The following is a 288,358-nucleotide window of genomic DNA, read 5'->3' as shown; positions in this document are numbered from 1 at the left end:
ATGTTACTTACTGAATTTCATAAATGTGTAATTTCTAATTGGTATGTTGTGTGCTGTTCAGAGTTCACTGGTAAATCCAAGAGTAATTTTCTGTCTTATTGAGTCCCATCAGCCTGAAAAATCCTCCACAAAAAGCTTCCATGTTTTTTTCTTGGCTACCCCTAAAAGAAAATTTGGACACTCCACTGCTGGCCTCACTGACCTAGGAATTCTTAGCAGGAAATTAGGTAGGATTAAAGAAGGCTGGTTTTCTTATGAGAGAAGGGGAAGGTGTAGGAAAGCTCTGTTTGTTTGTACGTAATCTTAGCAGAAAATTAAAAGGCATTAAGGGGTTTTGTGTACTCCTCTTTTTCTTCCTACCTCCCCGTGTGTGTGTGTGTGTGTGTGTGTGTGTGTGTGTATGTGTGTGTGTGTACACATATATGTATGCCTATAGGTTGAGATAAAAGTATCATAGGCCAGCAGAGAAGGCACTTTTTGTGTTTTCCTTTTCTGTTCGTAGCAAATATTTATGAATGCACTTTATATCCTGTGTGCTGGAATCACACACTGAAAACACAGACCCAAACAAGATAACTATGTTCTTTCTTGGGAAATAACGTGGTCCTCTATTTAGGGATGCATGCTGTGCAATCACCAGGAATCTAAGACAATTACGATGACTTATTCTACACAGTATGTGGAATTTCCAGTCAAGGATAATTTTTCTTATGTTAACAAGGACTTGGTATTTTTCAAAGTACATGTGAGATGACCCTGAGTGGTAAAACTGAGAGACTGAGACACACGCAGCATTCAAGGACAATCTCTGAAGAAGAGAGCCAGACATGAAGTATTGGGGAAAAAATGTTGGGTTTGCTTAGGGCACTTCCTAGAGAAGCTGGCGTTCATTTGAGTCCTGAAAGATGGCAGACTTGTATTAAAAGAATGAGGATGTCTAGAGACAATTTTGGGGAGAATTCTGGCACAGGCAGTTGCATACTGTCAGGAAAGGAGCATGGGATGTTAGGACACCAAGGGAAACTTGGTATAATGATGTAAGTGTTGGAGCATATAAAAGTGAGGGTGAGTTGAACTTGTGTTGCTAGGTTTGAGCCATTTAATGAAAGACACAGGACTGTGAACTTTCCATGCTGGGTGAATGGGTGAGATGTCAAAACATCCATACCTAACTAAGTGCCTCACATTGCAGAAGTAAGCAGAGAGAGAGATGACTCATTTAAAGATTTAGTGCTGGAATGCACAGAGAATATGAATACAACCTGACATCAGTAACCTTAGTAGCTTTTCCCTGCTCACCTTGATAGCTTGAAGCCCAATGCTATGCTGCTTCAATTTCAAATTGACACTAATTCCCTTTGCGGCATCATTGGGAACTCTTGCATGGCTGAAGTGTGTGGCTGAAGCTTTTAAATGAAAAAGCTCTAAATCGCTTTTCATTCATGTTTTCAGTTTAGAGGTTGATGCTTCTTTTGTACAGTGTTGTTTTATTCCCCATGTCCAACTTAGGAACCCCGTGCCTGTGTTTTTTTCAGCCCTTGGTCCTTCTCTGTTGAGGTCATATGTCACACTATAAGACACTGCTTGGATACTTGTCTATAGTCTCCCTTCTCCCTTCCTCTCGTCATCTAATTATATAAACTGGCTGTGAGCCTAGAAGGATAAAGACCTGGTGATTAAATAAGGAGGTCATTTCAGTTGACCTATGTTCTAAGATTCATGGAGTTCGGTTTTTTTTTTTTTTTTTTTTTTTTTTAAAATGGACTAAGTTTTTTAAAAAGTTAACTCTGGAATTGGAGATGTAAGTCAAGGGTAGAGAGCTTGCCTATCAAGTGTAAGGACTTTGGTTGGCTCTCCTCTCCTCTTCTCTCTCTCTCTCTCTCTCTCTCTCTCTCTCTCTCTCTCTCTCTCTCTCACACACACACACACACACACACACACACACACACACACTCAGTCAGTCAGGTAAGTATTTATTAGAGTGAATGCATGAAATGGCTTGTTAAGACAGACTGTTAAAATGTACATAAGATATATATGTTAGACAGATGGCGTTGTGGCTTTCTTTTTTAAAAATGTCGTCAGCTTTCTGATCCTAAATGGTAACAGCTGTAGGCCCATGTGCTGTCCAATCCCTTTCTACCCTGGCCGTTTCTTACATTCCTGCCATTATGATAGGATTTATAAGGATCCTTTTCAAAGGAAGGGAATCAGGGAGAGATTTGAGGGAGATATAAAAATAGTCTCAGAGTTAAGGGAACAGAAACTTTCAAACTGAACTGCTGTTGAAATACAACGTGCAGAAGAGAATTAAGCCAATAAGAGCACTGAGGCAATTCACAAAGGCCTTTGCACCTCAGCCATCAGCAGAGGAACTCCTAGCTTGATTGCAGCTACTAGAGGTCTAAAGGCAGAAAGAGATTTAGCTGGAGCCCTTGGACACTTTGGGGGAATTCTGTGGAACTATTAAAATATCCACCCAAATTTTGGAAGTCACGTTAAGATAATGTAGAAGGGTCCAAACGACACAGTCCAGGGTAGCAACTGAAGTTGAGCCACGAAAAGAAGATTGGGGCTTCAGGTTGCAGGATTCTGAAGCATCTAGAGTAGAGGTGCTGTTTCATCAAAAATGTTTTAGGGAAGGTTTTGTTGTTGTCTGTCTGACTTTGTTTTTGTTTTTCCTTAGTAACATTGACTAGCCAGAGGCCTGAATTGTCTTACTTTCATGCCCTATTTATTTCTGCATTCTTGCCACTGCCCTTACCACCTTCCCTGTCTCCCTCTCTGTCTCTAACTAAATCTCTCTCTCTCTGTGTGTGTGTGTGTGTGTGTGTGTGTGTCACACAGACAGACTCATACACACATATGCATGCAGGAATGCATGCACATACAGATTCAAACATACACATACACAGACACAGGCAGACAGACAGACATAGAGACAGACAGACACACACACATAGAGAGACCGACAGACACACATACATAAGAGAATGACAGACAGATACAGAGAGACAGGCAGTCACACACGGACAGATACACACAAAAACACATATACAGCACACATGAATGCACATAAACATTCACATATACAGACACAGGAAGACAAACAGATACAGAGATAGGTAGAAACACATACACGTGGAGACAGACAGACACACACAGAGACAGACAGACACATATACACATACACATGTTAACTCTCATACCTCTTCTTTAACTGATGGTCCTGGGTCACTGAGAGTTCAAGGTTGGTCACCATCAAGCCTGATTATTATGGAACAGGAAACATTCCCAACTCACATTTTGCTGCAATCATTACTGAGGTCCCCAGGAAAAGCAATCTATAGTGACAGTAATCAGAAGAAGTCTGCAGGAGGTCGAGTGGCTACAAAAACCAAGTAAGAAGTCCTGCCTACGTGAATCAGAGCGTTTCTGCGATTGCTTGATGTGATTTCCACACCAGATGTAAGGATGTGGGATGGTTTCGTAGTGTACAACCCTAAAGTTGAGAGAATAAAGCACATTCTCAGCAGATGAGACATTGTGTTCAGTAATCTTCTCTCAGAGTTAAAAGGATCTCCAGGCAACTGGAGATCTTAGAAATATTAGGATTGGAAGGGTCTATCTACTATACTTATTTTCTTTCTGAATCAAATTTTATGGCAAAATACCTTTCTGTAAATATGTAATTATATAAAAAGCTCTTGGGTCGTAGCTAAGTGATAAGTGGCATATTTGTGTCTCACTCTTTCTTTCGAGTGTAGTTGTGTATTCTTCGAGTCATTTCTCCATCTTTCCCTCCCAATGCTACTAAAGAAGGAAACTAGAAAGTAGAATATACCCCTCAATTAACTAGTTAATGGTGTACTGTTTTAACTTTATGACAATCAAATAGTTTAGACATTGAACTGCCTTATTAACTCTAACCTTTGCTGTAAACACACAAATGAGAAGATTTTTGCCAAGCAGAAACTTACACCAAATGCCAGGTATTTTTAATGGTTCTGAGAATATTGGATCCTTCATCTAGTCTAAATATCTCCCTCTTATAGGATGGAGCTTAGAGATCTTGACTGGGGACCACAGAAGATCAAGATTCTTGGCATGGAGATGAGGTGGCTGGGAGAGGTTGAACAAGGAGGGATGCTGGAAGCAGGGTGAAGAATTCCCTTTTGAGAAACAGGAGGTCTCCACGGCAGAGGGAAAACAAAGCTAAAAATCATGAAGTGAAAAGAACATCTAACCTGGCGTTAGGAATGGAGGCAAAGGGAAAAGGAGGTTGAGGTGCCAGTTCTCAAAATTACGTGTCCTCTACAGCAGCTTGTTATCAGATATTAGTTAAACACATGCACTGGACTAAGCTCAGCTCAGTAATGAAGGCCCCGATGACAGCAGTGATCAGAAACATCTCCTGACACCTGCCCTTGAGTGGCATTTTATGTTCCAATAGCACAGCATGGGAGGTTAGAGTGAAATTAATATTTAGTCAACCAGCTGTGGAGTGAGTAGAACTAGGTTCAAATCTTAATTTTTGCCACTCACTATTTATACATCCTATATTGTGTGTGTGTGTGTGTGTGTGTGTGTATTCCTGCATGTGATGGGGGGAAGAGACAGAGAAAGAGACAGAGACAGAGAGACAGAGGGAGAAAGAGATGGGGGAGCTAGGAAGTAAGCATGTGTCGCTGCATGCATAATAGAGTAGAAGACAACTTGTAACTTTCTGGGTTTTGGTTCTCTTCTTCCACTTTGCTTTGAGCCAGGGTCGTTCTTTCTTTTTCTATATCTGTGCTACATGCTCTAGGCTAGCTGATACCCAAGCTTCCAGCCCCTTTTCCCATCTCTGCCTTCTAATTGTATATATATAAAAAAAAAAAGTCAACCCGAGGTCATATGGAGGATCAGGGACCCTGAAGACAAAAATCTCTTTACTGCTTCTATTTCAAACCAGATAAACTTTATTAGTCACTGCAGATGATTTGCAAGTAGCAGCCTAGTATCTTGTCCACTTTCCAGGAAGTAGGTTTTCATGCTCTGGAAGTCAAAGAGAGGCTTGTGGGTAGGAGCAAAGTTTCTGGGTCAGTCAGTTACAGATCAACAAGATTCAGTTCTTCTTGATCAGTTCATTAAGGAAATATGAACGACCATCTTTATTCTGCTACATGATTTTTCTAGCGATGATCATTTCATTCCCTTGATGAACCTATTAAGGGATTTTAAATGCACTGATTTGCCTATTGGGGTTATAGATGTTTGTTGACCCAGAGCTATTTATTTTAATAGTTTTAATTTTGGCTGCGTTTATGCAGCAGAAACGTGAAACAAGCACACAACATTCAGCACACTAGCATTAAGCCCATTGCTGGCCGCCAGCCTTATTCTTTCTCTCCAGCCTTTTCTTTTTGGCATTTTCTTTTATTGATGGCATGACAGCAGCAGTGACTCACACCTCTGATTTAAGAAAAATTTCACTGATCTGGGAGTAGCAGTTATGAGTACGTGAGTGGGCATTATGGTATGCCCTGTCTGAGTTGGTTATCAATTATGAATTGTGTCATTTTGTGTAAATTCATAACCTTCATTTGGATGGAATCTTTATGATCAGTGTCCTTCTTAAGTTTGAAAATTGAAGAAGTTAAATATTAGATCACAGCCTGTACCTTAATTCTCCTCTGAACTTATTATCCCTGTTTTGAAAATCTATGTGTTAAGTATTACTGTAGAGACTGAAAAGCAGTATTTCCCAACCCAGCCTCACAGCACCCCTACAGGGGCAGATGACAGGTCTTGGCTGGTGAGACAAAGAAGCCTGAGATATTGTTCAAGCACACATGTCCAGCAAGTAGTTCTCCAGGAGGCAACCTTAAAGAGCATCTGAGGCCATTTGTACAGGAACCTCTTGTCCGTGTTTCTGTCCTCTTGCTGATGACTCTAACCTGCACAGGGGTCTTGTCAGTCTCTCCCTGTGCCTTGGCTTTTTAATCTGCTCTAAACTAATGCTGTGACCATATCACTCTGTTGGAAGCTGAGGAGCCGAGAGCAAGCTGGAGGCCTCATTGCTGTGAGTGATGGGGCCAACCTTCCTACTTGCCATTAATAAACTGAGCTGTTCACATTTCTCTGTGGCATAGCTTGACATTTAGGCAGAGCGTTTGTAATTCCAATAAACAGCTCAGGAGGTGGGGTGTGTGTGTGTGTGTGTGTGTGTGTGTGTTGCACAATTAAAAGCTAAGCCATGAAGGCTAAGGTTTTCATCAAAAGCCAATGGCTTTAACTTAGTTAGTGTTTCAGAACCTGGAGAGAATACAAATCAGAATTAGGCCTCCAGGGGACAGCTTTTTACATAGAACTTGACGAATACCCATCTGACCATCTGACTATTGGTCTGTAGGCAGCATGACTCTTAGGTTAGGAAAGAAAAAAAAAAAGAATCCATGAATGTGGTCATTTGAAGAAATCAGACGTGTGATTATGTTTCCCTCGCTACAAAAGTACCCGAGAGATCTCCCAGGCCCTTCTTTGATTAATATTGCTTGCAGTGGTTGCACACTGCTCAACTTGGCATTGCATTTATCAAAATTTGCCAGAGCAGACAGGCATTGCCATGTGAGAAGAATGACTGTAAAGGGTCCATGTGCCTTGCGGGGAATATCTGAGCACCAGGAATGCAGGAGGTGGGCTTGCCAGGGTAGTGGGCTCACAGCCTGGACTCTCGTTCTCTTCTCTCCAAATAGCAAGTTCCAATTTCCAAGTCCCATAAGTAGTTCTTTGGCTTCACTCTTGTCTTTCACATTAGGTGGCCTGCACTACAGGTGGTCTTCAGGGGTCCCAGTCTTCTCTCATTTGCCACTGCTCAGGAGGTGCTTTCTCAACTATTGGTTTCTAGTGCAAACACAAATTCTCTGCTTTTGAGTCACTGGAAGAGTGAATTTTAAACACACTAAAACAGAATGAAACAAATAGGAACACAAGGCATTGATGGGTGCTATCTCCAGTGTTTCTGAGATAGAATCTAGAAAGAGAAGGCACATGAAATTTGGGTGTTCAATTGGCTATGTGAAGCACCTCTTTCTAATCCTCTTGTTGCCTTGCCCATTGGTACTGTAATGTCATCTAGGCAGATCCTGACACAAGGAGCCATTCCTTGGCAATTAGCAGGAGATAGAGGCCTTCTCTGTGCTCTTATTACAAACCTGAAACAAACCAATCTGGGCTTCACAAAGGTGCTATTACTAAACTGGATCCTAGCCAGTACTTCTAGTTATAATTGAACTTTGTTTTAAAGCTAAGAGAATGAGTACAGCTTCAGTATTTGTAGCAAAATCTGGCTGGTTCTACTGACTTTCCTCCTATGGAGGTCCTCCATTCACAGTGTCCAAAGAAGTTTCAGGTAGAAGTTGAGCCTCTTCTTTGATGCACCTATGCAGTCAGAATGACTTCTCTTGTTTTCTTCTTCTTGGGTGCAAGGGAGCTCAGAATGCTATTTTATTTTTAACCTCAGAAACATTTAACTATGATAAAATTACATTCATATTTTTTCCAATTTTGTTATGTTTCTTTTACAATTCCCCCATTTCATTGGGCTAGTGGCATGGTCAAGAACACTTACTACTCTTGGCAGAGGACTGTGATGTAAAAATACCTTTTATTTGCCAGAGGTGGTTGTCATCTCTGAAGCTTACTGCTTCTGTCTGCTAATGTGAGCCTACTCCTGGAAGCCTCCATACAATCTTATCTAGGCCTAGAATGTTTTCAGCCTCTGAGAATTGCTACTAAATAAGGTCACTCCTGCATCTTTCTGATGTCTGGCTGGCTGATTTACTCAGCTCTTCTGGCTCAAACTCCTCTCCAAGCTGACTGATTCAATATGGCTTCTTTTTCCAGTTGACTAAGTTGCTCTGCTTGGTCTCATTCTAACATTAGCAATATGTTCTAATTTTCTGGCTCCTTCTCATTCTCTGGCTCCTTCTGTCTTCACCTGTGTCTAGTGTGCTCTCTCTGCAACTGGTCTCTTTATATCTGTCCTGTTAAAACTGCCTCCATTCTCCCTGCATTGTTTTTAAGTAGCTTCCTAGTCTTCTCTCTTCTCATGAGAGTTGGGCATGTCCTATTCTGTCAAACCTTTCTCTGATTCATCACTTTGTCTGCCACTCAAATTAGACATCACTTTTAAACATGCAAACTAACTTTAATACAAATTCCAAGTTCACAATGTGATCAGATATTCTGTAATACCCTGATTATTTTTTACTATCTGCGTAACTTCTATTTCTAACTCCAATTCTATGAGACCACCATCCTCATCTGACCTCCATGGTGTATATATATATATATATATATATATATATATATATATATATGAGAGAGAGAGAGTGTGTGTATTCATAGTTATAAAATAAAAATATAAAAATAAATCTTAAAAAGGAATGGGTGAGGTGGTACATGCCTTTAATCATGGGACTCAGAAGGCAAAGGCATGCAGACTTTTGTGAGTTCAAGGCTATTCTGGCCTACAATAACAAGTTTCAGGCCAGCCAGGGCTACATAGATCCTATCTTAAATAAATAAATAAATAAATAAATAAATAAATAAAATCTCCACACTCTCTTTATAATTTAAATAGACTGCTGAGAAAGAGAGATTAAAATCTGAGGGTTTTGAGATTACAGTAAGACATTCATGGGAAGAATGGTTTTCAGCCATCCTATTGGAGGTAAATGGGGAGAAACTTGATGGCCCCAGCCTTGTTCCCTTTGTTTTGACAGTTTTAATACACACTCTGCCTTTGGCTTCTTCTCACGTCCTTCAAATAACTGGTTGAAGTCCCAGACGGTCTAGCCCAGCACCCCAGCCAGATCATAGATTTTCGTACACCATGACTATTATGCATCACCATGAACTACATTTCTAATATTTCCAGGTCTGTGCACATAAAACTTTAAAGTTATATAGGCCTATAGATTTTTCTTATTACTTTTTATATTCAAGTCCATTAATATGAAAAATTTCAAAGCCACCTTAGATTGGAAGTAATTCAGGCAGATGTGATTCAAATATGAAATCTGATTTCAGTTGGTTTAGAAATATAGAGGAAGCTTCATGAGACTGGGGCTATTTCCTAAGTCAGGCTAAACTCATGACTGCCCTGTCTGTCTTCTACAGAAACACATCACTGTGACCCAGAGTGCCCACTTAGTCCAAGCTCAGCACTGAGGTCAATAGCTCTTCTGACCTTTGCCCAGCTAACTTTGCAATGCAAATAAAAATGAATAAGTAGAATAAATCAAAGAAAGAAAAACTAGAACTAAGCTCTGTCAGTGAAATTTATATTTTCTAAAAAAATAAAAGTGTAATAAGCACAATTTATAGGCCTTATGTAGACCCAAATTGGTATATGTATTTAATTCTATTTATGGAAATTAATTCTAATAAATCATAATTACCAGGGATATCAAAAAAGAGATTAGGGGATAAAAACAGTGTAAGAATATTTCATTGTAGTGATATTTACAATCATAGTTTCAGTTCTCAGCAAACTAGGAGAGTTACCATATATGGCCTACACCAAGTGCTTGGTACCTAATAACAATTCTATTCCATAAACAGTGTTGTCAAGACAAATAACCTTTTAGTCTATTTTTATCAGAATTGTTTGTGAGAAGCAGGACATTTTGTTTTTAACACTTTTTTCGAAGAAGCAAAAGTAAAGATGGGTTTGTAGCTTAGAAGTCTCTAGTATTACTTAATTATATTAAAATCTTGAATTATTCTATTGTGCCCCGTGACTTAAATCTAGTTGTACTGAGGAGAATGATTGGTGTATCTACTTCAGGATGATGTCTTCACAACATACTCTGAATCACCATTAGGCATTGTTACTGGACTTGGAGTAAAAGGAGACTCTTGGTCACGTTCTAAAGTTGTGTTTTCTTCCTGTGTTATGAACTTTATGTGTAGGGAGGTTAGTGAGTGTCTTCAAAATTGTGCATTTCTGAGGCATCTTCAAAAGCAGTGTATCCATCCGGGTGGGCTCCCCTGGCAGACTCACTCAGCTCATAGAGCTGGTGCCCAGATTCTCTGTGAAGAATGCTTCTATGTGCATTGTTTCAATAAAAAACCCTGCAGAGTGGTACTGAGAGAGCATATCCCTGACCTGGAGCCAAGATTGCCTGTGTCTGCTGAAGCCATGAACCCTGAATCTTTCCATGCTTCCTGGTTAGTTGAAGCTAGCAACTTCTCCTTCTCTTAATCTTCTTAGGCTTTCCCTTTCCTCTTCTTCAATCTGTTTTCTTTTTATCCCAGTGGTGGGAATGGAACAAAGGCCTTCTAAATCCTAGGTCCATCACATTCCCGGCCCAGCTCTTTATTCTTGGGAAATGGCACATACATAGAGAAGAAGGTGAGCCACAAGCACAAAGAAGCTTCACAAAACTAGAAACAAATACATGTGTAATCACAACTTGCATCAACAAATAGAACAACTCATCTGCCTCTCATCTCCAAAGACTATTTTGGCTTCTGTGATGCTTAAACTCCATTAGAAAGTAAACTGGATTTAGGATCACCTGAGAAATATACCCCTGGTATTTCTATGAAGCTATTTCAGAAAGGTTTAACTGAGGAGGGAAGACCTACCCTGAATAATGATGAAACAGAATGTTGAGTGCCAGCTTCTTCCTCTTTGCTTCCTGACTGTAGATGCCATGTTGAGGTGAGAAAAGCGTCTTTGCTAAGTCTTGACTCTACCTCAAGCTAAAACTGGGTTGAGCCCAACCCTCAGGTATGCACAGTACTTTCTTGAGAACCATAACTCACTTCTATTGTTCTGCTTCTTTAACAGCAAGACTTTCTGTCCCACTTCTTGATCAAAAAGTGATACCATGGTAACACAGCTCTTTTAGTTTGGGTTTTACTGTTTTACTGCTGTGACTAGACACCATGGCTCAAGGGAACTCTTATAAAGGACAACATTTAATTGAGGCTGGCTTACAGTTCAGAGGCTCAGTCCATTATCATGGCAGGAAGCATGGCAGCATGAAAGCAGGCATGGCACTGAAGGAGCTGAGAGTTCTACATCTTGTCTGAAGGCAAACAGGAGAAGACTATCTTCTGGGCAGCTAGGGGGAGGGTCTAAATGCCTAGCCCCACAGTGATATATTTCCTCCAACAAGGACACACCTCCTAATAGTACCACTCCTTGGGCCAAGCACATTCAAACCACCACAGCTGCATGCTTAGCTTTGAATGGAGGATTGCTCCACTATGTTATCAGAAATTGCCTTCTTGTGAAGCTTAACAAACCATGACTTGGGATCCATTTTGGATCCGGAGAGGAGTCTCCTTGGCTATGCCCCAATTTTATAAAAAAGTTCATATCCTTTCATGCTTGTCAACAGCCTCAGCATAAAGTACCAACTTGTGGGTTTGTCCCCCTTTATAATTCTCCTGTTTTATGGACTTGGGGACCACCTCTTTAGGCTTGTAGTCACAAGATTTTATTCCCCTGGCTGGATCTGTTAGACTCAATAAAAACATAGACTCAATAAAAACATAAAATTCATAAAGAGCTCATCATGGTTGTCTTCTCTTTGTTGAGAACAGCTTGGGTTCAGCAATGTGACCTCATGTTCCTGCCACCACCCCTCCCCTGTAATGACAGTCTAGATAAAAAAAATTAAAATAAAATAAAAAACCAAAACCACTTCTTTCCTTAATTTGCTTTTTTAGACATTTTTTTTACAGCCAAGTCAATAACTCAGCTTAGTTCTGAATTGTATATACATGAAATTAAATAGTTTATTAACCATACTACTGATGGTGGCCATTTCCATATTTCTAGTTGGGGGGGGGGCTCCTTATGATTCAAATTGGTGTAGCTATTCTTCCACTCACCCATTTTGCTTGGAGTAAGTTTCCTGAGAAGCCATTAATCAAATAGCTCCCAATTTTCCTTCTGCCCTACTGCCCACTGTGAACCTGCACAAACGCTGGTATTCTAACTACAATCATCCTGGATTTCTCTGGCCGTAATTCATAAAAGCAGGAAAACATCTTGTTAAGCATGACCTCTGAAATAGTCTCCTGGGAACTGCTCCTCCCTCTTGGCTTCTGATGTGTGCAACTGCTCGCAACTAAAGGAAGTCAGGCTGGGAGGGATCCAGAAGCACAGGCTTGGAGCTTCTCCTCCAAAGCTTCCGTCCTCATTCAGGAAGACGCGGTTCTCTTTAGGGGCTCAATGAGGAATCTGAGTTCCTTATAACAATGAAATCCTAAGCTTTTGCAGGAAACAATGATTCTGATAGCAATCACGGTTACAGTTATTAACTAACATTTGCTGTCTTAAGCACTGTTAACCCCTGACATGCAGCTATCACACTGCTCCCAGGAGCTGCATGAAGGATATGCCTAACATCCACTTCACAGATAAAAAGCCTAAGGCTTTAGGAACTAGACAGCCTTCCCGAGGCCACTCTGCTTGTGGGGGGTGGGAGATGGGAGGGAGCCAGTATTTAATAATGGATTTGTATAGCCTCAGTGATCATCAGTCTGTTTTCCTTGCTGCATTGTTTCCTATTGAGAGATGCCTACTAAAATGACTCTTCTCATAATGAGATGTAATGATGCCAAGCACTGGGGTCTCTGGAACTGGCACGCAAGGCTGACTCTGAGAAGAGAGTGTAGTGAGTGATGTTTGCCTGGTTATGTTGATTTTTTTTTGTGGCTTCCAGCTTTCTTTTTGCACCTGCTCTGAGCTGTACAGTGGATGACAGCATGCTTGTTTGTGCCAGGGTTGAAGGAGGCAGAGTCCATATTAATGGGATCAGAACACCTTCTCTGCAAAGTCACAGCAACAGGCCTGGCCTGTGCTGACCCTGCAACACACAAAGTCAGACCGCTAACGGAGGGGAAACAATTTCTAACTCGCTTTCAAGTCCACTGTCATCCAATGTCAGGAGTGATCCTCATTACCATAGCAGGGACAGAACGACCAGCTTGCCCTGCCTTTTCCCTCCCACTGCTGCAGAAGGTAGGCCACAAGTCTTTCTTCTTGGGTACTGATGACAGCAATTTGTCTTTCTGGGGCTCCTACCCATGCCGAAGCAGTAGCAGCTAGGACCAAGAAGCCCTCCTGATGTTAGCAAGTCAGCAGATTGCTTCTGGGCTGTCCATGCTTCAGTACTTTCCCGTTAAGTATCATATTGATTTTAGGGCCTTCTTACACGTGGCCCAGGACCCTAACTGGACTGTGTTTGGAAAATGAGGAGAAACTGTGTAATGAGAGCAGCTGCCCAGCAGGTCTGCACACACAGCCTTCAGCTCTCCGATGCTGCTGATTTATTTTTATTTATTTAACAAATGTAATAAGACATCGATGCTTCTGGGATGACAGAAGTGTCAGTGGGAAGAGAGACCTAGCGATGAATCAGTGGGGATGAGGATTACATGGATGGCAGACAGAAAAAGAGGTGGGCCTAACACAGAACAGCAAGGGAATTAAATTTATGGCAAAAAGGAAGATGGTGTTACTTTAAAGATCAAGGAAGTATCAGCCTGATGTAGTCAAATTTCACTCCTGAGGCCACCTCCCCTTGCTTTTGGCTTTCATCCCTCACACTGGGACTGCTGATGTCATCTCTCCATACTTCCTCCATCCTTCTTAGTTAACTTCTCATGCAACTGTCAGCTGTCTTTGTCTTTTACTATAGTAAAGTACAAATAATATAATAATATAATATAATACTTAGCAGCTCAACCATCTTAAGGTACATAATTTAACAGTATTGACTACATTGACAATATTTTGCAACAATCACTACTAATTTTGTTTCTTGAATTTTATTCTCTTATTTATCACCATAAAAAGATAATTAATCAGTCACCCTCTACCCAAAGCCCTTGCTTGTAGCCTTAAGCAACCACTAATCTGTTTTCTGTATCTATGGATTTGCCTAGTTCAAATACTTCACATAAATTGAGTTGTATGTGATATGTGGCCCTGTATCTGGCATTTTGAATTAGTGTAAACATCATCAAAATGTGCCAATATTGAAGTATATAGATAATAAGAAGAAATTAGACATATCACATATTGGTCACTGGAATCTACAATAGCATAGTCATTAAAGTTTGGCTTTTCTTTAATAAGCTAAACATATAGTTAACACAAAATCCCACAATTTCACTCCTAGATATTTGCCTGACAGAATGAAGACACGGGCCAACAAAAGCTTGTACATGAACTTCATGCGAGCACCATCCACAATAGATAACATATAGAATCAACACAAACATTCCCCATGTCCACTGGGTAAGACAGGCCCCAGATTCATAAAATGGGACAATTTTAAACTTATATCTATTCCTGTTCTAACCTTCAGTGGATTCCCATTAAATCTCATATTAACTTGAATTCACCATTAGTAGGTATACGTTATCTGGCTATGTTGGCTAGCCACTCATCCTATGATAAGGAAGAGCATCATGGGTAAGAGTCAGTGGTGGAACTGCTCCATGGCAGCTGAGAAGTGGCTTGGGGTTTCAACATAACTTTAGAGTCATAACTTCACAACTCTGACAACTTCATTTCTTCCTCTAGGCCCCACCTTCTATGCATCACTTCTCAGTAGTGCCATCATCTAAGACCAAGCTTCTAAGATAGGAACCTTAGGTAGGGGTGCACTTCTAAACTATAGAACTGGGCATATGGTTTAGCATCATCTTTTAGCTTATTATTAAACTATTCCTCCATCCTTTCACTATTTTCATCTTTGTTCTACTTTTTTTGTTTCTTTTTGTAATAGAGATCAAAACATCTTGACTCGGGGACCCTTGGGACATAGTGTGCCTAGCTTTCTGATTTCTGAGACTAAGTTAAACCATTGCTTCTGTTAGTCTCAGTCTCCTTTCCCTGTTTGTTTCTCTCCAAAGTACTTCATAATATTACTTTATTTTGAAGCAAATTATCCATTACTGTTTTGAACTCACTATATAGATTTTGAACTCACTATGTAGGCCAGGTTGAATTCAAACTCATGGAGATGTTCTATATGTTTCCCATGTTCTTTTTCTGCTTTCCACTCTCTCTGTCTCTGTCTCTCCCCTCTTCACGTTTGTCTCTTTAAGCTTTATATGAGTGTAAGATGCTATAGGTCTTTTCATCGTAAGTACACATTATTTGGGACAGTGCTAGGCAAATAACTACATGCTCAACAAATACTAACAATGTGTAAGTGCATAGTTTATGTACATCTTAATGTGTGGATATTTGTCAGGTCCTAGTTTCTTGATTACATGCAGACATCTACAAAGTTAAAATTAGGGGATGTTAGGAGTTGTGAGTTATCTTGAAGACAGGACCAACCTTAATATACAAGAGCAAGGAGAGTTTAAGCCAAGGGAAAGATAATCTTTTTATCACTTGTGTTTGTTACAGATTCAAGTAGAAGATCAGAAATGGGCATATTTAAGTAAATGGACTCAGGCAGGGCGTAACATCTCAGGTGGACAAAATACAACACACAAGCTGAAGAAAGGACTGAGTTTTCTGAAATGAAATCTCAGAGGTTGGATCCAGATAGCTCCCATTGCATTCCCTGCTGGTGAGCATCAAGTCTTTGTTAAGCCTCTTGTACTTTTGAATCAATGTCTACTCTTCATTTCAACTATTCCTGTGGTTCCAGGAAAACAAACATTGTTTTCCTCAATGCTCCTTGTGCAATTACTACATGGAGGCAACTGCCCACATCCAGTGGCTAACAAATGTCTATTTGTTTATTCCCATGGAATCTTGTATGTGTGAACTTGTCTGTTTATTAGTACCAATTGCCTGCATACTGTGTCTCAGACCACTAAAAGTGAAATTCTTTATGCAATCTAAACCACTCTTGATCAGTGTGTTAACCTGTGGGTTTTTTTTTTCTACCAGTGCATTGGGGGACTTTTTCATTTAGAGCAGAATTTGGGGAGCATCATAGGCATTTTGTATGTATGTCGTAGGACATCTGCAGTGTCAAGTAGGAGGCCTGCTGCCCTGTTCTGGATGCACTTTGGCCTCTTCATGTTATTTCCTCACCATATGCTTTCTATTGTGTGTAGTGGTAGGATCTGTCTACAAACCCCCTTAGTGGAGGAAGCCCTAGTACCTCTTCTCTATCTTTATATCCATCTGTGAAGTCAGCACCTCAGACTGAACTTGACTCGGAAGATGTTTAAAGAACAGTGAATCCACCATCATTGAACAAGAGAAAATCAAACAGAGGGACTTGAGTGCAGCAGAAGAAACAGATGTCACACACCATGAGAGGGAATGATGACAATTAACAGAAGTAGTTCAGAAAACTCAGCCAAGAAAAAACCTAAGGTAGACAGAGAAAAGAAAGAGAAGAAACCAGCATCACAATCCCTAATCCCTTGACAATTTACAGAGAATATTCATGTCTGGAATCCAGTCAATCACAAGTCCTACTCCTAATCTCTGTCCTAATAAAATAGTTCATTACCATATGTGAGAGCCAAAGATCAGGAAGACCAGGGCCAGATGTGGAATTCTGTCTGCTTTTCTGATGAGCTGAGCGGTCTGGACAAGTTTTTACCATCATAGTCCAATAGCTGAGTGACAGCAGCACCACAATGTACACAGCTCAGTCTCTTGTTCCTACTTAGCCTGCAAGAACTGTTAGCTAGTATTGCTGTTAGGGCGATTGTATCCAGAATGTTATAAGGAATACTCAAGCCTTGAATTTAGGCTCTCTGTTACCTCCTGCATTTCACCCAGCTTTTATTTTACCTGCAAGAAGATCTTTCTGTGTTTCTTTTTACTTGCTGCCACAGGCTGATTTGCTGATAATCATCCATTTGTATTCATGCCCAAGGCTTCCTGTTTTAATTTGGTCTTTACCTTATTTTCAAGTTCAGGTAGTTATGTTCTCAGCAGCTATGGGTTTTCTTTCCCCCAAATGTCTTGTGAACAGTACATGGGGAAGGGAAATGAACCCCCTGTCCCAGTCTCTGTGAACAATAGAAATCTGAACACAAGCCTGCTTAGATTTTTTTTTTTAAATGAGCTGGTCTTGCCCTTTGTCACTCTGAGACTTTTGTCCCTATAAAGGTTTGCCTTCACCATTAAGTTTTACAACTGGGAGATCTCCCATTTGAAAGAGCCCAACATTTGAAGAGCCTACCAGATGGTGGCTTTGTATGTTTTGCCCAAGTTTGTGCATTGGGAAAATGTTCTCAGCCACGAATCAAAAGGAGACAGAAAAAAGCCAGACCGACTATCCACCAGATATGAGAAAAGATCCATCTAAAGGTCACAGAATGACTTTCTAGCCAAAGCAGGCTTCAAGGATGGGAGTTCAATATTCTTGGTGTTGTATGAAAACCTGATGTTTTCTATAGAGGACCAAGGGATTGATAAAAGAAGCATGCTCACCCAACAGCCTATTTCCTGGCTTCCATTTAACTTCCTGACTCTTAGTACTTTTATCTGCAAGGGAAAAGTTATAATTTCTTCTGGATAGGATTGTGGTAAGAATTAATAACTGCCAGGTTTAAATGAGATTATATGTGTAATGCATTTTTTTTTGCCTTACATAGTGTTGCCATAGACTTTCCTTTATTGTCAATGATGGCTACTAATATTAATAACAACACAAGTAGGTATTCATCATAATTATGAGCATCTCCAGAGGTTTCTAGAGTTGTAACTCATTACAAGTTGTGTTCAGCTTGGTCGGAATTCTAATCTAGCCACTCAGCAACTGAAAGACTGTGAGAAAGCTGCATGCCCATTCTTCCTGGTTCCTCTCTAGTGGAAACTAAGATTCTTGTTTTGTTTCTAGAATTTTAGGAGCATCTGAGGAAAATCACAATTATTAAATTACCCTCTGCTCTTCCAAGCATTCTTTAAATGCACATGATAATCAGGCATTGATAGCCCTAAGTTCAAAATGAGCCTTCTCTGATAGTGATGCTAGATGAAGCTGCATTATCATGGGTGGGAATAGAGCAAACTCTGCCCCTGTTATGTCTGTTAAGCCACCAGAATAGAACAGGTATTTTGTCATTGTCAGAAACAGTGGGGAGGAAGGAAAAAAACCAAAAAACAAAAAATTGTTAGTACTCCTTGGATAATAACATCCTCCAAAGGGTTGACAAAGGTGACTTGTTATTAACATTGGTCTTATTGCTTCTGGCGGGGCTGCCTGCCCCCTTTGAATCTCCTCAGGGGCATACTGTGGTCTCAAGTTCATTCTAGCTCATGGCCCTCCATTATTGCTAATGGGAAGAACTGACTGGGGTGAGTAAGCCACCATTTGATTATTCCATTTTTTAAAAAGTGTCTCCCACAGTCATATCAGGTGCTATACTCTCCCCCAGGGGCCCCTTCCATTCTTTTTTTCTTAATGGAGTACCTAGGCAGAAAAATTGCTTCCTTGAACACTCTTTTTTTCTTCCTCCATAATGTTGAAATAAATGGCTCAGGGTCTGGAGGCATAATTTACTGACTTCATTTAAATTGGACTGGAAGTGATGCTGTTTACACAGCTGGTTCTGCACAGTACCTACTCGCCCACTCCTTGCCACATCACATAAGGTGAATTTTAAGGTACCAAGTCCCAGGGCCCTTATTAGGAACAGTATGTCTTTTCTAACCTTCTTCATCTCAACATTATGAAGAGAACGAAAGCAAGAATGGTCAGTGAGATTGAGTCAGAAAAGAATATCAACGAACCTGGACTCAGAATGATGGAGTCCAAATGCTGAATGTGATTACGGGACTGAGGGTTAATCACCGACCCCTCTTAGTTCATTCCTTCTCTTTCATTGATCTGTTCAAGAGATATTTATCAAAGCAGGCATCCATTCAGGCACTGGGGATATGGCAGAGAATGGGAAGAGCAAGTCTCCGTTTTCTGGATGTTTCCAATATATTGAGGCAAAACCAAAAGCATACAAAAATCAATAAATGTACAATTAGGGTTGTAAAATGTGCCCCCAAAGAGATAAACCAGCTGGATGCAGGAAAAATGATGAATATGACTTTATGTGAAATATAGCCAACATGTGTTCTTAGACAGGGGACTCTCCACATTGGTTGGGGTTACACAGATTTTGGTGTAGGAGCATGTGACTTCTCAAAGTAGCAACATCCTGTTTTAATTCTCTCTGTCTCTCATCTCTGTCTCTTTCTGTGTCTCTCTCTGTGTGTGTGTTTGTGTGTATGTACATATAAGCTTATAGATACACTTAATTGCTTACAGATAACACTTAATTGTACTCAAAAGGATGTGGCCAATCTCAAACCTAGGTTTCTTATATTTACACTAAGGAAATCTGTCCTGCTTGATCCTCAGTGTGCCACAGGAAGAAGGAAAGCAGAGCTTCTAAGAACACAGTAAGAATAGATCCGCTTGGACTCTGCACACTTTCAATCAGTAGTTCTTAGATGCGCAGATGTATTTAAATCACCTGGAGGGATTCTTTCAACATGTCCTTGGTCTTCACTACCCAGAGTTTCTGTTTCAAGAGAAGGGGGCTGGAAGCTGAAAATGTGCAATTCTAGGAATTGATATTACTGTTGGTAGTATTTTGACAACTTTGAAAATCATAGCTATAAAATATAGGTACTTATGAAAAAATCTTTATTACATTGAAGGAAGCAGTAGGGCTGTCACTATTCTCTCTCTCTCTCTCTCTCTCTCTGTCTCTGTCTCTGTCTCTCTCTCTCTCTCTCTCTCTCTCTCTCTCTCTCTCTCTCTCTCTCTCTGTGTGTGTGTGTGTGTGTCTGTGTGTCCTTATACCTTGGAACCAGGAATTGTGAAATGTTATTCCAAATGAAATTGTCAAGGCAAACTCTTGCTCTGGTGACCGTGGTTCCCAAGCAACCACAGTTTTCTGGGCTTACAAACTCGCATATCACATGCCAGGATCAGCCACAGTCACCCTGTCCTGGACTCAAGAGGTCAGTGTGACAGTCGTTTGGGAGTATATTCATTTGAAATCTCTGACCCAGGAACAGATGGAATAAAAACCAAGGATTCTGCATGAATCCTGAGTTTTAAACCTGAGTAGATATTGTGGTTCTAACATAGACAGTGCGTCTATTGAGTGTTTATCCTTGTGAACTGATCAGTTACCTGTAGCATCAGAACAATAGAAGCTGTAGACTTCAATATACCACATGGAAATAAGAGTCCTGGTGCAGGTCTGAAATGTAGGGGATGACAAACAGCAAACACAAACAGATATACAGTTCACCTCTCTCTTACTTTTCCATTCTGTCTATTAGAGATGGAGTTGATGGAACTCTGAATTCTAGTCTCCAAACCAACCAAAAATACACAAAAGCTACATAGAATTGATGGGTTTTCCTGTAGCAGGATATTTTCCTGCTATATTTGCAATAAAGCTTGGTGATTGGACAGTATGAAAGGTAGGCGGAATGAGGAATGGGGAGGAGAAAAGAGGAGGATGGATGGTTCCAGAGCAGTCCTACTTATCAAAAGGTTAGGTATTGGTTAACAATTTTAATTGTTCGGGCATCTTGTTAATTGAGCATTTCCAAATATATAAATCTATTGGATACTCTTTAAGCATTAGGAGTCTTCATTCTATTGGGTACCGGGGGCATAGTGGGAATGGTTTGGTGGGCTCAGTTGAGCATTGTGGACAGTCTGGTGAATTGGCAGAGCCATCCCCAATACTGACGTCTCTTGGGTCTAGTTGTGGCACACTTGACCTCTGGCCATTTCTAGTGTGGAACATGGCGGCCGGAGCTAAGCAGAGCGGCCCCACCGATTAGATAACCAGCCCATGCAGCAGCTTTTCTAAATATTACCCGTTACATTTTCCTATCTTATTCTTCCATGAATCCCAGAGTAGTAACCAATGCTTCACTGAACACTGAACACTGAACACTTCTTTCTTCGGAAGAATGGGGCAACTTTAATTTTTCAACAATATGGTACTCTAGGAAAGGGTCATTTGATGATCATAGAATAGGGGCAGAATCATCACACGCACATGCCCACAAACGTGATCAAGTGTCTGTCCAGATAAGGAATTGAAAGCCACTAACTATGGAGTGGCAGGAAGTAAAGCTGCCAAAGAAAGATCAGGAATAAAAGCTGGCATCTATAAAGGGGCATGATTATCAAAAGATATGCTATCATGTTTCTCTGGTCTAAAGGTCTACTTAGGAGCTAAACAAACAAATCAACAAAAACATAAATGTGTTCAGAAGGCTAGTGAATGAAACAGGATGGACAAAAAAAAAAAACCCAAACACTCGAACAGGCCACAAAAACAAAATAACAAACAAACAAACAAACAAATAAAATAATCTGTGTATCAATAACACAATTAAGTTAGTAAATCCAGCATAAAAAATTTGAAAATTAAATATATAACACATCTTTTAAAAACAACCTTGGCTCAAGGGTTAGTTTTAATTCATATACTTGTAAGTAGTTCCCAGAAGGAGAATTCATTCATTCTTCTAAATTTTCAAAGCAGAATACATATAGATTTATTACTAAGAAAAGAAGGAAATGCTGTGAAGGTGTGGGCTGTTGTAGGGGAGGAACACTTCATGAAGTGAGGAAACTTATGCTCCTGTTTATGCTAACACTCATTCTTTAGCTGATTTGTACATAGAGCCATAACAGAATTACTTTGGTTAATATGTGTAGGGAGGGCTTTTATATCTGTTCTTGAGGAAGGCTGGTTTTAATCTCTTATTGCACTTAATTGCAGAGAACAAGGCTGCTTCTGTCTTGACCACCTGTATGGATATGAAATTAAATGCAAATTGTGTCATGTGGTGTCCTGTGTCTGAACAGTACTGAATTTTTAAAATTTTAATGCTTACCATTTTTGCATCCTTTCTGTTGCCCTCATAAAACACTCTGACCAAAATCTACTTCTAGGAGGAGAGGATTTATTTTGCTTACCCTTCCAAGACATAGTCCATCACTATGGAAATCAAGGCAGGAGCTCAGGGAGAAACCTCAGAGGAGCACAGTGTACTGGCTCACTTGATGGTTTATGTTTACCTAGCTCAATTATATGGCCTAGGAAAACCTGCCTAGAGATGGTGCCACCAACAATGGGCTGGGCCCTCTTCCATGAACTAACAATCCTTTATAGACACAATCATAGGCCAATCTGATCTGGACAATCCCACAATGGAGATTTTCCTCTCAGATGACTCCAGACTTTGTCAAGTTGACAACTAACGTTATTTAGACCACTACTAATGTAGCCCAATTGAAATAAAAAGACGCTGCCATTATTTTATTATTCTTTCTATTTCTACTTCTCAGAAATTGATTTGACAACAGAATTCTTCCCTCACGGGCTTTAGGAATGCAGGGTAGTAGATTGAGTAGTGACTGGGAGCCCCTTAAACAATTTCATCTATGAATCAGTGTCTTATCTGGCTCTTTCAATAGGTTAGCATTCCCAGAGCTGAACAAGAAGACCACAGCAGGGAGGTTCCAGAGAAGGGTGGGGCCTGAAGAACACAGTTTCTACAGTCTAGTGATGCTATTTGCCCTTTTATATTTTATTGTGTAGCATAACTTCCTAGGTGCTGGGAACCTTTCAGAACCCTGTTCCCAGCTGTGCTTTGAGGGATTAAGAAAGCACCTGATGTTTAGCCCTTGGGCTAAGCAGAACTGGCAAAATAGCCCCATGAAAAAACTGTTGGAAATGGGCAGTTACTGATCTGTGAATAGAAGAGCCACTTTCAGAAGTTGAGGTGAGACAAAGGACAGGGTCTGACACTGTGTCACGTGATCCATGACTGAACAGAAAACAAATGTGCTCATTACACTTGTAGGAGAAATATCAACCAGTATCCCTTGATAAAGAAAGAGAAATAATTACCTCATATAGTTGAAAAATACAGATAATGAGCAGGACCTATAACATAATTTGGAAGATTCAGTCCATTAGAGGAAAGGAAAATTGGTTCCTGCTTCCCAGTATTCTGCTGTCCAAACCCATGGTAGAAATATAACCTCAGGCTTTGAAGCCTCCTCTCAAGATAACTGTTATTCTGCTAAGCCAAATCATCTTCTGTACAATCTTGAGGTCCACATCCTGAGGTAGAAACAGCCATCACTTGCCTCTATTCTATGTTTCTATAGCATGCATATCACACCTACCCTGCATCTGAGATATCCATAGCCTTTCTAGGGATTACTCCTGATGGTAGATTGTAGCCTCCACTTGCTGCCTATCATGGAAGCTGCCCCCTCTCAGATTTTGGCCAAGAGAATCAACTCTTTTAAAAAACATCATAATAGAAACAGCAGGAGACCAAGTGGGGCCCAAGGCCCGGAGAGCATGAAGTAAGCCGCAAAGAACATAAGTAACTCATGGGAGGTTGAAATGGGCATAAACTCTAACTAAAAGCCCATGATACATGTTACATGATCTCAGTGAACTTTAGCTACAAAGCCTCACTTTGAAGATAAGCTGATTGATAACTTCAGAACAGTGACTGTGGAAAATGAAATTTCAAGTGCAGAGCCAAGTGTGATTGTATTAACTGTGGGCTCACAGAGACACTCCTGGTAATAGAAGGCAGAGGTAATATTCCCGGACACTTCCTACCACCAGAGTCTGTCATTCTTCCATGCTCAGAGGTGCTACTGTCCATGTTTCTTAAATCATAATATAATTCATGCTGAGGGTATGGATGCTGGCTCCCATCTTTCTGGGGCCCCACATCAAAAGGAAAGAAGACACAAACTTCGCACCTGTTTAGCCTGTAGAATTGTGACCGAAGAAGCTGGAGTCGAATAAAATGGCATGCCCAGGTTTTGCACAGGTTGTAGGGGATTGGCACAACATTTATACATATTTATGAAGTACAACATGATGTTTTGATTCATGCATACGTTGGGAGGTGATCAACTCAGGCTATTTAGCATATCTGTCATCATAGACTTTTATCATTTCTTTAAGGTGCGTACACTAATATGTATTCTATTTTGAATGCTGCTTTTAAATCAATTACTGTGGCCAGAGATCACCAGTCCTCCAGACCCATTTGGATAGTACCAAATGTATTCTAGTTTGAAGCTGATATAGTATTGTTGCTAAAAAACAAAATACAAATTACAGAAATTTGGAGCAATTCTGAGGAGGTGGGCTGGGTCAAATGTTCAAAAAAATAAAAAGTCCTATACTAACCTCAAATCTCAAAATAACTGGAGGCTGAGAAGTAACCAGTGTGTCTAGGAGAGACAGAGAGGATCTGCAATGCTTCAAGTGAAGAATTTAGAGATTACACAGAGAGGGCATCCCAGATTGAAAAGGTTGTTGAGAGGTAACATGTTATCACCACTCCACATTCTGCTAAAATCCTGAGGGTAATTCCGGTATGGAAATCAATCCTTCAGCGGCAGAGGCTTCATCCACCAAGGTCAGTGCTGTCTATGGGTCTATTCATAGATGCACACTGAAAGCAACATTTTACCTCTGGGACTATGAAGAGAAAAACAAGGCCCAGCCAAGCCAGCATGAATAATAGGCTGTAGAAATAAGACTGTTCTTCTGAGAATAAAGTTCTGAAGAACATGAAAACAAATTCTGTTCTTCGTGCGTAAATACACTGCCTCTGCAGAGAGGTTTAGCTTTTTCTGATTATTTTATTCAAGGTCTTAACATTCTAGGCCATTTTTTAAAACAGCTTATTAAGAGATAAAGAATTACTAAAGAAAAGTCAAGTTGATTTGTCTTTTGTATTTTAGGAAGAGATTTTATTGTTTGCATTTTTAAAGATGTATTTGCCACCCCCTCTTGTCTTACTCATCCCTGTTCCCTTTCTGCATGTGTGTGTCCTTATTAATTTATTTACTTTACCCATTTCTCCATTAATAGGTTTTTTTTCTTCCTACACAGATAAGATCGAGCCTGAGCATGTGGGTACTAGAAGCGTATGTTTATGAATTTGAATTTCACTCTGAATCTTGGTAGCTGTGTGACTCTGGGCAATAAACCTCACTGTCCACTAAACCCCATTTCCTCACTTTTAAATGGTCCACCTAAGAGACCTTGATTCAACAATATTTGATTTATAAAATTCTTCACATACTGCTTTTCACAAGACACCTGATTCATATCTATTTTCTGTGCATATGGGCTTATGCTTACTCTTTGAAAATTTCTTGATTATTATCTTTTAGAATAAACAATCTTTTGCTCTCTGAGCTTTGACTTATTGAAGTATCCCACTTATGGTTTAGGGAGGAATCTCTGAGGCCAGAGTAAGGCCATTCTCCTCAAGTGTGACTCTATGAAGCTGACAAGGCCATCCTTTCTATTGATGGTGGAATTAAAGTTCAAATGATTCTGGGCAATGATGTTATTCTGAGAGGGAGAAAAGCTTGGACATGCCTTCTGAATCTGGTTGTAGAGTTATTTTCCTTCTCTTCAAACTTTAACTGTTTGTGAGTTATGAAAATAGATCATTAATAATTGAATTCTTATGTGTTACAAAATATGTAATACATTTTATTTTCTTTGACTCTTGTTTTATTGTACAGCTCAGTGGATATCATATAACCTTATTGATCATGTATAAACAGCTTCCCTTCCTAGATAAGAAATTGTCACTTACAGGGATTGTTGCTCAAGTTTATGGGTCAGAAAAAAAGAACTTCTGAACTTAAGTTTTGGGATGTATTATTGCTGAGTCTCTATCCGCTTTCCCTACTTCAGTCAATACACTTCATGTTGTTGGTGTTATTACAGTATCACTCTGTTGTTGCTGGAAGTGGTGATTCATGCAAGTAAACTGTAACCAGGGATAATTCTTTAATTTTTTTAACTTGGTTATTAATAGAAGTTGAATTTTGCCATATGGACTAGTTCAGCTGACAAGGAACATATGACATCATGTCCATATGTACAGTATAGAAAATCTACAAGGAATATAAGGGGTGCATTTGGAGACTTTAGTTTATTAAGTTATTTTAGAAAATCTTGCAATAATGCCTCCTTTATGAACATATAAAAAGAGAAAAACATATTAGCATAACATTTATTCTTCTCCACAGTGGAGAAATAGTTGTAAGATCTATTCAGTGTCCTTCTAGTCTCTCATTCAATATTATTTTTTGAGAATTATGAAGATATTTCCCTACAGGCTATCCACACCACTCTTCACAGACCAACCCACCTATACCCCACTCATTTAGCAGCCATTGTGGTTGAAGCTTCTGTCTTCCAGTCCACGTTCAAGTACATCTTTCCAAGAGGAAAAATGAATTTTATTTATTTCTTTCTAAAGCCAGGAGATGTCTTTTCTTTGTGTTGTGTCTTTCTCTTACCACTCACTGGCCCTGCCGTGGAATATTCTATATTAGAGTCTGTGGTCTTATAAATGGTGCTCTTTTTGACAGGGTAATTTACCAATATTTAAATTTTTGAGCATATCTGTCCTAAAAATTGATCCCTGCACATATCCTGGTCCACCACCTTTACTATACTCTGTGTATTATGTTTCTAGGTCAAATTTATGCCTGAACCCCATCTTTCATCAATATAAGACTCCTAAATAAGATCTACCCAATAGATCAGCTGAGGAACTATTTATCAATAACTCAAGGAACAAATATTTCCAGTAACTTTTTGTTTTTTGTATTAGCTCAATGAAAGCCAGAGTAGATGTCTCTTGGTTGTCTCAAGCACACTTTCGTGGTTGTGGCAAAGAATTCTGAATAGTGTGTGTGTGTGTGTGTGTGTGTGTGTGTGTACTGTGCTTTAGATTTTTTAACGAAGAAATAAAGTCTTTGCTAATATTCCCATTCCATATTTGTATCACGTATTCTGGTTACTGGAAGTTACATGTATTCTCCTAGACTCTTTCCAATGTCCTTTCTTTCTACCAAGGCCAGTCTTATATCTTTGAAGATCTCATTCACATTTTTATACTTTCTGTTTTGCTTTGGGTAGTCCCTCAGAGTTTAACTACAGCCATCCGTGTAACCGTGGATTTGGAACTATCCATTAGAGACTGATAGACTCACCAATGGGTACACACTGGACACTGTACCTCTTCCTTTCTAAAGAATTAGTTATCTGTCAATGATTCAACAGTAAGTAGTGATTAAGCCCTGTGAGTACCTTTCACAACCATAGCTAATCTTTGGATAGACTAACTTGCATAAACCCAGTGCAAGTAGATAAACGTCTCTGATTTCCTAATTGCCATGGCCATGTTATGCTCAGAAAATGGAAATTTGCGCTCTTCACTTTATTATGTTCTAGCTCTTACATTTTTTTTTCCATTCCTTCACAAATGTTCCACAGTCTTAAAAGTAGTGGTATATACTAAATGCATATACCTAAAAGTAGTTGTGTCTTCAACAATAAAGTCTTATTTGGGCTGAGCCTTATTTGGCCATACCTCATTCTTAACATGATGTTTAATTATGCTTCTCTGAATTCACCTTCATTCCCTGCAAATAGATTTCTCTTTAAGGTTGAGGCAAGTCCTTGTCTGTAGATATAAACACAGGATATTCAGAAAGCTGCTTGGTGGCATGTCAATTTAGCTAAACAGCAGTAATAGCTTTTCCCCTCAGTTCCAAGACCATCTTTGTCATAGGTTTTGTCTGGCTTAGCAGTACTAGGCATAGATAACCTCTGATAAAGTGGGCGTTAAATCTAATCAAGGAGCAGTTGTTAACATTATAATAACCATGCCACCATTTCACCAATGCATAAATCTCAACTGGCTGCTTGATATTATATTACATAGACTTGTTGTTAAGATTGTTCATGCTTGTGGTAGTCTAAGTGAGAAATGCCCCCTGTTCCCCTAGAGGCTCAAGCATTTGGACCCTTGGTCTCCAGTTAGTAGTGTGATGAAGAAAGCATCTGTGGAGGTACAGCTTAGATCCAGAAACTATGTCACTAGGGTTAGGCTTTGAGAATTTAAAACCTCATACCTCTTCCAAATTACCATTCTCTCTCTCTCTCTCTCTCTCTCTCTCTCTCTCTCTCTCTCTCTCTCCGTCTCTCTTCTTTGTGCTTAAGGTTGAGAATGTGAGCTTTTAGTTTCCTGTTCAGTCTTATGTGCCTGCTGTGTACCTCCGCATCAAGATGGACTCATCTCTCTGAAACCATAAGCCAAAAATAAATGCTTCCTCTTGTAAAATGCTTTTGGTCATGGTGTTTTAAAACAAGAGAAAAGTCAGTAACACAATGGCATTATTTCCAGCCAATCTGCATAGTACTACACAGCCCCATGAAAGCTAACTGACAAGGAGGAAGCTTCCAGCTCAAGCCCAGTTTGATTCTTGTATACCTTGCATCTAAGGTTAGTTAGTAGTAGCTTCAAGAATAAAGTCTTACTAACTAGTTCTGATGGGCAATCAAGAGGAATGAGAAGAACTTATTTTATCTTCAGGGCCTCTCTCCAACTCTTGGCACTGGTAGGCTTTTTGTGTAACTCATTGCTTCTACTTCAGGCATTACATAGCTTTGACAACTGTCTGCCTTTAACCACTTTCATGTTTTTAATCTAAGTTACCAGATAGTTGGCGTCCATGTGGCCTTTAATATTCCCTGTGTTTTGATTAACCTCCCCTATCCTGGTCCTTTGTCTCACCTATACCGTAGCCCTCTTCTGTAGAAAAATTTAGAGCAATTCTTAGTCCTGGAAAACTTGATAGGTGTATGAATATAACAGGTCATTTTAGTTTATGACTCCCTTATGCAATTATGAAAGGAAGGGAGGGAAAGGAAGAGAGAGATGTGATTTTATGGATGATCCCTTCTAATCAGAACAATACTTGGTCAACAGAAGCTTAGAAAATAGCATCTTGTTTTTTCCTAAGTTCATAGGACTCACATTTTCTTTCCATTTCTCATATATTGTCTGTCATATTTCTCAGTCTCCAATGCTGAAATATAGTTTGTAATGTTCAACAAGTGAAAGCCAGTTTGATCTCAAGTATAAGACAAGACTCTGTGATCAGAAATGACATTGTGTATCCACTTTGAAAAACTGAGTTTGTGTCCCTTTGCTATGTAGAGCTATTTCAAAGTGAGCATTGGACACCAACTCTGCAGCTGATGGTCTTAAAATAGGGATTCTCAAATGCATGACCAAAGTCTGTAGGAGAATGGCAAAATTTGTTTCTCATTATAGTGCCAATTCAGGCTTGGCACCATCTTTTTTTTTGGAATATCAATTAAAAATTCATCTTCAAGGTCACAGAATGTGGTGACCTCTGTAAGAGGCATTATGAATGGTCGCTAAATGGTGAGATTAAAAAGTTCCCAGGATCTAGGGATATGACATCTTGGACAATACAGATCTTCACTGAAGAGAGTGATGGTGAGTGAGTGATATCCAGTGGTTCAGCAAGTCCCAGAAAAATGATGGCTGAGAAGAGGCCATTAGTTTTCGTGAGCAAAGGGTCATTTGTAATCTTTGAGACATGGATTTCAAGGTTGTGGTAGAAACTAATAAACAGTTGCAAGTGATTGCAGAACAGTTTTACATACCATCTGTACTCACCACTTTGCTGAACTCTTGGTAAGATACTTAGCACAAGAAATAATGGCATCTCTAGGGATACTTTGGATGCCAAAACCAGGGTGTGAATTGATCTGTGTATAACCCGGAAGAGAAAGCATCTATAGTGATGAAAAAGACAGCATGTTTAGCCATACAGCTATGGCTATGCAATTAAGAATATTGTTTTGGACCTCAAAGCTCTACATATAATTAATAAAGATCATATCCTAAGATATACATCCACTTTCCTTTTAAAGATTTCACCCTTTTCTCAAGTATTCAAGTAATTTCAAGACACACTAAATAGGAATTACTGGGGGAAAATGGGTTTTAAAGAAAAGGAGAGCAAGGTAGCCTAAACATTTGTGTTTTTGAGGAAATGACTGTCCTACTTTCTCTGTCTCAGCCTTCCCCTGCCATTTGTTGCTGTGCCAGTCTGCTTGTAGTATAGCCCATGCTGATGCATCAAGGTTCTGGTGAACACCGGCCATACCTCAGTACCAAGTCCACTGGTGTATAACTAGGTGACCTTGAACAAGACTCTTCCAATATAAAAGCCTCAGTGCTTCTAAATGTGTAAAAAAACCCACAGAAATCATCCTCATCCTCAACCTCACATAATACAATATGTATGTATATGTGTGTGTGTCTAGAAATAGATACAGATGTATATAGATGTAGATATATGGGTATAGATATAGTCTATTTTATTCATCAAAATCCATAGTGGATTTTGTCTGAATGTCAAATGCTGGTGACCAATCAGGAACCATTTTAACATTATGCTGACTTTGAGGTTTTCAAAATTGGAACAAGAGACAAGACAAAACATTTCTTATGTAGCTTCATCATCTGTGTCTCTGCAGAAGAGCCTTACTAATCTTTACATTGCAAGAAGTCTTTTTTTATCTCCTAAGGGGTACTGCCAAGCTGAGAGAGACATGAGTGACCATTCTCATTTCTTCTGTGAATTAAGAATACTAATGGCAGCTTCCTCACAGTTTTGATACAAGAACTGAGTGTTTAATAAATATGAAATGCTTAGCATGACACCTTATCCCACTATTGTTAAGTAAAAATTGTTTATTGTTGTTATTACTATTGCTATTATTATTTTGAATGACTAACACAAGACATGATAAGAACTCACAAATATATACAATAATGTGTCGAGCACATATATAGAGACCATTCGTTAACAGTGTTGTAGCTGCTAGAGGTGCATTTCTCAAGTGATGATCCATTCGGATTGAAACTTTAACATTGAAGTATATGTAATTGTGGTAGTAGAAAGCATATTCCAAAGTAGAATTATAGCAGTAGAAAAGGATATCACCAAGTTAGTAATAATTAGAGAAATATCATGAAAACACGAGAAAAGAAAGACAGAGAACATTTGAGGCTCCCATGTACTCACAAACCCCCATGGCCTAGCATGGTGTATAAAATAAATGCTGTAGGGAAGGAGAGTGATGTCTCTGTATGGCTAAATAGGTGGAGAGCTGTAAGAAAAGTCAGAAACAAGGAAGAGAGGATATGTGTGTACATGGGCCCAAGTTTTTTTTTTTTTTCATGGTACTTAATGGGGGATACATTGAAGGTGACTATGTGTTTCTTATACTGATTTCAAAACCTCATCCTAGGTTTTGTATCCAGAAGAGCAAAATTTAATCAATTAGCAAACTTGATCCTTCAATCTTTAAAAGACTGTGGTGTGAAGAGCACCTCTGAATTTGTGGTAACACTGTGACAGACCTCAAAAACCATGTAATGAACCTGGCTGTCAGAGTTTAGAGGTTGCTAGAACTAATAGCACACAGGGAACCTAAGCTTAAAGACAGTCTCACTTAAGTGTCTTTTCTACTTTCAACATTTCAGCTAAGGCCTAACCTGGTGATGTAAAAGAATAAGCTAGCATCCCTGCCCTTTGGTGTTGCTTATAGCCTGAAGCTGCCACTGCTGTTTAAGAAGACCATTAGTAAAGGAGTCCCTGGCTGGGCTGAGACATTTTGAAACTCAAGTCCTTAGAAACGCCTTCCTTGGTAGACAGTGCTAAGTGTTGCAGTTGGGTACATATTTTCTTCTTCTTGTTTTTTTCTCACTTTTGATTTTTTAAAAATAGTCTTTTGGATATTTGTTGGCAAGTTGTTTTCTTTTTTTTTTTTTTTTTAACCAATAAGCCCAAACATTAGAGCAACAAGCTTAATATAGCTTCACATTCCTGGAGCAAACCTCAGGGAAAGCAAGAAGCATCATGTTGAAATGGTGGTGAGCTCACATCTCCACTGGTAGTCGGAATGGAAGGGATACGTTGAGTAGGACCTTGGTGGTTTTTAGATGAGATGACCTTGCAAGACTAAGCTTGGCTTGTAAAAGTACTGAGGTATTTGTGACAAAATGTTACCCCAGTGAGCCCTGATATCCATGTGGTGAGCTACCCAGAAACACTGGGAGGTGTTATCTGTAGTCAGTAGAGTCTTGGTGGAGGCTGAACGAGAGCCGAAGAAGGCTTGAGTGGGTAAGAAACAGAATAGATGACTGCATATTGTTCCTGGCATCATGGATTCCTTTCTTAAACAACAAACTATGGTAAGAATTGTTCTGTTTTCCTTTTATCCTTAGGTGGAAGTTTGGTAGGAGTTGAATGCATGCTGAGTACATACACTGATGCTTTCTATTTTTTTTAAATATAGATTTGGAAAGCTAAATATGTTGTGTCTCTTAATAACTAACTGCAGTGGACAATGTTCATCCATCCATTCACTAGCTAGAAAAACATTCACTGAATGGTCACATCGTGTTCAGCTTTCTTCCATGTGCTAGAGATGCAATGATGAGCAAAAACAGATTCCCTCTTGCCTTTCAAGGGCTTTTGATCTGAACAGGAAGATAGGCAACAGATCAATGAGAAATCATAATTGTGATAAAGGCAAACAAGAATACAAATTGTGGTCTGCTTTTATTGGGAAATTGCTCCCTGCTTTACCTCATGAGGTATCTTTTAAGAATTTAATCCCATCTCTCAGTCAATTAGATGCCTTATTCACTGGAGCCATTTAAAAAGAAGCAATTTTGAATACTAAGTAATATGGTTTAGATATTCAAGATTCCATAAACTCTATGGCCTATAACTGGTCTGATAGCTGTATCACCTAATTATTTACTAGTTGCCAGTGGTTTCCAAGGGCTTCGAAAATCAGCAAACAGGAGACACACATGGTACTTAGCTCCTTGCCTCTATATGCTGATGGAGGAAGCATCTGGAGTTCAAGAAAGGAAGTAAATATCAACTAGTGAAGAAAATTTTTTCTCTGTTAGACTAAGTCTCAATTGGATGGAAATAAAAAAAAATGTGAATACAAAGCTACAACTAAAATATTAAAAATATCTAATCACTAGGCTCGTGGTTGATTATTAGTTTTTACTAAAAGGGTATATGTATATAGTATTTTCTCTGCAACACAATGTTTACTCAGCATGAAAGAAGAGGCACGTTGTAAATAGGAGGTTCTATCACTACGCTCATTAGCTGTCCCAGGTCTCTGTGCAATAGGCATTTAATAAATCATATTATAAATCATCTTCTAAGATGTTAATTAAGTGGTAAAACATTTGCTGAAAGTTAAAAGTTACCAAGGATTTAATTACAACCTTGTGGCCACCATTTCTAGTTAATTACACACCCTTCTTATATACTTGATAAACCACAAAATGCACCCAGTTAATGATCAGTTGGTATTAAATTAGCTGGAATTAGGTTTTATTAAAACCAAATTAGATTTTTTATTTGTGATACAATAAAATAGTGATCCCAGCCCTTGCCATGATGATTTGGGATATTTCTGTAGAGAGTGATTACCAGATGTCTAATTGGGCAATTAATAGATACAGTTTCCAAATTAATATAATTGGGGGGACCTAAAAAGAAAACAAAATGATTATTTAGCCAGCAGACCATCTTTTTGAATCCTGCCATTTCATTTAGGGGTGTCAACCAACACTTTATTCTTTGTGGACTCTCTGCTCTTCTGGCTAAAGTTATCAAAAAGAGTTCCTGGGATTAGGAAATAAACCACTCAGTTATGTTGCTCCAATGTGGAGGTATCAAAAGGCAAAGCCACACAGAAGGGCATCTCTTTCCTGGCGAGGCTGGGTCTGTGAGTAGGTATGATGAGCCTGCCTAGGGTTTACAGAACCTTGGAGGTAACTAGCTAGATAATGGGATGTTTACACAGCTGACAAGTGTCCAAATGCACAAGCCCATTTCTTTCCAAAAACAATTTGCCAGATGAGTTTGGCTTGCTGTTCCAAAGCTTTTTCATTTTACCACTTAATACGCCACAGAAGGGACGGAGACTTAACCTCTCTATTTCTGCCATCGACTTAAATCCCTTTATAATTGCTTTTCCCACATGTTCAGCTCACAGTCCTGGAGAGTGTCCTCTGCCATCTGTGCTTGCTGAAGGGGTGGTCCTGCCCCTACATGTAGATAGGCTCTGCTTAGACCCAATCAGGATGAAGTGTCAGCTGCTCTTCACACTGTGTACCGAAGCATGTCACTCTCATCATCCATATCCTATGAGTGTCTTAAAACTCAGGATGCTGTGCCCGCAGGCACACAAAATTTGGTGGGAATTACCAAAAACAAAGTGGATAGTAAGCCTTAAGGAACTTTTTATTGTGAGGATTAGCAGTATTTATTGTGATGTTTGCGCATGTGCATGCAATTTGACTGGATCATGTCTATCTGCCCTTATGCTCTTTATATTGTCTTTACAAGAGCTTCAAAATAAAGTATTATATAAAGCTTATGAAAAGGCTGTGGACACTAATTTCTACCAGTTCCTAAGGGCCTCATAATGCCCTCTCTACCAACTCTTTCCTTCACTAGGCTTTTCTGATATTCTTCTCAGAATGGACTTGTGCCATTGGATATTATTTTTATAATTGCTTTCTTTTGGTGTCTTCTTCTAACTTGACGCTGGGCCACTCTACTCTTGACTTATCTTCTGGACCTATGAATTCATTTAGCAAGTGGATGTGCAACACCAGGCTTCACCAATGCATAAATAAATGCTATCACAGTTTTACAGATATGCCTTTATCTACTTCAAAGTTATTAGAAGTCCTATAGAAAGCAAAGAAAACAGAGCCATTTTGACAATATCAAGGGCATTTTCAATTTGTTGGCCGAAGTTCTCCTTGAAGATATTTTTGTTTTAGGCTGAAACCTAAGAAGAAAGAAAATGAATTCTGGGCAGAAAGATCAGCATTGAAATGGTCCGGGAGGTGGGAAGGGTCTTGAATAACAAAGAAACAGAGCCAACAGGAAGCAGAGAAATGTGATCATTTCATGACTAATGGGAGGAAGGGCTGTGGCATGAGCAGAAAATGTGGAGGAAATAGAAAGTGGCAGCTAAAGCAGGTGATTGAGGACCACAATAAGGAGTTGAAACAGTTGGAAAACTTTGGAGTTAAGCAGCAGAATGAACTGGTCTGATTGGGCTCTAAGATCATCAATCTTGCTGATTGGTGGAGAATGCATTCCAATGGGATGAGACAAGGGAGAGCTGACAGGAGACTGTTGAATTTTTCCAGGCAAAAGAGATGGAGGACTAGAGAGAGGGGTTGGCAGTAAAATGAGCTAGATGGGGATATATTTTCAAAAGAAAAAATCATGGGTTGGCTATGGGACTGGGGCTAGAAAACCCTCTGAGGTTCTGGCTTCAGCTCTTGAGTTTATCCATTGATTCAACATGTGGTCTTTATTTCTTGATCATTCAATATATGCCGGAAGCTGTATACTATAAAGGTGAAGCAGACAGCAAAGGCTCCTATTCACATGGCGATAACATCTCTTGAGAAGAGTTGGTAGGCTACGTGCAGAGAATTTCTTTAGCCACTTAAAATTTACGTTGGTAAATGTACAACATTTATCAGCTATAATTCTTTATACAATCTGCTTTGGCAATGACCTGTTATCATCTGATAGGATTGTGGTCTCCTCCAACAAGACGTTGCTTCTCTGCTTCTGGGCCAGGAGGGACTCCAAGGATGAACTTGGTGTTCATATCACAAATGATTGTCAAGTCTAGAGCCACCTGGGATGGAACAATCATGATGCCCCTGAATTTTAGGGCACAGTGCAGAAGCCGTAATTTGAGCTCCTCAGTCTTTTGTCATCTTAAGAGATTTTTGTTCTAAATGAAGTTTTTTTTTTTTTTTTTTTTTTTTTTTTTTTTTTTTTTTTTTTTTTTTTTTTTTTTTTTTAAATTAGAACATTGCGGTTTGCCTTTATACAATCTGGAAAACAAAGCAAAATTTAAAAGCATTGATAATCATTCATGGCTCCATTCCAGGTTTATCAGCTAGTTTTATAATGAGTCATACAGAGACACATGAATAGTTACAGGGAAGAAGATGGTTATTAAAGGAGCTATAGAGAGAGCATACAGGCATGTTACAACTTACCTGTTGACTGGCTCCAAAACAGCAAAGAAAAAGGACTAAGTTGTGTGCCAGTGACATTTTCTGGGTCATTAACAGTACCAGACACTCTCAGATTAGAACATGGAAGAGGTTTCTGAGCTTGCTCCCTTGGTCCAATGAAGCTCAGGTAGACTAAAGGCTTCAGGCTTTCTTCTACTGCTCTCCTTCTGTTAATCCCTAGAACCTCTTCCTCTATTGTTTCTCATTTTATGGTCTCAGGAATTCTGATTCTTTGTAAATTATATGTATCTATTAATGAAACTCTTAACATGAATTTAAAATTTTTGGATTCAAGAGTAACCAAACTTTTAAAAATATTCTTCATATATGTGTCTTGAATTATTGTGCCATTCATCTCTCAAGTGTATGGATATCACAATATAATTTCAATGAAATTTTTTTTTGCATGGATTTCTCGTGTTACCCAGGACATGTTCTATTTTATTTGTATCTAAAAGCAGTGTTAATGGATCAAGTTGGAGCTGTTAAAAGGCTCCTAATGTGCACTGCTTAATTGTTGTACTAATTGGTACTCCCTAGAGCAATGCAGGAAAGACAGTCAAGCCAAACGCCTTCCAACGCTATGTTTTTCCTCTCACATCTTTTAATTTTTAATGTGTTTCCATTGGATGGGTGAAAATTGCCTTGTTTTCTGTAGATGTATTTTACTTCCCATTTTTCTTACAGAGGTTGAGAGTAAACCAGGCCCCATTACAAGTGTGTGTTACTCATTTTGATTGCTCTTTTGTAAATTGCCTTTTTCCTGTCTTTTTATTCAGGGAGGTTCTATTCCTCCCCCATGTATGACCAATGTGTTTATTCATTTGTGTGAATTCCTTAGATATGTAGGAGCATAGATATTGAGACTCCTTTACTGGTTTTGTCCCTCTTTATAGTTTTATGTGATGAAATCTGACCCAGATTGCTTTAAGAAGTGATCAACATAATCCAGAAACTTACTGTTATTCCAATAAGTTTATTTATTATTATAATAATATAATTATTATAACAATAATTGGAATAACAATAAATAATATTATTTATTGTTATTCCAATTAGTTTATTTTTTATAATAATAATAATAATAATAATAATAATAATAATAATAATAATAAAACACATCCCAAGATGTCCACTACAGTGGATGGTAGGGAAACACAAGCATCACTTTTGTCTTTGTGGACTCAGTCTCTATTCTTTGACTAGGTTCTGGTAGAGCATTCTACGGAGCCTCAGGATGTTCATAACTGGGTGGACATAAGTAGAAAAGAAGAGCAAGATTATGGCTTCAGAAGGCATGAAACCAGTGAAAATCAGTGTCTAGCACTGAGATGTGTGCACTTGGAGGATACGACTTTTTTTTTTTTTTTTAGACAGGGTTTCTCTGTATAGCCTTGGCTGTCCTGCAACTCACTCTGTAGACCAGGCTGACCTCGAACTCAGAAATCTGCCTTCCTCTGCCTCCCAAGTGCTGGGATTAAATGCGTGCACCACCACTGCCCGGCTAGGATACAACTGTTTTATACTGTCCTCCAAGCTTTGATCGAAATGTTTCTCTAGAAATGTATAAAGTCCAGAAATCTTTCCAAGCATGTACCCACAGCAGTGCTCTCCGTTTTTTATTTTGGTCAAGAATTAAACAAAGATCAGCAAGTATTGATTACTATTTTTGTTTTTATACATGAATTGATAACAGTGTCACCTTTGATTATTCTCCACTCTATTTGTGGAGTTGGGGTATCTTGCTACACCTGGACTTTACTACTTGAAGAGCATCTAGTTTTCCTGCTTGCCCTGGCTATCACCTGTTTCTGTCTTCTAAGCAGATAAGATTGTGAGCTGCTACCATGAATGCATGCCAAGATGTTTTGTGGAAACTGGGGACCCAAACTCTAGTTCTTATTCTTGTGAGGCAAACATTTAAGTCATTGATACATTTCCCCATTCCAACAGATCCACTTCTTACTGAAGGTCTCCCAAAACTCCCTAAATGGAGACTAATTTGCTGCTGTTATTGCAATCTGTAATTGCATTTTTATGCAATCCAGCAATCTGTCTGTGTGCATTGGGTTGATTTTCAGCACATGGCCTAAGTGTAGTCCTGTAGCAGTTGCATGATTAGCCTCTCTGTCTCTGTCTCTGTCTCTGTCTCTCTGTGTTTCTCTTTCTCGCTCTCTCTTTCTTTCTGCCCCCCTCCTGCTCTCCCCTTTTCTTCTTCCTTTCCTCCCTCTCTCCCTCCAGGTTAACCTTTTATTCTCTTGCTTTACGCTTCTACTACAATGTGCTCTCAAATGCCCAAAAGCAATGACAACCCCCTCTTAGTCGCTATTTTCAATTGTACATATATTTATAGTTACCTAGAAAAGTATTCTAGCATGTTTCATCTTATCCCCAGTCTTTCAGAATTTGAGCTCTGGGTATGTTATTCTAACCTTTCTTTGCCACATTCCCAGCTTTATCTTTCTACTCTGATATAGTCTCAATTGCCGGGATTTGTAGCTATAATTTCAATATTGCTATTCCTTATGCTGCCTCAATTACACCGTCTCCTAACTCTGCATGCTACCAGCTTATCCATAATCCAAGCCCATGAGGCAGCTGTTCTTCTAAGCCATTTTCACTTTCTTCATCTGGACATTTTTCTTTATTCACAGAATACTCCTAAATGTTTCAGTTGCTATCACAGGGGAAAGGGTTGGGCCCTCAACAATACCATCTAAGTACATTTCCTTTCAGACATTTAATACATGTTCTTGGTCTTCTAGAATGTCTCCTACATGGCCACTGTGAATGCAGGCTGGGTAAGATCACACCTGCTCACAAGTAGATGACCATCTAGAGAGCACAGGTGCTATTCTCGAAGAGAAGTTGACAATTTTATTCAGTCTTCTAGGAACCAGAGTTGCCTTTCAAAACCCTAGAATCTCTGAAAGGAAAGAACTATGTCCTGGATCTCACAACATTCATATACATTTCCATGAGAAATACTATGTAAATGATAAACTCTTAGAGGCTTTGGTAAGACAATTGACTCCTAGTATCTAAGTATAAGAAGACAAAACAAACATCATAGCATTTTATAAGTTCATATATATTAAAATGTCTCTATGCCCGGAATAAAGCATGATCCTGGCTAAATGACTACTCTTAACTCAGGATAAAGAGTAGATATGCTGATTGCCTTTAGAGCCTGTGACAGCCAAAGCGGTCTGAGAGGCATTTGAGAATACAACCTTAGTGTTCTGTTGTCTTAATCAAATAGTTCCTTATTGATTGCTTACAATTCAAACTTTTGGATGTGCTTGCATAACTGTCCCTGAGAAGGGGTGCTAGCTGCTGCAACTTGATTATATCACTGTACAAGTCCACCTAATAGAATTATTTTTAAAAAATTAGCAATCCAAAATTCTGATCAACAAAGGTAAACATGTTTATATTAAGGGTTTACTATTGAGAAATTATTAGATAATTTTTGAAAGCCAAGAAGGGGAAGAATGATATTTGTGACAAATGTAGGCAAGAATACTTTCTATTTTTTATACTTTCTAAATACAAGCATCCTTGCCTGAGTCCCCTGTTCACAATCCTGAGTACCCTCCCTTAATCAGGGGTAGTACCCTCAGGTAGTATCTCCCTGTTTATAGAAACATTTCTTATGTGATCGGATAACCCATACCCAGTAACTGAGAGCCCACATCCAAAACAAGGAGCAGAGAGCCAACTAAAATGGCTTGGATTTTGGAAACCTCAAAACCCATGCCCCTGTGACATAACGCTTCCTAAAAGGGCCCACCTTCTTCCCAAATAGTTCCACCAAATCGGAACCAAATACTTGATAATGAACCCATGGAAGGGATTTTTATTAGAAACACCACAGGGTATAATTTTTCCTATCGTTTATCACCTTTCAAACTATCTTTCAATTCATGAGCTTTTCAGTAACACTCCGTAACCAAAACATACAATTTTCAGGGTTGCTCTTGGTCTCTTTTTAGTGAGTAATAGAAACACATGCATAGATAGCACAGTTTTATAATAAACATTGGAAATAAAATATTTATAAACTACTAATAAAAAAATAAGCAGAACAATGCTACTAAAAAAGCATGGCCTTCAAAGGATAATGCCAAATGCTCCAGAGCTGACAGCATAAGGTGAGCAGATCCTCCGTGGCAGCACGATGGTCTTTGTGAGTCTTATTTATGTTAGAGAGATACTTTGGGATTAGTCAGTGAATCATGGTGCTTCTATCCAATAGAGCATCTCACCACAAATAAAGAAGAAGCTTATGAAGACTAGCCTCACATTTTATTTTATGAAATTGTACATTTCATAATACACAATAGCTGCAAAGTCAACAGACACCATTTGGCTTTAGATAGTATACTACCAGTGAATATTTAATACACTTTATTTTTATTAGTGTGTTCTACTGGTCCAAGACCATGAAACTCAATGGGTATTTTATTAATAAGTATTAATAAGCAGTTTCATATTAAAATTCCATATGATTTTTAGACATTTCATATTTATGCCACAATATAACCCAATATATTTTATCTCTGAAAATATCCCTTTTCTTTTCTTACACAAGTATGAATATATATTTTTATGTACTCTGTGAATATAATTAAGTGAATTGGTATTAAAAATCTAAAGATGGATTTCAGGTGAAAATGATAGATTAAAGACAAATGCATTTTCTGTCACTTTTATATTGTATTAATATGACTACATAAAGTTTTTTTCAAGGGATATAGGTAAAGAGTACAGAATGAAATAAGGAATATCTGTGATGAAATTTTGGAACGAGAATTGTGAATGTATGCGACTCTGTAGAAAATGAGAAGAATGAACACTAGCTGATAGTGGACAAAGGTGATGAGGAAACCCAATTTAAACCACAGAACTGATTCCAAATTAGACAACCCTAGGTACATCTGAAAGGGAAGGGAAAGATGGTGTTTTTCAGAATCTGGACCACTGCAGAATGTGTACCCTGGGAGCAAATTGATTTTCAGATTGCTCCCTCACTCATTCTGCTGAGCAACTTCTCTGTCTCATCCCAGCATGGAGCTGAAGGCGTTCTCCCTAGAAGATGAAGCATAGGTTTTTTTCTTAATAAAATAAGGAACATAGAAAGAGAATTACTTACATTTCTAGTTTAAGCCCCTCATCCTTGTGTCCAGAGGGAAAAGTATGCAGGGTTAGAAGTTGAGTTAAAGCAAGAAAACCAACTTAAAGATTATCAGGATATTTGTGAAAGCTAGATGCTAGAAGACAAATTATTTAGAGTCAGACTCTTTGGAAAGATTTATCTTTAGGAAGCAGAAATTAGAGGCTGTGGTAATTAATTGGTTTATCTGAAAGATCAAACAAATAATGGGGGAGAACTCAGAGTTCTGTTAGAGCTCTATCTGTTCTGTCATCATCTCTCTGTCTCTTGATTTCTTTCATTATCTGAATTGTGCTAACATTATTTGCAAGTCTTGGCAGCTTAGGTCTTGTAAGAATCCCAAGAGCTTTATTTCTGCTTCTCACTGAAGCATTGCTACCTCGACACCTCAGTTTGCTAAAGCTGGGGTAAAATGGGAATGTACCTGATTCATTCCATGTCGTAAGAATTCATTCTTGAGGATGATCTGTGGTCACCACCACAATCATTATGTAAACACAAAGTTTCAAATAAATTAAAATAACCTCTCCTACCAAAACAAACAAAACAAAAATTAAAATAACACATACGGAGACATACACAAAATTTTGTAAGAAAGTGCAATCCACACATATAAGCTATTGTTTCTCCACCATCTCTCTACTACAAACTCTATGAAAATAATAGGTTTCTAGAAAGAGATAGAGGAATGGAGGGGAGGGAAAGAAGAGGAGGAGGAGGAGGGAGAGGGTAGGAAGGAAGGAGGAAGGGAGAGAGAGAGAGAATTTGTGTGAAGTGCTTATAAGCCAATAAGGCAGGTAGTAGTAATTAGGATTTTCTTTCTGTGTATTGAATATGTGAATGTAGTGTGTTCTCTTTTCTCTGTAATTAGCTCGTGCCATGGAAATAAATGATTCTATTTGATTTTGGAATTCACAGTAACCCAGCCAGTCATCAGATCCATCCCCAATACATTTTCCCTTTCACATTGGTGATCTTATTTGATAAAGAGGTTGAAAATCTGGGCATTATAGAAGGAAAAATTAGAAAAAAATGTTCATTTTGCCATGCCTGGGCAGAATTTCCTTGAAATGGTTCTGAAATGGCATCTGGCAATAGAATCATGTATATTTTAATGTCATAAAAATTACAAACACGCTCGTGTGTTCTTATGTGTGCATATGCCCATGCGCTTCTATGTGTGTGCATGCGTGTGTTCACGTGCATGCCTCAATGTGTGTATATAAAATCTCAATGTGTTCTATTTATGTCCTCTACAATTTAAAAAAAATCAATAAATAAAGTGACCTTGACAGTGGCTGAATGTGGCATCTCATCTCAGTTCATCTATTACTGAGTTTACACATGTCATTACTTACCACTGTTAAGGACAGTGTGGTATCTGTGGTCACTGTCTAGAAGCAGCATGCAGCTGAGCCCCTTTGTCTATATTTCTTTTACTTATTTAAGGTAAGGTATTTTGTTTCCATTATGGCCATGGAACAACTGCAGAGTATGTGGCTGGATAATGCCACCACATCTTTTTTAGAAGGACAGCTGGCAGCTCAATGTCTTTCTTTTGTAAAAAGAAAAACAATGTGTCTCTTACTCCCAAGTTTCAGAAAGAAGCCACTGCACCATCAGAGAATCATGTCACATATTTTAGAGTGCTAAACTCTGCTGCAGGAGTTGAGAAACAAAAATGAAAGAAAGTCGATATACTATAGGAATTGGTACCCATGAACAGAAAATGATGGGCAGACATAAAACCTTGCATGTACAGAAGGTAAGGGAATCACAGTTTTCCTTGACATTCAGGACATGAGCTTTAGAACCGTTTCAGATACCCAGAGAAACAATCAGCCTCAGTGCAGTGATTTATCGATGGTGTGATCTGATGAGGTTCTTGGTGCATTGCAGGGGGCTGCAGTATGGAAGAGAATGAACTTAGTAGAACAGAGTGGGTTGGAAAGAAGAGTGGAAATGTTATTATAGGGTCCTCAGAAACAAGAGTCAGCTGTGACACTTTCTACATGGTCAGAGACACAAATACAACAAACCACACCTGTTTGAAATGTTTAAGAGGCAAAGGAACTCTGATCTCTGATTTTAAAAGTGAAACCACGAACAGAGCGAAACCATGAACAGAATAATTAGTGAAAGGAGATTAATGCCACCTCCATATAATAAGTCTGAAAAATAATTAACAAAGATGATGAAAGACCGTTGTATTAATATAGTAAGAAAAGACAAATACTGGGCAATAGTGGGGGTAACATGGAGTGCTAAAATGGAACAATTGAGAGCCGTCATTTTCAATAAAAAATGGGGACTTGAAGGCTACACTGGAAATGGTTAATGTTTACATTACCGGTAGCAGTCTTTTTTTTTTTATAGCTGCCTTTTAGAAAACAGTATATCAATATACAGATATGCATTATCTTTCTTGGTTTTGATAATCCTGAAGGCAGTAAGTGGAGATGTTAATTTGTATACCTGTTCAAGACATGGGTTTGGAAGGCTTCTTAGTATCCAACACAGAACAGCTTAAATAAATGCTGACATACTTACTGCAGAGATGAATGCACCTTTCAATTGCGATGGCAACTACACGGCAACGTGAAAGTGGCTTAGGATATCCAATTAGGTAGAAAATATTGAAAGACTATTTAATAGGAACTATAATATGATTACCACGGCATAAGAAAGGATAACTAAGATTTATGCAGTAGCCTTATTGCTGGACAATTTGTTAGGTATTTTCCATGGGTTATTGTATTGCATCTTCCTCATGGATCCTCAAGATTAAAGATTCCATGCTGAGTACTGCAGGAGAAAAGATACAAAACAAAGATATAAAAATTGTTGGGAAAAGAATACCCCCTTGAAGTTAGAGCAGCCCATGGGACCTGGCGAGTTGTAAGAAGGTAATCCAGCTTACATTCACTTCCACTTCCAGGACATCAAACACAGAAAATCAGAATTTTATCACCACCCCCCCCATGATAGTTTAGCACCAATGCCATGAAGTATCATCTTTTACAATCTATACGTAATTTTTCATGTTTTAAACATCATTAACATTTAACCACCTGGAAACTGACTTTGGATGATTAACCTTTAAGAAATGAATAGCCTATTTAGCCATGTGCTTCAAAGGTCTTGGCACATCTTAACAGCACAAACATATTTAAAGACACGTCATCTTTTAGAGAAACAAAGGAAGAGTAAATAAAAGAAGAAGAAGAGGCAGAGACTACAGACTAATAAAATGTTCTCAGACAATGTGACATGGTGATCTGAATGCAGCCAGTGAAGAATGTCCCAACACTCATGATTCTTTTCCTAAGGGGAAAGAATCAAAGGTGCTTTCTCTCCAAGGCATCCATGAAGAATCCACATAAAGTAAATGACATGTGTTTAACATCTGTGCAGAAGTTCAGGGTACCGGGAGGAATTCCCACATTTCAAGCTAGATTTCAGATTGGGTCCAGCCCCATGAGCTTGAGAAAACTTGACTTCCTCCATCCACCAAGGACTTAAATGTTGATTTAGTTCCAGGAACAACCTGGTTCAGTGCAGGAAGTCCTCACAGTTTTGATCATGGGAATTATGACAATATGGTATGCAAATTGAATTGTTATGGTGGAAGAAAACACTGAATTTGGAAGAAACACAAATGGATGATAATATTACAGATGTTTTAAACAAGAACTGTATGAGCTCTGTCTGAAGTAGAAATCTGCATGCATACCTGTACATGTATCTAAATGGACATAAATATACATATTGTGTATGTAATGCATAGATGTGTGGTCCGCCTTAAAAATCCAGCAGAAGGTTTAATATTAGACCCCCAAAGCTAGAAGCACTCATATTATTAACTGGATGCTAAGCTGTACTGTTTTGTGTACCTGCTTTTATTTGAGTCCTTCAATGACATATATATATATATATATATATATATATATATATATATATATATATATATTAGAATCACTTACTTTCTAGTAGAGGAAGTGAAGTCTCCATGCAGTTAAAGAATTTCCCAAAGTTTGCTTGCAAGAAGTCAGGAGGTTCAAACCCAGGACTGAGTCTTTGCTTCTTTCTGTTTCTTTTCTGTTATACCTCCCGGCTATAAAATATATTGATGGCTTCACACACCACAGCGATGGATTTGTGTCTCCAATCCATTCATTCTCAGCAAAAAAAGCCACAAGACACCAAGAAGCCAGGCTAAGTTTTATTTTTCATTAAGTGGAGTTATGAGAATAAACAAGAAATACTGCTAACATAAAGCACAATAGACCCTTCTGCTAAAGAATGAAGAAGAAATCCAAGGAGAAACGAAATTAAGCCACAAGTAATAACTAGATTTTTCTTTTGGCTAAAGAAACAACACAAGGATTTCTTACTATTGATGCTCTGTTCTTGGGTCTGAGGCAAAGCCTAGAGAACTCGTGGATATTTTATTGGAACAGTGATTACCCCATAGCAGAGCAGAAAGATCTTTTGTTGTTGCTGCGATTTATCAGATAAACTACTTGAGTTACTCAATAACAACCTTACAGTATGCTTTAATAGAATTGTGAGATGAAGATGTAATTTGAAGCTACTCCATTATGTTGCATGGTTCCCCTCCACATTACTCAAACTCTTTTATGAACAGTAACTAAGTTATTTAATAATTGACAGAAATTCAGTCGTCATCTTTCTTGACAAATTACCTAATCACACTTTCTAAAGAAGTCTCTGACCATTGATTAAATGGATGGCAGCATGTTGAACAGGAAAAGCCAAGCACTTCCCAGACATTTCACATCTTCTGAAGAACAGACATGAAATATAACTTCTGGATGAGATAAGAGACATCTGAAATCTAATTCTGAACTATGAGGTTTTTACTTAGCGTCTTTAGTCTTGGGTAATGTTATCTTTTTATATTCAAGGTCTTGTTTACAACATCGGTGATATTATCATCCATTTGTGGTTTTTTTCCTATGGTATGGACTCCTTCCGGTGGACCTCGTGGCCATCAATACAATGTATGATTTTTAAAAACTCACTGGCACCATTTTTCTTCTACAAAGAAGATAAAATCTTGGAAGTAAATATATTTCTGCTAGTGTCTATAGTGAATCTATAGTGACTGCTGACAAAACACATACATTTTCCTGGCCATTCTCCAGTGGGCTTCACTGTTTTGGAAAAAGGAATGATTTAACTTTTAGGTTTACATAAGTAACTTGGTTCAAATTCTCATAAGGGCGAGAACGTTTTTGTGATGCACTATAGCGGTCATGTAGTCTAGAACACTGTCTGGTGCAGCGGTAGCTCTCGAAGTCATAGCTGTTGTACAAGAAGCATCAACTGGCCACTCCATCAATAAATATGTGCCCATCAAAAGCACATGTGTGAAGCAGATGGAGAAAAAAAGACTGCTTTATAAATTTATCTTAAACTCACTGAGATCAGGTATTTGCTCCAAAAGGGTTATGTGTATATATATAATCTTATGGTATCTAAGGATAATTTTTAAAAATCATATAGAAGTTTATTAAATATGACCAGGGTGAATCCTTTCTATTTCATGTATATAATAGCAGAAGGAGTTAGTAGATGACACACCAAACTTTGAGGACCACCCAGGGCCACTCTGTGGGCCTTACAAATTCAAAGGTAGACATGGCTTTCTCCGTGGCACAAAGACATAACAGAAAAGGTGAGAGTCAGTTAATATGATCTCCTGAATAATCTCTTCAGAAGTGGAGGAGAATAAAAATCAAATGATCTGTTTGCAAGGGAACTGTAGATACTGGAATGGTGACAAAGGAGAGACACGTACCACAATCAACCCTCCTTATGGCACTCCAGAGAGGGAGCCTTGGCAATGTTGGAGGTCTTCCTCTGTTCTGTCAGCCATTGATAGATGGGTGGCACAGCTTAGATCTCCCCATCTCAGCAGTTCTGTGACGGCCTGCTCGCAGCACTCATCAGAGAAGGCCCTGGATATGACAGCACCTCTAAGACTTTTGAAACATGAAAATTGCCATTTCAAACCTTTTAAATTGTTTTCTGTCTCTCAGGCTTAAATTTGCATTTATCTTTGTAGCACTGTCTTCCTTTCCAGCGAAACACTTTGTGGGCCTTTAGATGGAATAACTCTAAGCAAGTCTCACCCAAGTTCCTGGAGATAACTGAAGCTTTGTTTCACTTGAATGTGGAAGATCCAGGCAGGAAGCAGATTCTGAGCTCAAAGGTGTTTGTGTCACTGACCATTCTGTAGGGTGTTTTGTGTGTTTGTGGAAGATGTCTTTTTAGTATATATGCTAATATATTTGACAGATAGAGGAGCTTAGATAGTTTATATTGCTACATACATAGGACACTGCAGTAAGGGAATGCACAACATACAGAGAAATCAACACGGTAGTGGATTAGACTTGGCATGACAATATGAATCATGCATTTTGAGAGGAAAATGTAATTTTATTTAACACCAAATAAAGGTGGTATAATTTTTACAGCTTATTTTTGTTTTCTTCTTCTTAACAAAAATTAATACTTGAGAGTACCACATATGTATGCAAAGTATTTTCATATATCTCCATCATTTTCCCTCCTGCGCCTTTGTCTCCTACATGCCCTACCCAACTTCATGCCTTCTTCATATTATTATTTATTCATTTCTTTATAATCCACTGAGACCAGACTTGATTGCTCTTATGAACATGTGTGAAGAGCTGTCTGACAGAGCAAGGGAAACTTACTGGTAGTCACACCTCTGAATCAGACTGGCCCTTCGTCTTCCAGGGGCTATCAATTGCCTCTAGCCCCTTAGCTAAAAATCAGGTGTCGTGACATTTCCCTCCATCCATGCTGGTTTGCTTCTCTGCAAGTTTTGTGCAGACAGCCACAGCTATTGTGTGTCATGGGTACCTCAGCCCTATCATGTACAAATGACAGTTTTTCATAGCTCCCCTCTGGACCTTAAGATCTTTCTACTCCCACTTCCAGCATATTTTTTTTTTTTGAGTCTTTGAGATCATGTGATATAGATGTCCCATTTAGTAATGAGAATTCTGTAGTCAGTTATTCTCGGCACTTTGACCACTGTGATCCTCCATATTAACCTACATCCATCTCATGCAAAAAAAAAAAAATATATATATATATATATATATCTTTTCAAATCAGTGATGAGGGTTGTACTAATCTATGGATTTAAGGATAAGAATCTAGAGAGTAGGTTAATCCTATATACATTCAATACTAGGTTCTCCCCTAGCTCATACAGCCTCCTTAACTTAAGGTCTTTGGACAGGTTTACAGAAGCTAGCCTGAGTTCTATCTTATAAAGTGGCCTTTAAATCCAATCAAATTCTGTTGATTGCTCCTATGATCTTTGAGCCACCACTGAAGCACTAAGTATATCTTGTCTGCTTGGTCATTACTACAACTTCCAGGATTCATATCTGAGTGGGACTGTTGTTAACTTTTCTCTTCAGTCTGCAGACCTTTAAGCATTATGGAAGGTACCAAGGAGGGAGACATTTTCCATGTCAGTACCAGCTTGACTAGAGACCGTATCCAGAAGTTAGGCACGGCCCCTGGTTGAGGGAAGGGGCCACCCACCCATCTCAAAAATATTAAGCCAGAATTGCTCCTGTCTAAAGGAAATACAGGGACAAAGAGTGGAGCAGAGACTGAAGGAAAGGGCATCCAGAGACTGCCCCACCTGGGGATCCATCCCATATGCAGACACCAAAACCAGATACTATTGCTGATGCCAAGAAGTGCTTGCTGACAGCTTGGTTTTTCTATATCTTGTGGACAAGATGTGAGGTGTTCAGTAATAGGGTCTTACCATCAACTTCTAGTGGATACCAAGAGTGATAGCAATATTCTATATTATTTTATGAATATGCAGCCAGGATCCTCTTGAGAAACAACCTCAGGGATGTATCATATTTCTCAGGAACTAGGGTTTGTTTTTGTAAATATAGCTTTTGGGAGGAAACTTTCCCCCTTGCCATGATGTAGGTCAGTCCAATTTAAAAGTGGGTATGTGTGAAGGAATGGGGAATAATGAAAAGGAATTTAAGTTTGAAGGCACATAGGAAGATAAATTAGAGGAGGGAATGGAGGGGAAGGATAATTAACACTAGGGTGCTTGATAAAACCACATGGGAACCTACAATTATATATATGTATATGCTTATGTATATGATGTGCATGTGTATATGTATATATGATGTATATGTACCTGTATATGTAAATATATGTATGCATGTATTATATGTTTTATAGTTGGCCTTTTGTGCATTCCAGGTTACTATGAACTTGCTATGTAGCTCAGAATGGTTGCAAACCCCCAATGTGGTACCATTAAATATATGCTCATTGCTATTTTAGTCCCCTCATAAAAGGCTGAATGTACAACCAACTAAAAAATAGAGTTTAAGCTCCATGATGGACTGTTATAAGGCCAAAGTGGAAACACATTTCACCACTCTGGTCCTTTTTGCTGTTATGGCCTGAATCTGAATCTGTCTGAAGAGTAGACACCCTAATGTCACTGTAGAGGGAGGCAAACTGTCCTAATGAAAAGCCACTACAAAATAGTGGCCCCTTGAGGTATCACATGTAAAACCCTCATTCCTCTGCCTATAAAATTATAAATTCCTCGGGAGGGGGAATTTATTTGAGCAGTTGTCATCTAGTGTAGAAATTTTGTTTTTGTGTTATTCCTAGTCTAGCGCCTGCCTATGATGTGCTTAACAAATGTCTTTTGGCTAAATAAAGTACGTCAAGGGATGCACAGAGAATGTTAGCATCCTTCTAAGAGTTCTGTTGTTCTATCCTCGTTCCCTAGCATTCTCCATGAGGCCCATGTCCTTCGTAATTCAAGCCTGCTTCCTTTTGTGTGGGGACAATTCTCAGTAGCCTATTTCATGGTTATGCCTCCATCATGGCATGGTCCAGCTTGCTCCATGGGGAAACAATCAAAAATCATATAAATTCTATTTCAGGATTCAGTTCTGCATCATGAGCTACCAAAGCCAGGAAACTAATATCATAAAAAGTAAGAGGTAGGGACCTCATACTATCTCATTAACTTTTTTCTTACCAAATAACCAGACTTTATCTGTAGCATTACCAGCCGACAATACTTAGAGTTATTTATTATCTCTTTGGGATAGGCATTATTGCTTCACTCTTGAGATAATAAGATCATAATATAATAATAACACCACTAACAGTGAAGGTGTATCTGGTTCTTGTAGGTTTGTGTATTGTTATTTGGCCTCCATATACATGATCACATTTAACTCTTAAAAGTTGGAATTAGGTAGTGATACAGTGGCCATTTTTGATTAAATAAAAAAAACCTGAGGATCTATGGGATTCAGCAACACGCCCTTCCTTCAGCAAGGAGGCTTAAGGGGAGCACCCACATTACATGTGTCTGTGGCTTACAAGCACCATGTCATTCTGATTGCATCTGTGCAGGGTTCCAGCTTTCAGTGGCAGGTGACTAATGGGGGACAGGCAGATAGATCAATACTCACAGCACACAGACTTGGGAGGTGGAGAAGGCAGCAGGAATGAAGACAGCTGAACCCTCTAAGGAAACAGACAGAAGGTTTTGTAGCAGGAGCAATGCTTCTGGGAGAGCACAAAGGAAATAGATGAATTCTGTGGGCCCTCTGTGTGTGTGTGTGTGTGTGTGTGTGTCTGTCTGTCTGTCTGTCTGTCTGTCTGCTTGCCACATAGGCGAAGGGAGAAAGGTTCACAGGAAACAGCCTTTCAAGGACAGAGGTGGTAGGGTCACAGCTGCTTCCAGTGTCGCTGACCCATTTTTTTGCACGGAAAACACAAGGAAGCTAAAGGAAAGCAGAAAGCAGGGCTTTGATGGGACTATGCTGAGAGACAGACTGGCTCACATGGTAATGCTGAAAGGAACATCTTGCTTTACTTAAGTGTGGGTTGCCTGTGCTTGTACAAACATCGAAATCACCTTTGAAGCTACAGAAAAAGCAACAGCATATCTAGCCTCATTAGGTTCAGGACTGAGCTCAGGAGAATACATTTTGGTATGTGTTCCAGATGCTTCTGATGAGATCCTGGGGCTCACACTGGGAGAAATGTGGCACTTATGATGCAGAACCATTGAAGCTGTTAAAGACGGGATGAAATAAAGAACGAGACCACACCTGTGGTTTACAGTATACTGTGTCCCTCTCATGAGGTTTACAGGAAAAACTCTATTCAGAAGGAGGCTGATGCAGTCAGGTGAGCCAGGGCTGGGCTGGAGTGATCAGAAGAGTCACAAAACCAGGGCCAGACCCATAGGCATCTACTATCTGACATTCACTCTTCTGTGGAGCTGAAACCATATGGAGTGGTAGTAATGGTTACCCCAAAGCAAGTGTCTTCTGGGAAGGGAACTCGGTCATAAAGGAGACTCCTAGGAAGAAACCAAATATGACATTCACAATCATTCAACCTGAAATAATTTTAGTTGCACTGTTATTCTCCCATGGCACTTTTGCCTTTGAGTAACATTTTTGGGGGGCTGTTTCATAATCACAGATGTCTTTGCTTAACTCAGCAGTCTCAAGACTCAAGATGTGGCAATGCATGACGATTTGAAGAGATAGAATGGATTGTCTTCATGTATTCTGTGTTTACAGAGGATGTGCCTCTTGCCTCGGCAGGTAGGAACAGGGAAATAGGGAGAAATGACCCAGGCTCAGCATGCACTTTAAGCTGGGAGGGATGGAATAGACCAGCAGACTAATGATGTAGCCAGGCCTGGTGCAAGTCTGTAAACATTCAGAGCTGGGAGAGATGGCTTCTGCTGGGATAATAATCCAAAAGGCAGTGGGCCTTGGCAGAGGGATGGCACTGTGCATACAGATATTAGATATGTCGGAAATTTTAGGGTAAGAAAACAGTTTTAAGAGAATGACTAGAGAGAGCTGATTGTGAACTAAAAACATAGGCTATTGGCCCTCAAATAACATAATAAAAGCTAAAGATCTATAAATGGTTGAAAGATTAGAAACAACCATTAAAACAAACTACATTTACTGGATATTTATTGTGTCAGGAATGTTCTGAGAACTTTGAATGTTGTAGTAACCCTAAGAGATGGCTTTTAAGTCTGTCAGACAGAAGAGCCTTGAATATTAGTCTTAATGAGCTAGATTTATTTCACAGGCCAGAGTTTTAAACAGCCCTGCATAGGCCCTTAGTTCCACACATAACCTTAGAGGGCAACTTGGTGATTGGCATTAGAAGAGAAATACAGGGGACCGAGGGACCTTAAATCTAACCTTAAGGTAAACTGTCAGCCAAAGACAGTTTTTCCTCCTCTGGCTGGTTTGTTACTTTTATAAGTAAGGCTTAATTTGGAGAGTATTTTATTTTCTTAGTTTCTTAACTCTGTGACACATTTGGAGCAGTAAAGTATGACAAAAGTTGAAAGTGTAAAACCAAAATTAACGCTGGAATTTGTGCAGGGCTCTCTACTTCATTTGGAACTGGAGAGGTAACTTGGCGGTTAAAAGCATTAATTGTACTTCTATAAGACCAGGGTTCGATTTCCAACTCCAACATGAAGGTTCACAAGTGTTTCAAGTCTCTGTAAGTCCAGTCCCATGGGTCCAACACCCCATTCTGGCCTCTTCAGGTACCAGGCAGAGAGGTATTGGGGTGCAACATCTGTACAGATAAAATAAATAGAAAGTTTCAAAAAAGTTAAAAGTTGCTTAAATCTTCTTGGCTCCAGATAGTGGATCCCAGTGTTGGGACAGTAGCAATGGTTATTTATGATGGTTCTACTGGGGAGGTATGAATGGCTCTCAGAGGGAGAACAATGGTAGACTCTGGGGATTTTGCACATTGGGTAGAAAGAACTTGAGGGTAGAAAGGAGGACAGTGTGGGTTTGATAGGGATACAGACATTCAGGCATACAGTCAAAGCCTCAGAGCCTTAGAAAGCGAGGAGAAGCTCAGGGGTAGGATTGACCATAATTAGGTTCTAAATTCTCTCTGTACTTGTCTTTCTGTGTGTGGAAGAATTAGCTTCCTGTGGGAAGGACACTGTAGTTACTCGACACCTCGCACAGCATCTCCAATGAAGTAAGACTTTGATAAATCTGTACTGATTTAATTTGACTATCCCATGACATCATCTCAAGTTCAAGTCAGAGACAAGGTGGAGACAGAAAGTGACTTTGCTTTGACTGTAAGTGCTCAGAAGGAATAAGGGGAGTTTGTAGACAGCTCTTCAGATGTATATGCAGAAGGCAGAGTGATGCCGCAGGCAAAGCAAGGATTTTTGCCATTAGAGAAAGACGCGTTCAAATTCTGCCCCATCTATTTCAGGATGCTTCAGAAAGTTTCATTTGTAAAACAAAAACAGTAATATTGGGCTAATACGTGATAACGTGTATATCGCTCCACCATCACAATGCTTTGGAATTCAGTGTGAAACATGCAAAACACCCAAGTCCCAGACTGCATTAAAAAAAAAAAAAAATCCTCCTCTTAAGATTTCTTTCTGTGTCCAAAGTCATAGACTTTAGTACCCTTAATGTGTGTCTTTGTATGGAAGGCCATTTAAGTCAATTAGTGAGAATACCTGTGCTATTCTCTAAAGCTTGTGCAGAAGTGAAAAATTCACTTGCCTGTGCTATGAAGGAGGACTCATTTCAGTATAGCCCAGGGAAAGTGTAAACTCATTCAATTAGAAATGAAAATCCTGCAACAAGGCCTTGGCATCCTATTTAGGTGCCATGTAGGAGGTGAAAAATAAACACAGGCAAGGTAATTTCATAAGATGCTTTGTCTTTTTAAAAATCATGTACATATCAAATTATTTATTAATGTGCTCTAGGTACGATTTCCCCCCCTTTTGTTGGGAGAGAAGACATGCACACACACACACATTTTAAATCTATTTCTTTTTCCTTTGAAAACAGTAACTGAAACACTTGGAATTGAAGTCAAGTAGCAAGGATTTACTAGCAATGTCATTTGTAATTTGCATAGACTACAAAAATAATCAATCTCGCATTGTTTTAAGTTCAATGAGTACACAGCGGTTGATGACTTTGCCTGGGATAATCCTTTTCAAATGCTACTCTCTATTCTAAAGGGCCTGCTGAATAATACTGACTTTCCCCGGTATGACAATAGGACTCTTCCCACAGAGGGTGTCTCTGCCACAGGGCTGAAAGGCAGTTGTGAAAGCAGGCAGCACCCAGGATGCCTCCAGGTGTTTCTCCTAAATGACTGAGGGGGCAGGCAGCTACTGTGAACCTTGTGGTTTGGCTTTCTTTGGGTATAGTCAAAGCTTGGCATCAGCCAAGCAGGGGAAGGGACAGGATCTGAATGTGTCCTTATTGTTTGTTGCTAAGCTGGTTTATATTGGCTTACAACATCCCGTTATGACATAGGCAGACATTTGGGAAGCTAGCTGCTGAGATTTGATGGCTCAAAACAGGCTGTGATGGGAATATTTATATCGCAGGAATAGAAAAACATTTCTCATAGTCACGTCAGAGCTAATTTGCAAGGATACCACCAGCAATGATGTTTACAATGGTCTATGTTTTCTAGCATTAAGACACAATAAAATGAATCATTACCATTTTTTTCCTATGGTGCTAGGCCAGACCTAGGGTCATAGCATGACTTAAAGCAGATTGTTTTAGTAAAAAATTTAAGTCTCTACTAAGCAGACATCAGATTTAAAACTCCACACTGGCCTTTGGGTGGAGAACTTGTTACCAAGGAACTCTCAGAGAGTTCAAGAAACTTGCCTTGGCGTGGCCCCATGAATCCTAAGTGGCTAAGAAAGGGAAAAGCTTGATGTTAACTAAGTGCAGTCTTTCTAAGCCCAGATACAATTTTCTTTCCTTCAAATAACGCCTACTGGCATCACCTGTAAGAATTTCTTTCCACCCACTCGGTGGTCTTATGTAAACATTGTTATTTGCTTCTATTGCATCTTGTAATTTCTCACCGGAGAGGTAATTTTCTAGGAGATGTTTTTGGGTGCCTAATGGCACCCAGGACCATTTTCTGAATGTTGCTGAACTCTGTTTCTTTTTCTCTTTCTACAAACCAGCTACATAGCAGTTTGCAACCAGCCTGGTCTATATAACACCCAGTCTCAAAACAACAGCAGTATCATCAAAGAAAGCAAAAGCAGCGTCTCAAGTAGGGGAAGGGGAAGGGGAAGGCGAAGCCGAAGCCGAAGCCGAAGCCTCAGACTCCCTGTGCCTAGCCAGCACATCGAGACACAGCCATAGCCATTCTGATGAGTTATTTCTACATTCTGACAGATTTTCTCAGAATATGATATACCTCTGAAGAGCAATAACATCCCAGATGGCATCTTCAATGAGGTATCTGAATGGCCGTTAATTCCAAATCAATGTTATTACTCAGAGTAAGTTGTGTGTTTGTAGAGTGCATCTGTGGGTGTTCCCAACATCCAGCTCCTGTGATTCAAAAAAAAGGGAGAGATTCAGAGATTCTTTAGGAAAGCAGCTGCAGGGGGGGAATAACAGGGAACAGGATGGGAAAGCTTAGACGGACAAACGTGAGCTGTCTTACACTGCATGGTACCCACTTCATGCTTAAAGCAGAAGCCAGGGAATCATTATCTATTCATTCACTGATTCCTTTTCTTGGCCTGACACATATTTTTAAGCATCAATGGAACCGTATCATGTGCTGAGGATAGAGAAGTAAAATTATAGGCAGCTCCTTGCCTTACTTAGGCAATTGTCAGGAGACAGTTATCAAAATAATTGTAACACACAGTTATTTAATTTCAATGGTCACCAGTCTTCCAGTGAGACATTACAAGATGCAATAAAAGCAAATACTAGAGTTTACATAAGATCAGGTGGTCTGAAAGGAGTTCTTACAGGTTACTAGGCATTATTTGAAGGAAGGACAGTGTCCTAGCTAAAGAAAAAAAAGTCACTAACTTCTTACTGGATTGAAGGCCCAACCACAAGATAGAACCCATACTTGACACTGTTAATGTGACTAAGAACCTGAACCTAGATAGGCCATGAGCCTAGGTAAAAACTTAACTATTATTATTCTGCTAAAAGATCATAGCAATAAAATAACTTTTAGTGACATGTTGTTGCTGTCCCCATAGATCAGTGCTTCACTTAACCCACACCACAGAAGCTTCTTTATGCTGTAGATGAATCAACAGAAAGACCCATAATTGGACAGTTGTGAAAGACTTTGAAGCATTCAGTTCTAAAAAGAATGTTTTCACTGAATCCTCACCCACAGGTCTCAGGGAGCTATGCAGAAGAAGCAGAAAGGTTGGAAGAGACAGAGGTAAAGGATGATTCCAAGGAAACAGTGTCTTCCAGATGCAAGAGGACTGATCAAGAAACTCACAGAGGTTCTGGTATCACAAACATAATCTGAATAAGTGCAAGTCTGATTGGGGCTTTGGAACTTCAGGGGAAGCAAACATTGGGTCCAGATCTTAACTGAGAAGCTATTTGTAATTGATACCCAGGGCAAAGGGAAAATCTGTTTCTTTCCAATAGCATTGCATCTCAGGTTACAAGACAGGTCATTAGATAAGCTCCCCGAGGACAAGGAACACCCTTTCAAATTAGGTTCCCAATGCTGTTACAGATTTAAGTGTGCAGTTGATGTTATTAGGCAGAGGGCATTGAACAGATTCTGAAGACTGTCCCTACCACAAACAAAAACCCTTTATTTATTTTAAAAGTATTTTTAATTTAAGATTCTTTTGAAAATCTCATACATGTTCCTTGTCCTTGGGAAGCTTATCTAATGTCCTATCTTATAACCTAAGATATAACAATAAAGATGTGGTGATAAAGAGAAATACGAGGTCCTAGGGAGACAGAGGAGAGAGTGCTAGTAACTCAGCATTGAACGCTTTATGGAAGAAACACTAACTGTTCTGAAGCTTAGTTTATGAGCAGAAGCTCACAATAGAGATGGAGGGAAAAGACTGGGTAACTACCTCAGCCATGATGTATACTTTGGAGGTTTATAAGTTCCTTTCCACATTGCTAGGATGAAATACTGGACAAATGCAAATGTCCAGAGGAAGGGTTCATAGTGTGAGGGTACAGTCTATCATGGCAAGGAGTTATGGTAGAAAGAGCAAAGGCAGTTGGTTGCACATTATCCACAATCTGCAAACGTGGATACATGAATGGGATGCCTAGCTCACTTCCAATTCAGTCCAGAATCATATCCCATGGATATGCCAGCCACAATTATGGTAGTCTTTGCCATTTCCTAACTTGATTTGTATAACCCATCCCAGACATGCTCAGGAACATTTCTCCTAGATGATTACAGATCTTGTCTAATTGACAATCGATATGAATTTTCACAAGAAGTAAGGGAATTCTGATATCCAGATATCCTGAAGTACTCAAATGGGTACTTTGTATTCACAGTCATCTTTCCCTGAAAGATGCTGATTTGAGAAGACTACATCTCCTAGTGATATTTACTTCAAAAAAGCAAGTCAAGATAGACATTTGTAGATCCCACAGAACTGAACTGGCCCCCCACCTCGTACTCTGTCTTCGTGACCTTGGAGAAAACACTTAGAACCTCTGTTTTTCCAACCCTGGTATTAGGCAATAAGGTTTATAAATACTCAATTATTTGGGATATTTCACTTCCTGCTTTCCATTGCAAGAAGACACTCAATGGACAGAGGTCAGCCTTCATGGCCTATGGTGACACTAAAATTATAGCAAAATGCCCCATGTTTCCCAATGGAAGTTATACACTAGTTTTTTAGTAATAAGCTGACATTTGTTGTTTAGTCGTATGTTCTTTCATGTTCACAACACATATGTACAAGCTGGTCTCTATATAATTTCTCTAGCTGCAATGACATATAATATGTACAAACCAGTCTCTATATAATTACCCTAGGTGCAATGGCATATAACATAATACAAGCTAGTTTCTACAAAATTACCCTAGCTTCAATGACATATAGGTGATACTATTGCCTTCCAAAATTTCAAAACATAGCTATACGTTTTCCAATCTGTCAATACAGTGTTTTGAATGCTAAAGTCAAATTGAATTAAAAAACTGAATGAGGTAAAGACTGGGGTGCTTAAATAGCAATAGGAAAGGTCTGGGAATCCAATGCCTTTACTGGGGAAGAAAAATAAAAGGGGAAAAGGAGTTGTGTGTGGTAGCATCTATAATCCCAGGTCAGGCAGGAAGATTATTATTTCAAAGACATCCTTTGACTACATAGCACGTTTGCAACCTGGTCTATATAACACCCAGTCTCAAAACAACAGCAATATCATCGAAGACTATTCATTAGGTTTAAATATAAGCTTGATGAATTCTAGTAAAGTTTATTTACACAGTTTTAATTTTGCTTGACTGGTAAAGTCATTATCTTTTGGAGGTTTTGTGAGATTCTCATTATGATTATTAAATATGTATAAAGCTATCATTTTAATTTGTTATATCACAAATACCAGAAAGCTCAATATTAAATGAATGATTCATTTGCTTCAGAATGAGTTTGGCCTGGCACTTTAAAAATTTTAAAGGCATACCCCATAAACCTCCATATTTCTACTTCTATCTTTTAACACCAACTTAACATTAAAAATTGGCCCATCCTGATTGCAAAAGGCCTTCTGAACTATCTTAAAAGTCAGAGATTCTGTACACAGGAAAGAAATTATATTTTTCCTTAAATGAGAAACAACTTCTGGTCTCATGTAGATTTTTCCGACAATCATAAGTCTGCCGTGGGAATGATGATTGTTGTTTGTATTTGCTGTTGCCTAGTGAATGAGATCTGCTTAGGCAGTACACAGTTGGTGCTAACCACCAGAGCAAGGCCTGAGGATCTTAACCGGTGGGATTCTGAGAGACTGATGGCATTGTTAGGAAGAAAAGGATGGGGCAATGCCCCTACTTGTAGAGAGAGCTTGCAGGTATCCATTACAGTGGTCCTGGGTTTGGACTATCTGAAGTCAGGCAAGCAAATCTTCTCAGTGTACCTTTCTTGGTTAGAGTGAAACAGGATTCACTTTAGGGCATTGTATCTAGAGAACTCTTAGAAGCATTAATTTTTAGTCCCCAAACTAAAACAGGTCAGCTGCAGGAGCACCTTGGCTCTGAAAAATGCCCTCCTTTCTTCTTACCCAAACAGACATTCCTTTTCCAAGGCCATCATTAGTCAGATGTTCCAAAACCACTTTCCTTGTCCACCAGCATCTCCCCTGGCTCACTCTCTCCTGTGGGTGAGCCCCCTCTTCCAATGACTTCAAAGCTCACCATCACAGAGAAGACTAGAGGATATTGCTTTTTTTTCCCTCCCTGGAACTGGTGAGAGGCATAGAAACCATTAAGTTGGATTCATTTACTTGGCATTTGATTGACACAATCTATGCCACATTTAGAAATAGGCAGAGGTTTGTTGATAGAGCCAAGGCTGTACTATAGAAATCAGGTTCAAATCCCAAGCATTCTCCCTAAGATAAATTCTGCCTTTATTGCACTTGGCTACATTCTACATTTTTTCAAAGCTGAAGACTAACCACAGAACTTCATTTTGCCTTCTTTTCTTGATAACATAATTTCATATATATGTATGATAGGTAGTGATCAGATATTCACACAAACAAGCTAGAGATTACAAAATGTCCTGCTGGATTCCTCTAAGGAAGTGAATTAGATATTTATTGACTGTGATGTCCATCTGCAATATATACATTGATATTTGGCCCCAGGAATTCTATTGTCACAGAATTATTTTCGAGACAGAATAAAATAAGCAGAGAAAATTTTATTGGATAAACTGGCATAGTATTTAAATTAATGTTATAAAGGGTGTAACAAAAAGAAAAACAATATCACTTCTGTGGTCTAGGTAGATTTTCAGTACATCTGCAGAGGTCCATGTGCTGATATCTTTAATATGGGTATGTTAAGAGCTGGTGGGACCTTTTAAGATGTGGGGCCTATTTGGATGAGAATTACAAATAGGAAAAGTGTAACTCTCTTGGTATCAGCATCTATGGATTCATTCAAGTAGATGAAATAACACTTAGATAATAATAGTAGATTTCAATTTTTCTAAATTTTCAATGACTTCAACATGTTTCACAAATAAAAGTAGTTCCAGAACAAAAACAAACAAACCAACAAACAAATGATGTGGAACCCAGTGGGAGGTCACTGGGGACATTTCCCTTCAGTGAGATTAGAATAGTTCTCAGAGGAGCCTGGTCAGGTTTTTTTGTTTTTGTTTTTTGTTTTTTGTTTTTTGTTTTTTCTGGACAGGGTTGCTAAAGCAGCATTAGACTGTCCCTCCATGATTTCTGACTTTCTGACATGGCATGTGATTCTTTCCTCTTCTACTCAGTCTCATCATTACACTGTATACTATGTGACACATACAAAGGTGATCTCAGCGAAGTTCAGCAGCTGTTGGTGCCATGCTCTTTAAATCTGTAATCTAAAATGATACTTTTGCACTGCAAGCTACTCAACCTCAAGTATTTCATTATAGTAGTGGAAAAGGACAGAGACAAATCTGATGGATTATCGAAGTGTCTTCCAAAGGCCCATATGTTAAAGGCCTTGGTCCTCATCATCTGGTGCTGTTAGGTGCTCTCAAAACTTCTAAAAGATCCGTCCTGTTCCGATGAAGTCTTCTGGTTATGAGAACATACCCTTGAACAGAGCTTGGCACCCCTTTTCCCTTTTGCTTCCCTTTCTAGCTGCCTTGGGGTATTTTTGTCACTATGATTAACTGCTTTCCACAGCCATCATCACACTTACAGGGCAAGAAGGTTAAACAACTGAGTTTAACTTCTGAAAATATGGGCCAAAGTTAATCTTCCATTTTCATAAGTTTGTTATCTCAAGTAGTTCCATGGTAACAGAAATTTGATAAATTCAGCAAGCTCCTTGTCTTATATTTATTTGATAAGATTTTTATCCTAGGTCAGTCTCACTATATACCATCGCTGACCTCAAACTCATGATCTGCCTACATCAGTCTCCCATGTGATTCACCTACATATATATACCTTCAAGCCTGGTAGTGTTTTTCCTTTAAGAGTTTTCTGCCAACATAACTTAGCCTAATGACAGAACGAATATATTGGAGTAAATCAGTCAATATTTTATTTGACTTAAGGCCCTTTCCATGAGATGGAACCTAAATATGACACTGCTTGGATGACCAATTCTATGCCCCTCTCATGGCAGACTTCTTTTCCTTCCTCTCCTGTATTTCTTCCTTGGGAATCCTCAAAATCTTGTCTCTGTCTTCCTTTATTTCCCAATCAGAGCCTACTGTGGGAAGGCTTCCTTTAGTCTAACTTCAGGACATTGTAAACAGGGTTTTTGGGTAAAATAATTAGCATAAGAACACAAGCCGATGCAAATAACCATAAAATGACTCCTAATAACATTAAACTATACCCATAGATTGATGCCTTAGTCAGCCATCATCAGAGAGGCAGCAGATGGGAACAAATGCAGAGACCCACAGCAAGACATTTCACAGATAAAGAGACCTAGGAACACACAGCTCTAAATGAGATTTCCCTACCAATTCCCACCCCTTAGAGCTTCCCCCTTTTTCTCCTTCCTAGTCATTTTAATATTGCCCATTGAATGCTGAATTAAGCAGAACTTTATTTCCAGCATACCCAGGTAACAATTAGCACCCTTTATGGAACTAGAACCCCAAAGCTGGCTTCTAATCTGGCTATGATTAAGCCTTATTTTATACTTTCGAAGGCACACTCTTTAATCATGATCCTCTTTGACTCCAACTTTTTGTTTGCTTGCTTGTTTGTTTGTTTCACTGTATATTTTGCAGTAGCCATGTTTATTTTCCTATTACAAATTGCAGAGAAAAACAGCTTAATGCCAGCAGTGGTGGTATCCACGATCCTCCAAGCCCGTGTGAAGCTAAGGCAAGAGAATCTCAACTCTGACCCTTGCTTTTTCTACACAGTGAGACTTTACACCAAAAGAACAACAATGCAACAAAAACAAAATCCCCAAAAGCCAAAATAAAGAAACAAAATCTTATGGGGAAAAGGGAGTTCTTTAGGCTCACCATTTTAGAAGTTCTTATTCATCATGGTAGACAGGACTTGATGGCTCCAGGAATTTATACAGCAGAAAGAAGGCACCTGGTGGCACTGGGTTTCTGGATTTCTTCTTTCCTTTTATTATTCTACATAAGATAGCAGCCTATGGGATGATGCATCTCACACTCAGAGTGTCCTTTCCCTCACAGTTAATTCTTTGTGAAAACACCCTCACAGATATAATTCAGAAGGCGTGACTTAGTAATTTCTTATATGATTCTCAACTCAGTGAAGTTAATGTTCAAGGTCCATCATCACAATTCCAATGACGTCATCTGATGTGAGATTACTTTGTTAACTGTCAGGAAAATGCTCATGTATTCCAGTAGAAGGTGGCTGGCCCTGGGATCAAGCTAAGATCTGAATATGAGCTCTTCCATTGGCCAGCTCCATAAGCATACAGAGAATTTTCTCTGAGCCTCATTGCAACAGTGATGTAGACTCACAAACATCACCTGGAAAATGGTAGGTACTTTTGTGGTTGGGGAACTTGGTTCTATTTGTCATTAATGTTATATTATAACTTTCTTGATCTACAACTGTTTGTAAAATGATGTGATATTTAATTCTTTATCCTTTTGCATTATGGTCTGTCCAAAAGACTCCAAAATGCCTCACATACATTTACTCTTCTCCAAGGCTTTGTGGGACTCTCAGTAATAACTCGCCTGAAGTCACACAGGTAGGAAAGTCTGAACCAGATCTAATCTTGTGTTTAATGATGTCAAATTCTGTGTTCTTCCTATTGTACCCAGCCTTTTTCCAGGTGCCAAAGGGGTTGTCAAAATTTCTTCTGAGGAAGAGAGATGAAATTGCCCTGGATAATTTGGGGGCAGATGAAAAGAAAGCTTTCAAGTTTATAACACACAACTTTGTCTCCTTCAGGGGCCCCGAGGAGCATCTAACGGTGATATTGAGTTTTGGTTTGGTTTATGTGTTTTCTGTGACACAGAGAGAATGTTTTTGTTACTTTTGCTGTTCTCTGCCAAGTATTCTGTTTGGTCACTCATTAACTGAGGATATATGGCTTGCGTCTCTTGTCTTTTCTCTCTTTTCAGTAAGAATGTGTAAGACTGAAAAGTATCTACATAATAGATCACTTTTTACTTTCCTCGAAGAACCCATTGTGGGGTAATTAGCAAACAGCCTGCAAAATGTTATCGGATATAGAAAAAAACCTGGTAGCAGACAACAATTACATCTTCTAGTTAAGAGATCAGCAACTGTCGGTGTGCATTCAGAAAGGAGATTTAAACACCACCCACAAATGTTGCTTGTTGAGTAGTTGTCTATCAGGGAAAACACCAGAGCTTCCATTCCAGAAGCACTGGAAGATGTTGCTATTGCATTTGTCCTACCTTCATTTATAAAATGTTACCTCTGCCACACATAGTTGGTTCAAACTGGAATGTGTTATAAAATATATTCTGTTCAAAGGATCCAGTCTCAGAGACAATCCAGGAACACAAGTGAACTGGAATAGAATTCTGAAACTTCTGTTGCCCATGTGGCTCTGAGAAAACTTAAAAAAAATCCCAGATACCCAGTAATATTCTCATATACATAACATGGTGTCTAATACATTACTTAGAGTATGATTGTGATGATTCAAAAGGATGAACTTTTAATATATAATACCTTTAGGATTTCTGTGACTACAACAAAACTCCTTCATCCTGAGATGTATTTGTCCATTTCCTATAGGCAAGTGTGCCTTTATAAAATTTATTTATGTATTTATATTCCAAATGCTGTTCCCCCCCAACCTCAACCCCTCTCCCTTTTACCTCTGAGAGGCAATGTTATCTTACCTGATTATCTACTTAACCAATTTTAACATTTCTCATGGCCCTAGACCTCATGGCAGTGAGGCATAAGCTGAAAGCTGAACTGTCATCTTGGGAGGGTACCTGAGACCTCTGTGGAGTTCTTATATTCTAGATACTTGTCTCTACTTAGCACTGGACAGATGGAAGCAATAATCTGTCTAATTTTCCAGTTACATGGAAGATTGCTTCACAAATCATAAAGCTGTTCAGATTAAGTTTGTAGTTAGTTGCCTTTCTGTGGATTACAAAGTATACATTTGTCTTCATCTAGTATTGGCTGTGTGGGTAGGGTTTGAGGTAGCCTTAAAAGGCAGGTTTAATAATAGTTGGTATGGATAAACATCAAGATAGAAAAAAAGCTATTCATGATTCATGACAATAGAACATGCAACCAGCATGGAATATAGGAAATGCCAATTGGAGCTACAGTTTTTGGAATACAAATCATTTTTTTGAACCTCTAGCCAAATCTCACCACATTTTTATACCCAGAACATCTATGTCTTCCTTGACTCTTTTCCCCCCGTTCAAACTATATATATACACCCATAGACTGATGACATTCACTGAGTTCTCCATACACTTTGGTAAATCCTTAGATAGATTGATATTTGAGGCCTCTACCAGCCTAGAACTACTTTGAGATCAATGCTTATTGTCTTGGTGCCCATCTCAGTATGTATCAAATAGCAGGTGCTCAATGCTATTTGGAAAAAGGAAAGAAATAAAGAAAAAAGATGAACCTCCTACTAAAGCATTTATATTTTCTCTTGAGAGAAAATTTTTCTGTTGTGAGATATGGAATTTGATGATGATCATATCTATCTGTCCCCATACCTGACACATGCTTCTGTTCACAACCTTTAAGGTGGGGGGAAGTCATAGAATTTTGTTTGTTTGTTTGTTTGTTATGTAAGAAAGAAATAGAGAAGAGATAGAGTGGGGTATCAGTAATCTTTACTTCTAGAGTTTTTGTCCTCTGGGGTGTCTCAAACATTTCAGTTAGAATTAGACTTGACTATGTATGGAGTATAAGCTTGTCCTACTGTCTCCTTTGGGGGGGGGTCTTCAAATACACAGCATCCCATGCTTTACCACATCTTTATGACACACAATCATCACTGGCACTGCAGCTGGAAAACTCAGGTTTCAACATGAGGGAAGGAAGAAATGCAAGACAACAAGATGGAGGTTTTCTTTCCAGATTACAGGAGGTATTCTCTAGTGAGGAATCAAATCCATGTGCACTTGTATGGTCTGAGTTCAAGACTACTGACAACACTTACCTAAAGGAGAGCTAGAGAAGGGGACTCTTCTTCTACCACTTTCCAACTCCTTCTTTTATTGAAAAATATTTTTTCATACAATATATTTTGATTAGCATTCGCTCCAACTCCTCCCAGATCCTCTCCAATTTTCCATTCACTCAAGTCTATACCCTTTCTTTCTCTCATTAGGAAAAAAAAAAGACAATAAAAAACTAAAAATGAACAAACCAGAATATGACAAAACAAGCAAAACAGAAAAAAAGTAGAGCCAAAGACAAAGCATAAGAAACGCATACAGACCCAGAGACGCACATTTGCATAAATAGAAATCCCATAAAACCACAAAATGGAAACTATAATATAGTAAGCAAAAGAAATATAAGGTGGACACAATGTCAGACATTATTAAACAAAGAACCTCCAAAAATACCGTTCAGTTCATTTAGTCCTTTTTGTGTTGGTCATCTATTCCCAGGTATGGGCCCTTGTATACCCAGTGAAACTCCATAGGAGAAAATGATTGTTTCTATTGCAAGCAATTTTCAACTGCTGATATCTCCAGGGTTAGAATGGGGGCTTATGTCCACTCCCCCTCTTGATGCTGGAAACCCATGTGGCTTAGACCTGTTCAGGCCCCTGTGTATGCAGCCTCAAATCTTTATGAGTATTGGTTTTGTTTTGTCTAGTTGACCTTGTTTGCTTGGTGTCTTCCATCCCTGCTGGTTCTTGCAATCATTATTTCACCTTTTCCACAGAGTTTGCTGAGCTGGAGTGGGGTATGAGGGGATTGAGACATCTCATTTCTGACTGAGTGCTTCAAGATATCTCATTCTCTGTATGTTGTCCAGTTATATGATTTTATTTTTTCCCACCCACCACAGGGCAAAGCTTCTCTGATGTTGGCTGAGCAAGACAACAGCAAGACTGATCTACGAGTAAACAGAATGTCATTAGGAGTCATTTTATTTCTATGTTCCTTTAGCAGAACAGTAGTATCTGGTTTTCTCCCAGGTCCACTGGGATAACCAGCATCCACAACTTTATGAAGAAATAAGAAAGAAAATAAAACACGAAAGTGAAAGGAGTTACATTTCCCTTTTCTGTGAAGACTCAACTCCCTGAATGCCATTTCTCCTGGAAACTATATTTCAGATGTCTATCTCAGTACAAGACAGGGAAAGGAGGGGGTGCTTGCTTCTTAGTGTCAATGCAATAGCTCAAAGATACCTACCAGTAAGAAAGAAACAAATAGGCACTAATTTCCTGTTCGCCCCAGGCACAGACACACATTTTATCTTATTCAGTTCTGGCAACATCCCTTGGAGGTAACTGTTATTACTTCCACTTTGTGTATAGAGACTGTAGTGCAGAGAAGCTAACAGACTTGACTAAGAAGCTAGCAAAGGATGAGGAGAAAATAGAAGCTTAATCCTAATGTAAACTACCTCCTTCTTCTAATGGTTAACTCCAGACACAAATGTAGGAGAGGGAAGAAGGAAGACATGGCAGCATATCTGATACAAAGGACAAAATGCCCTTGGATTTCGGTCTCAACGTTTGGTGTAGAATATTAAATGCTCATGGCTTCTTTAATGTACAGGCATTTGTCTGACTGACAACATTTTCTGCATACATGAATTTTGAGACTATTTTGAATATCAGTCAAGAGCTTTGTATTGGTGTTTGAGGAGGGAAGAGGAGCACTGATTGCAAAACTTCAAAGTCTGACTTGTGGAGTGGTCCTGCTGCCCAGTGGCTTGTAAGGATTTTTCTTATGCTAGTGCAATGTTAATGCTTTTCTAGTCTGAGAGTAGAGGCCTGCTGGGCTTCTTAAATGTAGGCCATTAAGGGAGTCTGTTAGTTATCTTGCTTCTTGCTGTGACAAAAAAAAAAAAAAAAAAAAAAAAAAAAAAAAAAAAAAAAATCAACTTCAGTAAGGAAAGGTTGATTTTAGCTCACAGTTTGAAGGTCTGATCCAACATGGTGGGGAAGGTGTGGCATCATAGATAGAAACATAAGGTGATTTATTACATTGCATCCTTGGTCAGGAAGCAGTGTGGAAGAGTGAATGTGTGTGATCAGCTTGCTTTCTCCTTTGTATTTTGTCCAAGATGAAGCCCGTAGAAAGATGGCAGCCATATTTAGTTGTGTTTTTCTATGTTAACATGATCTATATAATCCTCAATGATATGTCTAAATACTGGTTTCCAAGGTGATTCCAGATCTTACCAAGTTGACAGTCAGTATAAACCATCACATGGATATGAAAGAACCCAGATGTCCTTAACAGAGGGATGGATGTAGAAAATGTGGTACATTTACACAATGGAGTATTACTCAGCTATTAAAAATAATGAATTCGAGAAATTCTTAGGTAAATGGATGGACCTAGAAATTATCATCCTGAGTGAGTTAACCCAATTCCAAAAGGGCCTGCTCTTTTTCAAGGCTAGGAATTTGATGGTTGGGCATGTATTACTTTTTGTGCAATTGAAATTTGTATGGTTTATTTTATTTTTAGTGCACATATGTAAGTGTTTTGCCTGCATGTATGTCTGTATACCAGATGCGTGCCTGGTGCCTTCAGAGGTCAGGAGAGAGCATAGGCATTGGAATTAAGTTTGGTTATGAACTATGGTGTTGGTGCTGAGAACCAAACCTGGAGCCTCTGCAAGACAGACAGTAAGTGTTCTTAACCACTGAGAGATTGCTCCATCCCATCCTATTTTTAAAATAACCCAAAATCCAGACTCCCAATTTTCTCAGTCTAGTGAAAATAAATTGCTGATCTCTGGGATGTCTTGGACTAGTTTTTATATAAATTATCTTTAATAATCTTAATATTTTACCTGTGAAGCACAGTATTGCTTTTTTGGTAACTAGATAGTCTAAGAGTGCAAGGCTCTGCAGAAATGAAATGGCTAAAATCATGATCATCCCAGTCTTCTGGCTTCAAACATGATGTTGGTTTCTTGCATTCTGGTTCTGGCTCAACATTTTTGTCTTTTGGTCCATAATACACTAGCTCTGGCTGTCAGAATGTTAATGGCACCACCACCTCTTTCATGTAGAGGACCATATTCATTCATATCTAATCATTCAATTGACTTCTCTAAGACACAGGTCAAGCGTTTCAATGCTTTTCCTAACCACAATACTCAGAATCATAGTTATGATAAATGGAATTTTTCACTTCTTGAATTTGAAAACCAAATGTTCCATCTGCTGATCTTGTTCTTCAGTCACAAGTGCGGTGGAACAGCTGGGTCACTTATACTAATCCATAACAATTGTGGACTCAGTTGGAAAACTTAAATTAAGTGCCCAAGCCTGATTTCCTAGAGCTTCATCTCAGGCAACATAAATACACGGGCCTTTCCATGTTTCGTTTTCATTGGGGCTTTATTTCTCTCTCTCTCTCTTTTTTTTTTTCAAAACTGCTGCCACCCTTTCAGACCTTTCCTGTTCAGAAAGCAATATGACATACAGAAATGAGAGTAGCGACAAACCAGTCAGGTTGTCTATTTTGCCTAACAAATCATATCAAATAGTGGCTTAGGTCAATAGTCATTTATTTGGTTACCATTAAAACAGAACTCAGGAGGAACAGTTCATCTGCTCCAGCCCTGTAAATGATAGGTGGAAACTGAAGGATCCATGATCAGTCACTCACATGTTAGCATGTTATTTCTGTTAGCTGACCAGATGGGAAACACCTGATATCTGTTAGCATATACGTTACCATGGATGTCATTATCTTAGCACCATGTCTGGGTCCCAAAGGCAGGTACCAAAGGAACCTCTCAAGCTAGCCCAAGAAGTAACACTGTCATTTCCAATATGTCCCCTTGATTGACCTGGCACTAATCTTTAGAAATCCCCAATGGGTAGAGACAGACCCTCCCTCTAGTGCAAGGTGTATCAAATAATTAATGATCCTATTTGAAATCTGTCCTAAAAAGCTACTTGAGAAAGCATCCAACCCTAAAATGTAGTTTTGTGTGATCTGTGGCAATGACTAGGCAGTCCTAACCTCCCTTTCTCCTTTTAGTGACTGCAACAATGTGATCTTACACAAATGGTAGAGTCTAGAGTAGATTACCACCCCTTCTTCCAAATGCAATTGGCTCTCTACTTGCAGTCTTATTTTCATTCAATTAAAGCTACTTGAATATACTAATTCCTCTTTTTGCAAAGCTCTAGGACCATTCTTTAACGGTCCTTTTTAGACTGACCAAATGATTTTGGCTAAATAAAATTATTTAGACCACTATAAATCCTGTTATGACCTGAAGATTATGTGGTTTTCTTAACTGTTCTCTTCTAAACACATCATGCTTAAGAAGACAGTGATGATTGAGTTGCAAACCAATGGGACATATATGGATAAGCAAATCCAATAATAATTCATGCCAATGAGGTCAGGTTATAATTTCAATACAGGCTTACTATTTACTTTCGAGGAAGTCAAATTATGAGAGTTTATCTAGGAAAATTTTCCAGGGAAAAAGCTAAAAAATATTTAGACAATTTCCACCTACACAACCAAATTATAGTGACCTAGAAATCATATTTAGTTTTGGTAGCACACTTGGCACCATAATGACTGGGAGACCCTACCACAAAACATAGAGAAGAAAAATCCAACTCAGGTGTGGGCACAGATGGCCACACATGAAGATTTGATATGATTAAAAATAGGGAAATAGTGGTTAATGGTGAGTTGTATGTTGGCCGGGCATGAACATAAGAAGATGCAGTAAGTTATGAAAATGTTTTAGGCCTTGATATTAGTAGTGGTTACATAGTGCCTTTATAACAGACAAACATGTCATATCCTAGAAGCAGTAATGACCAAGGAACATGCTCTCAGTAAGAGCCTCTTTCATTTGCAGAGATCTAGATACCACCTCATTTGATGCTTGGAGTACTTAAAATAGGAAGAAATCTTCAAGGAAATATTTTATATATTTGAATAAAACTGTTAATTATTGCTTTCTGTTGTGAAGGCATGAACCAGGGAAAAGATAAAAGCATCTTTCAAATTTAATGTCCCAATTAATTAATTTTTACTTATAAAACTGGAGCTTTTGCCAAGGCTTCTGGAAGCATTATAAAAGATTGATGTCATAAAGATAAGAATTTAACTAGGTCAAGCCCAACCATCAGATAATTCTTAATTAGGAATGAATCTCTCTGTAATTTCTATAAAATTGGCTGAATAACAGATGACATGCTGAATTACTAATGTAATTTAAGGAGTATATGATTTTAAATGGCAAGCTCCCTTCTCCCTGCTTATTTCATCAATGGTGCTATCTGCCTTGATTCATTCTGCAGGTTGTTGTTTATTTTTCAAGTTCAGAAAAAATGTCATCTTTAATTATGGATGGTGGCTAGAACATGTATCCCCCTGCGTGCCTCCTCTCAGTACGGAATGTAAAATACTGGCTGGGAGAGGAAAACATGTGCTTGTGTCAGAAGAGGCATCATTTCCCAAAGGTCACATTTGAAAACTTGTTCAGTGAGTCAGCCTGGAACTTGTGGGCTGTGTGCCATGGTTTTCAAGAAGCAGAAAGGTCAGCCCCTCTAGGCTACTCTAGATCTTGCTAAGGAATGGGACTTTCATGGGGGTGGTGGGGAAGGAAAGGGAGAATGTTGGAGAGACTTAATGAGCATTGTATCACATCATGGATGGCTTGAAGAGATGCAATACTGAGCAGTCGTGAGCTCTGAGAACACACCAACCCTTATCTGACTTTAGTGAACTTCAGTAACAGGTGAAAGTGGGGTCTGGCAATTGGGAGACATCTCAGCAGATACAGTGTTCATTGTCGAGGCATGAAGACAGAAATATAGATCCCTATAGACCCTATAGGCATGAAGATGGAAATATAGACCCTGCTTAAAAGCCAGGTGTGGTGGTGTGTGTCGGTAATCCAGACCTTCGGGGAGGGAGGTAAACATAGCAAGATGCCTGGTGCTTGCTAGCAAGCCACGATAAGGAAAATTGTAGGTTCTGCAATTAGCAAGAGACCCTGTTTCAAAACCTAAGGTGGAGTGCAATGGAGGAAGACTCCTCATACAGGCATGTGCACCTGCATGCACAGGTGCACACACACACACAACTGGGTTATGATGATAAATATGGAAATTGTGGTTAATGGTGAATTCTATGGTGGCTGTGCACAGAAAGAAGGAAACTCAGTGAGTGATAAGGATGTTTAGTTCTTAATGTTAGTAGTGGCTAGACACATATATACAGAACTACAGAAATCTGCAAAATTTTGTTTCTAATTTTTGACCAATGAGAATTACACAGTAATATAATGACACATACCTCTAAAGAACTGATGTGACAATATAAAGTATCCATCAAGTGATCTTAACTGTTGTAAATAATAACATTCCAATATTAGTAAGAAATTTTTTTCATTTATTTTGATTGGATATTTTATTTACACTTTAGATGCCATCCCCTTCCCCCATTCCCCCCCCCTTAGAAAAATCCCTATCCCATGCCCCCTTTTCCTTTTTGCATTTATACACTTTTTTTTTAAATGTTAATCAAAGGCTTTATAAGTTTGGTAATGCTCAATCAGAGGTGTAACCCACTACCCAACCTAAATATATCAACTATCTTTGACTGGTGGAGATATGTGAACATCTGCCTCCCTGTCTCCCCCCTCTTTCTCTCTCTCATCCCCTAGCTTCTCCTCTCCTTCTTCTCCTCCTCTCCTATTAGTAAGAATTTCTACTAGCGCAAATTTGTTCCTTACTTCTGCATCAGAATCAGCTTCAATACTTGTTAAAATTACAGTATCCTGGACTTACTCTTGTCCAACTGACAAAAAAAGAAATCAGGGAGATGAAATTTGAAAATTTGCTTTTTAGGAAACTCTTCACATATCCAAAATAATATCTGCATTAACATTATCTCCTGGCTGGAGATATAGCTCAGTTATTATCATATGCCAGAAGTCCCAGAACCAATCCCCAGCACCACAAAAATCAGGAATTTTAGTGCTTGTCTCTAATTCTAGCACTTGGGTGGTAGCGGTAAGAAGATCTGAAGTTCAAAGGTATCTGTGGCTACATAGCAAATTAGAGGCTAGCTCAGGATACATATAACCCTGTCTTTAAAAGAAAGTGTGACACATTGGCCCAGTAACTTAGCATTTACTTCAAGTATAGATGGATTAATGAGAATTATTCAACTGAGTCCAGAAACATCAATGTAGACCCATCAGACAAAGGAGATATGACCCCTCTTATTCAGCATTTGTTGTGTCTTTATTTGAACTCTCTTATTTATTATTTTTTTTGGCTATGAAATGATGCATTGATATTATCCCATATTCAAGATTGCCAAGGTTAAGTAGGCTAAACTAACACCCACAGATGACACCTACTTTGGACTAGTCACCAAAATGAGGATGACGTCACAGCTTGGCCTTTGAGGCACTGTGTCTTCCTAAATAAACTTAAGATGCTCTAAAAACAAACAAACACACAAACAAGATAAAATCTGACTACATTAAGACAGTATACTGGAATGGGGTACTTATATGATGATATCAGATAGAAAAAGTATGTCCATTCTGTAACACTAAGTAAAATCTTACTCCCTCAATCTTTAGTCTTTGAAAGAAAGATAAGTTTCCTACCACTTGGGTACTGCAGTACTTTTCATGAATATTTTTTCAGGTAGTGCCTGCTTATATGGCTTTTAACTTCCCTTTCTGCAGAATAAATACTACCACCTAGCACTTCAGTGTATAGTTGATGAGCACAATTGCCTTGGGGCCCAGTGAGAGTATTTGAGCATCTACTTTCATATGCACCGACATAGATACCCTAGTGAGGAATTCCCAATCAGCCTGTATTGGTACAACTGCTGATGAGGGCTCGGGCCAGAGAAACAGAGACCATAGAGCAGTGGTTCTCAGCCTTTCTAAGGCCAAGACACATTAATAGGGTTCTTCATGTTATAGTAATCCTCTAGACATAAAGCAGTTTTGTTGCTCCCTCATAACTCTAGTTTTGCTGTTGTTTTTAATTGTAATATAAATATGTGATATCCAGGATATTTGATATGTGACCCCCCCAATGGGGTCAAGATCCATAGCTTGAGAACTGCTGCAGTAGATTTATTCTGAACTCTAGAGAAGGGGGCTACAGAGAGGAAGTGTAACTAGCACAAAAATAGCAAGAGAATAGACTCCCCACAAGCTCTTGCATAGGAATATAAGCTTCAGTAATGAAGGATAAGCAGTGGATTTCAAAGGAGATGGAAGAATAATGCACATTGATGATAAGGCAGAGATAGACAGGGAGGAAAGGATCCAGAGAGCCATAGTACAAGGTTAAAACTTCCTCAGTAGAAGCCTAAAAGGATGCAAATAATAAAGTGAGGTCACTCAGGCCATCTTTAAGAATTTATTGATGAACTACTGTCCCTGACTTCTCTGACATCTATTTGAATATATTGACTAGTTAAATACTCATATCTTCTCTTCTTATTTGTATTAATTTCTTAGTTTTCTTCTTACATTATAAAGTAGGGCTTCCCCTGCCCAGTAATATAGTGGCTTAGTTTTTTAAAACCAAAAATGTTTACTCTGTGACTAAATAGTACTTATAGATAGCATCCTGAGCCATTCAAGTATGGACTGAATTTTGATATATGCATATCACATCTAATTTGATTCCACACATTGCTATTTATATCGTTTTTTGTTGGGCATTCTTAAAGCTATCTATTATTCTGTTGGATATGTAGGTAGGTGAGGTTAGCTCCGTTTGCAATTCAAAAATGGGTTTAGTTATTCATGTGCTCATTTCACTATAAAATGGTGAATTTCTAAAAGGATCCAATGGGAAGAATGGAAAACCATCTTTGGTTTCGAGTTAGCTAGGGCACATTTAATTTTGCCAAAGCCCGGGTCAAATTTAGAATCTCTTACACTGCTGAATTGTAATGTTGCACCCAAGGAGTGTGACAGGCCACTGAGAGCTGGGTAGGAGACAGAGCATGTCCTGGAAAGAATTATCTTCTATCCTAGAGAAATGACCTATGCAGAATTTCCAACTGTAAAATCTGACCTTATGAATCATGCACCATAATGGCCACTGGGAACAAGAGATCTCACATCTGCCTTCCTGACCTCTGTCCATCCAGTTATCTTCTTTTTTTTTCCTTGAGTGAAATGTAGTATATAGTTTTGTTCATGCCCTTTTAAAATATTTTCTTGATTTTTTTTTAAATTCTCACAAACTTTTGGTTTCAATTGTAAGCAGAGCAGTGTTTAGACTTTCATTTGTGGACTCCTGCTTTCTCTGCTTCAACAAGAGCTCTCAGCATTTCTGGAAATCTCCTATATTAGGACTGCAGAGAAATCACCCAAGGCATCACGAGCCAGATGTTCAAGTCTCGTGATCATGTCACGAGATCTGAGCTAGGGAAAGGTCAGCTCTAGCTATTGTCCAATCAGAACAGGCTACTGAAGCGGCTGTAGTCTTGTGGTTTGTGGTAAGAAGATAAACAGTACATCTTGGTTTTTTTCAAGGTCTGCTCACCCATGTTTTATGCAAACAGAACGTGCCTTCCTGTCGTTTGTATTTTAAAATGGAAGAAATGAAGCTCAGACACTAGAGATGATTTGTTGAAAGCTCCAAGGGGTTCAGGTGAGTGAATATGTGTAGAGAGGAAGTAAGTGAATATGTGTAGAGAGGAAGTAAGAATGACAATTGGAAAATTAAGGAAAATGGCAAAGGCAGCTTTGAGCTCCTTTGAATGCAAAAACAAGCAGGCAGGATAGGTGGAACATAATTGAGAGAGTCTGAACACGTTGACTATGAAAAGTGAATGTTAGTGGTAACCATTTTCTTTAACAAATAAATCAAGTTGGGAAGCATAACCATGAACAATATCATACTATGTCTTGCTGAAGTGGAGCACCCAGGAGAAAGTAAGGCTGAGAAATATCTGTTAGTCAATTTAAAGCACTTTGTGATGCATCTTTAAGTCCCAAGGCAAATGAGAGCAGTACAGTGAGCTTCTTTGTAAACATTTTTTGAGTAGATAGTGGTGTGTCTTTCCCTTCTCCTTTTCTATATTTACTTCAGCCAATCAGTGCACCAAAACCTCAGCATCCACAATTTACCTCTGGTGACTTTTGGACATCTATCCTTAAATATGCACATACTGCGATTGTTGACCTCTGCTCCTGACAACTTTACAGCCAGACGGTAGCTGAGCTCTGAATCTCATTTGGCTGGCTATTATCCTATCTACCCATACCTTTCTTGAGAATCAATAAGAAACAAAGGTTAAATTTTGTGGTTGGGTTTGTGTCCCAGTCCCTCCACTGGAATCCTTGCCTTGTTACAGGAAAAGACTCCATATCCTCCTTTACTAAGAATGTTTGCTAGGGTGCTGGGGTAAAGGCAGCATAGAGCTTGTAGGAGCAGCCAAACAATGACTGGTCCAACCTGAGATCTGAGACCAATGACACTCCAGGAGCCTATTCCTGTCACTACCTGGGGGCTGGGAACCAGAGGCAGAATAGAATGGAGACCCAGGATAGATCTAAACACAACTGGAAAAAAAAAGTCAATGAAATGATTCTTAATGATATTCTGTGATATTCAGACCAGAACTTGACATAATCATCATCAGAGAGGCTTCATTCTGCAACAGACAGGGGCAGATGCAGATACCCACAGACAAACACTGTGCAGAGCTTAGGGAACCTTCAAGAAGAAAGGGAGGAAGGATTGTAGGAGGCAGAGGGGTCAAGGACATCACGAGAACAAAGCCCACCGAATCAACTAACAGGGCGTATAAGGGGTCACAGAGATTGAAGCAACAATCAGGGAGCCTACATAGGGCTGACCTAGGTCCTCTCTATATATTATGGTTGTTTATCTTGATGTTCCTGTGGTTCTCCTAACTGTGAAAGCAGGGGTTGTGTGTGACTCTTTTGTCTGTCTTGAGGATCTGTTTTCTCCTACTCAATTGCCTTATTCAGACTTAATAATGGATTCTGTATCTAGTCTTATTGTATCTTGCTATGCCATGTTTGCTTGATATTCCCTTTTCTGAAGGAGTTGATCTGGGGGAGAGGGGAGTTAATGGGAGGGGCAATGGGAGGAAAGAAAGGGAGGAAACAGTGGTTGGGAGTAATATATGAGAGAAAAATAAGAAAAATAATAGAGAAAATGAATGTGCCCTCTCCATTTATCCAGGCCCAGATATTTTATGAACCATATGGCATTCTTTCATCATATCGACTGTACCAGTTTTTATAGGTAGTTGTATTTATTCTGTAATTAATGAGTAAATAAATAAAATGTAAAGATTATGCATGGATACTTGGCCCCAAGGTCTGGAAATAACTAAAATTAAGCATCTCTAGAAGAAAAGTTTGGGCTTCAATTGAGGAGAATAATTTATCTTTGAGGGTTTTCCAAAATGCTTTAAACCAATGTTGCAGTATTTGTTTCAATAAAAACTTTGTGTAGGGTCTTGAAGTCTTCATCTGAAGTTTAAAAAGGAAGCCTATATAGTTATACATGGAAATTCAGCATTTATGCTATCACCTCTGGTCCTTAAACCTTATTGTTTTTTTTTTTTTTTTTCCCATTTGGTCCATATGTACCTTAGTTCCAGGGCAACCAGTCAAATAGCTAGGCACAGTGAGGATTTTGGAGGTGGGGCTAATGGCAGTATTTCGGGCTGGAAAAATTACTTTGGATAAACTAAGTATCATATTTTATTTCTGTGTGGCCTGGCTCCCATTTCTATGTTGAGATTTGTTTTATAGAATTTATTTTAAGCTTTATTATTAACATCTTTTTAAAAAATAATAATAAAAAAAATCACACATTGGAATTAACCAGACCCAAAGACCCTTTTTATTCAGGTAGAATAGTCATTGAAAACAGAAGGCGCCTTGCATTGTTTTTTATACTTTCACTATCAAATATTTTTATGCACCTTTGCATACCAAATGCACCTTTGCAAACCAAATAATAACAATAACAATAATAATAATAATGATGACAACAGAATTAGAACTAGAAAAACAATTAGTCTCATACTTTCATTCATAACTCATGCTTATTACATGCATTCACCTATTCCTCATCCCCTAATATTTAGCCAGTATTGAACTTGACCAACTGTGTGACATTAGACAATCATCCTCATGTCTTCATGTTTGATATGAAGTAGAATAAGGATCAAATAACTGAACTTGTGTGTACCTTATTAGCAGAAGAACACAACACATGTTGTGGAAAAAATGTAAACATCCCAACCTTTTCCTAATGAGCTCTGATGGCAATACTAATTGCACACAGCCCCAGATCCCTGGTATCCACAAACCCAGCATGTTGCTGCTTTGAGCAGGCATGGGCATGTGTGATGGGGACATCCTTCTCTAAGAATATCCTTCCAGAGATTGTTAAAATTCTCTCAGTAAGGCGCTCAGGAGAGCATGCAGAAACCTTGTCAGAACCAAGCACATAGTGAGCAATCAACACATTCCACTTTAAAACACAACTCTGTCCCTCGTTGCACAATTTAAGATAAATAATCTGAGCATATTGGATTTGGTTTCATGGAAATAAATAAGGAGGTATTAGGAATGGGGCCTTAGAGAGTGAATCGAGGAATTCCTATGGTTTGTGGGATTTTATTTTCAATCATTAAAATAACACAGCTTTCATGCATATATTTCCTCAGGAGGCTGAATCTCAGCAAATATGTGAATCTAGAAAAAAAAGATAAGGTAGAAGTCTCAAACAGACTTAGCATATGCTATTTTTAAATAAAAAATAGATTCTTTTATATTGGGATATTGGCACAGCAATGTGTTTTTTGTTTCTTTACAGAAATATGATTTTAAGTTCACGGGTACATGGTCTTCATCAAACATACGTGTCTGTGTTCTCATTTACATGTAAATTTTCTGAATATCCGGAAACAGGTGTGCCTGCTCCTCACCCTTTTTCTAGAGAAATGCTAAGAACAGTAAGCTTTTCTGATGAATATTTTTTCTTAAATTATTTTTCAAGACTCTCAGGACCATCTTTGTAATCAAATTATTTTATAATTTAAACATTTCTAATTTTTTTTCTGCAAAGAAGAAGAAACAAATAACACTGGAGAAAGCACTCTGATTGTCAAGACAGCACAATGTGTCACTGGCTGGGGAGACATTTACACAACTTACAGAGAGATATAAATATATTAGTTTGGGGATTGTTTCTTTCAAAGCAGATATTACAATGTCGCAAACATCATACCCTCAAGCCAAGGTATATATTAATGGCTTCATTATTAAAATCTGGTTACTGTCTCAGAACCATAAGTCTGTCAGTTATGGTAATTTTTATTAAATGTAACCATACATATTAATAAAAGTTTTCAGTTCAATAGAGCATCAACAATAACCACATATTTTACATTCTGGATAAGTTGGGAAGTAATATTTTTTAAGTTCAAGAAAATGTTGCCTAAGTTAAAGGTGTGTGTGTGTGTTTGTGTGTAGTCTGTGTGTATTAATGTATGTGTTCTTGTGTGTGAGTACATGTAGAGGTCAGAGGTCATTGTTGAGTATCATCCTCAGTTGATTCCCTACCTTGTCTTTTTAAAACAAGATGTTTTATTATGCCTTTATCACACTAATTCAGTGACACTGGATAGCCAGCAAGCCCCAGGGATCCTCTACTCTCCCCATGGTGGGAATTACAGGTTTGCATCACTATGCAGGGTTTTTACTTGGTTGCTGGGGATTGAACTCAGGCATTCATGCTTTATACACTGACAGATCTTCGTAGCCTGTCAGAATGTAAAGCTTTAACTAGAATTTGCCAACTCTAACCTAGTCAGTACATTTGTTCTACTCTCTACTCAAGTGCAACATAACATTTGACTAAAAGAAAATACAGAGAATAGTCTACAGAATGAAGGCCATGCTCTCTGAGCATGCCATGGGGTGCTCTTTGTTCTCTTGGTCCATATTACTTCAACAAAGGATTTTCCCACCTCCCTCCTCCTGTCATCTTCTAATTTAAGTTTATCTCCAAAGCCTGTCTCATTTATGATGCTACATTGTGTTTCCATTCTGCCTTACCTGTACATATCCATGTCCCATTGTATTAACAATAAGATTTTCAATATATCTCAGAGGATCACATAGGCTGGTGTAAAATAGACACTACTTAAGTATCTGCAGAATGAGAGTTATCCTTTCCTTCCTCAAAAAATTTTTGGCTAGCATGAAATAATTTCTTATGAATAGCCAAATCAAATTTTAGTTGGGATGTAAGTTTTTTTTTTATATGTGGTATATAATTACAAATTAATTATTATTAATTATTATATATACAAAATGTGATAGACTCTTGATACTATATTTGTCACTAGAGGTTTCATAAAATAAATTTATTTCAGTTTGGATATGGAAGACATAGATTTGATGTGTGTGTGTGTGTGTGTGTGTGTGTATGTATGGTGAGGGGGCTCAGAAAAATAAAAGATCCTGAAAACTCATCATGGAAATTTGACCACAAGATATCAAAAGAACAGGTTGAATCATCTTATGACAAAGAAATGCTTCTCATTTTAATCAAGCATATGATAATCCATGCAGTGATCAAGTATCTAGATTGTTTGGAAGGAGCTGGCCATTCTCCTTCAGGTTAGAGGGACTTGAGCATAATTCATGCATCACAGACTGGGCAAGCTTGAACTTAACTTACAGATGGAAAGAAAGACCTATTTTCCTTTCTAAATTGCAGAGGAATCTGTATTTCTACTTTTTTATCTTCCTTTTCTCCCCAGTTCTTCTCCTTTTAGTCTCATTTGCTAAGATTACACACAGGACCAAAGCAAAACTGCACACCAAACACACCCCGGCTTCATCATAAGTATTTCAAAGTACACTATTAAGGCAAAAAGAAAATCGAATCTTATTAACAGGATTAACTTCTGAACAACAAGTCCCAAAATCCATTAGAAAGAGAATTGACGGTGTCAGCAATAAGGCTCTGAGAAATCATTTCATTAAAAGTCCTTTATTTTTAAAAGCTGATTGCTTCTCCATGCTGTCAAATCTAAGGATTAAAACCTGGCAGAGTGGAAAGTCCACAGTGGGCCACACCTCCTTCTTGTTCATTTGCTGGAGACTATTTCTTTGAGTCACATAGGATGCTTTGTGTACCTCACCCAAGCGGGTTGATTTGTCTTCTGAAGGAAACAAATACAAAGTCTATGGATGGAAGAGGAGCAAATGAATACCATAAACATGTCAGGAGATATTTCCAGTCAAAATGAGATCTTGTGATCATAGAGTCCCTAACCAAGAATGTGAACTGTATGGTTCAGATATAAACCAATGCACATAGATCCAGTGTTTCTTCAAAGTGTTCAAGGCACTCTATGAAAGGGATATTTCCTCTGGATTTGTTTGTATCTCCTTCACCCTTCCCACTACATTAAACTCATATTTTTTTTTATTCATTTAACAAGCATGTGAACCATGGAAAGAGATGAAGAATGTGCTAGAGAGCAAGGCAAGGTCTCATGCCCCAGGGCTGGGAAGTGTTCTTCACTGGCAGATGACTCAGCCTAGAAATCTTTAACCAGAGCAGAGATCCCCAGTGGCATCAGTGTGTCTAGCTCATCCCCAGTGTAGAAAACACATGGAATTATTATAAAAACATCCTTTGAGAATGTCTGTTTCATTAGCTGTTTGCTGGATGGCAGGTGGTTGGTTGGTTGGTTGGTTTTTTTCAATCTTGCAGCACTTTCTGCATTCTACATATTAACCCTCTGTCTGAAGTAGAGCTGGCAAAGTTGCCTGCCCCCTTTTGCCCCCATTTCCCATATGCTGTGTGCTGTCTGTTCACTCTACTGATATTTTTCTTTGCTGTGAAGAGATTAAATTTTGTCTAGTGTTGTTTGTTAGAACACCAGGGGAAAAAAGTGGTATTGAGTGAGGAGGGTCAGACAACTGGGCACAGATGACTTGACAGTTGGGAATGAGGCTCTTGTGGGTATGATGGAAGAGAAAAGTGGATGCCAGGAGGAGATGAAGGATGGAGGACCATCATCATCAACAACGAATGTCTGAAAATGCCATGTGGATGTCAAATACTGTAATTAAAGTTACAAAAAGAAAACCATTTTACATCTTTACTCTTGTAAATTTTCTAGCTAGAGTAAGAATGTCTGATTGTTCCAGGTGATTTTTCAGGTCTTCTCTTTATAAAATGTCAGTTTGGTGGAAAATGTTTATTTCATTCATAGACACATACTTAGAGAGAAGTCAGGGAACCATTGCAAGTTAACTACAAAGTTTGCATTGTATTTGAATAGCGCTATTTTGGTCATCTGGGGGACACAGAGGTATGGCCCATGACACCACTGGCAAGGGCTGAGGCATCCCCATAGGAAGTATTAGAAAAAGCAGTGGTACTGTCTGTCTAGCTCCTGTCTGCCACCACGTTCCCACTCTATGTTCCTGCTCTAACCGCTGCACCAGTTGGCCAGGAGTACTGGCCTGAACCCACAAGATATTGTGGGAGCTGTTGTCTCCATCTGTCAGCTCCGTGGACTCTATGGCTCTAAGCATGGCCCTTGTGCCAACTCTGCTACCTTCACAGTGCTGGGCTCAACCCCAGACAATATCAGCCATGCTCAGGGTACCTGGTAGAATGAAGACACTTAATGCTTAAAGATTATCCAATGGATTTATATATCAGCAAATATTCAGTACACAAGACCCCACACAATTAGAATTGTAGACCCAATTACCTAACCTCGATATGAATAATTGCTAGAGACATGAGGGTAACATCTCCTGCCATCTTTCCTCTTCTCTCTTTTTTCCTTTCTTGTTCCTTCCTTCCCCCAACTCCTAGCTCCACCTACCTCTTCTACTGCCCAATCACAAAGCTCCACTGCTAATACAATAGGCAGGAAATGTCCTGCAACACCTCACTTTGCAGAGAGAATGGAGCAAGTCCAACACAGCCCTCAGCTTTGTCCTTCCTCATATACAGGGAGAGACTATGGTGAAGGGGCTCTAGTCTCTCTCTCTCCTTCTCTTTCTCTCTCTCTCTCTCTCTCTCTCTCTCTCTCTCTCTCTCTCTCTCTCTCTCTCTCTCTCTCTCTCGTTGGACTAAACCTAGAGTCTTATGATGCTAAGCAAATGCTTTTACTGAGCAACCTCTCTAAATTTAATTTAGCTCAATAGCACAGGCAGGCCTTTAGCTTATGACACTTTTGCCTTAGCCTCCTGAGAAGCTAAGATTCCACCTATTTCATCAAGCCTGGAAGAGTGAATCATTCTTAATTCAATTTCTAGACCTTATTTGAGTAACAAAACCATTCTAAACAGACTAAGAACAAGTCTAATTTGCAACATTTTAATATTATAATTCTCAGTACCCCATTCCTTATTTCTGAGGAAACAAATACTTTTAAAACTTACCTTCTATACCATTACTCCTAAGAGAATGCAAGCCTTTCATGAGTGATGGAGGCTTATAAGTTGGCATCATTGACTGTTTCAGTTCTCTCCCTGTCTATATTTTTACTGATATATATATGTATATGATATATATATATATATACATATATATCTATGTTGATATATATCAGTAAAAATATGTACCTTATATATGGTGTATATAAGGTCTCTCATTTAAAGTCTAATACCATACATCTCTTGTTAGTACCTATTGAATAAAATGCCAATTTAAAAAAGAAAAACTTGGGGGCTGGAGAGATGTATGGGGAGGAGAAGGGGGGAAGAGAAAGAGAGAGAGAGAGAGAGAGAGAGAGAGAGAGAGAGAGAGAGAGAGAGAGAGAGTTTTTATGCATTAATTTACAAGCTAAGTTTAGTCTTGGTGGGAAAGGTCTATCTAATTCAAAAGCCAAACTCCAAGTTGACCAGATTTCTGAACTGAGATTTGAGGCTCAATCCGAACCATCACTGCATCACACTTCTGTGCTCCTCTCTATGAGGCGTTTATTATCTTTATTTTTAGAAAAATAGGAAGCATCCCCCAGAGCTTCCAGAGACTAAACCACCATCCAAAGAATAAACTTGGAGGGACCCATGGCTCCAATAGTGTATATAGGAGAGGATTGCCTTATCTGGCATCAATGGGAAGGGAGGCCCTTGGTCTTGTGAAGGCTTGATGCACCAGCATAAGGGAATGCTAGGATGGTGAGGCAGGAGTGAGTGGGTGGGTAGAGGAGCACCCTCATAGAAACATGGGGAAAGGAGTGGATATGGAGGTTTCGGAGAAGAAACCAGGAAGGGGGATACCACTTGAAATGTGAATAAATAAAATAAACAATAAAAAATTTAAGAAAGAAAGAAAAAAGAAAGAAAGAAAGATAGAAAGAAAGAAAGAAAGAAAGAAAGAAAGCACAGGAAGAAGCAAGAGTACAAAGAGAAGGGACAAAACATTTTAAGTCCAAATAAAAGCCTCTGAATCTTAACTTTGTTTTTGACTTCTGACTTTTCTTTTGGAGTCAATGCCTGCTGATTGTACGAGATTATATGTAGCCCTTAACTGGGATGCCAAGCTGGTTAACTCGGCATATCTGGTACTAATTCAAGTCTGGTGTTTGCACTGGATACTGATCACAGTAGCCACTATTCTCTCAGCAGGCTCCGTGAACTCAGCTTTTGAAGGTTGAAGATCAGAGAGCTGGAGGTAGAATGGCTTTGGGCCACAAGTGGGAATTAACTTCATGTCAAATAGGGAAGCTGACCTTACAAAATGGTCCAGGTTCCAACCATTGCTCTCTTTCGAGCATTTCTCTTGAATTTGATCTTGCTTATTGGGTTCTGTGATGAAAGGCTTTTATTGATTAGTGCTGAGCACTTGAAGTTAAGTGGCTCTGTGGAAGATAGGGAATTAGATGATCATTATTTTTTATCTTTTCTGAAAATGTGCAGTTTCTAGTTAGACATCGACTAAATAAAACCCGGGGTGTCTTTAGACCAGCAAACGAATGGAGACGTGATACAGAGAATCTCAAATATAGCACTTCAGTGTGATTGGATCTAATTAAATGGTTCACAGGAGTCTAGAAGGAGGAAGTTAATTCTACAGGAAATGAAGTGACAGTCCCTTTGACCATTACAGTTTCCTTGCTCAGCATGCTATCAGACCCCACGAGAGATTTCAGCTAGTTCTTTGTGTGCCTCTCTTTCTGTTCCCAGATACTCTGTACAAGTTTAAGAATTTTCTCCCAAGAAACCTTGCCCCCACTTCATCTTGAATTCAATTTTAAGAAATGTCTACTGAGAAATGTTAAGAAGGAAATCTGGTATTCTCCAAGATGGAGTCCTGATTGTATCACACTTGGTTGAGAGTCTTTATCATTGACTCCTGTTACTATATGATGTTCCTATGCCTTGCCATTCAGTGCCTTTAGTGCTAACAGTGCCTATGGCCATCCATTTCTATATTTGCAAGGCCTGTGTGTCAGAGGCATCTTATATGCAGGATGGGTGAATGGGTAGATAGGTTGGTTAAAATAGTCTCTTTTGGTTTCCATAGACAAGTCATGTAAGATCCTGGTCCTTACATACACTCTAGGTGGGAGAAACAAATGCTCAAAATGAGTTCTACTACAATACATGGCCATCTGCATATACTTCAAGGGAATTTGGAGGAGCAGGGAGGCAACATCAAGCTCCCTCAAAGTTTCTTATCTATATCACAGAGCAAAAGAAATGCCAGTGCCTGGGAAGCTGGTGGCACATACCTGAAGAGTAAAGAGGAATTTTAACACTTTTCCTTTTAAAATGATATCCCTAGCAGAATTTCTCGTGCTTCATGTTGATTGAAACATAAAGTTTTTATATTGCAAATAAGGGAGAAAGAATGAGAAGTAAAACAAATTTGTCATTGTCTATGGTTCTTTTCATTTTCTGGTTATATAATCTACTCTAATCTGAGAAGCAATCTGGGTACTCCACCTCCATCTACCATAGAGGACACCTTTTGGATATTGAAAATGATGGGATCTGCTCCAGGTTGTCCTCCAACTATGTATATTGTGACCTGGTGTGCCAGATTCTTTTTGTTCATTCTGTTGATGGCTGATTATCTGGTCCCTGGATCTTGCATGATGCTCATGTTTAGACCTGTAAGACTAGCCTTCGACAAATTACTATGCTATAGCTAAAATTAATGGACACTAATATATCACATCCCTGAACTCTGAAAATATATTTGCCAATTATTGGAATAGAAGAAAATATATGTAATAAAGAATGCTTGCTTAAAATGACACTAAATGTAGGCACATACACACAAAGGAGGGATATAGTAGAAATTAAAAAACACAGTTTAAAATGCAGGAATAAAAATGAATTGCTGATTAAGATTTTGTGAAAATGTAAATAAAAGACAGCCTTTACTAATTTGAAACCAAAATAGAAGAAACAATCTTTTCTGGAATATATATATATATATATATATATATATATATATATATATATATCAAGAATTTAAAAGGTTCTAGTTGATAAATCTTACATTTGCCAGGAAGAATAAACATTTTAAACATATCAAAGCATGTTTCTAGAAAGAACCACAAAAAATGATTTAACAATGGCTGTATTGTTATTTTTAATGGTTTATTTTATCATTATTAAGTTTGTGTGTGCACACATGTGTTCGTGTGTGTGTGTGTGTGTGTGTGTGTGTGTGTGTGTGTGTGTAAGCAGGTGAATTCAAGTGACCAAGAAGGCCATCAATGATCGATCCCATGGAGCTGGTTACAGGCACTGTGAGCTAGAGCTCGCTCACTTGGATCCTGGGAGCCAAACTCTATAAGAGCTGTATGTACTGTGCTCATAGCTTCTGAGCCATCTCTCCAATCAAATATTATTACCTTTTTCTAATTTTGAAATTCAAACAAAACCAAAATTTATTCAAGAGAACAATTTCTAATTGATGTGTTTAAAGCAATAAAAATCATGCCAGAGAGTGTAGAAAATTAGAAAGCCCATTCCTTCCTTGTTTAGTCATTTGTAAGTTAATTTATGAAAGACACTGACTTACTACGTAGCCCAGGCTGTAAAGCAAAGATCTTCCTGCATTCAGTCTTCTCAAGTGCTGGCATTACCTGTGCTCCAGGAAGCAATTTTAATCAACATTAGAAATAAAAATTATAGGCGATATATGAAATTGATGTGTATATACAGATATCAAAAGACAATCCCAGAAAAACCAGCCCAAATGATATTTGAGATTTGAGAAAAGTAAAAAGCTGAATCACATAAAAAAGACATTCATGTCTATGTTATACAAATACCTACACATGTTAAGAAGATGAGATTGTATATTTTTAGAGTGATATGACCAAAGACCACGTTAATGAGCAAAAGATGAATTGCCTAATATATTGTTAAGAAATACAAAAATACAGTTTATACAGAGTAAATAGTAATGGGTGACAAATATACTTTTAAATGCTCAAATTTAGTAGTAGTGAATGAAATGCAAATTTGATGACAATAAATTATCATTTTATATCCATCAGACTCAAACATCCAATTTAGTGTCTGTTTGATATAGACAAAGTTTACTTTATGTAAAAGCAATGTAAAGAGCTACCCCGCAGTTGGAAAGCAATCTGCCAGCAGTAATTAAACTTTAAAATGATTTACTTTTTTGTATGGCAATCTGACTTCTGAGAATCTACAGCCAGGAAATCAAAGCATCCATATGTAATGTTCGCCATGGGAATGAGTGTGGGCTAAGGAGACCTGCTGATCATAGAAAAGGTATGTAAATTGCAGTCTATTCACAAAGTGGAATGTACCGAATAAATATAGTAAAGTTTAACAATATGTATGCAACAGCTGGCATTGTAAAATACATACAACTGACTGGGGTGAATTATATTGTCACCTTAGTCCACAGAGTACTTTTCTGAGTGTGGAGGGAAATTCAGTATGATACCAATCTCGACATTGATAATTGTAGTGATGGTGAGATATGACAGGTACCGATTAGGGCAAAATTATATGTGTGGTCTCTATGCGAATAGTGGAAGAAAGGAACACCACAGAATGTGCTAAGGTATGTAGGATTCCAAAGGTAAAATGCTCTTAACTTATAATAGTAATCACAAGGGAGCTAGTATTTCAATGGTCATAAGGATGTATACAAAATGTAGAACCACCCCGTTTGTCGGAGATGAAGATTTATCCTCTCAGTTTTAATAAACCTTGAATAAAGAAGTTTACAGAATGCTTTCTGCTGTCTCAGATTATTCTTGGAAAATAATTTTAGAATGGCACTTCCCAAGACTGAGAACTCTTTTTCTTAGAACCGTGGGGATCTCATGGGGTTTAGAAATGGTGATTTGCTTCACATCTGACCTCATCCGTGATAAATGAAATAGAAGGATTTCTGATTATTCATGAATTGCATGGGATGTAGAAGAGTCCATTGTGGCTTCATGGCTGAAACTGTAAATGGATGGCTATTTAAGGAAGAGCCATAAGTTCCAAGCATAACAACTGTCAGGAACCCTGCTCCATTGTCACAATGGGATCACCATGTGCATGGAATCATGGAACATTCTTTGAAGCCTAGATGAGATATTGAGAGTTGACTTTATAATTCTATATTCTGGGTCAGATGAAAATAAAGTTTTGTGAGGAGAGCACTACAGTAAACATTATAGCTGGCATTCTAGTGAAAACAGAAATAAATAAAAGTCGTCATGGCATTTGCAGTCCAACACTTAGCTTCAAAATCTAAATCCTTGCATAAACATCTATAGTTGTTGAGTCTTTGATCATTATCACTCTCATCTTCACATAAATGAACATAGACACCCTTGCCTTAGGAGCTGGTGGCACTAAAAGATCAATATTTAGTATTATTAATTTTCAGAAAATGCAGTATCCTAAAGAAAAGTAATGCATGGGCCCCATGTGACAAGAGTACATGAGAAAATTCAATAACACAAAGGTGTCTTCCAGGAGTAGGTTTGAAAAGGTTTTGATGCCAAAGGCCACTAAGTGGCAAACAAAACACCCTGTCAGCTTTACCCAGGATGCTGGTGAGGAAGTTATTAATTAATCGCCAGCCAACCATAAGGTGTTATAGAGCCAGCTAAGTTTAAATATGTTTCATTGTGCGACATCTAACATATGGCACATGGTTATGGGGTGGATGGCACTAGTTTTAAAGGTCATCGTTACCCAAGTGAGCATATCTGAGATCGAGAAATTAGTTAATGCTTTCATCAGCTGATTTAGTGTGAACACATCTAACAGAGCCGAGGCACTCCAGATGGCAGGCAGCAAAAATAGCTAAGAAGTATGATGTGTGTTAACTGTTCCTTAATGACACCAGTGGCTCACCAGGGGAGGAGAGGCAAGGGAGAGAGGGAAGGAATTCTTCTTCAAGTACTGATGTAGCTCATAGGCAACGCAAAGATCTCTTTATCTGGTTCCAAGGAAATTAACTCCCACTAGCAACAAATGGAAAAAGCCTGTCTTGCATCCATAGTGTTACTATTGCTATGGATCGTTATTCCCACTCATTGTTTCTGTTAATATTTAATGAGCCTTTCCATATGCCAGCATATGTTTTGTGTTTAAAGATCATAGTTTTAGTTATTTCACTCAACAACTCATTGAGGCAGTTATGGTGAAGAATGCAGGCTGGGTAGCCAGACTTTATAGATTCCAATTCTATTTCTATGACTTTCAACATGTGACTTGTCTGTGGTGGTTTGTCTGTAAAGCCATGGTGATAATACTACATGCCTTACAGTTATTTGGAAAGCTCTTAGCGAGAACACTTAGAGGAATGTCTAAGTAATACTGAGTGTGCAACAGATGCACACCCTACATTAACAGGTAAATTGCTTCTTTGTTCTATATAACGAAAAGAAAGTTTCCAGATATTTAAAATCATGCCAAAGACAAGGACAGAGAGACAGAGAGGAATAGTAATATTAAATATTAAGCCTTAATCGTGACGCAAATGTGAAGTCATATCCAAGGCTGACTTCTGAGCTGACAGCATTATACAGATCCCCAGTAGTAGAGCGTGTGCCAACAATGCAAGTCACTACCTCGAGTACAGAGCAAATAGTTCTTCTGTGTAAAGGAGAAATGTGAATGTCATTCTTCAGATAACTACAGTGTTATAGCAGGAACATACAGAAGCCCAAGCAGAATCAGGTCCAAGCCTTTTGGTCTCCTGTTAAAACCAAACAATCAAACACATTGGCTGGGAGTTTGGGGGTGGGATGATCAAGATCAAGATACACATACACAGACACAGACACACACACACACACACAGAGAGAGAGAGAGAGAGAGAGAGAGAGAGAGAGAGAGAGAGAGAGACAGAGAGACAGACAGACAGAGAGACAGAGAGACAAAGAGACAGAGACAAGGACAGAAAGACAGAGAGGAATAGTAATATTAAATAGTAAGCCTTAATTCAGGTTGAACCCTGATCCAAACATCTTAATCTCAAATCTTCCAAACCCTAAACTTTTACATGTTGATATGAAAAATAGAAAATTCCCCACCTGGCCTTTTGTTAGAGGCCATACTCAAAGTAAGGATACATTAAAAATATTGTATACAGTCATGTTCATGTTGTAGATATGAGTTGTGTATGAAACATAGATGCATTTTATGATTAAACTTACCTACCATCCCTATGACATCTCATTATGTGTATATAAAAGTAATAATCTTCAGAATCTAAAATACTTCTGCTCCTGCACATTTTAGATAAGGAACAATAAATTTATAATGACAAATATCCATTTAACAAATGGCTTTACTTTATGCAAATTGTGTCACTAATATTATGTATATGTATTTTCCATTCTGTGGGCAGTTAGTCTGTCTTGATGCCATCATTTCCTGCATGAGAAGACCCGGGCATGCCTAGGGCTACACAGTTAAAAAAGGGAAAGGCTGCATTCTGACCTGCACAGGACACACTCCCCTGACATGCTGGTTTATTACACTGGTGACTTATGGCAATAGTTGTCTCTCAATCCAAAATAGGAATTGCAGGCATTTGAAGGTCTTGCTAACCCAAAGATTATTAGATCTACACCCAAAGTTTTAGCTTCCAGGTTATTTGGTGGGAAGAGGAGGAGAGACCCAGACAGGGGCATTTATAACAACAGTCAGGTGATATTGCTGCTGCTGGAGTTGAGGTCACTCTTGAAGAACCAGTGATTACTTAGACTTTAAAGCTTTGAGTTAGAGATATAGAAAGCAGATTTGGGTACCAGAGCCCCCACTAGGCAGGTATGAGACAGTGAGCAAATCTTTTCTCTAAGCTCTATGTTGCACATCTGCTCAATGGAGGTACAGGTCATTATAGTCTTATTGGCTGTATAAATAGTCATTAAAAGATGCAGTTACTAAGACATATCTTCTAGAGCTGTGCTATGATCTCAGTATTAACCAAAGTTCAAATCTCCCATGCAATAGTGTTGAGAGGTGGAACCTTTGAAACACAGTAAACAGAGTTCAAGTGAAAGGATTAATGTTGATATCATGGGTTTCCCATCTCCCCCACCTCCCTTTTAAGATGCCAGCACCTTGACCTGATGCTTTCCAATCTTCAGAAATTTGGGTGACAAATATCTTTATATATTACCCAGTCTGCAGTGTTTTGTTATATCTACACAAAATAAACTAATACAAGATGTAGCAGATATTAAATATAATGCCACCTATAAAGAAAATAGTAAGTAGCCAGGAACCCAGTAACCACTCTTATAGTGGTAAATAAATAAAGTTGTCACTAAATAATTAAGTTTATGGTGCCTAAAAAAGCATGGGCAGGAAGAGTAAGGAGAGTGGAGGAGAGGGGAGGGGTTGTAGGGAAAGGGAAGAGGAGAGGGATGCAGGGAGAAAAAGAAAGAGAGGAGAGAGGGTGGGAAAGAGAGGGGAGAAAGTCAACAGAGGAGAGAGGGGAAAGAGAATCTGAGGCAAGTATTTAGGAACTGGAAAGATCTGAGGTGAAACATGAAGAGATAAATCAGATCCCAACAAATACACATTTCTGTGCACACAAACCTGTATATGAGGCAGCACATATGTAAAATAAAATAGGATCATGCTTATCCAGGCTCCAGGAAGAGCATCAAGAAAGTCTGGGAGAGTGAACACAACTTTGAGCTGGATAAATTATGAGCTGTGCATGGAGAGAGGGCAATCTTGGCTGGCTTGTAAAGTAGCTTATATTTTAGAAAGGATAGATCGTGTTGACTGCCAGGCACTGTGCTTGGCATCTTGCTCTTAATTCTCATAAGGTTTGGCTGCCTGCAGGCTGAGTGTTGATGTTTTCCTGCTACAGAGAAACAAGCAAGGCTCAAAAAGATGAAGCAAGTTGCCTTAATCCCCAAGCAATTGTAGTGCACTGGTGCTAGGGGTGAGGAGGCAGGTGGACAGGGAGTTGTTTCCTTGTACTAAAGCCTCGGGGAGTAGTCTCATTCTTCTACCCCACCACATCTTCGAGCAGAGTACCAGCAAGCTGAGCTCTGCAGCTTCAAATTCTCAGTGTCCTCATTTTACACACATTGCCCAAGGATGACAGAGATGGTAGCCTTATGTAGGAAAAAATTGAGCTCAGGGCACCTGACCAATGTGGGGAGCCTTCTTGAATATCTGGATAAGAAACTACTGGAGTTTAATTCACTCTATTTTTGGATGACCCCCACCTCAGATCCGCTCAGCTTAGTAGTAATCTTTTTCTACAACCACTAATGGGAGCCCTGCTCATCTGTTGACTCTTGGGATTTCTCTACCTGGACCGCTGAACAATTGCAAGTAAGGAGGCTTGTGGCTGCTTCAGATTCTCTGTGAGTTTACCTATCCTTTGGACCAGAAGCTCTTGATACAGTGTTCTTCTCTGCAAATAAAAATTTGTGTGGAGCAGGATGCAAATATTTTTTACTCTAGATAGAAATAAGTTGATTGGATTCCCCTAGGTCACAATACATATCCAGTGGGCACCATGAAGATGTTTATCATATGATTCAAAGGACTTTGACTATTTCTGTCAAATTGTTCTCTACTCCAGGCCAGACTTCTAATAACTTCATCCAAATTAATCTTCAAATTATAAAATAGGAGAATGAATTGAGAACCTAGGCTACCCCAGAGGTAGGGAGAGGTCACCTAAAGCGTCTATGGAACTAGAAGAAGGACTCATCACCAGGAGAAAGATGAGTTTCATAGGCAAGGTCCTCTTTTTTTCTCACTTTTCCTGGACTTGTAACACAGCTACAAGCAAGACAGACATATTTTCTTTCTTCCCAGTTTGATCTCAACTATAAATTAATTCTACCATTTTTTCTGGTTATACGTGTTGTATCATTTTCTTTTAATGTAGATGACTTTTTAGATCCATAGCTAGAACCTATGGCTGGGCTTTAAGTAAGAACTTTAGTTGCAGATAGACAGATTGGCTCAAAAGTATGCATAGGAAGACACACCTAATGCACACAGACCTAACACACACACACACACACACACACACACACTCACATATACATCCACAATGATACACACATACACTCACACACTCATATACACACTCTTTCACATACACATGTATACACATACACACGAACATATACACATGTACACACAAATACACATTCTTTTTTTAACTGATTAGGTTATTTACTTCATATTCCCATCATAGTGTTCCCTCCCTAATCTCCTCCCAGTCTGTCCCTTGCCCCTCTCATTTCCCCCCATCCAGCCCTCCTCCCATTCTCAGAAAAGAGGAAGCCTCCCATTAATATCACCCAGCCTTGGCAGATCAATTCACAGTAAGACTAGGTGCATATTTTCCAATTGAGGCTAAACAAGGCAGCCTAGTTAGGGGAAAGGGATCCAACAGCAGGCAATGTAGTCAGAGATAGCCCTTGTTTTTACTTTTAGGGACCCCATATGAAGACACAGCTGCACATGTTACATATATGCAGAGGGCCTAGGTCTATCCCATGTATGCTCTCTGGTAGGCAGTTCAGTCTCTGTTATCCCCTATGGACCCAGGTTAGTTGATTCTGTAGGTTTTCTTGTGTTGCCCTTGACCCTTCTATCTCATTCAATTTTCCTTATACTTCTTCCACAGAATTCCACAAACTCTACTTAATGTTTGGCTGTGGGTCTCTGCATCAGTTTCTGTCAGTTTCTGGGTGAAGCCTCTCTGGTGACAGGTATAGCAGACTGTCATTAATAGTGTCGGGGATGGGTTCTCTCCCATGGCATGTGTCTCAAGCTGGTCCAGTTATTGGTTAGCCTTTTTTCTCAAATTTGGTCCATCTTTTACTCCTACAAATTCTGTAGGCAGGAAAAATTGTGAGTCTAGAAGTTTAATGATGGGCTAGTGTTCTAATCTCTCCATTTGAAGTCTTGCCTGGTTACAGGAGATGGCCTGTTTAAGCTCCATACCTCTGATTGCTAAAGTCACTCTCATAGATTCCTGGGAGTTTCTATTGTCCTAGGTTTCTAGATCACCCCAGAGATGCTCCCCTAAAGTCTAGCTGTCTCTTCCAATACTCTTTCCCTCTGTCCTCCCCTTACTTCTCCCTTCCTGTTCCAATGTCCACCACTTCCTCTACCCAGTGCAATCCCCTTCATCCTGATTTTTAGTCTATTTCCCCTTCTCAGTCAGATTCAAGTGTCCCCACTTGGGGCCTCCTTGTTATTTAACTTCTTTGGGGCTGTGTTTTGTAGCATGGTTATCTTATGCTTTATGACTAATATCCACTTATAAGTGAGTACATACCATGACAGACACATATTCTACAAGGAGCCTTTAGGCTTTAGCATTATGTAGACTCCAACTGTACTCTTATAATAATCTTCTTATCTGCTTTCCAATCTAGAGAAGACCATTAGAAAGGGTCATTTACTGCTTGGCACACTGACAGAAATCTGATGAAGTGGGTAACCTGTCAGTTTAAAGAAGGAACCTGATACAAAGACCAAGGAATCTGTCTTTCAAACACAATGACTAAAGAAACTAATGCAAAATGTTGGAGGATGAGACAGTGTGGTACAAAAAGATACCACAACTGATCTTAGGACTGACGGAATAGAATAGGGAGGTGGTAAATTTTACATAAGGCTGGTAATCCCAAGAGCTTAGAATGCCTTTTTAGACTCAAAGGCTCAGATGTACTTTCTGTAAGTTTGTGGCTTGGCATTGAATTACCTAATCCTTACAGAATAAAAGGTCAAATTGTCTTCCATGAATAACAAGGTACTGTGGAGTAGGTGATTTTCATAAGAGGTCATTTAACATTTAACTTGGAAGAAGACTATAAATAAATCCACTTTTTGATGGCCATTGCTATTGGAGAACATTCTTTGCATGTGTGGTGATCTAACCAAGTCGGTTACCCCCGTGAGTAGCAGCCTGACTGGTGTGTTTGTAGTTACTCAAATCATCTCACTTTGTGAGCACTCCTCTAAGTGAACCCTTGCGAATCCACACCCATGTCCAGAATGTATGCCTCTATTCCTTGTTGTGGGTTAATGACCAAGAACTGTTCTTTTTCTGGTGTTTTCAGCAGAGATATTTTGGATTCGTGGGTGAGACAGATGGCCAGACCACACAGAGATTGAACGTAGGATAGATGGGTAAAGAGAAATCTGCATGCCACTGTTTAGGACATGGAATGGACCTCTTCCAGGATGTGGGATTGACTTTTTGGAATTCTGCATCCTGAATTTGGATAGGCTCCAGGTGAAAGAGATCTCTGGTATCATTGCAAAGAAATCTGGGTTTCCTGGGATTAACTGTCTGTCTCCATCCCCTGCACTTCCCATTTTGTTGCAGATATCAAGAATCCTGTAAACAGTCCTGGTTTCCTGCTATGTTATTGCCACTGGAAAGCTTACATGGAAATCCAGGCCAGCTGTGTGTATTTCAAAAGGCCATGTGGAATGGTTTCATGATGACTGTGTCTTTTGCCTGAGGATTATCCCTTTCTTTGGTCAGGTAATAGATTTGTCTTTGTTGCTTTGTGTCACTGTGACTAAAATACCTGAGGTAGACAACTTAGAGAGGAAGGATTGATTTTCCGCTCAGATTTCAGAACCTTTAATTCACCACAGTGGAGAGGGCTTGGCAAAGCAGAGTAGAGCAGTTCACAGCATAGAAGAGAAAAGGCAGAGGAGGGCTGGGCAGCCTTGTAAGTTTCCAGATCTTTCCCAATTAGTACCACCACCTATGTACTAGCATTTAAATCCTGTTTATGGTAGATATTACATGTCTGAATCACAGAAAGACTCATTTATTAAACTGCAGATATAGACATTAGAAGAATGGTATTGTATGTGCCTGACGAAATTAGTCTGGATGTCACATTAGACATCCCTCTAGTTGGGTAGTGATCTGTGCAGGTTTGTCTTTGTGACATAAGCTGGGCAAATGTGGAGGCTCTCATTTCCAAAGTGTAGAGTAATGCGACCGTGTGTGTGTGTGTGTGTGTGTGTGTGTGTGTGTGTGTGTGTGTGTGTAAGTCAACCTATCCTACGGTTTGCAATTGGTAGAAGGGTGGAGACCCAGGGCTTATAGAAACAATATGGGAAAGCTATAGAGGGTTTTAAGCAATAGTGTTCAGGCCCTCATGCTGGCTAACCTCAAAGTAGGTTCTGCTGTCCTTTGGTGCAGTATTATCTATATGCAGCAATGAATTTCCTGTTTGCTGCTCAGGCGATATGCTGCTCCATTTCTCTGTGTTCTTATATTTAGGGTACTAAGCAGAATTGCTGCTCTCCTTCCCAGTATCCTCTCTGGCTTTCACACTTGCTCAGCTGTATTTTGCACTCCCCTTAATTCCTTCTATTATTTGTTCTCTTCCTTTTGTGTTCCAGACAATTTTGTAAACTACCTCAAATTCTTTATCAAGAGTAGTGAAGAGTAAACATGTTCATAACATCAAATAACTCTAAACGCTGTTTTCTCCCTCTGCCACAGTTGATAATGGTAGCTTGTAACATCAAGAAAAGGTTAAATTGGTTTTTCTATTCCCAAAAAACCAAAGAGGCGTGGCATACATTAAATCATGGATTCTAGCTCAGATGTTACAGAAAATAGGAAAAATAACTCAGTTTTTTGAAAAAAAAAAAAAAAACCCTTATGTGGAAAAGCATACTCTCTAACTCAGTCAGATACATACAATATCATGTTTTAAAATACATACAGGCAAAATGATGACAATTCACAAAACAACCAGAAATGACTTAATCGCTGTTATTTCCATGTTGGAGTTTCTTTAGAAATGATTCTCTAGGCTGCAAAGAGTTTCTAAAGAATAATAGTACTTCATCTGAGGCCTGAGTTGTCTAGAAATCACTGTGTATGTTTAGTATGTATATCTCTGAGAACTTTACCTAGCCAAGTAAATACCTTCAGGCAATGGTGTCTAACTTGATAGTGTCAAGTAAGGAATGATAGGACAGGTTTCTGTGGTGATCAACAGCTTTAAACACAAAAACACTCCAGTTTTTTAAAAATTACATTCATTTATAAAAAATATTAGCAAGGTATGCTCACTCTGAAGATATATGTTGCATCCAGCCTATTAATAAGCTTATGATGATTTTTTTTTCTTGTCATAGTCCAAGGACTGCTGAACAGGTGACAGTGGGGCTGAAGGCTTATGATGACCATCTGTGTCTAGTGGAGTCTCTTAGTTTGCCAGGTGGTCATAGGCAGGGTAATGGAGATGCACCCCAGTGATGTAGAAAGACCCAAGACATAAGCCAGAGAAGCAGGATTTGCTCAGGTTTCTTGGAAAAGAATCTCTTCTCTCTCTCTCTCTCTCTCTCTCTCTCTCTCTCTCTCTCTCTCTCTCTCTCTTGTTCTCTCTCCCCTCTCTCTCTACACACACACAGAGAGAGACAGAGAGAGACAGAGAGAGAGAGACAGAGAGAGAGAGAGCTGTATTCAACAAATATAGTTGATAGATTATTTCTGTCAGTGAACTGATCCAATTCAAGACAGATTAGATTATATTAAAGGCAAGTTTATTAGAAAACTGCTCTCAGGCAAGTTCACTGGCCCCAAGGACTAAGGCCAGGGGATTTGCCATGAGGGAAGGGGAGGGGGAGGGAGAAAGAGCTAGCAGGCCGAGAGAAGAAAGGGAGGAAAAAGAACCAGACTAAATGTCTGGATTATATATGGAAGAGCCTCTGGGGAAAGGACAGCCCAGCCCATGGACTGGAGAATTCAGAGTTGGGGGCAAGGTGTGTGAGCTAGGGATAGAGGGATGCTGAGAAAACATGGAGGCCAAGTCTGCTTTGGGATGTAGAATATGCACCTCAGTCCCTTGTCAAGAGTCTGAGTCAAAACAGCCCAGCTTTCTGTTGATTATAAGTGAATAAGGGGCTCTGGAATCATCCATGACTACTTCCTGATGACATTTAGGCTCCGATTTTGGGCTGTAGGCAAAAAGCTAGAATGTTGGCCAACTTAGGGAAGAGCTGGTTGTTTCACTGCTGTTCAGGATGTAGGACCATCTGGGAGTTGGTGTGTTTAGGCCTAGTGTAAGTAGTCTGTGAGGCTGGGCCAGAGTACCTTTAGGTAACTGTGTTGGAACTTTTTTGGATGCAGGTTCTGAGAGAACAAACACTTGGATGTTAGAAGCAGAAGACGTTTATGGAGAAAAACATTTTTTGAAGGGGGGAGGAACATGTCCATTTGAAACTCTTAGGCCCGTGGTCTTCAGAGTTGGAGGAGGGGTGGAAGATACCAGGACCAGGGAAAGGGAAATAGATCTACCCTCAGGAATTAGGCAGGTAGAGAGAGAAACAGGCTTTTTGTTCATTGACAGTATTTATTTTCAGTCCATTTGACCTGTGAGAGGCAGATTCCAGTGGATTTCCTGATGATTGGTGTGACAAGGAACTGAGGTGCATATTTTACATATCAAAACAGACCTGGTCTCCAGGTTTTCCCAGCATCCCTCAGTCTCTACATGGCATACCCTACTCTCAACTTTAAACTCTCCAGCCCAGGGGCTGGGTTGCCCTTTCCCTAGAGCACCTTCTCCCTATATAATCCAGACCTGTTGGTGTCTCAATCTCTGTTTGTGTCCTCCTCCTCTTCCTCCTCTTCCTCCTCCTCCTCCTCCTCCTCCTCCTCTTCTTGTTCTTCTTCTCATTCTTTGCTCACATGCCCTTTCTCTCTTTTCTCCTCTCTACACCTCCCCATGGCAATTTCTCTGGCCACCTTCCTTGAGCCCAGTAAACTCTCCCGAGAAGTTTCCCAATAAACCTGCCTTTAATATAATTTAAGACGTCTGGAATTGGCTCGTTTCACCAGCGGAGAAATAACCTATCAATAGTGTTCAAGAGTTTACTAGCAAGTGTGCCTGTCTAAAAGGAGAAAGGAAACCAATGCCAGAACTAGATTCAATAGCCTTTTATTCTGTTGAACTGGCCTTATTTCAGGTGAAAGTTGAGGGTGCTTTGTATCTACTCATGTAGGTTTTATGAAGACTTGATTTCAATAAAGGGCATAGGTTATGTAATACTCAACATGCAAATCATCAAGGTATACCGAGGAACATGGCTTCCTCATTTGCACTATTCAGGTCTGTACGTTGCTGTGAGACCTTGACAGGTGGCTTAACCTTTACAGATTTCAAGTCATTTACATTTAAAATAGATATTAGCAGTGTCAATTAACTTGGTGTGAATTTATGAGATGTATGTAAGGGGCTTGGTTCAGTGCCAGGTGCATTTAAATATTCAATAAATGTTAGCTGTGATGATTTTATTATTACCATAATCATCACTAGTTTCATTAACAAGATATATCATGTTCATATATCCCTTAAAGATGCCATCCTTCTTCTAGTTACTTTGTTACAAAGACGGAAGAAATGTAGACAGGAAGTAAACAAGAAAGGAGAAACAGTAGAAAGGGTAACATAAAGTGAAAAAAAGAAAAAGAAGCAGGAGAAGGCAAGATTAAAGAAGGGAGGGAGGGAAAGAAAAGAAAGGGGGAATGACGAGATGGAGGGAAGAACAGAGAGAAGTAGTTATATAGGTGTTGAGTGTAGGGCAAAACAGAGCTTTTCTATTGTGGACTTGTACTTTGGACCATCCATGTTTAGACACACTGAGCCTCAGAAAGGTCTCATGGCCTCTGTTTCTAGAAGCTGCGCCAGAGCCTGAGTGTCTGGTGAATGAAGAAATAAGATGGAAACACATCTAAATGCAAAAGGTAATAGATACAGTTAAGATTAATCTCCAATGCGCTAAGAGGCTCTCTTAGCTGGAGTAATTGTGCGAGATTGTTGGATGTGTGGAAAGAAGTGAAGAAGAGATATTTACATAAATACTTTGATCAGGATCTGAAGGAATATGAGGCAGGTGAGTAGAGACCCAGGCACAACAAAGGAAACTCTTGTGGATAGAATAACTGTAATTACCAAAGAAGGAAAAAAGAAGTTCCTTTCCATGGGGAATTTCTCTGAAATACAGAGTTTGGAGTTTAGAAAGAGGCCTCAGTCTTGTTATTGAGTGAAATCATATATGAGTTTGACCATGGGTGACTTCTGCCTATAATCACTGAATTTCCACCGAATGATATCTATTTAATTTTTGCCTAATTGACAGGTTCCTGAGTAATCTAGATCCTGTCTCAATTTTTTTATTCATCCCCCATGTTATTGATTTTTTTTCTAGCATACTATTCTTAGGATTTTTCTTCTCAATGGAAAATGTTTCTGCCCATTTCTGTGTGAGCAGCTTTGCCTTAGCAGTCACATTTCATCTCCAAAGCCATTTTCAAAAAAAAAAAAAAAGTTGTTCACTGTTCACTGTAGAGTTTTTCTTTCCTGTGACATATTTACTTCCTATAGCACATGCAGTGTTGTGCACATTTATATCAGTGTTTTCTGTCAGTTTTCAGAAGCCCTCCTTGTTCTGCTACCTTGCGTTCTACTCTATCCCCCAGCATCAAACACAAGATCTGACAATAGAAAGATGATTCAAAAGCACTTGTTGATGAGGCAGATGGAGACTCAGCTGCACACAGTGCTGAAGACCTGGCATGACATGAAAACTCAATGCTCTAATTTGGTTAGCATTCCCTGACTCACTAGGGCCAAGCACAGGCAACCGGGTAAGTTATAACTTAATCTCTATTTGACTTCAGGTTGCAAGGTAGGGTTACACAGGTGGGGAACAAAAGCACAGGATAGGAATCCATTAGTGTTCTCCAGGGCAGAAAAGGATGTGGCAAGCAAGATATGGATATGGAGAAGGAATTTCGCCCCACTTCCACTTCTAGCCAAGATGAAGAGAAAAATCTCCTCCATGTCATTTCAGAAATCGTAAGTTTGTAGAATTTAAGGAGTGGAAAAAGACCCTGCCAGTCAGAAGAGAATTGGAGAGCTTTCTCTAAGGAAGCATAATGATCTGGAATAGAATGGAGGTGTATTTTAAAAATAGGAACTATTTGTGAATTTTTAAATATTATGTTATTATTATCAATTTCTTTTGGAGGATCAAGCCATTTGCTGTGATATTGTAGAAAGTTCAGAAGCTATAACCATCAAGTTTTACCAACATGGCTGCTTAAACATGGGCTCCACAAGACAACAACAATATCCATGCCAGCGTGGATCTGGAAAGCTCACTAGGCCTCAGGTCTACACAAAAAAACTACGAGCAACAAAGGAATGTTGAGATCCTAAGAAATAATGTTCCCCAGGAACAAAAAGGACTTTTAAGAATTAATACATTAATGCCACACTAAATTCATCTTGATAACTCATAATCTCACAGAAAAGCTTTTCCAGCCTGATTTTAATGTTTTAATGTCAGGTTTTTTTTTAACCAGCCCCTTTTAATTTTTTGATTCTTAAAAAGAACAGGACAAAAAAAAGAGGATGATTTTGTGGGAATTCCCTGTATGAGAAATATGGCTTCAGATTCCATCTGGATGCATAGGGGCGGGAAACATGTGGGCTGAATAATAAATGTCTTGGACAAGGAAAAAAATATCTGAGAAACTTTTATCTCTACTTTTGTTTTGGCTATTCAGTTTACACAAATCACTACCTAAGCATTAATATTTATATTCCTAAGCATTTTTTTTCCTACTATGCCCATCAAACTGTCACATAATCAGGGTAGACAGTATATCACATAACACAGGGGAGAGCAGCTTGCCAGCCTTCGTTCCTGTAAATATTTTCCTTTTGTGCTGGATTAAGATTATCCTCATGGTAGGGGTCCTTGTGGAAGTGAAGTTTGCCAACATATTTTATGATTTAGAAAAATATAAACACTTCAAGATTCCACAGTGTTGGTGTTTATATTGTGCATGAAGAGACCTTCCTGACCTAAGCACTGAAGTTTTCTGAAGTTTATTCAGTCAGAATTTATTCTTGAGCAAAAGAGAGAGCTATTTTCTGTAGAGCAATGTTGCTTGCTTGAAAACACAAATACCAAATTTATGCCTGGATTTTAGCTTATTTCAAGTTCCCTTTTTGTACCTTAAACTTCCCAGGGTACCATCACACAAAGCCCAACCACATACACATATTTGTAGGGCTATTTTATGACAATAAACAACGGTCCAATAATTTACATGTTTGTTCTCAACCTTACCTTATGGTGATTTTTATTTCCTAGTGTTGCTTTGTTTTAGGAAGGATAGTGCTATAGAAATTATTTAAGAGGGTGGGGTCAGGAAAACTAGATTTGCATCTTATTTCAGTTGCTTAATATTTGTCTGATTGAAATATCTCAACTGCAGATTTGTGTAAAAATGAACACCGAGTGTAGGAGTAACAATGTGCTTCAGAGTTCTAGCTCCACAAAACACTTCTTGAACTTAATTAAGCGCTGCTAGCTTCCTGAGATTTAGCGCAGACAAGGTTAACTTTTCTAAAGCTTTAGTTGTTCTGCCTTGTGAAATGAAAATGAATAATAGGACCTAGTCCACAGTTTGCTGTGAAGAACATATGTGTATCAGCTAGCTAGCTGCTTCTTCATAACAAACAGTCCCTTAAACTCAAGCCCCTAAAACAGTGAGTGAACATTGGTAACACTTATGGTGAATGAGTTATCTGTGGCAGCTTTTCTGTTTCAGCAAGGCTCACTTATGTATATGATGTATATGTGTATATGATGTATGTGATATGTGTATGTATATATGTATATGATATGTATATGATGTATATGTATGCGTATATGTACATGTACATGTATATGTATATATGGGAAGTAACCAAATGAGTTTACATCTTTGCTTCTATTCTTTCAGATAGCTGGCAATAAGCTGACTCAAGAGTAATCAATAGTATTCTTGGACAGAGCAACAGGGTTCTCTACTTCTTCATGATGTATTGTGACTTCTTCAGTGATCCACCTAATGTTATTCTCCTGATTGTTGGTCAAAGGATACACAGTGTGTGAGTGAGAAAAATGGTGAACCTATTGGAGTTTGGGGTAAAATGTATGTAAAAATATCTCTTCTACAGAGCACCAGAGATGGACATGGGTTTAGGGAAGCTAGTTACTAGGATAAATTGTATAAAAAAAAAATCTACCAAACTGTGCAAAAATGTTACCATAACAGTGATTATAAATAACTGCTCAAAGAAAGTTACACATCATGAGAGTTAATGTATTATCCAATAGTATCACTATGAGGATTACACTGAGAAATGACCATGAGTCAAGTAATAGTATGTACTTTGAAATATGCCTATGTTGAAGGACAGCAGAGATGTTTCCCCTGAGCTCATGATCAACAGCACAGCACATCTATTGTTCACTCAGATGACTTTACTATGGACTTTTACACACCTTGAATTAATTGGGTGGTTAATTTTATGTGCTGTCTCCCTGAGATGAGCTCTATCCACATAGCTTCAAATACAGAAGTATTTCCGGTTGAGGTTGACATTTGCTGGTTAACTGTCCATCTGTCCTCCCTTGTGTAGATGGCAACTATTATGTGTTTGAAGTTGAAATAGAATAACATTTAGATATGATCTTTCAGCTTGAGCTAGGACATTTATCGTCTATTGCCATTGGGTGCTGCTATTTCTGATTCTTTGGCCCTCAGACTCAGATTTGGACTTGAAACATTGGGTTCTCTGGTTTGCAGGCTTTCAGATATAGCCTGAGATACTCCCAGTTTTCCTGGGCTGCAACTTCCATATGGGAGGCTATGCAACTTTGATTCCATGATTGAGTGACCCATCTATTCATCAGCAATGTCTCAATATATCTATATAGCTTATGTATGTCATTTTTCTAGGGGAAAATGACTAACTCAGCTGCCCTTTCTCTAAAGGTTGAATAGTGTTTATAATATCTTGTTTCTGATGGTGTCTCAGCCACCATAGTCTGATCCTTTCAATGATCCTTTGTGGCTCTTTATCTCTCATTGTGCCATTCAATCACAGGCATTAAATACTTAATGTTGATGGATTTTCTTTCTGCCTATCTTCTCATACCTTGAAGGCAAGAACTATTTAAAAATCATACGTTATTTCTTCTATATATGACAATAAATAGCAAATACACATATTAAGGAACTGAGATGTGAAAGAGAAAATGACTCGAGAAACTAAACCCATATTTTCCTACTCAATTTAAGGAATAACATTCCAGTCTGTTAATACATTGAATTATTCTCACACCAAGAACTTGACGGTCTTCTTAAAGGGCTAGGAATACTTAAAGTTTTACGACCTGTGTTGTTTCTGTTGGGATTGCTGTGACATTTAACAGCTCATTATTGGAACTTTGCTGCTCACGTTTGTACCTTTGTTCATTACACAGCTAATATGAATATTACTTTTTGACACTTAAGAAAAAGTTTCATATTTCATTTTTATATACCAATACTTAGGAACTCTTTAGAATGTCAGCTTGCTCTCCATCTACTGTTGGTTCTCAGACATGACCTAGAGTCCACTGATAGATGTAGGACATGGAAAATTTGTCAACTCCCAATAAATATTTTCTTTTAGCATCCAAGACTAAGATCTATCTGTATTTACAGACTTTCCTTTACAAGTAGGGGATGTAATATGGTTTTATATACTTTTGAAAGTAGCTTTCAAACTTACTTTATGTTGGATTCCATCTCCTCCGTTCATGAGATTCTACTAGCCTTGCCTGCACTTTTCTGTGTTGTTATTGCCCTTCTTTAACTCTACATTTTTACAGAGTTGAAATTAAATTAATACGGATCCTGAGGGTAAGAGTTTGGACTAGTCATGGGTGACATGATTTTCTTGTCATTCTGTAGGCCAAATATTCATGCTTCATAAAACTATTCATTTCCATGCTGTCAGAAAAACTTATAGCACATTTTCAGTAGATTGGGGTGTGTCACATTGGTAGTTAATTCATGGGTTCATTTTTTTTTTAGTATTGATGCTAGACTTACTTCACTCTGCCAACGCCTCCAAAGAAAGTCAGAGGATAAATACAAAGCATCGATATTAACTATTATTACATTGATGTGTAAAATATAACTATTATTAGTGACAGCTTGGCCTGTTAGAATTATATGTTGTTTAAATATTTCAGGCCAGCTCTCAATACTGTGATTTACCAGACCTTTTATACTTTCGACATTTGAAGACAAAGACAAAATCTATTCTACAGGAGCAGAGAGCACAGTGGGCTGGGAACTACAGAGGCTTATAGGGATCAAGGTCTTAATTGTACTCTCCAAGTTCTGGATGAAGGCCTGTCTAAATGGGAAGCCCTGCAGAGGAACAGGCCCTTTATTTGGCCTCATGATCTTCCTGACCAACATCATGAGACAGCTGGGGAAAAAAGTAGTTGTGAATGAAGTGTGATTAATAGAAACAACTGAGAAAAGAGGAAAGGAGGGAAGGGGAGAAGAGGAGAGGGGAGGGAAGGGGAGAAGAGGAGAGGAGAGGAGAGGAGAGGAGAGGAGAGGAGAGGAGAGGAGAGGAGAGGAGAAGAGAAGAGAAGAGAAGAGAGGAGAGGACAAAGCCTGCAGCTGTGGTCCTTCTCTGCAGTGGGCTAGTTCATTTGCATGGCAAGTGAAGAAATCACATCATTCTTCCCAGAGGAGTCATCTATTCTACTAGAATATTCAAGGCAGAGAGAAGATCTCAGCAACTCCAATGACAGCAAAGTGACAGCCTTCAATTATGGGAAGGCAGGCAGGCACCTGAGAAAGATGATAGCTCATCCTTGTCATTTAAGAAAGCAGAATGGAGCCAAAGTGAAGAGTGTTCCAGAGCTGGTCATTTGGGCCCGCAAAAAGACATTCCCAGAATTAAAAATAGATTGTCTCAGAGCAGAGCTTTTCAGAGAACATTGAGTGAGGGCCATATAATTCCTAATCTTGGATAAGAATAGAGTTTAAGTTGACCGTAGATGACCTGGTCAATGAATGAAGATTAAGAGTTTATGATCACATTGAGGTCTAGAAAAAGTCACTGGTGGTACTGGAACTCTAGTGAAGCTTAGGAATTCCATTGGTAAAAGATTTGAGGGGAGAGGGATAGGAAAAGTGAAGGTTAGGAGCATTGTTGAAATGGGCTTGTATGGAGTTCCAGGTTTAAAGAAAGAATTGTGAGAGAAAAAAGCTCCCTAAATAAAAGTGCCTGGAAGAGTCAATGAAACTCTAGAGTTTACTACTCATCCTATAGAAAGCAGAGAACCCCATGTAGGTTAGAATCATCAGATTTTCAGCTGGAGAACCACCATCATCTTATCAGGACACTGAGTACCCTGTATTGAATTAACCCAATTTTCATGGCTCTTCTCACATTGCCTCTGTTCTCTATAATACTGTATTTTCCTTTATTCAGGTACTTGACTTATGGCTAATGTGTACACAGTCCATTGCAGACTAAAATGGGTAGACACTAATCATCTGGTAAAGGCTGCAGGAAGGAAGCACATGGAGAATCAGTTGTAGATGTTGGGGCACGTAGCTTTTTCAGAGACTTGTTTTTGTCATTCTGATCTAGAGGTGAGACCCATCTTCTGCCTTCCCATTTTTGCCTTTTTGTGTTTTTCTAAATAGTTGGCACCTTCTTCTGTTGTGGATATCCCCGGCCTTGTATTTTGATACTAATTCCCCTTTCCTGTTAAGGACTGCAGAGGAGGTGTGAGTCATTACACAGGTGATTTCTAGTGAACCTTCTGCCCATTTTAATTTGTAAAATAAAGGCTAGAGCCAGTGATTGGGCAGAGGAAGGGGAGGTGGAGAAATAAAGGATGGGGAGAGAAGAGAGAGGGGAGAACGACTGGAGGACAGGACAAAGGGGAGGATGACTGGAGGAAGACAATGGAAGAGGAAGATGACAGAGACGACTACGACTGGGGAGAGAAGAGAGAGAGGAGGACTGGGGAGAAGAGAGGAGAGACAAGACGATGACAGAGCATGATGGAGGAGGATGATTGGGAAGCAGGAGGTAGAAGGACAAACACAGAGTCTGGAAAACCCTCAAGTTATAAGGGTCTCATAGCTGAGGAACAGAGTAGTGTAGGGGTATCTGCCCAATCTAGGCTTACAGAATATATTCATAATTACTGAGTTGTGTTTTCATTGACCAGTCCTTTTTGGGATGGGGAGTTAAATATCTCCCGCAACATTCTTCCTTCCAGAAAGAGTCTAAGAGTTCCATTTTTTCACTACTATATATATCTAAAATGGAGCAGAAATATCAAAAAGTAGCCAATGTGGCTACTAAAAAGACCAGAGTGTTTCAAAGGTATGCACTACCCAGTCATATAGCTAGTGTAGAATGTTGTTTGTTTACATGAAGCAATACATTTTTCTTCACAGGAAACCATGGCTAGAAAACTGGAGCTCTAGTCAAATGGGAACTGGAAATTTGTGTACCAGGTGTAGGGCTAAGAAACCTGATTCTCAAGGCAGGTGAAAGTGAATGGTGGTGAAATCCCTTGTTCTACACCTGAAAATGTAATAGATTCTGCAGGTAAGTCTAACTGACTGCTTGCCTTCTCTTCTGGGACTCAATCAATCTCCAGGATGTTCTGTAGATTAAGGTCTTTGTTCACTTGATTGCCATGTGTGACAATGAGCTTCCCACTGTGTTTATAAGAAAACCATTGCAATTTAGTTGCCTCATCATATCCTGGTTGGAAGATTAGTTCATAGCTTGTGTTTTCTGAAGAGTCAGTGTCAGGTTTAAGGCTGAGTCTGTATGAACCATTGTATATTGTACAGATGATCATTGATGAGAGATTTTTATAGGACAGGCATGGATGTGAAGGCAGATGTTAGGTTTTATTTGCAACTTTACCACTTAGTGACGGAAAAAAAAAAAAGCCTCCTTACTGTAAGAGTCAATAATTAATCTGCCAAAAAAGTGTACCTTTGATTTTTAATAATTTTTATTTTGTGTGCACATATGGGTGTCTTGCCCACATGTATATTTGTGTACCATGTGTAAGCCTGGTGGCCATGGAGGCTAGAAGAGGCCATCAAATCTCCTGGAACTGGAGTTAGAAATGATTGTAAGTACCATGTACATGCTAAGAAATAAACACTGGCCTTCTACAGGATCAGCAAGTGTTCCTAACCATTAAGCCATCTCTCCAGCTTAAAACAAGTATACTTATTACACTTAAATATACACTATATACACTTAAAGTAAGTGTAATTTTAATTCTTAAAATACATAGCATCTCTGATGCAAATGGTGACTTTTGTGAAATCTTTACAATTATTAAGTATTTTCTATTAGAACTATGTCTATTTAAAGAATCCACCTGTTTTACAAACAGCTTCTTATGACTTAATCACAGTTTCATTTGCCACCTAGTCAGCCAAGGGCAAGATGATAGGCCAGAACTCATGGTTCTTGATTAATGGAGCTTATACCTTCCTTTCTACCCATGTTTTCCAGAAGGAGGTGAATCTCAGCAAAGGCCAGCAGAATCTAGATGCTATATCTTCAATTTTTTTGTCACAGAAACTTTCTCCTGAAAGGTGAAAAAAATTACTTGCTTAAGGCTTCATCCTAAATATACGGAAGCCTAATAATTTGAAAAACTAAGGAATCTTACCTCTCAGAGCACTGTGGGGAGCACTGATATACTGTATGATTTATAAGGTAAATTATTTCAGAGTCACCGAACAGCTCAAACTCACAGTCAGGCTGTGTTTGGGCTACTAAAATATTCTATAATGAGAAGATTCAGCTACATCTTCCATTGAGTGTACACTTTGGAGCCTAAATATACTACAGGAATTTAACAACAATATTTAATTTTCTTAAGATTTGATTTTCTAGTCACTGAAAGGGGTTTTTCTATAACTAATTTGAAATGTGAATGCATTATAAAAATATGGGTATTATATGTCAGGCAATCAATATCTAACACATAAAAACAAAGACATTTTGTCACCCACTTGCCTCTGAACAGTGTTCCTTTCAGGCTATGTGTAGTTGACAGGTCAGTTGCTGTGAGGGAGCCTTTACCAGGAAATCAAACCAAATCACCTCTTTTACACAGACTTTGAAAGTAAAGCGCCAATGACCAACCCAGGCAGCTCAATATATTTGGCATTTCTGGGTGTCAAGACCCAGCCAGGACTATGATTGATGATGTGAGCAAAAAGTCTCTCATTGTATTCATCACTTTCCAAAGCAAGACCACAAGGGACAAACAAATAAGTTAATTAATAAGCAGAAAGAAAAGAAAGGATGCCCAAGGAAGGGCTAAGAATTCAGGGAGTCGGGCAGCTCTGAGACAGGGCTATAGAGGAGGAGGCTCAATGGAGAAAAAAAAAGAAAAGAAAGAAAGAAAGAAAAAAAAGAAAGCTCACATTCCAAAGGCTCAGGGAGGTGGCTGCTGTTTTCTGCAACACTGCAATCACACCAGGGTTTGACAAATCTCTTTATATCTCATACTGAAAGTGGATTCATAAATATTGCCCCCTTTGAAGGGAATTTAAAGATAGTTCTTTCCAGTGATCACACATCAAAGCAGGGATGACATTTCTCTTGTTCTTAAGTGAATCATTATTAGCCTACCAACTAAATCTGTAGAGGGTCTTAGAGGAGAAATTAACATTTCGTTTTCAGAAGGAAGAAAAAAAAAACCCAGCTTCTGTGGCCATATAGGTTTACTGCCTGGAAGGTAAGCACACCTTGGCTTCTTTTTATTACTGTTTTTACCAGGAATGAGCAAAACTAATTTGAAGTTAATACTGCGAGAATCTGGAGGACTTTGTCCTTACTCTAATGGAACCAAGCTCTAAAATTACACTAAATATTCTTCTGTGTGAGATCCTATCTCTCAAGGAGAATATTAAATGTCTAGAAACAATTTGGTTGTTTAAAATGGGTATTGGTATATTACTATGCTACAAATCTTCGTTCTATGACGCAAGGCCACCAGGTTCTCTTCATAGTCTCACTTTTCCTCTAGTTAGATGGAACTGTTGGTAGCACATATATAATACTGCCTTGGCAGTCACTTACGGGGAGGAAGAGAAACTTCTACTTTTCCTGACAGTAAGAAAGTTATACTCTTCTGAATTTTGTCTCTATTCAAAACACACTCTGAAGCTTTGAACTTTTGTGTCAAAGAATGTGACCACTTTATTTGGAGTTTGGGGGAGATTGGCTATAATAGAGGTACATTAATTAACATGAAATAATTTGAGTGGCATCCTGTCCATCATGACAAATATCCTTATTAGTAAAGGCAGCAGAGATTTGAACAGAGACAGACATGAAGGAAAAAGGCTGTGAAGACAGAGAAAAAAATGGAATCTGAACATGAGGACTGCCATCCACAAGCCAAGGAAGAAGAGTCAATGTTTCCCTCCCCCAAGTTAAAGATCTAAATGGGAACCACTCTTGCATGCCTCTTGGCTCCAAGCTTCCAGGATAATCAAAAAGCAAGCATTCTGTCTCCCAGTGTGTTTTCTACCTCCCAGTTTCTGGCACTTCAATATAGAAGCATTAGGCAACTACTGTAGAAGGAGGGGAAATGCATTTGAAACCTCCTTCTGAGAGGGGAGACTGTGACTTCAGGGATCAGAGTGGAGCATGACTCTCCTCCATCAAAACCTTCAAAAGGAGTGGATCCTCCCAGCCACTCAAGTTAGTAGCTAATTGTCTCAGTAACATGGTTGTCATGACAACTGGGTTTAAAAAGTTTCACCACCAAATCTGGAACTAAACATGTTAAAATCTCCATGGGATATTTTCTTTCACTGAGAGTAGATTAAGCAAAGCAGGCATACAAATGTACACACACACACACACACACACACACACACACACACACACACAGAGAGAGAGAGAGAGGTGGGGAGCAAGGGAAGTCTGGCTTTCTCTGACTTACACCTCAGTGTTCTGGGAGAGGATACATTCCTTATCCTTACCTATCCACTCACTTAACTGACATTTTATTTGTTCAATTGGCATTGACTGAGCAACTACAATGTGCCAAACGCAGAAGGAGAATTTTTGGCAGATGAACTGCTTACACCAGAGAAAAGCCTGAGGTTGTTTTAATGTCTGTATTGAAAACTGACATATTTACTTGTAAAGGTTAGGGAGCACTTTCAACCTCCCGAGAAGGACAGCTGTGCTTTGCTTACTCACTGTCTCTTCCTGGGGATGTGGCACAGTTTTCAGTATCTAAAAGATGCTTGATGGGTATCTGTTGAGCACATGAATGAGTCAGTAAGTGAAATAAAATTTTAAGAATCACTCCAATCAATCTGAGACTTTGGAAATATTAAAACGCCCAGTTGTGTGTGCAATAGTATGTCAGCTAATGTCCATTTGATATTTGCTATATTCTTGGCACCAATCTCTCCCTGAATGATGGTTTCTGTGAAGTCTTTGTTGTAATGAATCACATGCCCTATGGGAGAAGAAGTGGGGACTAGGTGAATGACCTATGGTTGTATAGAATGACCTATTGTTGTACAATATCTATCTATATCTATATATATATATATATGGTTGAATCTGATATATCTTCAGAATATATATATTGAAGACACCAAGAACCTGGTAGTTGTTCACATGAGTGCCTTGGAAGGTGCTGCCTACATTAAATGTGGGTCTTATCACATTAGTTAAGGCAATCAAGACTCCATCTCCACCTCATGCATGCACACACATGTATCTACCCCACACATACCCGCAGACCAATCCGATATAGACAGTCCTCTCTTGGAAGTCACTCTTCCCATGTGATCTTAGGTTGTGTCAAGTTGATAATTAGTAAACCATCATATTACTCCACTTTTCTCAAAACTCTAAGCACATCACCTCCTCCCCGGTTGATTGGAATCCTTCCAAGGAAGAAAGAAGAAGAGGTAGGAATAGATTTCCAAATCTTTCATTAGTTGCTCATTCATATTCTATTAGGTGTTTTTCATTAATGTTCAGAATTAAAAACCCCTAGGAGTTCTTGGAGTGTCTATCTGGACCTTGATTCTTCCTTCCTCTCTAGGGAAACTATCTTGCAAATTTTACTCAACATTAAAAGAAAATAACTTACTTTTGTTTGCTGTGTATTTTATAGTTCTAATTTTTGTTATCTTTTTAAAAAAATAGCATATGAAACAATGGATTACATTATGACATTTTTCTACATGCCTGTCACTGGACTTGTTCATATCTTCCTCCTATTACCCTACCTTGCCTATCATTCCTGTTGGTCCATTTCCACCACCAAATAGTTTCCTGTCTGTGGCTGAGAGAAAACACAGAAACGAACTTGTATGGTCAATTTATGACACTGACAGTTTCCTCAGGATCATTATCTGGTTCCTGGCAATGTTCTATTTGGCAGAATTTTAATAAGAGGTCCAAAATATGTCAAGGAATGTCATTGGTTTGGATTTAAATAATTGATAAAGTGGGGTATTAATTCATGTTAGTAAACCAGAAGTCTTGAACTTAAGACATGACTTAATTGGGGTTAAGTGGTGTCATCTTTTGACAAGGAGGAATGTGGTAGCCTGAGTCTATGGAATGCAGAAAATCATTGCTTCCTTCCCATCTCTGCCATCCAAAGAAGAAGGCCCTTTCTTTCTGCAATGGAGTCAAGAATGGAGTCAGACTGACACAAGATAAGTTGGATGACAATCTCTGAGATTACAAAAGAGAAATACTAAAAGCAGATCAACTTGACCTTTCTAAAGGTACATTTTTATGAACAAAGAAAAATTGGTCTAGACGTAAGGTGCATGTGTTACTAGGTTGGAAATAGAAGAACAACTGACAAGAATCTACTAAATGCTGGTCCATGTTTTATGCACAATATAAACATCTTTTTGAGTGACTCTCCATGCATTATGAATTTGGCCTATTTTCATGACACAAGCATGCTTTTATTCATATATTCATACACCAATCCAACACTGCATCTGCTGAGTCCAACTCTGTTCTTGGCAGCCAATATAGTGACTGACAATGCTGAAAAAGTTATAGCCATCCATGTGTGTTGGAACACAGTAACACATACAAGCAGCTCGGCTTAGGCAGGTGGAATTACATTCTGCATTAAAGAAGTGACTCACTCAAGATACCTTTACATGTGATTAGATTGTCTAAGATTTGTGGAGCAGGACTGTTACATCTAAAGGGTCAATATGAATGAATTCAGCTTGTGTTTGATGTTGGGATCCAGTGTGATTAGAGTGACCAGCCATTTGGATCCATTTTTTAGCCCTTGTCAAAGGTGCAAATACTGGATCCTGGGTAATAACACTGCCTGTCATCCCAGCACTCACAGGAGGGATAGGAGGATGAAGAGTTTGAGAGGAAGTAGCTAAGCAAAAATAGACTAAGTAGCAGGGCCTTGTCCTTTTACTAAAGAGCACAATGTAAGTTATTCACATGATTGTTGTCATGAGGTGACAATACCCTTAAATGGGGTGAATAATCCAGAAGGCCAGGAATTTTGATCTGCCTTACCTCCAGTTTGTATTCAGTGTGCTCTATAATTATGCTTTATGTGTTAAATAAATGCATGAATATGTATGGACATGTATTGAGACACTAAGAATAAAGCTTCTTTCAGATCTTGGAGATATAGCGTATTTATCAAATGAGTGAATAAATGAATGAATGAATATTCAAAACAATACTGAAGATGAAGATTCCACTGAAACAAGCTGGAAATCTTGAAGTGTAGAGTGAAAATCCAGGATCACAGGTATAGCATAATTTTGTTTACCCAAATAACCCTTATCAGGAGCTGATAATGTGGGATTCCTAGTGTGCTTTTCGTCATTGACTTGAAGACAAACAAAACCTAGGCTTTTGAAGATCTCTTCTTTAAGCATTTTGAAATATTTTAGAGACTTCTTTACAAGGAAATGTCTCATTTTCCCCCTATGAAATGTAATGAAAACAAACATTTACCCAAAAGATGAATCATGTCTTACTGACAAAGCATGTATTTGTGAATAGAATAAACTATAGTGAAAAACAGCTCTGAGCATATCTCTCTTGGTCACAATTCAGAGAGCTACAGCAAGAAGGAAAACCATAGCCCGTGCCTGTTTCTGTATCACTATGAACAGAGCAGAAACTTTAAGAATTATTTTTAAATTAAAGAGTTAAAAGATTTTTATAGCAGGTGAAAGTATATTAAATTATAAAATTTATTGGAACTCAGACAGAGCTGTTCCTGTCTTGTCCATGGCTGCTCTGCTGTTAACAAGGCAGACATGAATAGTTGCGCCAATATGACAAATCTAAAATATTTATTGTCTGGCCCTTTATGGGAAAAAAAAAATGCAGACAGCTGTAGATTCCATTCAGTTGACAAGGTTTTCAACCAGCATGCATGTTGGTGACCTACACTTTAAGAGTTTCCTTTTCCCAAATCAGTGGCTCCCAGCAAATTTAAATGTGGCTGCATTGGGGAATTTCATTTCCTACTTCTCAAAATGTGTGCCTTGCAAATTATGATTGATTATGCCTTTGATTTGGAAGCAAGGGGACATACTGCTTAGTACAAAATGCAAGGCTAATTTAGGTTAAGTCAATGTAGCAGAGTTGAAACAACAGCAGCTTATACATTCATGAAGCTGATGTTTTATCTTGCAAGCTTGGGCAGTTCGTATTCCCCATCTGGGCTCCAGGCCTCCGAGTTATCAAATCCTAAAACCCAGACGCACTCAATAAGATTCTTTGCAGAAACAAGAGTGTGTAATTCTGTAAGTACAAACCGCTATTTGTACTCAGTGCTCAGAGCTGGTAGATAGGCATTTTACAAAGGAAACACTCACTGGTCACTAGGTACATTTGATTATTTACATGTGCCGACTTAACAAGGCTTTCATGGGGAGGAAACACAGGCAGGAATTTCCAATCTGCAGGAAACATGGGAACAATTAGGGGTTTGCATTTTATCTTGAAGCTTCGGGATGCATTTTCTTTCCTCATCTACATGGTCGGGACTCAGAAAGAAAGAGGCTTTCAGAGGACAAGGTTCAGTTTTCTGTGAGGCAGGATGATTACAGTGTATAGTTCAAATATCTCCACACCACGCCAGTTTCTCTATGATTAAAAAAAATGCCAATCTCTTCCCCTCTTAGCCCTGTAATAATCATACCTTGATGTCTCCTAACAGTATACGAATGGGGGCAGAATGATAACCAGGGCAGAATTTAAGCACTGGAACTTCTGTAATGGATGGCTGTGCACTGCTACATGGTAGAGTTGAGCCCCGAAGCAATGGTTCATTCTTTTCTCTTTGGAGCCCAGATTGTTGGTAGAAATGTTGGAAAGGTGCTTGCAAAATATCAGTGCTTAAGTGACTGTTTCAGTTGTTAAATCATAATACAGTGTGATTTTGCTGAAATGAAGTAATTACAGGGGGAGAGAAGAAAAGTCAAATGATATAAAAACAGGTCCTTTGGATAGTGTAAGTGCTAATGTGTTCTCTGATGCATATGCATTATTCATCTCCTGCTTCTGCCTAAAGCATGAGAGTTTCGACTAATTTAAGGGTGGAGGTAGTATTATTTTGGCTCAAGCTCTTATCCCTAAATTTGGGTGAAGATACTATGATTGCAGGTCCTCAAATATTTCTCCAACTAGCTGTAGTTATAAGTCAACACATCTGTTGTTTTAATATTTTGATTTGAGACCAACATTTTAATCTCAGTCCCTTCCACTGCTTATTTTATGCCAATGGATTATGTTCAGGCCTGGTTTCCACCTTGTCTTCACCATTGAATTGTCACCAGATTGCTCAGAGCTCCTGATTCCCAGTTTCCATGTGGTTAGAAGGAAGATAAGAACATGGCACTTTTGAAGGCTTCTGTCATTGCTGAAATTAAAAGCTCCTCCCAGTGCCTAACACACAGGAAGCATGTAGCAGATGAAAGCTGTCTCTCTGTCATTTGAAGTTAGATGTTACTCACTGTACACCTATCCATATCTCTCTACCTCTATGGGTTGGTGAGACGCTCTGCCCTTTTAGCCCTCTGGTTTGTCTTTCTTCTACCACCGTCTCCATAATTCATCAGCATCTGCTCCCTTCCCTCTTCCTTAAACATGGATTCATTAAGTTTGTAAACTTGTCTGGGGTATCCATACTTGGCTTCCTTCTCAGAGCCAGACATAAAGCTTTGGTCAAGAAGCATTCTGTGGACAGCAAGGTAAATAAAGACCCAATTAAAAAGATCAACTCACTTATTTTAAACCAGCAAAACAATGCAAGTTACATTTGGAAACCCATTGCTATTACAATATTAGTAACTGTGAAGCACAAAAAACAATATGGCGCTTGTTTAGATCTTTCTTTAATGTTTGTTAAGCCTCTTTTACAAACACTCCCCTTCTCTAGGTCTGGAGAGAGGTCTCAGCTGTTAAGAGCCTTGGTTATTCTTTCAGATAACAGAAGTTACATTCCCAGCACCCACACAAGGCTGGGAGGTAGGAATTAGAGGCCGTTTACAAATAGTTCTAACTCCAGCTCCAGGGGATCTGATGCCCACTTCTGACCTCTCCAGGCCCCAAGACTACATGTGTTGTACATACACGCATGCAGGCAAACAGTCAAGATGCATTATATATAAACACATTAATAAAAATGTCCTTTTTTTCTGTTTCCATCTGTTTTACATACTCTCTTCCATAGCTAACACTTTATGAACTTCTTGTCACAATTACTTTGCACACTCTGTGCCTTAGACGTGTCATTTTCATCAACCACCCCACCTTTCTGATCACAACCCAAGCCTTACTCTGTAGGGAAATTTTAATCTGTTTTTTCAGTCAAGGTGATATCTGCTTGTTGCCTGAACTCAGAATAATTTGTTTCCTCATTTAAGGTTTAATCTCAGCTTGAGTTAATTATTTAAATTTATGATTATTACATTAATGTCTATCATTCCCTTGGTAGATTGCAAATTTCACGGGAAAAGGAATAGTGCCTGCTTTTACTCTCTGGTATTCCCAGTCTGGCAGCCAGTCCCTAGCACAGAATACACCCTCAGTTTCTCTTTGTTAGTAACTTAAGGAACAAAGAGCCAACAGTCTTCCATTTTTGAAGTATATATGAGACAATATAAATGTTTAATAAGGAAAATATTTTTTCTTCAGTTGGTGTAGCCAGTAGCAGACTTTCTCATGGTTACATCATCTTTCTCACCAAGTCAGGCTTGACAGAGATGCAATATTGTAATTTTCTTCTAAGCAGTGTTTAGGACATAAACATAAAATTGGTTGGAAAGGGTCCACTTTTACCCTAATAAGGAGTCAGGCTAACAGAAGGCTACCAGCCTTGACCTTTATCATCATTTCTGAAGCTTTACCCTACTGGTTTCCTGGCATCTCTCCTAGTTATAGCCCTCATTCCTCTACCCTGAATAATTCTGTTTCTCCTCCTTTATCCTATCCAGTCTTCACTCCAAACTGTACATATACCACTGGCCATCTTTATTTCTCTTGTTGATTCTGTAACAGATGACAGAAGAAAGTTAATTGCATGGATGGTAACTCTCGGTTGCTGATTGGCTGAGAGACCCAGAGTATTGAGTTAGGGAGGTAAGAGGACGTATGATGTATCCTGCAACCCCCTTTATTAGTTTTCCGGCAGTAGTTACTACATCCTTGAAATGTTGGCCTCTACAAAGCCATCTTTCCAAATTAGGTATATGATTTGGAAGCTAGTTACAGAAAATATCCTGATCTAGTTCATAGTTATCTGATAATCTGTCCCTTAGTGAAATGCTAGCCCCAAAGCTGAGGTTATGTTTGAAAGGTAGTGGGGCCATGAGGGTGTATCCTACATTAATGGTATTATTAACCTTGTGAAAAATATCCAAGAGGTCAACCAATCTCTTCTACAAATGTAATGGTACATTCAGACAGCTCTGTTTTTGAAGCAGAGAGTAAACCTTTGCTAAAATGCTCAGTCTGCAGGACTTGGACTCCAAGACACTAGAACCCTGAGACATAAACATTTCTGTCATTTATAAACTACTTGGTCAATTAACAGTATTTTATTGTACTAGCATGATCAAACTAAGACTCCCATCATTCTTTAAAAACCATCCCTTTTATGTGGTTACATGTGGCCTAGACTTCTCTATCTCTCTTCCTCCCAAATATTCTACCCATATTGGCCAATGGTCCAGCGATTTTTGACATATTTATTTAAAATGAACTGGGGTATAGCCCCAGTTCTCTTGAAGTCATATGACTTTGACCTAATACTGCAAGAGTTTACTCACAAGCTTGATATCCCCTCTTTTCATCCTGTCTAGTCTTCTCATAAATTCCCTTTGACCTTCAAGAGGCTCACCTACCTTCATTCCCCTCTATCATAGTCTTGGTCTTATCATTTTATTCACAGCAAGGAAGTCTGTATCTCATAGAGGTTTTTCTTCATACTCATCTTAGACTTACAAAATGCTGTAATATTCATTGATAATACAAGGATCTTAACAACAGCAGCCTCTGGTTTCTTTTGCTCCATCAGCTTCACTTTGTGTTATAGATCTGAAACCCCAGCAACCTGGCACTTTCAATCTACATGTTGCCCACCTCCAGGCCTATGAAAGCACCATTAATTTCAGGTGAGTCTCCTTGTCATTCTTCTACTGAAAAATTCCCTTTTGTATACCTCTCAAGAATCAGATTCAAGTTCATCTCCTCTCTGAATTCATGTCTAAATTACCAGAGAGAATTAGGCAGGATGCCTCTAACTAAACTATAACTGTGTTCATTTTTAAAGCTGAAAATATTTAGAAATAATCATTACTTATATCTTTTCCCTAGTGGGATGATGGGGCCTGTAGGAGAAAGACTTAAATATCATGGTCCATGAGTTTCCTTAGAGCTGCTGAGCACAGTATCCAGTGTGCCCCGTACATTGTAATTCACTCACTGAATAAATAGAGGCTAGCTTAAAATGCCTCTCTTTTTCCCCCCTTGATTACAAGCATTTACTCTACAAAGGAAATAGGTTCCCTGCTCGACACTGAAATGATATTTTACTGAAGCAGTAGACAGTTGAAGAAATATAGAATGTGATTAACATCTGCATCCTCATGTGTGTACATCTGTAGTAAATTGCCATTTATGATGATCAAAAAGAAAGGGAGGAGAAGGAGTCTGTATTTTAAGACAGACAATAAAACTAACCTGAATCGTCATGCTGACACTTTAATTTTTATCTCTGCTTCGACAAATACCTCTTGCTAAAACAATTTGCCCACCAAAAGAGGGCTGGCAAGCTCTTCAAGCATCTCACAGCAGCTCTGTGCCTTTCTAAACCTTTGACTCCCATTCTTAGGAAATGCTAAGAGATAAGAATAATAGTCTATGATATTTGAGTTTTGTAAAATATCCCTGTCATCTTGTTTTCATTTTCATTGACTTAATATACAAGGGGATTCCTGTGGTTCATTTCAATGGTTTTGTTTGATTTTTTAAAATGACTTATTTATTTTATGTGTATGAATGTTTTGCCCACAAATATGTAAATGCACTCTATGTGTGCCTCTTGCCCATGGAGGTCAGAAGAAGGTGCCCTATCCTTCCAGCTAGAGTTACTGCAATGTATGCCATCATGTGGATTCCTGGAACCAACCTGGATAATTTATTTCCTTCCTTCCTTCCTTCCTTCCTTCCTTCCTTCCTTCCTTCCTTCCTCCCTCCCTCCCTCCCTCCCTCCCTCCCTTCCTTCCTTCCTTCCTTCCTTCCTTCTTTCCTTCCTCCCTTCCCCCTTCCTTCCTTCCTTCCTTCCTTCCTTCCTTCCTTCCTTCCTTCCTTCCTTCTCTGTCTCTCTCTCTCTCTCTCTCTCTCTCTCTCTCTCTCTCTCTCTCTCTCTCCCTCTCTCTCTCTTTCTTCCTTTTTTTGTTGAATTACAAGTCATTACAATTCCATGAGCTTTAGTTGAGAGCCTCCTGTATCTCAGGTTTTATAATGTGTGATGATGACTTTAAAGTTTTAATTCTAAACTAGAAATTTGAAGAAGATTTTCATATCGAGCCTGGTAAAGGAAGCATGCAGGGGTTAATTCAGTACATGGCAGTATTTGAGCTGGGAATTGAAGTATGAATAGGAGTTTGCCATTGTGTGGGAAAGGAAAGAAATTGGAACAGTTTAATGGTTTTGTAAAACAATATTGCAGCTTATTTTAATCCAGTTCAGGCATGGATGTTGCAGAGGCGGGAAAGAGGGAGGAGAGATAAGAGAGATGATGTGATTTGAAAAAAAAAAAATTCCCCTTCTGGCCTTTTTGCTGTTGTTTCATTGTCTTTGAGGCTGCAGGAAAGAATACTTAGTGAGGGCTGCTTTGATGTGTATGAATTATTCATCATTAAGAAGTCAGGCAGCTGACACTAGTCTTTGTTCAAGCTGTGGAGGGTATTAGAGGGTATTAGAGGCCCTTGGAAAAGCAGAACATTTTGTTCTTCTTTTGGCCCTGTACAAGGGTCCACTGCAGGGGTGGGAAGGTCTCTGTCTGCTTCTCTCCAACTGATGCAAATCACAGAATGTCAAGCCTTCCTGTAACCACCATCTTTCTCTTTCTCCACTCTATTTTAGAATGAAACTGTTTATCATTGGTGATACACACTTGCCCTCTCTCTCCCTCTCCCTGTCTCCCTCAACCCACTCTCTCCACTCTCTCTCCCTGTCTCCCTCTGTCCCCTCCTCCCTCCTTTTCTCTTCTTTCCCCACTCTCTGCCCAAGTCTGTGGACAGCTTGCTTCATTAAAAACCCAGTGCCTAGCCAGATGGAAATACACAACTACCTAGTCCATTAGTGCTCTTGCTCCCACATAAGCAGCCTGACCTGGGAGCAGCCAGAGCTAACAGGATGTCTCATTAAGGCGGCTTTTGTCACAGCCTTTCCCTGCCATTTAACATTCTCCTGAGCATTATGTGATGTTTGCTGAGAGTCTGCTGTCTGCTCAGCGGTTGGTAATGCAAAGCTCTGGTGTGCTGAAAGCCCACTATGTGCTGGTGAAACGCATCTTCCTTGATTCTGTGATGCGCTGTGCTGCACACAGACAGGATGACAAAAGAGCCCACAGAGTGTAACGGTTATGGCTCTCCACTGCTATAGGAAGGACTTCAGATACAAGACCCCATTGGCACCTAAAATCTCCGCATTATTGCTGTTCAGGTTTTGCAAGTGAAAATCCGAAAGCCTATACACACAAGCAAATTAAGTAACTTATTCAGGCTTAGAAAATAATATATAGGAAAGTCACACTCAATGCCTATTCTGTTTCTACCATAATATTACTGATGGCTTGAATCCATACTGTCCCCTCTCCCCAGTGCTTACGTGTTGGATGCAATGCAACAGTATACAGAGGTGAAGTCCTTGGAATTTCTCAAATTGCCAGGGCTCCAACCTCATTCATCAGTTGATACATCAACGAGTTCAGAGTGTCACTGGCTTTGTTAGAAGGGCTTGCTCGCTTGCTCTCTTTACAACGTGTCTGCTATGAGGTGAGCTGCTTTGCTCTGCTGTGTGTGCCTACCAATTTGTTTAGCCTTCCCACATGCCTGAAATGACCTGAGCAAAGAACAACACACTGAAAGTTCTGGAACTGTGAATGGAAAGAAATGTTTTGACGTTTTAAGTTGATCATGTCAGGTGGTCGTTCCTAGCAACAGAACACATGTAAATAACATTCTACTTTGAATACAGTGCTTTAAAAAAAAAATCTAAGTCACAATGATTAATACCAATAACAAGAAGATGGCTCTCATGCTGACATGTTGCCAGTGCTATTATCAAAACTAGCATTTGCACGAAATTAGCTATGTGCTCTGCCTTACAGTGATTATATGCACATCACATTTAATTTTATTTATAAACCTATGGCGTAGTCATGCTGTCTGTCTTCATTTCATAAATGGAGAAATAGAAGCTAGAGCTAGTTCAATATAAAACGACACCTGGACATTGATTTGACTTGATTTCCAGTCTGTCTGACTTCAAATCTGAAGTGAGGCAGGATGGTGATATGCTAAGAGGATGCATAAGGGCACATGCATGGCTGCGGAGGAGAAAACTTGGTTACTTCCTGTTGAAATCCAGTTTAATGTAATGCTCTATATCAGGCAGAATGTACTGAATCATCGTGTTTATATTCATGCAAGTATTGTACAGTCTCTGTCTTTAGGATGCTGCCAAACAAGAAAACCAGTAACTGCATGACCCAAGTCATGATGCATTCATACATAAGTTATTTGATATATAGATAATGATCATGGTAAGCACATATCCCTTACCATGTACCTGGCATACTTTTAAGTATGATTTGTATATATTAACACATATGTCTATATTAATTTTTATTTATTTATTTATTTGGGTTTGAGGACACGGGGTCTCACTCAATAGTTAATGCTGGGCTGGAATTCAGTATGTATTTCAGGCTGTCCTTAAACTGAAAGCAAGCTTTTTGGCTTAGCCTCCCAAATGCTGGATTATAGGTGTAAGTCACTACACTCAGTTTGAACTTTTTAATATGAAACTGTATGTGTTAGAGATACACTATCTTTCTCATGTTACTGCTGAGGGAAGAAGATGGGAAGCCAAGGAAAGATCAGCAGCTTCTGCAAGATCACAGACTTAGCCACGTGCTCTAAGAACACACACACACATGCTCACAAGTACTTCCATTTGGCTGGAGACTTGTGAAGTCCTAGTCTGGAATGAATCATACAGAGAAATAGAATCTGAAATGGAGGAGAGGAGAACCACTCTTCTAGTAACGATCAGGAAAATAAGTCTCCCACTCGCTACAAATTCTTAGACACATTGGAGTTACCACTGAAGAGTGCTACAGAACTGATTTAAATATTTTTGTAGTTTAATTTTTGAATCAAAATTCTTTGAAAAATTTACATATGTTTTTGCATATTTCGTTATATAATGTTTAAGTGAGGGTTAGCATAGCTATTTCCGCAAATGTTTAGAATTTATTTGCAGCATTTGCCATCTTTGTGTGTGTGTGTGTGTGTGTATAGTACAGCATCTTGTCTGCACTCACCATATTGCATAATTGCATTAGAACCCATACAGATGGATCTCATAACTCTTCACAATCTGTCTTCTTCCCTGTCCTCTCCCTAGTTTTGCCATTTTGACATTCTAGTTTTACCTTCTATGAGAGCTACCCTTAGATGTTCCATGTGAGTGAGGTCATGTGATATTGGTGTATCTGTACCAGCTTTATTTCCCTTACTGCACTATTTTTCAGTTCAATCTACAAAGTCACAAATGACGAAATTCTGTTACTTTTATACCTGTATAATATTCTATTACATATGTCACTTTTTAAATTTTGTTCATCAATAGATAAGCATTCATATTGACTGAATACCTTGACTGTTGGCTGTATTTGCTTTGTACAATTTACTATGCCTCATTCTCATCCTATAACAAATGTCTATATGAATACCTATTTAATAGGGTAAAGTTGGTTATAAATATGATAGAGGAGTGACCAGCTTCAAGAAGACCTTCATGTGACATAGTTGTTCAATAAAAATTAATGTTAAAACTACTGTGATGTACTTCCTGACATCTCTTTGCTGGAGATGTCATTGCTCTAGTAAAAACAAAACAGCAAAACAAAACAAAACGTTCCATTTACAAATAATGAGAACATTTCTGCCCTTTATAAAGTTCTCTTGGTCTTCAGAATGACCTGGTTCAAGGCCATTATACTCTGGGGCAACAGAGATACAATCATTTATGACTGCCATTATGAAAAGAACTAGCTAGGGGATCTCGATTCAGAAGAACTGATTCTTGCTGTAGGGTTTGATTTTGTATAAGCCTAGTCTCTCATTGTGGTTATGTTATATTCAAATATTTTTCTTTGCCAAATCTTGCTTTACTTTCTTCCTTTACAAAGGTGTTGGTTCTAAGGGCACCATAGGTAGACTCTTCTTTCCAACAATCACTGAATATTATGAATATATTATGAATGTCAGAGTTAGAAAAACCTGGACTAGGCAAAGATATACAATGTGCTATAGATCCAGTTTAGCATCTTAAGATGCAGGAACATTGCCAATATGTTGGAAAATTGTTTTACAGGATGCTCCACATTTGTTGAGAAGCCTTATTATCTGTCTCCTATAAAGGATCCTTCATTTAAATTGGCATTACACATCCCTTTTGTACAAGAGGGAAAAGGCTATTGAAGGCATACAGTTGTCAGTTGTGGAGGTGACTGGCTCTGGCCTTTAGCCTCATGGTCCTCTCAGGATGAAAGCCTCCCACCAACGTCATAGCCCAAACATGTATTTCTTCCTGTCTGGAATTCTCTGCAGCTCTCCAGATCTGCAGGGTCACTACAGAGAAACATGATTTCCTACCTTTCAGGACCTATGAGTCCTGAGGAATGTCTTCTCCACTGTCCACATTCCATTCTGTCTTTAAGATCTGTCTGCCAGAGATGGCCACATAAGTCATGAAGCTTTAAAAGGTTAATTATCATTAATTATTATGATAAGGCAGCTCATTACCAATTCATAAATACAGAATAGAATAAATTCATTTTGCTGACAAGCAAAATGTCCCATTTGCCCTGTGAACCTGGTTTCTATTTTGTAAAAATGATAGATGGTTTTCTCTCTTCTAGATTATAGTGTTTGTATAAACCACCATGTCTTCCAACACACCATGTGGATAAAGGCTTAATTAAACTCACAAAGTTGGTTAAATTATTCCATACTTAGCAAAAGCCTTTAGGATTATGTAGGTATGCATATCTCCAAAGACCAGATGCTCAGGCATATGTCTACAGATATAGAAGCATAGAACTTGTTAACCAACACCTTTAAAGTGTTAAACAGGTGACTCATAGATGAATCTTAGAGTAAAAGTTCTCTGAAACTCTTCATGAATGATTATTTTGGTAAACACAGTATTTAAGCTTTTTAAATTGCAACCCATAGAACTTAACCTATCCAGGATGTCTATAGCAACTAACACATTATGAAAAGAGACCTATTCTTTATACTCTCTAGGATTTATTTATTGAGGACTTATATTTTTATGAAAAGAAGCATAAAACATAAAAGAATGTCTTCCAAACTATCACAAATTCTAAGAATAACTAATATTGACCATTTTTATCTCCTATCTTATGACAAGTGTGATCATATCTTGTGATACTATACTATACTGTACTGTACTATGTTTACATATGATGCTAACTGGACCATGAAATGATGACAATTTGCCTAAAAATTCTGGCTGATTCTGTACTGATATTTTTAGAAAAGATTAACATATAAATTAGTGAGTGTGTAAAATGCCTTGACTTCTATTATATCTCCTCTCAGCCTAAATAAAAAAGTGACTGTCTATCTACTGAGCAAGAGAGAATCCTGCCTACCAGACAGCTTGCAACATGTTTATCATTTGTTTAAATTCAATTCTCACACTCAAGCAAAAGCAGTTCATCTTCGGTTTGGAGTTTGCTGGCCTTCAGGTAAGGACTATGCTATCAACTTCAAGGCTGTTGGACTTTGACATGACTCTAGTTTTCAGCCTTCCTCAGTATAAACCTTGTTGGCTTAACCTTTTAATATTGCTTTTTTGCCCTCTTCAGCAGTATCAGGATGAGGAAACTTGGATGTCAACTTGATATACCTGAGAAGAGGAAACCTGCTTTCCTCTATTAAATTGGCCTGTGAGTACATCTGTGTATGAAATGGTGATTAATGTGGGAGGGATTGTCCCTGGATGGTATAAGAAAAGCAGCTGAATGTGATTCTGAGGATGAACCAGAAAGCAGTGTTCTCTGTGGATTCTGCTTCAAGTATTTGAGTTACTTCTTTGGCTTCCTTTGATGATAGACTGTAAGCCATAAGAAGAAATAAACTCTTTCCTTCTCAAGTTGGTTTTGGTCAGTGTTTTATCACAGCAACAGAAATAAACTAAAAGAAGTATCATCAAAAAATTCTTTATAATAATTACTTTTGCATATATGTATATAATTTAATTGTTTTTTTCTTAGTGAACTTAAATGCATATGCTACTAATAAAGCCAAATAGTATACTGACACAGTATAATGAGATTTATAATGATCTGTTTCTACTGTTCACTCCATTGCCCCTTTGCCTCCAGCAAGTACTTTAGCTGATTGCAGTGGAATGGTTGCAGCTGGTGGAATCATCTGAACTTTTATTCTGAGAAGTCTAGACCATCATTATTAGTCCTTCCTGGACTGGACTGTAGTTTTCCATCATCCCTATTCACAAAAAAAATGATAGTGTTTGGATACCTAAATACCTGCTCTGCAGAGATGTTTTCCTGGCCGCCACTAAGTATTAATGGTTTGCTTCTCTCTGACGATGTGTATCATTTACCCCAATAAGCCCATCAGCCCTACAGCTTCTTTCTCTGCTAGGTGTTACACAAGATGGTGGTATACAAGGCAGGCATGTACAGCCTCCGCATTTTGCCTAATGAGGTCATTGTTCTGTCTCCTAGTTGATATACTCCGTTCTTTGGATCAAAGACCTGTATGCTAATAAAGTAAGTGGCCATGGGAACAGAAAGCAAGAATACAATGTAAAATACAAAATATAGTATTCTATGCATACCTATCTACTTAGAAGTACAACAGTACCACCTGTGCTTATGTCTAGCTTCCTGCTCTGTTAATTACAAGGCAAATCATTATGTCAATGAAATCCACCAGTGGAGACATTTGCCTTTGTTTTCCATCTGTAATAATAGTTGATTGTTTAGGTCCTATAAGCATCTTAAATAGTCCTTCCTCCATTTATGTTTAAAAGGAGATAGAACAACATCTCTTGGAGAATAATGGACTCTTCCAATGTCTGTACTCACGCTTCCTCTTAGATGACCAGAAGACTGGGCTTGGTAGTAGGAGTAAATCCTTGCAACTGACATCTCTGTTTAAGCTGTCAAGAGACATAGCTGGCCACCATAGGAGTTAGTTTTATGTACATATATGTAGATTATTTTTCACATCATTAGCACAAAATTATAGAAAATATAAAATTATAGCTCTGCTCTTTCTACATGACCCCAATCAAAAATGAAAATGTACCATTTGTAGTATTTATCTGTTCAACAGGTGAGAATCAAATGAGTTCTTTTAACTTCTTTCTAGAAGCTCAACTTCTATGGTTCCACAGTCCTTCTGGGATTGCCCCCTTTCCTCCCACCCACTTACTCAATTTTGAAAGTGTACACCCTTAAATAATGTGGAGAGATTTTAAACATGCATTAAGTATTAACTAAAGTAAGTATTAATTATAATGAAGTATTAATATAGTTTAAGCAAGCTTGAAAGAGTCTGCCAAGGATTCATGAGTTAGAAATTTGATCCCTAATGATGCAGTGTTGATAGCTGGTCAAACCTTAAGAGGTGGATCATGCTGAGAAGAGAAGGCATGGGAAAAGTCATTCTCAGCAATATTAATGATGGCATGCTGGGGGTCTATTCCCAAAGGAGTAGATTAATATTTCAAAACTGCAAGACTACTCTCTACATTCTGGTGATTTTTGTCTTCCATCTTATCTCTGTATCATGATCTCCCATGATACCACAAAGAGACACATCTAAGTAGACCTTAAAATGAGGTGAACCAATGAGGCTTCCCCAGCTTGCACTTTCCAAAACTGAGTTTATGAAGATTCAAACATTTTTTTTTATATAATTTCAAGCTCTGTTATGTCATGATGTTGCAGATGGAGAAATGGACTACTCCAAGCATTAAGTACTTATTGCTTTCACATTAGAATGACACTTGGCCATGGATTTAGTGAAAGGCAGGAAGGAGAGTTCCAGAATACAGTAAGTAATGTTGGCATGCTTTCTGATGTTGGCATCTAAAGTTCTTTGAAGGCCATTTTTTCCAGGTGTTTCTAAAGTGTTACCCTGCTTACTTTGGCGGAAGACCTTGTTTAAACCTGCAATAACAACAGGTGTCCTTTCCTATGTTGGCTCACCAGCTAGTACCATCTTTACTTCCTGTGGGGACACAGGTGCTGACTTCATAAGTAATCTTTTTAACGACTGGATTGGTCTGTCAATTTTCTGGAAGGAAAATGCAGTCTACAGAAAGGATAAAGAACAAGGAAGATCCCTGGGGCCTCAGTTCTTCCTTGATTCATCCACTTTGGTTCTAGGAAAATAATCTTTTTTCTTTTTTCAAATCCCGAGGTGAGATTGTTAATTCTCTAAAAGAAAAAAGGTCGTTGAGAACTTCAATTCTTAAGTGAATTAAGGACTTAAAGGTCTGTGATGTCATGCACCTGTGCTCCAAATTAAGTTTAATCCCATTTTATTTACATATTTACTTCAGTAAGAAAATCATTTAAGGATCTTTCATTTAGGGGAAATAACCTAAGGGAATAATGAGGCCAAATGTAACTGTGTGATAATATATTGAATATCTGTTAAAATTGTTTAAGTGGATACCAGGGAGCACAACATCAGTTGAACACTTGCCTAGTTAGTGTGTGCAAGGCCACACACACACACACACACACACGCACACACACCACACATAAAAGATAGCTGTGGGTGCTTCTGCGAGGTGATACTTTAAGCACTATTTGCTTTCTTCTTAACTTTCTGCAGTGGTGTGTTCAGATTCCTCTAAGTTATTGTGTATTCTGACCAGGGCCAAGAAGAGTGATTCTCTTTGTGAAAGCTGTTGTGATTCATGCGACTTGAGTTAAATGAAATTACCACATCACAGAATGCCTACTGGTTTTGCTCTTCTATCTCATCCCTTTGAGATCACATTTGTATGAGAAATGTCCTCCACTCATTGAAAGATGCAGTGAGTGGTCATCAGGGGTATATGTTTGTAGCTACTTAGGTATTTAATTTCAAATCACTGAAGAAACCGATTTCTGGACTTCTTGAAAAATACGAACCTATATGTGACATCTCATGGATCCCCAAAATGATATTAATATGGTTAGTTCTATTCTTTGTCATGTGAGCGGAATGATAAGACATCATTGACCTTGATTTTAAAAATTCACACTTCAAAATGGGTTTCTAAATGTAATTGCCTTAAAATTTATTTACTGACCAAATTTCTCTACTGGAAAGCTATCAGCAATTATCAGTATTGCTTGATGGTCATTACCTACCTGCTGGTTATATGGTGTAATAACACCCAGACTTACACCTCCGTTCCTGCCCTTGGACAGGATTCTAATCTCAACCTGTTTACAGAAAAGTTGAATCACATTTGATAAGAGCTACATGTGCAAAAAGAAATCTGGGGGAAGAGATTAAGGACAAAATAGAATCTTGCTTTGCAAGCCCCCCTTTTAAAAATTTAATATATTCCTATAAATTCATTCCTGTGCTGGGGGAGAAAGATATATTCAGAAGAAGCTGTTAAGGTGATAAGAAAATATAAATCTTTTTGCCTGATAGTGGAGATGTTACAAATGACACAGAGAGAAGCTGAGTTTGGGATTGCAAGTGAGCTAGGAATTCAAACAGACTCAGCACCCAACTACCATTATTCCTCTGAGAAAGCATGCCAATTTTCAAAGCCATGTTTTGCCCATTTGCAAAGAAAGCAAATCACTTCTTCCCTTACAGGATAGGAATATGATTAATGAAACTATATTCATAAAGAGTATTGGACTGATGTCCCATGCAGATATCATGAGGTATCAGGGCTGTGAACAATTACCTTGCCTGAAGCCAGGAAGCAAACCTTTTGCAGGTGTGGACAGAATAATGCAATGTGTCTTACTCATCTTTGTATAACTGTCCTGGTTCTCCTGAGAGAAGCTGTTCAGCAGTCTAGGACCTTCAAGTGACTAAACTATGTCCCCCTAGAAGGACAATGAATTGTCTTAGGTTAGTGAATATCTCTTGATATCTATGAGAGTCTAAAATTCAGCTTTCTGAGAAAATATAACCTTGAGAAAGGCATACCTGATAAGAGACAGTGTTCTCTGGTATTATTTCCAGTTTTATCCAGCTTGCTGAACCTCACCTATTAGAGCCCTATTTCTATACTTGGGAGATAAAGTTCATCCACCCATAGCTCCTTCTTCACAGCATCAATGTGCTACTGTCTTCTATTACTTAGCTTGCTTAGAGTGTCTGAAAGCTAGGCATGTCAGTCTTTTTTTTTTGGTTTTGGTTTTTTCAAGACAGGGTTTCTCTGTGTAGCCCTGGCTGTCCTGGAACTGACCAGGCTTGCCTCAAACTCAGAAATCCGCCTGCCTCTGCCTCCCAAGTGCCGGGATTAAAGGCGTGCACCACCACCGCCTGGCGGCATGTCAGTCTTTGTATTTAGTCTGTTTCACTTTGATGGGAATCTTCCTAAAAATCCATTGTCTTTTTATCTGGTCTTGTATTCATCAGACAGTGTAGCAATGCTGACTCATTGACTTGTAGCTGGAAGGTACAATTGTTACAGAGAATGCAGCCATATCAAAGAGTGCTGTAGAAGGGAATTTGGTATCCTTCTGCTGTCTAGGTAGATGGGGCAAGCTATTTATTTACCCATTCATTTGCTTCATAATCTTTCATTCAATAGACATTTACTGACTCCCTTCATTGGGTCAAATGTTCTATTAAGTCCAGGGAAAGTGAAGCCTCAGCCGTAGTCTCTTCCCTTAAAATGATCCCAGGATGACTGGTCTAGTCACAGTCAGTTTTCATGCTGATGGTAAGTTGCATGGAGGATGAGAAAATGCTTCAAACAGCAAAACATGTGTCTATTTTCTGAAGGTAGTTCTTGACATATTGGGTCTTCTTCATGCACAGGCTTCAATTCATGTAGGGGCCAGTAGACACAGCAAAGACAGAAAGAAAATGAGATTACTATGAAAACCAGGGCATTCACTGTGGTCTGAAGATTGAAGATATGTAGGTATTTGCAAGAATAATAAAAAAATCCAGTGATACTTAATTTTCAAGGATAAAAATTTCAGATGAATTCCTAGTTTTGAGAAACTAATATTAGTGTCTTTCACTGGACAAAGTTTTAGGAGATCCAGGGGATACAGACATACCCAGAGGGAAGAGGAATTTTTAAGCCTTGCTGGATACACAGAATATCTGGTATAAAACTTAAAGGCAGTGAGGCAGGAAGGTCACCTCACTGTGTAACCCCATTTGAAAAGATTATTTGGAAGCATCCCGAGGGATCTGAGTGTAATTTTGTTCAATCTTTATTTAAAACTTCTCCTCTATGACAACCAATTTTTACTGGCCCCTTAGGTGATATCTTAAGACACACTTCTCTTTAATAGTTTTATAACAATTTAAGTGGCAGGCTCATTCATCTTATTTTATTTCCCATATCCATAAAAGGAGTTTGAAATTCCCACTAGGGAAGACACGGAATACATGTAGGAGCCATGCTAATTGTGTATAGCTTTGTTTAGATCTGGGTCTCAAGAAAGCACCTGAAACTCAACATTCTGAATGTAGGACTTCCAATCCTACCAGCAGATTGAATAATTCTACTTAAAGACTGTATTACCTTGACCTGTCATTAAAAGAATCAGTGTCCCTTTTGATATAATTGGAGTAAATATTTTAAATTCATATACATGACTCTGAATTTTTCACCAACATAAGATCTCTGAAAAAGTAATACACGCACATGCAGGAAAGCCAAAGTACCACAGGAGGAAAACATTACATTTCCACTTTGTTGTGTGATTTTTCCCTTATTCAATTAGCAGCAAAAATTTCTTCTTTTTTTTCCTTCTCCATCTCCTCCTCATGCTCCTTCTCTCCCTCCTCCTTCTCCTTATTTTCCTCCTCCTCCTCCTCTTCCTCTTCCTCTTCCTCCTCCTCTTCTTCCTTCTCTTCCATCTTTTTTCTGTCTCTTTATCTCTCTAACAAGACACTCATTTTTTGAGACATTCAGGTAAATAAGTGTCCTTGTGACATCAGCTTGGTGCATATACTCATTTAAAAAGCAAAAAAGAAATTAGAGCCAAGTTCTAGGAACTTGAGATCCTGGAAATGTGAAGACTAAATGAAAGACACTTTTTCTTCAAGCCAGCAAGTGTTACTCAAGGCTGAATTTTCAAACTCTTTCAACCTCAGCTAAATATAATTCCCAGGTCTGAATTAGTATAAATTCATATTACATTTATCAACAGGATGAAGGTCACATAGTAAGTGCTTTCCCAAACATGGAAAGGGTTCCAGGCCATGACTTCATTCTCTTTCTAGCACATTTTGACAATAGATTTTCAGTTGTGAATAGTGGTGATGTTTATATAGAAAACATTTTCTAGCTTGACAGCATCTACTCCAAATATGATCTCATTATCTGCAAGGAGGTAGAATCCCACTGGACCTCCAGATCAGGCCAGCAGACTCCCTTGCTTTTACCTTTTGGATGCATTCACACATGGGCAGTATTACCTTGTCCTTTGCAGAGCAGAAACCCAGCAACCACTCTGCAGAAGATCAAGAAAAATGAAGCTAATATTTCTTTGTCACACCCATATTTACTACCTCACCGCAAGCAACTCTTCCGCTCCCCTCTCTGATGGACGCTAACAGAGCAAATGTGTTTTGTTCCAAGTACAGTTTACTGTGCCCACAGATAAATCTTCTGGCTGTTATGTATCAAAAAAACGTCCAGCAAGTCTAGGTGAATTATCCACCACCACTCTAGTTTTGTCTACTAATTATTTAATGTACATGCAATATTCAGGAAGATTTCTGAGCATTGCAGTACCTCTCATGAATCCATCATGACACCTCCCTTGCTGAAAATACATTTCTTAAGGATGCCCATCTCTGTGATGCTGAAGCTTTCTAACTAGACTAAAAGTTCATCAAAATGAGCACACAGCAAGATGGAGCATAAGAGAGCCCCTGGCCTCTCTCCTCGTCCTTTGCTTCCTTCTTGCTGCCAGTGGCTTGGGGAGTCTGTGCAATCTCCATGTTTCTTTAATGTTTCTAAGACAGGTTTGTAGATATGGGAGGATGGAGAACCGGGTGCATGGATAATGGGTCAACCTAGAGGAATACACAGATACCTGTGTACTAAATAACTCAAGATTATAAATAATGGAGTCAGGCTATGATCTTTAGGAATTTGAACAGTAAGTACCATCCTACACTGTAACATAGCTCAAGTGATGAGAACAACAGGCTTGTGTGTTCAGAAACTGGAGTTTGGATTTTAGTGTTGCCAATCACTGGTAATAATATCGAATATGCTGCACTTCTATTCTCCATATCTCTCCACTTGCATTCCTGGAGAAATGATTGCTTTTCTATGGTTATTCTCAATCTGTTTGTATGTATGTGTAGTGTATGTAAGTCCATTTGTCATGTAAATGTGTACATGGGTACACATGTGTGCATCCTTGTGCATGCACAGGTACGTGCATGTGTAAGTACGTGTGTGTGTGTGTGTGTGTGTGTGTGTGTGTGTGCGTAGGGCAGAAGTTTTCTTTTCTTTTTTAAAAGTATTTATTTATTTATTTATTTTATGTATATGAGTACACTGTAGCTGTCTTCAGACACACCAGAAGAGGGATTCAGATTCCATTACAGAGGGTTGTGAGCCACCAAGTAGTTGCTGGAAATTGATCTTAGGACCTCTGAAAGAGTTGTCCGTGCTCTTAACTGTTGAGCCATCTCTCTAGCCCCTGGGTCAGGGATTTTCATAAAATATCTTCCACTATGGAGCTCCATCTCATCTTTTGAGAGATCTCTTGCTGAAATCAGAACTCGTAGCTAGCCGGCTAGCCCATGAGATCTGCCTGCATCTTACAGATGTGAGACCATATCTGTCTTTTCCACCAGTTCCAGGGAGTCTGAACTCAGATCCTTACACTTGTATGTCAGGCACTTTGTCATTTGACCTTCATCACAAGCCTCTCAGCGGCTTATTGTGAGGATTAAAACCCTGAACATTTGTACACAGAACACCGATTAAGATTAATTCCCTTCCTCAGTTCCCCTGTGGAATGCCTCTTCCCACTGCACCACATTGCTTTGCCATTGGAAGAGATTGCACCTAGGGAGGCATCTTGACAGGGCATTAACACTGTTCATAGCAGATGCTCATGGAAGTGCTCCCCAAAGGACGCACTAGCATTATCATTCAAGATAGGAAGTACTGAGGTTATGGTGGTCAAGGTACTTTGCAAAGAGCACATCTGCATAATGCCATAGTGTCAGGGTTGTAATGCCAATACCATACTGCCCCCAAACTGTCAACTCTCTTTCAAATATGCCTCCCCATTGCTCATCCAATTATTTGACCTTGCCCTTACAGAAAGAGGAAAACCTCTCTAGGTTATAATATCTTTACTTTCCCTGTTTAGTGCTATTACAGAAGTACCCAAGGTTATTCCTGATGTCCACATGCTTTGGGAATACCCTATGGCCATGATACTTCCATAAGTTTCAAAAGCTGTACAGTTTTAACCAACTGGCAATTCCTTTCAATGTTTCAAGTCATTGTTTCCTCTCCATTTTTTGTATATATTCTGTTCTTGCCTTTTTAATTTTTTTACATCCCTATTCTTATTGTTTTACATCCCCATATTTTCAATGACAGCTTTGGATTTTAGTATCTTGCTTTATTGGACACTTATTCTTTGCTTTATTTAGCCATTTATTTTCTTCCCCTTCTACCCCTATTCATCACTGAGTGGCTCTTCTACTTTTCCAGATGCATTAAGTTATTAACTCCATCCATTTCCTTCCTGTCTTCACCTACACTAATATTGCTCCCTGTATTCATTCCTCTCCAACATTGTCTACTTGAAATCCAATATCTGTGGCTCATGTTTTCCCTTAGCTGCAGTATGCTCTTATTTTTAGCCTAATTATGAACATAATAAAGTTTTGATCGTAATTTTCCACATTTCCCTTTCAGTGACTTGACTCATAACCTCTCTAGTTGCCAAGTCTGTACTTTCACTCCTCCTATATATGAATAAAATATTAAACCAGAAAGCAATCCTTCTCTGTATCATCAAATTCATGGCCTCTGCTCATTTCTTTGTTTATTCTCTGCAATATGAGCATCTCTTGATAATTAAAAACGACCTAGAATGAAGACCCTTATCCTTTTGTTCAGGTAGGAGATGGATTGACATTGTACCATGTTTTTGGTTGTGTTGACCATGCTTGGTGTGAAAAGTCTAGTAATGTATAAATAAAGAATATGAGTCCTGGAAGAATGTTCAGGTGCTGCTCTACAGCACAGGTGGATCCTACAGCACAGGTGGATCCTACAGCACAGGTGGATCCTACAGCACAGGTGGTGGATCCTACAGCATAGGTGGATCCTACAGCACAGGTGGATCCTACAACACAGGTGATGGATCCTACAGCACAGGTGGATCCTACAGCACAGGTGGTGGATCCTACAGCACAGGTGGTGGATCCTACAGCACAGGTGGTGGATCCTACAGCACAGGTGGATCCTACAGCACAGGTGGATCAGCATGTGTAATCAAGCCCAGTACAATTTCAGGCACATGACATCTCAAACAAATGCCAATTCAACCATGTGTGTGGTATGTACATCTGTAACCCCTCACTCAGAAGTCAGTAAGAGGAGAATGGTGAGTTTAGCAAGCCTGGACTATAAGGGAGACTATGGTTTAATAAAAACAAAATCAGAAACAAACAAAATAAAACTACAACAAAACACAAATAGAGCTGTGGGCATAGTGGGAGGAGGACTTGAGCATGGCAGCATGTACTCAGAGCTGGACTATGAGGAAGAGGAGACTGGCAGATCTCTTAGGCTTACTGGCCCACCAGGCTAGCCTAGTAATCAATTCAGTGAGAGAGTCTTGTCTCCAAAAAATAAAATGAATAAAAATGAAAACCTTGTTCTTTGTAGTTGATTTCCCTCTGCAAAGCCTAAGATCTAAGTTACTGCTTTATTCACACCCAGCGGTAATTCACTTCAATTAAGTTGATAGTCTGCCAGAAGAACCCTAACCTTTTCCCAATTCCATCTACACACAGGAAGTTGAGGTTAGGAATCCAGGCTGGAATTTACTCCATGTCTAAATCTTTCATCCAAGCACTGCATTGTGGGTTGGGATGATGAGTGATCTCTCATGAAGCTCATCTCTCCATTTTACTAATGACTTTAGAGGTCTCAGTTTCACATGCTGCTTTATGCTTTCAGTATACCTCGGTTAACAAGAAACATCATGTCATGCATTAATGGAACTGAGAATTTAGCAGTGCAGATAATTATTAAACAACTTTTTTCAACAATAATGCTAAAAGTGGTATCAAGAAGACTTAAAGCAGGGACCTGACTCAGACTAAGAGGCCAGATACAAATGCTTTTTCATCCATAAATACTTTTATCTCTAAGAGATATTAAGATGATTGAGTTTAAGAAAATAAATGTTCCATGCAATGGAAAGACACATAGAAAAGCCTTGAAGACAGAAGAGGGGTAGACAACCTTAAGGGTCTACAAAAACAATACTAAAGGATTCAAGAAAAACTGAGACACATATGTCATGTTCTTATCATGAAGAGGTATATAGGCACTTTAGAAATTAGGTTATTTGTGTGTCTCTCTGTGTGTGTGTGTGTGTGTGAGAGAGAGAGAGTGCACAAGTACATAAAAATACACATGTGCATATTTGGAAACTAGAGGGAAACATCAGGTACTGATCACCTTGATTTTTGAGACAGGGTCTCTTCACTTTTCTGGATCACACCAACTAGGCTAGGCTAAATGGCCAGCGATTCTCTGGGATCCAACTGTCTGTACCACCTTTGGTCTGGGATTGCAAGTATATGGCACTATCATAGATTTGCTAACTCAGGTCTTCATGCTTATGTGACAAGCACAATACTGACTAAGCTGTCCACCTCCTGGGTTGGATTTTTTAAGAGCAGTAAGTGGCTACTTAAGATTTTAAAATAATGGAGCAATGTGGCAAAGGTGAGGAGATTTACATTTTAGAGGGATAATTAAACATTGGTAGCATGGAAAGATGGATTAAGGAGGAAACAAGAAAGGAATGTGAGGTCATGTTTTAATTGATTGTTATTTGAAAATCCAGGGCAATAAAACTGTGTTGGATAGAGATGGAAACAATGGAAATGAGTGAATAGAGTTTTTTTTTTTTTTTTTTTTAAATATTCTTCTAGAACTCTAGCACATATAGTACAGAAACAGAATACAGGACAGACAAAAGAGCTAGGTATAAAAGACACTACTTACACAGTTATAACTATAACAAAATAATTGAACTTTTAACTTATAGAGAGATAATAAAAGAGTCATTGAGATTCATTGTTCTGGAAGTTCCAGTCCATGATAAGATAGGGTTCATTGTTTTGGAACTCTGGAAAGGATAACAGATCATGGTGGGGACATGTGCCAAAGAAGACCACCTACCACTTATGCCAGGAAGTTAAGAAAAGAAGAGGTCAGGGTCCATATTCTTTCAAGGACTTTTCTCTGATGATCCAAGGACTTGTCATTAGGCCACATCTCATAAAACCAGCATTTCTCATAGGCACCACTCCAGTGCATAATCTTTACTGCATGGACCCCTTGGGGATGTTCATTCAAACCTAGCATTACCTACTATGGTTTGTATTTTGAATGTCCCTAATAGACCACATGTAAGCTAAAGGCTTTATTACAGCTTGTGTTACTGTTGGGATTAGGGAGAACTTTAGATGGTGAGACCTACTGTTAGGAATCAAGGTCACTGGGCCATGCCATTGACCTTGGTCTCTGCACCTGTGCTCCTTGTCATGATGGTCTCATAGAAGGCCAGGTGATGATGGAAAGAAACATCTAAAATTACAAATACCAAAACATTTCCATCTTTTCAAGGCCACAAAATGGGATAGGGGTATTTGTGATGGGGAAACGTAGAAAGGGTGAATGGGTGCTGTTTCTTACAGGCTCACAGCCTGACAGGGTTGAATTGGAACTTCACTATACTTTCATGTTTGCTTTGATTGGTAACTTCTACCACTTTTCATCTCCTTAGACACCTTAAGTCTCAAGAACCAGTTATGTTAGTTCTTTGAGAATGAATCTCATATTGCTCAGGTTCTCCTTGAGCATGTCGCAAGACAGAAAATGAACTTAAACCTCTGACTGTCCTGCCTCTACCTTTCAAGTGCTGGGATTAAAGTTTCACCATCCTGTTAAGCTAGTATTCTTTATAACATGTATTCGTGTGTGTGTGTGTGTGTGTGTGTGTGTGTGTGTGTGTGTGTGTGTAGGAGAGAGCGAATAAATAATTCTTTGCTTCCATTGCATTTTTTCTTGAGAAGTCATCTTATCAGTTCTATGCTAGAATCTGTTTTTCTTATATTCACTGTACCTTTAGAAATTCTACTTTAATGAGTTTATGCTGCAAACCAATCTTCCAGGCCCTCACCCGCTGAGCTGGTTTAACTTCAGGTATTTTGATAAAGTAACTTCCCAATTATCTGATTCTCATAATTGCTACATAGAGGTGTCGAGGCTGAGAAACGTGCATGTTCAAGACCTCAGCGCCTCCTATATTTTTCATTCTTCCATTTGGAGTTTGAAGAATTGGCATGAAAATTGTTTTCTGACACTTCTTTTGAACCCTTAAATTATGTATCTATGACTAATATCGATGTCTCAGGATGTTCTCTTGAAGAGGAAATCTAGTTTGAAAATCTGTCTTTTGTTTTTTCATTCTGCAATTTCCTAAAAAGATCAGTTCAGGGATGTTCTTTGCCCCCCACATCTCCTCCCAGCAGCACCCTGCTCCCTCAACTGCTAAAATGTGCTTTTCTTCATACATCCAGACAGGTTATTTTTGTTCAGCATTTCCAAGTGTTCAAAATTAAAGCAGCAGCAAGGAAATTGGAAGAAGATTCCACGTGGAAAGAATTCACAATGGGGTTTTAAGTCAAACCAAGGGTATTTAAAGTCACATATGTACTCTGTTGGTATGCATAGTCAAGATCAAATGTAAGCACCCTCTAGGTGAAGCCGGAGTTTGTCCTGCTCAGCAGGACCTACCTCAGGGCTCTACATTAAGTAGCTACTCACAAAACATTGAATTGGGAATAGCCCCAGATTCTCTTTCCTGCCTTTGGTTTGTCTAGGCTTTATGCATGTTCACCAATTTCTCCAGTATTCTGTGGTATCCCCGTGGGCATTATTGATAATTCAAAGCTACCAGCTTCTTTCTTTCTTAAGTCCCATTCTTAACCAGTCCTGAGGTCAGATCATTGTAACCATTGTTCCTGATCTTGGTTTTCAACTTCAGGTGTTTTGATCCAGTCAGTTTCTTCTGAACCACAGGTTAGCCCTCCTTCCTCACTTCCCAATGCTTTCATCTGAATCTGATGATGAAGACTCTGATACCTGTTTAAAATGTGATTCCTGATTTTATATATATATAATATAATATATATAATATATATATAATATAATATATATATAATATAATATATATAATATATATAAATATATATATAAATATATATATTTATAATATATATATTGATATATATATATATATATATATATCTATTCTCTGTAGAATGAGGGTTGCATAAAGCTCCAAAGCTCCAGTGATCACTTGGCCACCCTGACACACCAATGCCATACCTTACTATATTGCCTTCTCTGGTGTATTGGTTAATTTTATATCATTGGGGGAGGGATGGGGGCCATGTTACCAGACAGAGGAACTAGTAAGGTTGAGCCAGACTAAACCCATGGAAATCTCAGAATTGAGAACTGTAGGAGTGAGGCCAGCTCCCTGACAAACTACCTGATCTGGAACATGTAACCATGATACCCCACTGAGAAGGCCAACAGTAAATCACATAGAATAGAAACCTGGAGTTCTCCACTCTAATGAGGTACCTAGATAGGCTCCTGTTTAGTCAGTGAGCTTCCCTTCCTAGGCAATCCTTCACACAAAAGGTATTTAATCCCTGGTTAAATACCTGAGTAAGATGTATGCATTCACATCTGCCATCAAATAAAGCAGTTTGGACAAGCAAGGACCCTCTCCATCAAAGATCACCGTTGCGTGGAGGCCTTTGTAGTCAAGAGAGATGCCTAAGTCTCCCTGAAAAGGCCTTTTCTCTTCCACCCTCTTTGTACTCTCAGCACTCATTCGAAAACAAACTGGACTCCATCTTTACCTCTTCCCAGTCCCAGGCTCAGCCATTCCCTTCATGCCTATTCCATAGGAAAAGAACAGATGGCAAACAACTGTTCCCAATTCCCTGTGGTTCCCAGTGTCCTCTGGATATACAGGAGGTTAGGAGTCACAGCATCCATCTTAGATTCTGTTGTTTCTCACCCAGGAAAGCACAGGCTGAGACCCTTATTACAAACTTTGAGCGGCTTTCCAGGAGTACTCGGGTACCCCAGCAGCAAGGTAGATACACAGCCTGACAATTGTGACCGTAATACTCATCAGATACCAATTTAAGGAAGGAAAAGCTGTTTTGAACTCATGGTTGTGAAGGGTTTCAGTCATCTGTGGCAGGCAAGGCATAGCAGAGCAGATCTGCTCAACTAATATAATTCCATCCCAGTTTCCAGAACCTTCTTGTGGTGGTTTAAATAAGAATGGCCTCCTGTGTTCTTAGATTCAAATGCTTTGTTATCAGGGAGTGGCAATGTTTGAAGGGATTAGGAGGTGTGGCCATGTTGGAGGAAGTATGTCACTAGTGGTGGGCTTTGGAGTTTCAGAAGCCCAAGCCATCCCAGTGGCACTCTCTTCAGATGTAGAAGTCTCAGCTCTTTCCCCAGCACTATGTCTGCTTGATTGCTGCCATGTTTCCCACCATGATGACTGAACCCCTGCATGTAAGCCAGCCCCAATTAAATGTTTTTTGATTTATAAGAGTCATTGTGGTCATGATGTCTCTTCACAGATATAGAAACTGACAAACAAATACCTCAAATCATCCTACTATTTGTAGAATGAACATTGAGAACAGAAACATGGGGGTGGGGCTCATTTCATATTTAGACAAATATCATGCCAGTCTGCCTTTGGCGTCCAACCACTACCTGAAGCTGAATTCTTATTTACCTGTCATTCTGTCCCAGACCGTCATTGTCCCTCCTTCTCGTTGGTACATTTGGGCAAATAACATGTTCTTATTGCTAAGCATAAAAAAACGAACAAATAAACAAATAGGGAACTTGCAAAAGGAATATAGCAGTTATTCAAGTGCTAACTAAAAGGCTAAAGGAAGTGATGTCAGATGCCACTTTCAACCTCCAACTTTTGGTTAGATAAAATATATAATACATAATATATTGACACCCAGTTTTGCCACCAGTATGCTTTTTACAGTGTGGCTCTAAACTCTCCCAGTAAGCCTAATATTTCATATAAATATATAATGGTAGCTTTTATCTACTATCAAATGGAAAAACTAAGTCACATTATCCAGAGTGCAGGTTTACTGGTGATGGTGGCTCTATGTTACTGTCTTCAAAGATCCTTCATCTGCTCACAGAGTTGGTGAGGTACTGCAAGAGTCTTATGCTTAGTATGTCTTACGAAATTCTTTCTATGACTTTCTCTTCCCTGTGGAATATCTGAAGCACCTGCCGAAGCTTGTTAGGACCAGATAGATCATTTGTCCCCCCAATGGGCTCAAATCAGCTCAGCCTACACAATGCCCTTTCAGCATGGGTTACAACATTTCAGATTGGCTTCTCTTATGACCATCCCACACTCTCACGTAACTCCTTAGCCTTGAGATCAGATGCCATTTGCCTTGGATTCTTCCTCCCATGTATATCACAGTGGATACATATTCTATTTCAATGTTTAGCCTTAGATACCAGTTTAAACTCATTTCTTTTAATGTAAGGCTGAGTCTCTTCATTCACTAGATTAATAATGGCCTCTGAGTTCCCATCAGTGAGTTACTAACTTTGTCTCTTCCCTGAAAGAACTCCACAGGCTAGAAATCCAGGTTAGAGTCATTTTTTTTTCATGCAGTTATTCCTCACTCCCTGTGTGTGTGTGAGTGTGTGTGTGAGAGAGTGTGAGTGTGTGTGTGTGTGTGTGTGTGTATAAAGGCCAAAGATTGGCATCAGGTGTCTTGCACAATTGATTACTCTTCACCTTACATTTTGAGGCAGGTCTTCTGCTGATTCCATGTAGTTCAACTGTTTCTGCTTGTCTGTCTAATGAGGTTTCTTTGATGTTTTCCTGTTTCCATCTCCTGTGTGCTGGGATTACAGGCAGGCTGCCATATCTGCAGCCTCTTAATTATAATTTTTGTTGTATCTGTTTATGAGGCACAGTATGATGAGTTAATATAGCTATACAGCATATAACACTCTAGCAAGGGTATTAGGCATTTCTACTCTCTTAAATATGTCTTTGTGTTGTGAGCCTCTGGATTCCTCTCTTCTGGCATTTTATAAACCTGTAATGAACTGTTGCAAGCAAACAATTATTGCCCTACTGTGCTATAGGACACAGCTCCTGCCTATGTAATTTGTTTGAGACAATTACCTGCTTCCATCTACTCTTTCCCCTTTCTTATCCCCAGCCTTAATAATAATGACTTCAATATCATCTTAAGAGAAATTATATTTTTCAACTTCTGTATGTGATTGAGAACATCTGGCATTTGACTTTCTGTGTATCTATCTTTCATTTCTCTTAACATAGTATCATCTAGTCCTGTCCACATTGCCATAAATGGCAGCAGTTCATTTCTTTTGATGACTAGATACTAGATGTATTTGTATATATACCTTTCCTTGTCCATTCATCCATTGTTGAAGACATCATTTGCATACATTTATTACATATTACGAATGGTCTGTGATTGACAAGAGAGTCAATGTTTTCCTTTAATAAATGGACAGTACCTCTTGGATAAAAACTAGCAGAAGGATAGTTGAATTATAACCTAATTTTGTTTATATCTTTCAGTTTTTTCCAATATCAAGCATATGTGTGTATGGTTATGTGTGTGTTAAGAATTGAATAAACTGCCGGGCGGTGGTGGCGCACGCCTTTAATCCCTGCACTTGGGAGGCAGAGGCAGGCGGATTTCTGAGTTCGAGGCCAGCCTGGTCTACAGAGTGAGTTCCAGGACAGACAGGGCTACACAGAGAAACCCTGTCTCGAAAAAACAAAACAAAACAAAACCAAAAAAAGAATTGAATAAACATCTCAATTAATTAAATAAATGAGATGTATTAAGAGATAATATGCTTATAAGAAACATGAGAAACAAAATTTAGTTGGGCAGTGTCCATGCACACCTTTAATACCAGCACTTGGGAAACAGATGCAAGTGGATTTCTATGAGTTCGAGGCCAGCCTGATCTACAGTCAGTTCCAGTACAGCGAAGACTACAACAGAGAAACCCTGTCTTGAAAACAAACAAGTAAACAAAATGACAAGTTATTTTCTAACCTCTGTAGTTATGATAGTAAAAAAATAAAATTTTAACATAGTCCCTTTGAGATGTCCAAAGACATCTACTTTATTATATTTAAAAACTATTTAAATTTCACATATGTCACCAAAGTATTACCATCCACCTCTACTATATCTCCAGCTTTAATTAAGCTCTTGTAATTCCTCTCACCTTTGCTGATAGTGTCTCATTGATGTTCAAATTATTTCTTCTCCAAGGCCTCCTGGGAAGAAATTTTTCTTTGCTTTTTTGTCTGTTGATGGCAAAGAAAAAGAGCCATCTTGCAATGGATGTCTAAAGGAACTTTCTATAATTTCTTATGTATAGAATTTTTAAATTAATTACTTTTTATTTTTGACTAGCAGGAATTAATTGCATATTACTGAGATCCAGAGTTATGTATACATTCATGCACACAGAATGCATCAATTAAATTTAACCTTCTTAGATCTATCCTTCTTCCCACCCACACTTTTGCCAATCTCTGTCTGAAGTCACCATCCTACATTAGTCAATATTTTTGGCTTCTACATATAAGAAACATAGTAAAGTTCTTCTTTTTCTGTGTCTCGCAAGTTTTACTCAACATGTTGGTCTTTGACTTCATCCATTTGGCTATAAAGTAACAGTATTTCATTCTTCTTTATGGTTAAACTATCTTCTACCTTGCTTCATCTTGCAGTGCTGAAAATGGGACACAGGCACTGTGTGTGCTAGGCAAGTACTCCTGTCACTGTGCCGCAGTGTATACATACTAATTTTTCTTTAATTCTTTGTATATTGATGGACAACTTGGTTAATCCATACCCAAACTGTTAAAAACAGTCCCTTAAATAAACATTGGAGTGCTGTCATTTTTTATGTGTTTTATTTCCTTTTATATATGCCTAGAAGTGGATCACAGAACAGATTCATTTTATTTTATTTTATTTAGTTTTTGCGGGAACTCCATTATTATTATTCCTAATGATCGAACTAGTTTCAATCCTGCCAGCTGTGTGTAAAATTACTTCCAACCCCATATATTTGATAGACAAAATCCTGGAAAATGAATATGTGTCTTGATCTACATTAGTCACTTTGAACTTTGTCTAATGTAGTATGTCATTTTCTAGGCGCCAACAAATTCACAACTTCTGCCAAACAGTGACACAGCAACATCACTCAAGTTCACTTTCCTGTTTTTCCAAGCTTCATTTACATTGTGGTTCTGAGCATTTCTCTCCACTTCCGTTGTTTCCTTTCTCTTGCTTCATTCCTCTCACCTTCCCTTCAAGTGCCCCATGGCTGGTCATGCATTCTAGACTGGAAATCTGAGAACAAGTTGCTTCTGGTCAGTTACAGTCATGTGACTCAAGCACAGACTCTGGTTAATGGGAAATGCTAGGTTTATTCTTCACTTTTCTGGGACTGGCTGGGTGATCTTTAGCATGTCAGAGAAGAATGAATGGTGGCGTCATCTGAAATGTTCACTCTCTGGGACTGAGTCATGACCAACTACAGAGCTCAATATCTGTCATATGATACATATATTTACAGCAAGGGCTGGGCTATACACTTTCTTAAATGCCTGGTAAAATGTCATTTAAAACATAGCATTCGTGTGGAAAAATCATAAGACCTTGCTGATCAACAAGGATGTCATCTATGGCTATAATTCTAGCCTTTTATGGTCTTTGTGAAGAAAGAATTGAAACCCACTAAGTACCCGCCTCTTTCCCAATCATTTTGCATTTTTTTAAACTTGAACTTCACAAGGGCTTCTATACAGTAGTTCTTGTTATCTTCCCTTTTTTGCAAAAGGTAAAAGAAACTCTCTAAGAACTAAAATAGCTTATGATGTGAGATTTCAATGCTTGCAAGTGTCAGACAGAAGCCCAGACATGTCTGTCTCCAAATTTATGTTTTGTATTTCCCCCAAGAAATCTGATATTAGGAATAGACTAAGGTTACCATTCATGAAGTATTTATTCAGGATGGCAAAGGGATTACAAATTGGAGATTATTTTTAATGATGATGTTAGTGTAGAGAATAGTAAATTACACAAACAAATAAAATATAATGTTCCCACCTTTGCAGGTTCTCTCAGAATCCAGAGTAGTGACTGTAGTTCAGCCTATCTTTGACCATAGGAAACTACTAGATTGTATTTTTTTCCTGTAGAAACCCTCACTGGGGAAATGAACACTCAGGGTAGCATCCATCAGTTCTACCAAAGGACTTACTATTTCAAAAGAATAATTGAGATTTAGCAAAGTTCATGCATTTAAAATCCAGCAAACTAATATAAGTTAGATCTACACAAAATATGCATCTTCAGTTGCATCTCCCCTTACCCGAGGCTTATTGTGCAGTCAGTGACTCCTGAGTACCAGAGCCCCAGACATCCAGCTGGTATAAATCACCCGAGAAAGGTGATCATTAAGTAGATTAAAATGCATGGAAATTACCTACATGTGGACCATGAGATTAAATGAAGCAGCTATAGTATAATGCCCTGACGGCTCCAGGAACTTTATTTAGATTGTAACTGTACCACTGTTGTGCAAGTCACATCATTATGGAAAATATTACAAACCTCATCCCATCCCCCTTCCGCTAAGGGTTTGCATCTGAAATCCACCCTGCCCCCAGCTTAATAAACAGTTATCCCCAAGAAGGCACTTTTTGAAGCTGACTTTCTAGACAATCTGCATTTCCATGTGGTTCAGAGCAAAAGCTTATCTCTGTGTGGCATGTTTGCAGGAATAACAATGTTTAAATAATGTCAGAAATGGAGCGTAAAAATCCTTTGTAACTCAAATGGACACACTGAGAAATCTTGAGCTTCAGCTCACATTACCTTTTTGATATTTCTTTCAAAGACTGACACTGAGACATGACTACTTTCAAAAAGTAACTCTCCAAGAGCCCTGTGCACATTTTTTTCGTGGAGTTCTTGCTCACAAACTACTTTCCTGATGATAATAAATGCCAATTTGAGAAGCAGGAGTGGTTAGGGTTCTAAATTTTTTATCAAATTGAATGTAAAATGGAATGTCTGTTCTTTCTATCTCACCTGATCACTGTAAAGGGAGGAAGTTTAAAACAAAAAGCAAAGGTGTCTCTCTGGGTCTTTAAAAATGGCTTCTTAATTGGAATCATTTTGGAAACTGTGGATGAAATTTTGTGGGAAAAGAAAACAATCATAATTGGCCAAGGCATTCCTTTCTTCCTTATTTCAAGTGTTATTTTTATAGTCTTATCAGGTTGCTATATTTTATAGAGGAATGAAGAAAGAAGGAAGGAAGGATTCAAGGGAAGAGATTACAGAAGGACAAGAGAAAGGAAGAGAGGGAAGGAAGCGGTAAGAGGAGAAGGAGAAAGGAAGAAAGGAAGGGAAGAAAAGGGAGGAGGAGGGAGGGAGAAAGGAAGGCTGCAAGGAAGGAAGAGAGGGAGGGAGGAAAAAAGAGAATATGGAGCTTAGGATAGTTTAGTATCTATACAGTGAGCCAGGTGCATTGCCTGTTATGTTATTTACCATTTTAGCACAGTGTGTGGTATTTAATCCCAAGACAGACACTACTGACTCATCTTGGTTATTCAAACAGCAATTTGAAAAGATTCACCAACATGTCATCAGGGAAGAACTAGATATGGAACCTCCTCTCTTCAACAAGCCTGTGCTCTTCCAGCTGTGATCTGCTTTGTTAAATGGTACACACTTGTCAACCATGAGAGCACCAACAGGAATCAAAATCATGAGGCACTGTGTGACAGCTGTGCAGTGGGGAGGAGCATTGGTGACAGATGTTAGCAAAGACAGTCATGACTGAGCCTGGATCCCATTTGCAAAATTGGAGAAAAATAGAAAGAACATAATCAATGAAATACCTAAGTGTATCAGGCATTCTGTGAATTGGTTTAGGTGTGTTATTCATTCCATGATGCAAACCTACAATATAGGCAATCTATGCCCATTTTACAAATGAGAACAACAAAGGCTCAGAGATATGAGCTGGTAAAAGCCATAGGTAGTAAGGGTCATATCTATGACCAGAGGTGGCAGACTTGAGAATCCATAGCCCACTAGTATGTTATACTAATAAATATACTATAGTATGTTATACTGTGTAAATGCTATATAGGAAAGCATGGGTTTATCTTATTTTTGTTTGTAGGCTGATCTGTTTACCTGTGGCTTTTAAGCAATATTAGTGAAGTAATTCACTTTCTATATACAACATTTTAAATATAAGCTTTAAAAGTATTGAACAAATTTTTTGCATGGTATGGCAACTTAAATTTTGTAATATTTTTTATACTTCTGAAAGTATACAACACAAACATTCCTAGGCAACTACTGCTGTATTTTGTATCGTTTGATGTCTGTATCCTACACGTGTCAGACAAATGGGCTTAAATAAGATATAGCTTTCTGTGAATGTTTATTGTCTATTCTTTTGATTTTTGCCATGCTAGGATGTACAAAGTAGTATCTAAATGCAATTTTCATTTGCATTTCTATGACAACCAAGGATGTTATTGATGTTCTCATATGCTAATTAGTCATCTGCATATCTCAAGGGAAAATACCTATCCAAGTTTCACTCATTTTATTGCTTTGTGATTATTACTATTATTAATTTGCATTTTAAAATTAAATTTTTTTATCTTTGGGAAGTTCATACATGCACATAATCTGTTTTGATCAAATATATCTTCCCCTGCCTTTTCTCCAATTATGCATATATTTTGCCCCCCACACTCCCAACGTCATGTGCTCTGTTTTTAAACCCCTGGGTTTACTCAGTGATACTCATATGTACATTGTTGTAGCTTCATTGAGCCACAGCACTGGTCTGTGTGGTAAATATTGGTGACGAGATCACACCCACTATACCTGGCTAAACTGTACCTTATGTTTTTTTGTGCATATAGATAATAACTTTTGCACCACCGATATTTTTAGTTTTGAGGTCATTTTTGTCCCTTTTCCACTTGTGCTTTTAATGTCATGCCCATGAAGTTCTTGTGTAAGTCCAGGCCATGAGGTTACAAAGAACTGATTCTTTGATAGATACCTGGTTGTCTTACTATCACTTGTTGACAACCATGAGAAGGTTCTGTTATTGAGTTTTCCTTCTATATTTAATAGTAGTGGGATAAATGCGAGTTCTTCAATCTTTGTTTCTTATCTGTGAGCCTAATGGTCACTGTACATCTCATTGCTGCTGAAATGAAGAATATATTACAGAATCCCCAAATTGAATTCCCTACTTTATTTCCAGCATGAGGTTATTATTTAGTACACATCTAATACCCCTATAATTCCACAACATTTTTGATGAAATTAATTTAATTTTAACGCCGAGTTTAAATAAATAAAGAGCGATTCCATACATTTTTATTCCCTCAGTGCTTAGGGGAGCCACTGTACATTCTTCAGCCTCTTCTTTAAGGACATTGATACAGAATACTAATCAGAGGTCAGAAACTTAAATTTAGCACTATGAGGAGACAGATTCCTATGTGATAGACAACAGTGCTATTCCATTTATTTTAGAATAAAATTTCAGTTCTCCTTATTGCAAATACAACCACACATTCAAGAAAACAGATGTTTCTTGAGCAGCATTGGGATTCTCTCTATATACTATATTTCTCACCAGGATTCATTCGCTCTGACTTCTCAGTTTTGACTTTTGTCCCATTCTTTATTTTCTGAAAGAATTTTCTATTTTGCATCTAAATATTGAGTTACATATTTTTATCTGCATTCAAAACAACTTACTCTCCTGGCTATCAAGATGAAGAGAATACAGTATTATTAGATATCAATTTTAAGTCATTGTCAACAAAAGCAGAGAATCACATGTCTACTATTGATGATTCCAGGTCTTTGGGACACTCTATGGGTTTCAAAATCACATCAATTATGGTGGAATGGTCCTTCTTCAAACAGAGAAAGAAACACTTGTCAAGAGCTATAAGTGGGAGGAAAATATCTCTCTTGAAAACTATCAAACTACCTGGGCCCTTCCTTCCTCTAACCATATTTCCCACAGATTTCCCATTCTCTCCCTCTAATGGAATTTTACAACCAGATATTACTCAGTCTATTGTCTGTCTCTAAACCTTCTTTGATCTGTACCTAAGAATGCTCCCTTGGAGGGAGCATCACAATTCTTCTATTTTCTCCTTCTCTTGAAGAGATAAATTCCAAAATCTTATCCTTTAAAGACATCACCAGTGGTGGCCATTTTCTTGAAACAAGTGAGGATTAACCTGTATAGGCCAACAACATGGGATGCTTTAGATTTTGACAACTTCCTCCCATCCTTTGATAACCTCAGAGATGGTACTGGGAATTCCACTGATTTTGCTTCTCCACTAGCTGAAGATAGGGTTCCCTGAACCCCACTGGTTTCTTTCTCCTTTTAGATAATCCTACTGTTTTATAATCAAATATAAATCTTATACAAATGTGCAATTCTTGCTTGCACACAGGATTATGTTACACTGTCTTGGTCTGCTTTCACTGCTAGTACTAGGTAATTTGTATGAAATAGAAATTAAAATTCAGGAGCGGGCATGTCTAAGAGTCTGATACTTTCATCTGTTCAGTGCCTGTTGAGAGCTGTTTTGTATCCCAACATGACAGAGGGCTTCATAGGCCAAATAAGAGCTGTAAGTATTCTAGATCCTCTTGAAAAGCCATTGATGCTTTGGGGGTTCTCAACTGTATCCCATCATGAACACTTCCCAACACCAACAACATGTAATCATGAGAATTGCATTTCTAAAACATGTACTTTGGGGAGCACATTTAAGCTTCAGCTTTTACTAATACCAAACTGCTAGGAGTTTTATAATATGCCAGCCATTTCCCACTTACACATCATGCAAGTGTGATTCTTACTTCCTGCAATTCCATATCTCCTCCCATTTTCAAAATGCAAATACATTTTATTGCTTGCTTTGAAAGTGACTCAAATATTTAAGAACCTTCCATGAGCAATCTTTCTAACACTCACAGCTGGTTTTTCTTGTTGCTGTCCTCAACACACTTCTTTAGAATTATATTTACTATGCTGCATGATTGTATCTTTGCTACATTTCTCTTTTCCATTCCTATACTCTATTCTTTGATGGAACACTCCCATTTATTTCCTTCTCTTGTAGTAGTCTCTACTACTTGGCACGGAGTAACAGCTAATTAATACTTTACAAACCAGTTTAAATGGAAAAGAAAAGAGAAGCTTGTGACTCTGTGCATTCATTTTCAAAGAAGAAAGTCATTGAAATGAGTTAACACAAACATTTGAACTTTCCGCTGTGGATACCTTAGAAATTCCCTTGCACAGTGCTCATCCATGTAGCCCATGGAACCTTATAAACCATGCTCACCAGTGTAGCCTTAAAGAAATGAGCATTCCATCTCTGTGGCCATCTCCGCTAGAAATATCAGGTAGACCTATCACTAGGAATAAAGAAGACATAAAAGGAAAATGTGAACAGAGAAAGAGAGAGGCATGTTGTAATTCATCATCATATGAGCCTTGGCACCTCGCTTATTGTACATTAAGGACTACTGATGCACATTTTTTAAATGACTTGGAACTGAAAATATTCTTTCTGGTTTTACTCTATCTGACACCACTCTTGCACTCTGAAGACATCTTGCTTAATTCTTACTCAATGTTTTTTTTCTAGAACTGTCCTTTTTTATTTCTTAAGTGATCGACTGGGGCCTCTTCATTCTCAATTGCTATTGCTGAGACACCGAATCTGTCTTTCCTCAGAGACTGTCAAGTCAATCCTCCTTAATCAACAGGAAGCACTAAAACCAAGGAAATGTCAAAGGGTGCCAGCAAGCTTCCTTTGAAGCTCATCATCCATGTAGAATGGCTTGACATCTAATGGGCAAGCAATTATACCTAATAACTTTTAAAGTTGTTCTTCAGAGTCATATATCGCTCAAAGCACTATCCATAGGACCCTAATAAGGCATCTCACACTAGAACAGACCTAAAGGAAAGTATTGATATATTTTTATAATATTTAATTGGTTCTATTTAGTTTAACATTTTACAATAATAAGTAATAATAATAATAATAATACAAAAATAATAAAAAGATAAAATTACATTATCTGAGAAAAATGGGGAAAAAATCACTTACCAGCTAAGTCTATACAAATAGAATCAGATAAAATGTACTTGATGATTTTCCAGGATTTTTCTTCTCTCCTGCCAAAATCTAATCAGTTTTAAATCACCTCTTTATTTCTCCTTCTCCTAATTTGTATCCTGGAACAGTAGACCCACAGAGTTTTCAAAACAATCTTTGGACCTCTGTCTTCCTTTGCCAAACCCCCTGGGGTCTATGCCTTCAATGTCAGCCATCCATTTCCTATTTAAAAGTAATGTTATTTTTATATTGAGTCTAGAGCCAAAAAAAAAAAAAAAAAAAAAAAAAAGACAGAACAAAGAAAAAATGTCAGATGTAGAAAGATTAGGTCATATCAAGCTAAGCATGGGAAAGGGAGATAAAAGGCAACAGTGGTAACCTGCCTCTTTCTGAACTAATGATCATGTCCAAGATTATCTTTACATCCTTTAGGTAGCCTGCTTCAGCTATTCTTCATAAGTAGTAATGTCACTGATACAGTATGCTCTCTTTTTTAATACAACAGCATCAAGGCTAGATTTTTCAATGGCGAACAAGACTATAAATGGTAGTCTGTGCCATTTCTCAAAGATAAATTATAGAAACTTCAGGGACCTCAAAGATGCCTATTGTCCTGAAAGAAGTCTGAAACTGGGGAGCACTTTATTGAACTAGTTTTAATGGAGCCCAAATAACTGCTTCTCAGTCCATTGTTGGTCCCACTATGAGAGCTAATGGGTGTTTGCTAATTCAAGTATTATTGTCACATCAGTGGGTACTGAGGCCATCATGATACTGCCATGATCCTCCTTTGTGTGTGTGTGTGTATGTGTGTGTGTGTGTAGATTGGCTTTCCTCAATGGCATTTGAGCACTTGAAATTAGATACTTTGACAAATGATAGTGTTTACTCCAATTATTTGTTGACCTCTCCAAAGCAATACAGACAAATTCATATGGATCTCTACTGAAAGTCACTTCAGTGCTTTTATAATTATAGGCAGCCAGGGACCTTGACAAGATAGCTATTCATTGACATAGGAGCAATCTCAGACTAGTCCTTCAAAAAAAATAATTCTGTTTTCCTTCTTTTTTTATTTTCATACTTAATCCCTAAAAGTCTCATGTGTTAATTTTAAGAATGTTATTAGCATTAATCTCAATAGCATTTGCTGTCTCAGATTGAGACTTGGACTTGTTTTGGTTCACCATCTACAGTTGTTGTCCAGATCAGCATAAAGACTGAAGCCCACCAGTGTGATTCTCATTGTTGTCCCTGACCCCTCTCTTTGGAGTGTGCATGTGCGTGTGTGTTTGAAAGACACAGAAACAGCAAGAAACAGAAATAAGAAGCTGAAAGGGAACAAAGAAGAAGAGAAGGAAAGGGGATGGAAAGAAGAAAAGAACAAAAAAAAAATGAGGAAAAAAAGAAGAAAATTTGGAATTAAAGAACAAGCTATTCTCCTATTTTCCGCCAAAGAATTTGTGAGGTTTGCCAATAAGCTATTGTCTTTCTTCTCTTTTTCTGGCTGCATAATATCAACAAGTAATTCATATAGTTTTTCTTGGCACTGAAATGAGTGCTATATTTTATTACTAGATTTCCCAGTGGTTTTGTCCCTGTTGGAAAAAAAAAAAAAAAAAAAAAAAAAGAGTGCTGCTCACTTCCTCTGCTTCTTTAAACATGGCCTCAGCAAACTCTTCAACCAGGGTGAATATTTCACTGGCTGTTCTCCATGTTTTCTTTCGAACATTCTCCATGTCTCAGCTTCCTCCTACTACTCACTGGGAGCCTGGGAGTCTAGTCTCTCAGCTTTGATCCTTCAGGGAGAATTACCTTCTCTTAAACTATTTCCTATTATAGAAAACACCATTTTGCTTTGTCCTTTAGGAGAAACATAGAGATAAGAACAATGTTAAGGTCTCTGTTCTCTCCATCCTCCCCCAAGAGACTACTGGTTCTTTTCTCTCTTGATACCTCTGGTTTTCCTTATTCTTACCATCCTCCCCCCTACCTTACCTCTTTCCACTCCCTCCTCCTTCCTTCCATTCCCTTCATGCCTTTCTTCCCTTCCTCCTTCCTTTCCTCTCTCTTATTTCAGAGTTGCTTTAAATAAGTCATTTGATCTTCCTGTGTTTTATTTCTCTCAGATGAAAATACCACAGAGTACCATTCTTTCTTCAGAAAACCTAAACTTGTATGCTTATTTCCAGTCCCCATATCTGTGATTGATCTCTCCACTATTTTATGTAGAAATTGGTGGTTTTCCTTACTACCTAGTCTCACTTCTTGTCATTTCCTTTGCTTTTCATAAGTGCCACTATGGTATACCTGGGCATGATTTTGTTTGTGTTAATCCTGCTGAAGATTGGTTTTTACACCCATGAAGTTCACTGAATTAAAAAAGGTCATTATCACTTTAAATGCTTATTTCACCTCAAATTCTTTCTCCTTAACTCTAATCCTGTCGATGTTGCCCCATAGGTTTCTAAGGTTCTGTTTTCTCCCCTACACTATCTAGGTCTCTGCATCCTTTAGCTTTGATAATGTTATTGAGTTATCTTTTATGTTCACTAATCTTTTTCATTAACGTCTATATTCTGCTATTGAGTATATTGAGCAGAATTTTGAGACAGTATATTTTTCTGTTATAAAAATCTTACTTGTACAACTGTACACAAATATATAAATATAGCCCGCAGAATCCATGTTTGTTGTTTGTATGTATAGCATTAAGGTTAACCACTTCATATTGGATACATAATGATAATACAGAACCGGAAGCTATCAATTTAAGAGTAGAGGAGCATAGAACGAGTCGAAGGGAAAAGACTTATGAGCGTGTTGCAGGGAGGTAAGGGAAGGGGAGAAATGATATAATTGAATTTTAATTAAGATGTGTAAAATGTAAAATTTATTTGGCCTATACGCATAACACTTTGTTTCACTTGAGACGTTTTCTTTTTCCATTTATTGCAAGAGTATTAATCTTGGTTTTTGACAATGTAGCTCCCTTGTAGAGAACTGACCTAGCTTGAGGAAAGCTCTAGGTTAAACCTTGCCATTGTGTAGGAGACACAGGCATGAATTATAAAATCCATAAGCAGAGCGCAAGAGTACTTATCATCATCTCACTGAACATGGCTGCCATCTCTACATAAGACTTTGTCTGACCCCCCACACCCAGGTTTTCTTAGATCAAATCTATTGTGCTTGTTTTCCCTTATCAAAAGTCAGCACATTTATTTATTATTTGTTTATTTATTTTTTCTGTCAAGCTTCAATGGTAAAGTTTACAGGCTTTGTGAACCACAAAGTCCTTGTTTTGCTAGTCATCTCTGCTTTTGAAGCATGGATGCTGTAGACACTACACAAAGGAACAAGGAACGATGTGGTACTTGCTGGGCCAACAACATTTTATGCATATACACTTAAACTTGAATGAGATACAGTTTTCACATTTCATAAATACTCTTCTTATTTTTCCAATCACTTATATATTTTAAAACTTTATCTTATAATTTTTAACACTTTGACTTGGGGGATTGTGCCAGAGACTTACAACATAGCACTGGATAGTGCATAGTATAATCCAAAAATAAACTGGCCTAAAAGGAAATCATGAGCCATTCACAAGGGCAGAGCCAGCATTGACACAGCATGGCCCATGGGTCAGATCTATACTGCTGTGTGTGCTCGTGTGGCTATTAAGAATGTTTTCAAGGGACAAGAGAGATGTCTCAGTAGTTAAGAATGAAAGGCCAAATCTTTTAACTTCTGACTCCATTTTAGAGAACCTAACCTAAGTTTGAATTCAGCTAAACTAATGGGCTAGTACCTACTATTAGTTTCCACGCTGCCCGCCAACAAAACCCGATCCTACCTCCAGTCTCTAGACTAATCCCCAACAAGACCAGCATTTCCACATTACACTCTCAGCAACACCAGCTTCTCCAGGTTATTCCCCCAACAAACTTACACCCCCAGGTTACAAGCCCACTCCCTGCCTAGTGACCACCAATGCAGAGGGGAGCAGACATTTATGACTCCCAGCACCAGCCAATTATGTTAAAGGCCACAGTAGCTTTCCAATTAGATGCTTGTACACATACTCCCCGCTTGCTGCTTACTATAAAGGCTTTCTAGATAGACATTTGAGGCCATCCTGTGTGACTGTGGTGTGTTGGGGTAGCCCAGAGTAGCTTGAATAAAAGAGAGACCCTCCCTGCTGTGAGTTGCATCAGATTGGCTCCTGTTTTGGGGAATCACTACATTTCTCTAGCACAACAAAGAACTTGTGTGCTTCCTGCCAAGGATTTGAGTTCAGTTCTTAGCATGGGCAGGTCTGCTGTCTCTGGTCTCCTAGGGTACATACACACAGATGTATACATATAGACATATACATAGTTAAAAGTCATGAGATAAGCTATTGGCTATTTCCACAGATGCAAGGCTGACCTTGAACCAATGCGGTGAAAGAATAGTGGAAAATAGAGAGGGAAACAATGCTTTCCTCTCACCCTCTTCCTAGCATAGGATTCTGACCTCAGAGAGCACTTTTCCTTGGTGTCTTTTGTGGCCCACATCTCTATATGCTGTCCTCATAGAAGTGCTATAATGTTGCCTTGGGCACAGCCAGAAGAAAAATGAGAAGAAATGTAAAGAAGAAAGAAGATAAAAAAAACTGGCTTTCTGGCTTATGAGGATCCCTTTTCTGGTGAGAGAATTTTGTAGAAGTTTTTTACTATCCATATCTTTTTTTTTTTTTTTTTTAAATAGTTTTGCTCTTGACTCAAAACTGGGAACCAAAGAAGAAAAACAAACCCTGGCCATATTGGTCATTCCTTAACTTCTGACTTCTCTTCCAAGTCAACGTGTGAGGTAAACTGTTAATGGATCTCAGAGTTCCTTTCCATATTCAGCCCGTCGATTTTCATTATTACCATTAGGAGAAATGAGGTGTTGTGCAGTTATTGCATTTTGGTTAGAGCGAGTAGATCTTGCTTTCTCCTTTAAGTTAATGAGAATAGTATAGGGTGCACCTTAAGTGTTTCCCAGAAGCTCAATGTTAGTTCTCAATGCAATAGTGCTTAAAGTGAAGTGTTTGGTTGGGGGATAATTGGATCATGGAAGCTCAAACCTTTATGCATATTAACTCATTCATATATTCATAGATTAATGGCCCTAGTGGGTGTGGCTTTGATATAAATCTCTGTCTTGTATTTGGGATCCTCAGCCACATGTTCTTGCCACCACAATGCCTTGCTACAGTTTTCAAAACATTTGGGTTAATCATGAAAGGAAACAAACTATAAACCAAAGTTTTACTCCTTTCACACTGTTATGTTATTTTGACACCACAATGGCAAACTGACTAACTGAGAAGATAAGGTTTCAGATAGGGAAGACACTTATACAGGATCAGAAAGTAACATAGTTGAAGACACCTATCTTAAGTGTTCTATTGCCTTGAGAAAACATCATAAGCAAAGACAACTTGTGTGTGTGTGTGTGTGTGTGAACTTCTTTCAGCTTACAACAATTTTATATCACAGTTCATCATCAAAGGAAATCAAAGCAAGAACTAAAGCAGGGCAGGAGCAGATGCACAGGCCATGGAGTGATGCTGTCTACTGGCTTGCTTCTCATGGCTTACCACTCTGCAGTTTTATACAACTCAGGATCACCTTCCCAGGTATGGCATGTCCCCCATATGGTGGGACTATAAGCTAATCTTATATAGGCCTTTTGTAAACGGTAAATTTCCTCTTCCCAGACATGTTTGAGTAACAGTAATAAAAACCAAACAGTAAAACAGGAGCAGAATGTAAGACTCATGGTCTTTTTTTGAGAACATGGAAGGATATGTGGCTTGCAACAAATATTGAACTTTCTTCCTCCAAGTTATGGCTGCATACCATCCTCATATACATAACCAGGTACCCATTGTGTCTCATATCTATGGTACAATTCTGCTGTAAACAATGGGACAAAGTTACAAGAAAAGGTCATTCAGCCAGTCACATGACGGTAGTGCCATTAAAGGTAGGGTTCATGATTCTTGTTTATTTGTAAGCCTGTCTTTATATGTATACCTGAGTGTGCATTGTTATTTATACATGCACGTTGTGTTTCTTTCTATGAGGACATGGACTGTATTTATGTAAGACCCTAAGTAGTATTTAAGAAACTAAAATATTTAACACTTACTCGGTAATTGAAAAAAACATTAAGATTTGGGTAATTTAAATAGTTTGTTAGTACATCAAAGCTGAATGCCATTTTTGACAATGTATTGTAACATATGAACAATTGTACTATATGGGAGACAATAATATTATATGTATATGTACATATATAATGTGTATATACATGTATGCATATAAATGTATATATATTCAGAATTATAGAAAATAATTTCGAGTAAATCAAAAATGAAAAAGCAGTCACACAGTCCCATTTTAAATGTTGTTTTTTCTTAACATAATGAAACTCTGCATCATACTAAACAATCATACTAGACAATAGAGTAACCTGTGTCATTTTTTTTAAGTGTTGAACAATCCTAATTTACAAAGTTTTGTCTTGCAAAAGAATGCTAGTTTAGCTGATAGCTTGCTTAGAATGGAAAAGAGTCTTCTTATCACTTTGCTTTTATCATAACACAGGCAAAGAACAATTTTACCGAGGTGGTGCCTATGCATCCCAGAACTAAGTAGAATAGTCAGTAAATGGGAGCAGATTTGGTTCAATGCCCAATTTGAAGCAAGGATAGAATTACTATTCTCTTAACAACAAGGACAACTCAACTCAATGAGTTAAAATAACAAGCAGAAATGTCAAAGCTAGTTTTTGCTATCAACCTTTAGAATGAGATTTTTGATTTATTATCTTTTTCAACATAACAAACCGTCTAAACCTGTATTGGATTATAGTTCATTTACTCCCTGGTCTTGCATTTTGAGCTGTTTAGGTCACTGGTTATTTGAGACTCTCCCATGTATCTACATGTGTATAACTACCAGGTGGCTCAAGTAAGGCTACTTGCTAAATGAGGGAGCTTGTGTTTCCATGTCTAGTAGGCTGTACTGCGAGGAGGAAGTGGCCCTTCAGCATACCCCCTTTAACCGAAGAACCTCTGCTCCCTTGCATAAAGTGACAGAATTCTAAGAGTCCAAGTTTGTCTGAATGTCTTTCTGAATCATTGGACAAGGGAAATTCACTTTTTAGCTGATAGTCAATCTGAAGGGCAGAGATGTATGAAAACCATCTTGATAAAACATGGGTTTTAGGAAACATGATTTATTGAAGGTCATTAATACAATAATCTATAATGGTGATTTTTCAAGCCCAGGTTTGCTGGTTTTGAAGAAAAGTTCCTTTCTTCCTATCAAATCAGGTTGATAAATAATATAGTCTTATTTGCATGTTTATATAGTTGATGCTTTTGTTATTAATTTCCTTTCTACATCTAAAATGCATAAAGCAGTCCTGTAATTTGAGCAGGAACTAATTTTGGGTGTTTTCTTTCATTTGTGTTCTAACTATTGTCCCTCACTTTAGGTTTAAAAAAGTAAAGAAAAAATTTCAATTCCATACCACATAACAATAAAACCCTGTTTCATCTAACTGGGGGAAGTTTAATCACTGTATTTCTACTTACTTACAGTAAACTGATTCTTTAGCAAGTAATCATAGTAGTATAATTTGAAACATGTAAACATTCCTTATGAAAATCAACACCCTAGGAACTGATATAGCATGAGATAGGTGTACAAATCACCAACCATGATTTGTACAGAAGAAAAATTTTTATAAATGAAAACATAAAGGCCTGTCAGTTTGGGTTCCAGTCTGCATATTAGAGATAGTGCATACAGTCTAGAGAAAGAAATCTTATATGAGCCAATATATGATTTATTTATATCATATGCATGTATGTATAAAGATATATATTTTTATCATCACTTTTAGAAGTTTTTATAATATTAAAATTTCACTATTTGCAGCTCATATTTTAGTAATTATCACAAAATGTAATATTATCCACTGACTTTGGTTTTAACTGGCTTATTGTCTAATAAATGCTATGGTACTTGCAGGTGTTTCTTGGAACTCAATATGACCTCACAAATAGATCCTGAATATCTTAGCAGGCACCCTTACCTTGATGGATGGTTTGATTGATTACATCTTCAACAGTCTGAAGGCAAAGGGCTCTGTGATGAGGGGGTCTTGCAACAGAAGGGTTGCAATTGACTGCCAATCTTGCTGCTGTCAGTGAGGCTCACAACCAAGGACTGTTATCCTTATTTAAGACATAGGTTGTCACCAGAACCAAGGCAGCAGCAGACAGTAGCAGCTGATAAACCTTCCTCCATTTCTGATAAGCTTTTTTTTGGCACCCAGCAGCTTCTGTTCAAACACTAAAATACTTTTCTAACTAGAAGAGCAAGCAGTCAGCACACAACCAGTAGTAACTACAAATATTAGAGTCCATATTTAAAAACATTTGTGTGGAGAGGGAGTAAATTGGGGCCAACTGGTCCTTCTGGACAAAGGCCTAAGGCCAGTTTAGAAAACATAGAGTAACCAGAAAAAAAAAAAAAAAACCCTGATAATTTAAAAATCAATTATCTATTTTTTTAAAATGTTGTGTGCATGAGTGGTTTGCCTGCTTGTATGTCTCTCCATAGAAGATAGCATTGGATCCCCTTGGCCTAGAGTTACAGACAGTTGTATGTAGTACTCCACATGGGTGCTAGGAATCAAATCCAGGTTGTCTGGAAGACTAGGTAGCACTAATAATGGCTAAGCCATCTCTCCTGCCTATAAAGGATCTAATTTCAATGGTTTTGAAAAGATTAAATTAATCTCTTCTGACTCTAGTTAATCAAATAGAAATAAAATTTTTCTTTTCTTTTTAAAATAAAATGTTTTAGGCTCTTAACAGGTAGCCAGAGTTGCCTGCAAGTCACTGATATTTAGGTTTTATTTTTCAAAGAATAGTAAAACCATTGATAGATATTTTTAATAAAACACCTAACAAATGAGTGCTCAAAAATCATTAGCTGTAATTCAGATGTGCAGAAAGGAACACAGTTTGAGCCTTGCTGAGAATCAACCTGTCTTTTTAGAGTGTCAGGAAGATTTGATGGAGTAAAAATTATAAAATATCGTCAGAAAGACAACACCCAGATTCAGTCATCTTCTCCTGTTTTACAAACGAGTATTTATTTTCTTATTTTGTTAATAAAATAATAACAAGGGAGAAAGTGCAAAGAAATATTGAATAGACATTCTCCCCAGAGCCACCTGAATAATTTTACAAACAAGGAAATATGGAAATGTCACATTTTAAATAGAGAACTGCATTGAACATCCAACATCTCTAGCAGGGATGCTCTTACTGCTGCACTATACCTAGCAGTAGCGAACAGGCTTTCTGCTGGCTGATGAACCCTCTGCTTCCTGTATCTGGGATTTTGTTCATGCTGCTCCCCACCCCCCAGAGGCCTTTCCTTGTCTCTTTGAATGCGCAGTATCTACTCAGTCTGCAGATTTGCCTTAAATATCAGTGTGTCAAGGAGTGGGGCTGACCTACAGTCTAATTTACTGCCTGTGCCGTTATGCACTCTCAGAGAACACTGTTATTTCCTCCTTTATGCTTAGCACTTGTAACAAGTTTTAATTATGTAATTATCTCTGTGTTAAAAAGTCCCTTTCAGCTGACGGCTGGGCTGTCATAGCTACAAGGCAGTGCAATGTCTGTGATGTTGAGCGCCCTAGCCAGCCTGATGGGAAGTACCTGACCCTCACCAGGTGTTCCAGGGTTGAACACCTGAATAGACAATTGAATAAAGGAAGGAATGAGTAAAAGAAGGGTAACAATATCTTAAGAGTTTTAAAACTGATTTTATTTTCTGGGGATATAATTTTGGTAGAGTGAGACTTCCATGTGTTTGTTTGTTTGTTTGTTTGTTTATTTATAATTTGTTTGTTTTGCAATGCTAGGGATAGAATTTTAGAGGGAAATTCTGCAATCTGTCTGTCTCATCAGTCTCATAAAGCTCCTGACTTATCCTCTTACACTAGGACTGGTTGATCTCGAACCACAGAACCTCTCAGTTCATTAGTAAAATTCCTTAAGACATTGTGATGGGTCATACAAGAGGAGCAGGAAAGTCTGTCTTCCCTTTCAGCCTCACCCATGGAATATCCTTGCTGAAATTTCCCCTAGCATCAGAAACTCAACAAGTGTGCCTCTAAGTGTATTCTCTAGTCATCTCTCCTCTCTGGCCTGTTAGGTTTCTCCTCTTCTGAACTTCGAAGCATATTGTGTTCCTGACATGCCTTCACTCTTTCCAGATGGGCTGGCCAGGAAAGTTACTGGGATTCCTTTTCTTCTTCCTTCTAGGGATACAGAAGCCATCAACTCTGCATCTTTCCTAGTCTGCACCATCTGGAATACTGCTGGATGCTGTGTAAGAGGTAGCTAGAAGGTCGGGCTGTGACTAAGTCCTGATGAAGGCATTTTTCAGGCCATTCTATGTGTTGACCCACCCCATCAACAGGGAATGACTCAATGGTATACTTTCTGATATCAGGAAAAAGAATAGAAAGAAAGGAAAAAAATAGAAATAGATAAGGCATAGGGATAACAAAATGTCTTTCCCCTCCACCCTCTGTCCCCTATGGAAAAAAAAATCACAAAGAGTTGTACTAATGAAGTGAGCAGCATGGTGCTTCCAGAGTAGGCAGTTCTAGCTTATGAGGACAGGCCCCAAGACTCTATGAGAATAATAAAAAGAAAACATCTAGATAGCAGAATTCAAGAGGGCTTTAGCAACCAAAGCATGGTCCTGGGTAGCTCAAGAGAAGTTAGACACTCCCCATACCCCAGTTTGGGCCAGAAAGCAGGTCATATTTATGGGTCACAATGCAAAGAATATTGCATCTTCTTTGGAATGATCCTGGTGTATCTCAAGACAGGATTAAAGAATCAAGCAGGTCTATATAGCTAAGATTGTGTTGTGAAGTCCTGTATGACTTTGTGCTTTTGTCTATGTGTGGTTTGCTTGCACATTATGTTGGAAGATCCAGCTGGAAGGCCTAAGAAGGAAATCATGGCAACTATGCCTCCAAATTGATGCCATCCTGTTTAACCAACCTATACCATGATCTAGCTGATCTGAACGAATGAGAAAAGCAGAGTAATTCATCTCACAAACTATGATCTTATTTGTGATCCTATTCCAATAACAAAATCACACACACGCACACACACACACACACACACACACACACATATACACACACATCACACACACACACACACACACACACACACACACACACACACCACACGCTGACATAGATATCACCTCGATGGGTATAACCCAGAGAGCTTAATCAGGATTTCCTGTTCATGATGAAATTATGGCTTTCAAATGTGTGATATATTTATGTAATTATATCTTCCCACATACTGTACTATCAAAGCCTTCCACTGTGTTTTTATAAAAGGAAAAAATAAGATTTTAGAAGTAAGTCAAAAGAAGAAAAAATTAATAGTAAGCCAGTTATAGACTCATTTTTGAGCAGAAAGTTCAATTCTTTGTCTCTGAAAATTAAAAAGAAAACACCTTTAAAGTGTGAGTGCCTCCATCTTGGAGTCTAGCATATCCTGTGGTCCCAGCTTCCTGTTCTTTTTTATGTACAGTCACACCCATCTGGGATAATGGATGGACTTAGGAAGATGGCGGGAAATATGGACTGGGGTCCAGAAAAATCTGTTGATTGCCTTGCTTATTTCTCTTGAGCTAAGAGTCATTCTTTCTCCTGATTCCTCTCTCAGGACATCTATGTTAACAGGTATTTCTAACTACACTGTCTCATAGGAGCCCTTGGAAGGTTCTAAACCATATGTTCTGTGTCAATTTTATGGGACAGCAAATAGTTATTCTGGTAGCATTTTAAGGTAACAGTGGGCTGAAGTTACAGATAAAACTCTCTAGTTTCACCTAGGTATCTTAAAAGTGGTGTAGCTTTAAATTTCAGAAGGAAGCCTGAAAGTCATAGGTTGCATAGTCACATAACTGACTATGCAAATATTGACCCTTAATAGATATGATCTATTAATAGATTGGCAATCAGCTGGGAATGCCGTGAACACAGCTGTGAATCCAGATACCCTAGGCTAGATCACTAGACTAGACCACCAGATCTGCTCAATGTCATAGAGTGTTAGTAGTACCAACAGAGCACCAGAAAATGATCATTCTAGTCTGCGGTACCTTCCTTCAGAAAGAACAACGAAATTAAAACATGATAAAATGAGGGGGCTGTAATTTTGTCGTGTGCAAACTTTCAGGTTGATAGCCTATTAAGTTTCATGCAGAATCTGTCAAATGGTTTAAATGAACCAAATTGGGTAATGTTTCTCTTAAGCCAGCTTTATAGGTGAAAAGTTCACATTTATAAAAAGCTATGTGGTATATATGTGAAAGAATAAGCTATGATTAATATATGTTTTCAACTTGAGAAGATCTAGAATCACCCAGGATATAAATATCTGGGCCCATCTGTGGCAGATTGCTCAAGGTTAGGTTAACTGAGGTGGGAAGACACCACACAGCATCATTCCATCGGCTGGGGTTCTAGAAGGATCAAAACTGAGAATGATAAACTAGAACCAGCACTCAGGTCCTCTTCCTCCCAGGCTGTAGATGCAATGCTGCCAGCTGCCTTATGTGACTGTTGTCATATGCCTTCTCCACTGTGTAGAACTGTAAAATGCCCCTAAATGGTAAGCAAAATAAACCCTTTCTTTTTCCAGTTGCTCTTGTCAGGTTTGCCCATAGCATCAAGAAAAGTAGTGGACACAGAAGGGACACTCGCTCCATCAAAGGTATGATTATATCTAGTCTTTATTTTATTTTCTTTACATTTTTTCCAATGTTAATTTTAACTTAATATTTCTTCTTATATTTGTGTATGTATGTTTGTAATATGAAAACTATGCTAATAGCAATTAGTTAGATGTAGTCTAGAATCCAGAACACTGGTCTACATGACAAATCTATTCTATTTTCTTAATCTCTGTGACAAAGAATAAAAGAATATCTCTCATTATTTTTCCCAAGGCATGTTACTTCAATATTACCTTTTTGCATAACACACACACACACACACACACACACACACATTTCAATAAACACAAAGAATATTCAATACAGAACTCTCTCTTACAAATAATTATTTGGTCTCTAAAAGAAGGCTCATCCCTTCTCTGTGAAGAAATAGCCAACCATCGAATAATGCTTCCGACAAACTATGGCAAATATTTACCCAAGTGATACTTCCATTGTCTGGAACTTACATAGGTTTGAGGGAAGTTTTTGTATCAGAAAAAAATGTAGCAAGGAATGCACAAGGTAGCCCAAGTTTCTGTCTGGAAAGGCTTTCCAGTCACTGTAGCCGATTTTGCCAAAAAGGCTTGGCAAAGAACAGTGATATTTGCAAATTATTCAGTAGAATGACTCTGCTTTATTCAGTTTTATTACAGTGTCCAGTGGGTCCCGGCACAGGGAAGTGTTTCTTCGACAGTGATGAGCTTTACATCAAATTAAGATCCACAACTGAAAAGTAGTAAAAACCAAAACGCTGCTCCGGGTGTGCTTGCTGAGCTGGAGCTATGGCTCGTAACATTGAAGGGGAGATCCCTGGGATTGTAAACCTTCTCACTGTGGGGAGGATAGACCGGAAATGCCTGTGAAACTGGGCACCAAAGCGGTGGAGCATGGCCAGACCTAATGTGGCTTGCTCCAGGAATGGGAAGAGAGACAGTCCCCCGAGCCAGCTGGCATCTGATGAGTGAACCTCCCCAGACTCCCCAGCAGCGCCATTGCCTCTGCCTTCAGATCTAGCTTTGCAAATCTACTCATAGAGGCAAGGGAGGATTCCTCCCTGAGGACTAGATGAGATCTCCCGGCCTTAGGCTCATCTTGCAAGTGATGGCCGTTCTTTACCGGCATAACATATGGAAGTCCTTACGTTTTTCAAGATCGCAAGACACTATGAAATTGGAGTCAGGTGAGCTTGCTCAGAGGAAGATAGGGTAGATTTAACTTAGCACCTGGGATGGAATATTGCATCCTCTAGTCCTCACTTTACTCATCTGTAAAATGGGAAGTCACACATGTGGACACACACACAGATTGAGAATTCAGTTTATTGGCTTGGGTATATTGACTAGTTTTATTTTCTGAAGTATACTCAGGACCTCCAGGTCTTTACAAAATAGAGAAACTTAACTAGCAAACAACCTTCATCTCAGGGCATCGACATTTCATATTTGCTAGAACTGGATTTGATTCTGTGATCTGTGATATAGGCTGTCTGGATCCTTTAGAGTGAGTGGCATTCATGAGTAATACTCCAACAAATGACCTTCTACTAATGAGCTTTCCTGGGGGCTAGCACTAGATATGTGCTAAGCAGGGAGAGCAGAGAGGAGAGACAGTTCTGGTTCAACTACGAAAAACTGGAATCAGATTAATAAGATTTATGCAAAAGTCTGACCGTAGCAAGTTCTTCAGCCTTATAATCCTCAGTTTGCCTGTCTAAAAAATGGGCATATTATTATTTCACATATATTAGAAACAATGAATACAAGATGCTTAACATATAGCAAACCTCCTCTAAAAGGTTATAAATATTATGACTACAAATACATCAAAAATTGTGGAGGTGGCACAACTTTTGTATATTAAAACATAAAACAAATGATCTTCTACAAATCTCCATATTCCCAGAGACTCAAATCATAAAGGCTGTTTTTGTACAAAAGGAAGGGAGGTGGAGAGATGAAGAAGAACATTCTGACCATGACAGAGACAAAACTCATGAGTACATTCGGAAATGTATGGTCTGATGCTCTCCTGGCTAAACAAGCTCATTTTCCAGCCTCGATCTCACTATGTAAAGTGCAGATATCCTTCCACCAATGTCCTTTGAAATCGACCCACAGCTACCTTCCCGCTTGTCAGTGTGGTGCTGACTGAGCAGTAATTGTGTTGATTGAAATTTCATCATTTTGTTGCAGGGCAATGGAAATTCATCCATCTGGCATAGTTAGTTCTGTTTTCTCTGCACTAGAACTTTAAAAGCGAAGTCTGCCCTTAGAGCACTTAGATGTAAACAGCTATGTCTGTATTATACTTAGGAGATTATCTTAGGCACTTTTCCGTTTTGGTTCTTATGACATTTCCCTACTCCATTCTAACGGATCAAATTCTGCAATGGAAAACTGCTTGGGTGTGGTTGTTTAGGCCTGGACACCCCTTTTCCCAGCTCTCTTCATCAATGAATCCATGGCCTTAGGAACATTATTTAACCTTGCTGAGCTCTGCTTAGCCTCTATGGGACACCCTGAAGTAGTGGTGCCTCCCTGACAGAGCGGCCGTGATGGTCAGAGGAGAGGAGACTGTAGGATTTGCTTTAAAAGGTGCCTGGCAAGTTGTTCAGCTTGATAAATAACAGCCATGGTTATTAGCATTATGAATTCCTGAAGAAATGCTTGACACCTTTGTGATTCGAAAATGCTGTCAGGGAGAAATGATGGAACAAAGGAAAATCATTTGGTGAATTTGATATCTAGGAAACCATTTAATGCCAGGAAAATTGGCTTGCTGTTGATTTCCTGAGTGAAAAAAAAAAAAAGATCCATTTTCAAAACTTTGAACTATTTTCGAGAAGTTAGCTATATCAGGCATTTGAAATAACTGTAGCAACATAGCTTTCTTCCAAAAGAATTGCATAATTTGACCTTGAATAAGGGATGGAGACATTAAGAATAACAATGAAGAAGGGAAGAAAGGAAAAACTGTACACAGAAATGGGAAACAAAAAGGTCCATTTCTTTTAGGTTCAAGTTCTTTTATGTGCTTTATTAATTTTATGAAACTATCATACAAAGTCATATGTTCCATTATGACATGTTCACGCATTCTGTGTCTTTGCCTGTTCATAGTCAGCCTTCTTCTCTTCTATTCCCCTCCCCCTTCCATAAGTCCCCTTCTTCCCTGCAATAGTAGCCGTTAGCTTTTCGTGTCACATCTCTTCTCCCCTCTCGGTTTTCAGTCTCTTTAAGATTTCTTTTATTACCCTGTCATGTTATGTTAACCTCATACACATAATTTTTAAAGGGTGATTTTTACATTTGAGAATTGCAGAACTCTCCTTTCTATTTCATCACACACAGACATACACACACACACACACACACACACAGAGAGAGAGAGAGAGAGAGAGAGAAAGAGAGAGAGAGAGAGAGAGAGAGAAATGCATGCATGCACAGATAATTCATACTCTGTAATCCAAATATGGAAGAAAATGTGCAGTATTCCTCTTTCTGAGTCTGTCCTGACTTGTTATGTTTAACATAATTTCAAATGCCATTAATTTCAAACTCTTAAGAAGTCTGTAACTTTTATAATAACCGTGGTTTTGTTTTCATATTTTATCTCCATTTCTCTTCATAGTTATTAATGGAGACTACGAGTGAGACTTTTTGTGAGCTGCCCAATATGTAAATTATTTAATAGTTCTATGCCTTTGTATCTTCATTTTTAATTAAAACAAAATATTGTTTAGTTATACAGTGTTTAGAAACATTTACAAAGTACTTTAAAAAAACTTTTTGAGTGTTTTCACGTCATATTTGAAAAAAACTAAGACAAATTAATAGTAGTAAATGTTCTGCTTTTCTCCTAGGTTTTCAACCTCAAAGGTGAACAAAGAAAACTTCAGTTTGTCCCCATTGGCTTAATCAGGAGAATGGGCGCCAGAAACAAATGGCAGCAACTTCAGCCTTGAATATAAGGCATGAATATGTGAGAACGGGGGAGACTGAAGGCTGGTTTTATGGATCTAAAAGGCCTATGTGTAGAAAGGACAGGACTTATAACTCTAAGAAAGTGTGTGTGTGCAGGGGCTGGGGGTGGGGTAGGTGTACATGAATCCTCCTTTTCCTCTGCCCTGGTAGAAATTTCTCAAAGATACTGGACATCTCTCAAGATTGCCAGGACATTAGTCAAACTCTGTTATAAGTCCACTGATCATTTATTCAGCAATTACTTCCCACAGGCAACAATGGTAGTTTATTTTGTATTGCTGTAATAGGAAACTCTACCTAAGACCAATTGAACAGGATTTTATTGGCTTACCATTGCAGATAACAGGTAGTCTTATATCAAGGTTTAGACATCCAAACAAAGAGAGGTGGGGAAAATGAGTGGCGGAAGGGTCAGTAACAGGCTGAACTAGTTTTTCTATAAAGGAGGAGTATGCTTGGCTTAATCACCTCTTAAAAGCAAATCTCTTAACAGTGTTCAGACAGTGATGAAATTTCCATATTTAGTAGTCTTGGAGAAGAGAAATATTCAAAGCACAGCAGCAAACACTTGATGTGTTATGTCACAAAAGAGTACAAGGTTGAAGTTGGATGGGTATCATAGGAAGAATTCTCAGAAGTATGTGCCAGCTAGAATCCTAATGGTGCATCAATATGCATCTCCCACAGACAAACCAGTGTTTCTTCATGTCCATGTACACACATATGAAGAAAGTGATTCTTAGGAAATATAGATTGGTCTAATCATTTTCTCTAAAGGCATCTGACCTCCAGGCAAGAGAATTTTACTCATAAAATTATCAATAGTTGGGAAGTGAGTGCAACCATTCCAACCTATCTACAACCAAGTCAGCTACAAGTTCCTATCTTGGTGTTAAATCACAAAGGTCATGCCCTCCTATTATGCTATTGAAGATGTCACCGTTCCAGATAAATCGTTGCATGTCACTTTCTTCCCAAGCATCCCTGGGGTGGATCAGGTTTTTCTACATATAGATCATGAACATAGAGACCAATTCATCTTCAGAGCAGTGAAAATGCTGGGATTTAAGTCATCCACTGAATGTTTTAGTGTAGAAGGGAAGTAAAGTTGGCAGAATATGAGAGAGGACAATTAGAGATAGCAACCTGATTTTTTTTTAACACCAACAGCTAAAAAAAAAAAAATGTACCTAGATTGTTCTCTCCAGTTAACCCACTTCCATTAGGTTCTGCTACATAATTAGTTAATGCATATAGTCAGCATTAAACTCTACAAAGTGTATAGTTGCATCATGATGTAGGGGGTATCATAGTGTAGGGGTATATCATAGTGTAGGGGTATATCATAGTGTAGGGGTATATCATAGTGTAGGGGTATATCATAGTGTACTGGTATATCATAGTGTAGGGGTATATCATGATGTAAGAATATATGATATTGTAAGGCTGAATCATGATGTAAGTGTGTCTCTTGGTATAGGAATGTGTCACATTGCTTATTAGCCTTGCTAAGGTCCACCTCTGAAGGTTATGTTCCCTTCTTGACCACACTGATATAATCATAAGTGAATGAAAATTTAAAAAAAAAAACCCGAGTCCTACAAAAATGATTAGGCAAGATCCAGTAGAATCTTATGCCCTGGAATATATTTTACCCCACTTTATATCGTTTTCAGGAGCAAATCATGCATCTTTACCCGTCTTGGATTTCCCATAAATCATTGAATGCATCAAGATAGAAAAATTAATTCTGAGGCTACTGAAACTGTTGTTTGACATTTTTAACCTTTTAAAGGCATCCGTGCTGACTGTCACGCAACAGCTAGAAAGGCTGCAAGTGCAGTGATATTTCTATTGCACCAGTCAGTTTGGATTTAGACAAAGGAATGTGTCATCCTACGCTTGCTGTTGGAAACTCAAAAATGGGGTACAAAAGAGTTACTATGGGATAAGAGCCTTGCTTTAGCACATCCTTTCAAAATCCCACATGGCATATTCATCAAATGAAGTCTTGCTCTACCCTAATAAATATCAATGCATGGCAGTGAACCCCACAGCTCTCATCTTTTTTTCCAGTTTTTAATTTATGGTGTCACCTTTAGCATACTCCTTCACCTTTTCATTTCTGTAAAATAGGACTAGTGGGAACCGCTAATCTCTTCGATCTCTTAGTTACTCGAACACTCTGACTGTACAGTCCAATACCACATTCCCATCTTCTGTGATCACCTCTGTCTGACTGCTTCGGAAACAACCAATCATCACTCAGAACAAGCGTTTTGCAACATTACCCAGAAAGCATTGGCATTACTGCTGTACTGTTAGTACCTAAACCCCATAAAGCATCCAAGAAAACAGAGATGTTCAGCAAATAGCCAGGGTAGTCTCTGTGCCAGCAAAATCTTCTAACAAAAAAATGTGAAACCAAGGCAAGAGATGTTGGTTTGGTGGAAGAATGAGAAAAGGCCCTCTAGTAATCCCAAACAAAACAGTGTGGACTAGAAAACTGGTGCCTAGATTTTCTGCTCTGGCTTGATGTGGTTGTGTTTCCTGGGAGAGAGAGCAGCTGTCGCCGGATGTCTAGGGGCTAGATATTCATCACCCAGAACGTACCACAAACTATTAATAATGCATCACTGCAGATATACCTTGTCTCAATAAACACCCTGTCTCTAAGTACAGATAAAAAGTCCAGCAGGCAGATGTTGGGATTTATTATCCTCACATTTCCCATTTTCCTTTTCTCTAAGGGGGAGATCTCTTGTGAGTAGCAGAGAAAGAGGGTATTAGCATTTACTGAGCAGCTTCTATGTGTCAGTTGATTATATGAATTCATAGAAACATCCCTCAGTGGAGGACTTTTTAAACCTCATTTTGTATACCAAGAAATTTAGGCAAAAATGACGTGCCAAAGGATGCTCAAGGAGCAGGGACAAGATAAACTCTTCTTCTGGATGTCTTTCATCTGAGACTTTTCTCTACCCTCTGTAACACATGTTAGCTGGGGCTTATGGAGTGAGTCTGGGGAAATACCCAGATTCAACTCTCACAGAATTTAGGAGGAATGATGAAAGATACTTAACGAATACCGACTCTTCCTAAGACATTCTTGACTTGTAGCTGCAGAGTGGTCCTTGAGCTAATGCTATAAATGGTATTTCAGTTTTTTTTTTTTATTATTGCTGCTTCAATTCATAGGTTTCAAATGCCGAAATGCAAGCTGCTAGGAGGTGGATTTGTACATTAAAAAAAAAAAAGTAAAAGAAACCTCACTTCGATTTAGATGTATAGCCACAGGCTCTATGCCCTTTTTTTTTTTTTTTTAAATGAGAGTGCCAATGTTCATACCATGGGTATCTATTCCACTGATTCTAAGATCTGGGATATGTGGATATATGTAAAGCTATAATTTTCTCCGACTCTGAAATTACTCAACCACTATTACATTTGCACCATTAGTGAGATATATAGTGTGTTACAGTTTTTGGTTTTGTTTTTTGGTTTTGTTTTGCTTTTACTTTGTTTGTTTGTTTTCCTTCCAGATTGCCCATAGCTTCTATTTTATCCCCATTATATAGATAGGAAAGCTAAGACTTAAAATGTAATCAGGTAACTTCCTAAGTTGCACAACTGGGAAAATTTGACAATGGTATGAGAAAAATTAACACTGAGATTCAGCTGTAGATATTTAGAAGAAAGCAGCAGGCATCCTCATCCCTAGATGAAATAAATGCTGAAACTTAAATTCCCAGGTACCCAGAGGTGTCCTTGAAGAAAATCACTCATTCATTTCTCCTTGAAGCAGCTCTGAGAGATAGCGTGAGTTTTGTGCAAGGGAGTTTTATAAAAATCAGCATTGCTTGCCAGGCTCCATTTCAGCTGCTGCTGGAGAATGAAAAAAAACCCCAAGTAGTCATAAGTAAACTGAACCATTTTACTGACAAATTAAAGGTTTGTGAGGCAGCAGGAGAAACTGGTTAGCTTCAACTTCAGAGAAAGCCCCAAGAACATTTCAAAGGCTCCCCTTCAATTATAAAGGGAGAAACTGCAGTCTGGGAAGTGGTCCCTGGTGGGTGCACACCCAGCATTAAACCTGCCCTCTTATACTCACTCAGCAGGGTTTCTGGCCTTTTAAGGCAGAGGCATGGATAGCAAGATAGGGAGGGAGGGAGAAGGGAGACAGTGAGAAAGCAGTGCCAGGGAAGCCTTGCCCTGTTCATCAAATTGTAGAGCATTAGAATGAGGATTTTAGAGAGTAACAGATTGCAATGCAAAGACCAGAGCTGGTGAGGAACTGGCAATAAATGCTTGGCAATAAAGCCTGGCATTGGCTGGAAAAGGTAATGAGCGATAAACTTTGATGAAGCATCTTTATATTTCATAAGCACAGTTGTCGCTCCGTATCCTGAGGGCACTCATTCCAGGACAAACCTTTGATAGCAAAACCCGAGAATGCGCAAGTCTCTTACAGAAATTAACAGTCGTGGTATATATCTCATGTGTTCCTCCTGTGTAGTGCTTTAAATCATTTCCATGTATAACACTAGATACAATGATGCTATCTATTGAAGCTCTGTATTATTTGGATAGTGATGAAAAGGAAAAAAAATGCCATGCAAGTTCAATATAGATGTGTTTAAGTATTTTATTGTTATTTGTATGTGTGTATTATATGTAGAAAGAAGGAAGCACATGCCACAGTGAATGTATAAAGGTCAAGGTATGTCTCTCTGGAGTCCATTCTCTCTATCTTTATATGGGCTCCAGGAATCAAACTCAAGGTCACCAGATTAGCTGAACACTCACTCCTCCAAGATGCAAATGTATTTTAACCTTTTCAACCTGCCGTTGACTAAAGTCTACAGATAGGCAGGACAACCTGTGTCATATAGTATATATGGGCACATCATGTATTCTATTTTCAACATGCTCCAGAAAGAGCGACCAGAGCTCAGAACAATTAATGAAGATGGGTCACTATTCATGAATGCTAGCAACTATTACCATCAACTTCTAAAGTCCCTACTACTCATTGTGAATCCAAAAGTCATTTTCCATAACAAGAAGCCCTTGTTTTTTGTTGTTTCAAGTTAGGGTTAAGTCCCACCATCTCAGTGCTTCTGTCCTATGTAGTTAGTATTTGTCCCACAATTTATAAGTGCTCATTTCACTCTTATCTCCTCCTTTAGTCCCTGAGGAACCTTTAGTCAGGGTTCTCTAGAGTCACAGAACTTATAGAATGTCTCTCTGTATTGAGGGACTTTATTGCAATGACTTACAATCTGCAGTCCAACTAACCCAACAATGGGCAGCTGTGGTTAGGAAGTCCAAGAATCTAGTAATTGTTCAGTCTCATGAGGCTAGTTGTTTCAGCTGGTCTGCTGTAGAAGTAGGTTCTAACAAATATACTGGCAAGTAAGTGCAAGCAGTCGAAGAAGAGTGAATTGTCCTTTTTCCAGTGTCCTAATGTAGGCCTCCAGCAGAAGGTGTGGCCCAGATTAAAGGTGTGTACCACCACACCTCCATATGGGACTTGCCTTGTCCCAAACTGACCTTGAACTCAGAGATCCTCTTGCCTCACTCTCCTGGGGTTAAAGGCCTTGCCTGGGCCTAAGCTTTCATGGCCCCTGTGCATCAAGATCTCCAAGCCAAGATTCAGGTCAGAAACTTGTGTCTTCCAGCCTCAAGATCTGGATCACAGGTGTCTCCTCCAATTCTGGATTGTAGCTCATTCCAGATGTAGTCAAGGTGACAACCAGAAATAACCATTACACCAGCTATTAGCTAGAGTTTAATCATTTCCCTTTATCCATAGTATAGATCAATGATCACAAGGTGAAGTCCTATCTCTCCTGAGTCTTCATTTCCATTATTTTTTAAAGAAGAATGGATAATCCTCAGATTTTTATTTCTCACACCAAGTCTGGATTCTAAATATTGATCTCTAGCATCTTACTCTTTACCCTTTACCTTTACTCTTTACCTCACAAACTCCACTGTCAGCTCCCACGTAGCATTCTTCAGTATATGACATTACTCCAAAGCATAAGGAATGGAAGGTGTATCATTTATATTCCACCCTGGTGATGCTGGTTGTTTTAGTAACAGAAACTGTTGATATCTATTGAGATTTGAATGGTTATAACAGCAGTGTTGAGAGCAATGGCTCTTGTTACTGGGAACTTACTTTGTTTCCCCTTCTTTCATGGAGACTTGCTCATATAATCCCCACCATAGTCATGAAATCCAAGCCATATTCCTGTCTGCGCTTTACAAAGGAGTGACAAAGGCCATATAGTGAACATCTACTAAGCACCACCAAATATTATGCACACCATATAGGCAAAAATCTCTTCCAGATTTATGCATAAAGACCCAACCATTACTGCCTTTTCTCTAGATTCATATGAAACAGTCTTATGGAACTTTTGCCTATTTAGAGAGGCTAAAGCAAGCAATTTGACTAATTGACCTTTCATTTCACTGCATGACTTACAGACAAAATTCTATAGATAAACAAGGACAAATGGCAAACCAGAAAGGAAAATATATAGTTCTTTAAAAGCCATTTTATTACATAGTGAAGACAAGGACTCTTCAGCCTTTTCCTTTAACCCCATGGGCTGCTGAGGGGCATGACCCCTCCCTGGCACCACTGTGCTTCTTGTGGCTGACAGCCATGACTCAACACGATCTCTTTGTGTTCCGGATAGAATAGCAATCATTTACAATTGGCTCAGGTCTGCATACTCCATTGGTCTCTTTTTTATCCTACTTTAAGTCTTTCCCTCGGGACAGCTTAAACAGCTCTATCTTTTTAATGACAAACTATCCATCCATAAGACGGGAAACAAAATTGAGCTTTCCTCTAGCAACCAGTATGTTTGTTTATTTTCAAAGTTCATGAGTTTATATGCACGCTGCTTTTAATGGGCAGTACATAAAAATGTCTCTTTTTATTTTCTTTTCATTTACATTGTGCTGATAATGGCTATTATCAAGCCATTAGAAGCAGAAAAGTACATTTTTTTTTCCTTCCAAGATGGGCTGCAATTGTCTATGTGTGCTTTTTGCAGATTGGACAAAAATGTTACTCTTGCTTTTTGTGCTTCTTTTCACTGATCTAGATGTCTACATGTCAGTCATACATTTATCACTAATGCATATAATTACATACATAAATGTATATAGATATATGCAAACATATAAATACTGAGATCATATATATATATGTGTGTGTGTGTGTATATATATATATATATATATATGCACACCAACACATAGAAGCATATACTTCCAAATGTATGTGCAAACACATACAAATTCATCTTTTAAGAATCAAAATGGAAAGTCTATTTCTGGAATCTAAAATGAGTTCTACTCTATATCAAATTCTGAGGCATTATTATGTAAATCTGTGACATCATAATGCTGTTTAGAGCAAAGGAATTGATGGACCCAGTCCACAGAGCATATTACAAGCTTTCATAGTCAACAAAAATCATTTTTAGGTTGTATCTGAGAAGCACAAACCATATGGATAAAAATAAAGGGACATAGTTCTTGGTCCAGGTGTTCCAAAATGTCTACTTAATACCTACAGGGAAAATAGTCCTGTACTGGAACAGGCACCTCTTAAGTTTTGTTGTTTTGTTTTTAAATCAGTTTTTGGGAGCAATCTGAGAAAAGTACCGGGATCCTGCGATTCTTCTAGGGGGTGTCAAGAAGAAATGAAGTTAGGATCATTTTAACCTTAAGATGAGCAAAATGAGAGAGACTGGAATCTGTTGAGTATCAACATGTTCTTGGTCTCATAGACTGAGACATTATTTAGGGTTGTGTATGAGGCCGTCATTTTTGTAAAAATCACATTAGTTCTATGAAGCACCATTTTGTTTTGTTGTTGATCTATCTGTGACGAAGAGTGATCACTGACATCTAAGAAAGGTCAGACTGAAAAGGACACAGTGACAGAAAGCTGAAGTATTCAGTAGCTAAAGGAAGGTTAACTTTAGTCATACAATTGAAATCAGGCTCTGGGGTGACAGGTTGCATACAAGTCATTGTGCCTTAACAGCGTAATGTTGTCTCCAGGGAGACAAAAGTTAGCAAGATCTGAGAAATGTTTGAGCATCACTCTACACAGGACTATTGACATATAGGTAGTCTGGCTGGTATTTTGTTAAACTTCCTACTTTTTTTTTTCTTTTAAGATGAAAATTTGGATGATTGATTTTATTTTCAATCTTTCTCATTTTCTGGAAACACTCGCGCACATTTTATTCCAAGCACTTACTGTTTTAGTGATACGTTTTGATATTATATTTCTATTTTAGTTTAATTCAAACACTTTTATTGCTCTTGAGACTGCTTTGTCAATCCATGTGATACTAGAGATGTATTGTTTAATTTTTAAATGTTTTGGAAATTTTCTACTGTCTTTTTTTCTGTATTATTCCTTAATTCCTTTGTGATATGACTGTAGATATTGCATGATAATTATTCTCGCAGATTTGTAAAAGGGTTCTTATAGCAGATAATGTGGTTTGTATTGAATGCTCCAGGTGAGCTTCAAAGAACGAGGAGTTTTGCCTTTTGGATGAAGCAGGCTATAGGCATCAGTTGTCTTGTTTGATACTACGGAGTTTGTCTATGTCCTGGTTCTATGCCCACAAGATATGTTCTATTTTTAATAGAAGAAAATTAAAGTATCTAATTACAACAGTAAATCCATCTACTTGTTCTGAAAGTTCTATTAGTATCTGTCTCATTTATTTTGACACTACATAGTCAGGCACATATATAGATAGAAGTTTTGTCTCCTTTTGGACTATTGACTTCTTTATTTTTATGCATTGCCATTTGTAACTTCTTTCAAAATCTTGAGGTGAACATAGTAGCTACCTTTACATGCATATTATTATACTTCTTACTTGAAGAGTGTTTTTATAGGCAATATGTATTTGAATCATGTTTTTGACTCATTCTTTGCATTTTTATTTAGAATATTTAGACTATTAATTTTTTTATTCCACTTTTATTTTATTTTACAGTACAAAAAGGGCAATCTAAAAGAGATGATGTTATTTCTTAAAATGCTGGAATCAGGCAGCCCAGGTATGGGAAAGGGATCTAAAGGCAGGTAAGACTCTACTTGTTAGGGGACCCACATGAAGAACAAGTTGCACAGTGGCTAAATCTGTATAAGGATTCTAGGTCCAGCCCGTGTTTACACTTTGGTTGTGGTTTAGTCTTTGTGAACCCCCATAGTCCCGGGTTAGTTTACTCTGTAGGTCTTCTTGTGGTTAGACCATTAAAATTTAACATGCTCATTGCTATACCTAAATTCTTATTTGCTATACTTATTATTTTCATGTTTGTTGGCTTAAAACTGTCTTTCTGCTTATATCTTCCACAATTTTGTTGGTAATGGTTTTAATTGAATATTTTATGGTTCCGCTTATTCTTATTTTATTGTATCAATTGTGTTTAATTTTTGTCTTATTTAGTAATTGCCTTAGAGTTTGAAATATACACTAACAGCTTGCCAACACAGATTTCAGAAAACACTATATAGCATCACAGGCAGTGAAAGTATCTTGTAATTACAAACAACCCTAATACTTCCCTAGTATCATTTGCATCATAATTTCCACTCATTTTAATTACATATAGCACAACATGTGTGTATATGGCTTAACTATGTAAGAATTTTTCCTATTATTATGCTTAGATTTTGTTTCTTTGTTAGACTTACTAAAAATGAGAAAAACTAGGGGCCAGAGAAAAGCTCAGTTGATTGAGTGTGTGCTACACTTGAGTTTTTGAGGTTGTATCCCCAAGACTCATATTAGAAGCCAGCTGTGATGGTGTAAGCCTGGAACCTCAGTTCTGCTGGGCAGTCAGAGACAGGTAGATTTCTGAATTTCATTTCTCCAACCAGAATAGTTGCATCATAAACTTCAGGTTCTTTGTGAGAACCTTTTACAAAAAAAAAAAAAAAAAAAAAAAAAAAAAAAAAAAAAAAAAAAGGCTGAAAGCAGCCAAAGAAGACATCATGAGACATTGTATGTTGCCCTCTGGCCTCTATAAAATGCTTGCACACACATGTTCCTGCACAAACAGGTGTGAATACATACCACACACTGGGAATATATAAGTTCCTTTAAGAAAAAAGCTATATTTATTTTTAAATATCTTGTGCTATGTTTTTGTATTTATTTCCCACAAGACATATTCCTCCTGAACATGAATCCCCAAGGTTTAATTTACTTTAAAATTTTTTAGTGTCCTTTCAAAGAGGGATGTCATGTCCATCCATATTTCATTTTCTTCTTGTTCATATAATTTCTGAGTGGAAATGGATATCCTTTTGTTAATTTGCTCCTCCATCCATATGTTCAGTGTATTATTTTTTTCTTGCTTTCCTCAATGTTCTTAGTTTTATCTTTGGTTTCTGGAAGGTTTAGTATGACAAATCTACATGTAGTTGTTTGGGCATTCCTTTCTGCTTGGTGCTGTCCCAGTTTTCTGTGGTCTCCTAACAGATTAATTCAGAGAATTTTTGGTCATTAGTGGTTTATGCCTTTCCTCTCTCTCTCTCTCATTTATTACCGTTGCATATATTACTGTTTTGAAATTGCTACAGAGTGTATTTTTCCAGTTTCTTTCCTCTTTACTGTTAAGTTTGGAAGTTTCCATTGTTATAATTTCTACTACTGTGATTATTTCCTGAGCCATTTCCAACCTACATGTGACCTACATATGACCCTCTTAAAAGTCTGTTTTTTTTTTTTTTTTTACTTCTGTTGTTCATTTCTGTGACTTTTTTTAGAACCGTTATCACCCAACTTGCACTGTTCATGTGTTCTTACATGAGGTTTACATCTCCCATCAGAGCACTTAGCATATTCATCAGAGATCTCTGAAATATTAGGTCAAATATACTCATCACATTTGAATATACTTTTGATGCTGGCTCAATCCTTTCAAATTCTGACTTTTGCCTTGTAATTTATCTAGTGCCTTCAGGTCACGAACTTCACCAGCACATCTCCTTTTTTAATTCTTCCTTCTTTGAGTGTATTAGTTTGTTTAGAGAGGACTGGAGTTGGAAATGCCCTCTCCTAGGTCACTCCTCTCCCATAAAACTGCATTAGAGTGGACTCTGTTTAAACTATTTTCCCTAGGCACAGAATTTGTTAAAAAGAGCAGAAGGTTTGACATATTTCAACTTGGTTGCCTTCTCTTCCTGATGCAGGTTGGATAAAAGAATCATCCTCCAGTATTCACAATGAGGACTTGATAGAGATTAAGAAAGTAAAACTAAGAAATGAAGCCTTCCTATGATTTCATCACACCAGGAAGTTTGGTTTTCAGAGTTAGGTACACTAAGCCTCCAGTAACTTACTAGTCGCAGTTTAGGATGTTGTCAATGAACATTGGTTTTGTCTGAGAATTCTGCTATTAAATCTTTGCTCTGATATTTATTTCTACCTATCTCTCCATGTTTAGAGATTGTGGTATGCCTTGTGCCTACAATTCTTTGATGGATCCAAAAAGCATCACTCACTTTACAACCTGTTTAGCTTTTTTAAAAAAGTTTTAATTTATTTGTATATCTGTGTATTATGTATGTATGGTTATATGCTTATGTATATTTTCATGTATGTTTGCCTGTATGTATGTATGTATGTATGTATGTATGTATGTATGTATGTGTATTGGGTATCTGTGTATCTATGGGTGTGTATTTGGTGTCTGTGTATTTGTGTGTGTGTGTGTGTGTGTGTGTGTGTGTGTGTGTGTGTTACTGTGCCCACATGGATCTTGCAAGACAACTTGAGGAATTCAGTTCTCTCTTCCCACCATATTGACCATGGAAGTTAAACTCTTATCCTTTGACTCCATGGCAAATGCCCTTCCCAATACTCTCACATGCTTATATTCATCTCTGTTGTTAGGATGTAGTTGAGACTTCTAAATCTCTTATATGCCATATAGAAAGCCATGTGTCTCTTCTTTTTAAAGAATACCTTTGTATCTCATGGTTGGGACATGCTTTCATTCTTATTTGGTTATAGACTACAACCAAATCACAATACACAGTAGGATAGTAATCTTCAAGATCTTCTCCACCTGCTTCAGAGACTACCACATAGACCAAGGAAACCACAACAATCTTATGTAACTTCACAATGTTCTTGTCAACTTCTTGTCATCATGCATGAGAAACACTAGACTATAAAAGAAAGGAATGAAGATGGAGGACAGGGAATATATACTGCAAAATGGATATTATTGAACCCAGATGGTTCAAGAAAATTGCCCAAGGCCACACTGCAAATCTGTGGGGGAAGGCAACACTTAAACTTCACAAATCTCTCTTTCAAGCCTTCTGCTATTTTTCTTTAGACAGAAAGGAATCCCCTGGCTGTAGAAGCTATAAACAGGATCCTGATCTCAGGTACTTACAAGAAAGCAGAGAGAGGCAATCTTGTTATTGATAAGACATAGAAAAGAATGAAATGGAATGTGTTGTTTACTGCCGACTACGGAAAACAAAGAAATAAGAAACATCCATCAATTCTTTCACATTGGAAACAAACTTTTTGTTGAAAAAACAGGAAAGAATTCTTGTGTTGGGTATCTAGCCCATTTGTTAACTGATTTTTTGGTGTTGGCAGTTAGGTGGCTCTTCCTCCAGCAGGCCTTGTATATAACCTTCTTGCCAGTTTGGTAATCTTATTCTATCTAGCCTTCGGGTTTCTCTTAGAAACTAAACAATTTTTGGACAATTTACGATTATAATCAATGTACTTAATTTCTGCAAAAAGAATTGAGTAACTACAAAAATATTAAGATTGTTAAAGGTTATTGATGATACTCCTTGAAATGTCAAAAGTTTACCATTCTATGTTCATCAAAGATTATTTTTATTCACACTAATAGCAAATCATTTTTTCTTGTACTACTTACTATGATTACAATCATCATCTTCATAGTACCACCACCACCACCACCATCATCATCGTCACCTTTATTATCACCACTGCCATTATCATTGTTGCCACAATTACTACTTTACTGTCATCATCACAACCGTCTTAGTCAGTTTGCTATTGCTGTGAAGAGACACCATGGCCACTGCAAGTCTTATAAAAGAGAGCATTTAATTGGGGCTTGCTTGTAGCTTCAGAGGTTTTGTTTATTATCATGACAAGAAACATGGCAGCATACTAGCAGACATGGCACTGGAGATGTAGATGAGAGTTTTACATCCAGATCCACAGGTTGAAGGAAAAGAGAAACATTGGCATGGCTTGGGCATTTGAAACCTCAAAGCCTACCTCTAGTAACATACTTCTTCCAGCATGGCCACACCTCCTAATCCTTCTCAAGTAGTGCTACTCCCAGATGACTAACCATTCAAACATATGAGTCTCAGTTCTTTATATGAGAGCAAGCACACAATGAGATTGTTAAGGATTGGCCTCTTCTCGGTATAGCAAGACATGTCTTACCAGATACTAATTTTCTCTAGTTATTTAGAGAAAGTTATTCTCTAGATATTTAGACAGTTTTTTATTGGAAACAGACATGGATCTGAAAGTAAAAGCACACCCCTCCCCATTAGTTGTCTCTGAAGGAGAGTTGATAAAATTGTGTTTGATAAAATTATCATTGAATTCTTCAAATGTATATATTTATGACCCAAACTGGAAGGATTAAGTTTCTTACTTCTATGCATAGGGATCAGGGTAGATTTCATTGACATTTCACAGATTATTCATACATTTTAAACATTGTCGCAGATAAATCTACTGCTTTATTACTACTCTACCAAAACCCACCCTTCCCCAAATATCACCGAGGGTCTGAGATGTGCTAATCATTAGGTAGATTTAGAGTTACACTCCATATTAAGTAGTTCTGATTCTGTTTATGACCTCATCTCTCTAAGTTGTCTATTCCTCAGTATATGATTGACAGTATATCTATCAACTGATTTTAAGAAATCTTAAGGTGTGAAGCTGGCTTAGATGTTTGGTGAAGACAAATGGTAAAAGAATCCATACCAGCACAGAGGAACCTTCACAGGCGTCTAAGTCTTTATGGTGCACAAAGCAAATGTAATTTGTTAAGCTATCCAAATCAATTCTTGGAACAAGAGAAAGAGAGAGCTTGACAGTTATTATTGATAGGTGTCATGGATAGCTCTCTTCACAAGACTACTTTGAGAATTAAGTCAAAGGATGAACTCACCTCCCGCATACAGTATGCTAATGGACACCAGCTCTGGGTCCAGAAAGCATTGACTGGAAATCTTATTCCACTTTTCATGACCAACTGCCTGGATGTCAACCCAACCCCTGGGGTCATTTTTCTCATCTATAAAATTGATGTGATAACTTTTCCTTTGAGATGTAGAGGTGTGAGTGAGAGAGAATATTAAAATTATTTCTTATCAGATGGTCTGACTTAAAGGAAGTACTCAGTTCACAGAGTGCATCCTTCTCACTCTGTTCCACCTTAGCTTTTAGCAGACCAGTACATATATTTTTATGGACTATATTTCTGTGGGAAGTAATTTAACTAACATGCAGGACAAAGGAAGATAGCTAAATGCTGCCTCTTGATAAGGTTTCTCTTAAGGTGTCTGCAAAGGCTCCCTTGATATTATTTTCCTTGCAATTTCAGGAAATTACAGAATGCCCATGGGATGTTGCAGGGTAAACTGGCTCCATCATCTGTTGATTAATGATCCCATAATTTTGTAACCATTACAGTGACTGAAGATGCATAAGAGATCATCTTTCCATTCGTTGTCTATTGTCCTTCCCTCTGTACCCCCAATGCAAACACTTCTCCTGCTGTGAGATAAATGTGTCTGCCATTCAGAACTTCCTTTTTAGTCTTTAACTCTGAATAGTTCTGAGGTCATGTCACACGACTCAGTCTTCCATTAGAAGCCAAATATAACAGACTAATTCAGTTATCTACTAAGATTAAAATATCTCTTTGTCGTAAACTGGCTCATATATTTTTCAGTTTCAGAAAATTGTGTAACCAACTGTCTTCTTGTCTTCTTCTTTTCCAGGGTCTGAGGTTTTTTTTTTTTTTTTTTTTTTTTTTTTTTTTTTTTTTTTTTTTTTTTTTTCCCCTTTAACTTTTTCACTGGGGTTGAGGTATGCAAAAGCACATAAGAAAATTGTTATTGTTTGGTATCTTCTAGGTATGTCATGGAATATCTTATAAGAAACTCACTGTTTCTGCTGATTCCTGGCCAAACTATCTCTGTTTTGGTTAGGAAACTGCCTTGTTTGCCACATAAAAATAGTTTAATTTCTGCTCAGCATTTGCAGCAACTCAAGTTAAAATGACCTAAGACTTATTCCATATCCTTCTTCAGTGGCATTATTAGGTAAAGTTTGTTTTCTTCCCTTTCTTCCTTCCTTCCTTTCTTCCTTTCTTCCTTTCTTCCTTCCTTCCTTCCTTTCTTTCTTTCTTTCTTTTTCTTTCTTTCTTTCTTTCTTTCTTTCTTTCTCTCTTTCTTTCTTTCTTTCTGTTTTATTTTTTGGCCTCATATGAATTAGGAAATCCCTCTACTACAGAGCTAGCATCCAGTCCCCTCTTTTTTCTTTGGATTTTGAGACAGAGTCTGATTAAGTTGTCCAGGGTGGCCCTGAACTCACTCTATACTCCTGGCAGGCCTTGAACTTGTAATTATCCTGTCTCCACCTTCCAAATAGCTGAGATCATGTGCCTATGCTCCCAGGGCTAGCATATACAACATATCTCTAAAAGCCTGAGTCAAGCAATACCTAGTCCTCAAACTTGTTCTATTACTAAGCCTTCTAGGCAGCCTTCTTCTTGTAGATTTTATTGTTTCTTTTCAAAAGGATGTTGGAATATCAAGAAGCCTTAATACAATAGCACCAAAATTTTAAGAGACTTGTAGTAAATTTCAGAATAGCACTACCGAATTTTCTACACTTGTGAGAATAAAATTCTCCTCCATATCCCTGTCTTAGACTCATACTACATTATTAACTTTTATCAAAAACTGCCCTCCTTTAATTTCCCATGGCTTTTGGTAAGATGGGGTCATTTAACAATTTCTATTACAATTTCCCAACTCTGCAATGTCTTGAATCTTCAGGGAAGTTTCCATTTTAACATTCCCTTTTGACATGATTAATGATTAGGTTGCAATTACTCCACATCGGAGAATACATTATGAGAGTCTGTAGTATCCCAGTTTGCAATATTAAACAATTTCCTTATTTTTCAAATTAGAGAATGCACAGAATTTTACTTCTCTTTAGTAGGAAAAAATAAAAGAGAGAAAAAGATCAAGAAACAGAGTTTGAAATAAGTAAAACTTTCAAAGGGATTTAAGGCATACCCTTAGAAAAATTTGTTAAATGTACATTTGAAAGTGTTCTAATTACAATGTAGCTCTGAGACCCTAATTGTCCAAGCCTATAATAATCAACTGTGTTCTGTATAATCAAAATGAACAGACACTTGTCTGGTGGACCACATATTCCCTTTAATCTTCTTCCTAAGCATGCCATCAGGAGTAAAGCAACATCAATTTAAAAGCGTCTAGTTGCTGAGTAAGTAGAAAATAAATGCCCAGTTATGTTCCTAAAGAAAAAAAAAACATAGATGCCACCTTTTCTATTTGGCTTTCTATCTTAATTGTGAGATATCACACATGAAGCACCAGTAATTAATTTAATGGCAAGAAGAATAGAAATTTCACGGATGTGAGATTTATTTGTAGCATCCTCTGTTGGCTCTTATTTAGTTGAGCACCTCTATTGCTCTATTCATAGCACTTATAACACATTATACATCTATAAAATTGTTGGGTAAGTGGATAAAAGACAAACAAATAAATGTATTTCCATCCTGCAGTGACTCATGGCTATGATATTAAGTCATATTTGTGTAATAGAATTCAACAGGAAACAGAAATTTTTCAAGAACAAGTTTAGTTCTGGTGTTTGGAAGTAGAGACCAGGGATGTAGCACAGTCAGGTTGTTAGCAAAGGCTTTCTTCTTGGTTGTCAGACAGCTACCCAGCTTTTACTTTTTCTTTTCTATAGGGTTTTACTATACCCCTGGCTGGACCAACAAGTGGTTATACAAACCAGGCTGGCCATGAACTCACAAAGATCCAACTCTGCCTCCATAGTACTTCATAATACTAGGATTAAAGGCTACTACTGTACCTTGTCGCAACTAGCTTCTTAAAGTGTCTTCTAGAGATGGAAAAATAGCTCAGGTTTTCTCCTTCTTTTATGAAGATACTGGTCCCATCGGGAGTCTCCACTCTTATTGCCAGATCCAAACCTAATCACTTCCAAAGGACTCACATTCAAATAACATCTCATTACTATTTATTGATTCAGTGTATGGTTATGGGAGGGATACAAGTATTCAAGATTTAGCAATTACAGACCCTAAAAAAAATAATTCCTTGTGAGGAAAGAGAGAAATAAAAACCTCAGTGTTGGGCAAAGACAGTTTCCTGAAAGTAATGCCTTGCCAAAGGGACCTCTCTTCTCCCTCTCTTCTTTTCCCCCTCTAACAACCTTTCTCATTCTCCCTCCAACTCTATTATTTCTGTTTCCATTAAGTCTTTCTCCCTGCCTATCTCTTCTCTGCCACCTCTCTCCTCCCTCCCTCTTCCTCTGTCTCTTCCCATCTCTCTTTCTCTTTCCTCTCCCTCCTCCCTTTTCCTCTTTCTTCTTTTCCCTTTTCTTATTTACTGCTAGGTGTGTAGGTGTTTAGGTGTAATAATTTTTCCCATTTCACTTGTAATTTCTTTTGAGTTCACATCTCGTCCTCGACCTAGGGCTGCCATGCAAAAGAAAGAGTGGTGAGATTGACCTCAAGATTGTGCAGGTGATGACTGGAATAAGTCTCATCCCACTGAGTTTGTCTAAAAAATACTGGAAGTATGTCTGAAGAGCAGGCAGGTCCTGAGCAAATCAGCATACCCAATGGGAGAAATACAGATAGCTTGAGAGTAGGGAAGATGACTCACCCTTTGGAATATGGGTGAGCATTGTTTATACTCCACATAAAAGGGTTAAAGAATAAATACCACTGAAAGAGATATATATTAACTGTAAACTTAAATGTAAAATTGCCACTGGCATAAATGATGTAAAAAGAGTTGTCAGATGACTGAAGAGAATATCTGAGGGTCTTGAAATCACCCAGAGATGACAGGCAGTGTCAAGGAATAGGAAACAATGTTATAATTCCAAATCTGAATTTATATTCAAAGTTTGGCAAAGTGATTGCAATTATTCAGCATCTATTTTATTGCTATGTTTTTTTGTCTTGTATTCTTCCATTCATTCCTATCACATCTCCTGATTCTGAATGAATCTCTCTCTCTCTCTCTCTCTCTCTCTCTCTCTCTCTCTCTCTCTCTCTCTCTCTCTGTGTGTGTGTGTGTGTGTGTGTGTGTGTGTGTGTGTGTGTGGTTAACTAACTATTTGGGCCAATGGTTGTAATGACTGATCCCATTTCTCAGAGATTCTCTTTGAATGAGGAAGGAACATGGCATCAAGGTAGGTTTGAACTTGCATCCCATTATCACCTCTTCCCTTCTATGTGACTTTAGGAGGATTGCTAATACTCTTGATCCACTCCCTTGGTTGTTAGAGTTACTTGCTATAAAATGTTTTTATTATGTGGGCTGCAGAAGAGAAAGTTCTGATAGAATGTTTAACGGTATTTCTTTTATGTGTGTGTGTTTTATCTGTATGACTTTGGGTTTCCTGTTTTGACTGATGTGAAAAACACAGGTACATAACTAGAATACAAAATTAACCCACTGGGCAATTTAAATTCTGTGTCCCAAGCCATCAGTATCACTTTCCCATTGACATGGACTTATGTGTGAATTTTGAATCTTTAGAAAGCTAACAATCTGTTAGATGTTAAAAAAAAAAAAAATTCCTGAATAGTTGATTCTTGGGGTACTGAGGCAGTGACGTAAGTGTTGTCTGTATCACAAGCAGTGTGAAATGTGGGCTCCTGTGATGGGAGAAGATATAGTCTAAAGAACAGAGGACAGAGACCAGAAGTTAAACATGGTAGTACATTTTCAAATCACCTCATGATTCATCCTAATTCAACCTCAGCTTTATGACATCCTGATTCTACCTGTTCTAAGAGAAAGAGACAAAGAACGAGAAAAAGAAAGAGATGTAGGAAGAAAGAGAGGGAGATCCAGAAGAGAAAGGGAGAGAAAATAAAAATTAGTAGTATTGCCCTTCTGAGATAAGAAATAAATAGCCTTACAACTTTAAAGACCTTTGATATAATAATAATGGATAAATGTTTTTTAGATACCAGCAACTCAAGTAATCAAATTAAAAAATGAGGCACAGAGCTAAACAGGAAATTCTCAACAGTGGAATTTCTAAAGACTGCAGTGGTAGTGTGTGTGTGTGTGTGGGGGGGGTGTTAGGTTATCCCTAGGAAGTGCCAGAGACCTTGGATGGGGGGCAGGATGACAATGGAGGTGACTAGTTAAAACTCCTAGCAGTGGGGGATATAAACAGATGCAGAGACCCACAGCCAAACATAAGACAGAGCTCGGGAGTCTTACAGAAGAGATGGGGAAGGACTGATGAACCCGAAGAAAACAATGACTCCACAGAAAGACCTAGAGTCAAGTGATCTGGACCTCTGGGGCTCCCAGAGACAGAACCACCAACTAAAGATGGGTCATGGGATGGACTTAGTCCCCATCCCCACACATATGTAGTAGATGTGCAGCTTGGTCTTTATGAGGGTTCCCCAACAACTGGAGTGTAGCCTTTACCTGAGTCTGTTTCCTGTCTGTGGATCTTGTTCCCCTAACTGGGCTGCCCTTTCTGACATCAGTGAGAGAGGATGAGCCTAACCCTGCAACAATTTGATGTGTCAGGGGAATAACCCTGCAACAATTTGATGTGTCAGGGGAAGATGATACCCAGGGATAGGGGACTCTCCCTTCTCAGAGGAGAAAGAGAAGTGGAATTTGGGGAGGACCTTTGTAAGGGGTAACTGGGAGGATGCATTCTGATATTAAGATAAAAATGAATAAATAAAATAATTATAAAAGAAAAATTAGGAAGTATTTTATTTATTGTTTACTACTTTGTTTATTCCCACTTGACAATATATTGAGAACATTCTCTCCTGATATGGAATATTTTTAGACTATAATATTTTTAATTAATGGTAATATTCTTCATTGAAATATTTATCAAATTCTCCATAGTTAATAAAGATTTAAGTTGTTACTAATAATTTTCTGCTGTAAACATATCATGCTGAAGTAACTGCCTTGCAGATGGAGCTCTGTCTACAATTCTTTCTTTGGATGTATTCTAAACAGATTAATCAATCAAAATATATAGACATTTTAAGGTTTTTTTGATACTTCTTGCCAAATTATGTTTTGCAAAATTTTATTTTTATTGGGAGCACCAGAATATCTTCTCACTGAACCCTTGCCCAGCCTGAGTGTGTGTGTACATGTGTGTGCGTGTTTATGTGCATGTGGCTGTCTGTCTGTCTGATTATTAAATACCTCTAATCAATGGGCCAAATGTTCAGTTATTCCTATGAACCTTTTTCATTTCTATTATTCTTTCTTCTTTGAATTTTCTTTTAATCATCCATGTTCATTGTGCAATATTCTTAACCGCTTCATTTTTCTAGGTGTTTCTCTTATTCTCTGTATGTTTCATGAGGATTTTCAAATACATTACAGCAAAATAAAATAAAGAAAGAGAACTGGAGCTAGAAAGAAAAATAAAGAAGACTGAGAGATAGAGGATGGTAGAAACATGGAATTTTTTTTTCTTAGTTTCCCCTCTGCTGAACTCAGGAAGATTCTCCTGTGAAAACAGGCTGGGGATCCTTAATGAAGACAAGGGGTAAATTAGATAGATTCCACCTATTGCTGGATCACTGCTCCCATGCTGTCATGCAGTCAAAAGGTATTTAGAAGTCAGAAGTGAAATTGTACAAATCCATCATGAGTACTGCCTTCAAGGTGACCTCAGGAGGAGCAGGATGCAAGCTGGATGTCTGATAGTTGGGACAGAAATTCAAAGGGGAGTTGCAAGGAATAGTGATTGCCTCTGTGGGAAGCTTGGAAGGAGCACGACAGAGGAAGCCGAGCTGCCAGAGTAACAACACCCTCTCTAAGAGTTCAGTGTCATTTCACAAACACTCCTGATATCTCCTATTGTTCTTTACATTGAAGGACAGCCTTTGCTCTGTCCTTAATTGTGTGACATTGATTAAAAACATGACCAAAAGAGTCTCAGTGAATCACTGTGGAGCCCAGAAGTCAAGGTAAAACTAAGACATAGCACCATCAGAAGAAGCAAAAGAAGCAGAAGCAGCAGCAGCAGAAGAAGAAGAAGAAGAAGAAGAAGAAGAAGAAGAAGAAGAAGAAGAAGAAGAAGAAGAAGAAGAAGAAGAAGAAGAAGAAGAAGCAGCAGCCAAACAAACAAACAAAAGCATTAACACAGCATTAAAAAAAGAGGTGTGGGAAAGATCTATTCATTTGAGTCTGTATTTGAAATTCAGAACTATGCCTAAAAGATACGAGATGATGTCTGGACATGGTAACTGGTTTCCTAGATTTGACTTGGTCATGGGGTACAGTGAAGTCTCATCTCTATGGTAGAATACAGTGCTATCCTCAAAAAAAAATCTGATACAGTTGACTAGAGTCATTTTAAAACACCAGTTTGCCATCTGGTCCCTACTGTGCACACTGTAAAACTTCTCTGGGTCTGAATCATGTGAAGACTGGGAGTTTAGTTTTTTGTCTGTTTGCTTGTTTGGTTTTTAAGGTTGAGCTTGTTTATGAGGTTTATGGACCCTAGCATCCAAATCAGTCTTATAAAATCGAATATTTTCAGCAAAGCAATTCAGGATGTTCTATATCCTATTCAAATTATCTGAATGAGGTTCAGGGTTCAAGAGTTAGGAGCCATCTCAAGTGTCATGACAAATACCATTGGAGTAGTGTTACTTCTAAAATTTACAATGATCATCATTATAATTAGAAAAAAAGTTTAGATACTTGTACGGTATTTGGCATAATTCTAACACCTCTCTGGTTGTTTTAACTTTGCATAGTGAGATTATGAATTTAAAGAATGCTGCTCTGTTGAACTTTGATGCTACAGATAATGCCAATAAAATTATTCATGGCCTGAGGTCAGTATTTCTATTTTGGTCAAACCTTAGGAATGGCATATATAGCTTGATCATGCTAGCCCTTCTTGTCCTTGGAATATTTTTATTCCTGCCCATGATGTTAAAGCTTTTCTCTAACTACATCAACAGGTTAGTAGCCAAAGTACATGACTTGGAACTGGAACTGGACCCCCAGACAGAGTTATTAATTTAACAGGCGGACAAGCCAAGGACGGGTAAGATTCTGCTGGTTTATGCAATAAAAAGGGGGAGATGTGGAGAGCTTTTGGGGCTGTCTGGAAGGAATCTGACATAGGCCAAGGACTAGAAAATAGACTGCAGGCAGGAATCTGACATTAGGCTGGAACAAATAAGTAATTTCAGACAGAAATCTAAATCCTAGGCTAGAACAAAGAAGAAATTTCAAGCAGGAATCTAAATCCTAGGCTAGAACAAAGAAGTAGGCTTCAGGCATGAAAATGACTTTAGGCTAGGACAGGGAAGTAGGCTCAGATATTTTGGTCATCCTGATAAGCACTTAGATATAGAGATCACAGGAGTGATTATGGAACTCTGTTTATTGTCATGCATGTTCTTTGACTATCTGGGTTTATTGTCTTTCTTGTTCCTTGACTATTTGCATCTATTGTATTGCTAGTTCCTCAACCTAGAATTGACCTTAATACTTGCATGTAACTTAAACAGTATAAAAGCAGAAAAGGAGGGGGAGGGATGGGATAGGGGATTAATTGGGGTGGGGGAATGGGGAAAGGGGATAACACCTGAAATGTAAATAAATAAAATATCAAATTAAAATAAGATTCTAATATTTTCAGATGTTGCTCATATGAACTGAGTCCATATTAGATTCTGTGCAGTGTGCAGGACACTGAAGACTAAAAAATGAACACCAAAGGTTAGTGAGAAAAGTGACCTCAGTGGGTTCATCAGTGTAGCTATGGTCATGGTTGTTAAGTTCTACTTATACACACATACACACGGTGGGGGGAGTGACATGGCTAGGAGGTTACAGGCTTGGGGAGTACTACTACTGTTGTTGTTTGGTTAAATGGGCATGTTGTCAAACGGCCTTATAAATATTTATGTTTATAGCCATAGATTAGCACTGTGCCCAGGTTAAGTCCCAGAAGAAGCTTCTTTTTACTGTAGATGAGGGGTGCTGCAGAGACTTTGAAATGACCAAAGTGTTGTGAATAAGTGACTATTGACTATTCCTCCCTAAACGGAACAGCCATGTCACCTTCTTCAAGCCCTAGGAACACAGAAGAAGAGAGGGCACAGAAGGTTGTAAAGCAGGACATTTGGGAGCAATGCTACAAAAGGCTATTTTCTGGATATGCATACTGCTGTGACCCTGAACACACAGCAGCCATGTCTACATGACCATCACAGACATAGGTATATACTGGCACACACACACACTAGAACAGACATGCACACACAGACATGCACACATGCACATATATAAACACACCTGCATACACACAAGCCTACAGACTCACAACCATATACATATGCACACACAAACACACACATGCACAAACACACACATGCACAAACAGATACGTATGCACATATGCACACACAATGACATGAGCACAGATACACTCACAAACACGCATAAACATGACCACATGCATTCACCCACATACACACAAACACACAGACACACAATCACACACATGTGAATCTACAGACATATACAGGCACACATGTACAAACAAACACATACATATGCACACACACACACACACACACATACACACACACACAGGAGCAGAAAAATGGGAAAGGGCTTGCTGGAAAAAGAAATGATCTGCAGGAACAGTACAGGAGATAAGAGAATAATGAGGTGAATATGATTATAATACATTGTCTACAGTTATGAAATTGTCAAAAAACTGTTCTAAAGTTGAAAGTGGTGATGGTTTTACATCGTACAAATGTGATTCCCTGGCTGCCATTGAATTGTGCAAATGGGCATACTGTGTGCTTTACGAATTATTTATAAACATTTTATTTTATTTTTTTAAGAGTGAGAGACTAGAATTTATGTGCCTCTTAGAAAACTGGAAAGAAAAGATGGAATGAGATCCCTTGGAATTTCCCAGTCAGGCCTGTCCGGCACCATTGCCTTAACCATCAGCTACAACTAGTTCCTCCCAAGATTATCTGATTCAGGATCTTAATTGTGGTTGGCTCTTCTGGCGCAAGCTACTCACTAATTTCATTTGTGGGGATACCAAATACTGTGCTCCTTCACATCATGCTGGAAGGACAATGCCACATCAGTTAGATAAAGTCTCTAGCAAGTCAATATTGGAGGAGTCACTTTAAAATAATTTTCACCTCCGTACTACAGAAGAGCTTGATAGCAACCGGAGTTCCTGGGAGTGGCCAATGCCTGAATAAGTCTCTGATCATACAGGCAAATAAATAGGGAGGGAAAGAGTGAGCTGAGAAAAAAAGGGAAACTGCAGGCCTCCACTTGGACATCCATTTCAATGAGACAGAACACAATCCATTATTTCCAATGCAAAATTCCTGGCTACTGCCCAGTCCACTCAGATGTTTGCTTACCACAGGCCAGAATGCCTGCAGACCTCTTCAAGGTGTTGCTGCCCTCACTCTGGACTCCTCCCCAGCCTGGCAGATGCCTTTTCCAGTGTACATGGGTGTCTGGATTCAAATTCTCACCACAGAAAAGCATGTGGCTACTTTAGCCCGATTTCTGCCTACATCAGAGAGAAAAGGCTGACAGTGGAACCTGAGCCATGAAAACAACACAGGCGGATGGTAAATGAATGCAGATGGTCCCCCTGGAGCTTCACTGTGGGGTCCTTTGTTTGTTTGTGAACAAAGATAAGGGGAGGCTCAGGGCTGCCAGGGCCCCAACAGCAGCAGGCATGGCTGAGTCCAAGTGTCTCTCTGTCAATCCAATTCTCATGTCTCTGCTGGGCTTCTACTCCCCAAATCCTCATTCCCACTTTTCTTTGTACAGATACAATAAACTATACCATTATGTACTCTTGCTAAACATCATTTGTTTCAACTTTTGCTGCATCCCTATGTTGGGGACATTATCACTCCATTTATTTTGCACTGGAAGAATTTCAGTGTTGGGAAACAGAGCAACTTAGCTACAAGCACAAACCAGCTCTTGCCTCCAAAAGAAAAAGACAATGTATTCTAAAGCTAAATACAAGTGACCATGGACTAGAAGCACAGATTCCGGGTGCCCCAAATGCCATGTTTCAATGTGACAATAATTTCATGGCATTTTAATAGTTACAGACCAAAAGAAAGTCACAAATTGACTTGTTTTTCAAGTAGATTGGTGGGAATATCAGGCAGAAAAATTACAATAAAGCACAGAAATTCCAGCTATAGATTTCACATACTGTCTGATACTGTTATAAGTTTGGGGGTTGATTGAAACTAGTGTTCTGTTAATACATCTCAAAGGGCTCTTCTGATAGTCTGAGGACATTAGGTCAGACACAGAGGTGAAGAATGAAAGGCTTTAAAGATTGTTAAAGATAGTGTGAGGTTCAGCTTTGGTGTATCTACTCATCAAGCATACTGAGCAGACCTGCCCAAACCTCTGATGTCCTGGAATTCCATCTGGATGCAGTGAAGACACAGCATCAGAGGCTTATCAACTTACTCTTCCCCCCAACCCCTCTTCTAAAATCTCAATGCCCGTAATCAGCTTGAAGAAGTTAAAGAAGAGTCAGCGCCCCTATTCCCTGGGCTTGGGGACTAATGTGATTAATAATGGTCTGTCTTTCTAGGGACAAGTAGTGGTTTTGTTGGAACAGGGGGGATTAGCTAGGACTTACTGCATAGCCATAACTTACTGGTAGAAATCTGTATAATTATAATCAAGATGAAGTTATAATTTCTTAAATGGTACAAAATTTACTTTGATTTCAAATTTAAGGTTTTCATTGGTACGAGCCTCTTATTAATATAAAAATGAGATGAATATTGATACACTCATGGGCATTGTGCCTGTATAACACATTTAGGAATACAATGCCTAGACCCAGCCCTTTCTTAACTTTTTAAACTGATTTGGGACGGTTAACCTATGAGTTAAGGGACTATAGCAAATTCATATTTTTGAGTTTATTGTTAGGGTGTTTTCCATATTTTACTTAGAAATAGCTGAGAGGAGTTAACGGAAAACAGTCCAGGTTACCTTACATGGATAGTTGGTTTTCAAAACATCAGAAGTCCATAGAACTGATGTTACAAATATTTATATAATAATGTTCATATTGATTAGAGACCTGTCTGCTCCTGACAGCTTCCTGTCGTGGATTCTAAGAAGAAATTGAGCATCCTTGGAGTTACTCCAGTTGTGTGGTAACAGCCACTAGGCAAGAATTGCCTCTCTCCATCTACAGACAAATTACTGTCCAGAAAAGGACACACATGCAGAATAGTCGACTGATTATATCTGCCTAGACAGAGTAATCAGTCCTTAATAATCCTGCATCACCAAGGTCTGTCAGATGATTCTGGGCCAGAAGGCTGAAGATTTGATGCTCCAACGTTCGGTAGTATAGGGGCTTTTCAGGTGTTCAGAGGTCTCTATAAATTGGCTAAGTTTTAGAAGCTATGCTTTGTGCTTCCCACAATTATAGTTAACTCAGTCATTCTGGATTTCTGACGGGGTTGAAAACTTATAGCTATTTACCATAAGAGAAAAGATTTGAGTGGATGGTCGTCAGCTGACATTCATCCTAAAGCCAGGTTCAGAAGTAAATGTTTTAGTTAGGATAGATGACAGAGGTGCTGGTTAGTCAACAAAATGATGGACTGGGTATTAGGACTATCTTGTACCTCACTGGTACAAATTGGCATAATTATGCTCTAATTGTATTTTGAGAGAAAAGTTTCATTTTAACAGGAAGGGTGATGTGTAGGAGGAGCTAAGGTAGGAGGAGTACTGAGAGGAAGAAAAGGAGTAAGAAGAGGAGGAGAAGAAGGATAGGAGAAGGTAGGTGATGAAAGAGAGAAAGAGCGGGGAGACAGGGAGGCAGATATTCATGTATCTCCACCAGTCAAAGATAGTTGTTATATCTAGGTTGGTCAGTGGGTTACACCTCTGATTGAACAATTCCAAACTTATAACGCTTATGATTAACATTATTTAAAAAAAAATGTATAAATGCAAAAAGGAAAAGGGGGCATGGGATAGGGGTTTTCTAAGGGCTGGGGAATGGGGAAAGGGGATGGCATCTGAAGTGTAAATAAAATATCTAATAAAAAAAAAAAAAAAAGATAGTGTGAGGTCTGCCACATTCCAAACTTGCACAATAAGAAACTCCTGTTGGTCTATCAGTATTATAGAGTCTTTAACATAGGGGTGACTTTTCTTCTGGAACTTCAGTCCATCTCCTTAACATCCCAGATTGGCATGTAACAGAACCCAGATTCAGCCTCCAGACTAAGGCTGTGCTCAAGGCTAAGTGGAAATTGTCAAAGTTTATAATGAAATATTTTAAAATACAATCCAGAGATTTAACCCTTACCTCTTTCTGGTCTATTTTGTACAGTTAGTTTCTATTAATTTACTCATTGGCATATAATGTTATGTTTTACTTTTTAATGAATTGTTTAGATATGGTAGCATCATAAACTTTTGGTGTCATAATGATACATGATTTTCTTGTCTGAATAACATTGTTTACAACATGCATATGTCTCACTGTTCTCACCTATAAAAGTTGGATATGTGTTTGTGTAAGGCTTATGTTGGGACAATGAATGAATATTCCCTAACTATATTTTTATGTACAACTATGTGTTATTTTTCTTATTATTGTGACAAAATGCATGAAAGAAGCTACTTAAGGGAGGAAGAATTTCTCGTGGCCAGCAGTTAAAGAGACTATAGCCTATCACAGCCGGGAAGACATGTTGGCTGAGACCAGCTTGGTTTTTGTCAGATGTAGCAGAAACTTGGGGGTATGATGTTTTCACTTTTTTTGTGAATCAGAAAGCACAATAAAAAAGATGCTGGTAAGAGGTGGGAATCCATCATTAATTCATAAAGCAATTACCTCTGGTGGCCCACTTCCCCATGTGAGGATGTGCCACCTCCTAATGGTTTAATGTCTCCCCAGAAAGTATCACCATCTGGGACCTAGTTGTTCCAACACAGGAGCTAGTGAGGAGAGTTTACATTTAAACTATCACAACAACAATGTGCAAGTATCAATTTCCAATAGAAGAAATAGGACAGTGCTCTCAATAAAGGCTACATTTACTTCATAGTAAGACCCATATCTCAACAATTGTTTTCTTAAATAGGTACATATTTGGCTTATATGTCTTACTTATAGGGCTATCACTGCACATGTGTTTACATATATTGATGTTTGCATATGTTAATTTATTTGCATCTGTGTGTATTGTCACAAAACACAGCTGTATATACAACTGCTGAAAGCCATCTGCTGTAATAATGTGACATAAGTCATATTGCAGGGGCCACCAAGCGCTCCACTCCTCTTCACGTAGGACTTGACAGAAAAGACAAACATTTACAAAGAAGGAGCCTCTTTCAGCACATAACCTGGAATATGTCTTCTGGACACAGCTTCATGTCCCCTCTCCCCTTTAAGAAAATGGAGTTCCCAGTGGGACTTCTCCAAGATTATCCAGTCAGGCTATACGAAGATGGGTATATGAATTCAAGGCCTGAATTCAGAAGCCCACTTTTCTCCTAACACCCCTCCTGAGACACCCATTCCCAACAAAAGTCCAGTGTATGAGTTACATGCATACAGAATCAATATGCTGGAGTTCATGCAAAGTAAATATACCTCCACCTTCTGTAACAAGTTTGACGTAATTCTTTCTACATGGATTTTCTCAAGTTTTCCCACCACATGTCAAGCACATGTCCTCTTAGCAGCTTGTATTCTTGGCTCGTGTGGCTACCAGGAGCCCCCTCCCCCACCTAACACTTCTCATTTCCCTTGCAGAGGTCTAGAAAGGGGTCTGCAGCCTGCTGGGCCTGGCTGAGGTTTATGGGGAGGGAGGTTAAGCTGAGAGGCGCCAGGCATTGCTTCAATTACACTTTGCTTGTTCTGAGGGCTTTAATCATGACCTCTTCTCAATGGATCCTTTCAGAAAGGCCAGCGGGAGAATAAGCAATTGGAAACCCTAGTAGTAATCAGGGTCCCGGACCTCCACCTCCACTGAGAAACATGCTTGGGACATAAGATTCATCAAAGAAGAAGGGAGAAAAAAAACCTCTGAGAGTCTAGCCATTCCTGAAGGAATCCATAGATGGGGGTGGGGGGTAGGGTGGGATGGGAACTGAGGGTCTGTGTGTGCTCTGCATAGCAATCATAAACAATAAATGGAAAGCTTAGGTGACAATAATTGTGCTGTGGCTTTAATTAAGAGGTCTCTTGAGCCAGATGTTCATTGAAAAAAAATTAAGATGCCTCTTGGGATGTGTAATGAAATTTAGACCCCCACAGCTAGGGAGGAGAGCCCAGATGGTGGAACGGATACACTGCAGACTTGTGGGCCTGAAGCCTGAAATTTCCTGTGAAGGAGAACGGAAGAAGAGAGTGATCTGTGGTTTGGGTGGAGAGCTACAGCTTATCCCCCAGGCCATGGTATTTATATTTGCTCCCGAGGAGCCTGTTAATCAGAACATGCCTGTTTCTGATTAACACAAAGAGGATGGCCAGGAACTGAGCCCCTGCCTGGTCTGGCTAGCTCAGGAGTCTTCGTGCTGTGCTGTCTTGAACTCACGGTTTCAAATAAGAAAACTGTGGAAGTGCCCGGATCCATCCTGGGGCTTCTAGCCAGTAGGGATCCTACCTCCAAAGTGGGTAACATATAACTGGCTTTAGCACTGGGAAAAAAAAAAAAAAAAGGTGGAGTGTAGCATGTTTTGCAAACGTTCTCCTTCTCCTTACATGTTTCTGTCCAATAGTGTTTTAGCCTGCACGTGCTATTTATTGCTGCATCATCTGCCAGCTAATAAGTGCCAAAGTTCTAAATAGAGAGCACGGAGGCAAACATTTTCCCAGAAGGATGAATGAATGGTGAAAAGGGCAGCCATTGTAGGTGTAACCTTCAATGGGCCCTTCCTAGACAGTTTCTATAGAGTATTTCATGCCACCCTCAGGAGAACACTCGGAAGTTGATTTATGTGATCTCCTTTTCCAGCAAAAAAACCTGAAGCTTAGAGAACTCATGGAGCTTTCCCAAGTTAATACCATAAGAGAATGGGAGAGTGAGATGGGATTCCAGGCAGCATATGTTTACAGATTGGTCTCAATGTCTCATAAAAGGAACCAATGGGGAAAGAAATCAAAGGAAGGTATGAGTGGGAGAAAGAACATAGGTGTTAGAGGTAGAAAAATCAATTGATCTCCTGTGGGCTAGAGTTGTCTTTTGCTCTGAAGAGCTCAGTGGTAATGAGGCTATGCTCTGTTTTGCCAGTACTCTGTTTCATAATCCATTCAACCTTGCCAGTGTAGTACAGAGGCAGCCACGCTCTTTCATGCACATATTATCTATGTTTGCCTCTCCTATCCTAAAACAGGTGGACTTGATCCATAGAATTTGGCTTTCCAGCCAGCTGCATTATTCAGTGCCACTTTCAGATTCTGATATATGGAGGGTCCTTGAAAGAGAGTAGATTTCAAAAATTTTATTTACAGATTTATTGAGACTCTTAGAATTTGAGGTTTGACATCCCAGTTTCAGTACCATTTCCTTACATCAATAAACTTGTCCTAGACCTCATCATCAGTACCAGTTAGACTCTGAAGAGAAATCCAGAAGTTATACCATGAAATGTTTGTCTTTACCAGCTTCATTTCATTGATTCTGTTAGTACAAAAAATTGGAGTATCTAGGTAAGTCCTCTGTCCATAGTGTTCCAATTCTGGGAAGAGAATTTTTAATGGAAAAGGATGCTTTTGCGCATCTTCTGGTAGCCTTGTGCCCTTCATTGAGCCAATGCTACCCAGTTATTACTATGTATATAACAAGATCAATGACTGAGTTCAGACAGATTCTCTTCTGAGTTTGTTATTGATATTCTCAGGGTCTTTGGAGAATTATGACATTTCTTAGAGATTCTGCTGTCTTCCTCTTCCTCTCTGCTCAAACAAACCCCTGCCCTTACACACAGAGAGAGAGAAAGAGAGAGAGGAAGAGGGAGGGAGAGAAAGAGAGGGAGAAAGAGAGGGGGAAAGAGAGGAAGAGAGAGAGAGAGAGAGAGAGAGAGAGAGAGAGAGAGAGAGAGAGAGCCAGCCCAGTACCCTCACCTCAAGAAATTTCCAGATCTCTTTCATCTAAGCTCTTTGGACCTGACCTAATGTCTCATAGGGCCCATAGCAAACTCACTTGATCAGATTCTCTCTCTGCCAAATGTAACTAAGGATCTATCCTGAGCATTGTTAGCTGAGTTTTACTGATAGAAAAAAGAAGTGTAAAGCCCTAAAACCGTTCAGTGCTGAGCTCTCTGAAGTTACCCTGACTGCCATCCAAGTTAAGGGCTTCTACAGGGCTTGGAGTCTCTTGTCATTTGAACCCATTCAATTCGATCTTTTATGACCAAATGTGTGCTAAATTGTCTCTTATCTCATTTGTGATATAAATGTGATTAATATCAGTTTATAATATGTCTTAAGTAGTTTATAATATGTCTTAAATATATTAAGACATAATATATTTATGTCTTAAGTAGGAGACAAAGTTAAAGGAAACAAAAGCACAGATACACAGCAGACATAGAAACAGTTGAGCTTTTTGTTTGTTTGCTTTTATTCTTTTCCAGTTGTTTTTTGAACTAATGACTCAGAACCCATTTTTCAGGAGGCATTCCAGCCATGTTGGAATCACATACCTAGGCCACGCTTCTGAGAAAAGAGTACGTGAAAACTATCATAAGTACCAGAGTCCACCACCAGCCTTACTGATGGATGCCTTGAAGTTTATGATGGATAACCCATTGAAAAAGGCATATCCTTTTTCAAGGATGGGGCTAGTGCGGTTCCCAACAATATTTTATTTACATTTCAGAGGTTATCCCCTTTCCCCATTTCTACCCACCAAGCAACCCCTGTCCCATTCCCCTTCCTCCTGCTTCTATGAGGATGTGAGGATTTGGCCTTATTTGACAAAGATAAAAGTCATGAAAACATTGCTTCCTATTTTACGCATTCTCACATTTGGTTCAACTTTCCCGTCTAATTTTTTTTTGTTCTTTAATTATTAATCATTCCTTTCATTTACATCTCAAATAATATCCCACTTCCTGTTTACTCCTTCACCAGCTCCCCATCCCACAACCTTCTTCTCTTCCCTCTGATTTTCCTCTGTGAGGATGTTCTCCCATCCACCCACCCTCTCCCATCCTATCCCTCCAGCATCCCCCTATGCTGGGGCATCAAACCTCCATAGGACCAAGGAACTCCTCTCCCATACTAAAAGCAAATATAAAAATATCAGACAATGCCATCCTCTGTTATCTATGTATCTGGAGCCATGGATCCCTCCCTGTATACTCCTTGGTTGATGGTCTAGTCCCTTGGATCAGCTGATGAAGAATAGGGACAAAAATTGGAGTAGAAACTGAAAAAAGGGCCATCCTGGGACTGCATCACCTGGGGATCTATCCTATCTGCAAACACCAAACCCAACACTGTTGCTGTTGCTGACAGGAACCTGGTATGGCTGCTTCTTGAGAGGTTCAGCCAGCAACTGACCAGTACAGATACGGATGCTTGGAGCCAACCATCAGACTGAGCGCAGGGACCCTGATGGGAAAGCTGGTGGAAGGACTGGAGGAGCTGAGGATTCCCTTCTAATTCTTAAAGACATAAATATTTTAAAATGGATATATTTGGAACATAGGATGTTCTATCCATCCTTATGATTCCTATACACTACTGAAAACATCTCCCGTTCCTGTCACTGCTTTTCATGAGATAGAATTTTTCTCTGGATTTCATCCCATATATGAATGTCTTTGGGAAACCTGGAACTTAGCACAAATATAATATTCAACCAGTGACTTTAGCTTAATTTTCCTTTATTTGACTACTGTATTTGCACATTGGCCTGAGGATGTGAGAGTGAAGTTCTTCCAACACAATTCTTTATCCTGTGCTTTCACACAGTTCTATTAGTAGCTAAATAACAACTTATCAAAACCAAAGCCTTTATTTTAACACCTACTCCAGAAGACCTGTGCCTGCTAGCCATGACTATAAAGAGACCTCAGTATGATACCCACTAGGCCTCCTGGTCATCTTCCTCCAGTCATCTTCCTGCATCTCAGCTTCCTCAAATGTCCTATGACTTTCTTTTATTCTGTCGCAGCTTTGGGTATTTGCCATTGATCAGATACAAACTAGCACTCAAGAAATATCTGAAAATATTTAACTCACACTTCAGGTTCCTTGATGGTGCCCATCCCTCTCTAGTATTTTAGAAGAGATTTTAGCCTTTTAAAGACTGATTTGTCATAATTATTGAACCTTCCTGCCTCCAGGTTCTACAATTGGTATTTAAACAAAGGCTTAATACAACTATAAGAAAACACTTCTGATTAGAAGAGGAGGTTACTAAGTGTCCCAAGACAGTAACAGGAATGAGTCACAACTACTGATGCATCAGCGTCTACAACTTATTATGGCCCAAAAGGGAACATGCATTTCCATGGGGAAAGGTTTATGAAGGTTTTGGTTTTTTTTTCTTAAAAACATGTTATTTATTTATTTATGCATATATTTGATGTTGTTAGTGTATTTACATAAGTGTGTACAAGAGTGCACACCTTTGTATATGTGTATAAAAGGGCACTGAATAACTTTCTTTTGATCTATTCCTTTGAGGCAGGGTCTCTCCTTGAACTTGGGATCATATTTCTTGCCTAAATTGGAGGTTGATAGGCTTCAGCTATCCTTCTTTCTTCATCTTGTCCTGGTCCCTCAGAGCTAGGCTTTCTGGGAACTAAACAATGTTTGTGATTATACAGCAAGTACTCTTAACCTCTGAGCTATCATCTCTCCATTCTCCTTGCTTCTTTGCTTAAAATTCTTCTAATTAACAACTACTAATTGTGTATCTTTATGGAGTACAATGTTATAAACTAATCTACATGTGTGTTGAATAAATACTATTTCAAGTTGGTTAACATATTTATATCTATTTATATCTCATTTCACTAGTGTTAGTTTAATGTGTTTGGTGAAGGTGGTAGAAATATATTCTTTTACCGAGTTTAAAATCTGAAAGTCTAAGGTCTATATCGCACAGCAGATGACTGCTTGGAAGGTAAAGTGTACATCCTGCTCAAGGCTTATGAACTCAGGAAGTCAAGACAGACATTTGGTTGCCTCAATGTATTTTGCAATATTCTCCAGTCTTGCTTCTTTGCATGCAAACGAACACCTGTAGCCACTGAACCAGACGACACCAGGCTGGGCCATGTGCAAAACCCCACGTGGACTGGCATTTCTTTTTATTGGGGAAATCTAAATCTCTCAATGCTTTATATAGGAGATTTGTAAAGAGCTGTTTCTCCTTTCTAGGCAACGATAACTTTAGTTAAAGGAAAACAGAGGAGACTAGAAAACTCCTGGAGAGTCATGTCAGGGTCAGTTTGAAGTGAGAGAGCAGCACTAGAAAATGTTAAGATGCGTCAATCATGAGGTGGACTTGCTAATGTATGAATTACTGAGTCTTTAATAATTGTGCAGCAAGGCCTGAGGATTTGAAGAAGTAAACAGTTTCTAGAGGGTTACTGAGACACCTGGCACAAGGGCCATACCAAAACTTACTATTCTAAAAGAAGGTAGTTCAGGGTCAAAGTTGCATAAATATATGAAGCAAGTTACCTTTGCTTCATATATTTATGGGACTTTGGGAAAGCCACGTTATTTGAGTTGTGGGCTATTGTGTTCCTGGGACTTTATGTAAAATGTTGAAATAGCTCTGGTCAAATGTTATACTTGAGAACAGATACAATAGGGTGTATCACAGAATAATTGCATGTGTACTACAGGTTCAACCCCTCTTTATATATCTACATGGTGTTCGAGGAACAAAAAAAAAATGTTAAGATTTTGTTTTGAAACTACTTTCTCTGATGTTTTACTTAACAGAGCTTCTGTGACCTCTCCCTTGTGCAGAAAACATGCACATTGTCTACCACAGAGAGGAACACTCAAACCACTGACCAGGCCAGTGGAGACAGGATGTCCCTGTTGTCTCGACATCTGGCCACTTCAGCATAAGCCTCTAATTTTCTGTGGCTCTTTCTTGGCCTTCCTTCAATATGGGAGGGTGGTGTGGATAACGAGCCCCATCTGTGAGGCAGCTGGGTTCCGGAGCCCCGCCCCCCCTTTGCTGTGCCTTTGAAGAGGCCATCCATATTCTGCCTGGAGGTCTTCCATTGTGGCCAGCATCTCTGTTCCATATTAGCAGTTGAGAAGAACATTGAAATGCTAAAAGGAGGAAGTATATTCAGGTCCTATTCTAGGATGTGCTGAAACACACCAGTGTGGAGGCTATCATTGTAGAAGAGCATCTTGGGCACAGATGTGCTCACATCCAAAATGGTGTACCTTTCCTCCCATCACTGCATGTTCATGTTATGGGGCAGATGAGAAAAACAATTAGTTTAGAGTCATCATGGGGGGGGGGCTTAAAATTTAAGTTCTCTGTATATAATTCTTAGTAATTCTAAACTTCAGTTTAATTTGAGTCGTAGAGAGTCTATAGAGAAGCTTGAGTAATATCTTAGCCCTAAGTAAACTTTACTTTATTTTTAAGAACAGAAAGTAATAGTTAAGCTAGACTGGTTTATTTTAAGATTTTAAAACCAACTGACCTTTGTAACTCTAGAGGCTTCAGCACTTAAACGATGAAGTTTATGTAGTGCTTTCCTTTTGTAACTTTTACTTTGAAATATATATATATATATATATATATATATATATATATATATATATATATATAATAGAATAAATGAAAACAAAAATTGGCATAGTGTAGTGCCATGAGATATTTAAATCCAAGTATCCACTGTGAACCGTCTATGTTTTGTCAGTTATCATTTATTTATGGTAAAAATAAAACATTCAACATCTTTCCTTTTCATACTCCTATTTACCTATGAAGTATTAAATTCTCCAAGAATCCAATCCTCCAAGTCTGTGTTATTCTGACCTGTTGCCAACTAAATGTTGCTAAGTGGATTGCGTAGGAAAGTAAGGACTTACTCTATACTGTCCTCATTTGCTGAATGGGTCAGAAACATAAATGATGCTGGCTTTACAGGCTAATAGTAACCAATGAGCTTCTGCTACTTATTGATTCTGCATAGTTACCCAAATTGCTTAGTTTTGCTGAGTCTCCATTTTCTTATGTACAAAATGGACATTGGAAAGAAAAATGTATTCCTGCTAAATAGAATGTAAAACACTCCCTAGTGTGCCTGCACTCTCTGCTTGAGTGTTTTCACCTGCTACTAACTTAGATAAACTCTTTCCAATCTGATCACTCTCACCCCTGTGTGTGTGTGTACATGTGTGTGTATGTGCATACACAAGTGCATGTATGTAATTTAGTTTGCCTGTGGTTATAATAACTTAGTAGTCAGGCCAAAAATCTACTCACCAATGATAGTGAGCTTGTAAATGTTTATCAGCTAGCCCTGCAGGAAGATATGGGAGGTAATAGCTCTGATTTGTCTCTTGTGCCAGTCTCTGTAGTTTAAATCCTCTCTTGAAGATGAATTTCAAATGACCTAGAAAACTAATCACAGAATCTGAAAGAAATGCACTCAACTGATTCTTCTGATCTAGTAGGGGACTGCCTCCATAGAAAAAGGCATTACAATCATGAGGATGGGCCATGTGAAGATTATTATGGTGGGAGCCAAGAAGGGAGAAGCATAGTGACAGAGCACAAGAAAGTACAGGAGAAGGAAAAGAACAATTAACAGCCAAAGATCTGAGTTCTTAGGGGGCCATTCCTTTCAATTACTGTATTTTGCTGACAATGTATCTGAAGAAAAGGAAAAACATGCTTCCCCTGGTCACTGCTAGAATCCATATTGGACTGACTTGGTGGTGACACCCAGGACTTAAGCCATGTGATTGTAGAGCAGGAATCCTAGAGGGGAATTGGAATTAGTGAACCGAACTCCAGAAATAATACAATATTTTGAACCAAATGAAACATCACCCTATAGTTAAATCTACAACATGGTTAAGACTACTCTTGAGAAGGGCTTCACTCACTCACCTTAGACTTAACTAACCAAAATGGCTTGAAGACAGGCCTTGGACAGCCTATGCAGCCAGAGAATCTGCGGCATGTCCTGGCAGGCATCCTCAGCATCTCACCAAGTCACCCTGTGACTGAAGGGGCTGCTATTTCATACTTAGGTGCCACGTAGGACTGGCAGTACTAACCTGTAGCTACAAGCAATTAACATGCATAGTCCTGAAAGAATTGCTGAGAAATTTGGCAAAATTACTCGGTGATTTCTCTCTCTGGCATTTGTTTTGAAAAAGGAATAATTTCTGTTGTGTTTCAGGTTTGATTCCTTGTGATGTCAACATACATTAGGACCAGATGGTCTGACTGCCAGAGGAAAGTCAGTGTTGCAGAGCCTTCTTCCAAACTAAAAAGCTCAGCATCCTGGTTAATAACACCCCACTCCTGTCTGTCATTTGGATACCCAATTATTTAAGAGGTAAAAATAAGTAAGTCTTAGGGAACCCCAAGAGTGAGACTCTCCAGTTGGCCTCAGCCTTCACAGAATTCATGACTGGCACACACATTCTAAAGAAGTATTAACACAACCAGTAATTTCACTAAACTGTCTGTGTTTGTAAAATGATGATATTGAATTAATTTCATTATAATTTAGGGTTTTTCTTGTTTGTTTCTAGGTAGGATCTCTCTATCCTAGGCTAGCCTTAAATAATTAGATAGTTAAAGAAGATCTTTGCTTTCTTTGTAGCCAGGGTCTATTATGTAGCCCTGGCTGTCCTGGAACTCACTATATCTAGGAGGCTGGTCTCAAATTCACATAGATCTGACTGCTTCTTCCTCTGGGTGCTGGGATTAGGGCGTGTGCACTATCATGCCCTGCCTTTCTCTGGAGCCTGAACCTAAGGTGATCTTAAACTCCTGATTCTCCTGTCTTACCTCCTGAGTGCTAAGATTGCAAGCTTGGTCTTTTACTCTCAGTTTATACAATGCTGGAGTCAAGCCTGGGGCTTCATGAGTCACTTCACCAACTGAGATATATCCCTGGTTGCTAATTTCTATCACTTTGTTGTGTGGGTGGTTGTTTTGTCCAGGGCTAGGGACTGAATACAGGGCGTGTTGCATAGTAGGTTAACTGCTTTCCCACTGAGTGAACCCCACGGCACACTCCAGCCTCTTCACAGTTTAAAATAATAGTTCCAGAGAAAGAGATGAAACTTTGAAGACTGGCTCTTGTAGGTAACCGTGCCACCTCCTTAGGGTGAAGGCTTTAATATCTTTAATTTTCAGTTTTTTTTTTTTAACTAAAAATAATATGGATAAAGATACTTCAAGGGATTTTTGGTGAAGAAAAATGACATAGTGTATGTTAAATGCTTAGCGCTGTGCCTAGAAAGGAGTAAGCACCTAATGTACCAATCATTTTTAATTATAAAAGTAAAAGTTTGTGATCTCTTCATACAGTGGTTCTCAAAAAGAAATGGCTTCCATAAGGACACACAGACAGGATTTAAGTCCAGAGATAAATGATTTTGAATGCTTTACAAGAGGTTCCTCAAGGAGTACAAAGTAGCTTAAGTTAACCATCTCAAAAAAGGACCCACTTTTTTGCTTGTGTTGAAACATGTTTTATTTTATTGTTATTTCATTTTTGTCTTTTTGACTGAGAATCTTTGACCACACAGGTAGTAAATGGTTGGGGAAAAAAAAAAACTTGTAAGTTTTGAGACAAGTTACTTAAGATACTTAAACATTGTCCAGGTTACAAGATTTCAAGGACACAAGGAACAGTTTTATTATTGTTATTTTTGTCTTCCTTAAAGGAGAAGAGCATTAGACATGAATTGAGGAGACTTCTCAGGCTTCAGTGAATTTTTTTTGTCTTCAAATGATGGGTCATATGCTGTGGGCAACTGCAGAAAACGGTAAGAAATCTTTTGAGAATCCATGCTGTACTATACCTCCCATGGTCAGTAATAGCTCTTGAACTTGTCTGAGACTTTTATTTATAGGGGTGAAAAAAAATATTCTGATGAAAACGATTCTCTATAACAATGTTCTTTTACTGTTACATGATCTACTTGAAGCCTCCTGGGAAATCTACACTACATTTGACTTTGTTCCATGTCATCCTGTGAGCTATTAGATGACTAATTTGCTTCATAAGATACACCAATATGAGAGGCATTTGGCTCATGTTAGGAGTAGAATTTCATCACTCAGTGGTCAGATCTTTTATGATTAAGACAGAAGAGCAAACCAAACAGAGCAGCCAAAGAAAAATCTCTCTAGATACCTGTAATCACTGCTCTTGGGTTTCTAATGGAAGTGGTCTCCCTTAGCCTTGACCAGGCAGCAATAATTTATCCTAACACCAGTAATGGGCTTTGCTTTGAAAATTGAGACAATGAGAATCTTTCTCTCTCTCTCTCTCTCTCTCTCTCTCTCTCTCTCTCTCTCTCTCTCTCTCTCTCTGTGTGTCTGTACATCCCTTCCCAGATTGTACAAGCATTTCAATGTCTGTGTGTCTCCATTTCCTCCATTTAAAAATTATATTTATGGAGCAAAATAAAGAAATCAAAATTGAATTGAGGTAGACCATGAAAACAGTATTACGAGAAAAGTAAAACCCAATTTTGGAAGGAAGTTGACTCAAGCTTAGCTCTCAGACAGCCATGGATTCTAAGCTCCTGACTTGTTATTAGCCACACAGCTTTGAATGCCTTAATAAATTTGCTCAAGCCTTTGTGAACTTCTGTATCAAATGAAGATTCTCAGTGTTTTCATAGAGAACAATTGAAAAATTTGAATGAGTAGCACTGCAAACATGGATAACAACTAGTGAATTCCTAAGGAAGAATACTGCCTTCCATAGTCTAGAGTTGAACAGAAGAGACACAAGCGCACATATCTTGTTAATTAAATTGGAGTTTATTTTAATATGACAAAGTCTTTGGCATCTGAACATTTGCTTTCTAACTTGTTAGGCTGCTATTTAAGAACCAGCATTAGCAACAGCGAGCCAAACCTCAACTCCATTATATTCAGAAAACCATAAGTCATGCTTGCATTCAAGAATAGTAGAGAATGTGTGTGTGTGTTCATGTGTGTGTATATATATATATATATATATATATATATATATATATGTGTGTGTGTGTGTGTGTGTGTGTGTGTGTGTGTGTGTGTGTGTGTGTGTGTTGTCTATTGTGCATATATCTGTGCCTATATAAGGGAAAATGCTTAAGAAAGTTCTCAGAAAATGATATTAGGATCTACACTTGCCCCTCCAAATAAAAGCCTGCCTATGAAATTCCCCATCTCTTTCTTTTGTTACACACACACACACACTCAAAAACCCACATAAATTCCAGTATACTGAAATTACACAAATGTTTAGAATTATGTAAATATAGACAAACTCTCTTTTTTTTTTGTTTTATTTTTTTATAGTCCAGTGGTTGCCCCACTTCTGTTCTGCCCTCTCAGAGTTCATCATCCCATTCTTCCTCCCCCTGTCTCCAAGAGGATGCCCTTAACCCTGCCAGGTCTCTCTACTCCCTGGTGCCTCAAGTCTCTTGAGGGTTAAGAGTATCTTCTCCAACTGAAGCCAGACCAGGCATTCATCAACTGTATTTGGGGGGGGGGGGGGCTCAGATCAGCTAGTGAACGCTGCCTGGTTGGTGGCTCAGTGTCTGAAAGATCTCAAGGGTCTGGGTTAGTTGTGAGTGCTAATCTTCTTATGGGGTCACCTTCCTCCTTAGGTTCTTCCAGCCTTTCCCTAGTTCAACCACAAGGTTCCTCATCTTCAGTCCAGTGGGTGAGTGTAATTATTTGTGTCTGTCTCAGTCAGCTGCTTGATGGTCCTCTCAGAGGATAGCTCCTGTCTGTAATCACAGCATAGCATCAGTAATACTGTTAGGCTTTAAGGCTTACCCTTGAGATGGATATCATGTTGGGCCTGCCACTGAACCTTCTTTCCCTCAATCTCTTCAACATTTTTGCCTCTAGAGTTCTTTTGGACAGGAACAATGCTGGTGAGAATTTTTGACTGTGAGATGGCAACCCCATTCCTTCACTTGATACCCTGTCTTTTTTACTGGAGGTGGGCTCTATAAGTTCCCTCTTATAAAAAGTTCCCTCTCTATAAGTTGGGCATTTCATCTAAGGTTCCACCCTTTGAATCCTGAGTCTCTCAACTCCCAGGTCTCTGGTACTTTCTTGAGGGTCCCCCTACCTCTCATCCCCGAGGTTGCATATTTTCATTCATTCTGTTGGCCCTCAGGGCTTCTCTTCTGTCTCTACCCCCATACCTGGTGGTGTTCCCCCTTCCCCCTCCATGTCTCCTCTCCCACCCAGGTCCTTTCCTCCCTTTGCCCTTCTCTGCCATGATGGCTTTCTTCTCCCTCCCAAGTGGTATTAAGGCATCCTTACTTGGTCCCTTCAGCTTGTTAACCTTCTTGAGGTCTGTGGATTCTATCCTGGGTATTCTGTACATTTTGGCTAATATCTACTTATTAGTGAGTACATACCATGGATGTCCTTTTGGGTATGTGTTTTCTCACTCAGGATGATTATTTTCTAGTTCTATGCATTTGCCTGAAAAAGTCATGATGAACTTGTTCTTAATAGCTGAATAGTATTTATTCCATTTTGTAAATAAGCATCCATTCTTCCATTGTGGTACATATGGGTTTTTTCATTTTCTGGCTATCACAGATAAGGCTGATATGAACATAGTGGAGCATATGCCCTTGTTATATGTTGGAGCATCTTCTGGGTATATGCCCAGGAGTGGTAGAGCTGGGTCCTCAGGTAATACTATGTCCAATTTTCCCAGGAACCTCCGGATTGATTTCCAGAGTGGTTGTACCAGTTTGCAATCCCACCAGCAATGGAGGAGTGTTCCTCATTCTCCACATCCTCACCAATATGTGCTGTCTCCTGAGTTTTTGATCTTAGTCAGTCTGATTGGTGTAAAGTGGAATCTCAAGGTCCATTTTGCATTTCCCTGATGCTTAAGGACTTTGGACATTTCTCTAAGTGTTTTTCAGCCATTCAAAATTCCTCTGTTGTGAATTCACTGTTTAGCTCTATACTCCATTTTTTTTTTTAATTGGGTTGTTTGGTTTTTTGAAGGTTAGCTTCTTGCTTTCTTTATATATTTTGGATATTAGCCTTCTATCAGATGTGGGGTGAGTGAAGTTTTTTTCCCAATCTGTAGATTACTGATTTGTCCTATTGACTATGTTCTTTGCTTTACAGAAGCTTTTCAGTTTCATGAAGTCCAATTTATCAATTGTTTATCTTAGAGCCTGAGCCACTGAAGTTCTGTTTAGGAAATCTCCCCACCCCCATCCCCTCTGCTCCATACCAATTAGTTCTAGGCTCTTTCCAAGTTTTCTTTTATTAGATTCAATGTATCTCGTTTTATATTGTGGTCCTTGATCCATTTGGATTTGAGCTTTGTGCAAGGTGAAAAATATGAATCTTATTTTCATTTCTTCTACATACCAACTGCCAGTTAGACCAGCACTATTTAGTGAAGATGCTTTTCTTCTTTCATTGTATGTTTTTGACTTTTGTCGAGGATCAATTGTCCATAAGTTTATTTCTTGGTCTTCAATTCTATTCCATTATTCCATTGACCAACCTGTCTGTCTCTGTACCAATACCATGCTTTTCTTTTCTTTTTTTTTTTTTTTTTTAAAACTATTGCTTTGTAGTAAAGCTTGAGAGCTTAAGGTAAGGGATGGTGATTACCTAGGAGTCAGGAGTTCTTTTATTATTAAGAATTGTTTTCACTATCCTGTTTTTTGTTTGTTTGTTTTTCTATATGAAATTGAGAATTGATCTTTCCATGTTTTTGAAGAATTGTGTTGGAATTTTGATGGGGATTGTGTTGAATCTGTAGTTTCCTTTGGTGGAATGGCCATTTTTCCTATGTTAATTGTACCAATCCATGAGTTTGGGAGATCTCTCCATTTTCTGAGGTCTTCTTTAATTTTTTCTTGAGAGTCTTAAAGTTCTTGTCACATAAATCTTTCACTTGTTTGGTTAGAGTTACCACAAGATATTTTATATTATTTGTGACTATCGTGAAGGGTTTTGTTTCCCTATTTTCTTTCTCAGCCTATTTATCATTTGTAAAGGAAGGCTACTGATTTGTTTGAGTTAATTTTATACCCAGCCACTTTGTTGAGGTTGTATATCAGATGTAGAAATTCTCTGGTAGAATTTCTGGGGTTGCTTATGTATACTACTACATCATCTGCAAATAGTGATACCTTCAATTCTTCTTTGTCAATTTGTGTCCCCTTGATCTCCTATTGTTATCTTACTGCTCTATCTAGAACTTAAGTAACTTAAGTACTATATTGAATATAGTCAATACAGAGAAAGTGGGCAGTCTTGTCTTGTCCCTGGTTTTAGTAGAATTGCTTCAAGTATCTCTCCATTTAATTTGATATTGGCTGTTGGTTTGATGTATATTAATTTTATTATACTTAGGTATGGGCCTGGAATTCCTAATCTCTCTAATACTTTTAACATGAAAGGGTGTTGTATTTTGTTAAATGTTTTTTTTCAGCATCTAATGAGATGATCATTGATTATTTTGAGTTTGTTTATATAGTGGTATATATTAATGGATTTTGTATATTGAACCAACCTTGCATTCTTGGGATGAAGCCTACTTAAAGGATGATTTTAATGTGTTCTTTGATTTGGTTTGTTAGATCATTATTTTGTAGTTTTGCATCGATATTCATAAGTGAAATTGATCTGAAGTTCTCTTTCTTTGTTGGGTCTTTGTGTGGTTAACAGAGTAATTATGGCTTCATAGAATAAATTAGGTATTATTCCTTCTGTTTCTATTTTATGGAATAGTTTGAGAAGTATTAGCTCTTCTTTGAAGGTCTGGTAGAATTCTGCACTAAAGCTATTTAGTTGTCATTTGGTTATGCGCCTTTTTTCCTTTTATTATTTGTTTGTTTGTTTATTTATTTATTTATTTTGGTTTGGGAGGTTTTTAATGACTTCTTCTAGTCACTTAGGGGATATGGGACTGATAGTTTACTTGTTCTTGCTTTACCTTTGATACTTGGTATATGTCTAAAAAGTCATCCATTTCATCTAGATTTTCCAGTTTTGTTGAGTATAATATTTGGTAGTAGGATCTGATGAATTTTTAAATTAATTTCCTCAGTTTCTGTTTTTATGTTTTTCCTTTTCAGTTCTGATTTGGTAATTTGGATATTATCTCTGTGCCCTTTAATTAGTTTGGCTAGGGGTTTATCTATCTTGTTGATTTTCTCAAAGAACCAGCTTTTGGTTTTGTTGATTCTTTTTATTATCTTTTTTGTTCCTATTTTGTTGATATTGACCTGAGTTTGACTATTTCCTGCAGTCTACTCCCCTTGAGTGTGTTTGCTTCTTTTTGTTTTAGGGCTTTCGCATGTGAGACAGACTCTATTTTTATGGCATAAAATAAGAACCTCTCAGTGTTCCCAATTGTTCCATTATCTACTATAGCCAATTCAAGGAAGGTAGGAAAAATGTAAAGAAAATATTTAAAACACATTTAAGAGAAATTATCTGGACTCCTTCATGTAGATTCTAAGGGGGCATGATAGGCCTGGTACCTATTGAAACATGCTGATCTCTCCCTGGGTAGGTGCCATAGGGTAGTAATAACGATCCTAGATTCCATTTGAAGGTGGCAAATAGTGTCATGGATTACCCTTAGCTTTAATTAGTACTTCTCTAAAAAGGAGGATAGGAAGTATCCTTAGGAGTATAAGCCTTTTACCCTGAAACTAAGACAAGACAGTTGGGCAAAGAAACAATTGACAAAATTAAATATACCATGAATGATAACTCTGTGGATTCCCTCAAACAACTACCAGACAAGAGAAAAGGAAAAGGGGGAGAAACAAGCAAAACCTTGAACAATGTGTTTGAAAAAAAAAAAAAAAGTCGTACAGTCAGATGTATATATTCTTCATCTGTGCAGCCCTAGCCTGGGGCAGTAACTAAACAGTAGTGAGAGATGGCTATAGGAAGAATCACCTGTGAAGTTTCCAAAGAAGCTGCAAGGCAGATTCTAATGTTATGTCTACCAAACTCTTAGTGCTAAGATTTTGAGCAGAACAAATAGATTAGAGTCATTTTAGAGGTGTCCACTCTCTCCATTTGACTACATAATGCAATTATTTAGTAGTTCCGGATTCTTTTAATTCTGTTTGAAGAACTCAAGAGGTTAAAGGCTGGAAATGATAAATGCATTATTAATGTCACCTCATAGAAACATCCAGGAAAAAAAAGACTAATAGGTTTTTATTCACTTTTAGCCCCCTGGTAAATTAACCTACAGGACCTGTGAGAAATATATAAATTAGACATTATTAGAGAAAGCAATCATGAACCAAAAGCTGTCATCGGAACACTGGACTCATTAGTGAGACTCATACAAAGAGTTTCCTTTTTTGGAGGGCGTGGTTGTATTTGTTCTAGAGCTTTTGCATCCAGATGAAAGACATGAACCAATGAAGGGGAAAGAATGGCTGGGTTCACACAAGGAAAAGCACCGTCTTGAGTGTGGCTTTAGACAACCCCCACAAGTCCAAGTGACAGTCACAGAAGGTAGAATGCACACAGAGCAGGGCAAAGAATCTCACAGACCAGGGTTCAAATATGAACTCTATCAATTACAAACTTTGTGGCCCCAGCAAACTGGTGCTGAAGATCCAAGAGGAATAATCGTTCAGTATTTTCATATGAATTAGCAGAGATCATGAATGCAAAGTTAAGCATGACCTCTAAAAACCATATGCATCCAATGCCTTGAAGCTTATCAGTGTTATTATTAGAATTGTAATCAAAATGAGTATCTGAATGATCTTCGGCTTCTACAAGCCTACAGCAACAGCAAGTTACTTGGAATATACTTCTCTGAAGAAAGTGTCCAAATTCTGTGTGAACATGTGGAAAATGTGATTTTTTTGCTCTTCTGCAACCTCTTTTGCTACAAGGAAGATACAAGTCAAAATCAGAATGCTGATCTGCTTATATCCTCTGAGACAGTCCTGAGACACAGTGAAATCAGAAACATTGCATACTGCTGTTGGGAACGCAACATACTGTACCCATAGAAGAAGTAGCTTGATAGTGCATTTTTATAAGAACTGTCCAGAAGAAATAAGAATCCATTATGCAATTTAAATATGGAAAGATATATTATTAAAAAGGAAAAAGGTAGATTCATAGTAATTTTGTGCTAAGAATGTAGGAACTAAAGGAAGTTCATTTAGTAAATGAACAACACATTTACTAAGAGTAGTGCTTTTAGGTTTTATTGTTTGTTTTGTTTTGTCTTTGCTTTTATTGGATATTTTATTTACATTTCAGATGTTCTCTCCTTTCTCCGTCTCCTCCAGGAACCCCCTATCCCATTCCCTCTTCTCCTGCTTTTATGAGAATTTGCCCCCACCCACCCAACCACTTCTACCTCCCCACCCTTGAGAATTCCCCCACAGTGGGGCATCCAGCTTTCACTGTACCAAGGATATTCTCTCCCACCTATGCCCTACAAAGCCATCCTCCCCTACATATACAGATGGAGCCATGGGTCCCTCCCTATGTGCTCCCAGGCTGGTGGTTTAGACCCTGGGAGCTCTGGTTTCTTGGTATCTCTCCATGTGGCCACAAACCATTTCAGCTCCTTCACTCTTTGCTCTAACTTCTCCATTGGTAAGCCCATGATCAGTTCAATGGTTAGCTGTGAGCATCCGCCTCTGTATATGTCAGGCTCTGGCAGACCTCTTAGGAGGCAGCTATATAAGTCTCCTGTCAGCATGCACTTCCTGGCATCCACATCAGTGACTACCTTTGGTGACTGCATATGGGATGGATACCCAGGTGGAACAGTCTCCAGATGACCCCTCCTTCAGTTTCTGTCCCACACTTTGTCTCCATATTTGCTCCCATGAGTATTTTGTTACTCCTTCTAAGAAGCACCCACACTTTGGTCTTCCTTCTTCATGAGCTTCATGTGGTCTGTGAGTTGAATCATGGGTATTGTGAGCTTTGGGGCTAATATCCAATTATCAGTGAGTGAATACCATGTGTGGTCTTTTGTGATTGGGTTAACTCACTCAGGATGATATTTTTTAGTTCTATCCATTTGACTAAAAGTTTCACGAATTCATTGTTTTTAATAGCTGAGTAATATTCCATTGTGTAAATGTACCACATTTTCTGTATCCATTCATCTGTTGAAGGACATCTGGGTTCTTTCCAGCTTCCGACTATTATAAATAAGGTTGCTAGGAACATGGTGGAGCATATGTCCTTGTTATATGTTGGAGCATCTTCTGAGTATATGCCCAGGAGTGGTGTAGCTGGGTCCTCAGGTAATGCTATGTCCAATTTCCTGAGTAATCACCAGACTAATTTCAAGAGTGGTTGTACCAGCTTGTAATCCCACCAACAATGGAGGAGTGTTCTTCTTTCTCCACATCCTCGCCAACATCTGCCATCACCTGAGTTTTTGATCTTAGCCATTCTGACTGGTGTGAGGTGGAATCTCAGGGTTGTTTTGATTTGCATTTCCCTGATGACTAAGGATGTTGAACATTTCTTTATGTGCTTCTCCGCCATTTGATTTTCCTCAGTTAAGAATTCTTTGTTTAGCTCTGTACCCATTTTTAAATGGGATGCTTTTAGTTTTAAGTGTGTGAATAAACTAAAAACTACTGAAACATGTACACCAACCCAATGCACTGCATTATGTAAATCTTAACACAGTAAACAGTTGCTATAAACAAACAAACCCAGCAGAGTGCTAGTGAACTATGACACAGTATCAAATGTTTTAACATATGTGTAATTGAAGTAACAAGAGTAAAAATTAATGAGACAAAAAATGAAGAAAAAATAGTAGAAATTTCTCCAATTAAGTACAAATTAACTTAGACATGCAGAAGTTCACTGACTCTAAAAAGCTTATATCCAAAGAGAGCAACACCTCGGGACATTATATGATGAAACCCTAGAGAAAAGGAGGGACATCTTCAAATGTACAGAGATGAAAGTCTGAGTATATGAAGGAGATCTATGCAGTAGTGATTGTTAAAAAAGGAATCAAGGAATAATGGGCCAGATCTTTAAAATGGTATGAATGAAACTGCCAACATAGATTATTACATCCACAAAAGTGTACTTCAGAAATGAAGGCTCAAATAAACAGAAGGTGAGAATGTTTGTGCTAAGTTAACCTGCTTCACACTGACTGAGAGAAAGCTCTTGAGAATGAACAAAAGTGCTCGTAAATAGAGTTTCAGGGAGGTTTTGGTTGTTGTTTTGTTTTGTTTTGTAAATATTATTTATTTACAATGTGAACAAATACAACCTTAACTTTTATTGCTTCTTTTAACTGTTTCGAAGGATAATTGATTACATAAACAAGGGGTTATAGCATTTTGAAGATGTGTAATAGGTATGCAAAAACATTGAGCAACAGTAGCACAGACTCTGAGGTGATAAATTTTATTGTCATAAATTTCTTGTATTTTATATAAAGTAATAAAATATTAATTATTTATAAACTTGGGAGTATAAATGATGTATATTGCTTTTAAAGCAACCACAGAGAAACAAAGGAACATGGTTTAAAATCAATAGAGAAATTAAGAACAATATAAAAAATATGAAGGCAGATACAATGACACACATTTGGAATCCCTTCCCTTGCGAGGCTCAGAAAGGAAGAAGTTTGATGCCACCTTGAGATAACGGTACACTGTACCCAAACTGTGTCACAAGACAGAGCACAAAACAGAAAATATGATAAAAATTATCTTCTATAAATAATTATATTAAATATAAATGAAGTAATAATATCAACAAAAAAGGCAGAGATTGCTGGAGTGGATATGCTATTAAACTAGCTTTATGCTATTTTCAGGAGGTAGCCTTCAAAAGGGTGAGTATAAGAGGTGAGCGTAAAGAGTTATTACAATAGCACTCTATAGGCTGTGCTAATACCAAGGTAGAAATGTGTGAAAACCTTTTGTACTTGTATTTCTCTTGTTATCACCACATCAAAATTGTTCCATAATCTAGAATACTGATCATCTATTTAAAACCTGCCTCATGGGGTAATAAGATGGCTCAGTGGGTAAGTCTTTGCCACTGGCATGATGGCCAGAATCCAGATCTCAGTACCCATATGATGCTGGGTAGGCAAGCCAGCCTGCCTATAATCCTACTACTTGGGAAGAAAAATAAGAGATTTCTTCGAACAATCTAGGTAATGAGACTAGGTAAATTGTTCAGAGTTCAGAGAGACCCTGACTCAACATACAAGGTGGAGAGTGATTGAGGAAAATGCCTGAGACATGGCTTAAATCCACACCCACACCCCTTAGGTCTTTCATACACATGCTAAAACATGAGGATAAACCTACATTATTCTATTCTTACTATAAGGTACATTGTATGAGACTGTTCATGGTACAAGACTTATACTTGAGGGTCAGCTGCATAAAGAACCTTTCTCGTATTCTTTCAGATAGGTAGACAGGAGCATTTCACATGATCTAAAGGTGCATCATAGCATGGCAGAATGATTTTATATACTCTTTAATTATTTCATTTTTAAACATTCTTTCAAGAGTGTATAATAGATATTGAGGTGGCTCCTGTAAATACAGAAATGTTTGGTTATCATTACCTTAAGAAAGCATTCAATCTATGCAATAAGATTATATTAAATCATGGTATATTCTGCACTGAAATTGCCAGCCCAGTTTGAGATTTTCATTGGGCTATAGAGAAAAAAAAAGTTCTTCTGAATTGGTATAGATAATAATCCTGATTTTTGAGGGGAAAATGTTTGGGTCCAAGTTCACTTTTGTTTTTCAGGTTTATTCAGTGACCTATTTTTGGACTCTTACAAGAGGATTATCAACTGTTGCCACCAATCAATTTTATATATTAGCACTGCAGTCACACTTTGATTCCTATTTCATTATATCTATACTTCTCCCTCCTTATCTATTCTACTCATAATTCTTCATGACTACGAAGATGGAGCCCATAGTCACTATCTAACACTGATAATGACCACACTTCCCATGCAAATGGTCTCCAACTGTAAGTTCTTACAAATATTGGCTCCAGTGTTTTCTCCAGCCTCCGTAGTTTATTAAGTAAATAGCTAGAGGATTAACTGCTCAAGAAAACATTCTTTAACCCATGGTTTAGAGGATTTAATGGAAAAAGACCCAAACTTTCTTACTCCTTATAATGATAATATAGAAGACAATCTTCCATGTCTAGAATTATTCTTAAGGAATGATCCCTTACTTCTTTTATTTGTAAACTGTGATATAATAATCAGTAATCCAGGGCACAATTTGTTCTTTATTATCTTCCTTTGTTCTAAGATTGGTTTGTTCTCTCCACCACCTATACTTCCTGAATCACCTACCCTATTGAATATACCAGGGCTAGTGAGTGTGTAAAAGCAGTTATCAATCCTGACACCCGTGTTCAATCTTCGACACCCACACAGTATAAAGACTCACTCTTACTATCTCATGCTAAAGTCCATTTGTGGATAATATTACACAAATCAGTGTCTGTAAGTTATAGTTATTTCTAAAGTCTTGTGTATTTCAACTGCAAATGACTATAATCCAGTACCGTCAACTTTTGATCAAAACTAGGATTTATTTCCTCCCATTACCAGGAAGTTATAGAGCTTCATACAACATCAGAGAAGGCTAGATTCAACCATTCAATCATACCCTTTACTCATCTCTTTGTTCTAAAAGCCCCTCTGTCAATTTTGTTTCTAGATGGATTCTGTATAGCAACTAGGATGCTTCACCAAATGTGTAGATCTAACCATCCTCTTAAATAGCTCACATCTGCAGAGGACAGAATACCTGTTTTCAAATGATCTCAGACAAACATTGAGCTATAGGATGAAAGCCTGAATAAACCATTGACTCAGAAAGATGTTTTCTACTTTGGGCCATGCTAGGGTCATATCTGTGTTCAAAAAACAAACAAACAAACAAACAATCAAATCCACTATAAATGTAAGGGATGCAAACAAATTAGATGAAGTAAGAATGAAGAAGAAGAGGCATTTCTTCTCCTGAAGAAAAGAGACTACAGCTGGGAAGTTAGAAAAAAGCCAGGCTCTGAAAACATGTGACCTCCAAAGGCTAATGTAAGTTTGAGAATGGGCAGAGGCCATGTGCTCAATCATCCATCTCTATCTTCCTGGTCAATCATAAAGAAGAGAGCATAATATTGTCACTTGTCATACACATAAGGAAAGGCAGACCTCAGAGGATTTCTGGGAAGATTTAAATGAAAACCATTATTACTTGTTTTCTTTCTTCTAGATCATCCCAATTCTTTACAATTAGGAACTTTCACTCCCCATCAGCAGACATATGTCTATGTATGTATATGTATACATATATGTATATATATATTTATTGTATGTTCGTATGAATGAATAAATAAACAAATAGATAAATAAATATACAGAAAATCTCAGACTGTATGGTCACCACTGTTCACAATAGATATACTTGCTCAGGAGTTTATAGCCTGTGATAGGAATCATTTTAGAAGTTGCTCCATCATTTTTTTGCACTGTGAAGCTGCACTTCTTAGGAAAGTAATGCTGATTCCAGATTACAGAATCCATTTGATATTTTCTTCATAACCCAAAATGGACATCCAGGGGAAAGGGTAGAGGAGTGGGTGAAAGTACAGTTTCTCAGTGCAAGTATTAGTGAACGCAGCGTCCTTTCTCTTCTCCAGTCCCGATGTATACTCACTCAGCCTTGGTGCCTTGGATTCAGTTGCTCAGGATCATTACAATGAGAAAAGATAGATCATCCTATTCTGACTTTTTCTTTCAAAAAACAAGCTACATCATTTAGGTGTTTAATTTTCATTACATGAAGGAAGTATAAGCATCTCAGAGAACTCAAGCAATCATCTACGGCAAACAAGAAAGGATGGTGTGAATTGTGGTTTTTGAGAATTCATTTGCTATCTTTTTGTACTGGGAGGAGATTAATTTTATTCTGCCACAGCAAGTTCCGTTGATGAAATCATTTAGCCCCATGCTTAATGGGAAGAAGGGAAAGGGTGTAATTCAAGGGAAAAAAAAGATGGAAATTTCCCTCACTGGCATTTCCTTGATTCTGACTTCAATGACATATTATAATGACCACATAGTATGCATTTTACAAACATCCTTACTTAGAGCATCACAAATTCTATAAGGTAGTTACAGATAGGAGACTGACAAAATATACACATTGCCATCATATTGTAACTTTGTAAAGTGTAAATAATGAAATAGTACCACCTATGGGGTAAACTTTATTCATTTCAAAATTACAGAGTGCAATACCTACTCCTCACTAACTTACATGTGGCTGTGTTTGGAGATAGGGCCTTTTAAGAGACAATTATGTTAAAATAATGTCACTGTATGTGTTATCACACATTCATGTGACTGGACATCTGTACACACAGAGTGGTGTGTGTAATATATACACATAGAGGAAATGAACATTTGAAGACACAGTATGAAAGTTCTTAACTGCAAATGGAATACAGAAGTTTTGGATGAAATAAGACCTTCCAATACTCTTATCTTAGATTTCTAGATTTCAGGACTGTGAGAAGAAGTTAGTTAAAGCCCCAACTCTGCTAAAGCAAAAGGATCAGATTAACATTAGTAGATACTGGTTGCCCTAATTCTCTCACAGGATCTAGTCATACTAGCAAGTGGTGCTATAGAACCCACTTAAACACAATGCAACCTCAAGGATTAGGAAAAAAGGTTATATATATATATATATATATATATATATATATATATATATATATATATATTTGTATATGTCCAACCTGGATCTGTGAAAACGTAAGCAACGTTTTCAAGGTCATGGTGATACTATATGTACAAATTAGGTTCTCTAGTTATTATTTTTTGTTTAATTCATTTATTTATTTTGGATTTTTGAGTCAGGGCTTCTCTCTGTAGTCCCCACTCTGTAGACTGGACTGGTCTCAAACTCAGATGTTCTTGCCTCTACCTTCTGATTGCTGGGACTTTATGTGTACCCCACTACCACCCCAAATTAAGTTCTCTTAATGTCTTGTTTGAAATCTTCCTTGGAAAAGTTGATCATAATGGAAGCCCAATAGGGATTGGAGTTCTGCCTTGTATCTGGGGTGTATGAACTCTGGTTGGGCAGATAAAATAGGGACACATTAGTCTACATTCATTGGGTTGCTGAGCTTGTGGAACACCAATGACTGCTAGGGGTAGCAGATTGCAGCCTGAGACAGTGTCCCCAGCCTTGTTGAGAAATGGCGCTTGCTGAGACTGAGGTTGGGGTTCCCATACTGCCTTGCATCAGATACTGCTGACAAGCACAATGAGTTAGGAATGGAGGGGGACTGTAGGCTGGGGATGAGCCAGGGGACGGGTAGGGTGTGGAGGGGTGATCTGGTTTAACTCAGGGGTGAATGTCTCTGCTCTGAGTACAGAGGAACCTTCTGTGGGAGACATAGGAGGTGATGTGGCTCTGTATGACAAAAGCCTCCCTCCATGGCAGATCTTGATAAGAGAGACAGTCCTTGCTTGTCTAAACTGTTTATTCATAATGGAAAATAGGTGTATACAACTTATTCACGGTGGACCAGATATTAAATACCGTTTATAGGAAGGAATGTCCAGGAAAGGGAGCTTATTGGCTAAACCCTCATGCTGGACCATCTAGATAACATGGAGAACCCTCTCTATATTACATGATTAGTTGTCATAAGCCTCATTTGGAGTGTCATAGTCATGTGCTCCACAACAGGAACGTGGTAGGAAGTAGATGAAACACCTACTATTCTCAGATATGAGAATTACCAGGGTTTCTGAATCCACTCAACCTATTTTTAATTTTTTTTTGTCTAATAACACAGTTCCACTTGACCCACAATTCAAAATCTATTCACCAAGTCTTGTTTTCTCATTCTTCCTTAAGTTTCCTTATAATCAATGAGGACCCTTTGCATAAGATCCCTCATTTTTAAAAAAGACCTGCCTATCGTGTACTTTTAAACCACTGTGGGATCTTGGCTATTTTGACTTTATGCTTCCACAGATGAATAGACACCCAGTGGTAAATTACTAACTTTGTGGTAGTGGAATTGTAGGGATAGAAATGGACTAGGAAGTTGCCAGGAGAATCAAAGATTAGGCCAAGGTTTTAATTCATGGCACAAAAGAGAGTCTGGGGAAAGTCTAATGAGATGGTCCCTTAAGGAACTCACCAGCTGACACCATCTTTCTTCCTCTGTTCCTATCCAGGTCTCTCTGTGTCCTCCAGACTCACTGACCAAATCTTCAATTTCATCTGGGTTAATGTCATGTCTCTCTGGGCTATTCTCACCCACTGTAAACCACTAATCACTCTAGACTGAATAATCAGACTAATTCCCATTACAACTCTTCATAGATTGTCTCCAGACTCCAGGATAAATCTCAAACATATCACCTCCATGATCTTATTGACTCCCTCCTCTGGCCGATAATAGGCAGAGAACTTTGCTAATTTCCCAGGCTGCCACCTCAATCATAACTGTATCAACGTTAAGTGCAAATCTACAGATTGTTCTTTTTCTACCTCACTCAGAATTCATGTAGGTATGTGGTCTAGGTAGAATTCCCAGAGGCTGTGCTGCCTCAACCATAGAGGATTTTTTTTTTAATATTCAAATTGCATTTATCATCTGTCTGACTGTCTGTCTGTCTATCTATCATCTATTTATCTATTATTATCTATCCGTGCATATGAAGTGTGTGTGTGTGTGTGTATGTGTGTGTGTGTGTGTGTGTGTGGTATATTTGTAGGTGAGAGGACAACTTTTAGGCCTATAATTTCTCCATTCACTATGTGCATTTCAAGAATCAGTCTCAGGCCATGAAGTTTGCACAAGCATTTGAGCCATTGTTCCATCTCATAGCCACTGATTTTAAGATAATACAAGTCTTTCTACCTTGAGTACCTTACCTGTAAATTTTCACAGCTCGGGATATAGATATCTTGTAAAGTTCTCATGTGTCATAAAGAAATTGTAAAATCACTTGCATATGTTGGGCAGAAAAAAAAAAAAAGAAGAAGATTCCCAATGAACCAGAATCTTCAGAAGAGAACTCATTCATGCCATGGACAATCTAGGATAAACATTTGAGGCTGAAGATGGAATGTGTACATGCATTGCCTTAGAAACCAGTAATTACACATACTTGGGGTTTTCCCACCCTATGTGTTTTCTCCACACTTCCTCATAGGAGGCCAAAATTAAGAGCTGATTTTTTTCCAAGAGCAACAGGATGCAAGGACAGAAACCAGATTTCAGACACACCTCTTCCCATCCAGGAGCCTGTGGCCAGGAAGTTTAAACAGTGGGAGCTAGATTCCTTCCCTTTCTGTTCTTTGAAATCATTCCAAATGGGGATGGTCAAAAAAGACCTTCCTGAAAATTAGTATCAATTTTATAAGCTATAAATTAATTTTAAAAGCAGCTAGAAGTATACACTCATTCGCTTTCATACAACATCCACTATTCACATTTGAAAACTGAGGTTTAGGAAGATTAGATAATATGTCAAGGTTGTGCCACCAGGAAGAAATATTTAGGTCCTAGTCATCTTACTGTAGAATATGTATCATTACTATGATATTTCTCTTTAATATTGGACAATATTTGAAAGTCTAGTTGATATCTATTGCCTTAGAGTCAGGATAAGGCTCAATTGTGGTTTTTATAGGTTCTTCATATGAGCTGGATGTATTTCCATCAGTAAAAAGGCCTTGCATTGGAGGTGGATGGAGAATGCAGGTATCATTTTTGGCACAGGAACTTATATTCTTCCATCATTCTGCATTTTTCCACCCAAAGATTACAGCTTGAAATGACTCATCTTCTACTTTAGAAATGAGATATTTTCATTGGATGATGAATAGTGGTGACCTCATTAGCTAAAAACTAAGAAAATAATGGAAAAAATGACTAAAGAATCATCATTTGAGTGGTGTCTTCTCTTTGGGTGTTAGTTCATTCATGTGAACAATGGGAAGTATTATGATATGGTCCTGAAGGAACATTTTAGCATCCATCATCCTTCTATGGTTGCTGGAGGATCCTGGCCAGGAACCAAGAAAGCATTTCTGGGAGTAGACTCTGGAACTACATTTGAGCCCTGTGCCTACCCTCCAGATGGAATCATCTTTCTTTCCACATGTGAAAAGAAATAAATGTTAGCTTCTTATGCTCTTGTCCACCAAGCTTACCATGGATGACTAGTTCAATCAAAAGCATTATGGTTAAAATGACAACAAAGTAACCCATTGTGTGTCTGAGTTGAAATCTTCCAGATGAATATAGAAATCATTTCATCATTAAACTGTTGGACTTTGTCATCACTAATTATTAAATAGCAGATATAAAAGTTCATCTTTTCCGTGGCTAGAAATACATATCAGTGGGTAGTGATTGCTGTGCAAATTTGAGAACAAAATTTTGGATTACTACCATCCATGTAAAAGGCCAGGTGTGAAGTCATAAGTCTGTGAGTCTAATAGTGGAGGGCCAAGACAGGAGGAATCCTTGGGGCTTTCCAGATAGCCAGTTAATTAGTGTCATGTCCTGTAAGGGACTCTGTCTAAAAATGAAAATAGGGGCTAATAGAGGAAGATATCCAATATCTTGTCAATACTGGGGATTAGACTCAGATCTTCTTGTTTATACAACAAATACTTTACCAGTGCAGCCATCTTCCCAGCCCCTTCAAAGGCTGCTTTTAAAATTCCTGTGTTCTCAAATGACCTTAATGAACTTTGGCATTAAATGACCCTCTCTTCTTTGGAGGGACTATTCTTGTGGGGATTGAATTATCTATTATAAGTCTACACATTCTTTTTTTTTTTTTTTTTTTTTTTTTTTTTTTTTTTAATGTTTTCAGCTCATCGGGTTTCCAGATTTGTGAATTTTTTTCAACATCTGGATCTCTCATTTGTAAATAAGCAAGAGAAGTGCTGACTAAGCCAGTCCCTCAGTAGCTGAAGTCAGGTCACCCAGGCTGATGACTATAGCTGTCAGATGGAAGTTCTGGCCTTTAGGAGCCTGGCTGAATTACCTCTTGAGAGGCTAAGGAGGAAAAAAGGCAAGAGGAGTGATTCTGAAAAGCCCCAAATGACAACATAAGATCCAACTCCTATAGGGATAATTTAAATGGCTACTAATTCATGCCAATACGCTCAAACAGAAGAAGAAACTAATATTTAATCTACAATTAATTATTTGTAATTATGTTGCATGGTCATACCTAGTTCAAAGAGAAGTCGACAATATGCGTACAATGCAAGATGTCAATAACAGAGAGGAAGGCTTGAGAGATTTTTGAATGAACCAACTTGAACCTGCTGTCCTTCATACTGACAGATGCCTTGGTAGGATCCTGGAATAATGAGAGATATCACTCATGTATAAAAAGGTGGGAGGCAAAAAAATTAAGAAATGGGATGTTAAGGGGTGATGGGAAAATATATTTTTCAAGATGGCCAAGGTATGTTTTACAATGGCATTATTGTGTTGGCACCTTTCAAAGAGGAATGCGAGGCACAGGTGATCCATCACTGAAAATGGATTCCTAATTCAGTTACTGACATTAAGAAAGGTCAGAAAAAATTGACAGTTTTTTTTTTTCTGTGTCGCATCTGAATATACTAGGTTCTCACCTCCTAGAGCAGATGGGAAGTGATTGACATCCAAAGCAGAAAGGGCATTTGCAGGGAGTTTATGCAGTAGCTCTTTTTATGGACCTGGTGCTGGCTAACTCGCAGGCCTTACTTATTCCAGTCACTGAACAGTGTCTTTCCATGACCAGAGACTGTCCAAGAGCTGGTGTCTCACTCTTCTACCTTCTAAAGTTCATGTAAGATCCCACAAGCCTGGGAAAGGAGATTGTATTCTTTGTAAGGTTAAAAAAAAAATAGCTTCTGCTGTTGAAATAATGGAGTTATAATTGGGTTTACTTCATAGTATTACATAAACATGGTTTGCATGAAAGAATTTCCCATGCCAGACAAGCCCAGATCCATTTGCTTCTCTGTACATAAACATACATACACTCACACACACTGTTAAATACACTCATCTATGGACTCTGAACAAGAAACCTAATATGGTAGCAATGGTGTCCAGTTTTGCTACCTGCCTTAATGGAATACATACCTGAAGGAAAGATGCACACACAGCCTTTATATTTTGATATGCCTTAATCAGCACAACAGCTGGGCCTGACCTCCACTACTGAAAGAACCTACTTCCTGCCAATAATTCCAAGTTACAAATTACTAAATTCTGTATTCTATTTTGGCTGCTCTGGACCCAGAATGTTGACCAGCTGGGCTGCACTCTCCTAGCTCCTTCACCTGGTGACCATGATATCTCTCCACTCCTCTGCCTTTCCCAGGACGGTGGATCTACTCTTCCTGGTCCCAAGACAGGGAATCCTAAATGTCCCATCTTTGTCTGCCCGGCCTTGCCACTGGCATCTTTGTTTACCAGTCAGAACCAACTGAGGACAAGGTCCCTAATATCTTGCAAGCAGACATGCAGACTCTCTTTGTTCAAAGGACTGGGGGAGCCAAATTAACATTAGAAAACAAGTAGCATTAGGCCAAGCCCACTATGCTACTACCCCAATTAAACTGTTTTATATTATTGGGCTCTATACAATTCAGCTTTAATAGCAGGAAAAAAAAAGCCCCCTTGTAGTTTATGTTGCCTAGAGATGAAATATATTTAATGGAAGGGTCTGAGTTCTCCATCTTTTACAATAGGCATCCTTTGTTGGAATATTATACAAAGATTCCAAGCATTTTAAAGAATGCATTTTAAAATCCTTTTGTCTTTGAAATCCTGATGCACCTTTCTGCTCCCTCCCCAACTCTGTGCAAGTCTGTCTGTCTTTCTCTTTCTCCTTCTCTCCCTCTATAAATATAGTAACAATGAGAGAATAATTGGAAGTATGCCCTCATTCAATTGTTCTTTTATTTATTCAATGAATAAGTTGCACAAAACTCACTATGGAAATAATTAAGCAGTCGCCTTTCCTGAAAGGCTTCTTGGGGATACTTGGTAGTGCTCTTTAACGAGCATTCAAATGTGTGAAAACCGCATGAAAGCACTCTGCCCGATTAAGTTGAAAGTTGCTAAGGCAAAGATTTCTAAACTTGTAACAATAAGAATTTACACATAATCATAAGTTTCTCAAGGTACATAAGGGACTCACTAAATCTTTGGTTTTGTCCCAAACTATCCTATGGCTGTTATTCAGATCAAGGTTGATACATATAAGGATCAGACTTTTAAAAGAAAACATAAGTTCTGTTCTGACTCTTATGTTTGCTTAAACATTCCATTAATAATCATAGACATTCTATTTAATCTTTTCTCATTTATCACAGGAGGCAGCTAAGATGAGAGAAGACCCAATAGCTAGTTCAAATTTGGGAAGCTCTAACTCTCAAAGTCTCTCTCTCTCTCTCTCTCTCTCTCTCTCTCTCTCTCTCTCTCTCTCTCTGTCTGTCTGTCTTTCTCTGACATTTAAAAAATCATAATCTGTTCTGTCTGGCTTATATGTTGTCACACATTGATAATTTAATACATGTTGCTTTAGTTTCATGATGTTAGTAATTTAGGAGCTCATTCCGTTCAATCCACAAATAAGCTTCAAGGCTGGTTACAGTCCACAGTCTTCATTTACAAAACTAAGGAATAAAAGAAGTTAACTATTTTATAACCCCTCCAAGCCAGGAAGTGGCATAAATAGGGCATGAACCCAAGTTTATCCAAAATCTACACTGTAGCCTTGAACTTTATAGCCATCTAGTCTTCTATAATTCATCACTGATTTGTGCTCGGCATCAGCATCATAAAAATTGAAACACAATTCTTAGATCTTGGTTCACTGGAGGCCAATGTCTGTCCATGGAGTTCCCCTGGTGCTGAGAAAGTCCTACTGCCAACCATAGCAACAGTGAGAAAATGGCAGAGATAAGTAATCTAAAGACAACACCTACTCCACTGGAGACTCTAACAGTGTTACCATAGCAAGAGTGGGAACTGTGATAAGGAGCTGGAAAAATCTCCTCTGTTGAAGGAGACACCCAAATCAGACAGTAGACATAGACCAGAAATCTCTTCTGGAAACTGTTACAGTGCAGAAAGCTGGATATAGATACCAGGGTACCAACTGTGCGTCCTCTTGCAAAGGGCTCCTGAAAGCCTCGGGAGCAATAGCTTTTGGAAAGCTAGCTACTCAGGTATAGAAGTGGTTGGGTTTTTCTGGATATGCCACACACCAAGTGACACTCTTAATTCTGCTTCTCCATCATCTTCCTGATATTGTGTAGACACAGAGAATGGCACTTACAGATCTTAGAGAAGTCATCACTTCTTCTTAGCAATGGTAAATGCAGGTATTTCCTTTCTGTTTTTATACCATTTCTTTCTTTCTTTCTTTCTTTCTTTCTTTCTTTCTTTCTTTCTTTCTTTCTTTCTTTCTTTCTCTCTTTCTATTCCTTCTCTTCCTTCTCTTCCTTCTCTTCCTTCTCCTCCTTTTCTTCCTTCTCTAGTTCTTTTTCCTCCTCCTCCTTCTCTTCCTTCTTCTACTTCTCCTTTTTCTACTTCCCCTTCCCTTTCTCCTTCTTTTGTAAACTCAAGACTATTCACTCCTAAGACTGACTAAATGTGGCATTTTACCTAGGAAGACTCATATAATTCATAATCCATATCACCCCAGGCATTAAACTGAACATCTTTAGTTCTCTTCCTGGGGCAATCACTTCACCTTGGGAATATATCTCTTTACACACTGTCTATTTTATACTAAAATTGATTTTTTTTCCCTCAGAGAATTGCTATCTTTTTGAGACCAGGGGACTATGCTGTAGTGGTGTTTATATTTACAAGGTATAGTGACATAAGCATTATACTGCAGATTCTCAATAAATACTGAATGAATGCTTGTGAGAGTATATAATAAACACATTAATCTAATAGACCAAAATTAATTTCTGAAAGAAATTCTGATGCAATAGATGGATTCAGAAAGAATACAACTTTCATCCTTCTTCTATCAGATTAGGTTTAGAAACATAATAGATTTTCTAAACCAAGCAGATGCTGGAGGGAGACACATAAAGGTGTCACAGACATCTTTACTTTTTGCCCTGAGTCCCTGAAATTTTGAGAAACTAGGGGACTCTAGTCATCCTTGATCTGAAGCTTAGAAGACTTTCAAGTGGGCTTCATGTTCAGTCTTTTTCTATTCATTAAAGAGGTAATGTTCTCATCATGTTGTAAATAAGACAAGCTAATTTTTTTTTTTGCCAAATATTTACTGAACGTTTTTGATGGGTCAGTGTTTTAGGTAAGGTCACTATTGTTATGTTGAAACACCATGACCAAAAGCAAGTTGTGGAAAAAAGGATTTATTTGCCTTACACTTCCACACTGCTGTTCATTATCTAAGGAAATCAAGATAGAAACTGAAACAGGGCAGGGACTTGGAAGCAGGTGCTGATGCAGAAACCCTGGAGGGGTTCTGCTTAATGGCCTGTTCACCATGGCTTGCTCAGCTTGCTTTCTGTAGAGCCCAGGACCACTTTCCCAGGGACGGCACAACCCACAATGGACTGGGCCTCCCCATCAACCACTAATTAAGAAAACGTACTACAGGATTACCTACAGACTGATCTTTTACATGCATTTTCTTAATTGGGGTTGCTTTCCCTCAAATGACTTTAGTATGTCAGGCTCTGTGCTTAGTTGGTTTAATATAAGACAGCCTAGCTCCCTAGTGTTCACAGGGTGAGTAGGAGGATGAGGGATAAGTAACCAGGAGTGCAGAGTGTGTGCCGCAGGGTCACTTCATATGTAGCTCATGCTACGAGTTTAGAGAAGACTTATCTTAGATTAATGTTATCCTGACTAAATTTAGTAATGGCTGCTTCTTCTTGTTATCTAATTTGTATACCCACTTGTTTCTGACCTGCTCACTGCTAGATATGTTGTAGTGTTTGATATAATTTGACTTTTGAAATACTCACCTGCTCCTCAAGGTAAGTTTCATTATTCCCAGTTGACAGATGAAAAGACTGAGGCCCTAACTAAAGATTAATAAATAACAATAATTAAAATCTTCTAGCTATAAAGGGATCATGTCCTGTATACTTTAGCTCTTCCCCATATAGTCTTCCATGGCTTTTTAAAATCTATTTCAGAGGTTCAAGTTTTGATAATCCCCAAGATCTCTATGAAATCTTTGTTTTTCTAGCATTTCTAGATCATATATGTAGAGATATAGATAATAAAAAAACTAATAATAAACTAAATAAGTAAATAAGCTAACTAAATAAAAAAAGTTCATGGACAACTAAGAATGGCTAATGTTGCTGTAATAAAGAGAGGAAAAGGCACGAGAGAGAAAGAAGAGAGACAGAAATATCAAGAAATTAAAGGCAGAAATCCCATGAGAATTGCTCCAAGAAATTGTGGAAAACATGAGGAAACAAATCAGTTTTTCCTACTGATGTCAGGGAGGTGGATACTACTATCATGATGTTCATTTATCAATAGTCAAGTTCTAGATATTTAACTCAGAATAATGATCAAGTACCCTAGGTGAGGGTGACATAGAGACATAAGATGTAAACTTGGAACCAGTAGGAAAGTTTGAAAAAGACTAAGATATTGTCAACCCCTATACTTTCTAAGCTTGTTGCCCTTACTATGAACAGTGCCATAGTGCTCAATACCTGGGTGAATTTGCCACTTAGTATCTTGGTGGTGAACGGTGGCCTGGGACTCAACTGACAACTGAAGCTTCTGTGGAGTTTTGATAAACAATGCTACTGCCGAAGCTCCAATTTGGGCCAGTCTAGCCTGAGCCATGAGTGATGGTTAGCTCTAGAAATTATGTATACATCTGCTACTTTGCAGTCATCAAATGCAGCCACGATTATGTGGATTAGCATTCGGTATTATTAGCACTGAAGCAAGTAGACAGACCTAAGGCAAAACAAATCTCTAAAATAAGTGAAGCAGGCAGTGGCTATTGTTTGTCTGCTTCTCTCTTTCAGATACCATGGATCATCTTCCTCAGTGTCTGTCCTTTAATTACTAGCTCCTCATTTTACATTATGTTCCTCCTAGAAAGGGCAGCAAGTCAAGCCCCCCTTTGCCATCTGTCCTCACAAGATTTGCTTCTTAGCTTTGCAAAACCTTCCTCAGTCTGTAATTGTACACGCAACATATATATATATGTGTGTGTGTGTATGTGTATGTGTGTGTGTGTGTGTATTTCATAGCACCAACTGCACTGGAATCTGCCAGTAGCAGGGACTAAGAAAATTGGGATTTGCTTTAACCTTAAGCTCTAACTCAGTGGATGGCACTAAGGAAGCATTCAATATGCAATTGTTAGATTATAAATCAGATAAATGAATGTGCTAATAAGTACATAAAGTCAAGAATTTACCCACCATCCCAGTCACAAAACAAAGCCAAATCAAACCCTGTGCACTCGTTTTTTTTTTTTTTTGTTGTTGTTGTTGTTGTTGTTGTTGTTTTTGTTTTTTTCTGACCTTTGGACTTCTAATTCTCCTATTTTGGTCTATGTGTGAACACTGCATGGGTTTGCCTCTAGTGCTCCATGGAGCAACCCCTTTTAATCTTTGAAAGCCTTATTTCCAAAGCTTTTTAAATATCACATCTCTTTTATACCTAGAAACCTAATTGGGACTCACTTTCAATTTCAAGAGAATAGATGGAAGAAACTAAAGTTAGTAGCAGTCTAATTCATGAAGTTATGGTTCTTCAGTGTACCTAGCCCAGAGCCTCTGGCTGAGCAGGTAACTTGTAATTACTGTTTGAATTCTTATCTTAATGAATGAATACATATCACAGACAAGTGGGCAATAGACTTGTATATTCATTTATCAAACACAAAGGGACAGTCATACAGATTTCTAAGCTCATATATATTCCAAGGATTTAGTTCAGGAAATAATAAATCCTGATCAGTCTTCTTTTCTTTTTTACCTTAATGACCACACTCTAATATCTTCTTCTCACCATGAGAGAGAATGAAGATAAGAGTGTGTTCTGGATATGTTTGGATAATTATATTTTCCACATTGCTTAGCATTTAGGATTGACAACTACTAATTATCTGAGGCACTGTGTGTCTTTAAAAATAATTTGCAACACAAAAGAAATAATTAGATATAATTGCAAAACCAGTTGATATGGTCACAACACACTTTTGTGTTTGTGGACCTGGGTTTCTCTATCCATCAAGTAAAGGAAGTAGAATAGATTAGAATTTCTCAGGATTTGTTCCCCCGAAAATATATCAGAGCTCATCCAAGGTATTTTATTGAGGGCAAACATTTGAGGAATACTTACAGGAGGAGTAAAAACATCCCTTTTAGAATAGAAGTAGATATTTTTCAGTGTCAATGCAAATATATGCACAATTTCTGTATGTGGTGAGTGGAGGCATTTTGACAGAGTGTGGTGTATAGATTTGAGAAGGTCAGAGGTAGAGTCAGAAGTAAGTTATAAAGTGAAAAAATTTTCTTTCACTGTGGGCTTATATTAAGTAGGATTCTCTAGAGACACAGAACCAATGGGGTGTGTAAAGGAGGTAATTACTTCAAGGGATTAATCATGCAATTAAGGAGTAGACATGTCTAAAAATCAGCAGGGATGTTGGCAGATGGGAGAGTCAGATCAGAGCAGGTCAAGTTTAGATGCAGTCTAGGATAGACTTTCTTTTTCTTTAGAGAACTTACATTTTTATTTTTCAGGGTTTTTGTTCATTTACTTGCTATTTTATTTTAGTTCCCTTAAATTCTTTCACTGACTACATGAGGCCTAGTACATCATGGATCTATTGGTTTAAGTGTTAATCTCATCTAAAAGATACTTTTAAAAGCAACATTGAGACTAGTGTTTGAGCAAATCCCAGGGTATTTTGGATTAGAGAGGTTGATATACACACATACTTGACCATAGTAGGACACATAAACGACAACAGAGAGTTATGAGGATGACTTGGAAGAGAATGATGAGAGAGATGTAGCACAGGCCAGCATGTGGCCACACAGGTTACTAGAGCCATGTCATGAATACCTACCTGGATACCACCAGGGGTGTGAAGTCTTTCGTGACAATGGCATAGTCTGATATACTTTTCTAAATAAACCCTGTGGTGATACTGTGAGAAGAAAGATGAACACATGACAATCAACAGTAAATGCAGCAGATTCTAAGGGACCACTTATTCATAGAAAGTTAGTAGTAGCCAACTGTGGAGGACTTGTCTGTGATAAAATAAACCTTCCTGTATCTATCAAGATCATTCTACAGTTCTATCATTTGCTAAGTTACAAGTTGGATAGAGAAAAGGATGCATAGTGAGCTATTGGTGGGTGTTAGCTACCTTGCTTGACAAAATATTGTGCTAAATATTTTAACGCATCTTGTAGTATTTTTTTTTTTTTAACTAAAACAACAGCTACCAATATCTGCATCTTCTCCAGGAAAGCCAAGAGCCTCCTTTACTGGCCTTCCATCTGAGAACAAATCACCACATTTCCTAATTTCACCAAACTCTATAATATGTGTATCCATCCGGTCATTAACTAGTATTGCAAGAGATATTTGATTCCTCTATTTCATATGTAGATACTGTTCTGAGATTACAGTATATCATGCCTTCACTCATTCTCTCTCAAATATAACAGTAACATTCAGCACTAAGGCAAGACTACCATTTAATTTAGTCTATGCTCAAATATCATTACTGCTTTCAAGAACTTCATTTACATGACCACTCTTCCCTTACCACCTCCAGAATTCATAAAACTTGACTTGTACTTTAATTTACACATTCATTTTTCATTGATTTGTTCATTTCAAGAGCTGTTTTTATTAGGAAGTATGTTGTACTCAAGAGAATGTGAATGCTAGAGATGAAAAAGAAGCATGAATTCTCTACTTGAACTCAAGGCCAGTTTAATTCCATTCCTTTTAATAAATACTTTCATATATTTGCACATACCAGTATAGTCCACAGCTCTGTGGGACCATGAAAAGGTTAGCTTGGTTCCTGGTTGAGTACAGGCCTCGAACCCTGGACCCTAATGGGATGATGGTAGGTGTTCAGCCTCACTCCCAGATCCCAGACTCCTGACACATGGCCAAAGACCTCCATTGATCAGTGCCTTTCAGTCACTTAGGGCAATGCTCCTACCAGCCCTTCCACAAGTAGAGGGCGTGACTACAGGCTTCAGCCTCAAGAGTTTCCATATTAATGAGATACCTGAAGGCCAGAGGGCATAGCCAATTAAGTATTTCTTCTTAGACCCTCTTCCCTCCCTATTTAACCCAGGTGTGCCCTGAGTTTCAGGGGGAGTACAGCCAGAGTCATCTACTTTCCTCAATGACAATAAAGCTTCAAAACCATGGACTTTCTAGTGTCTTTGGGGCCTCACTGTAGGGAACCACAGAGAAGGCTTTTGACTAATGAGCCACTGCCACCATCTAATCTCTCCCTGAGGACTTCTCTACATTCCTGCCACGGAGGCTGCCAATCTAAGCAAGCTAGCTGAGCGAGCCTTGATCCAGCCAAGCAAGTGCAGTAACCAAGAGTCTCTACCCGAGGGGTGCTACCAGGGCTTCAATCTCCTTCGTTCCTCTCAGCTGCTGGCCGGTCCAGCTCGCATGCCCCCAGTATCTGTTCTTCTGTAGCTCCCAACAGCATCTGGGAGCTCAAGGACATAGACCATCGGCCTCCTGGGTCAGCTGTGTTAGCCTGGAGACTACCACTCAAAAGCCCTGCCCCCGTGGGACCTCAGACTGAGATCTCTCCACACCTGGGCGGAGCCCCGCAGTGTCTGCCTGGTGCCTCACAGAGTAAACTCCGTCAAATTCCAGCGTTTCTGCTCCCCAGAGCTGTGGTTCCAGCCAACTGGGTGGCAGACACATGGCAACCACAACAGCCCAACAGGAACCATGCCTGACCACTCATGAGCTAACAGCCCCACACAGCTCTTTATATAAGGAATTTTTGCATACCTTGTTTATTCAGCATCATGTTTGTTTCTTTTAACATGATAACACTAATATTTCCAGTGTTATGCCAATTTTCCTAACAGATCATTTTGTTATCATCTGACAACTCAGAAAACGTGCTACTCAATTTATGCAACCATTGGCTACTGATGATCATTCACACTTTTGTATTCGTTATACAATGAGACAATTAACATATTTGCATATAAAGCTATTTGTAATTCTTTTTATTTCCTTAGACTAGATTCTCAGAAGTTGTTTTTCTGGGTCAAAGATATTAGGTTTAACACTTTTGAACTTTATATTATTGAATTTTCTTTCTTCAAATGGGGCTGTGGCTATTTATCTGAGTAACGTGAAGGAGTTCCCTTAAATTAGATGACCATCTGGATAAGAGGGCAGTGGGGTTAGATGGAATTGTAGGAGGAAGTCCTCTCTTGTCTTTCTCAAATGGAGCATCAGCATTTATCTTTTACATCCAGAGAGCTCTTGCCCAGTAGGCATTATTTAAGAATATTTCCTAAAAGAGATAGTTATGCCAGTAACTGGGATCATCAACGTACTTCATGAAATCTTTTTATCTTTTGATTCCTTATGTAAGCTTTTTTTTTTTTTTTGACATTTATATATTTATTTATTTTGTTTTAAAATATAAGACTGCCATCAGATTTTGGGGAGTGTCTATGGAAAAATCTGTATGGTATTGCTAAGTTCAATTTTCTTGATAATCAAGTTTCTTTGGTAAAATCCTTCTCTGCACTTAGTCTATTGATACCAATGGAGTTAAGATCTCCTAGTAGGGAGGCACTGGTTGGTCTAAAGCAATTGATGCTTTGCATTTTTGAAGACTCGGTGATTAGACCAGACTGGCCACATAACTCAATTCAAAGCAATGACATGGAAGCCTGGTGTCTCTGGTACTCATCTGGCCATCCTACAGGATCAGCATACAGGACTTAGAATGCAACCTTAGCACCTTTAGAATGTGTAATTAAGAGATACTTAAATCTAACATCAACTTTGGTCCCTGGACCAGCCACGTCTGAAATTACTGGGTAATTCTTTATCAGGACTTCTCAGTTCATTGAGATGATTGGTCACTTAAGTTTGAGTAGGTCACAAATATTGGAATCACAAGTCATCTAAAATATCTAAAGAAAATAAAGTTAAGATATACCAAATTTCATAGTCCTTGTTTTACATCTGGAGATACTTAGGCCCAGAGAGTGAAGGATGTAGGGCACAAAGTCTCATTGCAGGACAATTCTTCATTCTCTTAGGAAGATTGATAATTATATAGAAAATAAAGCTATTTCTCTATTATATACAATGCATTATTGCCATTGTTGAAAATGCTCTAAAGTTAGAAAAGATAGTATATACATAAAACATTGAAAATCACATCTTTTAAGTGTTGCTCAAAATAGGGGTTGGGTGCTGATGTGAGGTGTCACAGCTGATAAAGGCAAAATTATTTGCTGTGCAATCTTGAGGACCTGAGTTCAGATCTCCAGCACCATTGTGAAAAATCTAGGCTCAATATCACATGGGCAAATCCTAAAGCTAGGAAAGGAAAGACTACAGGATTTCCTGGCACTTGCTAGTGGGTCAGCCTGATCAGCGTAGTTTCAAACCAAGTGAAAAAGTCTGCCAAACAAAACAAAACAGACAAACCAACCAACCAACCAACCAAACAAGCAAACAACAACGACAAAAAACCACTACCACCACCATCACCACCACCACCACCACCACCAACAACAACAGCAATAGAAACAACAAAATAAAGCAAACAAAAAACCAAACCAAACAAAACCAAACAAACAAAAAAAACCCAACAACCAACAAGATGGAAAGACGGATAAGTGATAGAGGAAGGCATTTGATATAAACCTCTGCTCATATGTATGGGCACATATACACAGCTACACATCCACATGTATTTGCAGACATATACACACCTGACATTTAAAGCAAGAGGAATGGAATGTTGACTCATTGGTTAAGGGCTCTTGCTGCTCTTGCAGAGGCAGGTTAGGTTCCCAGCACCCACATAGTAGCTCACAAGCATCTGCATCTCCATCTCCAGGAGATCTGAAATCCACTTTTGCCTCTATGGGTACCAAGCATACCTCTGTGAGTACCACTGTACACATACATACATTGGGGCCAACAACCATACAAATAAAGGAAAGGAGGCATCGTTCCAATTATTTAGAGTTCAATCAGAATAATTGCTTTTGTGAGTGTATTTTAGAGTTAAAATTGTTTAAGGGAAACCCCATATGTCTTCTGAAAAGGCATTTTTAGGCAATTGGCTTGGAGATGAATAGAGAGCTTCTGGGGAGCCCCAGGTCTCAGCATAGCTTTTTAGAACAACTTCTATGACTTAGGTAACCAGAACTTGGGTACCATGACTTTATATGAAGACTTTAAGTCCAATGAGAACTACAAAGCCTCATTAGTTATATAATTAAGAATGACTCACTGGATGAGCTTTTATGGATCTAAAACTTGACAGCATTTATCTTTCTTTTTGCTGGTATATCCTTGTTGTAAATAAGGCTGTATTTTGGAGGATATTGCTAGTATAAGTATACAATGTACTTTAACTATCTCTCTCCCATACCTTTCTACTCTTCTTCCTACTCAAATTTCAGTTTGTGCACATTTTCTAACATAGGGTAGTCTACATCTATACAAACTGACAGCAGTTTAGAATTAGAAAACCTGGGGGAACTCACAGAATACAAGCATCTCAGTTTAAAAAAAAGAAAAAAAAAAGATTTATGTGTTTGAAAGTATCACATCAAGACCATAAAAGATGCACAGAGAGATAATTGTTTGGGCACTGCTATCTAAGTCTAGTAGTTTGATGTGGACCCCGTCACCATCTCTGACATTTTCCTATTCGATTTTTATGACAGAGAGGGTTGTCTTCCATTTCTAAACAAACTTCTAAGCAGTTAACTGTTATACAACCTTGAGATATTGCTTTGTGAATACTAGTTGCAGTCTTCAAAACTTTTTGAACCAAGATTCAATAAAACACAATGACCTGATTTAGAAACTCATGTTATTAAGACAATAGTACAACATTTGGAATCTCAGTTGTCCACCAAGATCCCCACTGCCTAATATCCACAGGTAGACTTGTCCTGTAGTGAGCTATGCAAATATAGCTTTCCTGCTTTGTTTACAGATTCTATAGAGGCTCTTTTAGGATATCCTTTGCTTCCCTGGGTTGAAGTCCTCTTTTTCTCCTTCTGATTTTAAAATGCAGGATTGCAAATTTGGGCCCTTTACCATAAATGCTATGACTATTGGCCTTCCATTATTTGCCTACTTATGTTGAAATTGATTAAAAGCATGTGCACACAACGAGAGGAGTTGCAGGTAATAATTTGAATATGCAAATTTTATTTATTTAATATGAAAATAGCTCTACTTAGGAATGTCCTCCTGGGGAAACTGATTCTCAGTTTATCTGTAAGCTAGTGGTTCTGGGTTGCAAGGGAATAAATAATACTTGGACCCCTTTATTCTTCTGGTTCTCCTCTATCCCTATGTAATCAGTGATATGGATATGGCTTTCATGAATATAAGCAGCTAATTCTAGCTATTCTTTCCAGGAATTTTGATAAGAGGCCAGATCATGGGTGTGGGTGATGAACTTTAAAATTTGTGAAGGTACCTTAAAGGTTTGAGTACATTCACAAGCAGGTGTTGACTGACAGCTTCAAGGAAACCCTCATGTTTATGGGTGTTTTGTTCACATGTCTGTGTACCGCATATGTATTTGGTTCCAATGGAAGCCTGAGGTGTCACATATCTTGGAACTGGAGTTAAAAATGGTTGTAAGATGCTATGTGAGGTCTTAGAATCAAATCGCAGATTTCTGAAAGAGCAACCATTACTCCCAACTGCTGTGTCATCTCTCCAAACACCTACCATTGTTAGTTATGATGTTTTTGTTGACTCCTCAGCTGAAAAGTAAACTGAACTCCACTATCCCATACACATCAAGGGATCAATCTCAAATTTTACTTCCCAAAACTTCAGGGAAGTGTCTTCAGTAACTGTCAATGGGAATTGATCAAAACAGTGAGGATCAGCAATTTCCCGAAATGCCACAGAAGGACAAGACCAGGATCTGTATATCTAGAAGAGACATGGGAAATAGTAAGAGTTTTAATTAAGAGAGGTGTATTTAGCCAGGCAGTGGTGGTGCAGACTTTTAATCCCAGCACTTGGGAGGCAGAGCCAGGCAGATTTCTGAGTTCAAGGCTAGCCTGGTCTACAGGACAACCAAGGGCTATACAGAGAAACCCTGGCTCAAACTCCTCCCCTTCAATAAAAGAAAGGTGTATTTCTTAGACTGCTTGCTACTTCCTCAGCTGTGGGGATATGGATCCCAGCCTACAGCCAATCACACAAAATCTGTATCTTTCATGGCCCTCAATGTATTAATTTTGTGTTATTGTGACAAAATTTATGACAGGAATGATATAAAGAGGAGTGACTTATTCTGGCTGGATCCCAGTTTCAGAGAACTTAGTGCATAGTGGCTTCAAAGGGCTTAGCAGAGCATTTCTCATCACTACAAGAAAGAAAGCAGAGAAGCAGTCACTCTGGGTCCCCCATTGGCTTGCTCCTTTGCCTTTTGAATCTTTCTGGACCTCCAATTTAGGGGATGATAGTTCCTATATTCAGAGTGAGGTCTTTCTTCATAGTTAATTTTTCCTAGAAATATCTCCATAGAAGTGCCCAGCATCATTTACATGTCCTAAGTGATTCTGAATCCAGTCTAGCTGAAAACAAAGATTAACATTACTCTGATTTGCTTACCACATCCCTTCATATATAAACACTGTGAGGGATTCCAAATCATGGAAGGGTGGAGGCAGTTTTGTGTGATTGTTTGAAAGAAGAAAAAAGAGGCTACTAGGGATCAATTTTGATATGCCCAGTCCATGTGGGTACCACACATTTCTGTCATCCTCATAATGTTGCAGGTACTGATAGGTCATTGAATTTCCACAGTCTAATTGGTCGAAACGCTCTTAACTATTCACAGTAAGATAGGACTGTTGGAAGAACCCAAAAAGCTCCTTGAAATAAGTGGTCTATCAGAGGCAGAGGGAAAAAACAATCTATTTTAGCTGACTTGAAGAGCTTGGTTTGCGAGGGCCTCAATATAGCATGCATACTGACACGTGCTGGCGATCTGCAGCTACTGCAGAATGGGCTTCCTCTATTCTCAGTTTATGCTGTATTCATGTTACATCCATGGCAACTTGGCCATTGTGTCATTCTTTGCCACTCCAGAAGAGATCTCCTCTGACTTTCAGCCCTGTAAGTCTAGTATTCCCTCCCTTCTCAGGCAGCATTTCCAGTTCTTAAGGGTTTGATTGCCCTGTGATTAAGGAGGTTTGTTGGGGCCTAACATACTGGGAGAAGGGTGGGAGAAGGCAATAAATATTTAATGAAAATTTTGCTTCTGGGCCTTCCTCTTAGACTGGGGAAAATGGAAATCAAAAGTCTTCATTGGAACCCCTGTTGTTGGAGGACAAAGAAATGTTCCCTCACCGCTGTGAAAATGAGCCTCTGGCACCTCAGCAAGAGGCAGCCTGAGAGGGGGGTGTCTTTAATGAATCACAGAGCAAAGAGTTCCTTCCTGGAAGAAATTATCCCCAGTGCTTTCACTAATAACACTCACAGGCCTCAGACTGATGGATGTGGAGTTATGGTTTTAGAGTGGAGGCTCCTGGGTTATAAGGCTGAGATTTATGTCTCATAACCTACCAGTGTTCCTTCTTCCTTCCTACGGCAGAGCCCTCATGCTGGGTGCCACAGCTCACTGGGAACACAGCAGAGCAGGAGTGCCTGGATAAACACAGGATGGGCCAGACAATACAATTCTCACAGGAAGTCTTAGGACTTGGGGTAGGCTGGGATATGTGGCTTCCGACTAATCACTGTGTTTCTCTGTACCTTTCATGGACTACTCAAGCCTGTAAAACAGAACTAATAACAGTGTATTTTTATCTGATAGAATTATTTTTGAAAATTAAATGAGCTATCTGAAAGTGTTAGAATGACTGACATAGACTAATTACAACCCTCAGCTATTGTTGTTTATATTGGTATGGTAGTGCTGATTGTATTTGTTGGGGAAAGAAGGTGAACTTTAAATGAAAGGACTGGGAAAGAGCTGTCATATAGTGAGGCTGAGGTTAGGGAGATGGCTTGATGCATGCAAATACTTGCCACATAAGTGGGAAGATCTGAGATGGAATTCTCTGAACCCATGGAAAAGCCTCAGAACAGCTCAGCAAAAACATTCACCATTCTAATGCTTCTACTGAGAAAATGGAGACAAGAGAACCCTTAGATGCTCTTATTTGGAAAAACAGCAAACTGGCACAGAGAGATGATTTTGAAGAAGGTAGAAGGCTCAAGGGAAAATGCAAGAATCATGTGTTTATAAAGAGATAAAGAGATATGAGATATGTTCTCTGGGTGTGTGTAGTAAGGTGTGAGGGAAGGGGATGTCTTAGTGGGCCCATGTCGAGGCATCCCTTCCCCACAAGGAAACAGCCACAGGGTGGTATAGTATAAAATAGAGTTTATTCAGGACATGGGAAGGGGAGTTAAGAGGGTACTAGAGACAGAGAAAGGCAGAGAGAAAGAGAGAAAGTAGAGAAGTAGAGGCTGGTCATGCCCATGTGGAGAGGGGAGAAGGGAAGCAGGAAGGGATGAGGAAAAGGGAGAAGCAAGAGGCAAGAAAGCAGGAGATTAAAAGAGAGCAAGAGAGAGAGAGGAGGGGACAAGCAGCCCCTTTTATAGTGGGTCAGGCATGCCTGGATGTTATCAGGTAACTCTGAAGAGGAGCATACTTGGCTGTTGCCAGGTAACTATGGGGTGGAGTTTATACAGAATGCTAACACTGAGGGTGTCCTTAGATATCTGAAATGATGTATTGGCATGCACACTCATGCTTTTACATACATGAATGAACAGGAACATGTGCATGTGTATACACACACACACACACACGCGCGCGCACACACACACACACACACACACACACACAGGATTCCAGGCCTTAGTCTTAGAAACATTCCCTGAATTTTATAATTTCTCACTATAATCAAAAGATTTCTTACTCATTATTTTATGGTCAGCTTCAAACTATAACTCACCTCGAAAAAGATAAGATGTAGTATAATCTGAAGAAAATTGTGGATAACTATAGGCTAGAAGCAAAGTTTCGGGTTATCTCAAATTCTATAGTACAACTTAAGAGCAGTTTGATAAAGTTTCTTATAGTAACAGAACAAAGAAAATCATAAACTAAGGCATTTTTCAAATTTACAGGTAAAATCATTAGTCAGACTGTTTAAAATAAGACAGAAAATGTCCTCCATTTGGTTAATGACTGTTGAGGCTTGTACTCTGCCTCAACGCTTCTGCCTCAACGCTTTAGGGCTAAGTGCTCTGGTCAAGAGAGAGAGAGTGGGGCTCTTGGGGCAGGAGACGCAAAGAATGGAGACAAGACAGGGTGTGATTCAGTCTCTGATCTCAAACCAAGTCTTTCATCAGGGTATATGGTTCCAGATGGCTGCAAAGATAATCTAGCCGCTTTCTGCTAAAAGTCAGCTCCCAACAAATGACAGGTAGTAGTCTACTAAGTTGAAACATGTCAAAAGGTTTTTATCAGGTACTAGGTCACACACAGAAGTAGACAAGAAATTGCTATTTTTCAAAGATTCATTTTATGTGGAGTGTGTGTGTGTGTGTGTGTGTGTGTGTGTGTGTATACATATGTCTGCAAGTGTCTGTGGAAGCCAGAAGTAGGTGTTGAGTCCTCTGGATCTCAAAAAGTAGTATAACCAGCTTGATGACCCCTCAGTCAAGTTATCACCCCCAGGGCATATTGTATATCCTAGTCTCTTCAGGTACCCTCAAATAAAGCCATGCCATTATTATGTTAGGAAATTAAATGACAAATCTAGAAAGAGATATCCATGCCTGGGCCCTCGCCATTTTTCTCTTTGCTGTTCTTCATTGTCTTATCCTGAGAACCCTGTATTCAATATTCCTGTTCATGGAAAGATAGATTACATTTATTGTGTTGGGTATCCTAGAGGATCTAGTTTTTAATTTCTTCCTCTAGTCTTCCCTTATATACATTTTGAATAGGATGACATGTACTTGTGTGGGATCTGCTTGAGGACATGGTCATCGGACTGGTGTAGTCAACATTATATTATTTTATATTCCCAGCACTTAGACAGTGCTCTATATGTTTAAGGGGTCTATATGTTTATTGGGTCCCACCAATCTCTTGGGGGAAGAGTGACTGTTACATTATCTGACTTGATAAGTTAATTTTTAAGTCTTGAGATGACTAAATAAATATTGGCTCCTGTTTTACTGCTTAACGACTCACAGGTGGTTTCCAATAGGATTAGAAGCCCTATTGAGAACATCTCTCCTCATGATGTCCCTTCTTTCCCCAGGAAGAACAACATACTGTGAGATTAGACTCTTGCTATTATACTGAAATAATAAACAAATAAATGAGCCACAAGTGATCGCACGAGTATTGCATATGTGGAAATAGCTTTCATAGTCTCACTGGCATCTCAGGGGTATACCTGAAGGTCATCCTTGGGGAGGAATAACATATTGAAGGTCTCGCAAATGAACAGATGGGAGATTTGGGATAACAGATGCAAGGTTACAAGAGGTCAGTAGTAAGAGGGTTAAATCTCTTGGCTGCTGGTGCTAGCTGGGGTAGTTGCAATTCTATTCTGCTGGCCGGGATTCTGCAAAATAACACAACATATGCCTGCTACCCTCTTCTTTTCCTTCAGTGCTTGTTTCCAGTTCTCTAAAGGCACCACTGGACTATGTCCAGATGAGCTGGAAGCAGGCATTGTTTTCCCCTTCCTCTCCCCTCTAACAGCTGCCTGATTACTCGTGTGTTGAAGGGGTTTACAGTGACCCTGATAATTGATGCATGAAACAAACCATTAAAAGGTAAACTGATCTCATTACTCCAGGAGGCAATGGAAACCATATCCTCCACAGCTTACCTTCTGCTGTCTGTTGTGTGTATCGAGAGGCAACAACTTTCTCTCAGTCAGCACCAGGAGGGAAACGGTTAAGCCTTGGGTAGTATACTTCACTTTCGGAGGGCAGTTCAGTTGTCAAAGAATATTCCATGAACATTTGTTGTCTTCAAATTGTTCATAAGAAACACCAACATCTAGATGTAGTTGGTGTTTGAACAAAGTGGCTGGCTGCTTTGCAGGCTGTGGGCAGAGAAATCTGAGGAAAGGCATGAGTATAAAGGTCATGACTGGGGAGATGGGAGAAAGAGATTTGGTTTGTAGACTGTTTTGTTTTTTACTTTTTAAAGTGGAAAAGCTATATATTATAGGGAAAATAGTAAAAGTAAAAAATGAAATTTAGAATTATATATAGACACATATTATAATATACACACTATATATACATATTATACATATACATATATAATATACATGTGTTTATACATATATGTATACACACACACACACACCATACTCACTTCCTGTGTCTGGGAATCTGGTCTCAAATATCACTCATAAAGAAGAAGCAAAGCATTATCAGCATTGTGGTTGTTTTAAGTCAACCAATCAACATGTAGAAACTAGCACTGAGACTTTTGTAATGATTGGTACATTTAATTCCAAGAAGGAATCCCTGAAGTAAATGTTAGAATAGACATTGTAGAAAGGATAGAGCTAATGTTCCAAAACTGAGATGGCTTAAATTGGCTCATGGGTTCAGCACAATTTGGAGTTGGTTTTCTGGAACAGACTGATTTAACTCAAGTTCTTGGTGAGGCAGAAGAGAGAGTTATGAACAAGGACATTAAATGGCCAGCCCAGTTGCTTCTTGCTGCTACCACATACCAGTTCGTTAATGTTGGATAATTTACATCATCTTCCCCCATGGCTTAGTCTTCTCTTCTATAAAATAGAAATAATGAAAGTACGTACCCTGCAGAGTTTTCTGATTATTAAATATGGCAATATATGCAGTATTCTAAAGCAAAGGCTTCACACAAAGAAAATATTTTGAGGTTGGCCGTTTCTATGAATCCAACTACATTGCCAATATATCTGCTAGGAGGATATTCTCTGTGGATCTCATGGTGAAAATCTGATACAGGAGATAACTAGTCAGGAGACTCTCTAAGACTTCCTTGAGGGACATAGTAGAGGAAAGTCATATGAAATGAAAGATGAAATACCAGGGAAGGGATGTCATTCAAGGAAGCTTAGGCATAAAGCTGAGAGGATCCATGGTCTGCATTGGGAAGTATATCAGGGGTGGATTTTAGAACAACTGATGAGTTATCTCTTGAAACAAGCTGCTGGCTGATTTTTCCATTAACCAAGACACTAAAATGTTTGAAGGGAGGAACAATAGCACCCTGCCCATAGAGACTTGTCTAGGAGGGCATATAGCCAGGGGCTATCATTTTTGTGGAAATGTTAATCAATAATCCTATCCCTAAATGAACTTATATTTTGTTATAAATAGAGAACAATTAGAATCTGGAATGCAGCCACAGAAGAAATTGCTCTCAGAATTAAGCACTAGGGAGAAAATACCCATGAGTCAAAAAACTTACTTCATTGCATTTTCTTTGTTCATGTATCCTATAGGCTCTGAGTTCTTATTTAACAAGAAATGATATTCGCCATGAAGTTCTGGGTGCCAGGCTAGAAAGTCCTCATGGCATTAAATTGCCTTTGCCCTGTAAATTGAAGGGCAGAACAAGGCCAGGGTGTAAAAGGTCCAGATTAAAGTCTAATCATAACAGCTTCCTAACAGAAGCAACAACCATATCCCTGAGTTCTTTGTGTAGTTATAAACATGAATCCAATATGGCCTTATTAAATAGAACCTTAAAAAAATCATGCTGAAATCTGAGCAGACTAAAGGAATACACAAGAAAGCATGAGATACTTTTTTTGTTTGTTTGTCTTATTGTTTCTTTGTTTCTAAATCTTGAGTTTCTTCATTGATTGTTTTAATAAAAATACATTTATCAGTTATTCCTGGGAGTTGTTTGGCTAACATCTGTTAGAGTCAATGTGCTACATTGTGAAATGTCCCGCTTTTCTTGAGCAGTAAAAAATTCTACAAAAGTCAGCACAGTGTGGTCCACAGAGCTGCAAAGTAGTGTGATCTCCTGAAAAACAGGAGGCTAACTGAATGTTAACCAACCACCTGCCAAGTAGACACGGCTGCCAGGCTCAGAGGCTCATTTTATCAGCAGTATTTATTGAACCTTTCAAAAAGCCAGGCACTGTTACTTGTACTGGGGCACAGATCCCTGCTCTCATGAAATGTATATTCTTTGAGGGAAAACAGTATTACCTGGAAATGCACACCTCAGCTTTCCTGGGAATATATCCTGAGAAATGCTGGGGACTTCAGTAAGAGCAGTCAGATATCAAACTTCATGAGTGAGGGTACAGGGTTCGTAATCACATACTGATAATCTGCATTTTAAATCTACCATTTATTTTCTAAGTAGTCTTGAGCAATTCAATTTAATTCTTTGAATTTCAGAGACCCCATCTATTGCAATGATTGATATTGCACTGTTCATGAGAAATGGCTATGAGGACTGAACATACAATAATAACTAAATATATTATAAGTACTATGTGACATATCACATGTATTAGAGGTACCATTATTATTAAAATGATGGAGCCTCAAACAAGATATTTGAACATTCTAACCTCAGGTCTTCTCTTCACCTGGGAAATGGAGATGATTGATGATTCTCCCTTCAGGAAAGGTTAAACTTTGTGCTTTCTGCAAAGCATGGAGCACAGGAAAAGGGTTTGTCACTTACATTTTATTGGTATTTCACCATGCCCTGTTTGAGATCACAGAAGCCATCTATAGATGTGAGGCTGACTCCTCCTTCTGACTCAATAATGTCTATATTAAGTGTCCACTAAGACCTCTTATCTGGGAATGCAATAGTCTTCCACATCTGCAATAGAGTATCCTTGAGAATAGCTAGAAGGTAAGCCCATTCCCAATAGAGGTCACCAGTTTATCCGATGATATAAAAGTTTTGAGAATGGAAAAGAAAGACTGGAACTTCAACCATGGGAAACTTGTTCATGAAGAGAAATCTCAGTCAAGAACTGCAGCTCACTAAGCCAACCTCTCTAGTAGATTTTGCTGGGTATTGTGAGCACCCAGTTTGATGTTGTTCTGTCTGTTTCTATTTACTTTTACTTAAAGTCTTATCTCCTGTGCTCTGTTCAGGATCTCTCCATCAGGAACTCCAGATGTCTTCTTCAGTGAGGTTCCTACATGTTGACAATGTCTGTCTGTCTGTCTGTCTATCTATCTACCTACCTACTTATCAATCATCATTTGCCCATCTATAATTTGGTATTCTTTTACTTTGGCTTGATATATACTTAATAAACATATCCTAAACTAAAAGGATGACTACCATAGATCATTCTCTGGACTGTAATGGGGAAAGAGTTCAATAAAGAGTAAATCTTTTCTATGTATTAGATGAAGTGCAAAATGCTTTGAAATAAATCTCCAGAGCCAATGTTCATTGCCTCCTCTACAGATACTGCAAAGTTTAGGAGGATAGCTTTTCTTTTTACTCAAGTCAACATACTAGAAAGTTCTTTGAAAAATATACTCCTAAGGTACCATTAAGATATATGTTTGATGAACACATAAACAATCCACAGATACAGATCCAAACAAATTGTATTTCCCCTGTGGTATAGTGTTATCCAAAAATCTAATAGGAAAAAAAAAATGCTGCAGACATTCAGAAAATGTCCACTCAGCAAGTAGTAAGTTATAATAATAATAATCCCACCATTTGAGGGAGAAAATATAGTTTTCTTTTAAAGAACAGAAAGATCGATTTTTGACATATATACCTGTTTCTACAAAAATGCAGTATCAAATAACTCTTGCTTCCATTTCCAAGAAAGCAAAAGAGGCCCTGTTAGCAGATACCATTTAGGAGCTGGAGGTTTTTCAGTAAGGGGATCCTGTTACTTCAGACCCACCAAGGCCATTGCTGGCCACAGCAGACTCAGCTCAGGTTTCGGTGTTATGGACCAGAGGACCTGCTGAGCATCATCAGGGTTGCTCTGCTTGCTCTGGTACTACTTGGGTACCTATCTTGGTGCATCTTTTGTTGTATATACCTGCCTGCCCCCATCTGCACCTCTCTCTTTGTCTGTGTCTACTCTGGTGTTCTGTCTCTGTCTCTGTCTCTGTCTCTGTCTCTCTCTCTCTCTCTCTCTCTCTCTCTCTCTCTCTCTCTCTCTCTCTCTCTCTCTCTCTCTCTTTCCTTTCTTCTCCTCCTTATCTTAGAGCTTCTTATTTCTTCTTCTCAGGCTCCCTCCCGACCCGACTCTGGCATTCTGTTAGCATTTCTGACTGTAGCATTTCTTGTTTGTTACAGAAGGTTCCACTATCCTTCTGTGAGATAGATTTTGCCCTTCTTTTCGACATCTGTTTCCCTTTCTGCCTACTTTGCTTTACCTGTGCTTTCCACTCGCTCTTTGCTTCTCTCTAGGCCCTGCTACTCCTCCCTCTTTGGCTGACCTTTCAGCATCTACTCAGATCTATATCTTCCCCTTTCTATGTCTGCTCACTGTCTCAGTCCCTCTCTCTGCCTGCCTCTCTGTCTTGCTATTTAGTTTTTTCCTTTGTGATAGATGCTTCCCTCTTTCCTATTATTTTCTAGGTCCTTCCATCCCTTGTTTACTATATATTTTTCTCTCTGCTGCTTTTGACACATCTCTGGTTCTTTATGTTTCTAGAAGCTTTGCTACATCTCCCTCCAGGTTCCTTTTCAGAACATACAAGTATACCTGCCTGCGCTTGCGTGTGCATGCACACACACACACACACACACACACACACACACACACTCATCCTGCATTTTGTGCTGTAACACTTCTTCACAGAGCAGGCTATAAATTTAAAGGGGTTTGTTTGGTTTATGGTGCCTTGGTGAAATCATAGATACATAAATTATTCTTCCAGAACATATCTGGTTTACCTGACCTAACACTTGGTACTCACATGTGTGCCACACAGCTGCACCTTGCCACCACCACACCTATTTTCAAGTTCCCTAGGCTGAAATTATTGAAGGGTCTCTCTGTGTACTACAGCTATTTACTAGGTACTACTCCACAGGTTCTCAACGACACTCAGCTCAGTGGGTTTCAGGACAGGTAGGACTGAGTAAAGCTTGGATGAAGGAGTTAAAGAAAAAGTAAGAAGTCTTTACTACAATTCAAAGTAGAACAAAGATCTGCTCCAGGAAAATTGAGTTGCCTCTGAGACGACAATCCCCAACAGCCGGAAAAATAAGACTGAAGCCAGGATACTCTGTGTGGGACCCAGCACAATACTTCCTTAATCTATCCCTTTGACCCTCTAGGTAGCCAGAATTGGCAGCAGTTGAGGTTAGGATGTGAGTCTTGGGAGATTGAACTAGAGGCTTTCTTTGACTCCCTTTCTAAGCCATTAAGCCTGAACAATTCTCTCAATAAATTCTAAAGTTTCAGTTTGGTTAGCTTTAAAATAAGACCCAAACTTCAGCTATTTTACAGAGCACCCCCTGGGCGTGAGGAGAGATGCTTATATGTAACTCTGTAGGGCCACCTACCCTAAGCCAACATTGTAGAGCATCTTCCCTGACAGGTGCTGCTTCCTCCGTCAAATCTTGGTTTTAATATTGCTTCTCATTCCAAGAGAGCCAAACGAAATAGATTGCATCTCTTTTTAATCTCCATCACACCAATCTGCTTATTATTGCGTTAGCACTTTGCCAATTTATAATTATATATTTATGTGTTTCCTTATTTATTTATGACTCCTTTGCCCTTGGTGGATTTTGAGCTTTTTGTAAGAGGGAACCATATCTGTATAAAATCTCTTCCTATACCCAGTGCCTATGATCTTGATGTAGAAACTGAAACACATAATTGGGATATGTTTTAGTTTGTTCCAGTATCTAGATCTCACATCTTTATACCTGAGAGTTGTCATTCTTCTTCCACAGGAGGAATAAATGAGATACTGTATATGCTAGAGGATGTAAAATCTATGATAAACTAGCTTTCACCGACTCTCAAGCACAAGACTTACCCCTGTGGGTTCGAAAAGTTCAGTTAAGGATGTTTAACCCCAGAGACAATGAGTAGAAAAACTCCTCTAGTCTCCCCTCAGGAGCTCAGAGGGACCTTGAACTTTGAAATTTCTGGAGGAGTTTTTTTTTGTTTTTTTTGTTTTGTTTTGTTTTGTTTTTTTTGTTTTTTTTGTTTTTTTTTTTTTCTGAGTCCCAGCTGAGTTTGCATCCTGTCATACATAGCAGCCAGGATAAATGGGATCTTGTAGTTCTGAGAAAGCAACTATTACGCCCTCATTTCTGTTAAATGCCTTCTTCTAGATATGATTACTAAAATGATTAGTTTGATTCTCATCCTTGAGGTGGTTATAATTACTTGATACTAGAAGCTTAAACCTTATACCTCTTGGGGGCCCTCACTATGTTCTCTTTGATATCCTTCACCCTCTTATCAAATGCCTCAAGGATTCCTCTCTACTTTTATAGTTCTATTACTGTAGCCCCCTGTGTCTCCTATTAAGTCTAACTCAGTGTAGTGAATGATGGGCCCTTCGAAGCCTTACTCACTCTTCGCCAAAAATATAAAAGTTATCAACCACTGAGTTCCTGATGCCTTGTTCTTAATTATAGTATATTAAATATACTTATATTTGAAATATTAGGCACAAGACTAATTTTAAGCAAAATTAGTATTACAATTGCTAATATTTATCAATTGTTGAATATTTGGTGTAGCTACTGATTTTCAATATTCACCACAATATATGAACTGTTGCTAATTATACTATAGATATCTAAGACTTAAGGGGTGATACATTACCTTTACAAGGTTTTAACATCTGCAAAAAAAAATATGATGGGACAAAAAATGTGTTTGATACCAAGCCAAGCCTGCTATAGAACTTTTGCCAACATGTTTATACCATGCTTATAATAAAATATGCTAAGTTAGATTTTTTATTGCATTGACAGAATACTTGAGTTAATAACTTAAGGGAAGGATCTATGCTTGTAAGAATGTGATGAGTCAGAAGATCATGAGCATATGAGAATGTGTATATATGTGAGATCTAAGTTCTTCACCTCATGTACAGGAAATAGAGAGATAGGGTAGAGTTGTGTCCTAGTTACCTTCCAAAGGCATACTTATATTGATCTATGTCCTCTACCAATGTTTTTCCTCCCACGACATACTAATAATGTGATATAATTATATGCAGCTTTAGTAGTCCAATAACCTTACAATACTGAATCTGCATCCTAGGAAAGAAGACTTCAACACACGAGTCTTTCAAGTGACACTTCATAGCTAAAGTGTAATATATACACTGATTGAAAACACGCTGGGCTGGTACTTGAGACAGTGGGGTGCAGCTGGCATGAACTCTATAGCCTTCAACTTTCACAGTAAGTATGGAGACAGCTTTTACCTTGCACACTGTGAGAGTGACATTCAGAATATAACCCTCACCTCTGAGCCAGTGTTTGCCATTGAGGTCAGAATACTACCAGACTTGCCTTTCAGCCATGTGGTCTAATTTAACTACAGATGCATTCTGTTGATAACTAGCTGAGCCTGGGGCTTAATCTGCACAACAGATGAGACTTAGATTTGGCTTTACTGAGCTGTATGATTTTCCTGGTCAGCTTTCTTCTCTGTTCAAAGATATACATGTACAGTTGCACTTCTACTACATTCTACATTTCCTGTCATATCTCCCAACCGTTAAGTCACATGGAACATTGTTCTTATTGGAAGTACTTAGTGTACACTTATACATAGTATAATCCTTAATCCTTGTGCAAATATCTGCAATGGTCATGTTTCCATAACCCACTATATATTTGAAAATTGGAGCTCAGATGTTATGAAATCACTCATGATCACACAACCAGGACCAAATGGAATCATACAACCCAGAGTGTTGGCTTTTGAGACTATTTTCTTTCCTGGAATTCTGTCAGATGGCATCTTTTCCCTCATGCTCCTGTGCCTTTTTGGAAGAATGTGCAAATTGGTTCTGAGGAATCTCAATGGGACTTTTTGGCCTCTGAACACGGTAAGTAGAATTCTGACCTGAGTTCAAATCTGGGTTTTGTCCCTATTAGAATGGGAAACTTCCTATGGAAGTTGTGGGTTTCTCAAGGCTGAGATTTCACTGGACATGTTATTAAACAATGACTATATTTTAAGAATGTCTCCATTCATTCCTTACAATGGACCCATGGACATGTTTTGTTTTTCATTATAATTTTATAAATCAAATTAAATGAGAATAACTAGATGACATTTATAAAAAAGAGAAATTCTCCCTTTTAGTACCACTGTTTCTGGTATGAAATCATGAATAGAGATGTGTTTTACAAAAGGAGAAGGAAGCGTACACATTTCTGTTCCACAGAAACTTCAGTTCAGGGAGTGCACGCTTATGACCTTAATTTGGGTATTTGGTATCCTGACCAGAATTTAACATTGTGGTACCTGTTCACTGTAAGCCCAGGGTATTCAAGTAAAGAGTCCATGGTGGTGTTTAGGTGTGGATTTAAGGAACCATTTTGAGGGATATGCATTTGAATTATCAGTCAAAGCCAGTGGGCTTCAGAACAGGGGTCCTTAATCCTACTTTACTAGCTCCAGCGTAAGAATAGATCAAATTAAAAATAATATTCATGAAGCTCTATAGAATCCTTTTTTTTTTTTTTTTTTTTTTTTTTTTTTTTTTTTTTGCATAAGAACTCAAAGACTCTTCCCAGAGGTGTCTTGGTTACCAAACTTCGAGTCTGGCTGTTGGTTATCATTTCTTTCAAGTCCAGTTAACACCATAAACAATTAGGGAATTTTCACTTGTTCTCCAAGTAGGAGGAGTCAATGCTTTTATTTCCTCTTTTGAAATAAGCATTTTCATTTCTTCCATGTTAATGATAGTTGGGGGATGTAAGGAGATTAAATTGACATGGAAGGAGGCAGGAGTTGAAGCCATGATTGATAAAGCATTCAGATTCAGCTGACTTGCTGAGTCCTAGAATCAAAGGAAGGTTAGAGAAGGTAACGCTGTGTTTCTAAGCCTCCTAAGATAAAGGAAAATGTGGACAGAGTCCACAGAGAGTGTAATAATGATAATAGTGAACATATACTGGGCACTTACTATGTTCTATTCTATGTGTATAATGGAACTATCTCAATAGTCACAAAAGCATTACATAATAGGTGCATTCATTATCATCCCTTATACATGGTCAATCCAGTACTCAGAAGGGTTGGAGGGTTTCTTTAGATTTCACTAGTAGAAAGTAATGGAACCATATTAAATTCTAGAATATTTTTGACCAATGTTCCTCCCCTGATAAACACACTCTAATGCATTCAGGGTGGGAGCCAGAGGAGCTTTCTAATTGGGGCTATTAGCTGAGCCTATCAGTCTGGAAGATAGATGGAGGAAATCTCGGAGACCCAATAAAAGTGGATTCCTTTGGGGCTAAGAAGTAGTCTCTCACGCTGATGAAAGTCTAAATTCAGAAGTTCCCATAGGGGTTAGCATGGATAACAGAAACAACCTAGGAAGATGGAAGACTCAATTTGAATCCCAGCTTCTTTTGCTAGCTTGAGACTATGAGCCAATCACTTGATGTCTCCAAGCCCAAATTTCCTGATCTATGAATTGGGGATGATGAGATACATCTTTCAGCAAAGTGCCTGGTCCATTATAGGTGATTAATATTTGCTGACTCTCTTTTCTCTTTCTGAAGGCCCAGTCCTCTGGCAATCTGGGACAAATCCTTGAGACTGACCTTTGCTTCCCAATTTTCAAAAAGCTTGTCCCCAGTTATACACTTATACAAATACCTTTCTATGACACACTCAAAGCTGAGAATGTTTACTTGAGATGGTTTTATCCTCCTCAGAAGGAACCCTACTTAGTAGCATATAGGAGGTTTTATGACTATTTATTTTTTACCTTTTAGAAAAATTTACTTTTGTCATAAAAGAAGGTTTCTTTTGGCACCACATATGTATGGGGAAGATAGTTGAATAAGATTCTGGTTGGAATCTGTGAGCTACTATACTTATGATATCTTGTCTTTTTCACTTATCAATATACTTTTCCTTGTTCTATTCCCTCCCAGGACACCCAATCTCTTTACACTACCCTCTGAAGGTATGCAAGCACTGCATGGCTGCTTTACCTTCATCAGCAATTAGCTTACTCATTTTTCCTCTCAGAACAAACAAGAAAGGAAATACCTGTGATGTAAATGACTTGACTCCTCACCATTTCTGTGATTTAATGACTGTCAAAATGGACCATTGTATGTACCATGGGAAGATGGCAACATGTAACCAGGTTAAGTAGAGTTGGTCTATAGACTGGCTGAAATCTTTTCATACAGACTGGTAAGACAGGCTGGATTGAAACAGCCCTAAAACAGTTGAGTTATGCACCCATAACTAAGTTTGCTATCACAATTACAATCACTATGGGTGTTGTCAGAACACGAAAGTCATCATCAACATGGCTCTGAAAAGTCCTAATCCTCTCCAATCCTCTGCAAATTCAAATCTTTGAGGGTTTGTCTCCAGGTATCAGTTAACATCTTATCTCCTTAGATGATACCAATGTGGAGCTGAGATGGAGAAATTCTGTTTTATCAAGTCAAAAGAAAAATAACTGTATAATTTAGAGGTGAAAAATAACATGTCTTACAACCTATGACCCACCCCTTTCCTGTGCATTTGTAATGAAATCCTCTGCCAATTGCAACTCTCCAAAGAGGCTGATGGAATTTTCATGTGGAATCTTGAGCATTGCAGGCTGGGACTGGATGGGCTTATGATGTGTACGCTCACCGACAGCAGCCCAACAGCTTCCTTCTGTTTGCTTGTGCTTACAGAGCTGGAATAGAAAGACCTCACATTAAACTAAAGGGTCTTGCTCTCTCCTCTTACCTCCCCAAGCTGATAAATAATGGATAATGAAAACCACTGCCATTACATGCATAAAGCACTTGGCATTCACCTCCAAGGCAGTGCCTTCCATTGGATCTGAGGTCCGGTTCAGCATAAAATATGTTTGGTGGTGAGACCAAGTCTTTCTGAAGAGTTCTTCAATGCCTCCGCATTATTCAATGAGAAAAAAAGGAAATCATTCAACCCTGGCATCAATCTCAGTATTTATTTCTAAAAGACCAAAGGGGCGGGAGTAGTATGCCTGGAGTTTCTCTTTCACTTCAGAGCATGGTACCCTGGGCAACCTCTCTTTGAAGAGCACAACTGCTCAAAGGGCCATGTGAAATTGAGTCCCTGAGGAATCTTCTTGTCTTTTTCTCTTTATAGCATCAAAACATACTTTGTATTTATTTCATGTGTTTAATTGTTCTCTGCCTCCTCTGATAATTTGAACTTTGCATAGGAGATGCCACATCTATTCTGTATCCTTTGGGTCTAACATTGCACTTAGAACCTAGCACCAAAGTACTGTTTGACTAGATGCTAAATGTGCATCCAGTAAAGAGAAAACAGTTTAGTGCATCTGACCCAAGGCTTTACTATGCATGTATAATCTATACTTTAGAGAGAGAATTTGAAGTGTTTGAAAGGTGAGACGATACCATGGAAGTGGCAGTCAACATGCCTTTTCCATTAAAATGCAAACTGATGAAAAGTCTACCTCCCATTTGGAGGTGTCACATCTTTACATTTGGGAAGATTCCATTTAGATGCCTCTGATCAGATTGATGTTACAATGGGCTGATATCTCATGGTGAAATACTCAGCACACTGGCATATGGTGGGTGTTCTCCACATTCTCATCAAATGGCTTGCCATGTGGTTGGTAATCTTCACACACTTACCACTGACCTGGCACATGGTGAGCATTCTCCCTTCACTGGCCTGGACTGGTGAGGAGGAGCTAAAAGCTCAACTGTAGAGAATATCACCTGAGGTCCTGACGTTCAGTTATGTTATCCTTCTGGGTCTTTTCTTCCTGTTAAAAAGAATCACTTTGGACTGAATGGCTGGTAAGTGCAATGTTCCTCAAAGCCTATACCAAAGAGAACTAATATCACCAAATGTCTTAAAGACAACATGATCTGTTTTAAAATAACCTAAGAATTGTGGCACACTCTGAATCTCTTAATATGGTCAAGACCCAACCACACGTATACATGAGGCACTTAGTAAAAAGTCATGTGCCAGCTGACCCAGAACAGAATAGACACAAATGTCTTCATGTAGGTTAAAGGTTACTGGGATGAGGCAGTAAGTAAGCAAAATAAATGAATACATGATGGTAAATACTAGGAAGTGTTGCATAAGATGGGAAAAGATAAAGCCTTTGAGGATCCAATTCAACCCTAGCACTGTCAAACGTAAAAACACTGGGCAGATAATGTAACGTTCTGCCATGTGACACTTGTGGGATACCAGTAACTTTGGGATAAGAATTTCAGTATGTGGTAGATAAATGTGTCTCCTTGCTTCCTCTCATAGTTCCTCATTGTATCTGATCACATATATTTGTGATAAGATGTGTGATCTGACAGCATTAACATTAAAAACAACATACATTGGTAGTTTCCTAAATAGAACAACACTTCTCAACTTGTAAGTTGAGACCTCATTGGTCAAATGACACTTTCACAGGGGTCTTCTAAGGCCATCCTTCATATCAGATATTTAGACTACTGTTTATAACAGTAGCAAAATTACAGTTATGAAGCAGCAATGAAATAATTGTATGGTTGGGGGTCACCACAACCGGCAGAACTGCATTAAAGTATTGTAACATTAGAAGGATTGAGATCCACTGCTGTAGATTCATAGTTTCAATAATTATCAGTTTATAGTCATTGTTAGTAAATCTAGATTTTAAAAAATTCCTGCTACTTAAAAGGACTTTCTAAACTTCATGTTCTCCACTCCCTTATTTCTTAGTGAAAATGCTTCTAGGAAAAAATTCAACGTAATGAAAAGTTGAATGAAATTAGCTGCTGGACTAGAATGACCACTTTGAGGTTTAGCCCAGGCTACACCAAGTGTGAACTCAAGAAGCAGATGGGGGAGGATCTGGTTGAGATTCAGCAAGAAATCTCCCAAACCACAAGCTGTCCCAGTCAAATTAGGCTATTTTAATGAGAAAGTGGCCTGTTTTGTGGAAATATTTGTAAAACCACAACCCTGTAAAATGTCATGTCTTATTGTTGTGACTTTGGAAAATGTCATGAAGTAAGCTGTATCAGTGGGGAGCTTAATGCTTCCAATAAAAGCCTCTCCTGGAGAGGGGAGCAGATATTTACAACTGCAGAGGAAGCACAGGTCACAAAACATAAAACAGCTGGTTGAGAGGCAGAAGCTGAAGATCCCAAACTATTCGCAGCAGTTGTCAGTGTTCACAGGGAGAGTCCAGAACTGGCCTCATTACTAAGGCACATTCTCACCCTGGCAACTTATTTCACCCTCCAGGGGCTGTGGGTTCCCTCTCCCTAGGTGCTGGGATAATTGTGACAAACTCCAGAAGTTTCAGTGGGTAAAGGTTAGTGATTTTTGACAAGGGACCTCATACCATCCTTTTCCTTTAGACTAGTGTTTTTTTTTTTCCCCCATCAGACATGTTTTCCCACCTTAGTGATTTTAGTTTTTATTCACTTTGAAATTCAGTGCTTAGCCATTTAAAATACTTGCAAATATGATTAAAACAGTACAGCTACTAATTCAGCCTGGAAATAACAACTGGTAACCTCTCAGAGCCGAGCTCACTGACATGCTGCTTTTCCATGTTTCTGTTTATGGAAAAATACAAAGGGGTAAATGCTGTGTGTTATGTTCACAAATACACAGTTCTATATGTAAACTCAGCAATTAGCAAGAGATTTAATTTTTTCACTTATTGTTTGTGTGTGTGTGTGTGCACATGTGCACATGCACATGCGCACACACACACACATTTACAAGGAGTGGGTTTCAGGGATCAAACTCAATCAGGTTTGGTGGCAAGTACCCTTGCCCTCTGAGCCATTTCCCAAATCCTAATTAATATCATATTACAACCAATTTCCCATACCATCAGAAAGTCTCAATATGGACCATTTCAAAATTGCATACTAATTGTTCTGTTAAAATCATTATAACTATCCATTCTAGTACATAATATATGTATATGTTTTCAAGTATATATGTATATATTTGGAAATTATGTGATATTACTTACAATGTAATTGTTCCTAGGTATATATGAACACATAAAGTCACTTCTAGATATTTTTTAACTGAAAATAGGTTCTTTTCTCATACAATGTATCCTGATTATGGTTTCTAATCTCTCTACTCCCAGTGATGTCCTGTCCTACTTCTGCTTCCCTCACCTCCAGATTGCCAGATCTGCCTGTTTCTGTCACTCATTTAAAAAGACCAGGATTCTCAGAGACAATGACAAAGCATGACTAAATAAAATGCAATAAAAGAAGCAAATAAATAAATAAATAAATAAATAAATAAATAAATAAAATAAAACAAAAACAAAACACAAAAAAATCTATCATATCAAGGTTGACCATGACAACACAAGAGAAGGAAGTGTTCCTAGCGTGGGCAAAAGAGTCAGAGACTCACACATTCTCACAATCAGGAGAAAAACTAATGGCTTTAATATGTTCACAGAGAACTGGGCGTAGACCTATGTAGGTCTGGTTTTTGGTGCTTTAATCTGTGTGAGCTAGTATGTGTCTTGCTTACTTGATTCAAAGGGCCTTCTTCTCCTGGTATCCTCCATCCCCTATGGCTCTTACACTATTTCTGCCTCCTTTTCTGCAGGATCCCCTGAGCTTTGAAGGTAGGGATTTGGTATAGACATCCCATTTAGACTCTCTTTCCGTGTAATGTCTGGCTGGGGGCTCCCCACATATGTTCCAATCTGCTGCCAGAGGAAGTCTCTCTGATTGTGACTGGATAAAGCACTGATCTTAGAGTACAGAAGGATATCATTAGGAGTCATAGCATACACACACACACAAACATATATTAGTCCAAGACTGTTTGATTTTGCCTTAGGTCTCTGGGCTATCTAGTCTATGGTTCCTAGTTGCCCAAGCAGTATAAGGTACGTGCTCCTTCTCATTGACTGGGCATTTAATCAAACTGGAGATTTGTAGGCTACTCCCACAAGTTCTCTTCCACTGTTGTCCTGGCATAGTCTGCAGGCAGGACAGATTATAGGTCAAAGGTTCTGTGGTTGGTGCCTTATTTTTCTCTTTCATTTGTCTGTCATATACCCTTCCATACCAAGGAGACTAGAATGTGGAGATGAAGGCTCCCTCCAGCTTGACTTCTTCATAATCAATGAATTCTATGGGTATTGTCCTCAGCAAAGGGCCCTTCCGTGAGTCTGCAGAGAATAATCCTTTATTTTAGCAACAGCCTAGGTTTGGGGGGGGGTTTCCATGGGGCATCCCCTAACCTTGGTCAACAATTCAATTGAGTATAACCCAGTCCTACCACTGAAAGCATCATCTGGTTGCAAGAGATAGGCAGTTGAGTCTCTATATCCTCCATTACAAAGGAGTCCTCATTAGCTTCAGCTTCATAGATACCAGGAAGTTTTCACTGTGTTAGGTTTTAATACCACCCCCAATTGTCCTCCAATTCCAGCCATATCTCCACAACTATCACTCTTTATCCCATTTCTCCCCCATTTGATCTCCTTTCTCCCTTCCTACCCATTCCCAGTCCACCTGCAAAATCTATTTCCCCCTTTAGGAGATAAACAGGTCCCCTTTACCTGACCTCTTTGGTTTTACAGATGGTAACTTGGTTATTATTTGCTTGACAGATACTATCTTTATATACGTGAATCCATACAATATACGTCTTTCTGGAACTAGGTTCCCTCATTCAGGATGATTGTGCTTTTTTAGCTGAATCCATTTGTCTACAACTTTCATGTTGGTGTTTTTTTTTTTTTTTTTTTTTTTTTTTCCATTGAGTGTGGTCAATGTTGTAAATGTACTATATTTTCTTTATCCATTTGTCTGTTGAGGGACATCTAGATTGTTTCCTGTTTCTGGCTAGTGGGAATAAAGTCACAGGGAACACGATTGAGCAAGTGTCCATGTGATAAGATTCAGTGTCTTTTGGGTGTTTGTTCAAGAGTGGTATAGCTAGGTCTTGAGGTACATTACTTCGTAACTTTTGGAGAAACCACCATATTAATATCCACAGTGGCTGCACACCCATCAGCAATAGAGGAGTGTTCCCCTTGCTCCAACTCCTTGACAGGATCTTAAACATTCTGACTAGTGTAAGATAGAATCTCAAAGTAGTCTTGATTTGCATTTCCTTGATATTTAAATCTGTTAAACATTTCTCTAAGTGTATTTTAGCCATTTGCAATTTCCTGTATTGAGAATTCTGTTTAGATCTGTGCCCCATTTTTGATTGAATTTTTTGATATCAAGTTTAAGTTTTTTATATATTTTGTATATTAGACTTCTATCAGTTATAGAGTTGATAAAATTTTTTCCCCCATTTTTTAGTCTGCTGGTTTTTCTGAAATGATGTCCTTTGCCTGTTCCATGAGGTCCCATTTACTAATTGTTGATCTTAGTGCCTGTGGTATCAGTGTTCCGGTCAGAAAGTCATTTCTTGTGTCAATGAGTTCAATGCTATTTCCTAATTTCTCTTCTATTAATTTCAGTGTATCTGATTCTGTGTTGATGTCTTTAATCCAACTGGACCTGAGTTTTGTGAAGAGTCATAAATACGAATCTATTTTCATGCTTCTACATGCAGACATCCAGTTTGATCAGAACTAGGTCATGAAGATTCAGTCGTTTTTTTTGTTTGTTTGTTTTGTTTTTTCAGTATGCATTCCTGGCTTATTTATTAAAGAATAAATCAGGTGTCCATAGATGTACGGATTTATGTCTGGGACCTTAATTAAATTCCATTGCTCAACAAGTATGTTTTTATGTCAATATCATAGGTTTTTTTCTCTATAGCTCTGTAGCATGACTTCAAATTGGGAATATTGACACTTCCAGCAATTCTTTTATTGCTCAGGGTCGTTTTAGATATCCTAGAATTTTTGTGTTTCCAAGAGAAGCTGAGAATTTTCCTTTCAATGTCTGAAAAGAATTGTGTTCAACTTGATGGGGATCACATCGTAACCATACATTGCTTTTGGTAGGATGGCCATTTTTACTAAACAAACCTGACTGATTCATGAGCATTGGACATCTTTCTATCTTCTGATATCTTCTATTTCTTTCTTTAAGAAGTTAAAAGTTTCATTATATAAGCCTTTCGCATGCTCAGAGTTACCCCAAGATATTTAAGATCATTTGAGACTTGTAAAATGTGTTATTTTTCTGATTTGTGTCTCAGTTCTTTTGTTATTTTTATATAATAGGGCTAATGATTTTTTTCTTAAATTAGTAATTGTATATCCAGCCCCTTTGCTAAAAATATTTAGCATCTGTAGTAGTTCTCTGATAGAATTTTTAGGACCATTTATGTATACTAACATATCATCTGCAAAGAATGATAGTTTAACTTCTTCCTAATTTGTATCCCTCTGAGTCCTTCAGTTGTTTCATTGTTCTAGCTAAAACTTCAAGAACTATGATGAATAGATATAAAGTCAACACCCTTGTCCTGTCTGAATTTTAGTGGAATTTCTTTGTTTCTCTTTATTTAATTTGATGATAAATATGTGCTCACTGTAAATTGCCTTTGTTGTATTTAGAAATGTTCTTTGTATTCTTAATTTCCTTAGGACTTTTATTATGAAGTGGTGTTTGATTTTGTTAAAGGTCTTTTCTGCTTGTAATTAGGTGATCATTTTGTTTGTTTATTTCTTTCTTAATTCATTTTTCTTTTTCTCTCTCTTTCTTTTCTTCTTCCTTTCTTTCATCTTTCAGTTTCATTATATAGTTGGTTACATTTACCAACCTTTGTATATTGAGCCATCCCTGCTCAATATACAAAATATGAATGAAGCCTACATGACCATGATACATGAGGTTTTTGCTGTATTTTATTTCAGGGTGCAAGTATCTTATTAATTTTGTATTTATGTTCAAAGGAAAATTTCTCAGTAATTCTCTTTATTTGTTGAGTGTTTTTGTAGTTTGGATATCAGGGGTAAGTATGATCTCATAAATTGAGTTGGGTACTGTTACTTTTTGTTTTATTTTGTGAATAATTTGAGGGGTATTGGCATAAACTCTTTTTGAAAAATCTGGTTGAATTCTGTGCTAAAACCTTCTGTCACTGGGCTTTTTGGGGCTCTGGGATTTTAATAACTACTATTTCGCAAGGGGTTACAGGTCTATTTAAATTATTTATCTGGTTTTGATTCAACTTTGGTAAATGCTACCTAATGAAAAATTTACAGTTTTTTTTTTTTTTAATTTTTAGTTTTTTGATTTTTCCAATCTGGTAGAGTATAGGTTTTCATTTCTGATTTTGTTAGTTTGGATATTCTCTCGCCTCATTTTAGTTTGAATAGTAGTTTGCCTATCTTGTTCATTTCCTCAAAAATCAAACTTTTTGTTTTATTGATTCTTTATATGTTCTCTTTGTTGATGATAATAATAATAATAATAATAATAATAATAATAATAATAATAATTTTTTATCATCACAATCATTATCATTATTTTAGTAAAAAGGTCTTTTATTTTGTGCTTCAGATATGTTAGAATATTCGGAGCTTGCTGTGGTAGAATAGTGGGTCTCTAATGGAGACATATTACTCTGACTATTACTGATTATGTTTTTATACTAGTGTCTTGGCATCTGGATTTGGGATGATTAAATATCCAGGTGCTAAGTTTTGGATTTGTCTTTGTTGGCCTGGTGTTTTGTTCCTTTCCTTTCTAGATATTCAGAGTATAATGGAGACCTGTTGAATGTTTTCCTACAGCTTTCAGCTAGTGTATTCACAAAGAATGATGGCTGCTATTGGAGGCTGAGCTCCTAGGATGAGTTGGAGAAAGGAAGGTTGGAGGAGAAGGACTTTGTAATCTGTTGGGGTTTGTATCAGAGAGGTAAGGAAGAACACAACAGGTTTCTTACTGTAGATCAGGGGATGAGAGTGGGGGTATTGTATCTCAGGAGCAGTTGGAGAAGTGTGCATGCTACCATCAGCCTAGCTGTGGTCCTGTGAGGAGCAGTCTTTGGGTTAGCATGGGGGGCTTGCTGGAAATGAGATCTGGAACAAAGCAACAATTGGGGATAGGAAGGTTAAAAATAAGATCTGTTGGTTCTATGGGAGATGGGAGATGAGAGCAGAGAGACAGGGAAGACTGTCATGGGTGCTCTGTAGTCTAGGGTATGAGACTGGGGAATTGGGTCTAGAGAAAGAGCCTCAGAGAGGAGAGTGTCTACAGTCAGCCTATCTTCTTTTCTGGCAGGCATGACCTACTCCACTTCTAAATCTTTTATTTTTTTAAATAAACTACTCTTATTAATGACAGAATTTCATTTCTTTTGCCCACCCCACCCACAAACATATCAATCGTGCTAATCTCAATATTGATAGAAGCTAGTTTTAAGGATTGAACCATAGCAAGTTGACAGTTGTAGAACATCATGCCAAAGAAGTACACAAGGACCACATTCTTTGGTTAAACATCAGTGAAGGAGATGATCAAGTTCTTTATTCAGGCATAGGAAGTTTGTTCAGTTAGCTACTTCATTCTGAACACCATCCATCTTATCATGGAGGCAATGGTCCACTCATCATCTGCATTAAAAAAAAATCCATTGCACACACTTGCTTGGACTATGAGGCATCATCCAATGGAAACCATTTAACACTGCTGTGGGAAATGTGGCAACAGACAGGCAAACAGATTCAGAATTGCTTCTCCAACATTGTCTTTTCAGCTTAGTTGGAGATGTCTGCTATTCATCATGGGGGAATAGCTTCTGGTGTTATTTTCAGGAAGGGTACTGTTTACACTTGACTTGAGGTCACCATTCAATGATCACTACCTTCTAGCTTTATTCACTGCTGTTAAGAGTAACATGAGCTCCATGGCTCAGCTGTGAGGATGAGTGGAAGGCAGCAGAGTGGCAACTTGGCCATTTTCCCATTGATCCCATCCTCCTCAACAGGACAGGACAAGGAGGGCAAACTGACCTATGAAAACCTCTGGCTCTGTGCCCTCCAAAGTCAGGGTGTCAGTTTTCAGGCTCTGCCAGACACTGTGGCCAAGGCCAAGGGTGCTCCATCAGATCTATCCATTTCAATTAAAGGCTAGCAAGTTGGGAAGTAAAATAATCAATTTTGCAGGCTGAACTCAATCTTCCTGTCAGCACTTTATCTTTGCTCCGGATATACGGTTGCAGGATATGTTTAATACAAGTCTTGTGGCATTTTTCACCAGTGACACTTCTGGTTAGAGATTGATCGAAGTGTCTCTGTAAAAGTTATAGAGCAAGGAAATTGTGTGTGTGTGTGTGTGTGTGTGTGTGTGTGTATGTGTGTGTGTGTGCATAAATGTGTGTCTGTGTGTCTGTGTATATATGTGTGTGTGTATATGAGTTTGTATGTATCTATGCATGCACATATGTGTGTACATGTGTTTATGAATGTGTGTACATGTGAACATTTGCCTGCAAATACATGTTTTCTATATATTTTATATATGTATCATATATATATAACATATATAATTTCTCTATGTTGATCCATTTGTTGTCTTTCAAAAATCTCCATGATCAAATGCTAAACTCTATGACAAGTTTGCTAAATTACTTCCTAATATATACACACCCCATGCATCAATCACATCTGTTAATTGTCCTTCCCAAAGATTTTATATTCTATCACCAAAACTTTAAAATTTGTAATTATACAAATTCATTTTTCCTCCACAGTGACACTTCTATCTATTTAATAAACCTTCCTCACAGTTCAAGATTTTTGATATTTATTGGACATTTTCTGTGAAGTAGGCAATTTATTTACAAATGTCCAAATTTTATGTGGGTAGATTTCTTTGATTTTTTTGGTGTGAATGCTAATTCTAGTAGATAATGGTATTCAGATATTTAATTATCTGTCTTACTTTAGAGTCATTGGAGGGTGAAATATTTACTGAAGTTGATAACTGAGTTGTGACCATCATCCCTTTTAGAAACTAGTAGTAAATGTGTGTGTGTGTGTGTCATCAGGCAATATTGGATATATTTATGAATTATAATAATATTATTACTCCCTTGTGTAAATTAATCACCTCTTAATTAGTGAGGTTAAATAATTTGATCAGAAGTCACATGATCTCAAAGATAAGAGCTGGATTTTCATCTGATACTCACCTACTTTGCTTAAATCAATCACTGACAGATCTCCATAGCAAGTTTAACATATGAGATGTCCCAATTTATATGTATTTTCTGCCCCTCAGGATACATGCCTTAAGAATTTGTGCTCTCAAACAAAATGACATTCTTCCAGTGGGAAAGGTGAGAGGGGTAGAGATGTTTATTAGATAGTCAGAAGTATCTGCCATAAAAATGAGTAATGAAATAGTTCGTAGAAATGAAGGGATGGAAGGGAATGGTTCAATACCTAAATGTTACTGTTTTATTGAAAGTAATCTTCCTATTCAATATATTTATCTCCTCCCAGATCATTCCAAGTTTTATACGTGTCCAACTTCATGCCTTCTTTCTATCTCTCTTTAGGAAACAAACAGGTAAATACATAACAATCAAACCAAAAAAAAAATAAAAAAAAAAACAGAATGAATAGGAAAAAATGAAGAAAAAGCACAAGAAACACATACTCATGCAGCGACTTACACAGATGTACAAATCTAAAACGCATACAATGCCATAGTCAGAAACTATGATATGGAAGCAAAGGAGCAGTAAAGCAAAACATACCCAAACAAAGCATTATGAGATCTCCAAAAGGACCATTGAGTTCATTTTCTGTTTGCCATCTTCTGCTGGGCATGGTGCCTGCCTTTAATTGTTTGTATACTCTGAGAGAGTTCATTGGGTAAAACGAACTTTTTTTTTTTTCTTTTTAAAATATTGTCTCTAGGAACCTCTTGGGTCCCTGGCATCTAGGACTTTCTAGTGGCTACCTCCAGGTCCCCCTCCCCAATTGCTACACACCTCCTTTCAAATTCCTAACCCTCTGGACTTTTCCCCCAGCTCCTCTTGTATCTGAACTGGCCCCTCTTTCTCTTTCCCCCTCCTCTCTCCCTCCCAGATCCCTTTCTCCCTCTACCTCCTTAGATTATTTTCTTCCCCTTTCTGAGTAGGACTGTGGCATCCACATTTTGGTGTGGTCTTCCTTCTTCTTGGGTTTTATATGGCCTGTAAATTGTATTTTGGGTATTCTGAGGGTTTTGTTCTGTTTTGTTTTGTTTTTGGCTAATATCCACTTCCTGAGACTGCCCCACCTATGAATCCATACCATCTGCAAACACCAAACCCAGACACCAGTGCTGATGCTAAAAAGAGCTTGCTGACAGGAGTCCGGTACAGCTGTCTCCTGAGAAGCTCTGCCAGAGCCTGACCAATACAAATATGGATACACACAGCCAAACATCGAACTGAGATCGGGGACCCAGATGGAGGAGTTAGGGCATGGACTGAAGGAGCTGAAGGTGTTTACAACCCCATAGGAAGAACAGTATCAACCAACTAGACCCCGCAAAGCTCCCAGGGACTAAACCACCAAACACAGAGTACACATGGGGGGCACACATGGCTCCAGCTGGATATGTAGCAGAATATTGCGTTATTTGGCATCAATGGAAGTGGAGTCCTTTGATCCTGAGATCATCCATCTTTTAGATCTCTTCCTTCAGCTCTATAGTTACCATCACAGTCCGTACTATTTTCTCATGATGTCTTATATAGCTAGTTTCAGAACTTTCTTTCTGGATTTCTGATCTATTCTCTCACCTTCATTTTAAGTTCCACTATAACAGGATTCCTTTTCCTTATTATCAACCCACTCATTACTCATCAAAGTATCTTAATTATCACCTGGATTAAAATATTATTTGCTACATGCATAGCATTTTGGTATCTAGACTTTACTTCCTGGTCTTCTACCCATTTTATTTTAATCACAACAACAGCAACAACAAATCCTATACTACACAAATTCCAACAGCCCATCAAAGATGAGTTGTTCTTCCAGTTAATCTTACATATGTAGAAAACAAGACAAAATATATGAACGTTATTCATTAGACATTGGGCAAAAGATACCTCAAAGGATGTCCTATGAGAGAAAGCAAAGCAAATCAGGGTTAGCCTTAGAGCTGTAAGGAACTCAATGCCTGCAGGGCTTCCAGGGCACAGTGTGCACTGTCAGGTTGAGGAGGGGTGTCAACCATAAGGTTATTGCCAATGAATGCTCCTATCGAAACTGAAGGGAAAATTTCTAGATAGAAAAGTGTAGGTCCACACTACATGGCATTTTAAATAAGTACCTTGAAAACAGAAAAAAATAAAGACAAGTTAGCAAATAGAAATTGGAATAAACTAAAGGAACCAAAGAGTCTGGGAAGCTAGTATTTTATTTTTCAAGCCAAAACTATGTGATGCTTAAAAGATATAAAAATGAAACATATGACAAAATCCCCAAATGCCAGAGAGGAAAGGTGGACAAACACTTAGGAAGAGAAAAGGTAACTAATAGACCAACTGGGCTGGGCATCCCTGTGATCACTTAAGTTCTACATTCTAATCAGCTGTAGTTCTCTTAAGTAGTCTCCCTGTTCAGCAAAAGGAGGCTTCCTTGATGAAGGGTGAGAGCTGTGCTTATCTGTGCTTACAAAGGCAAGGCTCAAGAATACAGTTAAGGATTATACTGATTTGGGGAAATGGCAGTAGTAAATTCTCCTCTAGGAGAATCTATGACTTCTACATCCTACCTAAGGCCCAGAAAACATCAAAAGAAGAGAGGAGCAGAGAGACTACAAGAGTCAGAGGACCAGGATGCCTGCAGTTAGATAGTGCCTGCTATACAGGACAAGGATGCTACACTTGTGAAATCTCAACAGTATAGTTGTCTAAACAGGATCTGCACAATGACAATGCCAGACAACAAGCAAAGATGGATGGCAGATGTTTTATCAGATGCTATCCTGAGATAAAGAGCTACAGGCAATCAGTGAGAGAAGGAGAATCAGTTTTCTACAAAGACTAGTCTCTTTCTAGATTATATAATTCTAAGTTGTCAGTCCTAAACACAGGCACATTAAAAAAAAAAAAAAAAAAAACAGACTCAGTTGTGGATAAATGTGTGTGTGTGTGTGTGTGTGTGTGTGTGTAAAACAACAGTATAAGTGGTCATGAGTTTATGAGGGAGTAGGAAGTATATAAGAGGAATTGGAGAAAAGGAGACATAGAAATGATGTAAATGCAGCACACATGTATAAAACTCTCAGAAAAAAAACATTTTAAAAAGGTAACTACTCAGAGCATAAATTCAACCACTGGCAACAATGTGTAAAGTGGTATTGCTAATGAGGCAAGAAGAGGTAACTGTTTTGCACACTAACTAGACACATAACACAATAGAATATTCTGGTAGGTTCTTCTCTCAGAATATACTTTCCCCAAGTTTCCCAGCTATTCCCAATCTGAGACAATCGGCAAATGCTTGTCCTTCAAAGATGACCTTAACTAAAGCATTCTTTGTTGATTATCCTGTGAAATTAAGCCATGCACACTTTTAGAAAACTATGCTAACACCTTATTATTGTTTCTGCTTCTGTGGGTAACTCATCATGAAGATTTTATGTGTAAAGACATTGTCCTGTTCCTATCTTCAGCAAATATTATAACCACGAGTCACAATAGGTCTCTAAAAAATACTTACTGAATTGGGGAGATGCCAATATTCAGGGTTTTCATTAACTATAATTTATCTCCATTTCTTTCAGTTGTAGTTATACAATATACAAAGGATGACCTGCATCATTCTAAACAAATCTGTTGGAAGATTAACAACTCACTCTGATGATCTTTATATTTGTATTCCTGAGATTACAAAGTATAGACATTTTAATAGTAACAAGAAAAGTTTTTAGGGAGCTCACACTATTATTTTATTTCAAGAAAAACGGGGATTATCTTTGAGAATTCCTATTAATAGTCTTGTTTATGAATTTCTTTCCTGTCTCCTTCATCTGTTTTCACTCAAATGATTGGTCCTTTTTGTCAAATTTTACTAGTTTTTAAAATAGAATTACTATTACTATTACTTCTTTTAAGTTTCCCCATTTCTTTGCATATCTGCTCAGACAATTGGGCATAACGTTTCATGTTTCTTATTAATCAACCTATACTGTGAACTCCATTAAATTTATGTATATCTTCACCCACTGTGGGAGAAGCATATTGTCAAACATAGTTTGAGATAAACTATTGAGTTCAAGAAATGAATGGGGAATCTAAATGACATTGTATACATTTTATACATTATATTATATACACTATATAAATTTTGTAAATCAGAAATTTACAATGTAATTAAAATTACAATTAGATAATATGATAGGGTACTAGTAATAGTAACAAATGAGAAACTGAGACCTGAAGAGAGAATCTCAGAGTTGGAGTTGTAGCTGTTTTTACAGTGTCAATCTCCAGCACTTCATAAGCCAGGTGGTTCTGGACAGCCTTATAATCTGAGTCCCAAGAAAGTAGAAATTAGAAGATTAGAAAATCAAGAACATCCTCACCTATGTGATGAATTAGAGATTATCTTGTGGTATAGGAAACTTTAGAAAAGGAGAGAATGGAGGGAGGCAAGAAATGTGTGTTTGTGTGTGTGAGAGAGAGGGATGGGTAGGAGAGAAGGAAGGAGAGGGAGAGGGAGAAGGAAAAGTAAAAGGAGGAGGAGGAGGGGAAGAAGAAGGAGAAGAAAGAGAAGAAGGAGAAGGAAAAGGAGGAGGAGGAGAAGAAGAAGAAGAGGAAGAAAGAGAGAGATTGATTCTAACCATGCATTTATAATCACATTTTCACATCTCTGGAAATCTTTGAGAATACATTTTATTTAACATATGTCAAAGATGAAACTTCTGTTTTTACTTTTGTTTCATTTTCTTCTGCTGAAGGATGGAGATAGAAGGAAAATCATAGTTCCTTCTATACATTGGCTCCATGTTATAGAAAAGACAAAAACAAAGAATATAAGAAGCCTCACTGTACTTGAAATAGAGTGACAAGAAGGGACAAGAACTTAGAAAAATGGAGAGAGTAGAATACAAACCAAAGCCTGATGAGGGTAAGCATGGCACAGAGCTGAGAGTTCAAGAGAAGAATAAATGCCATGGGAGAACATAAGGTGTATCCCTGGAAAACATACAGTGAGGACAAATGGGACAACTTCCACCCACAGTAACAAAATTCAACTTTGTTGGGAATTTGTTTGTGTTAGCCAGCTTTCAGACATGTCACCATTTGAGACAGATCAACATGTGGAGACATTTGAGGTCACACTTGCAGTGATGAGTTTATTAGATTTGTGGCTTTGGTCCTGTGACAAAGCAGCATATCGCATCCTACGTTACTTCTGAAAGCCCTGCTCTTCCAGACTTCAACACCTCTCTGGAAACATCACACAGACCTCAGGAGAACAGTTATCTCGACCCCAGTAACAGCAGAAAATCTGAAGTGTTGGCAGTGAACAAACAGGAGTATATTTTCATTAAAGAAAAATCAATGGTGAGCGTGTGTTGGAGACAGCAAGATTATAGCAAGAAATCCAATTAACTTGTGTTGGGATTATGTGCCTATTTAGTGAATGAGAACAAAGAATAGGGGATTCTGATGGTAATCAGGTCTGGTTTTCCAAACACCACATCTGTCTCTTCTTTGACACCTTCTGAGGGCTCTCAGGTGTGGTGCATGCCTTGTCTGAGCTTCTAAACGTCATCATGTCTGAAGTGCGGAATTCTGGCAAGGCAGTCTCTAAGGCCTCCTTCCGGGTGGACTAGCTACACTTCTAACACCATTTTATTCCTCTCAAGTTACAATAAAGGTGCGAGAGGATGCAAATCGATGTTCAGTAATTTCACAATTAAGAAAAATATAGGAATATTGTACTCAGATGTCTACTCATTTCAAGCAATTAGAAAGTAATTATGTTGCAAGTTTTTGAAAAGTCTCCATAAAGTTGTTGTCTCAGCAAAAATTATTAATTGAAACTAAAAATAAACCCATAACCCTCTTTGTGCTCACTTTCCCTTTTGCCCTGATGTCATGTCCCCAGTGAGCCCCTCCCTCACTTCAGCAAGTAAAAAAACTATGCAGTGGCCCCTGTGTTATTGATTCTTTATTAGAAGCATGAGTCTTGTTCCAACCACAGACTCTGCGGGTGACTGAAGGCTCCCGCTGCCCTTTGGGTAATTAAGCCTAGGATTATGGTTGCTGGAATTGCTTACTCCTGCCCTGTATCTCTTGGAAAGCCACAGCGGCTGACCTAGCGCTGCGGTTACTGTTTCCTTAAATGCTACAGGATCATTTGCCAATGGCTCATAATATATTGCTAAGAATATCAGAAATCCAGGGCTCTGGACATCTTCAAGTTTGCTGAGTCTGATGCATCTGCAGCTCTTACTAGCTGATCTAGTGTAACAATTTAATTTCAGCCCATCCATTGGAAAAGGGGGAATGAAAATGATAACAAGCAGACCATTTTGTGAATGGCAAGTTAGTTATTTTTCTCTTTAATTCTGCAAAGCACTCCACTCTAAAATGTTACCCAGTTCACCCTGTTCAACTTTCTCTTTCTACTCAAAAAATTAGCCACTTCTGGTACACCATCTAAAGATTTTTGTTGTTGTTTCTTATATTTATACTGCATTTCTTCCCCTACAAAGGCAATTAGATGCATGTGTTCACATTGTTTTTAATGTATAACAAATTATTCTAAATACCACAGAAAGAATCAGGGCACATAGTAAGCATCCCATCCTTGGGTATGTATTAATATGTAGATTAATGATAGCTTTGAAATTAGGTATTAGTATTCAGTGAGTGTTAGATTATTGTTACTCATTGACCCCAACATTATCTTAAAACTCCATAGTATTTTCTATTGTTATTTAGAATTGCCTTATTGACACTTGTTTTTCTACCATAGATAGCTTGCAAATTTGTGCTGCATTTATAAGAAAGGACAGAAGCAAATATTATATATCTGCTGGATATAGCATGATTATTGTCTGCTGTGCTAGGCACTATTACATGCTGGAAGAACAAAGAAAAGGAAATCTAAGCCATAGACTTAGAAACACACACACACACACACACACACACACACACACACACACCAAGATGGTGGATAGTGATAGGCCCTAATGAGTGTACCCCTTATCTAGTTAAATCACAGGTGATCCTCACACACACAGATGAGTGGCTATTTCCTCTCTTCTCCACACCTTCAACTCAGGATACGCAAGGATACCTTGCAACAGTATCCATGACCATAGGGCCCATGAATTGAAAAGCAAGAAAGATCATGGGCCTGAGAATCATCTAGAAAACTTCTTAAATAGGAAAAAAAATCCTATCGCAAGAATTCTCACTCAACAGATGCTATAAATTATGTCTGTAACTTATGCTACACACTCTGGATTAGAGGCTGTTTTTCAGTGTAACAGTATTAGGAGTGGGCAGAAGATCTGAGAGATAAGACTTAGTTGAAGAAAGTTTTGACACAGAGGAAATGACCTTGAAATAACAGTAGCACCCCAGTCCTTCCTTTCCTGTTTTTCACTAGGTGAGCAGTTTTACTTTACCACAAACTCTGTGTCATGATGTATGACCTCAACAAAAACCCAAAAGCCATGGGCTCAATCTGTGTGGACTGGTCTATGAAACCATGAAGCTGAACCAACCTTATCCCTACAAAGTTGACTACCTTGTGTATCTGTTACATGACAGAGAGATTACATTTTAACTACCTTTTCAGGCACCTTGTTTTCAAATACTCTTCAGGACCACTAGGATGTCTGCATCCTTGTTAGAGCCATGACTGCTTCTTAAGACTGTATTTCAAATGGCATATATCCTGTAAGTCGATACTTCTCCATGTGAACCCTGTAATCTGTCTGGAACATTTTGACCTAGGCATGCTAGGAAGTTATCAACATTTTTGTTTCATCCTTAAAATGTACAAAGATCCAGATTTCAACAAAAACTTGCCATTTCCCAGAAATACATTTCTCTGAAAAGAGAATCCTGTGGCCTCATGAAGCCTATCTTTGAGGCTAGCATCTAAAAGAAAACGATTCCAAATAACAAAAAAAGGTACTCTTTTTTGCATTTGTCTTAATTTTAATTAATGTTATAATTTCTAAAATGCACATATTTAAATATCAAATCTATCATAAATTATGTATGAAACCTCAGGCTTGCCACCATACGAAACTACTTAGGCTCATCCATTTATTTCGTAAATATTTACTATGTTCTCATTATGTGAGAGTATTATCATATACTCTAGAACTGGACTCTTAAAAAACAAAACACAACAACAAAATCGTGACTTCGGTCTTAGTTAGGGTTACTATTGCCGTGATGAAATACCATGACCAAAAGTACCTTGGGGAAGAAAGGGCTCATGTCACTCACAGTTTCATATGACAGGTCATTATCAAAAGGGGCGAGGGCAGGAACCTGGAAGTCAGAGCTGATGCAGAGGCCATGGAGGAATTCTGCTTACTGGCTTGTTCAGCCTGCTTTCTTATACAACCCAGAACTACTTGCCCAAGGATTTCCCCACCCACAATAGGCTGTGCTGTGCTTCAATCACTAATTTAAAAAATGTCCTACAGCTGGATCTTATTATCTGAATTGTGGTTCCCTCCTTTCAGGTAACTACAGCCAGCACTCCTTTACTTTATTCTTGTAGAGGAGATAGACAATAAAGACACAAGCAAATTAATAACATGGGTCCAGGAGACAAAGAAGAATTAAGCAATAAAACAATAAGAAGTAAACCAGAATCCAGCTAAGACAGGCAATGCCAGGTCAGCCTGAGGATCCAGGACAACACTCCTTAGCAAAACAAGGTTGTTTTCTCAGTAGGGAAACACCCAGCATCTCCCTGTTGCAAATTTGTGATCAACCACTTCTTAGAGGCAAGATTAAGCAAGGCCTTTTTAGCTCTCAAAAGCAGTGAAGGCTAATTTGTCCTTGAGATGACCTAATAGGAAAAAGCCCTATTGACAATCTCGTATGTACGTGTGTGTGTGTGTGTATGTTTGTATGTATGTATGTGGTAGCAAATATACACTTTAAATTTTGGGGGGATTCTGGAGAGATGACTCACGATATAAGAGAACTTGCTGCTCTTCTAGAGAACTCAAGTTCAGTCTTCAGCACAGCATGGTAAATTTTTCCTGCAGTAACTCTAGTTCCATGGCTTCTGATGCTTTTTTTATGGCCTGCAGTAGCAGCAGACATGCATATGGTGCACATAAATATATGCAGGTAAACATTTATATACATAAAATATGTTTTAAGTGATGCGATATACAGCCCACACATGTACAATAGTGTGATGTTATACAACAGTCCATCTGCCAAATAGAAAACTCCTCATTACCCTCTTTAGGGAGTCAGCTTTTCTCCATATCTAGACTTACAAGAAAGGACCTAAAAAGAATTCATGAGTCATTTTCCTTCAGCCCTCTGCTTCCTTGTAGCATGTCTCTCTATTGTGCTTTCATTCTCTTTTGATTAAATATTTTGCTGCCAACTGTGCATGCTCCCTTAATGTTTTGATTCAGTCACCAAGAATCTGGAAATACTGGTGGTCATGGAAAAATGCATGTAACATAATTACTGGTTACTCTATATGGATGAGAGAAGCAAGACCTCTTGGAGAAGCTGGTTGCAGCACAGTGTTTACCGAGGAAGGGACAGATGAATCAAAATGATGTTGGCTAGCTATAAAAGTCATATATAATTCACATACTTACACCATCTCAGATCATGGCAACTTGGAGTACAGCAGCCAAAAGTATTACCAAAATTGAGATATAAAGCAGGAGACATGGTGTAGAGTGGTCAAGAATATTGGCTGGTTTTCCAGAGCACCTGCATATGATTCCCAACACCCACATGGTAGCTTGTAACTGTCTACAATGCCTGTCTTGTCTATGGATATGAAGGTAAATGTTAAGAGGACAGTTTGAGACTATCACTTTAGCCAAACAGTAATAGTAAGCTCCCTACTAGGGTCCGTGACCTACCTTACCTTCTGTTTTTTTGACACAGTTATCTGCACCAGTTATAAGTTCTTTCTTGTGACACATACCATATGTTCAATCAGAAAGCAGTTGGTTATGCTAACATAACACATGCCCCACTTTTGTCCAATAGAGATCCCTGTCTAGGCCTGCCATTATTTTATCTTATGAGTTACACAGATTGATAAGACTATTGACTAATTTCTCTCTTTGCAACCTGAATAGTGTCTTCCAGTACTGTGAAAACTAGTCAATAGGTATGATGATTTCTGATTAGTATTGGCTTGATTTCTTCATATTATGTGACTCAAATATGCAGAGTCTTTACTATTAAGACCTTGCCTTCAAGTTTAAGTGAATAGTTAAGAGAATGTTAGAAGGCTATATATTTGGGGTTTCCCATGAACACCCTAAAAACTCAAAAGGATCACCCATACCTGGCACAGGATTAGGATTTATTATATATGTATATATAATATACATACATATATACATATATATATATATATGTGTGTGTATGTGTGTCTGTGTGGTTTTGTGTGTCTCTGTGTGTGTTTTATAGTTTATATGTTTATCATATATATACATATATATATATATATGAAATTTTCATAATTATATTTTTATTTACAGCTGGGTAAAATTCCACTATGTATATGTACCACATTTTCATTATCCATTCAATAAATGATGTATATCTAATCTGTTTCCCTTTCTTATCTATTGCCAATTAGGTCACCATGAACATGGCTGAGCAATTTCATGGATATCACATATTTCTATTGATTACATCACCAAGTTGAACAGTAGAACTTGTAAACTTATTGTTCTCCTTAACTGAAATTGTATACCTTTAACCAACTCTTCCCATTCCTCAAGGATTATTATTCTACTTTCGAATTCCATGCATTTTCTTCTGCACATAAGCAAGATCATGTGATTTTTTTTTTGTCCTGAGGTGAAGATTAGGGAGATCAAGGATGGTGTTTTATATAATGTCACTTTGATACTTATACCCTGACCTGACTCTGATGGGATTAATTATGCACATATATTTACACACATTTATACACATCCAGCCTGTATACCTAGAAAACCTGACTCAACTCCATTATTGCCTAATTACTGTTTGCCCATCAGTTGTTGCATAAGTCTGTGTAATGGTGAATACAAATTTGTGTCTGAAGAGTGACAGAGACGCTAGAATTTTAATACTGTCACTAGACATCTTTAAAAAGAAAGAGATGTATATGAGAGGATAATTCTTGTAATTAGTAAATGGGATAAGGGAAACATCTAAGCATTAGATTCTAAGGGGACCAGAATGCAGTGTCTCTCAGGTAGAGGAATGAGAATGCAGTTTTCACTGGGCAACAAAGCAGTGATCACTGGGCTGTGAAGGTAGCAGAGGCTTACTAACAAAGAACATGATTCATCCACAGGGAAGCAAGCAGAAAGATCCTAGACCACAAGACACTGAGCCAAGAGCTTCAAGTTTCTTTTTCCAAAACCAGATTAGTTGTTAAGATAACATGTGGTCTTAAATACATCTATCCTCCTAGAGTCCTGGATTGTCTCTCTTTCTAATGTGAGTCTGGGGATCTGTGTGAAGCTTCTGGGATGATAAGCACTCAGCTCACGTGTGAAAACACAACCTCTGAGATGGCTGCCTGTGTCACATCCAGCAGAGACAGCCCCAGGTGTTCATGTAAAGTTCAGATGTTTCACGTCTGTGGAGTTCTGTCAAGCTCTCCACACCTTGCCTGAATTAGAGCTTGCTCCTAGCTATAGTATGGTTTAATTTGAATCTCTCTCACTCTACCCAAACTGTTTTCAAACTGCCATAGGCCATCATTGAAGGTTTCTTAGCACAGCTTTCGTTGTTCACAAGTTTAAAGGCTAGATGGGTTCAAACACCATTTGGATGACATTGCCTCTTTCCTTGAGAAAGAAATAGAAAAAAGTGATATTTCCATCTGCAGCAATGATAGACTTCCTCCAGATGTGTATGTGGCAATGCTATAGGTGACCAGTCATTTTGCCAGCTTGACCTCACAGGAAATCATCTACACCTCACAATAATTCTGTAGCTTAGGTGTATTTTGAAATGTTTACCAAGAGAATATTTAGTAAAATTTTTAAAAATTGAACTGTGATCCACTGTTTTGTTGCTGTTGTTGTTGTTGTTGGTGGTGATGGTGGTGGTGGTGGTTTGGTTGGTTGTTTGGTTTTGGTTTTGTTTGTTTGTTTTGTTTTTAAGACAGGATCTTACCTCAAATGTGTGGCACAATCCTCCTGCCTCTGCCTTCCCAGAGCTGGGATTGTAGATATGCAATTAGATGAGCTTTTCTTGGTCCCTTTAATGTCTGGATCTGGTGTACTTCTTTCGTCTCTGCCATCTTCTGATACTTGAAAGAGTTAACAGTGATCCTTGTTAGTTAATTTAGGGTAGCTTACTCTTCCCTAGTGTTGTATGTAGCAAGTACACAATAGAAAGAGTTGCTTATTTAGCTGATGTTGCACAAGGGGCTCCCATAGGGCAATGGATTTCCAGCACTGGCCTGGGGCTCAGGTATCAGGAATGACTGAATTAATCGGCAGTATTGAAGTACCCGTAAGTGAATGTGTGTGCTGTAAGCCACGAGAATCTGAATTAAGAGTGGATTCTAGGAATATAAGAGCAGCAAGGACTGAAATCTCCAAATGACAGTAGATAAAAATCAGTTAATTAATAATTAGAAATAAATAATAAAATAAAATCTGGATTATAACTCAGTTCTAGTTTTTCTCATGAATCATCTAAACTCTTCTTATTTTCTTTTAAAAATTTGTACCTTGGGCCTTTCATCATATATACAATGTTTTTCAATTACTCTCATCCCATTTTCTTCTCCCAGTCTAGCTCATGCCAAGCCCATTTTCTCCAGATATATTTCCCATATTGATGCCTTCTGTTTCAAGACACAGTGACTTTGACCATGACCACTTTTGCAAACCTATTTGGCACTCTCCATTGGTTTTCAGTGTTTTCTTGAAAACAAGCCGAGATTTCAGGTGATGAGCAAGAGTCAGAATCAGAAAAATGTCAGACAAACCTGGCATCGTGACAGATTCAGGGCTTCAGGAAATTGCACTCTTTGAGGCAGTGCTAGCATGCTTTATAAACCATGCTATCTCTGGCAGGAAGTTTGTCTGTAATTTTATGAGCACATGTATTCCAGTCCTATAATCAGAATGTGTATAATTATTGCTGATGTTCTAAAAGAACTTCAAAAATTACTATGGGTAAAACTTTTAAAATATAAATAATATTCCTAAAGAACACACAATACTCTTAACTTGCATCATCCTAAATGTTGAAGTAAATGAGAGGCATTTTATCACTGAATAACCCAGGAGCATAGCGTCCTGTGTGGAAATAGAACAACATAGAAACTTGGTAGCTAGACTTGTCATCTATCACTGATAAATGAGAGGCTCATGGGGAAATTACCATTAATACTCAAGAGAGCAAACAACATCCATCATGTCTGTCTCACTGAAGAAATATTCAAATATCACAATTTCCAGGATAAAGTATTTGGATTGGATAAAGCAACAATAAAATTGATAAATAATATGCTACTTTGTCAGGGTCCGAGTAGCCATGGATTGCCTGCCAATTCTTTCACTGTTGGACACACAGAATCTAACAGGATCAAAATAACTTTATTTTAATCAAGATTAGTAGGAATGTAGATATTTAAAAATGATTCCTTTGGCATTGGCTGACTGAGAAATAGGAAGGCTGCTGATAAGAAACGGTGGGGCTTTCAACTGAGAGAGCGCATCACCTCCTTCACCAATTGAGCTGCATCTGATTTGCAGGTTTTCCCCCAAAAGTAGATAAAGGCAAGGTTTTGTAAAGAAAACTCTGTGCACATATGAGGTAGCAAGCTATTGTGCTGCTTGTAAGAAAACACTTTGAAGGGTCAACAAATATTCTGCTTGGTTCAACAACTAAGAAGAAATAACACCAGTAGTAGCAACAGAAATGGTAAAAGGAACAATAATGATAAGAGTCCCGAAAAGCAAGTACTTACATGACTGAAGCACAGCCACAAAACTGGAGATGTTCCTTCTGGGTCTGCTCTGCACCTCCTTCCACTTATAAATAGGAGCTTAAAGGTGGAAAGAAACAGAAGTTTTGTAGAATGGGCCAGAGACACAAGCATAATACCAATAAATAATTCAAATAATGTACATTTCTGTCTTACAAAATGGAACATAAATCTAAAAATCTGTGATTGCCAAAGCTGTTCACGGGGCAGTGACTCTGGAGTTCATGAAACTCTTTGCAGTATACTGAGATATATTATCATAGTTACGTTCTCACATAAAGTGAGAACCGTCTCAGCAGGAAAAAAACCAGTTATATACTTTGCCTGAAATCTATATAAACAGTTGCATTTATTGGAGAGAGAGAGAGAAAGAGAGAGAGAGAGAGAGAGAGAGAGAGAGAGAGAGAGAGAGAGAGAGAGAACACTAAATTCAGCCTAATTAACAGTTTCTGAATCATTTCCACGTTGTGCTTGTCTCTTTAATGTGCATTTATGGGTGTTTTTCAGCAGCTAATAGAAGACGAGTTTGCAGAATATTATGGTACAAGTCATTATAAAGCCAAAAGTAATGTCACATGCCTAGACATGCACCCAATAAGAAACTGGCATTTAGCTTTGATCCACACTTAAAATTAATCTGTGCAACAAAGTTTAATGTTTAGGATCAGGAAATGGATTGATCCAGAGACCAGAGAATCTGAAGTTCTTATTCTATAAAATTGGGTTGACAAGATGGTTAGCTGGAGGCTATGATTTGCAGAGCTTGGTGGTAGGAGGCAAGACTTCCCTCCAGTCATTGAATCGGGGAGTCTTGTTATCCTTGTTTGCCTTGTTTGGTTTGCTGTGCTTTCTTGAGACAAGATCTTTCTGTGTCGGATAGACGGATTTCTAACTTCTTGTTCTCCTGACTAAGTCTCTGCAGTGCTGAGATGTAAGATATGCATCCTCACAGGCAGGAAAAGGACATATTTTGTTGTAAATGAGCCATGGAGCCAGGATTAAAAATAAGAATGACATACAGAAGCCACCCATGGCAGCACCAATTAGCACAGGGTAGGATCCACTTTGAGTGTACAGAAAGGAATCATCAGAAAGAGAAGAATTAGCAATTAGTATCAGGAACCCTCAGGATGCTACCAGCAGCAGACTGTATGTAATTATGCTTCTATTAAGTATATTAAATTGTGTCTGGTTCTCATTCTTTTGTAGCTCAGTCATTCTCACATGACCCAAGTCTCCTTAGGTCTTGCACTAAAGACTTCCTCAAGATATTACCATAGATAAGGAGCTAGGCAGAGTGAATCTTACCTTGACCATGAGAGTCAAGAGTGCTATCTACAAGCTGGCTAGATTCCTTATCACCAACGTTTCCTGGCGTCTTCCTAAATGCTTCTCATCTTAACTCTGTGTATTTTCTGGTAGATAAACAACAGCAGATGAAATACTTACAAAAAATAAAATTGGAAGGAATCAGTAAAAGGACCTATACTTTTACTTTGTAATTTTTTCCAGGGAGAGAGGTTGCTGTCTCTCTGTTCTAACTTTTGTATTCCAGGGCCATGGATATTTGCAACAAGATAATTTGGAGACGTATTGTTGTTGTTGTTGTTAAGAATGTATCTCTCCCCTTCTAGCATGCAACCCTGTGTTCTATGTCTACCTTATCCTCCAAGCACCCGAAACCCCTTGTTTTACCTTGGCTTGCCTTCGAAACCACTGTGACCTCCAGATGAATCAGACTCTGCTGGGAATAGATCCCTTTCTTGCTTCTCAAAAAATATCTAGAACTCCTATTACGTTTGTAGGTAATTGTTAGACAAAGCCTTGGGTGAGTAAAAGCTCTGAGACCACAGTGGATAGAGTAGAGTCACTTTATCCCTTACAATGCGGCAGGTAGATTATGAAAAAAGGATGGGGTCTGGAGAGATGGTTCAGTGGTTACAAGTACTGGCTACTCTTCCAAATGTCCTGGGTTCAATTCCCAGCACCCATAGGGCAGCTCAAAACTGTCCATAACTCCAGTTCTGGGGGTTCCAACACCATCCCATAGACCTATGCATTGGCAAAACACTAATGCACATGAAATAAAAATAAAACATTTTTCAAAAAGAAGAGAGTATCAGCATTGTAAAGTGTGCTGGGGCTGACTACAAAGATTTTGTGTCAGTGACCTTTAATAGCTGACAAACAATGATATCTGGGGCCAATTTTGGTACTATAATTTTGCCCCAGGCTCTGTGGAAGCTGCAGTGGAAGCCTCGTACTCCTAATGTCACTATCTGGCCCCAGGAAAAGTTTTCTCAGCCAAGTTTAATCCCCTGGAGACTAGGGGTGTATAATTTAAGCACTAATATAAGCTAAGAGGGAAAGTAACAATACTAGCGCTCCCGTAATGGAAAGATCATTATTTTTAGTTTGTATAGAAAGCAGAGCTGGCAGCTGTGAAGAAAAGTGTGCCCTCTGAAAAGAACCTACTATTGTTATATTTAAGCTGTTGGGATACAGCCTCTGACTCGGAGGCAATTGTCATGTGCTCAGAATTACCACTCGTACAGTCACTGGCTTAATGATTTTTGAAAGTAGCAGTATACAAGTAGAGAAAGTGAGGGGCTGGGTCTGAGAAGTGTTTTATGACCCATTATTTCTTTTGCCTGCTGAAGAATTTTGTGACCATATGGGGGAGATAATAATGATTTTCCCCCTCTCTCCTTTCTGTCTTATTTCTCCTCTCTCTCTCTCTCTCTCCCTGTTTGTTAATGTGTATCCATTCTTTACTTAGGTAGGATAATAAAGAAGTTAAGGACTTGATTAAATAGGTTTCATTCAAAAAGTGGTTTTTTCCCCCCTGCTTACTGTGTGAGCATGGTTAAATTACTAACTACTCATGTTTTCTGTGGCTTGCAAAATAGATAAAGTTGGGGTGAGGGGACCCTTTGTCTCTTAAGGATAATGTAGCATGTACCATTCAGTTGGTGCATAGTAAATCTTCCAGATTTATTTGTAATTACCTTAGGCCTCATAATGTGTTGAGCTGTGGAGAGAAGACAGAGACAAAGACACCCACACAGAGATATCTGACTTGTAGGACTTGATAGTTTTATAAATAAAAGAAGATAATGAATATGTGCATCTTAGCATAAAGTTAGGTAGAAAGTAGGCACTATTTAAATGTTTGCCTTTATTAAATGGCACTACCAGCACTGCATAGGCAACTGGACTAAGGGGAAAGGCTAACCACACTTGATCTAGATAGCATAGGTAATTTAACCTACTTTGTTTCCTTATCCATGAATGGTTATTTACAATAATATTTATTTTCTAGGTTTGTAATATGGGTGAGTGACTCTTGGCATTTGGGGAGGTTTGTGAATCAGGAAGCTTTTATACTGAATTGTTGACAAATTGGTAATGACAGGTAATGACTATTAAGTTGGATAAATCCAAAGGCCACTGAACACAGTTGACTGATCTATCTGGCCTCAGTCTGACTTAATTGTCCCTTATTAGCGTCGGATATGTTTCTGGTACCATGCTGGAAGCTGCAGGGCAGGCAAAAGTGGAAAATGCTTTTCTAAGGTCTTAGGGTCAGGTCATTTCACTAGAAAGACAAAGTTGGGACTAATTCTAGGAGTGGGAGACTCAGAAGCTATGCAGGGAGACAATACAGAGGCCACTAGGGACTAACCCTCACTACACCTTGCATCAGTTCTATGAAAGAGATGCTATTATGTACCAATTTTATGATGAGGAATCTTGGGTTTAGAAGGTCAAGTTTACTGGAACAAGATCAAATTTATCAGTAAAAGGCAATGCTATGCTTCCTGATGTCCATGTTGCCTGTTCCCACAATACCACAATATATCTTGATCATCACATATACATTGCAGTTTTCCTAGAGGGGAAAAAGTAAGTCAAGGGAAGTATAAACAATTCAATAAATCGATTCCAAGTGCCATCCAAATGAAATGCACTATTATTGTCAAAGGTCAGAAAGAAACACTGCATTTATCCAGGCAGAGTAATTTACCAAGGAAAGTGAGGTCACCTTTCGGTCCACTACTGAAGTCATTTTTGTCTGTTGATACTGCCTAGTCCCTTTAAGGGACATAATTGACTGTGACCATTTAGCTCCATATAAAAAGGCAAGAATACAAATCTTGACTTGGAGTACGTACCCAGAATGAAATCTTGAGATCATTTTTGTATTTAATGAGCATAATAAAATGTTAATATCATCTAGACATGTCTGTGAATTGTAACATAATTGTGCCAGTTGGTAGGTATTTAAGGACATGTGGATCTATTTCAATTCAAATTCAGGAATAAATGTGTGTAGATTTCCAGTTAAGCCTTGCAAGGATGCAAAAGAATTCTGCAGGCTGGCCAATGGCATCGTTAAAGATTATGAATGAATATGTTAAGAAAGGAAAAAGATATGAATGGAGAGCTCAGCATGGAAAGAGAATAAAGGGAGAATGTTACTTTCTTTGTTGTTAGCTCAGTGTTGTCTACAGCACCATGCTTCTCTCTGCTACCCAGTGAATGACGTGTCTCAATACTGTTCGTTTCTCATTAACTTATTTGATGTGCAAATTGGAACAGTCAAAAATTCAGTGGAAATTATTTGGAATTACATATATACCGCGGCACACATTCATGTGCATCTCTTGGCAGCTAAAAGTCATAATCTATAAATTATTTCATTAACATATTAGCCCCCGAATCACACTTTTAGCTCCTCTGATTTTGGTCACTGTGAGACAATTCTAAGTAACTCCTGACCATTGAAGGTCTGACATTTTTTTCTGATCCCTTGATGCCCAGGTGAGGTCCTGTATTAGGAAGGTAGAAGAGTCAACACAGTCTGGAGATATCTAGAGAGCCAGCAGTATCTTCTGTTGACCTTTAATTACAACAATCACACATTTTTTAAAACAACTTGTTTAGTGGATTTTTTTTCCCCTCTAGAACTGTTTCTTATGATATTCCCAGGGTTCCCCACCCCACCCCTACCAGTTTAACTTGTGGATCCTAAGATAGATGATTGGTAAAGTCGGTGTTTAACAGAATGAGTCACCTGCTAAAACCAGTTGAGGCTGGACTATGGGAAATGATAAAAGACCTGAGTAACCCTGGGTGCAGAAGGAATCAGAGCCTTAGCCATGCGGAAGTCACGTGAGAGTAAACTGCGGCTTAGAGTGACAGAAAAGCATCAGAAAAGACACAATTTATATTTTTGGTTGTGAGACTAACCTTTAATGGCTGAGCCATCTCTTACCTTGTTCTTCAGAGGTTTTAAGATTTCATTGCAAAAGTCCTTCCTGGTTAGGTTTATTCCTATTTCTTTATTTTCTTTGACTCTATCTTGAGTGGGAGGGTGTTCATGATCTATTTCTCCTTATGTATGTTGTTAGAGTATAAAAACATCATTGTTAAATTTATTACTTCCAGAAGTTTTTAAGGTAAATTTTGGGAAACTTCTGCTGTATAGTATCATGTTATCTGCAAATACAAATAGTTTGATTACTTCTTTTTCTATTTGTATCCCTTTGATTTTTTCCGTCTTTCCTTATTGATCCAGCTACTTCTTTGAGCACAGTATAAAAAACAAGGAAAGATAGTAGTCATCAGTGTCTTACTCCTGACTTTGGGGAAAGTGCATCAAGCTTTTCTTCATTAAGCATAATGTTTGCTATGGGTTTTAATATATAAATTTTATTGTGTTGAGGTATGTTCCCTCTCATCTATTCTCTAAGACTTTTATTATGAAGACATTCTAGGTTTTGTCAAAGGCTTTTGTTTTTGTATCTATCAACAAGTTTACACGATTTCACCTTTAAGTCCATTTACATGGTTTACTACATTATTATTACATCAATTATTGACTTTACTATGTTGATAAATCCCTGCATTTCAGGGATAAAGTGAACGTGATCATGATAGATAATTTTCTTGCTTTAAGTCTGTATTGTGTGTGTAATCGTTTTTGACTCCGTATTCTCAGGACTATAGGCCTCTCATTTTCTTCCTTTTAATTGTTGTTTTATCTTTACCTGATTTCTGTATTAGAGCTCTATAGCTTTGCAGAAGGAAGTACTGCTTTTGTTGTTGTTGTTTTTCTTTTTTTTTTAATTTTATGAATAGTTTAAGAAGGATTATCTGTAGATTTCTGTAAGTATAATAAAATTCTCTTGTGAATACATCTGGCCTTGGTTTGGGTTTTTGTTTGCTTGTTTGTGGTTTTTTTTTTTTATTATTATTTTATTTTTTATTTTCCCATTAATTATTTGATTGATTAATTAATTTATTTATTACCTTTATGTCCCAATCATTGCCCTTTTCCTCCCACAATCTTTCCTCCATCCCCTATCCTTCATCCCTCAACGGCCCCCTGTTCCTCTGAGAAGGTAGGGCTCCACTGTGTATACCCTGACACCCTGGCACTTCAGATCTCTGAGGGGCTAGGTGCTTCCTCTCCCATTGAGATCAGACAAGGCAGCCTAGCTAGAAGGATATATCCCACATATAGACAACAGCATTTGGGATGGCCCCAGATCCAGTTGTTTGGGACCCACATGAATACCAAGCTGCACATAGGCTACAAATATGCGGGGGTGGCTAGGTCTAGCCCTTGGTTGGTGATTTAGATTCTGAGAACTCCAAGGGTCCAGGTTAGTTGGCTCTGTTAGTCTTCCTGTGGAGTTTTTTTTTTTTTTTTTTTGATATTTATTTACATTTTAGATATTACCCCATTACCCTTACCCCATCCCCTCCTCAGGAATCCCCAATTCCATCCCACCTCCTCCTGCTTCTATGAGGATGTGCCACCACCCACCCACCCCCATTCCCACCTCCCCACCCTCGAATTCCCCCACACTCTGTATCCAGCTTTCATGGGACCAAGGGTCTTCTCTCCCACCTATGCCCAACAAGGCCATCCTCACCTACATATACAGCTGTAGCTATGGGTCCCTCCCTATGTGCTCCAAGGCTGGTATTTTAGACGCTGGGAGCTCTCGTTTGTTGGTATTGTTCTCTCCTCGTGGGACCACAAACCCTTTCAGCTCCTTTAGCTACTTCTCTCTGACTCCTCCATTGGAAACCCCTTGATCAGTTCAATGGTTAGCTGTGAGCATCTGCCTTTGAATATGTCAGACTCTGGCAGACCTCTAAGGAGACAGCTATATCAGACTCCTGTCAGCATACACTTCCTGACATCCACATGTGCTTCTACCTTTGGTGACTGCATATGGGATGGATACCCAGGTGGAATGGTCTCCAGATGGCCCCTCCTTCAGTTTCTGTCCCACACTTTGTCTCCATATTTGATCCCTTGAGTATTTTGTTACTCCTACTAAGAAGGATTGAAGGGCCCACACTTGGTCATTCTTCTTCATGAACTTCATGTGGTCTATGAGTTGAATCATGGGTATTCCAAGCTTCTGGGCTAATACCCAATTATCAGTGAGTGAATACCATGTGTGTTC

At 38.5% G+C, this 288,358-nt stretch overlaps 1 long non-coding RNA gene across 1 annotated transcript; it reads right to left on the bottom strand.

The window, feature by feature from the left end:
• Positions 1-46,715: 46,715 nt before the first annotated feature.
• LOC143434892 (uncharacterized) lies at positions 46,716-275,244 on the bottom strand. Its single transcript, XR_013104745.1, has 3 exons — positions 275,150-275,244; positions 55,575-55,711; positions 46,716-47,197 (listed from the first exon to the last, which is right to left on the bottom strand). It is a non-coding gene; the product is annotated as an uncharacterized LOC143434892 (long non-coding RNA).
• Between the last annotated feature and the right edge of the window lie 13,114 nt (positions 275,245-288,358).

The sequence above is a fragment of the Arvicanthis niloticus genome, chromosome 18, assembly GCF_011762505.2.
Source record: "Arvicanthis niloticus isolate mArvNil1 chromosome 18, mArvNil1.pat.X, whole genome shotgun sequence".
In the NCBI taxonomy this organism is placed as follows: Eukaryota; Metazoa; Chordata; class Mammalia; order Rodentia; family Muridae; genus Arvicanthis; species Arvicanthis niloticus.
Note: the sequence above shows the minus strand (reverse complement) of the source record. Positions and strands in the feature narration are given on the sequence as shown.